Source organism: Elgaria multicarinata, chromosome 5 (genome assembly GCF_023053635.1).
Source record: "Elgaria multicarinata webbii isolate HBS135686 ecotype San Diego chromosome 5, rElgMul1.1.pri, whole genome shotgun sequence".
Classification (NCBI taxonomy): domain Eukaryota; kingdom Metazoa; phylum Chordata; class Lepidosauria; order Squamata; family Anguidae; genus Elgaria; species Elgaria multicarinata.
Window position 1 is genome coordinate 43,725,526 of NC_086175.1, and position 288,358 is coordinate 44,013,883.

At 41.9% G+C, this 288,358-nt stretch overlaps 5 protein-coding genes across 5 annotated transcripts in view; 1 reads left to right on the forward strand and 4 right to left on the reverse strand.

Annotated features, from left to right (window-relative positions):
* Positions 1 to 105,503: 105,503 nt before the first annotated feature.
* Positions 105,504 to 125,860, reverse strand: TMEM182 (transmembrane protein 182). The gene is made up of 5 exons (XM_063127484.1): positions 125,620 to 125,860; positions 125,138 to 125,237; positions 120,571 to 120,669; positions 112,382 to 112,519; positions 105,504 to 105,895 (listed from the first exon to the last, which is right to left on the reverse strand). The coding sequence occupies exons 1-5, from the start codon at positions 125,758 to 125,760 to the stop codon at positions 105,675 to 105,677; spliced, it is 699 nt and encodes a 232-aa protein (XP_062983554.1). The 5' UTR covers positions 125,761 to 125,860; the 3' UTR covers positions 105,504 to 105,674.
* A 6,648-nt stretch (positions 125,861 to 132,508) lies between these two features.
* Positions 132,509 to 148,691, forward strand: MFSD9 (major facilitator superfamily domain containing 9). The gene is made up of 6 exons (XM_063126225.1): positions 132,509 to 132,680; positions 136,346 to 136,433; positions 137,058 to 137,101; positions 139,073 to 139,202; positions 140,062 to 140,271; positions 147,829 to 148,691. The coding sequence occupies exons 1-6, from the start codon at positions 132,519 to 132,521 to the stop codon at positions 148,617 to 148,619; spliced, it is 1,425 nt and encodes a 474-aa protein (XP_062982295.1). The 5' UTR covers positions 132,509 to 132,518; the 3' UTR covers positions 148,620 to 148,691.
* A 5,070-nt stretch (positions 148,692 to 153,761) lies between these two features.
* Positions 153,762 to 193,197, reverse strand: SLC9A2 (solute carrier family 9 member A2). The gene is made up of 12 exons (XM_063127485.1): positions 192,987 to 193,197; positions 185,823 to 186,286; positions 180,163 to 180,413; positions 173,589 to 173,806; positions 170,585 to 170,787; positions 168,098 to 168,187; positions 166,836 to 166,906; positions 166,249 to 166,410; positions 165,597 to 165,696; positions 163,155 to 163,280; positions 158,203 to 158,293; positions 153,762 to 154,431 (listed from the first exon to the last, which is right to left on the reverse strand). The coding sequence occupies exons 1-12, from the start codon at positions 193,147 to 193,149 to the stop codon at positions 154,076 to 154,078; spliced, it is 2,295 nt and encodes a 764-aa protein (XP_062983555.1). The 5' UTR covers positions 193,150 to 193,197; the 3' UTR covers positions 153,762 to 154,075.
* Positions 193,198 to 233,036: 39,839 nt separating this feature from the next.
* Positions 233,037 to 264,553, reverse strand: SLC9A4 (solute carrier family 9 member A4). Its single transcript, XM_063127487.1, has 12 exons — positions 264,298 to 264,553; positions 260,197 to 260,660; positions 258,761 to 259,020; positions 255,320 to 255,537; positions 252,074 to 252,276; positions 251,118 to 251,204; positions 249,276 to 249,346; positions 247,515 to 247,676; positions 239,315 to 239,411; positions 236,236 to 236,367; positions 234,645 to 234,735; positions 233,037 to 233,425 (listed from the first exon to the last, which is right to left on the reverse strand). Exons 1-12 carry the CDS (start codon positions 264,551 to 264,553, stop codon positions 233,037 to 233,039), a joined length of 2,430 nt encoding a protein of 809 aa, XP_062983557.1.
* Positions 264,554 to 269,995: 5,442 nt separating this feature from the next.
* Positions 269,996 to 288,358, reverse strand: part of IL18RAP (interleukin 18 receptor accessory protein) — a 22,293-nt gene continuing 3,930 nt past the window's right edge. Inside the window, exons 3-11 of the mRNA XM_063127669.1 lie at positions 288,313 to 288,358; positions 285,761 to 285,938; positions 285,003 to 285,180; positions 283,686 to 283,754; positions 281,198 to 281,312; positions 279,468 to 279,622; positions 276,939 to 277,079; positions 271,679 to 271,849; positions 269,996 to 270,402 (exon numbers count right to left, since the gene is read on the reverse strand). The exon at positions 288,313 to 288,358 is cut by the window's right edge and continues 225 nt beyond it. Coding sequence (XP_062983739.1) covers positions 269,996 to 270,402; positions 271,679 to 271,849; positions 276,939 to 277,079; positions 279,468 to 279,622; positions 281,198 to 281,312; positions 283,686 to 283,754; positions 285,003 to 285,180; positions 285,761 to 285,938; positions 288,313 to 288,358 — 1,460 coding nt within the window. The remainder of the gene's footprint in view (positions 270,403 to 271,678; positions 271,850 to 276,938; positions 277,080 to 279,467; positions 279,623 to 281,197; positions 281,313 to 283,685; positions 283,755 to 285,002; positions 285,181 to 285,760; positions 285,939 to 288,312) is intronic.

Here is a 288,358-nt window from a genome sequence, read left to right on the forward strand (position 1 = left end):
AAAATCAAAAGCTCCCTGATTCTTTTAATGATGTGCACTAACTCTTTGTAGGCTATCGTGCTGCAATATAATAGTAATGTTTCGGGTTTTTTTTTAAAGCAATATGAAATAGTGGCCTGCCTTTTACCTTATCATCTTCTACAACCAAACATCATATTATTGAGAAAAGTCTACTTCCTGTGTGAAAAGAGTTCAGAGAGACAAATTACCTTGAGGGGGGGAAACATTGAAGATTGGAGCTGAATGGAGTATTTGACAGTCAAATCTTATATGTCCACGTGTTTCAAGAACAAATTTCTTTATTTTTCAAGCCTGTATGGTTTGTTTTCAATGTTGTTCCCATATATTGTTGTGAATACTTATCTTTGGCTTGGAAAGTAAACCTGGGCATGAAGGATAGGAACTTACAGCTTTGTGTTTCCTTCTTCTTTTTAACAAAGTAACCCCATCTCTGTTTCCTTGAGCTTCTTCAGACCACACTCATGACTGGCCACTCACAGATCTTTGCAGGTCATGTTGATGATGCCATGTTCCTCCTGCACATCTCCCACTCATCTCCCGCCCCTTCCACCATTTTTTCCATTATAAAATACTCTTCATTAAACATGACTATTCTGAGCTGTAACGATATTTGCTGTGGTTTCCTGTCATGTGCAGGAGAGGTTTTGCTATAAAATGCCCACTAGAGGGTGCTGTCCCACTAAGTTGAATAGGCCACATGGCCCATTCCTGCTTTCTTTGTGTAATTGCAGTTCATTGCCGAAGGGGAAAAGATGAAGCTTCAGAACCAACAATAAGGAAACGTGATCCCCCTTCCCCTGCCCCCCATCTTTATGTTCAGGCATGGGAAGAGGAGATTTGGGATATTTGAGGTTTTTGATATTTCTTCGGGATATTTGAGGTTCTTTGGGATATTTGAAAGTTTTGACAATTCTTTGGGATATTTGAGGTTCTTTGGGATATTTGAGGTTGTGGCCATCCCATCGCAAAAACTATATTGTGCTGGAAAAAGGCAACCAAAATGATCAAGGGGTTGGAGCACTTTCTGCATAAGGAAAGTGTTAGTGTAGGTTCACTTAAAAAAAAAAACACTGCAGGGAACATGATAAAAGGATTATAAAATTATGCCTTACTATGAGAAGAAAGAGAGAGAAAAGCCTCTTCACCCCACCCCATAGAACTGTAATGTGGAGTACATTCAGGGCAGACAAAATAAAGTCTTTACATAATACATGATTAATTTATAGAATTCACATAATAGTCATGGTCAGTTTGGGCTTCTTTAAATGAGCAATTTATGGCACACTCATGACTGACCGCTCTTGGAAGTTCACAGCTCATTTTGATGATGTTGTGAGCCTGCTGCATGTCTCCTGCTCCTTTCCCCAGATAATCCGTTTAAAATTATACCTAGGAAAACCCGATTCTTCTGAAAGCTGTGTTATAAAACACCCACTAGAAAGTGCTCTTCCCATTCAACTATATGAAATGGGAGGTCTAAAATTACAGGCCACATGGTCACTCTCTTCCCATGTAATTCAGCTCATTTCAAACGCGGAAGAAAAACAAGAAGCAGAGCAACAGTAAGGAAACACGATTTCCCTCTGACTGAAAGCATTCTTAGGCAGGATCTATACTACTGCTTTATAATGGTAGTGAAGTGCTCTGACAACTATTACTGCCCATGACACATTCCATATACTATTTTCAAGCCGCTTTCAAGTGTTATATCCTGTTTGGTGTAGATCTGTCCTTAGATAGCTTTAAAAGGGTACCAGACAAATTCATGGAGGATAACTCCATCATCTTTTTCTCTTATTTGTGATGTTCAGGTGTGAATGCAGTTGTTTATACAGCAAAAACAGCACTGCGAGTGTAAAAGAAGGAACCCCAAGGTTTGCCAAACTACAAAGATATTGGAGTGGAGGACCTGAAGACTATCTCAAGGATGACTCGGTGCCACAGAATCCTGTTGTGGGGAGAAAACAAAGGTGGGAGATGGAATGGAGTGGCTGAAATACTGAACAACAGTATACATTTTTTTCTAATTGTATGCATAAACTGCATCCATTTTTCAAATGTATACATTTTTCTCCCATTGATTAAAGTATGGGCCTGTTCAGACAATATGCTAATGGTTAGTGAACATGTTTAACTCATGGTTATGTAGCCACCATGGTTAGGAATGGTTGACATGGCACACTAAGGCCTTTGCTAGATGAGGGGTTAGCCTGGTGAGAGGCCCGGGCTTGTCCCTGTGCATCCAGATGATGCACAGGGGATCCCGGGCTCAGGCAGGGGTCAAACCTCCTTGGCCCCAGGGTAACCGGCACCGCTTGTAGCCTGGTACTTCCCGTGGTCTCGGGCTGAGCCCAAGACTGCTGGTGGGTAGACCAGTCTGCTGCTTTCCCCAGTTACTGCATTTACTCATGAGTAGCCGGGAAAAGCAGCAGATAACATGCAGCACTCTGCAGGAGCGCTGCGGCCATCAGAGCAGGGTGGGGAGATGGGGGGGAATCGGAGCCAGGGGGATGGGGGGAAATGGAGCCAGGGGGGATTGGGGGGAATCAGAAATCATGGTTGGGGGGGAATCGGAGATCGCAGTTGGAGGAAACCGGAGATTGCGGGCGGGGGGAATTGGAGATCGTGGTTGGGGGGAATCGGAGATCACGGGCGGGGGGAATCAGAGATCGCGGGGGGAATTGCAGCCAGGGTGGGGAAATCAGGGGCAGGGGGAGCGGGGAACCCTTTTTTTTAAAAAAAAAAACCACCTATCTTAGTCGCTGGTGCACTCCTGCGCACCTGGCCCTTTTAAGGCATTAAACAAAATGGCCGACATGACGGGGCTTTCCTTTACTCCGTCGCGTCTGACATGTGGAAAGGAACGACAGCCAGCGCTACTTCTAGCACGGGCTGGACCCTCCTCACCACCGGATTTTAAGGTAGGTCTAGCAACGGCCTCAGTCGTAATGTTTAGCTCAAATTGCTTTACCACCATGGCTAAGTATGTCATCTGAACAGGGTCTGTGTTTGTATGCATTTTTCAAAAGTCCACTCCTCCTGTCCTGTATGCATGGCATCACAAGATTGGAAATGTATGGCCCTCAAGCGCAGATTGTGTTTGGATCCGCATTCAGGCCTGGGAGGTGCAAACTGGGTAAATTCTGATCAGAAATGAACTGGGATGAATTTCTCACACTTCCCTAAGTGGTACCGGGAAAGAGTCATGAGAACATGCATTCAGCCCAACCCAATGTGCTTTTGTACAACACCACTGCAGATACTCATAGCATTCAGCTGCAGAAATACACATTACCTGAACAGTCACTGGACAGGTGTTTTCTAACTTTTAAATTCTATGTAAATCTGAAAAAGTATGCTGTAAAGTTCTCCAAAGACAAATGTACTTAAGTGAATCAGGATGCCCTGTTATGGGTCACTTTCCCCTAAAGATCTGACTATTGCAGATAGATTGGTCGAATGGTCTGTTTGGGTGAATTTCTGTGTGTTTCGTGTGCATTATATGTGCACAGACACACACTGCCCTTCTTTTTTAATCTGTCTCAAGATTAGCCAGTGTCAGTGGTATCATTTTTCAGTTACTTTTCCAATAAGAAAAGCCCTTGATATGCGCCTTCACAACCTTAGATAAGGGATATTTTTTCCTACTTATATACTTAACATATGTTGTTTTTCAACTGTTCCCTTTACTCTTTTGAAATAGAACTTCAAGACTATCCCTTTTGATTGCTTTTACTTTATTTCTCTTCTTTGTAGCCCACCAATGAATCCCTCTGCAACTTGGAGATGAATATAATTAATGAACTTAAAAGTTTTTTATTATTATTATTTTGAACACTATCTTGTTGAATATTTATCAATTACCTGTGGCTATTTTTGTCCCCCTTTTAAATGTTTTTTTCCCCTTAAAGTTTATTTTATAATAATTCATATATATCTAATTACGTATTAATGAAATTTAAGCTCTCTTAATAAAGAGAAATGACTTACATTTACCAAAATACTTCTCTTTTACTTTGTTTAAGATCTATTATGTTTTCTACAAATGCTTTGTGAGATTTACAGTGAATTCCTATACGTGTTTACTCAGACATATGTTCCATTGAGTTCAATGTGACTTACTTACAAGTAAATGGGTATAGGATTGTAGCCCTATGGCATAATCCTATGCAGGATGACTTGAAAATAAGCCCCATTGAATTCAGCCGGTTTTACTTCCAAGTGCTCAGAGAATTACAGCTTGATGCCCATTTGAGCTGGGGGTATCCCTAGCGGAATAAGGAGCTTCATCACACCAGCATTATACTGTGCAATCACCGCGAATTGCATGCAAAGGATTCCAAAGTTTTCCAGTTTATAATCTGCTTTGACTGTGAAGTACTCCCATGCATCCTGCTTTAATTGTGCTTCAAAGGCAAAAGAACCGACCTATTTTAGTACTGCTTTTGGAGCGAATCATTTGTTGTTTTCCGAGTGGCCACTGGGGGCGCAGGAGCAGGATTTGATACTCTTAAACTTCAAATTAAACAAATGCTTATATCTGCTTAAGTTTTAAAGATAAAGACATCAACATTGGCACAGTAATAGATATTAAGGAGAGCTTTAAGCATACCAAATTTGAATCAGATTGGATCATCCATTGATTTTTTATGATTTTTTACATTTCTCCCCCTTAAACCCTTTTCCTGGTATGCAAAGGACCTTAGGAGCGCCGCCACCCAGGGTGTGATTAGCTAACAACAATAACAATAAGGACAACAACAACGGCTTTACGCTATGGGGATAATTCGAAGGAAACAGGTACGTGGGATGAAGCTAAAGGTCTTATCCAAGCGATGGGCAACCATAAGAGGTCTGGAGATCATATTTATTCTGCCCCAAGTCATCAGCTTGACGGTAAACTGCTACATAGTGCTCACTAGCACTAAAGAATTGAGCTTGTTATCAAGCTAAATTTGATCCTTTTAGCATTCCATAATGGCTATAGAGTACTAAAGTAGACAAATTTGTTGATTAGTTCTCCGAAGCCACAATGAAACGTTTTGTTTCCCTCCCCCCACCAAAAAAAAACAAACAAATTGGGGATAAGTTGTGAGGGCGCCAGGGATGGTAGTGCCTGCATGTGACCCACAGTACATGTGGTGCCCACCTGTTGTGATTGCAAGCCCCCATGCTGGTACAAGACGATAAAGACGTCTGCTGTGTAATCCTGAAATCTTTATTCAGCAAACATGCATATGTTCCCACCTGAAGGGGGTGTGAATGCTAGGAGCTAGGCAGTTAATTTCAACTCAAGCTGGGCTGTTCCCACAATCCAACAGACACTTTTCATTAGGGAGGGTCTTTCTTGAGAAACCTCTCGCGAGCCAATACCACAAGAGACCGCCTATCAATTCTGCTCTCTAGACCCTGTGGCAGACTTTGGGATCTGTCAACTCCGATATCCCATCTTCCTCAAACAGAGGCAGAGTTCCCAGGAGTAGGAGGATGGTCTCTGGGCAATCTTGCATTCTCGCAGATAAACTGCTGGGAAGATTCATCCTTGACTCTGAAGAGTCTTGAAGCATCTCCTCCCCCACTTCTTGTGTTGGCTAGTAAATTTATGGTTCTCCTTCGTCTTTGGATTCTGATCTGACTGACCCCCCACAACACCTTTCCCCACACTAAGGAGAACAGGTCTGATCCTGACACCACCTCTGTCTTAACTCAATTTTCTTCTACTGCACTGTAAACAACAAGGCAAGTATTGGTTTAGGAGGCATGCATATGATTGAAATGAAGTCCTTTAGGGCTGCCTCCTAGGCTCAGTGTTTCCTCCATGGACATGTGCTGATAGGGATTTTATTCAGTGCCCATATACAATGAAATGTATTGCACATGTGAGACTGATATGGTGATCTTCACGTGGCTTTTCACTCCCTTCAACAGGGATGGGGAACATCAGGCCCATGGACCAAATCTGGCTTGCTTGGGATCCCAACCTAGCCCTCTAAGATTCGCAAGATGGCCACACACCCTTTTCCCCAAACACTGATAGGCTGGTTTTTCAGCTTTTGTGTAGCTTTCCCCCCACTCCCATTTTAAAGAGGTGGAATGCCTTTCCTAAGGCCTAGCTATTGGAAGTAAGAGCTTTACGTTACAATATGCTGGGAGGGGGGGACATTGTAATTTTTGCCCCATTCCTTTTGCCTTCAGTCCCTCCACAGGAATTAATAGAATTTGCAAATTAATAGGAGAACTCTGTGATGCTGGAATGCCTATGACAGACATAAATTGTATAACACCATCAGTTTTGGAGAAGCCCTTGGGAGACCCAAGAGCTTCTCCAAAACTGATGGTATTATGCAATTTATGTCTGACATAGGCATTCCAGCATCACAGAGTTCTCCTATTAATTTGCAAATTCTATTAATTTGCTTTTGCTATGGAAAAACACACCATCCCATACAGCTAGAGACAGAAAAATGCTTATGTGACTTCCCACCACCACCACCTTTTGACCTAAATCACTCTAGTTTACAAAATGTACCATTTCAATTCAAGTTGCTGGAACTATTTCAATGAGACTCTCATCCCACTCTTGACAGGGCTTGAGAATCATTCTCTGATAGGAACATGAACTATTTAATGTTAATAAACCACATTCATCCCATAATGGAGTACCTGAATGCAAGGGCCAAATTAGACATGGTAGTAGGACATATCTATTATTATTATTATTATTATTATTATTATTATTATTATTATTATTATTGCCATCATCATCGTACTCAGGATCTAGATACATTTTAATAAAAAAGAACTTCTAGTACATTATAAAAACAGACCAAATTTCAACAAATTTATCAGTGCATGTGTGGGAGTATATGTGTATGTGTATGTGGGTGCTCAAGGACATCTAATCATAAAGCTTTGTAATTTTAAACTATTCAGGCAATGGTGGTGGATCTGCTTTTCTTCCAGGTCGTCGCAACAGAAATGTTAGGTGCCGTTAATCAATTCAATGGCATATATTTATGTTTAACCTCAATCAGCCACAATCATGTACAAAGCAGGAGTCAGAGCAGTGATCCGATTTAAGGGGCCAAAGGTGAGCCTGGATGCAGAATAGGGTACCCTGCTTACATCCAACTTCTTCCAGCTTACCTCCCCACTACACTGTTTCCAAATACTTTCCTGTCTCTCCGCACCAGCCCTCTACCTTTCCCTTTCTTCAGATACTTTTCTTCTACCCAGAACTCCAAGGCCAGATGCAAGGAGACAAATGTGTGGAGAATAGTAAAATGATGAAGGGGCTGGAGCATCTCCCCTATGAGGGAAGGTTACATGAACTGGGATTGTTTAGAGGTGTGCAAAATTATGCATAGTGTGGAGAATGTGGATAGTCAAAATACTACAAATATGGCTCAAAATACTCTGTCAAAATACTAGAACCCAGGGTCATCCCATGAATCTGATTGGTGGAGATCCAGGACAAATAAGAGGAAGTTCTTCTTCACACAGCACATTGTTAAATTATGGAACTCACTACCACAGGATGTAGTAATGGCCACCAATTTGGATGGCTTCAAAGGGGGGTTGAATAAATTCCTGGAGGCAAAGGCTATCAATGGCTACTAGCCCTGATGGTTGTGTGCTGATCTCCAGTATTTGAGGCAGTAAGCCTGTGTGCACCAGTTGCTGGGGAACATGGGTGGGAGGGTGCTGTTGCACCATGTCCTGCTTGCTCATCCCTGGTCGATGGCTGGTTGGCCACTGTGTGAACAGAGTACTGGACTAGATGGACCCCTGGTCTGATCCAGCATGGAACTTCTTATGTTCTGATGTTCTTAATACTTGGAAAAACGACCTACAAGGGAGGGAAGCTATGAAAAGAGAAAGGATTAATCTCTCCTCACTCTTTTGCTCTTTGCTAATTTCAAGGGTAATGCAGTCAAAACACCTAGTAACAAGTATGTTACTACAAACAAACAAAGCTCGTAATATAACTGAATCAATAGACAGAAAACCATTGAAGAACAGTGTTTTGTTTAATGCAAAAAACAACAACATTTTTTTTAAATGGAAACTATTAAAAATATGCTTCTTCTGGCCTCTTCTTTGCACAAGTCTCTATCAGCTCTCTTTACTATCAGCTTGCACTTTTTTCTTTCTTTTCCTTTTATTTGCATAAGGCTGTTAAGATATTATACATCCAGAAGAACAACCCACCTCCCCCATAAAAGAATTAAAAATTCCAGCAACAATTACATGAAAATATGCCAGAAAATTACATTGATTTTATGATGGAAGTGGAAGATCCATTTGGATTGCTAAACTAATATAACACCTTTCCCTGCTCCTGGTGAATGAGGATGGACGCTTTGAAACAAAAAAGGAGATGGGGAAGGAAGAGAGAAGAAGAAAGCAGAGGTCTTGACTAATAATCTACAGTAGGAATGGGCAGAAAGCGTCCCTGCTATAGATTATTAGCACAGATGTTTGTGACTTCAACTCGCAGCATGCCTAACCATTGGCCATGCTGGAAGGGGCTTCTGAGAGTTAAAGCCTAAAACATCTGGAGATTTATCTTCTGCCCACTCCTGAGGTACAACATATTCAAGTTTCTTTGGCATCCACCTCTTCATAGTAATCTAAGAATGGGTTATACTCATCGTTAACCTCTTCACTCTTACCTGCAGTTTATTGAATTCCTCTACATTATTTACTCAAAATCAGGACTTTTGAGTTGTTGTTTTTTACCATGCATACAATGCAAGTGCAGAGGGGAGGGGCAGCAGTGGAATGCCTTGAGCATATGCATCAGAACAAAGAGAGAAAAAGAACTCCTATTTGAAAATACATGACTCCAACTATTGCTCTCGGTCTTTTGGTTTGCCCTTGAGAGCCCTGTCATTTTGATTCATACCTTCCCGATAGAATTCACGTTCCCTTCAGCCACCTGACTGACCTGACCGTTATAGTAAAATTATGTTAGATATGTCAAACAGGTCTCTTTCTTGTAAGGAGGTGCTTGGCTTCTTCTGTTTCACAGTCACACCCATCAAAAGAAATATCAACAAAAAGTGGTTAAATGATAAAGAATCTAATTATTTATCTGCTTTTAACCCCCTCCACCCTAAAAACCCTCAAGGAATGTATAAAGCAAAGAATAATACACGAGTAACTATAAGAATGAACAGGGGAAATGTCACTTTTCTGGGTTCTTAGTTATTTATTTTGCATAATAAGAATGATCACTATTCCCTAGTCATTTTTTCCAGTAAAGAAATACAGTTTTAAGAACAGATGTCCTGATCCAGCCAGCGACACGTTGTCTGTGAAGTAGGTTCCCACACCTGTATGTTTCACCAGAAGCTACAGCTGTGGCTCCTCTCCCCGGTGCAGCTGCCAGAGTTGAGCACATGAAACTCTTATAAAAGCACCTGGTGATTGGCTGTTCAGGTAGAAGATACACACAGTTCCTCTCTTCCCAACAGCTGATCAGTATTATTGGGGCATTTAGAAAAGGGCTGCTCCCCTTGCTACCCCAGGGCCTGTCTTGATGAGGGGTTTGCCCTGCGGTGGATTCAGAGTGGCGGCAGGTCGTCTATATGACACAGCCGCCATTCCCAAAGCCATCCAGGGGCAAACCTCCTAAACATTGCGCCAAAAAAGTTGGGCACTTATCCCAACTTTCTTGGACATGGAGCCATGACATAGCCGATGGTGACCACTGGTTGGTCACCATTGGTTGGAGGAGGGCAAGTTCAGGTGCCATGCATCCCTCTCTTCCTTCCCCTCTGGCTGCCCCGTTCCTTCCCTTCCCTTTTTATTTTATTTTTATCTATAGATGCAATGCTTTGCATCTATAGATAAAAAAATTAAAAATAAGGGGGGAAGAGGAATGGGACAGCCAGAGGTGGAGGAAGAGAGGGGCTCACTGCCCCCTTCCTCACCCACCTGTTTTATTTTTTTATCTATAGATAAAAAAATCTATAGATTTTCGCATCTATAGATAAAACAACAACAACAAACTGTGTGTGTGTGTGAAAGGAACAGGGCAGCGAGAGAGAGGTCAGATGGAAGAGAGATATTTTGTGTTCCTGTCTTCCTCCCACTCTGGCTGCCCCGTTCCCGTCCCTGCCATTTTTTTGTTTATCTACAGATGCAAAGAACTGGATCTATACATAAAATAAAATTTTAAAACGGTGGGTAGAGGAACTGGGTGCATTAATGTGCATTTCTTATGCCTAGTATTTCCACAAGAATGAGCTCCCATAGCAGTGATACCCCATCATCCAAATATTCAAATTGCAGTATTTCATACCTGGGGAAATGTGAAACTTCTCCAGATAGCACAACCGTTGTGTGCCAAATAGTGTGCCAAATAGGGACCCATTGGAAATAGTTTGTGTCATGTGATCAGTGATGAGCAACCCAACTTTTTCCCCTCTTTCTCCCCCTCCATTTCAATGCCTACTTCAGGATCAAGCTGTTAAAGGCTGCAAATAAGAATACCTGAAAACATGCCACCTCTTTCTGCACAGGCAATGCATACAAAGAGCTAAACAGGAACACGATGAAAGCACAACCGTGTTGTATAATTTTACCAGAATAATAAGGGATGTTAATAAGTATGTGACCTTTTCATCCTGCTTATTTAAAACTCTTGTTATTTAACATAACATTTCTCCCAGCTTTTTATATAGACCTAGCCTTCCTTGATACAACGTGACTTGATTTTTCATAGAATGGCCATCACAAAATTAGGACAATGCAAAATGTTACAAATCTATACAAATGTGGGCCGTAGCCCAGAAGCAAGTCCCATTAAATGAAACAGAGCAAACACACAAGTAAATAGGCACAGGAAAAAGCTTTGGGATGTTATTGATGGCCTTGATTTAGCAATGTTACCCATTAATGTACGTGCATCGCAGCATCTCAGTTTGTTCATGATCCAGTCAAAGAAAAACATATTAAGGCCTCAATTAATTCATTTAGAGAGTGAATCACAACTTTAATTCCTTCCCATTGGAGATAATACAGTAGCGTTACAATCCAGCTGTAGTTATGCATAAATATATTACTGAAATAATATTACTGAAAAGTATTTCTGAAATGTAGGGCAAGTTACAAATTAAATTATTTTACTGATGAGAATAATGGAAATACTCTTCTATGGTAATGTTTGTGATATATGTTTTCTTACTTAAAACTTGATATATTTTCCCAAACAAAGTTGTTTGTAATTTAAAAAACAAATACTAAATCCAAAACCCAAGTTCAAGTTCGATCCAGAGGGAGAGGCGGGTAATAAATATGATGATGATGATGATGATGATGATGATGATGATGATGATGATGATGTTGATGATGATGAAATAATGTTGGAGAAGTAAGGGCTGCTGAGGTTTAGTTGTGAGGGTGATTCTGAAATCAGATTTCCCCTCCAAGGGCAGATCTCCGTACCTCTCATTCTCTCTCTCTCTCTCTCTCTCTCTCTCTCTCTCTCTCTCTCTCTCTCTCTCTCCCTTCCTCCCTCTCTCTCTCTCTCCCTCCCTCTCTCTCTCTCCCCCTCCCTCTCTCTCTCTCTCTCTGTCCTTGGCAGAGGAGTTCCTGTTTATGAGCAGCATCCAACTGTGCTGGTCTGTTAGCATAATGTCATTTTCACTAGCGGAAACTAAGTTCCAAAGTATATACAGGTGGAGAACCCAACTAAAGTTACGTTTGCTTAAGGGATTGTACAAGCAGTTGTGCATTTTGCTTGTGAAACCCGTTGTATCATGGGTTGTGTATAACTTTTGTGCAAACCTTTATGCAACATAATGTGCAATCATTTGTGCAAAGCAAAGACTATTTGAGCTGCCAGATTTTCTGTCTAAACATGCAAAGGAATGTGCCTTTATTTATTTATTTAATAAGATTAACAAGATTACCAAACAGTAAACACTAAAAAAATAAAATAAATCAAGAATAAAAGATAGGTACAATCTATCCTATGGCCCCTAGGAGGTCCAGACTTATAGTAATATTTGTAATATATATTTTCTTATTTAAAACTTCATCTATTTTTCAGTGAAAGCTGCTTATGAGTGTGTTTTTTAAAAAACAAAAAACAAAAAAACAGTAAAGAGTCAAAAGATAAACCATATTTTGTGTGTGAGAATCCATGTGTATAGATAGACAATAGATAGATAGATGATGGATATAATTTTAAATATAATGTTAAAAAGCAAATATAATTAAAAAGAAAAATCCCAGGAATTGACTAGAATTGAGATTCTGTTTAAGATATTTTATTTGTAATGAGAAACAAACCCTTATTTAAAGTTGTAAATGTTTTATTAATGTTTTGTTGCTCCTTTGATTTATTTAGAAATACAACTAGAAATAATTTTGAAGGGGCATTTGATAAAGCTGGAATAAAAAATACCACACACAACTTCACAGTTTAATCTGTTCTATTAATTTTTTATATGAAGCAAAAACCTAGGGGACAGTTCAATGCAACTAATTAATGTTGCAGAGTAAAAAGCTAGTGGGCAGTTAACATAATATGTACTAAGTGAGTATCCCAATTAGGGGATAATTTAGTCATTTTAGAGTCTTCCCCCCACACACACACACACCAAAAAGAACCAACCCAGCACCATATTCCTTAAAATAAACGTAGCTTACACATGATCCCAAGCATATGTATTCAAAAGTCCTATCACATTCAAACAGGACTCCTGTTAAGTGTGTGTAGAACCAACTAGATATTTGCTTGAAAAGTAGCGTACAGGTATGTATCATGTTTTTCCTTACCTAATTACAGACATGCAGGGGAAATCATTACAGGGAAGGCTTATCTCTTTCCTCCCCAGTGTAATCAGAGCCAAAATCACCTGCCCCATTCATACAGGTAGAACACTCAGTGAAAAAAGTCCCCACTGAATGCAATCATATACACACTTAACTGTGAATAGATCCCACTAAACTCAGTGAGATTTTCTTCTGCGTAACAGATATGCATAGGATTGCACACTGTTAGATGTGTTCTGCTGAGACTGCAAGTAAAGCTTGAATGCTATCCATGTTGCTAGAAAATAAGTTCCCTTACCATCCATGGGATTGGGATACTTGCTTCTCAGTAAATGCAATTAGGATCAAGCTATAAGCTCCATTAAAGACTGTTGAATTGCTTTAGGTAAGCTCTTCTGCTCTGGTGCCAGATAGTTCCCAACAATAACAAGTTAAGAAAAGGAGATTCACATAACGATGTGCTCATTTTCATTGGAAGGACTGACACATAGGCCACTATTTTATCTGAAAAAAGGAGAGTAATTAACACGAGAAGACAATTGTGTCTTCAATGTGGACTTATATGTCACATATGAAATTCTGTCCTGGAGGACTAATCTCATATAAAGCCCAGTGAGATCAAGTGACAGGAAAAATAATGGTGCTATGGACACCAAGAGTCCTTAGGCTCATCTACACCAAGCAGGATATTCCACTATGAAAGCGGTATATAAAAGGCAGGAGCCACACTACTGCTTTATAGCAATATTGAAGTGCACTGCAGGTTCTACACTACTGCTTGATAGTGGTACTGAAGTGAATCATAGGGCCTTGCTAGACCTACCTTTAAATCCCGGCATGTGGAGGCTCCCGTCTACACATGACATGCGACAGGGTAAAGGAAAGCCCCGTTGCGTTGGCCTTTTTTTTTACATTTAAAGGGGCCATGTGTGCACCAATGATAAGGTAGGCCTTTTTTTAAAAAAAGGGGGGTTCCCCGCTCCCCCCAATTACCCCCCGCCATGTCCAATCCCCCCGCCCGTCCGCCATGTCCGATCACCCCCCCGCCTGTCTGCCATATCCGATCGCCCCCTGCCTGCCCATCATGTCTGATCGCTCCCCCGCCCCCCGCCATGTCTGATGCCCCCTCCGTCCCCCCCCCGGCCGTGATCTCCGAATCCCCTGGCTGTGATCTCTCCACCCTGACTCCCCTCTTTCCCCCCATCTCTCCCGCCGGGTCCGCTATTCCCTCTTGGCCCCCATCTCGCCCCCCCCATGAGTCCCCCCCCCCACAGCCCGATGGGCACAGCACTCCTGTGGAGCGCTGTGCCAAGTGCATGGCTTCTCCTGGCTACTCACGAGTAAGCCGCGTAGCTGGGAAAAGCCGTGAAACAGGCTAGACCTTCCACAGTCCCGGGCTCAGCCCGGGGCTGAGGAAATACCGGGCCACAACCGGTGCCAGTTATCCCGGGCCAAGGGAGGGTTTAGGCTGGGCTGACCCCTGGATCCCCTGTGCGTCATCTGGACGCACAGGGGTGAGCCTGGGTATCAGCCCAGGCTAAACCCTCGTCTAGCAACGGCCATAGAATCATAGAATAGTATAGTTGGAAGGAGCCTATAAGGCCACCAAGTCCAACCCCCCACTCAATGTAGGAATCCACCCTAAAGCATACCTGACAGATGGTTGTCCAGCTGCCTCTTGAATGCCTCTAGTGCATTGACAACTGTTGGAGCCCATGACACATCTACCCCAAGCAGGATATAACACTATGAAAGCAGTATGAAAGCATAGGCCCCAACAGTTGTCAGTGCACTTCAATACCACTATAAAGCATTAGTGTGGCTCCTGCCTTTTATATACCGCTTTCATACCGCTTTTACAGTGGAATACCCTGCTTGGTGTAGATGAGCCCCTTGTCTCCAAGGGCCACCAGTTCATTCCTTTCTGGCAGCCTTTCCCATAACGTACTACTAATCTTTCCTCTCCAATCAGTAGTACATAGAGAAACTTCTTGTCATTGACACCCCTACTGGGGTGTGGGTTCTTGGCAGGTCCCCAACTACGGCAACCCTTGACACTGGCCCAGGCTGATGTCTTTTTCTTCCTAGCTCTTTCAACGCTTCGCTTCCCACAAGCTTTGCCTATCAGAAGGTCTACGGTTGACTTGTGATATAGTTTCACTTCACAGGTTTTTTTTTTAACCCACCTGCTTCCTTTCTGCTTACACACGAAGCATGGGAATGGCCTATCTCACTGCTCCTTTACTTACAGCCAACAAACACTTCCTGAATACTAAGCATGTGCTTAATTCCCACAATGTGCTCTAATGAGGCAAATTTGATGGAAGGAATGCATGCGTGGAGACCTAAAAACACCCCAAGAGCCATCTTGCATCAGACCAAAAGCCTAGGTAGTCCAGCGCTCAGTTTATTTATTTATTTATTTATTGCATTTCTATACCGCCCAATAGCCGGAGCTCTCTGGGCGGTTCACAATGGCCAACCAGATGGATATGGGAAGCCTTCAGCAGGACAATAGTACTCTCCATTCGTATTCCCCAGCAATTGGCATTCAGAGGCAATCTATATAGTGATCATGACTGGTAGCCATTGATAGCCTTACATTACATGAATTTCTCTAATTCCCCCTTTAAAGCCATCCCAGTTGGAGGCCATCACTACATCTTGTGGCACACAACTCCATAGTTTAACTATATTCTGGTGAAGAAGTACTTCCTTTCATCCCGAATTTCCCGCCATTTAGCATTATTGAATGACCCCAGGTATCAGCATTGTGAGGGGAAATTTCAAGGACATGACACATGCACACATTAAATTTGGGTTGGCTGGCTCATATAATGAGGAGTCTACCACACAAAGAATGCCAATGCTCCCTCTCCCAAGGGTCTGCTGGCCAAATGTCCAGTTCCTAGGGAAGCAGCACTTACATTACTTTGGTCATGTATGACTCCTACTAATATAGCTATATGATGATGGAATCAAAGAATTACTATGATTCCAACGGGATGCAGAAAGAGAACAGACATGTCCTTGCATTGCTCCCATTTATTTCAATTGAGATTTGGCAAGAGAGTTTCCAAGACCATCATGCAGCCTCCCCCAACTTGGTGCCCACCAAATGTGTTGGACTAAAATTTCCATTATCTCAATCATCATGGCTTGGGGATGGTGAGAATTGTAGTACAACACATCTGGTGGAGCACCGGGTTGGCAAAGGCTGCCGTAGTAATTTTTCATTACATGGGATGCGGCATAACTCTCTATTAGAGGCAAGTAACCTTGTGTGACTCCTGTCCTTCAACCACGCAAAGCCATTCTTCTTTTTACTTGTAGCTTCCTCATCTTTTTATGTTCCTCTTCAAGGGCGAGAACACTTTGTATGAAACCTCAGGAAAGCACCTACTGTTTGGTGTAGCATCGCTTCTTATGATCGCAAAACCTGTCTAGTGAAAACAACCACCACCACCAAGTGTCAAGGTCTACGGACTGCTATTTCCATTAATGATATGTGAGGATCCCAAAAGAGGAGGGAGGGTAGATGCCATAAGAGCTTCACAATTATATTTAAAGCTATTCCGGCTCATATATTCCAATCCAGATTACTGAGTCAATTGTGACTTCCATTGGTAGTGACCTGAGCATTAAACCTCTTAATTTCACTGCTAATGAAGCCGGTAAAACTTGCATGCAAAATATATATTTCTGTTGAGCAGCACAAGGAGAAACCTGACAGAGCTATTATCAGAAAGGACACCTTTCCTGACTGAAATAATCACCTGGCTAATCTGCCACCATAAATCATGCCATATTACTCTTCCTTAGTCTTTACAAGAGGTCATCTGGGAATGACTAAAGCACTATATCATGTAGTGGACTCTCTGGGCATAGTTTTAACAAGTAGGACCATCGTAAACACTTATCTTGGGTTTTCTGTCTTGAATTTGGTTTCTCTCTCTCTCTCTTTTAAAAAAAGTTCATTTTATACAGAATGTATTAAAATGATAGACAACGCATCGTGCTCCTCCAGTCTGTTCATAGGCTGCTGTGTTAACAAGCCATTGTGCATTCTGAATGGGGTGATTGGCTGGTAGTTTAATCTAAGTGGAAGACTATTAAATACAATAGGGATTTTTTAATATATTTTTTGGTAACCAATGGTGTTATACACAAAAACCATTTTGTTCACTTGTGTGTGTCTCTTCATTTCAGCATTCTATTGTGTTTAGCTCTGATGTGCCCAGTTTTCTACGAGAGCATTAATATTAACTTATGAAAGTGACATTTATGCTGTTCTGCTTATTAAATGCAGCAACTTTTCCCCCCACCCAAGGCTCTTCTGTCATATATGCTACAGAGCGCTCTCTCTCTCTCTCTGTTTATAACATTATCAAAGCAATAAGGAAATATGTAAACCCCTTTAAAAAAAGTTTATTGTGTTTTATGAATTAGAATCATAGAATCATAGAATAGTAGAGTTGGAAGTGGCCTAAAAGGCCATCAAGTCCAACCCCCTGCTCAATGCAGGTATCCATTCTAAAGCATGGCTGTCCAGCTGCCTCTTGAATGCCTCTAGTGTGGGAGAGCCCACAACCTCCCTAGGTAGCTGGCTCCATTGTCCTACTGCTCTAACAGTCAGGAAGTTTTTCCTGATGTCCAGCCGGAATCTGACTTCCTGTAACTTGAGCCCGTTATTCCGTGTCCTGCACTCTGGGATGATCGAGAAGAGATCCTGGCTTTCCTCTGTGTGACAACGTTTTAAGTATATGAAGAGTGCTATCACGTCTCCCCTCAATCTTCTCTTCTCCAGGCTAAACAAACCCAGTTCTTTCAGTCTCTCTTCATAGGGCTTTGTTTCCAGACTCCTGATCATCCTGGTTTCCCTCCTCTGAACACGCTCCAGATTGTCTGCGATCTTCTTGAAGTGTGGTGCCCAGAACTGGACACAATACTCTAGATGAGGCCTAACCAGGGCCGAAGAGAGGAACCAGTATCTCACGCAGTTTGGAAGCTATACTTCTATTAACGCAGCCCAAAATAGCATTGGCCTTTCTTGCAGCCATATCGCACTGTTGGCTCATGTTCAGCTTGTGATCTACAACAATTCCAAGATCAATCTCGTTTGTAGTATTGCTGAGCCAAGTATCCCCCATCTTGTAACTGTGTATTTGGTTTCTATTTCCTAGATGTAGAACTTGGCATTTATCCCTATTAAATTCAACACCTGATATATTTTTAAAAAAACAAAACACAGAGAACCAAGCAAAACCATCACAGTGACAATCACGTTATTAACAGGATCCATTCACAAAACCGCTGTTGCTAATAACACAAACATCCTGGCACTAGCCAATGACAGGTGCAGAGGTTGCCAAGTGACTTCCAGGTCCCTTCCCAATGGTGCCCATCTCCCCACCCTTGAATTTCCTACATGCTGTCTTCTCTGTGGACCTAGTGGGACATAAGAAAGCATTCACATGTTTGGATACGACTGTATGGAGATTTTGAAAAGATTAAAATGTGCTAATATGCCTGCTTTTCCATAGTCACACTTTGAATTCAGCCAACAACAGCTGTCCCCAGCATGTCTTGGTTGGGCAGGAAAAACTCCTGCCTGAAACTGAAGAGCTGCTACCAGTCAGTGTTGGCATTACTGGACTAGATAGACCAACAGTCTGACTTGGTATAATTCATCTTCCTATGTTCCTATAGTTATGCCCCCTTTATCTTCAGTAGAGTTATATTTCTTATCCCTAGTTCCGTTCTATACATGCTACATGTGACCACTTGCTTCTGTTTAGAATAAACTCTGACTCAAGGATGTGATTAGCAGCACATCTTTGCCAATTTTTAAATAAATAATCATCAGGTTCTTTTTACTAGATCAGCATGTGAGTTTTGAAGCTTGATATATTTTGAAAACCTTGCAGCAGAGCGCAGGATGCCACATCTTAACTTTGGGACAAATTTAGCTTGCAAAATAATGCTTAGTTTTTGGTGTGTGGGGGGGTTCCCCCCCCCCAAAAAAGCAGCACCCAGTATCAGGTAGTGCTCTGCAGCGCCATATGGAGGCTGGCTTTCTGACATATGGATTGAATTAACAAGTTTAAAACTGTTAAGATCAGTTTTTCTTTCACTGGAGGCAAAACGGGAGGGGGGGGCAAACCTTGCATGATGCACCTACGTTAAACAGGCTTCAGGAACAGATACACACCCAGGTTGGTTGATTTGTTGGCAGTAAGGGGGTGTTAACATCAGCAAGATTTATAGTAACAATATGATGAATCAAAAGGAAGCTGGGATATGCAGCCTATAGAGATAGCCGCTACTAGGACATTTCCACAGTTTGTTTTTCCCACATCGGTAGGTGGAACTACATGTTATGGGAAGCTCTGATATCGTTAATAAAAAAGAAAAGAAAAAGACAGTCCAGTGCCATCTTCTCTATCATTTTTAGGAACACTCACTGATGTTATGATGTCATTACATCATGCATTTGGGCTGCACATAGTTCATTTCTTTTGACAGGAGCCATCATACACACAAAACTGTGATGTCTCAACACCAGGTAAGCATTCCTACATCAGCCTTCCCCCACCTGCTGCTCTTCAAAGGTCCTTCTGGCTGGGGATAATGGGAGCTGTAGTCCAACAATTCTGGAAGATACTGGGATGGGGACAGGGAAAACCTGGCTCCTTAGTTGGTTGTTGTTGTTGTTACATGTATATACTGTCCCATACCCAAAGCTTAGCTGGAACTCCTATCTTCTATTGTTGCTATAGAGGATATACAAGTGGAGGCGGCAGCTATCAATTGCCTCCTCTTTGGCAAGCCTAACATTACACTGTTATCCCGGATGGGACTGACTCCTGAGCGAGCACAGCAACTGGATGGTCCATTTGTTCCCTACCATGTTTGAGATTTTTGCTTTCTATTAATGGTTTGTAAGTGGCACTGACACAATAGTGTCACTCAGGGCCAGCCCAAGACATTTTGCTACCAGAAGAGAAGCACAAGATGGTGTCCTATTCCCCATTCCACATACAGAAGCTAACTAGACCGGCAGTTGAATCTTACCTTAACTTTGGTGATAGAGAAGCATCCTCTGCTGCCCCTGAGGGCAGCAGGCTACCTTAGCAGGTGAAGGGCAGACTACATGGATAGATAGCTCCGCCCTGTGATATCACCACTGCTCAATGCCCCCCAGAATAACCTGCCTGCAGTGACTGCCTCATTCTGCCCAATAGCAGGGCTGGCTCTGGTGAGATTATACTGGTTGAGTTTCACTACATCAATGTATCTTTTGGTTTCACTAGTGCAGGGGAATTTAGGAGCAAGCCCATTGGGCATATCTCAGGGACAGGATGGGATAGAAATATATAACTATAGAGAGATAGACAGATAGGCGCCTGATAACGTAATATATAAATACAATAATACTCCAGCATAGCATAATAACAAAATCTAGACTAAAAGGCACATTATTGTCACTTGGACAAATGCCCTTACTTTTGTGGTTTCCGTTGTTAGCTAGAATAAACGACAATCTGCTAGCTAGGGAAAGTAATCATTATTATTGTATCACAACAACGCTTTTGGCCTTGGGTTTCGTATTGAAGTTATTTGATAAGACAAACTTGAGTGACAGATGCAAACTGGGGATGGCACTGGGTCCCTCTGATCTTCTCTAATTGAATTTTTGTAGGATGAATTGAATGGGGAAAGTTCAAAGATCTGGGGATCCGTATTACACAAACATTGTTTCATTTAATCAAAACAGTCTTTGAAGTGCAACACTTGTAGACCACCTGTAGCTTTGAAATATAAAGTCATATGAAAGCTTCAGTGAATCTGAAGAGGACGGCGTGCAGCTATGATACGCCAATGGAAAGAAAAAAGCGAAGGAGGTAAGATGATCATGAAAGCATAGTTTGTATTAATGTTTCTCTTCACCATCCTTTTATTCCCCAGGGAGCAAAGCCTTCTAAAGTGGTAAGCATTACTTTATTCAGGATTTTATCAGGATCAATTTTTTTTAGTATTGTTATTATTTAGAAATAGAATACACTGTCTGGTCTCATAGCTTTAATCGTTTCTTCACTGGACTATTTCATGTGGATTTTGCTTTATTCAAGGTGTTCTGCTAAGAGCTCTTTTCCAGTTTCAGTTCTACTCTGTGAAGTTTACATTTAAAGGCAATTTCAAAGACAAAATGGGTGTAATGCAGTCTTTCCTTTCATATAAAGGATACAATCAAGGTGTTTTTCCTGCCTTAGAATTCAACCTGCATCTTGTAAAAGCTACCAGGTATGTAGGGACAGCATCTGTCATCCACTAAATATATTCCTAGGAACATAGGAAGCTGCCTATACTGAATCAGACCATGGATCCATTTAGCCCAGTATTGTTGACACGGACTGGCAGCGGCTCTCCAGGGTTTCAGGCAAAATCTCCTAGCCCTACTTGGCATGGCTGGGGATTGAAGCTGTGACCAAGGTGCAGGTCATTAACGAAGTATAATACATTTACATTTACAGGATCACATTTACTTTTACAAGATCACATTTACAGCTAAATGTGGGGGGGACAAGAGGGAGGAATGGGGTGCTCCCTCCCTGGTGGGATTTTTAACCACCCCCCTTTAAAAAAAAGTCTTAGTGCCGAGTTTTGGGGCTACCACGGGGGAAAGCACCCATGTAGACGAGCCCTATTTACAAGAGGGGAGTATGCATCTGTGGAGCTACATAGCAGACAGGTGGACTTGTGATTGTGCACACTTGCACACGATTGCCAATAAAAAATATTCCAACCCCAGTTGTGCAAATTTGAAGATCCCCTGAATCTAATTTGTGCAAATTGCTGCAATTAAAAAACAAACAAACCCAGAATCTGTGTATTGTCTTGATTCACTGCAGATTGAGTCAACACCAGCAGGGGAAAACGGAATGCAATCCACCAGGGCTGAACCAGAAAAATCCACTGAGTTTTCAATTTCCAAATGGAATTTTCATACCTCCCTAGTCATATGTGACTGTTAGATCTGTTTTTGTCAATACTTACCCACCATCATTGGTATATATTATGCACAAATTATAATACATTGTATTTAGGTAACGATAGATAGATAGATAGATAGATAGATAGATAGATAGATAGATATTAGGGGTGTGCACGGACCCCCCGATCCGCTTCTCTTCCAGATCTGCAATTTGCGGATCGGGCTGCTTCGCTCCGCCCCGCTTCGCCTATAGTCTGCTCCGCTCCACTGCGGAGCTCCGGATCAGGATCGGAGCTCCGCTTTTCCCTCACATAGGCTTGCATTGAAATCCAAAAAAGTCTACAACTTTTTTTCTGTTAAAGTTAGAAACCTCAAGTTTAGCACCATGACACCTCATGGACATATACACATGCATGCCAAGCCTCAAGCCAATCCCATCATCCCCTGATTTTTGGGGAATTTATGAAAATCGGACACCCCATTTTCAGACATGGACTGTTCTCCGACATTTTGACAGATAAAAAAATTGGAAGTGGGCACCCTCACAGATGCCATCTAGATCCACAATCATGCCAAGTTTCAAGCAAATCCCACCATCCCCTGATTTTTGGCGGGGCTTTAACTTCTAACGCACCACCCATAATCCCAATTCACACCCCTTTCGATATCTCCGTCGATTTTCACGTTAGAAACCTCAAAGGCAGCACCATGATAGTTTATTCTTGTATACACATGCATGCTAAGCCTCAAGCAAATCCCATCATCCCCTGATTTTTGGCAGGGCTTTAACCTTTTAACTCACCCCAAATCAAATCCCATGCTAGAACTACCTCAATTTTCATGTTAGAAACCTCAAGTACGGTACCATGACACCTCATGGATGTATACACACGCATGCCAAGACTCAAGCCAATCCAAGCATCCCCTGATTTTGGGGGAATTTATGAAAATCGGACACCCCAGTATCTCAGTTATTTAAAGCTGCAGACAGCTCAATGGGGCCATTTCAAAGGAAATCCCAACATGCCATGAATTGGGGAGTAGAGATAAACCTATATGAATCTTCTTCCACACTTGAAAAATTGATTTGGAACTTCAAAAAGTCTAAGTGAGCGCAGGAAGGACTTATGCCCTGAGTCAAAGTAAGACACACACAAACCATCCCTGCGAGGCGGGCAGGGGAGGAGGGAGGGAAGGCAGGCAGGCAGCAGACATTTCTGGGGGCATAAGGAAGTGAGCCAAGGATAGTTTCAAAGCCAGTAATGCAAACCATCCCTGTGAAGTGGGAGCAGCACAGAGAGATGCCTTTTCTTTTGCATCCCATAACTAGGAGGCCAGGAGGATAAGAGTAAAGCTTTGTGATCCTTGCTTCAGAGTTGATTGACTGCACTGTGATCACATCCATTACTAAACAACAAAATAATAATGTTAATAGCAGTACTAATTAATATTAATAGCAGCAACAACAACAACAACAAGGAGTTGAACCACAATGAAAGCCTGCCTGACTTCACTGAAGAGGAAAAGCCAGGAGAGCTTGGGCTATGAGGGGGTAAATATAAAATGGAATAAATAAATAAACAAACAAACAAACAAACAAAGGAGGGGTAGAATTAAAAGCAGCAGTGTTGCTGGATAAACAACAGGAAGATTTTTTTTAAAAAAAGGCTATATCTGTCTTTTACCAGTAAGAGGGAAGTGGACGTGCCCAGGGGAAGGGGGAATAATGCCAATTTTGACTGGCCCTGTCTAGGGACCAGTCTTTAAGAAGCAAACTGACACTTCAACTCATGATAGGCATTAGTCTCCACTGGTCCACATGCCCTAGGAGACCTCATCCCCTTGCACCACATCTAGTCAGTTGTTCACCAAGGTTAGGGTGGGTAGCAGTGCTGTGTTTCCTATATGTTATTTATTTGCTTAGTATATGATTTCAGGTTGTGTTTGTGCATTTCGTGGGGCTACTGTTTTAAAAAACACTGGGAAAAGTCCGTTCAGACTAAGAAAGAGAAGTTTCCCAGTATCCCAAGTCCCGTTTTGCCTATCCCCTCCTCCAACTTTGGGATCATGTGATCATGACTCTGCCTCTCAGCACTTCAAAAAGGTACCTCTCCCGCTTTTTTTACCCGATTTTTCCAAAAATTATAGCAAGCGAACCACACCACGCAGAGAGCTGAGAGTAGGCTCAAAATGACCCCCAGCCACGACTCTCTAAGCACAAGAAGTTTCAGAAAGATAGCTTAAAAAACAACACAGTTATCCCCTATTCTTTTCCGCAATGCAATCCTATGGGCGAAATTTTCCAAAATGGCGATCGGAGCGCTCCGCGAAAAGAGAAGCGCTCCGCCTATGGGCGCTTCTCTTCGCCGTGCTTCTAAGGGTCCGTGGTCCGCTTCTACTCCGCCTCTGGGCAAGGCGGAGCAGGCCAATTTGCTTCTGATTCTCCGATTCTAATCGGAGCGGAGCACACCTCTAATAGAGATAGTGCATAAGCCATCTTTAAAAGCCCTGTGAGATTGAAACCTTCACCAGATCCATCCACCAAGTAAAGCAATTTATTTTTCCAGGGCTTTTAATCTATTTTAGCATGCAACCCTCTACATACTTACCTGGGAGTAAGTACTGTTATACTCAATGGGGCTTATATTGCACTGTTAAGCTGTTTTTATTCCATGCCACTATGTTTTATGCTGCTTTATACTTTTAGGGTGCAATCCTATGCATGTCAGGGATGCTTTAGGGTGGATTCCTGCATTGAGCAGGGGGTTGGACTAGATGGCCTTGTAGGCCCATCCCAACTCTGTTATTCTATGATTCTATGTTTAGACAGAAATAAGTCCTACAACTCCCAGGTTCCTCAGCCACCCTGGGGAATGGTAGGATGTTTGCACCTTTATTGTTTTTATTGTTACTGAATTTTAAATTATTTTATTTCTTTAATTTTTTTTTTTTTTTTTTTTTTTTTGCTGACAGACACCCTGAGACGTCTTTTATAGAGTAGCCGATAAATGTGGTAAACAAAAGAAATCGTTCAAGCATTCTATTGTGAAGAGAAATATAGATTAGCAGGCGAATCCTAAAGACAAAACTACAGGGGACTGCATTTCTCTTGATAATATAGTGTGTTGATGATTCTAATGTAAATGAGAGCTTTTAATGATGACCTTTAAAACACCCAAACTAACACCTTCCTGTTTATAATGCTACATTCATTTTAACAAATACAGGGATTCACTAACAGAATGTAATCGGAGGGCAAGTACTCTTACAGCTTGCAGTAAGAAATTGTTCACAGATTTAAAAATAGATACTTGGGAGAACTATACTCCAGTAGAACAAACAGCAGTTACTGACTTCTGCCCGCTTCACCACCTACCCACCTTAAAAAGGACAGACAGGGAGGAGGTTCACGGAACTGCAGGTTACCACCCCTAATTTATATATTTAAAAAATCTGGACTGCCTATACACGATGAAAGCCCCAGGGTGGGTGCGTAGTGGTGTGGTGTCAATTATATGATGCAGACGTCACCACGCAAGCATCCCAGGGCTTCCCTCGAAGCGCTGAAACAAAAAAGTTGGGAACTTACCACGACATTTTTGACCAGAGTGCGATGAGGATGGCACATCGCCGTCTTATCGCTGCACTTCAAGGTCACAGCAGAGGTGTGGTCAGGCAAATGGCGACTACTGATTGGTCACCATCTGTCCAGGCAGGGGGGATGGGTGGACCTGCGGGCCGGCGAGCTGAATGGCCGCTAGAACGCCCCTGCACTGCCTCTAGGGTGGGGAGTCCCCCTTTTGGAAAGTTCTGGACAAAGCCAGGGAGGGACAGGCAGTGGTGGTGGTGGCAGTGGCAGCTCTCCCCCCGCCATGATGATCCATATAACCCCCCCATGCTTATTCCTGCAAGTGGGGATAACATGGTGCAACCCTGCAGGAGTGAAACATCAGGGTTTGGGGGGGCTTGCGGCATCAATGTGATGTCGTCAAGACAGCACCCTGGTCCTTCTTAATTGTATTTTAAACATAACTTGTAGTAGAAAGAGTTAGGCCCAGCCCTACCATTGGGCAGAGTGAGGTGCCCACCTCAGGCAGCTGATTTCAGGTGCCTTGGAAGGGCAGCAAATTGTTTGCTTGCTTGTTTGTTGTTGTTATTGCTGTTGCTGCGGCTGTTGTAGTTTTACTGACAGAGAATGGCTTCTGGGGGATTTTCTGTCTGAGGTGCCAGAATAACTTGGCCAATAACTAGACACCTTGACTTAGAACGGGGGTGGGGCACCATTTGCTTTTCTGCCTCTTTCTTGGTCTGGCTGTATAAAGAGATAGGCTAGGTGATGGCATCAGGAAGGGACAGCTTTGTTTGGACTTAGTTGTGATAAAGCACTTGGCAAAACACAGGCCTTTCTGAGTTCTCTTAATGCAAAATAAAGAGGAGCAGCTGCTAGCCAGGTTTTTTGGTTGTTCTTGTTGTTGTTTTTCAGTGGGGAAAGCTCAGTGGTCATGTAGCTTTGGATGGTGCAGCAGGCAGTGAACAGCCTGTAATAAGTTTAAACAAATTACAAAGTAAATCGTAGCCTTAAAACAGTTCCTAAAATGGCACAGCCATAAAGTGGGAGTTATCCTATTTGTCACCAAGGGTATCACAAAAACAACTCAATAGATGAACAGGGATCCCCCCACATGTTACACCATGCATGATATAGTGTATGATGCACAACAGGATGGCCTACTGCGCATAAAATCACTGCTCAATAATAAGATTACAGGAAAATGTGCATACGATTGTAGCTTAATAATATGGAACCATATTGTCAAGTTGCCATCCTATGCACATGCTCCTGAGACCACATTATAAAGCTGTGAGTCTATGCACTGTGTGACTTATTTCGACATAGGGTTGGGCTGTTAAACAGACATAGGCTTCTAACCTAAGCACCTCCATAGGAAGTCCTCAGGTTAATAATGCAATCCTGTGCATGTTTCTAGGGAAGGAAGTCATATTGATTTCAGTCGGCCTAACTCAATAATAATAACAACAACAACAACAACAACAACAACAACAACAACAACAACATCATCATCTTACCCACCTCACCCTCTGGATCAAGGTGGGGAACAACATTAAATACAATATAATGCATAAACTAGTTAAAAGGGCATATAAAACCAATACAATGTTAAAATAACAATCACAACATTTTAAGATTCTTAGGTTTAAAATTAATCTGGGTAGGCCTGCCAGAAAAGACTAGTTTTTATGGCTGTCTTAAACTCAGAGGGAGTATTAAGCTGACAAATCTCCTCCAGCAGGCCATTCCATAGTCTGGGGGTGGCAGAAGAAAAGGTCCTCTGGGTAACCATAGTCAGCCTAGTTGTGGATGACTGGAGTAAACCCTTTCCAGAGAACCTGAGTGTGCAGGGCGGATTGTATGGGAGAAGGTGATCCCGCAGGTAACCTGGACAAATGATCATATATATGATTGATTGATTGATTTGTACCACACCTCTTTGCCAAAAAACAAATATGTCTCTTTCATGGTGGCTTACAGGCACAGTTAAAATTGATTAAATAAATGCATTTAAAAATTGATTAAAACAATAATGCATTTAATAATGCATTTAAAAATATAACAATTAATGAAAAAGAATTAAAAACAGCACCCACTTACAGGTCAAAGGCATTCCTGAAGAATGTGGTCTTTACCTTCCAGCAAAAGGACAACAGAGAGGGAGCAAACCTGGCCTCCCTTGGGAGGGAGTTCCACAGTCTGGGAGCTGTCACCAAAAAGACCTTCTCTCAGGTCACCTCCAAAGACACCTCTGAACGCAGCAGTCTCAAACGAAGTTCTTAAAGACTGGGCAGGCTCATATGGGAGAAGGCATTAAAGTCCAAAGCTTTATAGGTCATAAGCAGCACTTTGAATTCTGCCTAGAAAACAGGGAAGTAGCCAGTGAAGTTACTGTAAGAAGGGAGTCACCTGCTCCCTGTAACCAGCCACAGTCAACAGTCTGCCCACAGCATACCAGAAGCTTCTGAACAGTTTTCAAAGACAGCCCCACATACAGCATGTTACAGTAGACCAAACGGGATGTAACTAAGGCATGTGTAACATGGCCAGCTCAGACGTCTCTAGGAAAGAACACAGTTGGCTCACCAGCCTCAGCTGCGCAAATGCACCCCTGGACAGCACTGAGACTTTGGCATCCAGGTTCAGGATCTATATGAGCCAGGGTTTCCAGATTAATCTAGAATTGCAGCAACGTAGGTCATGTATGTCATAAGTATGTAAATGCAAGTTGTGTTTGGCCTGTTTTGGACAAGAGGAAAAAATGGTGGTGGCCACAAAATAAAAGTGAGAATACAAAATAGGGGGCTCTACAAAAGCAGCACTAGGATATAGGGGAAACTTCAATCAGAGATATAAAATGGCCGATGTGATTCACTTTATGCCTTCCATTGGACAAATTCAATCATCTTACCTGGCAGATATACCAGCTGCCTATTAAAGTTTTCAGGGAGAGTCTCGTCCCCTTTCTGACTTTGTCAATTTCTCATAGCTAGGCAGGAAAGAGGCAACTTCCATATTTGAATATCTATTTGCCTCTATCTCCTCTACAGGTGTTAAATAATTAGATCTGGCTGAATTATGCACTGCAAATAATATTCATTGTGAATATAGCCTTCCTCCCCCCCCCTTTTTTTTTTTTTTTTTGCTCACAAATAATTAATGAAGCAATCCTGATTCTTGCAAATGTGTTTATTCTCATAAACATTCATCAAAGACTTTGGACGAAGAATTTGTAGTCTTGAGAAGTGCTGTGAATTCTTTCCTTCAGGTAAACCAGATCATGTTTAGCCCCCAAGCAAATGGATGTTCCCACTTCCTAGTCGGTTGAGTTAAAACTTGAAGAAAAAGATGAAAAAGAGCGATACAGCAAATTGGCATGTTTTGGCGCTTTCGTCGATGAGCTCTCCAGAAGCACTTGGGAGTTCAGACTGAACAAGCTAAAACACTCTATATAGGCTACTGCTGAAAATGGCAGTCCTGTGTCTAGTAGTTTTACCTCCTCTCCATCCAACACTTGGGTCTAATCTACACCAGACAGGATATTGCACTATGAAAGCGGTATGAAAGCAGTATATGGTATGTGTCAATGGGCCCCAAAAGTTTCCAGTGCACTTCAATACCATTACAAAGCAGTAGTGTGGCTCCTGCCTTTTTATACTGCTTTCATAGTGCAATATAGAGCCCTTGCCAAAGGAAGTAAGGCAGGTGGCTACTAGGAGGAGGGCGTTCTCCACTGTGGCACCCCGGCTGTGGAATGAGCTCCCCAGAGAGGTCCACCTGGTGCCTAAACTGTACTCCTTTCGTCGCCAGCTGAAGACCTTTTTATTCTCTCAGTATTTTAACACTTAATTTTAACTTAAATTTAAATTTTACTGTTCTGACTCTGTATTTTAATCTTATATCAATTTTGCTGCGTGGTTTTATCCTGGTTGTGCTTTTTATACTGTATTTTGTATTTGTGTTTTTAACCTGTTGGTTGTTTTATTATGGTTTTAATTTTTGTGAACCGCCCAGAGAGCTTCGGCTATTGGGTGGTATAAAAATGTAATAAATAAATAAATAAATATCTTGCTTGGTGTAGATTAGTCACCAGGAGTGATCTTTAGCACTTTTACCAAATTCAGTGGAAACATTTACACCATGCAGATGTTGCAACCTGTAGAAAGGGCAAATGCCCATTCTCGAACATGCATTTTTATAACACCAGAATAGTTAGACATTAATATCACATGGGCACAGGTCCTGGGAGTTTTGCAAGATGTATCACTGATCCCTCCAAGGTTACAAAGATTCGGGGGTATTTTTTGATCACATAGGGAAGAGATAGATATGTTGCTTAACACTGCGCTGCCTCCAAAAAGGCAGGGTTGTGTTCAACTCTCCTTTCTCTCCCTGTTTAGTCAGATTCACCTGAGTAATTTCCTCCATGCTCCACCTGCTATATATAACTGATGGATGTAGGAGGGAGTAGGGAAATGGAGTCGGTAAATATGATGGCAGGCGTATGAAAAACTGGAGAGGTGACTGCCATTTTGGCAGCTCCTGTGTTAAGCATCACATCTAGTTCTGCCCTACATCTTTGCTGTTTACAAGAATATATGGGACCATCTCTTGGTCCTCTTGCTGGGAATCCTGCAATGGGATCAAACATTGATTTGAAGTTATGTCACTGGGAATGATGCCAGTTCAGCATAAAATTCAATCTTAGAGCCATTAAGCTTTCAAGTGGTACTGACTTAATTTATCCTTAATTTCTATTCTTGTTGATGATGGCTGCAGAGACAATGGTGGAGGATTATGATACTGCATATGAGGATCTGAAGTGCAACAATTTGTTTATTTATTACATTTCAATTCATTGCATCTATTTCATTTCTACATTGGCCAATAGACAAACTCTCTGGAAGGTTCGCAACAATTACAAAACAAAATCATAACATAAAAAACTTTAATGTACATTTTTAAAAAAACACCATCTAAACACAGTTACGATAATATGCCTGATGCAACAACTGACATTAAAAGCCACATCATATGGTGTCAAATGCCTGAGAGCAGAGGACAATCTTAACCTGGCACAAAAAGCTTGACAACGTTGGTGCCAGGCAGATCTCAGTGGGGAAAGTATTCCGCAACTGGGAGGCCATAAGTGAGAAGGCCCTCTCCCTTGCTGCCACCCTCTGATCATCTCTTAAAGGATGGCAATTTAGAATGCATCAATGAAGACTTCAAATAATATTTAGCTAACATAGTTGAACCAAGACCATGTAAATTCTTGATAGAATTTTTAAGAACAGGTAGAGTTCCTTTGCTGCAAGCACTAGAATTTAAAAAATAATGAACAGGTATCTGAAATGTGAGACATAGGATATTTTTCTACCCAAATGTGATTGCTGTCCCATGTGACTATGAGCTTCTTTAGACAGGGGGTGATCACGTTTCCCTCCCGTCGCTTTGCCTCCCGCTCCTGTCCCACAATAGGGATGAGCAGCTTCCTCTTTCTTCATGCACTGAAGAAAGAGGAAGTAAGGAAAGACCACATGGCCCTTTCATTGGGCATCAAAATGGAGAGGCGGGCAAGAAATAAATTTATTATTATTATTATTATTCATGCTGCTTTTCCTGCACACAGCATGTTTTGCTGTAGGAGAAAAGATTAAATGTTTTAATTAGTTATATGTATTTCATGGGGTTTGCATTTGTGTTGTACTCCGCCTAGATCCAGAGGGAGAGGCAAGTAACATATTATTATTATTATTATTATTATTATTATTATTATTATTATTATTATTATTAGATTTTCCAGGATCTTTTTTTTTTTAAAAAAAATGGGGAAACGAACAGAAGGAACAGTAGGCGCATGGAAGGCAAATGGCGGCATGAAAAGGACCCATGAAAATCCATGAGTGCCCTGTAATGATCATGCTATAAAACACTTGTCTGATAACACTCTGTAAGAGGATTTCAATCGCTGCATCAACACAATTTCATTACATTTAAAGCCACTATGTTGATAATCAGCACCTATTTCCTACCCACACATACACGTCTCCCTCCCCTCCCTCCCTCCCTTTCCTCTCCCCATTGTCCCTGTGACACTGACCTCAGAAGAGGAGCCAATGCAAAACTTTCTATGGGGACTGGAAGGAGATGATTCAAACAGAAATCTTCACCTTCAAAGTTGTAGCTCTGAAAATCCCCAGTACCCTACGCCCCCCTCAGACAACGTTGCTCTGTGTGAAATGCCTTAAATACACAAATAAGCTAGGCACTTGATGGTGATGGTCATGCATTTCATGAATTAGTGTTCACACATTTTTGTTGCCTGGGGCATTACCACAGATGTCGTTCCTTAAACAAGTGGAATGTAAATCACGATTCACACAGAATCCCAGATGTCTACATGCAGACAAGCTAGTCAGCTACATGACCTGTGCACTCTAAATTGGTAATGACTGGACTAAGGTTGGCAGAAGAGGAAAAGTTTACAGAAAAATGAAAAGACTATTTTGAGAAGCTATACGCAAGAAAAGAACTTTCACAGTGGGTTGAAAAGAAAGGCTAACAATGAGAGAAGGTAACCTTAAACTTTAGGGCAGAAATTGACAGACAAAAAAGCAACAACAAATAAGCAGGAGTAGCTACTATCTTAGCTGTATCTTTAAAACTACCAGAAGATAACTTTAAAATGTGTCTATTTAAACTAATCAAAGAAATATATAGGAGCATTAGTATATTGCTTGATTTTAGGGATGTGTGAATCCGCAAAACTCAAGCTTTGGAGTTCTCTGAATATGTCCAGGACCCTTCTGATTCAACTCCATGTTAATGAGCTCCCCACCACCACTTTTTCACATGAAAATTTATGCATATTTTTGTGCACGTTTCCCCAAATGTATGCATCAATTGTGCAGATCTTTGTAAGGCATGCATTATTTCTCACATGGATTAAAGCATATGTACATTTTTCAAAACTACGCATGCTAACAAATGCATTTTTTCCTCCAAGAATCACATTGCAAGCTTTGAAATATATAGACTTCAACCAGATTGCATCTGAGCCCATGTTCAATCTGGAAGGTGTAATATGAGTAAATTCTGATCAAAAACAAACTGATTGTACATTGCTACTTGACTTTAGACATCATATAATAGCACTGTTACCCAAAAGATAAATGCAGATGGATGCAAAGAGCACAGAACTATATGCTTATTAAGTCATGCTTCAAAAATAATAACACATTTTTTAAAGGATTGTAACAAAGTTATATGACCAATTAAGTGAGCATCAGTTTGTTTTTAGGAAACATTGAAGAACAAGTCAAGCCATCCTAGTAATGCAAATACTGATAAAGAGAAGACTAGAAATTGGGTAGGGCATTTTTAACTTAGCATTTTTTTTTACCTAGAAAAGGCCTTCGACTACCTTGGCTGGAATAAGAGGCAGTGTGATGTAGTAGCTAAAGTGTTGGACTGAGAATTGGGAGATCTGAGTTCTAGTCCCCACTCAGCGTTGGAAACCCACTGGGTGATTTTGGGCCAGTCACAAACTCTCAGCCCAACCTACCTCAAAGGGTTGTTGTTGTGGGGATAAAATGGAGAAGAGCGGATTGTGTACACTGCCTTGGGTTCCTAGGGTGAAAAATGGTGGGACATAAATGTAATAAATAAATAAATATTTACTATCTTGCAGATGAAAGGAACAGAGGACAGAAGAGTAATATGTAAAGACCAGGGCCAGAGCTACACCAAGCAGGATATCACACTTTGAAAACGGTTTGAAAACTGTATATGGAGTGTGTCCTGGGCCCCAACAGTTGTCACTACTGTTATAAACTGTTTTAAAGCAGTAATGTACATCCTGCCCAGGAAGCTATAATTAGAATAAATAATGAACAAAGAGACACAATTAGTAAAGGTGTTTTGAACATTTTTAGAGGGTACAATCAATAAAATAAAGTTAGGACTAGCTATGGGGATCAAAATTAATGGTAGGGTGCACATTGACTGTGCTCTGCTGACAATAAAGTACTATTGACAAATATGGACCGGAAAGTTGCATAACATTTTAAATTCAAGTACTTCAGTTTTTCAGAACTACTGTCTAAACCAATCTTCCCCAATCTAGCACCTCCAGATGTGTTTGGCGCAATCTCCACCATCCTCAACCAGTATGGCCACTGCCTATGCTGGTTGAGGTGAAGGGGGTTGTAGTCCAACCCAACTGGAAGGCACCATGTTGGAAAAGGCTGGTCTTAACATAAATGAGGTTAAACAAAGAAGTTAGTCCCAAGTTAGGAACCCCTGTTGCAATGGGTATATAGAAAAATGGGAAGCAAGTTGCGTAATTTCAATATCTGAAAATAAAGAGATGAGGATAGAAGATCTAGATCAGGAGAAAGCAGAATAGATGGGGCAAAAGACATTTTAAAAGAAGAGAAACCTGTTGCAGGATGATAGAATATGTTCGCCCTGAAAAGTAATGCCTAGAATCATAATGTGGTTTGTTTAGATGTGAAGAAAGGAAACTGGAGATGTTTAAAATGGGGTGTGTAAAGAATGTGTAAAGGGAGTTTGGGGGGCAAGAAAATGAAAATGAAGGAAGAAACATTAGATGGCATTGGAGAGGGGCAATGACTACTGAAAATGTGAAGTAGAGGTGATCAAGAACGATAGTATTCACATATAATACCTGTGCTGGAAGTGTCACATCATTTGCTACAAAGCCAAGTTAAGGTACTATTATTGTAGTGCTGTGTTGAAAATTTCTCCCATGAAAATTTTGAACATTTTCATTCAATTTGATAGAAAAGAAATTGCTTGTGAAACGAAATTCAAAGGAGAAGAAATTCCAGAGAAATTCTCATAGCTTGGGTTCAGGGTTCTTGTGCTTACCTTACTTATGAGATGTCTGAGGACGAGTATGTATGAGTGTCCTGTCTTTCATTGTACAGTCACCTCTCTGACAGCCTGTAGGTTCCTTGGCTTTCCACACTTCCCACCCAGGGAAAGACATCATGATTTTATTCCTCCCATGAGGCCTTTCCAGATCAAGAAGTGAGGGCTGCCTGGGAGACTGTAGAGCAATGGTGAGATGTGTAATAGAAAGAAAAATACTGACAGTACCCTCAGCTACCTCACAGTGATTAGATAAGGACAAAAACATCACCAGCACACATCCAAAATAAATTATAAAATGCCTTGAGTATAAGAGCTCCATCACACTAAGGCCAGAACTACACCAATCAGGATATAACACTTTAAAAGTGGTTTGAAATTGATATATGGAATGCGTCATAGGCCCCAACAGTTGTCAATACTGTTATAAACTGTTATAAAGCAGTAGTGTAGATCTGCCCCTATATTTTTCCCCTGGTTTGTCTCTGCAATTTCTAGCTCCGTTTCATTAGCGCATCAAGCTAATGGCCCCTTTTACATGGGTTTGTGGTATCGCACTACACCAATGAAACCCTCCTTTCACTTGTTTGCTCTTCCACTCCACCCCTCTCCATCCCACTCATTCTCCTTCTGCCTCCAGCTCATTGGTTGTAACATTGAGATGGGTGTGGGCTCCTTCCCCCTCTCTAACTCTGGCTTTGTTGTCTAGAGCGATTTACCAATTTAATGTTTCATCGCCTGGGCTCCATTTCTGGGGCTCCATTTCTGTGGGCAATAAGAATGGGGCTGGAACAGTCCATTCAGTTGACTCAGCACAAGTCCATTGGTTTGACACAGTGCTAGCGGAGGAGAACTGCCCCATCCTCCCCTTTCATCAGCAAGCTCTCCCTTCAAAGCACACGCCTCCCCCAACAAAGGAAATAGCAAGAGCACGGCACTACACGAGGGCTGAAGGGCGCTTTAATTCTGTTTGGAGAAAATAATCCAAACTTTCCCTGCTCTAGGAAAACACGAAAAAGGGAGGGGAAGAGGTGGGGTGTCTGCAGGACAGACACAACATCATCTGAGTGCCGTGCTGCAAAACCGCAAATCAGGCATGACAAGAGTACGATAAAGCGCTGGTGTGATGGAACGCAGCAGCAGAAAAATGGAAGCCTCTTTCACTGAGGAAGAAAACTTTCAGGAAAATGCAGGATATATTTTGGCACAACATTAGCTCCACCTTCTCCCTGGAGCTGGATGCAACACTAACGCCTGCAACAAGGCTAACAGGGAAGGGTGGTGTTGCCAGCACCTGCATTAGAGACAAGAGGTATCCACAATCACCCCTCAGAAATATAACATTCAGAAAACCCTAGAAAAGTCGCCCTGAAGAATGACAACTAGAGCTGAGCCAAAGTTCCTCAGAAGACATTTTTCTCAAAAAAAATTCCTGAGATTTTCTTTTCTCCAAATTTTCTTCACCATTGCTTTTTGTGGTGGCTGCATTCCCTTCCCCACCCCCTGCCATACCCTGGAATGATGTTGGATATATGGGGTATTGTGATGGGTGCAAAATGGGGACCAGGCTGTCAATGCAGGATGCTGTTGCCATTTGCAATGAGAGTACAGAAATACCAAAAACTCATAGAAAAAGAAAGAAAGAAAGAAAGAAAGAAAGAAAGAAAGAAAGAAAGAAGCGTTTCTACAACCCTTGCAAATGATGATGCATAACTGTGAGAAACTGTTGGAGAATTTCTCCTCCCCCAGGAAAAATTCTGTGAAATTGTCCCCCCAAATTTCTCTACCCACAAATAGGGTGGAGAATTTCAAGAGGCTACTTGCATACAGCTCTATATTACTGCCACATCAAGCCCTAAACAATTTAGGACCAGATTATCTGAAAGATCCATCTTCTCCTATATAGACCTGTTTTAGACCACTCTTCAGGAGAGGCCTTGTTGTCTGTGACACATCCTGCAGAGATCCATCTGATGACAACAGACCTCCTCTCTGATGGGACCCACCTTCTGGAAGGATCTCCTTTCAGTGGTATGTCAGGCCCTGATAATTATTAGCTTTCAACGTTAGGTAAAAACTTAACTGTTGACTTAACTGAGTAAGTAGCTTTAAGCCTTGTGTTATGTAGCCTTGTAACTTGCAATATGGTTTTGTTTTATATTGTTTTAGACGTTGTTGTAAACCACTTCAAGATTTTTAAAATAGGAAGCCATATATAAATATTTTATCCACCATGTTTGTAGGAGTATGCTAGCAGAAACAATGATTTTACATTGGTTTTCAGCAATTGCTTGGATAGACAATGCAGATATGTTCACATTGTTTTGATACTATTCAGTGCTGTTTTCTTTCCCTGGCTGATGTTGCTTCTTGACCTCCTCCTCCTCCTCCTCCTCCTCCTCCTCCTGCTCCGAGGCATCTCTGTGCCTTCAGTGTCATTTCATTTCCTTGTGATTTGTTAGTTTTGAATTAATTGATGATAAGATCAGGCATACCTTTGTAGATAACTATAGGCAAGTATACTAGTTGGTGTAGAATGGGGGAAGATGGATTCCTTGCATGACAGCTCATTGGAATTTCTGTCCCTAGAAACCAAATCTGAGCTGTAGTAAGCTTTTCCCTGTAGTAAGACCAAGGGTGGGCATTTCCTGGAGAGGTGTTAAGATTTTGTTGATGACGCTACTGTGGGTTCATCATCTTCATCATCATTCTCATCATCTTAAGTCTATTTCCATCTTTAAAAAAAAAAAAGAACAACACGTACGCATTGCTACTTTTCTTTCTTTCATCTCTGCCCGTAACATCCCTGAAGTTCATGTCATTGCTATATCTAAGGGCTTATCCTTCCTGCAAAGTCGGCAATGAAATTACCAATTATGAGTGAAATGGTGCTTAAGACAACTTAATAATTTCTATAGTAGTGATAAAATTAAGTGCATGATCATGAACAAGTCTTTATTACTACCTCATCTTTTGTATCAAAATAAATGAAAGTGATTTCTGAGGTGCCCATCTGTATGGAGGATTGTGGCCCTCCAAAAGTCAGAGGGTATAAGTGCAAAAACATTGAAAATTATTCTCAAAGAAATGATTCAGCGCCATGGTAGCACAATCCTATGCTACTCTGAAATGAGCCCCCGTTGACTTCAATGGGGCTTACTCCATAGATAAATACATATAGGAGTGCAGCCTCCATCTTCTATTGTATATCTACCCATGCCCTCACTGCTACCAGATCTCTTGGTTGCTCGTAAAAAAAGGTGGGTTTTTTTAGTACACGTAGACTTCATTCTGCCTCTTCAAAGCATTTTTTTGAAAAATAAACTATCAAAAAAAATTCCATCAATGAGGACCACAGTGCACAGTGGTTGGTATTGGTGATGAAGATTACATCTTTTTAAAAGGAGCTATCATACGATACACCATTACCGGTAGGAATTTAAAGAGTGAAGGAGCAGAAACAATCTTTCCAAATAGAAGCTTCTCAGGTTCTTCTTGAACAGCAATTGCACATTACATCCCCGCCACACACTTCATTTTTGAGGTGTGTGTGGGATGGGTGGGTTGTAATTTGAGACAACTTCTTCCAACTTTTGATTACTTTGGTCTTCAGTATTGTGGATTGGTATCTCATGCATGATTTCTAGAGTTACTGGCTTTTCCATTCCACGTGCGTTCTCTCAAAAATGGGAAATCAAAAACTTTTCACAGAAAGGGATACTTTGAGACCTTTTGCTTCCATGCAGAGAGCGTCTCTTGTTGTCTTTTTGAGGTTTTTCTTTCTCTCTTTTTCATAATACAAAAGCAGCAATTGGCTCTACAAGATCTGATAAACGGCTTATTATAAAAACTCAAACGTCAGCTCACATTTAAAAAGGAAATGATGGAACTTGTAACCGAAAGAAAAGGGAAAGGGTATATAAATGACTGGCAGTTCCCATTTCTTTACAAGTGTTACATTTCAGTCCCCTGCCACTACCACATGTTTCCTGTTCACAGATAATTTGTACAACATATTTTATCATTCAGTTTTAGACACAGTTGAAAGGCTTTTGCCTAAGGCTTGGAACACTTTGAAAATTGTATACCATTTGCAAAGCTTTCTTCTGCTTCAGCGTGCAATTAGGTGACTGCCTTTCTGCAGACGTTGAATTTATCATTTATGGAATTAGGATTTCTTTCCCCACTGCCCCTATCCCAAGGTGAATGAGGAACACACATAGTACTCGCTGAAGAATTTGTGTACATAACAATTACTCCTTGGCGAGAACAAGGTGGGTGAGCTTCAGTTTACCCTCAGGATGTGCGCCTGTTCACATACAGGGTCTTGCTCTCACATTTTAGCAATTTCAAAGAACGAAACAATACATGGGTGAACAACAAGTGTGAAGGAAAGTGGCATTTGAGACACACAATCACACTGAACTAATGTGTATTCCCATTAATCATATGCAGGTTACTTAGGCTGTTGTAATATTTTTCTTTAACCTTCTTTTCTCCATTCGTTTTTCACTAAAGTTTCCCAGTTTGTTAAAGAACAGTAGCCCCACTTGTGTGCTAAGAGCTTCCCCTGCTGGAAGTTTCTAGCAAAAGGTGCCTGAGCTAGGGAGTTACTGTGTGTGGGATGAGTTTCTCAATTTGGATTATTGATGTGCTCATCTACTACTGAAGACAAGTATACCTGTCATGACAGGAAGCACAATTCCATTCATGTTGATTCAGAGCTACGTTTCACTGCATAAGAACATATAGGATTGGGGCCCTAACAACAAACACTTCTGAAGCACCTTCAAGTATGACAAATTTACTGTGGCGAAAGCTTTTGTGGATGTGATCTTAGTTTGTTAGATGCAGTATGTCATCAGATGTAATGGAAAGCAGTCTTGTGGCAGCAAAAAGGCTAACAGCTTTATTGTGGCATAAGCTTTCGTGGACTAAAGCCCACTTCATCATATGCACAAAGGCCTAATCTACACCAAGCAGGATATTGCACTATGAAAGTGGTATATAAGAGGCAGGAGCCACACTGCTGCTTTATAGCAGTATTGAAGTGCACTGACAACTGTTGGGACCCATTGACACATACAATATACCACTTTCATACTGCTTTCATAGTACTATATCCTGCTTGGTGTGGCTCCTGCCTTTTATATACTGCTTGCATACCATTTTCATAGTGCAATATCCTGCTTGGTGTAGATTAGGTCAAAGTGTTTCCTCAATTGGCACATATAACATTTTTAGAATAGCCAAAAGAACATAACATGCACAAGGTGCAGTCTGTGACATTCTCGTGCAAAGCACAAATGTATACATAATAAACAGAGTGCCCATTCACACAGAAGTAACTTGGCAATAACACAATCTCCTTAGCTTCCTAACTCTTGTAATGGAAGAGAAAACCTTAATTTCAAGTGAGTCATAAACCCTAGAATCAAACCTACTGATAAGTTCCAAGTCAACTCCTTCATTTTTGAGTCTCCGTTTTGGGGGGAATATGGATAGAAAGATATCTGTCTTTGAGTGTCATCACACAGGGGAAAATCACATTTGCTTACCATTGCTTCTCTGCCCATGCATTTGTCCCTCATTACTTTCTCTTTTGGAAGAGGAAGTAAGCAATGTGCACATGACCCATTCAATGGGCCGTTTTGATTCCGCTGCAACTTTCATCTTTAAAAATAAATCAGACTTACTGGGGGGCGGGGTTGTCATGTGAAGAAGGGTAGAAGGAGCAGGAGGCATGCAGGAGGCTGACTACGTTGTGAGAGGGACCCGTGAAAATCCATGAGTGCCCAGCAACAAGTGTGCAATAAAACACTTGTCTAATGGAGCTCTTCATCTGTGTAATTTCTTTGTGATATTGATGACACAAAAGATTATATTACAAAAAGTTTCCTTTAAAATGCCACAGGAGCCATTGTTGTTTTGCTTTCTGGATCCCGTGACATGTTAAAGATAAATTCATTGTGGCATAATCTTCTGTAGCATCGGCGAGTCCCTTTTGTGACTTGAAATTGCATCTCATTTGTACTTTGATACTCTAAGTATATTTGATTTTAAATACAATGTGTCAAGAAGTGAAAATGTACATTTCAAGAAATGAAAACAGTACTTGTTAACCCTAGGCATCATTATTCAGAAACAGCTCTCCTGAGTCTAGTGATGCTCAAGCTTAGGGTGCGTCCAGACAGAAGAAATGGAGAAACATGGGAGGCTTACAAGTGGAAGATGACAATGAGCATCGTCACACAGGGGGAAATTGTGTTTGCTTACTGTCCCTTCTCCACCCACACGTTTGTCGCTCATTACTTCATCTTTTGAAAGAGGAAGTAAACAACTTGTACGTGGCCCATTCAGTGGGCCGTTTTGATCCCGCTGCTTCTCCTGCACACAACAGAAGATAGCAGCAACTTCCATCTTTAAAAATAAGTTGGACGTACTGAGGAGTTTTTTTGTCGTACGAAGAAGGCTAGAAGGGATGGGAGGCGCACGGGAGGCAAACGACATCATGAGAGGGACCCACAAAAATCCATGTGTGCCCAGTAACGAATGTGTAATAAAATTCTTGTCTGATAGAGCTCAATGTCTGGTCCCCCTATAAAATCCTGTGGTTAAGGAAAGGGAATAAGGTGATAAAAGCCTCATCTGGAAGTGTCCTCTTATTTTATTTTATTTATTCCTATTTATATCCCTCCCTTCCTTGAAAGGAGCCCAGGATGGCTAACAACCCATATAAAAACAATACAACACATGAACACCATTAAAATAATAGCTCTACAATTATATTTCTGATAAGTATGTTTAGAACTGCAGCCTTGGTATTGGTGTATGCTGAATAATGAGTGGACAAAGGTCTCCACTGAGCTATAATTCCCCCTCCCTGCTGTAGTTTTGAGTTACATTTTCCTGTAGTAATGATAATATGTGCAACACCTTTCCATTCCCTTTTACAAATGTTATCACATTCACTTCCTTATCTTCACAGGAACAATGTGTCATGTTTCAGGTTAAGAGCTAGCAACTTGGTCAGGTCTCAGAGTCAGCTCCATGGCTGAGCAGGAATTTGGGCCTCTCATATTTAAACCAAACTGCAACTACACTTCCAATTACTGGCCTCCAAATTTCCAAGAAATTACTGTGTGTGTGTGTGTGTGTGTGTGTGTGTGTGTGTGTGTGTGTGTGTGTGTATGTGGAACTGAGACAATTTAAAAGGAAGGCTACATGATAAAATGTTGTTGTCCTCTGAAGATTTCGGATGGCAGCCAAAGTAATATTTTCCTGTTCTAGCTGAATATCCCAGTTCATGTGCATGCTAAGTGAAGTAAAAAGGAGGTTGGCTTCTGAATCTCAAGCACTGTCAGAAAAATACTATGTTTCGTCAGTCTAACAGAGAGCTCTATGTTGTCGTTAACTGAAATATATCAATTAAAACCCTAGGAGATTTCGAAAAGCAGTACTGTGTCGGGCAAAACTAACAGGATTTTAATCTAATTATGCACTTCTCTATTTTGGAAATAGTAGGTTACACATTTCCAAGTGTACTGAAGACTATATGCAAGTTGACGTTATAGCAGAGTATTAATTAATAGGGGGTTGCAGAAAGTCTATAACTGAAACCTTGCTGCTGTTCAGAATCAGAATTTACACAGACATTTATTTCAGTTTATTACTCAAATGTATATGTCACTTTCTACAGAGGTATCAAAGCAATGAAAATAAAATATATCATCAAAGTATAACAACAACAACAACAACAACAACAACAACAACACAAATGTTAATCAACAGTAAAATCACATACACTACTGCAGGGGTCCCCAACCTTTTTGGACCTGTGAGCACATTTGGGAATTTGAGAAACTGCTGTGGGCACCACCACAAAATGGCTCCCATGGAGGATGTGGCTAGTCACATAATGGCTGACAGGGAAGTGGGGGATGGCCAGTCAAAAGTGAGCCTAAAGAGGGGCAGAGTAGAGAAATACTGAGGGTAGAGTCTTTGAGGGCGGGAGAATAACAAGGCCAAGGGATAGAGGAGAGGGACAGAACAAGGCTAGAAAGGGAGAGAAAGATGACTGCCCTAACATTTTCTAAGGTTTTTCTTCAAATATGAGGGTAGAGCTTCATGGGTGCCATCGGAGGGCCCTGTGGGTGGCGTGTTGGAAACCCCACCTGTACTGAGTACTATCGACCATAGCTGTCTGGGTCACACTTCAAGGAAAGCCTGTGTAAAGAGATAAGTTTAAAGACATCTGAATGTTTTGATTTTAGGGCCTGTCTTTTAACAGTTGGGAAGTGTCCCAGAGGGTGGGTGCTGCAACACTGAATGGTCTACTAAAAGTGCTCCTGGGGCAAACCTCAGAAACATGAAGCACACTCAGGAGTGTTCCCTCTGATGATCACAGCAGTCAGACAGGGACTCAAGGGGTGAGATGGTCCCTAAGGTTACCATGGGGACTGTCTTGATGTCATCTTTGCCCCGGGGGTGGCTCTGAATCTGCACTGTGTTAGTTATAAAGAGGCAAAGATGCTCAGCTGAGAAGTCAGGGGCTTTTCTTCCACCAGTCTGTCCTCACTCAGAGCCACTCGGGAGCGTTCCTGGGCAAAAGGTGACCTCCTGTTGGTTGCAGGATGCCACGGGAGGGCAAGGGGGCAGGCCTGGCGAGCCTAATGGCTGCTGGAAAGTCCACACTGCCTCCCCTTGTAAGGACAACTTGCCACTGTGCTCCAGCTATAGTATGGGGTTTGATGACAGAGTAGGGTGACCATATGAAACGGAGGACAGGGCTCCTGTATCTTTAACAGTTGTATTGAAAAGGAAATTTCAGCAGGTGTCATTTGTATATATGGGGAGCCTAGGGAAATTCCCTCTTCATCATAACAGTTAAAGCTGCAGGTGCCCTGCCCTCTTTTAAGTCTGGTCACTCTAGGATAGCTCCTGCAGCTTTAACTGCTGTGATGAAGAGGGAATTTCACCAGGTTCTCCATATATACAAATGACACCTGCTGAAATTCCCTTTTCTATGCAACTGTTAAAGATACAGAAGCCCTGTCCTCCTTTTCATATGGTCACCCTATGACAGAGCAGCACCAACCCCGTGCTGTGAAGGCAGCTTCACGGTCCCAAGTTCTTAAGGGCTTTATATGTTAGCAACAACGCCTTAAAGGGGAAAGGGGATGGTCTACTGCAACCTCTCCAAGCCAGGGGCTCCTCAGATGTGTTGGACTACAATTCCCATCATCCCCAGCCACCATAGCCATTGGGCCTACTGGTTGGATATGATATGAGTTGTGAGGGAAACAGGTTGCACTAATGTATATACGTTAGTTGCATGCAAAGTAACTATTTAGTCATGTAACAAAAATAAAAAATGAACCAGATATATTGGTCCAGTTGGGGGTGGGGGAGGTAACAGTATTAAAGCTGTGGTGCTATAAGGAAGGTTTAAAAATAGGTGTCAGATTCCTTTCTATGCCTATTGTAGTGCAACCCTACGTATGTCTACTCAGAAGTAAGTTACATGAGATTTATTATTTATTATTCATTTATTGCATTCATATCCCATCTTTCTTTCTCCAAGGAAGCCAAGCTGGCATACATAATCCTCGTCCTCTTCATTTTATCCTCACAACAACCCTGTGAGGTAGGTTGGACTGAGAGTCTGTGACTGGCTCAAATTCACCCAGTGGGCTTCCATAGCCAAGTGGAGACTAGAACCTGGATCTCCCGACTCCCAGACCAACACTTTAGCCACTACACCACACTGGCTCTCAGGTGGGCTTACTCCCATGTCAGTGTATATAAGGATTGCAGCCTCAATTCTCCTATACACACTTGCCTCAGAATAAGACCCATTGAACTCAGAGAGACTTGCGTCTGAACAAGCATGCGTAGGATTGTGCTGTTAATTATCGCCTGGGGAAATAATTTTAAATTACTCTGTTATTTTCCTTTTTCAGGACCTGCCAGTTAAAGTGTACAAAACAGAAAGGTTGGATCCAGGATCTGACTTCTGTGGGTGGAAGAGCTCTGCTTGAAAAAGGTTTGGGGTGATATGACAGCTCACCCCAGTCAGCAGAGTCCCCAGCAGGGCCCCCTCTGTGTAGCTTTTTCAGTGGGGTGGACAACCTGCTGTGGGGAGGAGGGGGGCAGAGGAGTCCACTGTTGCACATGTCTAAATTCTGACCCAAACCAGAGTTTAGAGGAAATCCTGAATATAGGTTCAATGTAAGTTGATTTGCATATACAATGGGGGTATTTTAAAATCTTTTCCTCGTACCAAAATTGCAGTGAATTGCCAATAAGAAGATTATGTGTTGCTGGGGGGGCGGGGGGCGGGGGAGAGCATGGAAAATAAAAGTTTTACTACCCCATCATTCTTAAGCATATCAGGCTAGTTCCGCGTTAAAGAAAAAAATATTAATGATGACTTTTATATGCTTCTTTATTCACAGTCGTTTTTGTTACTTTGCAATTTGTTCTTGTAACAAATATGATTATACCCCAGTGTGGAATGTATTTCATGGATATATAGAATATAGGAAAGACCCAATACCAGGTGGTCCATCCAGCTTACTATCCTCTACTCTCTGACTAGCAGCACCTCCATCTAGACCGAGGCATGTCACCTTTGACCGCATCCTTTCAGCTTGTGATGCTGAGGACAGAAACTGGGACTTTTTGCATGCAAAGCAGGTGCTCTACCACTGAGCTTTGGTCCTATGGCCTACCCTTCTATGCTATGTACTCATACGGGAAACTATTTTGGCCAGATATATTTTGGCCAGATATATTTTCTTTCAGGACAGTGGAGGCTGGTCACTCCGATTACAGTGGGGCTGTGAATCCACCCTGGGTTTCAGACAGAACCAGCAGAACTCTAAAGTGTTCTGAACCCAACCCCCAAAATAGGTCCTCCACTTGGATAGCTTCTTTAGAGTTCTGACTGGTTCTGACACAGATCATCCCAGAGTGCAGGACATGGAATAATGGGCTCAAGTTCCAGGAAGCCAGATTCCAGCTGGACATCAGGAAAAACTTCCTGACTGTTAGAGCAGTAGGACAATGGAACCAATGACCTAGGGAGGTCATGGGCTCTCCCACACTAGAAGCCTTCAAGAGGCAGCTGGACAGTCATCTTTCAAGGGATGCTTTAAGTTGGATACCTGCATTGGGCAGGGGGTTGGACTCAATGGCCTTATAGGCCCCTTCCAACTCTACTATTCTATGATTCTATAATTCTATGATTGAAACTTGGAATGGATTCACATCCCACCAAAATTAGAGTCTCCACTGTTTCAGGATACTCCGTTTTGTCCACTGTCCCACCCAACAGTTTTGTGTTGTTGTTTTTTCCGCCAACAGTCAAGACAGCATTCTGTGGCCTCTGAACATGTTCTGTTCTCATTGAGCTGCTTTCAGATTCCTGTTCTCTTAGGGTTTTTCTCCTCATCCCCCAAAATGTTTGTTTCTTCTACAACTTTGGGAGTTGCCCCCCAAACTGCTAATATTTCCTTTTCTGCATGGATGGTGCAGTTTTGGCTACATATGGAGCTGCACTCAGAGAAGGAGTCCACTGTTAGTATGTAGCATGTTTGTTTTTAGTACCCTATTTCTTCAATTCTAAGATGCACTTTCCCCCCATATAAACATCTCTAAAAATGAGGTGTGTCTTAGAATGCGGGTGTGTCTAAGGTTTTTTTTTTTCCTGTTGGTGGTACTGAAATTAGTGTGTGTCTTACAATCGATGGCATCTTACAATCGAAGAAATATGGTATATAGGAAGCACTGCTCTGGTATGCTGGAAACAGAACTGTAACTGGTTCTACATGGCACCTAATACAGAACTTTTCTACATGAGGCTGTTAATCAGCTGTATGTATCTACTTCTGGTTTCATCACAAAATTAAGATCTGAACTCTACAGGAGGAGTGTTTCTTTTCCTGCTTTTCCATTACATAACCTCTAGGTGGCACTGTGTTATAGAGGAATAATACAAATAGACAAGAGGAAATTATGTTTTCTTTTATTCACAATTAAATGGTGTATTTTCTTGATCTAAAAAAAATTACCAGAAGTGCTGGTTAGACTCCATCAACTCATGGAACATGCTGGATAGATATAGGATAAGAGTTTGGGGGGTTATTTTGATATATTTTCCTCTAGCTCTGATTATATACAGTTACAATCAGTCCACTGCATCACCTGATTAATTTGATTCGATCCTGATCATGTGTATTAAGGATATCCTGTGTTTGATTATTATGTTATGTTTGATGTGATTGGATGTTACATTTTTTTGTTATAAATGTAAAATTCAATAAAAAATAATAATAAAGAAGTGGAACTGGAGGGTCATTACTTCATCTAAAGAATCCATAAACAACTGTGGCTACAGAATGACAAGCACATGATAAATGCCTAAATGCTGTATCCTCACGAAGAAGAAGAAAAAGCAAAAGTTGGGGGCATTACTGAGCTGAGATTGGCAACCTCACAGCAAGATCCTAAGTTATGTTTTCTGAGGCGTAAGTATCATTCTGTTCAATTGGATTTATTCCCTAGAAAGTGTGCTTAAATATGCAGTTTTCAGTCAGCTAAGATCTCTCCCTAGATGTGGTCCAAAGAGGGTCCTGTTTATTCCATCATTATTGAAACTGGCTCTTTAGTTAATTATTTCCTGGAATGGTTTCCTTTCCTATCCTTTAATTGCTTGTTTTATTAACCCCACCAGAGAGCAAGGACCATAACTCAACAGTAGCGCACCTGCTTTCATGCAGAATGTCCCAGGTTTGATCCCCAGCTTCACCCAGGTAGGGTGAAGAAAAGAATCCCGCCTGAGGCCCTGGAGAGCTGCTGCCAGTCAGTGTTAACAATACTGGGCTAGACAGACCAAGGGTCTTACTCTGCATAAGACAGCTACCTATGTTTTTATGTTTCACCATCTCCTCATTTTCTAAAATTCTATTTCTTTTTCATTTGACACTTTAGTGAAACTATGAATTAATTACAATTAAGCACTATTGCATGAATATTTAAATATTTTTATTTGAGGCAAAGAAGTGTTTTAGTGCAAATTTTAAAACTGATTGAAACTCCTCTCTCTCACACACATACACACACTGCTACAATGTGAAAGAAAGAAAATGGTGTAGGTGTGTCCTGGTATGGAAGTGACGAACACACCACTTCAAAAAGACAGAAGGAGAGTAGTGCTAAAGCGGTCTACACCTGTGGAGATTGACTCTTTCCACAAAGAGTCAAATTTAAATAAGGATGCAATTACATATTACTTCATATTATATAAATAAAAACGTAGGTGGGGGAGGGTGAACAAAGAGTGGCAATTACCTCAATGGAACAGAGTGTGAATGTTGCAGAAGTGACATCACTTGTGCTAAAGATACAGTAAGAATGCCGAGGGAGGGGAAGCAGAGAGAGAATGAGAAGTAACCCGCAGAAACGCCCTGAGGCAAAAGGATTTAGGCAAGGTAATTGGAAGAAAGCCCAATGACAGAAACTTCATATGGATACTTTGATCACAAGCAGCACGGGGACTGAAAGTTTTTTGAACAACAAACCATATGAGTGAAAATATTCATGGCATAATTAGATAAATAACAGATCTAGTGTCTATTTTTATTTTCCTTGATGAGAAGCTTTGCAGGAGAGACTGCTGGTAGTTAATTCTCCCTAACAACAATCTGTGTAATCACAAACCCCAATTAGCTGTGCCTGTTCTATGCTATACAAACTATTTCCTTAGCGCTTCACATCACTACTTTGTAATTAGCTTTCATCTACACGAGCTTTGACTAAAAAAAATATATAAAAGAGTGTAAGTGATTGTACTGCCACTCAGTATTCTGTGAAATAATCGCTAGCGATTTCAATCAGATTAATTTTATCACCCGTATTAAGGAAAATTACCTCCCTCTTCACTCTCTACAGCTGAGGGCTATTTCATTTCCTGAGATGTTCATAAAAGCATAATATAAAGCAATCTGTAATTGTAAATATCCTTTCCTAATAACTTTGAGATATTTCCTTAATACGTCTTTACATTTGGAGTTTCCGTTCCATAAAATACAGTAACAAGTGCTCTATTATGTTTTAAGTGTGTGCTGTTAAGCCGGACAACTTAGCACTGTCCTTCCTGTTTTTACATAGGGTTATATTTAACTTGTAGATAATGGGAACAAGGTTTAAAAGTGATGGAGCGGAATAATGGCGTTACAGCAATAATACATCTTGCGATTGTGAAGAATAGAACTTTACAGCCCTATACCAGGTCAGCGAACGCTGATTCCATTTTTCACTGCCTGACAAGTTTCACCTTCACCCGCACTGCAAATGGGTATTAAAAGCGACTTTTCCAAACAAGCCCTGAGGCACTTTCTGCTGTTGTCGTGTGTGTGTGTGTGTGTGTGTGTAAGCCACCTGCCATATGCTACTACCCCCAAAAGGTTTATGCTTCCAGATTTCCAACCTGATGGCAGTTCCATTTTTGAAATCCTCATTCAGAACTGGAATTAAAATGTTGGTAAATAGACGATTCTAGTAATTACGGGACAACTTCACCGGTGAAATGGTAGCCTGAAATTGGCTGATGATGTTCGTGCAGCTTGGGGGAAGGGGCTGGGATATTTATATCAGCTTTAAAGGACATATGTCGCATAAGGAACATTACTGCTAAGTGTACTGCCAGCGAAAACATTTTAGGAGCTCCATTCTGTGCCTAAGGCCTTAGCTAGACCTAAGGTTTATCCCGGGGTCGTCCCAGGGTCGTCCCTACCTGCTCCCGGGATATCCTGTGTGTTATTTACATGAACAGGGATGACCACAGGACGATCCCGGGATAAACCCTAGGTCTAGCTAAGGCCTAAGACTGGTCCTTGGTTGTTGTTTTGTAGGGTGGGGGGTCTCCTCCTCCAAGGGCAGTGTCAGGGATAGTTGGGTCTTGTGCCATTTAGCTAAAATTTAATTAGAAGTAGTCTGGTAGGCTTTGGCCTGTTTGGCCTCTGGAATGTTACAATCTGTGTGAATTGATCTCTGTCAGCATTCTCTGAGCAGAGATGGGGGAGTGGTTCTACTCACCACAAGCCACCTGCTTGCCATGGACTTGGAAGAGAAGCTGACTGTGAGAAATGGATAGAAAAAGGGTGGGGGATTTGCAGAAGGGTCGCCTAGACTGAAGTGTCATCTTGGTGGGCTGAGCAGTGACGCCCTGGCCTTCCGGACCGAGCAGGGACTTGGATGTGCTCTACGGTCAAAGTATGTATATTTCTGCGCTTGCAATGTGATTCACAGACCAAAAGAAATATGTCTGACAGCATGAGTACATTTGGAAGATGGACCTGAAAAAATCCATAGTTTTGAAATATATTCACATACTTTAATCAATGGGGAAAGACTGCATACATTTCCAAATACGCACAAGCATTTTGAAGGGATTTAACTTTCTTGACACCTCCTTTCAACTTCCTTTTACAAGTTCACTCATTTTAGAGAAGTGTCCTTTTCTGAAGTCAAATGTGACTATGTTGGACGTCCTCAGCAATTTTTCATTTAGATAGATAGATAGATAGATAGATAGATAGCACTGCAATCTCTGTTTCCAATTAGTTCAACAACACTCACATCTTGTACTAGATCTTGGGTGACATCATTTAGATTCAATCCAGGATTGCCTCCTCTCTGGTCAGTTCAATGACCAACTATTTCAGGGCACAGTCATTTAGGGCATTGAGAAATTTAACCATTTGTCATGACTGGAATGAGCATTTATCTAGTCAATATGGGGCTAATTGAAGTCACCCATTATTACAACACTGCCTCATTTGGAGGTGTCCCTGAGCACAGTATTGTCATGCGCAGTGTTTCTGTAAAGGAATCTGCCCCTTTTAGGATTTCTAGTCTGCTTCCTCTTTGACATACAGAGCGATACTTACTTCAGTATGCCTTTTCCTGTCTTTCTCATGGTGTGGCCAAAAAGGAAGGAAGGAAGGAAGACAGTTTTTTAAAAAAGGGGGGGAAAAGAATAGAAATGACTACTACCATTTTTCAGGTAAAGGTCTCCACCTTTCCTAATATCATGCCAAAGATTTATTTCCTTCCAAACCCTCCAACAAGACACTTGAAGTTCCTTGGGAAAGTTAATAGAAGAACATTTGACCCAGCTCTGATTATTGACTGGGTTCAGACAACACGATAATCAATGTTGGTTTAAATAGTCGATAGTTGCTTTTTTAATTCACCATGGATTATCATGTTGTGCGGAGGGAATTTTTTAACCAAAGGTTGGTCATTTGGCTGAAATAACCAATGCAAATAACCAACTCTGTGCAGACTTGGCTATTTGAACACCATTGGTTATCATGTTGTGTGGGGGCACTGTTGGTTATTTCCTCAGCCACCGTTGGCTATTTCGTAAACCACAGAGTCAGAAGGCAAGCATGGTCAAAGCGGTGGCTTCCACTCTAGTCCAGCCAGCAGGATAGATTTTCAGCAGCAATGGCTGATCAGATACTAGTGGGAGGACTGAGATGGGGAGAGAGGGTGGGGGATGAGTGAGTCAACTCAGCGTGGACTAATAATCAACTCAACACTGATCCTAATCCACACCACGGTTGTGTGGGGAGTACCCCTAGATAAACAACTGTTGAGTAGATTATTACCCCACCATTGACTATCATGTTGTCTGAACACAGCCACTATCTCTGTATTACAGACAGGAGGCTGAGAGGTAGGGACTTGCCTAAGGCCTTCTAAAATGGGAAACTCTTAAGCACCATTTAAATGTTAGGTATTATTATTAGGAGCAGAGTAAGCTAACGTCAGCGGCCAGACAGTCCTGCACCTTTGAAGACCATGAAATGATATATGAAGATATTAGGTCCAATCTGTGCTGTGTTCAAAAGGTCCACCTTTCAAAGTGATGTTTTCTCAAGTATGTTCATTTAACCAAGGGTTAACCACTTTTGAAACACAAAGGGTCCAATTTCCTACTGATTTGTGTTCCTGTACAAAATCAATTTAACTGCAGAGTTTCTCGAAACGTTACAAGCCCCCGCGATGAATCCCACATTCATCAAATCTGTTGAAACCCACTTGGAGCCCCTTTCTCTCTTTTTTAGATGCAGAAGCATTAAGAAGATTTAATACTTTAAGGGAATATCAAGGCTCTTTGATCATAATTATTTCACATTATTAAAAATTGCCTTTGCTCCCCCCCCCCCAATTGCTCATTTTGGTACTGTGAGGACAGCTCTGATGGAAGCGATCCTTAATTCTTCTATTGGAAATGAACTTTCACATGGTAAAGATGTTTCTGATCGAATACTAAGTTCTTATGTGAATATTTTCAAATGAAGATTTTTACATAAAATTGCAAAGCTGTTGTACCAATCTGGTAGGTTTGATGAAACAACCAGGTCTATTTATTTACTTATTCATTTATTTATACCTTGCCTTTCCTCCAAGGAGCTCAGGCTGACATACATAGTCACCCCCACCTTCACCCCCTCTCCATTTTCATCCTCAACTCTATGAAGTACATTCTTCTGAGAGGTAGTGACTGGGCCAAGGTCATCCAGTGAGTTTTATGACTAGGGTAGCTTTGAAATTGGTCTCCCCAGTCCTAATTAGATACACTAACCTAGGGGGGAGAAACCTGTGGCCCTCTAAATGTTGGTGGACTAAAACTCCCATCAGCCCTAGCCATCATAGACAATGCTGACAGATGATGGATGTTGCAATCCATTATCTGGAGATCTACAAATTGCCCACCCCTACTCTAATCACTGCACCTCACTGGCTCTCACAGCTGTGTTGTCTCTATAAAATCTGAAAGACACCATATGTCTAATTTACTGGAGTAACGTTAAGTAATAAAGTAGTATGCAAGTTTTTGACATACTCAGAACTCTTCATCGCCTAGAGAGCTTCGGCTATTGGGCAGTATAGAAATGTAATAAATAAATAAATAAATAAATAAATAAATAAATCGTAGAGAACCAGATTTCAGATAACTCCTACTTCATGCGTGAAGGGCGCTCCACATGTAGAAGAGGCAGCATGGCCATGCCACTAGCACCATATCTGACATTGACCCTATTCAGATAAGCCATGATGGTTAAGCATTTTGAGCTAACCGTGATGGCTTAGCATGTCATGTGAACAGTGTTTTTCCTAATCATGGTGGCAACATAACCACAGTTTAACCATGCTTGCTAACCACTTGCTGCAAAAGGGTTAGCAGCCCTAACCATGGCTTAGCATGTTGTCCAGTGTGTGTCTTCCTTGGTCCCACCATAACTATCCATGCATTGAGTGTTACCATCTGCAGTAGAATTATTTGGGTTGCAGAATTTGGATAATTTTACAGAGTATGCATATTTCTGCCTGTCTGATAAGACTTCTTCTGGGTGCTTCTTCTGATCAGCACCCTGTTCTGCATAAGGTTGCACTTCCCCTGAAGGAGCAGGTTCATAGCTTGGGTGTTGTCTTGGAGTCATCACTATCATTTGAGGCTCAGATGGCCTCAGTGGTGTGTAGTGCCTTTTACCAGCTTTGGCTGTTGGCCCACCTATGCCCTTTCTGGACAGAGATAACCTGGTTCAGTAGTCTATGCTCTGGTAACCTCTGGGTTAGATTACTGCAATGCGCGCCACATGGGTCTGCCTTTGAAGATAGTTCAGAACCTGTAGTTTGTGCAAAATGTGGTTGCCTGATAGATACCAGGGATCAGAAGGTTTGAGCATTGAGTATGGTCCACTTGCACTTGGTGTCTAGATGTTTCCAAGCCCAATGCAAGGAGCTGTTTTTAAACTATAAAGCAGGGCTTCAAAAAGTGTGGCTTGCCAGATCTGGCCTTCTGCATCTGCTGCCATGGCAGCACTGCCTGGGGACTCCCCAGAGATCATCAGAGATAAGAGAAAGTATTCCTGTGCGAGTGCCAACAAGGGAATCCCCAGGCTTGGGTGAGAGTTTGTGCATGTATGCACGCACACATCTGCATGTGTAGCCCCCTGACCATGCCACTAGCACCATCTCTGATATGGCCCTCTGAGCAAAAAAGATAATGCAGCCCTGCTATAAAGCCGTATATGGTTCACGATTGCATATGAACTTACCCATATGACTTACCCATATCCTACAATCAACTTCTGACGCCCTCAACCAAGGGCCTTTTCCAAGGGAAGTTTGGAGAATGGCAACATGGGAGAGGGCCTTTTCATTGGTGACCCCCCCCCCCCCAATTTATGGAATGCTTTCCTCAGGAAGGCATGCCTGGCCCCAGCATCGCCATCTTTTTTGGAGTCAGGTTAAAACTTGTCTCTGTTCCCAGGCAGTTGATGGCATGTGATAGGCATCAGTCATTTAAGGTTGTCACTGAGGTTTCCATTGTTTTATGGGGGTAGTTAATTATTTTAGTGGTTTTAAATTCGTTATGTTTTAATGCTGTTATAAGTCACCTTGACTCTTTTTTTTTTTAGAAAGTTATCTAAAAATTGATCATCCATCATCCCAGCAACACAATAAAAATAAAGCACTCATAAGTAAACTATTTAATTAGTGGAATTACACTATTACCAACCCTCTGCAACTCATCATGGGCTTATACTCCAAAACACTGTAGATTAAAAAAAATGAAAGTAGATGCCAACATTTTTCTTTCTTTCTCAGTGGAAAGCACGCCTACAGAGTTTATTTCAGAATTGGATCTAATAATTGTCATTTTTAAAAATTAATTGACAGTTCCTTGCATAACAAGCTCAATCTGTACTATGTAGAACCTTCTATTTCAGGAGCAACCAAGATATTAACAGAAATGCAGAAACTTTTAAATAACTTCCCCCAAATCTCTAGTGTCCTCGGTTAACATGGTTAAGCATGGGGAAATAACAGTTTAGTGCAGTATCTGACATTTTCAACCTATGAGTTGCTATGCAAATTAAAAATTCCATTTCATTAGAATTAAATTGACTCATACAATTAAAGCTCCATTGGCCACACTGACACAGTAACCCAATTAGTTCTGTTCTTGTTGTGTACAAGTGGAAAGCAACACTGTTTTGCTGAGAGAGGACTGGTGTGGTCCATAGGGGCGTGGATTTTGGATTGGACCTGAGTGACTTCAAATCAGTAGCACACTCTCTTAGGGCTCATCTACACCAAGCAGGATATTCCACTATGAAAGTGGTATGAAAGTGGTATATAAAAGGCAGGAGCCACACTACTGCTTTATGGCAGTATTGAAGTGCATGGAAAACTGTTGGGGCCCACTGACACATGCCATATATTGCTTTTATACCACTTTCATAGTGTTATATCCTGCTTGGTGTAGAAGTGTCATGGTCCCCAACAGTTGTCAGTGCACTTCAGTACCACTATCAAGCAGTAGTGTAGATCCTGCAGTACACTTCAATACTGCTATAAAGCAGTAGTGTGGCTCCTGCCTTTTATATACCACTTTCATACCACTTTCATAGTGGAATATCCTGCTTGGTGTAGATGAGCTCCCAGTATCCTATGTTGGTCCTACATAGAATAGACCCACTGAAATGAGTGGGAGTTAAGTTAGGGTTCATATTGGATACTATAGGGTTCATATAGGGATACTATCCTTAGTGTCGTACTTGGCTATTCTGGGTCAATCAGTATTTTTCAACCTCAGTCTCTTATGTGAAAATGAAATACAGGATGAGGGGAATGCCAGGGCAGGCAAGGCAAAGACTGATCCAAAAGTCTATATCAAGCAAGAGCTTCTGTTTTCTTCCTATGAGTCAAGAAACCTGTACATGCAGTAGAACAGGGTACAAATCTTCTTTTGGCCCAAGTGTTGAACTCCATTTTGGAAAAGTTGGGGGGGGGGGAGAGCATTCCAGCAGTGGGTAGGGCTAAAGTAGGGTGAAAAAGAGGACAGGGGTCCTGTATTTTTAACAGTTGCATAAAAAAGGGAATTTCAGCAGGTGTCATTTGTATGCACGCAACACCTAGTGGAATTCCCTCTTCATCACAACAGTTAAGTGCAGAAGCTATACTAGACTGACCAGATTTAAAGAGGGCAGGGCACCTGCAGCTTTAACTGTTGTGACGAAGAGGAAATTTCACCAGGTTCTCCATATATACAAATGACACGGGCTGAAATTCCCCTTTCAATACAACCGTTAAAGATACAGGAGCCCTGTCCTCCTTTTCATATGGTCATTCTAGCTAAAGGCAAAAGGGTGAGAGCCAAAAATGACCAAAAAATACCAGCATATTTTGGCTTAAAACTCTTATTGCCAGTAAGTAAGCCTTATAAGAGAGGCATTTCCATCTTTCGGGGACAAATGATTGGTGGGTGGAGCTAGGGAAAGGGGTGTGGCCTTATGGGGAACCTTGGAGGGGCCTGGGCTAGATGTACCAATGGTCTGGCTCAGTATAAGGCAACTTCCTATGTTTCTAATGTCCATGCCCATTGCTCGCACCGAATTTCCTCGCACCTAGAAGGATATACGCTTTTTCTGTGTGCATATTGGCATCCATGATGATCACTGGAATCGTTGAGCTACTTGATTTCTTATGACTAAGGTTGCATTTAAATGTACCAAGAAAACAGGATTCACAGCGTATTTTCTTCCCGCAGGGTGAGCCTGACTTCTCCTTCCTTTGTAACGCAAATGACAGATGTGCTTATCAGCAATTTGTATGATGATTGGGTCATCTGTATTGGTCCTCCCCCATACTTTTTAAATTGAAAGAGTTGCATGTACATTTATTCAATGAAACATACATTTATGCCCTTTTAATACAAAGTGAGAAAAAGCACAGATGTACACTTGGTTACTAAACACTATGGGATATTTCGCATGTGTGTGTTCATCATGTGTGTTCTCACCTTTAAAAAAAGTGTTGAGCTTAAAAGGATGCAGAAAATGACAAGCAAAATGAAAGATTACAACATTTTGGGCTGTTTAGCTTAGAAAAAAGATGAGTAATTTTATGATAGAGGGGCATAAAATTACACAGGGTGTGGAGAAAGTAGATAGTAATATCCATAATACCAGAACCTCAGGTCATCCAATGAAGCTCAATGGTACAGATAAAAGGAGCTACTTCTTCAGAAAGCACATAATTAAACTAGGGAATTTACTACCACAAAATGTAGTGATGGCCACCAAATTGGATGCCTTTAAAATGGAACTGGACAAATTGATGGAGGATAAGGCTATTAATGGCTACTCGTCCTGACTGTATATTTCCTCCAGTGTCAGAGGCAATAGGCCTTTGTATGCCAGCTGTTGGGGAATATGAGTGGTGCTTGTGGTCTCCCCATGGCCATCTGGTTGGCCACTGTGCCAACAGAACACTGTAGTGGAAAAGCCTTTGGTCTTATCTAACGTGGCTCTTCTTGTGTTCTTATGTTTATTTGATTTCCTATAAATTGATTACCCAGCACTTAAAGACTCTGCTAAAAATATCTGAGGTCATGTGAAGTGATTAACAATGCCCTGTGATTTGTAATAGCCTATTTTATTTACTCAGTTTTACTAACTTTCTCTGGAGTTTAGTCATCACTTGATGGGGCAGTGGCTGAGTAATGTACATTTTTGGTGACACGTGCCAAAGAGTTCATAAATGATCTGGAATTAGGAGTGAGCAGTGAAGTGGCCACGTTTGCTGATGACACCAAATTATTTAAGGTTGTTAAAACACAAAGGGATTGTGAAGAGCTTCAAAGGGATCTCTCTAAGCTGGGAGAGTGGACATCCAAATGGCAGATGCTGTTCAATGTAAGCAAGTGTAAGGTGATGCACGTTGGAGGGTGGGGGAACCCAGCTTCAAGTATAACCTGATGGGATCTGAGCTGGCAGTGATGGAACAAGGAAGAGATCTTGGGGTTGTGGTGGACCGATTGATGAAAATGGCCACCCAGTGTGCGACCGCTGTAATGAAGGCAAACTCCATGTTAGGCATTATAAGAAAAGGAATTCAGAATAAAACTGCCAGATCATACTGCCTTTATACAAATCTTTGCTGTGACCATTCATAGAATACTGTGTACAGTTCTGGTCACCACACCTAAAAAAAGATATTATAGAGCTGTAAAAGGTGCACAAAATCAGGTGTACAATGATTAAGGGGCTGGAGCATCTCTCCTATGAGGGAAGGTTACAACAGCTGGGATTGTTTAGCTTGGAAAAAAAGGAAGCTAAGGGGAGACATGATAAAGGTATACTAAATTATGCATGGTGTGGAGAATGTGGATAGGGAGACACTTTTCTCCCTCTGTCAAAATACTAGAACCGAGGGACATCCCATGAAGCTGATTGGTGGGAGATTCAGGACTAATAAAAGGAAGTACTTCTTCACACAGCACAGAGTTAAATTATGGAATTCACTACCACAAGATGTAGTGATGGCCACCAATTTGGATGGCTTTAAAAGAGTGTTGGATACATTTCTGGAGGAGAAGGCTATCAATGGCTACTAGCCCTGATAGTATGTGCTTTCTCCAGTATCCAAGGCAGTAAGCCTGTGTGCATCAGTTGCTGGGGAACATGGGTGGGAGGGTGCTGTTGTACCATGTCCTGCTTGTGGGTTTCCCATTGCCAGCTGGTTGGCCACTGTGTGAACAGAGTGCTGCACTAGATGGACCCTCGGTCTGATCCAGCATCAGGGCACTTCTTATAGTCTTATGAGTGTATATCGGTTTATATACTAAAAGTAATAGCAAAAAGTAAGTACTACTACTACTACTTAACACAGCTTATCTTGCTCATTGCAAATTTACCACCAGTTGCCTAGATTAGTGAGTTACTGAGCCGTTTTAAAAAGTGTTTTAAAGTCAGTGTGTATGCCATGAAGGAAAAAGCAAGAAATGTGGGCATCCTAGAAGAGAAAAAATGCCTTATGTACCAAAAAGTTCTTGAAACATCTTCTCACTTGATCTTTCAGTTGCCTGCATCTCCTTCTTAGCTGGAAATATATGAAGCAGCTTCAAGGGTCTAAAATGAAGAAGTGTATAGCTAGAAATGTCCAACATGTTCAGATTGATTTAACAACAGCAACAACAAAACCCTCTTCCCTCTCCTCTTGCACCAGCAAGACCTGAACATGATACTTGCAAGCCCATTATAATATATCTTGTATAACTGTTTACTCATGTTATATCTATTCAATGATTTTTTAAAAGATAAGTTTGAGCCCAGTAGATGAAGAATGTAAGTTTAGTTTCCTCACTCTCTCCTCCAGATCTACCCTTCATCTGCTGACTCTTGGGGAAAAAAACATCTTGGAAAATGGTATTACCTAGAGATGGGGGAATTTGGTTTTAAAAGAACTGCACACAGTCCTTTGTATTCATTTCCTGCCCACCCATAATTCTCCTCTGTGGGAAAAGTGATAGCATTTATAGAGCTGACAATACTGAGTAAGGTTAGTTGCAAGGAAATCATACTTACAAATGAAACGATGAAAAAAGCGTACCGCATCTTGATAACGTGTTAAACTTCAAGGAGTTTTGTGGCACCTTAAAGACTAACAAATGTGTTAGATTTTAAGGTGACATGAGAGTCTTTGCTGTTGTTGTTTTGTTACCACAGACTAACACTGCTTTCCCTCTGGAAAATGTGTTAAACATCCATGCTCTCAGGCAGCGTATGATAAGGTTTTTAATTAGGTTATGGGATTTCTTTTGGTTGGTTGTTAAAATTATTTGGATGTGTGTGTGTGTGTGTGTGTGTGTGTGTGTGCTGTCTGTTTATATGTTTGTATGTAAATGGTTTTTATATTATATATAATATTGAATGTCTAAGGTTTTTAATCTTTGTAAACCACCCATAAAAGCTTTGGCTATTGGGTGATACAGAAACATTATATATATATATATATATATATATATATATATATATATATATATGAATATGAACATCAGGTTTGCTCATTTAAATTATAAACTCTGAAAAGTATTTGACCAAAAATTGTCTTGATGCATTTGGGATTTTGTGGGGTTTCCCCCCTCCCTCCAGATTCAAAGTACAATTTATACCAAATCTGGATCTGTAAGTCACAAATTCAAGTCCCACTACAGCCATAACTCCTGGGGTTGAAGCCTCAGCCAAGACATGGCCCCAAACTTCCATTCCCTTTCTATGAAACTAGCATAAATTAAATGGGGTTCATAAAACTCTTTGGTTTCCAAAAGGACATTATGATTAAAGCTAATGTATGAAGAGAGTGCAGAGTTCAAAAGTATGGCTTATGATCTTATTTTTTATTTACTAACTCTTTATTTAATCATATTTTAAAAATTATTATAAACACTAACCCAATACATGCATACATATCTTTAAACAAAAACAATAACAAAATCAGATCAGAGAAAAGAACAAATATGGGCAAATGTTATCTCCTAATTTGTGTGTGTGCGTGTGTTTTCATTCATTCTCTTAATCATACTTTCCCCTCTTTCCATTCTCTAAAATAGCCCAGTTCTCACCCTTAACAGGGAGCGATGAATTGTGTGGACGAATAGGCAGGCAGCGAAGCGAAAAGGGCTGGTACAGAGCAGTGACACAGTCCTTCCCAGGAGGAGACTGCTGAGCCCATCAGTGAAATGATGGGGTGGGGCCAAAGAGGTCGCTCCTTTGTTCTGCCTCCAGTTCAACTTCAGGCTCCCAGAGGCAGTCCTCCCATGCAGCTACGGGATTGCAGTTGCTGACTTCCCCACCCACCTGCTCCCAGTAGTAACATGTCTTGCTGTGGCAGAAGTAGTCGCCAGTTAATGGGGCTGGGAAGGAATTTTACCTGCACACTAATTAGCAAAGACTGTGCAGTTTGATTGTTTTTTGCCTTCCCCATTGCAAGATTAATTCCATTGTGAATAAATTGATCTGGACTATGAGTAAATTCTTTGTGGATGCTTCATTTGATAACATTTGCCACAACTAACTAGGTGGGATAGGCACTGGGCTGGATCCATTGGGGGGGCAGGATTGGGCTCTCTGCTTCCCCATGGTGAGGATTCCTGTAAGGGATCTCGGGGACGTGGCACCAAGACCAGACCAGCATGGGGGCTGCGAGCTGGCCACGTCTGTGGTGTCAGCAAAGGGTTCACATTAGTGATTTGCACTGCAGTGTGCCCCTGGCACTTCCAACCTCCACCAGTGCTCTTGGCATGCGGGCCAGAGGAATTGGTCAGCAGGCAGCCGGAGCGATTACAGGATCCATGCCCTATGCCGCCGCCAAGCCTATTCAAGTGAGTCAGTAAAAGTTGTGGCAAATTTATTATCCCAGCTATGCTTCTGTGTCTATTTGTTCTCGTCCCTTTGCCAGCCGGACCCAATTAAGTGCTGCCCACACAATTAGTTTTGATGTTTCCACTTTAGCTTATATGTGAAATAATTTTGATCCAATTCCACTAGTTGAAGACTAGTGGCTTAGAGAAGTTTTGCCTGGCTGTGTTTTTATACTGTATTTTATATTATGCTTTTATACTGTTTGTTTCAGATTTTGAATGGTTATTGGGTGGTATAAAAATGCAATAAATAAATAAACATTTATAATTTGTATTTAAATTTCTTTTAAATTATATGACTGTGACACCCATCATATTCACCACAGAACCTGTTAGTTCTGAGATACTGATAAGTAGTGGACATGCCAAAAGTGATGATGATGATAAAAAAATCCGTTCAAAGTTTGAATCCCTTTCACACCATATTTGAACCCCTCCAATGCCTCAAGTATGTTTAAGCCCCAAACTGTAATTTCCTCTGTATATTTCTGCATTCTGTGTTTCAAATGCCTCCTACATATTTCCTATGTTTTGGCAGATACTATTTAAGCATATTAATGAGCGTTTGTCTCTTTCTTTCTTTTTTAAAGAATCACCTGCAATCACAATTGTTTTGCCAGGCAAACTTAAAAGGAGCGCTTACATTTATTGTCTAAGACAAGCTAAAAGCAGTACAGCTCCATTGCACAAACGCTCTAATGAGATGGCATTTCCCCCGCCCCTCCCTGAAAGTGAATGCCAAAAGATGCACGATCCACTTTCTGAGCCAGGTCACCTTTAAGAGAACGGCGACGTGCCGTCGAATTCCTCGCTGTTCCTCACCAGAGATGTGTCTGCAGGCGCGAAGCCTGTGACAAAGGACTGAAATGACAGCACTTTGACTCCCTTCTACATTGTGTTTGTTTAGGAAGGTCCCAGAAATTGTATTTTACCAACCACATTCGCTATCAACACACAATTATCTGGCTTAATCATGTGGAACAGTGGCAAATTCACCTGGGGCTTAAGAACTAATGACATTCTCGTCTGAGCTGCTTTAGTGAAATGGCCCAGCACCTGAAGCAGGAACAGCAAGATTGCTCAAGAAAATTTGGTTTTCTTTTTTCATTTCACAGCATAGGGGCTCTGCTCAAATCAACAAACGCTCCCTGATTAAATAGCTGTGGTAGTTGACTTATTTGCACTCGGGTGTATGGCTGTGAATGTGCGCTGAGAATCCCTAACCTTTACAGGAAAAGAATTGTCTGTGGCTTGCTTTTGAGGCAAGCGTCCTTTCGAGGAAGAAGGTGGTCAAAGAAGGTGGCATGGAATAACACTGGTATGATTAGAGTTATTAACAGAGATGACAACAAATTTACTTGGGTGTTTTTTGTTGTTGTTTGCTTGTTTTTACCGTTAATCCAAAATGTCTATATTTTGTTTCTTCATCTGCCCTCTTCAAATGACATGCTAAACCATAGCGATTAAGCATTTTGAGCTAAACGTTATGGCTTTGCGTGTTGTGTGAACCACGACTTAGCTTGTCATGTGAACCATTCCTAACCATGGTGGCTGCATAACCACGGTTTAAACACGCTCACTAACCATTTGCTGCAAAAGTGTTAGCCGGCCTAGCCAGGGCTTAGCGTGTCATCTGAACAGGCCCATTGTTTATTTCCAGTGGCTATGAAAAGGTCAGTGCAACTCCGTTTGCTTCTCTAAATGACAAATGACAAAGCCTAGCTTTGCCGCAACTGCAGTGACTTGATATAAAAAAGGATCTGTCTCCTTTTTCTTTAGGAAATGGTGCATAAAAAGTGGAATTATGATAGGTGCATCTTGTCATACAGCAAAGCTGCACCTGATTGATCCTACCTTCAGTGCAATAGTGTTGCATAGAGAGTACTGCCCACTGACATGTGGGGTGGAACCCTAGCAATGCATATCGATGGGATTATTCAGCAAGAACTGTTTGCTGAATAAAGAGCTACAGTGAGACTCGTTAACTGATTCATTGATTGACTCTTTGAAGACAGTGAAGGAAGTGTCAGACACTATAGAATTTTAATAAATATAAGATTAAAATATTTTAAATTCTATATTGTATAGTAACACTCCATACCAAAAAAAAAAAGCATTAAAAAAGTAAGCATGTCCTTATCTCCCAGTCCTAGAGATTAAAATTGACCTCAGCTAAAACTTGATCATAGCAAAAGTACTATTTCTTTGGAACAAGCATTTAGGCTGTAATAGACAAAGTAAATTAAACATTGGGGGATTTTAATAGCCCGGTTTGTTATCCTTTCTATGTGACTTCGCAGGCACAAGGAGTGAGTTTGATGCACAATCAACTTGGCAGGCACCACACTTTTGTTCACCTGGATTTGCACAGCTCCCTGAAAGCCTCACTGTCAGGCAGTTCATAGTGGATCCCCTTACTGGGGGTTCCAAGGTGATCCTATTGTTTAATGATTGCAAAAGGCTACATGGGCAGGATCTATACTACAGTAGTGACAACTGTTGGGGCCCAAGGCACCCTCCATAGACAGTTTTCAAAACATTTTCAAAAGGTCATATCCTGTTTGGGGTAGATCTATTACAAAAACACACAGGCTGGTAAGAACCCCGTTTATGTTAAGAGGAGAAATCTGATGAATGACCCTTTTAGTAAATTTCAGTACAAATTTGATGCACCATGGTCTACATTAAACTCTGGTGCGGGGACACAGTATGTTACTCTACACTAGTTTTTGACAATATTTGCTGTACTCTCAATCTTTAAGATCAGTCAGAACCAACCAGAACTCTAAAGGAGCTATCTAAGGTGCTTAACTGTAGCTCCAAAATAGATCCATCACCTTAGACAGCTCCTTTAGAGCTCTGGCTGAATGCGGCTGAAACACAGAATGGATTCACTGCACCACCAAACTAGCAGCCACCAGCTTCCACAGATAGATTTACCTCTGTTAAAATGAGAACAGGCTTTTCCTGGGCAAGGTTAAATGTACTCCCCTTGGCAGACAGTATGGGGTTAGGGTATCCCCAAGGAAGGCAGAGGTTGTCCTTACAACCCTTTTACTTTATGCACTCATTTTATTTTAGAATGCAAAGTCCATTCAGCCATTAGGAAAATTTATATCCTGCCTTTGCTAGTTCGGATGAAGGGAAGATCATCCCTCAAAAAACTGTGATTTTTTTTGAATGATTTTAATAAATATGTAATTTTTAGAACTTGCACACAAAGGCCAAGGGAATGAATGAATGAATGAATGAATGAATGAATGAATGAATGAAATATATCTATGTGAAACTGTATAATGACTGGTTGCTAAATACAATAAACTTGGCTTGGACATGGACAGGAACATAGCAAGCTGCCTTCTACTGAGCCACACTATTGGTCCAGGATTGCCCACATTGTCTGGCAAGCTGCTCTCCAGGATTCCAGCCAGGACACTTTCCAACCTGGAAATGCCCGGGATTAAACCTGGGAACTTCTGTATTCAGTGCATGTGCCTGCAGCTCCTCCTCAATTTTCAGACGATGACTATGACGACCACAGAGAACAGACCTCTATTCGAAGGGCTGCCAGGGGACTGTCCTCTATTTTGAAGGCATCCTCCATTTGGAGGGCTGCCCAGTCCAAGTCTGGTTTAAAGATAAGGAATCATCAGAACGAAGAGCCCAGGGGCCTTAAAGTTTCCCATAAACTTTTAACTTGGCTTTTAGAAGTGCTGTTATTGTTTTTAAGATTGCTTTTAACATTTTGTTATGTCGTTATTTGCTGGTGATTTTGATTTTGATTTTTAATTTTTAGGTCAAAAGTCTTCCCCCCCTCCCCCAGAAAGGTGGCAAAGAAATGTTTTAAATGAAGAAATAAAAAAAGCACCTGGACAGAAGACGGAGTAAGGCTCACAGGTCACCTGCTCACAGTCTTCCTCATTTTGGTCAGATGTATTGTATTCCTATTACCCATTCTATCTACATTTGTATCTACACATATAAAATAGGACATGCAAATTCTATGCACACTGGTGTCCTCTTTTCTGGTGGTGCATTTCCTCCTCTTTGGCAATTCATAAGTGGCCACCTGGGATGATGGACAGGCTCATATGGCAGAAAAGGGAGACCGTCAGATATCCAAGCCTTGGGTAATGTAGGGTACCATAGAACAACTCTAGGATTTTGAATTGCTCCCATAAACAAACTGGAAGCCAGTGAAGCGTTGGTGCTATTTTCATATTAGCAAGGCTGCATGTGTTTCTGCAACCACTTCTGTACTGGATCCTGGCCCCTCTTGGCTTATAAAAACCAGCTTGGCCAGGGAGGTGATCAACGTCTCCTTACAAGAGGGGGTGGTCCTGAGCTGCCTGAAAGAGGAGATGGTGAGACTACTCACGAAGGACCCTCCCTGGTCCCAGAAAACCTTTTTTTCTTCAAAATGAACTTTCTTTTAATTGTAAAATTTCAACAAAAGAAAAGGGGGGAAAGCACTGTGGCTACATAGATTTGTATATATCTATATCTATGAAAATATAGGTTTCTAAGAGCTATACATAAACTTCAACAAAAGCAGATATCCAAGTAAGTATCTATTTGCAGGTAGCATCTACACACCACCCATTCAAATGTTGAAAGTGTTGTAAGGTCTTCAGTCCATTTTATTATTGGACGTAAGCATGTATTCCAATGTTGTAATATCAGTCTTTTGGCTGTCAGAAGGGTGTGAAGAATCCATTTGCAATGACCATGCATAAACTTCCAGGAAGCAGGTGGACAAATTAAAAGAGCGTGTACATCAGTAAATATTAGGGAGTGTTCCAATACAAAATTTACACATATAAATGCTATTCTGCCACGCCCGGCATAGCCTGGGCGGGGGAAGCAAATTGCGGGTGGGGGCGGAAAGAGGCAGTGTGGAAGCCAGCCATTGGCTGGCGGGATCACACCAGGAGGGGTATCCAAGCCTATTTAAGGAATCAGACCCCTCCTCTCTCCCTCTCTTCCAAAAGCGGCTCCCTCCCTCCCTCCCTCCCTGTAGGCAGTATGGGCTGGTTGCCTGTTCTAGGGGCCAAATAGGATTTTTTTTGCCCATAATCTAAATTAGTTATGAGTTTTTTCACCTACTTCATACTGCAAGACAGCCCAGGGAGTACTAAATAGGTTGATTGGTTCAATTTGGTCACATTTATGGTGGGTAGGCAGGCACCTGAGCTTGGATAGGGTCGGTGAGCATTCCATGGCACCAAATGGTGAGGGTTAATGCCTGAGGCTCAGCAGCTCCAAGCCCAGTGGCTCAGCTGCTGAGATAAGGCTTAACACTGAAGCCAACCTTTCTCACCCACTCAGAACCCGGCGGCATGAGGAGGGGTGACACCGGAAGGCCTACCACCCCAAAAGGGGCTGCCAAGGGGTGGCAACTGTTAGGTGCCACCCCTGAGGCTCGGAATGTCTCGCCCTGATTAGCAACCGTTTACGCCGTGCAGTTAGATGCCCGCTTAGGTTTCCCTATGCAGATCCATCAAATAAATGTTGGCCCTTATTTAAACCCAACTACTTTTGTGTCGCCTCTTTATTTCTGCACTACACCTTCCCGCAATTACCTACTCCCAAAAAGGAGCAACTTTTGAGCATTGCCAAAATGTATGCTTAAAAGAAGCATTCTCTGCGTTACACTTCCAATAAATAGCTGACTTAGCTAAACCCTTATTAAAGAGATGTTGTGGCTCCTAATAAACACAGAACAAATGTTTTTTGGTTGAGTAAGACACAACCTAAGATCCAAAGATGCATCAGATACAGACGCCAAGGCAGCGATCTGTGGATTAGGCAAAATGGGATAATTCTGTTCCCTGTTCCATTCCTGCTTAAGACCCTGTATATTGTATTTATTTACCATAAGCATATATAGACCTGATATTCATATCCCTTAATAACTTAGACTGGTGGGTAAATCAGCTCCAGATGCTCTTGGATGAAACTGATTACCTGGATCCATTTCAGTCCGGGTTCAAGCCGGGTTTGGGCATGAAAACAACCTTGGTCACCCCATGCTATTTAACATTTAGTTTTGTCCCCCATGCTATTTAACATTCACATGAACCCGTTGAGTGCTGTCATCTGGAATTTTAGTCTGCATTGTCATCAATATGCTGTCATTTGAGGCTCAAGTGACCTCAGTGGTGTGCACTGCAGTGCCTTCGACCACCTATCTCCCTATCTGGATAGGGATAACCTGGTTCAATCGTGTATGCTAACTTCAAAGTTAGATTACTGCAATACGCTTGACATGGGGCTGCCCTTGGAGATGGTTCAGAAAATGCAGCTTGTGCAAAAATGTGGTGGCCAGACTGATCAGAGACAATATGCTCTGAACATATAGCAACGATTCTGGCCTGCTGGCACTGGCTGCCTGTTACTGAGCCTGATTCAAGTTGCTGATTTTGACCTATAAAGCCTTACATGACTCAGGACCACAGTTCCTGACAGAGCATCTCTCCCATCATGAATCTACCTGTATACCACCCCCATCAACTAAGATCCTCCTCCAGGTGCCTCTTCCAAGGGAGTCTCAGAAGGTGGCAACAAGGCAAAGGACCTTCTTGGTGGGGGCCCCCTCCCACAACTATGGAACAATCTGCCCAGCAAGGCCCATCTGGTACCAACACTGTTATCTTCTTGGCACCAGGTTAAGACCTTCCTCTACTCTCAGGCATTTGGCAGCATATGATAAGACTTTTAATTTTGGTCCTGGATTTCTTACTGTCAGTTGTTAAAATTGTCCAATTTGTGTGAATGTGTGAGAATGTGTGTGCGTGCTGCCTGTTTATATGTTTGTATGTATATTTTTATATTATGTACACTATTGTATTTTAAAGGTTTTTAATCTTTGTAAACTGTCTAGCAAGTTTTGGCTAGTGGGTGGTATAGAAATATAACGGATGAAATGAATGAACTGGAGTAGGCTTGCATAAACACCTGTGAAAGAAGGCCATGCTCATCAGCTCATCCACTATGAAAAAAGAATGCACTGATTGTGAGACCCAGTTCATATTGCATTAAGTGGAGTAGAATGCATTCTTAATGCCACACCTATGAGGTTGCTTCCAGGCTCCACCATTTATTTAACCTACACAATTGGCCCATGTGTGAACTGGCCCTCTGAATTATAATTCTATCATACTGGGGAAGTGGTTGAAAGGTACTGAAGCAAAAAACATAATTCCAGTTAATTCAGAATAGAAATCCAGGAGTACCCTGTCATAGAATTAAAAGCTAGTCCCTGCACAAAGCTATGGTATCTACCCTACAGCCACTTATCACAGATATTAACATATTCAGACATATCTGAATCAAGGAATAATATGATAATTTTCACAGTCACCAGGTGGAAAATATTTATGCGGTGGCAGTTAAATACATTGGAATTTTATATTTCAGAGGTTTTAACTTGATGACATAATAAGCAATTGGGTTTAAATAACAGCTGGATGAGCTCAAGAAAAGGTGGGGGAAAGTCTGCCTAGGTAGAAAGGCTGCTCCTTTAGAAAAACATTCACCGTGTTCATCAGGATTGCCAGCCTGGGGCAAGCTTAATTAAAGTCAATGGAGAAAAAAATTGAATATGTAAAAGTGCTATTTGGGGCTCACAAAGCCTGAATGAATCAAAATATGAAACATTCAATGTTTAATAGTTGGTAGCTTTTTTGTTTAGTGAGTAGTTTATCGTCATGTCTATTCTCCACCTATTCAGTTTCTTTCCTTCTCTAATATGGTCCTATAACGAATGTAAGTTTCTCTCAGGAAGAAGATTTCCATTTATGAGAAGGGTTAACAACAGTATCGTCACTGGACAGGCTTAGTGAAAGATGCTGTTGGCTACCACTACAAGCTGAAGATCCAATGGAGCAATGAATCCAGGTTAACCTCCGGCCAGCACACCTTTGTGACTAGAGAAGGATGAAGATCATCCATTTGGATGCATCTATTCTTCCTCAGTACAAAGTTTGCCAGTTGTCATCATTATCTCAATGACGTACCTCACTTTTGTTTGGAATCAACAGTTTGCCTGGATCCAGTTCTGGTTCCCCCCACACTGAGTAAATAAACACTGATGTTGGAGGGTCTGGGTCAAGATTTTGAGAGAGAGAGAGCTGATGTTAATCTCTATACCTTATGCAACTTTCTATAAGCATGTTAAGCATCTGGAAGGTGAGGAGACAGGATAGAATTCAGTAGGGTTCCACTATGAAGATTCCAGAGCAATGATGGGCAACCATGTCTCACTGCTCTGTTGGACCTCTGTATGAGGAATGAACAGAACAACTCAAAACCGATCCTGCAAATGCTGGTCCACAGTTGCATCACCTCACTCCTCAGGGTCCATAGAAGGACTTCCAAACTAACAAGATGTAAAATAGGAACGACGGGATGCATTGACAGTTGAGATTGCAAATGAGTGTTGAAACTAAACTATGGCTAGAAAAGCTAAGGAACTCTTGCTTAAAACTAAATTGTTCTCAGAACACTGAGAAGCAATCAGCCAGCAGCTTCCAGAAAGTACCATTGAAATCCCATCTGCAACCACCACCAATAGAAAGATACAAGCATTAAAATGCTACAGAGAACAAAAAAAGAACTCACTGTAAAGTTTCATAAGGAACAGCAGCTGTTACATTCATTCTGGCAAAGGGAGTGCCCATGATGAATATAAAATGTAATTGGACCTGTGTTCTAGAAGCAAAAGGCAAAAAGCAGTGGGGTGGGGGTTCTGTCCACACTAAGGCCTTAGCTAGACCTAAGGTTTATCCTGAGATTGTCCCTGCCTGCTCCCGGGATATCCTGAGTTCCATTTACATGAACAGGGATGATCCCGGGACGATCCCGGGACGATCCCGGGATAAACCTTAGGTCTAGCTGAGGCCTAACTAGTCAAGGGAGAGAATCAGGGACAGCACACAGTGCCTGAGTGCAAACAGTCCACAGTGTTATGGCGTGAAGAAATTCCAGCTCTTTTGGTCTAAAGACAGCATGGACAGAGGCTATGCTGTTGAAAACCCAAGTGTTGAATAACCCATTGAGGGAGAAATAACAAATGCCCATCGACAATGTTGGTCAAACCCACAGCCCACGTGGCCTGTCTGCTTGCCAACCTGGCCTATCTACTGACATTGCAGACGTCACAGTAGACTGGCTGTTGCAACTGAGACTTAAACCTCACTGGAAAATGTATTTGAAGGGACAGATATGCAATTATACATACATACATACATACATACATACATACATAAATGTACTACTGGAGCCAGGCAGCCTACCTAGATTGATATCTCCATTACCAAGGAAGAGGCAGCTTTACTAGATCTGACCAAATGTCCTCCAACCAAATATTCCTGCCTTTCTCAGAGAGGTTACAACAATCATCATCATCATCATCATCATCATCATCATCATCATCATCATCATCATCATGACTTAAGGACAGTTATGGAAACCAGTGGAATGAGCCAGAGCCAGCCCAAGACATTTCACAGCCTGAGACAGACAGTTCCTCTCGATTTCATGTGTAAAAAAGACCAACTGGGCTGGAAGTTGAATCTTAGTTCAACACTGGCAACAGCAACAGCATCTTCCATTGTACCTGAGGACAGCTTGTGGGGTGCAGATCAGGACATGTAGCACATACAGCTCTGTCCTCCAACACCTCTCCATCCATTGTCTGAGGAAGCTGCCTCACTCTGTCTAATAGTAAAACCGGGCCGGCTCTAGAGTGAATAATGATCTCACCTTTCAGGGCAGACATAAACTTTCCCACACCTTTGTTTATTTTCCTTGACAAGTGTTCTACATGTCCTAAAGTCCATGGTCCATGACATTCCCAAAACTTCAGGAGCTCAGATCATATGATACCCAGGGACTACATGCATCACTTCAAATCCTAGGGGACTACAATGACCTCTGTAGAGCCATTTGCAAGCATTAAATCGTTAAGCAGAGAGCCAGGTCACTCCCCTCACATGACCCACTTGCCTAGCCAGCCCATATTGGGACCTTTGGCTGGATTCCATTGCGCACTGTCTCAGGCACACCCATTTGAACATGGTCACTTTTGCTTGCTGGATAGGGTCAATAAAGGACAATGGAAATGGCCTATGCAAGGATGAAAGGCAAGAAGGAAAGGAGCTTATGGCCCCATTCAGAAGACACCTTAAACCATGTCTATAACCATGGTGAAGGCAAAAAGGCTTATTCACCATGGTTAAAGTCATGGTTTAAGGTATCTTCTGAACATGACCTGGCTTTCTGGCTTAACCACCAGGGTTAACGCCATGATTTAAGGTGTCTTCTGAACAGAGCGTCTGTGAGGAAGGGAATGAACAGGCAGCATGAGAAGGAAAGCAAGAGCAAAAAGACTGGTGGGGTAACAGTGAGAAAAATCAGCAAACCAGGGAGAGCTGTGAGAGACAAGCCATGGAAACGCTAGTTCCAGACTGAAAACTTTAAACTGGAATAAAGTATTTTAATGTTTTAGAAGGTCTATAAAAATGCCTTATCCTTTCCCATGCATGTCATCATATGGCCACATATCTCTGGATATTTTGGCCAGGTCAAAAGAGTTTCCCAGAAATAACGCCCTGTCATCCCATTCCATTTCAAAAAGTCTATGCATGCATGGTATCTTGGTATGCTGTCAAGGCAAAACATGCAACTTGTTATAGGGCTAACAAGAAGAGCCATGTTTGAGAGCTTCTTTCATATTTGTATTCTGTGCGATAAAAATGCTAACTTTGGAAAATCACAACCTAGTTAACATATTTCCCAATACAAAATGGGACCTCATTGTGAGGCAACTCTTCAAATGAGAAACCCTTGACATTGGCAGTATAGAAAAATAAAGCACATGTCTCTCAGTGGGTACCAGGGACCTATATTATGTCCTACCGCTGGTTACAGAATTTTCAATATTTTCATATCCTTTTTTTCACTCATATGAACTGCAGCTTATAGCAGTGGTAATCATTTCCTGTGTTTGAAAAAGAGATGAAAGCATTCATGGATGAAAGCAAGTTGGATTTAATCTCCTTCTCTCTCATCCAGTGCACTGTACTGATCATTTTCCAAAAAAACAAGACTTAAGCTCATTTTTGTCATGACAAAACTAGTTTCATAATAATCAGATGGCAATTCCTAGTGTACACAATTCTAATATAATTACCAGGAGGGAAATGTAGAGGGAGTTGCAGGTTTGAGATAAAGAAAAGCCTGTGGAATTTTGTATTAATGTCTCCAACTCTCTTATTTGTGCAAGTAATCAATCTTTCTGGGAGTAGAATAGTAATTCTTTGTGGGGGGAAAAATGACAAGAGTCTGAGGAAGAAAGAAGATAATCTGAGTTTCATTCTGTACACAGCAGGTCAGCTGTGATTGACAAAGCTCATCACAAAACTATAGCTCCCAGAATAATCCCAGTAGCCGAGTTTCATTTGCAGCCGGAGCAGTGTTAATGACATGTTTAACAGCTGCTTGTTGAAGTTTGGAATCTGCATTAACCTGCAGAGCAGTGAACAGAGAAATGAGGGAGTCGCATTGAAATCAAGCCTTCATTATGCTGACAGGCCAGGTTAAGGAGGAGAGAGGGGTGCTCCGTAGGAGGGAGGGAAAGTCTCCGGGTATGGAGGGTTCAATTGCAGATAAGGGCAGTGAAGAAGATGACAGGGCCTGATCAATAAGCACAAAAGGGAACTGACATGTGCTTAACTCCAGACTTTTAATGAAGGGAAGGGGTTAGGCAACAGGGTTACAAGACACATGTGGGGGGGGGGAGGTCTGGCAAAGAGGGCAATGATATTATGACCATCATAAAGGAAGGGCACTTCTCCCTGCTTGGGCGGCCATGTGAGAATGGCCACAGAGATCATACCACCACCAGTTCCTCCACTGACCCATACTCTTGCGTTAAGAGGTGTTCTAGAAATGCTGACGTTGCCCACTGGACTTTTCTGTCCTAGATTGTTATGTTTAGATTGCATTTTGATGGTTGTGTTTTAATAGGGCTGTTGTCGTTTTTCTATTTTTTGTGATATGTTTTTGCTGCGATGCGCTTGAATTGTATTATTTTATTGTCAGCTGTGCTATAGTGTGTGTCAGCCATCTTGAGAGGAGATTGCAGTGCCAAGGGGCCTAGAAAATGTAAAATAAATTAAAATAAAACTTGTCAAGGTAGAAAGTGGCCTAGAAATAATTTTAGATGATAGAAAGCTAGCTAGATAGCCTCTTCTAGACCTCCAAGAACCCCAAATGCATTTCAAGTCATGTCCTACTGCATAAAGGTCATTCTCCGTAAACTCCATGTTCAATGGCCATTACAGCTGCATACCAGATGACAATCCAGAGAGGAGAGTGGCTGCCTATACATTTCCCGAAAGTATTTGGCTGGCCTCTGTTGGAAGCAGAACACTGGACTTGATCAACCTTGGGTGGTTTAATCTGGGTTCAAATTTGCATCTTTGCAACCCTGAGGATCAGAGGGTAAAGCATGACCAGTGTAAAAGATCACAGATGCATGAGAAAGGAAGGGAGGGAGGAAAAGCAAGGAGAAAGAAATGGGAGGAGAGAAGTGGAATGAAGTGAAGTGTGTGGACTTTTCCTCTTTCTTTTCCCCCCCTAAAAGTGATCCTGAAAGCCTTTTTATATTGATCTTAGATGGGATCATATAATACCTCAAGATTTGCAGCTATTTGATAATGAAGCACATGGGTGGTCATGTTATTCCACCTTGTCCAACCCATAGTCTTTTGAAGAAACAAGTCACCAGTACTCCATTCATGGTCTTTCTTCCATTGCTTTGTAAGCACATTCCACATCAACACCTTCTTTCAAAGCAGCTCAAGTATTTCAACATCAGCACTGATGTCTGTTGCTGCTGCTTCAGCACCTTAGTAAATAGGAAGAGTTCTTTGCCTTTGTCGTTAGGCCAGATGACAACACTTTGGCTGCCTTTATGACTCAGCAAAATGCCAAACAGTTTACTCAGAGCCATATTAGTGGGCATCCATCTTAATCCATCATGGCTGCTCTTGAACCTGCTTAATCCAGTGGTTTCTTGGGCCTAGCAAGGCCATCACAACACAGTGCAGGTCTTGAGTTCTAAGTAAAAACAAGCGTCTTGAAGGCACTGTTGGTCATGATTGGTAGCCCAGACCCTCCTTACATAACTATGCCCATTTAGTACCAACCCTTCCAAATTGGGTCCTCCTCTTTAAAGAAGCAGATTTAAAACAATAGGAACGTAGGAAGCTGCCTTATCCAGAGTCAACACATTGGTCTATCTAACCCAGTATTGTCAACACTGACTAGCAGAGGCTCTCCATGGGTTTGGGCAGTTTCCTGGGAATGCCAGGAATTAAACCTCTGCATTTTTAAAAAAGCAGGTTCTCTACCACTGAGCTATGATCTTATATTATACAACATTCCTTACAACATTGAAAAAGTATTTTGTGTGGTACTTCCATGCTGATTGTCTCCACTCCTTCCATCATGCTTCTCTCCTTTGTACAAGCAATGACAATATGAAAACAGTCTGATACGGAAGCTTCAGCACCCAATGCAATAGCTTCTTTTCCTGAATGATGAGCAAATGGTCACCGGGGGTGGGGGGAGGAGGAATGGTCCATGTGTGAATAAGGCCCTCACTCACTCCCCTTTATAAAACAACCTTTAATTCTTTGTGGTTCATAGTAGTCCCTGGTTGAAAAGTCTTGATATTTATGATATTGTTATGATATTTAGACAGAACTTATGAAAAGGTACAGATGGTGCTGTTCATTTGTCCCCTAAAATCCATGCACCAGATTTAAACCATTCCTGCTCTTTGTGACAGTCACATTTCCACCTCACACAGTTTTCTTAGGCTCAATCTTATGCCTGTTTAGACAGAAAAAGTCCTACAACTTCCAGCATGCTGCCTGGGGAATGCTGGGAGTTGTAGGATTGGTTTTTTGTTTTTTTGTCTGTCTAAACATGTGTAAAATTGCACCCTTAATCCATATTCTCAAGCAAAAGCTGAAAGCAAAAAGGAACCGATAAAAAACTATTGAATGTTGCGGGAGGGGGGGGGAGTAGCAAACAAAATAAATTAAAACTTTGCAGGATTTAAAAGCTTGTTCTACCCCCTCCCACCCCAGATCTTTTACCCCAGAGGGTCAAACATTTTTGCAAGTGTTTTCATATCCCAGTTTGGCTCTAGTGTAGCTGCAGTTACAGTATGTTTGCATAATGAGAACACATTGCTCCAAAAACTGCAAATGTGAAGAGTTGACTAAAATTAAAGTTCAGCTCATTGATCCCCTGATCCCCATGCCTAATTTTCAGACACATTAAGATTCTTACTGAGTTTCTAAAATGTAATTTGATTTTTTTATTAATTATATTTTACTATACAATATAACAATCAACCAAGAGGCACGTAGCAGCTCACACACTGCTTGTGGCTTTGCCAGCAACTGACACTTGCATGTCCATCCAATGGGTCTCCTGTACCGTAAATGTAATTAATGCATGCTAACATTCCATTTAAGATTCTATTCAAGATAGGATCAATTTAATTTGGAGGTATAAAAGAAGGAGAGAGGAGTGCCGAGGAGGAGGAGGAGGAGGAGGAGGAGGAGGAGGAGGAGGAGGAGAGGAAGAAGAAGAAGAAGAAGAAGAAGAAGAAGAAGAAGAAGAAGAAGAAGAAGAAGAAGAAGAAGAAGAAGAAGAAGATCAGGATGAGTTCTCTTAACAATAAATATAAAGGCTTTCAACAAAATCACAGAACAACTTGAAATTATACAAAATATAGAATTATAGCACAACCCTAACCATGTCTGAGTAGACATGTACAGTATTCACTGTACATTCTGCTTTTTTTCTACTAGACTGGGCTGGATGAGTGCGATCTAAACTATATAGACTTTACAGCTGGAAGGAAGTATACCAACAGTCTGGAAATAAATTATAACTATCACGTTATTTATTGTATTTTTTACCCCCAGCTAAAGGAACAGTGTCAGGTAATTATTAAAAAGCACCTAATGCCATTTCAGCATACTGTTTCATTCACCCAAAATGTTCTCCAGTTTTAATTTATTAGTTGATTTATTAGTAATTTTCAGTGCTGACTGAAGACATTTAGTTGCATCAAACAGAGCCCAAATGGCAGACTCTCCTGCTAGCGCCCACACTTGAAAAAGTCTTGCTGCACCATTTAGACACCAATTCCTGACTGCATCTATTCCCTGCCCCTCGTGATGCTGCCTTACTCCCTTACAGAGCACTTTGCAACTCTTATGAGCACTTAAGACCCATATAGAGCACTTTGCAACTCTTATGACATTTTTGCAGCTTTATCCAATGCTTAAAAGTAGGTGGTACAATAGTATGTGGAGGACTGCAATGCTTTTTACAAAACTGCAGATAAAATAGAAATATTTGAAAGATAATGATTTGCCCAAGTCATACGTCCAAGGGTTCGTGCTTCCTGATGACTATCATGGGAAATCCAAAAGTGGCTATAACAGAATTGGACAATGGTTGCAGGCTGCCTGCTGAATTGTAAACAAAGACTTATGCAGGGTCCAGCTTCAGTTTTGGTCACTTTGGAGGGAAACCCTCTTTGCCTTGGGAAGCACCAAAATTGGTCTGAAGGAGCCTGATTCATCTCAGGTTTCTGCTGAATCCAATGCACACCCCTACGGCCGGTCTTAGGGCTGAGCGAGCTGGGCAGATGCTCAGGGCCCCAAGCTGAGGGGGGGGCACCAAGTTGAGCTGAAGGGGGTGCCCAGCGGAGTTCAGTGCTAAGGGATTTCAAAGCATGTTGGTGTTCTACATAACACTGAAGAATTGCATTTCTAAATTTTACGCATCTTCCATTGAGGATGCCCATCCAGAAGATTGGTCAAGTAAGCTTATGATTCTCCCATGCCAAATAGCCCTGCAAATCTGACCATGGCAGAGTGGGGGTGGGTCACCAAAGGGACTCCTCGCCCAGGGTGCTATTTATTGCAGGACCACCCCCAATGCCAACCCTTCCATTGTTCAACTTTTGAATACCTTATGGTTTTAGTGCCGTTCAGGAGGGTTGCAGTCCTCTGGACTAGACTTTCAGGGGCATAGGTGGGGAGGTTGCAGGGGGAAGGGGATTGAGTGAAAATAACCTCCCCTCTTGATTTGGCAAAGTCCTCTGCTATATCAAATGTCCTTCTGCAAATAGAAGAAAGATATTGGACACAACCCATGAATCTCACCACAATCACTGCCCATTTATTGAATGGGCAGTGCTTTAAGTTTTCCCAGGAATTAAAAGAAAAATCATGAATGCAACCTAGTCAATGCAGGTCAGGGTTTCCAGGTTTCCAAGTGAAGATGAACAGCTTATACCATTAGATTCAGCTGTTGAATGGATAGTGGAGTAGGTAGTCCATGATAGCTCATGAGCCCGGCACAAGTGTGTGTGTAAATGGTTTGTATAGTATGTTACAGAACAATGGGTTTTATATTATATTATAATAGAGGATTGTATTTTAAAGGTTCTAAAGGTTTTTGTGAACCGCCCAGAGAGCTTCGGCTATTGGGTGGTGTAAGTAATGAATAAATAAATAAATAAATAATCTTTGCAAATAATCCAGAAAGCTTTTGGAGGTTCAGAAATGCAATAAGTCTTGATCACGTGCCACTAACCAGGCCCTGTTCATAGACATACATTCAGTGTCAAACATTACAGAGCCTTTTTTCTGATTCAAGGACACCCTAAGCAGTATTTCAAGGAAATACAACCCCACCCCACAAAAACAAACAAAAAACCAAACCCTGTTATAAGCTCCTTTTCCACATCTTTCTCCTTGCTTTTCTCCTAAACTCCATGGGCTCCTCCCCTCCACAAGCCCTACCCCCTGTCCTGAGGATTGGAATCCCCATGTTATCAACAATCTCTGACTTGCAATCTAGTCTAGTGACTAACCCAAGAACATAAGAATTGCTTTTCTGGGTCTACCAAGTCTTCCACTTCAAATGGCAGGAACACCAATTGCCACTGGAAACTCATACGGTGCGTACGACGTTGCTGCTCATCTCTGTCGTTCATCCCCAGAATCTAGAGTTCAGAGGATACTGCCATTGTATTTCATGGGTGGTGAACCTGTGGCCCACCAAATGTTGTTGAACCACAACCCCTATCATCCACAACAATTTTCCTCATGCTGGCTGGGGCAGCTTGGGGTTCAAATTCAACAGCATATTGAGGGCTACTGGATCTTCAACCTTGTTGTACATGAAGGTTCCATTTAGCGGTCATGGCTATAACTTATAATAGACGTATTGTGCACACATGTATCTAACTTTTAAAAAGGCATATAACTTTTAAAAAGACACAAATTAAGAGTGGTGTCAATACTGAACGTATTGCTAATTGTCTTCAATTGGTGTTACCCAAGTTCTCCATTACGAAAGAATGTTCCTTGTTCTGCACCGTTCATAGATCTATAAACGTCTGTCATGTTTCACCCTTAATCACATTTTTTTTTCTGAACTAAAAAGGCCCAAACTCTTTAGTCAAATCTTGTCAATAATTTTAATTGACCTTTTCTGTACCCTTTCTTGATCTATGAGGTGGGGTGACCGGATTGTTTCATTACAGGCCCCTTAAGGATACATTCAATATACCACAGTGACCAGAATTAAAACCAAAGTGCTTATAACACCCAAGTGAATTTCAAATTAAAATGTGCTTGCTTGTTAGATTTGTTAAAGACATCTTGATGCCTCAGTCTATGATGGGTTACACCAACAGCACAACATTACCACTGATATTTTGATTAAAAGCTGGGCAGAGGTTCAAATGTTTCCTATGAATTTTTACCATCCTTTACTTCAGAGGATTTAGAAGAGCAGCAATTGAAGAGCAGCCAGTATTAAGACTGGAACTGAGCAAACTATTCACAACAAATAATTTATGTGATATGTCTTCTTCCCTCCTCCACTTTCTATACTATCCTCTGTTATTTTCTGTACACCCCCTCCCCCGCCCCAGATTGATTTCTGAACAGTTATCTGCTGGCTTTCAATTGCTAATTATACTTGCACATAACACAGCTTATAAAGGTTGCGTTAAATTTTTCCCTTAAGCAAGGCAAGAATGTTTTATATCTCAGCAACCATATGAGGCAGAAAGAAAAGGGAAACTAAAGTAAGTGTGAAGAAAGCACATCTTTTCTACTTTGTCAGTGCCTGTGTGTGTGTGTGTGTGTGTGTGTGTGTGTGTGTGTGTGAGAGAGAGAGAGAGAGAGAGAGAGAGAGAGAGAGAGAGAGAGAGAGAGAGAGAGAGATTTCTTTTGGTGCGCTTCCCTCTATCTTCCACCTCAGCTTAGCAGACAGTGAAGGCATTTTTGGTCATCTGATGCAGGCATTCTCAACAAATTGCTCTGACATTTGATTGGACCAGACAATTGATAGGACCTCACAAACATGCACTTGGAACCCTGGGTTGTATCTTTTTTATATTGTAAGCCTGTGGGCAGGGACTGACTTATTTCACAGATTGCCTGTAAGCCACTCTGGGAGCCTTTCTGGCTGAGGAGGATCAGAATAAAAATATTTTAAATGAATAAGTGGCATTATGGTTTGGCAGGTGTACCATCCCAGGTAAACTCCAGAACTGATCATTCCCTTGTCACTCCTCAGTCTTGCCAAACTCTGCCATTGAAGCCCTCTACATGCGTCTGTCTGCCCGGCCACCTCTTTCTCATGCCAATCCAAAAAGAGAAAGAAGAGGAAAAAATGTTGAAGGGCATGGGATGAAAGGCAATTGGCTGTGGGCCTGTGGTGTCCCTCAGGGTTCCATCTTATCCCCATGCTGTTTAACATAGACATGAAAACACTGGGAAATATTGGTGCCACCAGTATGCTGATGATGCCCAACTCTAACTCTCCTTTCCATTCAAACCCACGGAAGCTCTTCTGGTTCTAAATGAGTGCCTGATGTCAGAAATGGACTGGATGAGGGCAAACAAACTGAAGCTTAATCCAGACAACACCAAGGTGGTCCTGGTCAGTCAATAAGGCAGGTCAGGCAATAGAGACCCCATCTGTTCTGGATAGTAGCCTTTAAACAGCATTTAACAACATATGCTAAGTTTGTTTGTTTTTTAATGGGCCCCAGAACTGTTGTTGTTTAAAATGGATACTGTATACTGTTGTTTATATATATATTTTTGATGGTTTAAAATTTTGTACACTTTTTAATGTCCACTGTTTTTTAACTTTTGTAAACCGCCCAGAGAGCTCTGGCTATGGGGCGGTATATAAATTAAATAAATAAATAAATAAATAAATAAATATTAAAAAGTGCTGTCACTTGCCCTGTTAGACAATTGGACATGTTAATTTTGTTTTCTTTAGCTTTGTGTGTCCAAATTTTGATTACTGATGCCCAATAAGGAAATATAATGATTTCCCCATTTTAAAAAAGTGGAGTTGGCATTATTCCCAAAAAGGTTATTTTGAAATGTCTACGCATTGACTCTCCAAGTCCTTTACATGGAGTGAAAATGGAGCAGTAAGGTACTGTGAATGTTGATACTGGAAGAAAAGAAGGCGATGGGTGGTGTTTTGGCTTAGCAATTATGCTCTCATGGTGCATTTTCTGATTATTGCCTAGCTTCTGATAGACGGAATTTTTTTTAGTGTATAATACACAGTTGATAGATGACTCCTTTGTGTTTTCTGAGCTATATTTCTTAAGTGAAACTGGAAAAACAAGACTTTTTCATGATGCTCCCACAAATTATTTCAATATATTGTGGAACTCTTTTGGGCATTCTGAAGCCTCTGAGGTACAAATAGGGCAAAAGCTGTGGATGTTATAGCCCCAAACACTTACAGAATCTGGGGGTGGGGGAAAATCAGTTTTACAGGTGTTTTTCAATGCAAAAAAAATGCAGATATTTTTTAACAGGGGGGTTAGGGGGTTGGGAGAGGTTATTATGTTCCAGGGCCTCATTGCCTACCCCCCCCCCGACAAAATTCTGAGATTATGTAGGTCCCCAGCCTTTCCCAAAACAAAACAATAACGGTTCTTACATCATGGCCTATAAAGAAGGCACTTTGAACAACTTGGAGAATGTAATAAATAGTAATTAAAAAACACTAGTCTACTTAAACCAGCAGTCCTAATGAACATGCAAGCGGAAAGCCTTTTTCTACAGAAGTTTAGTTTTACTTGAGATTTGGCTCCAAGAAACTTCTAAAAGTCAGGAGTAAATGAATGCACATCATAGCAATGTTATGACCATTTAATCGTTTTTCCATAAGAAAAGATTAAAATGCTTTAGTTATGCTAGATTAAATGCTTACTCGATAATTGCAATGGACAGTATGCTTTCAGAATAGGAGAATTAAATTAAAAGAAAGACAACTGCGGAAAATGTACTAGTGGTAGAATTAGAGAGTGTTTCATCAGCTCCCAATGCCTCCACTGTAATGAATCTGTCAAAAGATAATAATATTTTAGTGAAAGGTGCGATTGGATAAGTCACGTTATTTATTAACTGTTACCTTAAAATATCACTTTTGTCTTATTATTAAAGAGTGGTTAGAGTGCAGCAGGGATGCCTGACATAAAGCATTAAAAAAGGATTATGGCTCTAACAGGCCTTAGAATATATTCACTGTGCTGTAAACTCTGCAGCATAACTTGCTAATACCTGATGACGAGGGGCAGTCCAAGAACTGTAAACCAGCAGAGACTGTATCAGACTTCCTTAGATTACGACTGTAATTCATCCAGTGCATTTAGAGACTTCCCTAGAGCTATATTTGTCACAACAGTTTTAACCAGCCAACATCAACATCCTTAGCTTCCAACCTTGATTTTTCAAAGTGCTGCAATTAAATATAACCCACTCTTTTTCCCTTTTCTTTTTTCGCTTACGGAGGTGGGAGTTGATGGAAAGGAGAGAAAATTATGCCATAGAGAGTGCAACTCAAAACTTGCATTGAGCTCCAGCAAATCTGAAAATGATGAATGAATCTGTAGCATTCCCACAGTGCAGGCGAACGGGTTCAAGCAGGTATAAAAGAGAGCAACTTTTTTTTCATATGCAAAGGTAGAGTCTTGAAATAAGTGTCATATTAGATGCTGATGAGGATGTGAAGGGGTTCTGACAGAAAGGTGCTGCCCTCAGAAGATGCCTCTGCCCAATTTTCAGAGAGCAGTGGCACATTAATAGTGCCACTGCACTATTAATGACTTCATTCAGCAGCGTTCCCTGCCCCTCTGTGTAGCATTTTCAAGGGGGCAGAGGGGCTTTTATGGGGGAGAGGGATTGGTGAAGTTCTTGTCTGCTGATCTAGTTGCATGCACCTAACTCTGGATCCAACCCAGGAGAAGATAACACAGTAGCAGCAGCAGCAGTAGTGCTACTAGTGGTGGTGGTGGTAGTGTGATGTGGTGGTAGAGGTAGTGGGGAACCATAAAAAATAGCTGTGGGGGGAGCTTGAACATTGTGGGCCCATTCAGAAGACACCTTAAACCATGGCTTTAACCATGGTGGTTAAGCCAGAAAGGCAGTTCGTGTTCAGAAGACACCTTAAACCATGGCTTTAACCACAGTGAATAAGGCTTTTTGCTTTGCTCACCATGGTCAACGCCATGGTTTAAGATTTCTTCTGAACACATTCCGGCTTTCTGGCTTAACTACCATGGTTAAAGCCGTGGTTTAAGGTGTCTTCTGAACAGAGGCAATGAGATATTTTGCCTTGAGTTCCCCCTCCCTTGGAAGGTGAGGTGTCTCTAGTTGGGTAGGATAGTGCTGCATCCTGGCACTGAGGCTAGATTTACACCAAGAAGGATATGACACTTTGAAAACAATATGAAAACTGTATATGGAGTGTGTCCTGGGTTCCAACATCACTACAGTTATAAACCATTTTAAAGTGGTAGTGTATATCCTGCCTGGTTGTCAGCAAAGGCAGCAGCTCCAGACGCTTAGCAACTAAGAGGATCCTGGACAGGTTGGCATGGCATTTCAAGAACTTTCAGGACCATCACCAGGCCTCTTTAAAGTAACCATTTCCAGTGGATCCACGTAATCCAAGTAGCTTATAGCACTTTTTGCTGCTTTGCAGCCTCCATTCTAGGATGGAAGCTAAGGGACTCCTCTCTCAATCCAGTCTTAGTCCTCTATTTGAAAGGCTGTCCAGTCCAAGAGTCTGACTCCAACATAGAGATAAAGAACCATCAGAAGGGCCTTGAAGTCGCCCATCTATAGCACTTGGACAGCAGACTGAGCAAAGCACACAGGTCTCCCACACTATGCTGAGATCCACTGTATTTCTATTTAAATTAATTGGCATCTATACATATCAATTATCATATGCATGTTTCTGCATATTTGTATCCTCTTTTTCATCCTCATTTTTGGTGATGCATTTCCTCTTTTTTTAAGCGATTCTTAAGTGGCCACCGTGCTTCAGAGTGGGCGGGTGGATTTGCACTGGGGAAACGGGACAAGGGGAAAGAGTTAAATAGCTCCTTCCTCCCCACCCCTCACCCCCCACCCCAATGCTATTACTCTGATCAAGATCAGGACCCTGTGGCTGCTTGGAAGTTTTTTTTAAAAAGCAGGGAGTTGCGATCCCATATCCCCTGGTTCATGCTTCGTTTTGGCCATCAGTCTCTTACCAAGGCATGGCTGCCATGATGTTCCCTTTCAACTCACAGCAGGGATTGCTTTTGTACCTAGTTCCCTTCCCTTAGCCAGGCCCTGTCCTAAGGAGGTTGATACCATTTTATCACTGGAAGCAGACCTCTTGAGGAGACAGAAAGGTGTATTGCTTGGTGTACTCTACCAGGCTAGCACCAAAACATAAGGGCCTACTGAGAAATCTAATTCAAACTCTAGATTTTTTTTTACATTTGTCTGTAGGGAGACAAACAATTAGATGTGCCAGTATTTTAAGGCCACAAATCACTCTTTCAGTTTCCCCCCTCTCTCACGCACATAATGGCATTGGAAAGTGCATATTGATTAACAGAGACGTTCAATTCTTTCTTTCTTTTAAAGTCCTAAGTGATTTTGAGATTAAATTCTCTGAGAAAACATTACATTTTAGCGCCTTTTCCTCTCACACGGAGACTCTGTATCCGGAGTGATGCATTCTCTTTCTCCCACTGCCTCCCTCTCCCTCAACCCCTGGTCCATCAAAGAGAAATCTATATGAATGTATAAGTAACAGAGCTGCCAGATTGTATATGTTAGTGGGAGAAACAATGGCACACAGCAAGAATCCCTGATTGTATTTTTTATTATTATTCATATGTATCTCTTCAGAGGGTGCACTCTGCAGTATTTTGTCCATGTGTCAGTGAAGACTGGGAGGAAGAAAGGAAGATGTTTTATAAGGGGACTACAATGGATTTCCACTGACATTATTATGTCTGCAAAAAGGGAATGTTCTAAATGACGGACTCTCCGTTGTCTATCAATGTAGCCAATTAGTCAAATAACCCTTACAATGATTGTATGTGATGGATATGCTTTTGGAAGTTAGGGGATTCATCCTTATTCTCTTAAGGGATAATCATATTATCGGTCAAAGAACTTTGCAACCTTGCCTGTCAGTCATTCTATTCCACTAGCTTGCAAGAAGCTAGGTCGCCAACACCTTAGAAGGCAGAATCAAGATTCAAAAGGATCTTGACAGGCTGGAACGCTCGGCTGAAACTAACACCAGTGATAAATGTAAAGACTTTCATTTATGTACGAAAAACCAAAGGCACAAGTGTAGGATGGAGGAAAGCTGGTTTGGCAGCAGTACATTTGAAAAGGACCTAAGTGTCTTAGTGTACCACAAGCTGAATATGAACCGGTAGTGTGATGTGGCTGCTAAAAACAGTTAATGCAATCTTAACAGAAGCAGAGTGTTCAGGCCACCAGGAGTAACTGTGTCCAGTTCTGGGCACCAAATTTTAAGAGGGATGTGGACAAACTTGAGCATGTCCAAATGAGAGTGACCAAGATGGTGAGAGGTTTAGAAACCAAGTCCTATGAGGAATGGTTGGAAGAGCTGGGTATGTTTAGCCAGGAAAAGAGAAGATTTAAGGGGAGACATGAGAGTGGTTTTCAAATAACTCAAAGGCTGTCATGCAGAAGCAGAAGCAGACTTGTTCTATCTTGCTCCTGAGGACAGGACTAGAACCAGTGCTTGGAAGTTGCAGGGAAGCAAATTTTGGCTAAATGTTAGGAGAAACTTCCTAACAGTGTAGTCTGTTTGGAACTGCAATAGACCACCATTGGAGGTGATGGGTTCTTCTTCACTTGAAGGCTTTTAAGCAGAGGCTGGATGATCATCTGTCAGGGATGCTGTGGCTGCATCCTGCATTGCAGAGCCTGCAAGGAGCAGGGGTTGGACTAGATGATCTCCAAACTGTCTTCCAACTCTATGATTCTATATTACTATTCTGGTCATTTTAACTTAATTTTGAAAACATTATAGTTGGAAGGAGAACAAGCGATGAATGTGTGAGGAGATAGTGGGAACATGTCCACTGGTTGTGGGATCATGTCCACATCCAGAACCACATATTCAGTCTTAGCAAAGAAACAAAGGGCCTTTATTGTGCATACAGAACACATGAGGGGCATAATGACAATGGTCTTCAACTTGTCAAGAACTGGGACCACCCTGGAACCTGAAACTAGCAAAATGGAACCTGCTTCCCAGAGCCCATCCATTTCAGGGACAGAGCTCAGCAATAAAGGGGTGGAATCCATAAACCCTCCAGGCCAAGAGGAGGAGGAGGTGAAGCAATGCACCAGCAATATGTACTCAATTTTCAAGGAGAATGAGGCCTTTCAGTCTGACCTAAGGTTGAGCAAAAGCCCACTTGTGCACCCTGACACACCTTTTGAAGAGCAATGTCCTAAGAGAACATATGTACATGATAGCTCCTCGGAATATAAGTCTGTGTATGTATCTGTGTGTGTCACACATGCATGCCTCAAGGCCTCCGGGATCATCTATATCCCTCTTGCAGATCCAGAATCTCATTTCCTGCCCTAGCATGAATATGCTGAAGCTTTGATAGAGAAAGAAAAATAAACACGGGCGGAGAGATCCAAAAGCAATGATCTAGCCAGGTTTATTTCTCTAAACAGTATCACAACTTTGCTAAGGCATTACAGCATTACAACTGCAATAGAAATATGGTGCTGAACAGGAAGCATAGAGAATGTAGTGAATTGACTTCTCATACTATGCAGGGTTACTAGTGCATTAAATTCCCCATAGGTGGGAACATAGCGAGGAAATTTTAAAGGAGGTGAGCAAAGGGTACATGCTCCACAGCAAAGCACTGTTTCTTCAGAGACCCTATTTTGGCCATGCCCCTTCTCCGGGAGTAACCTAGTGCCCTCCAGATATTTGGACTACAATTTGCATCAGGCAGCATGACCAATGGTAAGGGATTATGGGAGTGTACTCCCAAACATCCCAAGGGCACTGGATCACTTATCCCCAACTCAAGAGCATATTTCACCTAATGGGATAATGCCAGACTGAATGTTTTCTCAACAATTCTGAGTAAACCTAGAATTCTAGGTGTGTGAGATCCAAAGAATTTGTTTAGGTATGGGAGGATTTCCAATGGAATTACAGTAGTGAAATCAACTTTCCAAATCAAGCCTGGATTTCCTTCATATATTTCCTCTCCTTTAGACATAACACACTTCAAATAAAACTTCTATTAACTAAGGCTCTACCCACAGATTAAATATTTCTTCTGACATTATTTGACTGATAATATCAATTTCAAAGTTCAAATTTTAATAAGGTATTACAAAGCATGGGAAGAAACAAGCTAATCAAGCCAAGTTTCATATTTCCTCCCTTTGTATAAAATGATAATTGAATTTAAAGCTATGCTTTGTCTCTTTAATATCTGCTAAATATGGATGAATTACTGAATATATATTTATTCTCAGACTCATTTGAAGGCAAATATTTACAAGGCTTTTCTCTTGTAATCTGATTTTAATATCTCAACTGAAAATGATTCATAACTTGTGGCTTCAAATACCCTGTAGTTAAGGAGGCCAAAAATTAATTAGCTGATTCTAGCATGGGTTTCTTGAAACTAATGGCACCGTTTGTGTGATTATTTTAAATTATTGTTGCTTTCATTAGGTAGCAATGACCTGAAACCATCTTGTTCTGACTTTTGATACTACTGTGTGATTGTAGTAATACAGTAATCTTACTGCACTTCTTGTAGTATGGCCATATGCATGTCTCTAAAAAAAAAAAAAAAAGGAAGAGGAGGAGGAGGAGGAGGAGGAAATGCATCAAAAGAGGAGAGAGATTTGTATAAAACTTGCATGTTAGCTTATATTAGAGGTGCAAATCTTGAAGCAATTACTATAATTTAAACTGAAATACATCATTGTGGAGGAGAGTGTGAACAGATCACTCGTGTGCCTGATCAGTCTGCTGTCCACATTCTAAGTGCTGATGGGCATTTTCAAAGGCCCAGCTCTGCTCCTTCTGTGTTTTTATAAACCAGGTTTGGACTAGACAGTCCTTCAAAGACAGGATGCTTTCAATTACAGAACTGCCCTCTGTAAAATAGGACACCTTAGCTTCCTGTTGCTCTGCGCATTCTAGGCTTTGTTTAGTACCTTTTTTGAGCACTGTTTCACACACACACACACACACACACACACACACACACACAGAGAGAGAGAGAGAGAGAGCAAGAGAGAGCAGCGTCTACTTTGTACTTCATTTTCAAGCCAAACAAAAGCACAGTTCCACTTAATTTTATTGCAGTTACTACAGCAGATTTTAAGGTTTACAAAGTGGCCTTATTCTAGCCCAGCCTACCTATTTATTTTAAAGGAGGAGGAGGTGGATCCCACCTTTTGCCCAATACTGGGTTGGCCTGTTTACCTAATTATTAAAATTTAACAGTTTTAGCAAGAATTTAATCTTTGTTTTGTTACGTTAACAGAAAACCATAGAAATGTTTAGAATATTAGCATTCAGATTTTTTTCTAGAAAAATGTTATTTTAGTCAAAAGTTTATAGGTTGCATCCAGCTTCTATCACTTGTAGAACCCCATTTTCAACCTTGTACACATGTCATCATATACAATATTTTGCTTCCGCTAGTACAAGCCATTGCACAACTCATTACAACTTCATGAGGCTAGTTGTGCAAGCATTTGTGCAACTCGTAGCACAGGGATCCCCAACCTTTTTGGATCAGTGGGCACATTTGGAATTTTAAGAGAATGTCATGGATGCTCTCACAAAATGGCTGCCAGTGGGGCTTGTCCATTCATAAAATGGCTGCCATGGCAGGCATTGCCAGTCACAAAACACTCACTTCCCTGAAGGCAAAGGGGTGATCTAAAAAAATAAGGAATTTGCTCAGGAGCCTAATTAAAAGGTAGAGATGGAATCTTAACTCCAAAACACAAAACAACTTCTTTGAACCCCCAAGAAATATAACACTGGAGGGAAGCACTTCACTTTGCAGCATTCCAACCTCCCAATTAAAAAATAATAATTTAAACAATCTTAAGAGCTGAAATAAAAATCAGGAGGGGCAGGAAGCCTGGTTGGATAAAGAGAAGTGTCTTTGTCTCCACCCAGACATCATGGACACTACATTAGAGACCCCAGCACAAGCAGAACAATAACTTTTTCCACTGTGGGGTCTTGGTGGTAGGATGTCCAAACATTGTGGGTGGGTGGGAGTGGTGTACTACTTTACTGCACATGTTTCAAAGTTTGCAATGAAATCCTGACATAGCAATGGAGTTGTCAGGATCTGTCCTGCAGCGCCACCTGGCAGCCACAGTGCAACTTGCCAGCTGCAGAGTAGTTGCAGGCCCCAGGCCCATATCAGCCAGCACTCCTAGATGGGCTGATGCAGACCATCTGGGAGCAGCCAGGAAAGGGCTATATAAGAACGGCATTTCTACTGCAGCCTTTGCCACAGTAATCTGTTTCTGTGATTCCAGATGTTACCTGACTGGCTTCTGCTGACCACACCTTTTGCCTCTGGCTCTGCTTGGACTCTGTTTGCCTTTGGACTCTGAACCCTGCCTGCTTCTGGCCCTGCCTGGACTCTGTTGTCAGTTCCACTGCCATTCATCCTGGCCCTGGTGTTCCTGTGCTGAGGCCTTGCTGCCCATGCCCCAGACCCTGACAGCAGTGAAGGAGGTAAACATGTAAAAGTTAAAGACATTCAATATGATGGCAATTTTTAGAGTGGTAGCCATGTCAGTCTTTTGTAGCAAGAACAGCAAAGAGTCTTGTGGCACCTTAAAGTGTAACCTCACTATTTACAATTCCCCCCATTACCACCACCATATGTATTGCATAAAAAAAAAAACACCTTAAATTCCCCTTAATAATCCTTGCATTTTATAAAGTGGGATCTAGTCCATGAAATCTTATGCCAGAATAAATCTGTTGGTTTTAAGGAGCCACGAGACTCTTTGTTGTGTTCATTTTCATATTGATACAATGAACTTCTATTGTGCTGCTGAGGGTTTCCCACTTCTCTTCCAATAAAAACAAAGTCCATTTCATATTTAAGTTGGCTGCTTAACTGAAACACAAGGAGATTTAGAAGTTGCTCATTGAGTAGTGTTGAGGTGGAGTTAAAATAAACAGCAGCCTTTGATACCCACCCTAAACTTTGCTCATTTATATTGCTGGCCTGATAGAAAGGTTTTAGAGAACAGTTCACAAGAATCCACATATATTTTGACAATGGAGTCTCTTTTGCCGTCAGCCCTTCCCATGCTCCTTCCCTCATCAGCGGAAATATTCTTTCACCTTGGCCAAGACAAAAGCTGTTTTCCTGCCAAAACCTTTCCCCAGCAATCTCAGACAGAGGACAAAGCAAGGTCTCACTCGTACAATAGTACCCAAATTACCCTCAATCAGTCAGATAAATAAAGTTTGGTTTTCCTAATGGTTTGTAATGTTCTGCTGAAGGTTTTATTGCTTCCCGCTACATTCTGCACATCACAATGCTCTCCTTGAAAATCAGTCTTCAAACATTGCAGGCTGAAGAGCACCTCAGAGAAAGGACTGTGGCAAAAACAGTGGCTAGGCTGGTTTTTGTCCCTCTTTGGTGCTGTTGTTGCTACAGTGGCCACTTATATATCACCCCCAAAAGAGGAAATGCATCACCAAAAAAAGAGGAGATGTGCATAACATTTAAATATGCTAATACAAATATAATTAGTGTAATAAAAAACTGCAATACATCGCTTCACCATTGCGGGGAAGCCTGACACCAGGTGTCCTGTGTGCCTGCTCAGCCTGCTGCCCAGGTGTTAACTTCTGATAGTTCTTTATTTTTAGGTGAGGTTAGAAGATGCTATCAAATAGAAGATGCTATCAAATACAGGACTGATCTCTGACAACCCTTCAAATGCAGGACTTCCTCTGTAAGGTGGAGCACATGGCCGCCTTATCTTCCTGTTGCTCTGTACATTTTAATCTTCATTTAGTGCTTCTATTCAGCATTATTTGACACACAAAAGCTGTTGTATCTCCTGCAATCTATGTCTAAGTGTTAACTGTTGGGCAACATCAAGCCTTCTACTCAGAAAAACTTCCTGACTGTCAGAATAGTACGGCAATGGAACCAATTACCTAGGGAGGTTGTGGGCTCTCCCAAACTAGAGGCATTCAAGAGGCAGCTGGACAACCATCTGTCAGGGATGCTTTAGGGTGGATTCCTGCATTGAGCAGGGGGTTGGACTAGATGGCCTTGTAGGCCCCTTCCAACTCTGCTATTCTATGATTCTATACTCTCCCATCTTATGATTCCCCCCCACCCGTCTTTAAATCAGACTTGAACTGCAAAACCCATAAGTGAGTGAGAGAGTGGGCTCTGGTATTCATTACATTCTCCTTCGTTTAGGAACCTTTTGGGGGAAAGAGTCATGATGGCCCAGGACATTTTGCTGCCTGAGGCAAAGGGCAAAATGACACCCTCGCCTTCCATGCGTGGAAGCTGAGCAGATTGGCAGCTGAACCTTACTTCAAGACTGCCAATGACTTCAAGGCTACCAATGGGTCAACATCCTTCACCCCGCCTGAGGGTAGAAAGCTAGCACACACTTTCTCTCCTCCATCAGCTCCCCACTGCTCACGGCCTCTCAGCATTTGCCACCTGAGGCAACCACCTCTTTCTGGTCCTGGCAAGAGTGCACATGTAGAAACCCCTAAAGACTGAGTTATATGTTTTCTCTTTTTTTAAAAAAAGAAAGAAATCCCCCAAACCTAGTGCATCAGTAGTCCTCTATCTGGAAATCTCAGCTCAGTATGTGGGCATGGAAAAGCTACTGTTCTCTCAGCCTTGGGCCTACAACTGAAGGCCAGTTAAGCTGCCCTACCTTAAAGGGATGTTGTAAGGGTTACTGAGATAGCCTAAAGATATGAAATTGCATGTTCCCCCCTTTTACCTTTGACTCTCCTTTCCATTCAGTCCCCACAATTAAAATGTAGATGGCAAATTCTTTGGGTCATCAACATGACTGTTTTTATTATGTGACTCTGTAAAGCTCCATGATATGAGAAAGTGTGCAGTTGGGGGGGGGGGGGGTTGACAATAAACTGTGACTGGAGCTGGAGTTTTATATCAAAACATTTCACATTTTAAAATCAGTATATATAACTATACACACACACACACATACTAGATGCGCTATTGGCAATCATTGTTTTTGTTTTGGCTTTAAGGTTTGTGATTTAAGGTTGCAATCCTATGGTTACTTGACATCTTCCCCTCCAAGGGGAAAGAGAAAGGTCCGACCTCAGGGGGAGATGTCCAGCCTCACAAATCCCTACCCGGCAGCTGTGGAAACTTCCACAGCCCCTTACCTCTCTGATGTTGGAGCTCTGATATCAGTAGAGGCAAAAAAAGGGGGGGACATGGCAGTGGCATATTGGGGCAAATCAGGTGAAGGTTTGGAATTACAGGATCCGTATTGTCCTGATACACATCTAGAATTGGTGGAAATGTATGCCAGTCCTGAAGCTGGCCTCCATAATTCCCTCCCCCTGCCCCATTGCAACCAATGGGGGGGGGGGGAGATCAAAACAGCAACAACAACCATCCAAAAACAAAAGACTTAAGGAGGAAAATGCCACTCATCCCTCCCTTCTGCACAGCTAGCATGAGCCTTCGGATTAAATTTATTTATTTATTTATTTCGTTTCTATACCACCCAATAGCTGAAGCTCTCTGGGCGGTTCACAAAAATTAAAACCACGAAGAGAATAATAAAACAACCAACAATTTAAAAACACAAATACAAAATACAATATAAAAAGCACGACCAGGATAAAACCACACAGCAAAAATTGATATAGGTTAAAATATGAAATTAAAACAGCAGAGTTTAAATTTAAGTTAAATTAGGTGTTAAAATACTGAGAAAAGAAAAAGGTCTTCAGCTGGCGACGAAAGGAAAACGATATAGGCGCCAAGCGAACCTCTCTGGGGAGCTCGTTCCACAGCCGGGGTGCCACAGCAGAGAAAGCCCTCCTCCTAGTAGCCACCTGCCTCACTTCCTTCGGCAGGGGCTCACGGAGAAGGACCCCTGTGGATGATCTTAAGGTCCGGGCAGGCACATATGGGAGGAGGCGTTCCTTCAAATAACCTGGCCCCAAGCCATTTAGGGCTTTGAATATTAATACCAGCACTTTGAAATCCAGTGCTCCCCTCCCTGGAAGAACGGGACTGCTGCCAAGATCAGCAACTTATGGCTGTTCTTGACATAACATGAAGTAAAAGGAGATCCGTGACTTCAGGGCCAGTGCCACACTTTGGGTGGGCTCTTAAGGCATGGCACTGCTGATGGGACCCCACCAAGGAAACTTATCTGTACCATGGCATTGGCAGGGTTGGGGAGCAGGAGGGCCCCTTTGAACCCCTGGGCTCTCTGCAGCTGCACCACATCTGATTCCTGCCTGGCTTGGCTCTGAGTAAAATGGCATCCCTTTGTACATCTTCTTAAAACTAGATTTTACCCCAGAGATATGTGAGAGGAGATGCCAGGCTGCTGCTCTCAGCCGTAGCCACTTGTCCCTCTCAACACACAGCCTGGCCATTATGGAGCAAAACAGCTGAGTTCAAAAGACATCAGATAGGATTATTAGCGTCAGCAATTAAACTGTCGTGCTCAGATTTATGTGCAAAAGGGCACAGAGCTGGACACAGTGGCAATAACTGCTTAAAAGTCTCACATTTAACTCAGCAGTGTATAATTAATATCCACCTGCAGAGAAGGGGAAGAATCTGCAGAGATACGCAATCCAGTCAATCAAACGGCTCTGTCAATCATCATGAAAAACTTTTCAAGCCACAATGATGATTTTAAATTATCCCCCCCCCCTTATTTTTGTAAAAAGTGTTGAGGAATAATGATGATGTATTATTATTATTATTATTATTATTATTATTATTATTGATCAAGCCAGCACCCACCACAATGTACCAGCAATGCTTTACCAGCAAAGCTGAGAAAAGTGTTTGTCTGTCACACATCTGCCATTTCCTCAGTCCATGCCGCCACCTGGTGACAAGATGTTAGACCAGCAGGCACATGATCCCCTGCTGCTAAGCTCAGCAAGGGGCTGTGGAGTGCAAAATGAAGAGTCTTGGGCAATCAGGCAGATTGATTCACTCCTTTCCCTTCCAGACTTCGTTTGTTCTCTCATCACATGGAAAGCATATCTGTGTCGGCGTGATTAATACTCTCAACACAGTCCTATGGTCTTTGGAAGCAGTAATAATATTTGAGTCACATCGCTGTATTTGAGAATTCATAGGTCAGAGAAATGGTCCATATGCCTAGAAGTAAATCCATACCTGCTGAAAATGACCTTATGCCTGGATTTTGCCCTCTTAAAGGTTCTGGCTGGTTCTGTTGCTTAATCGATTGCAATACCCATCTATGTATTGTTTTTCTAGTCTTAGAACTATTTACACTCTGCACATGCATAAATGCCTTGTCTATCATTGGTTACTGTATTGCAAAACTGTATTATGATTGGCGGGAAAGTTCTGCCGTTGTCTCTAAGGGGAACTGACCCTATAAATATGTTAGCCTTTCCTGAAATTAGTGGGCAGTCCTTCAGATCCTCTAGGGGTTGACACCTTGCAGCACTTCAGGCTGTAATAAACCTTTTCTAAGATGAGAGAAATTGTATCTTGACAGTCTTTGACCACCATTCAGCGAATCACAGGGACCCACCCTTTGGGGTTCCTCCACAATGAGCATTAGTTACAATAAGGATGTGGCCATTTCCAGGGAATCCTGTTGGGCTTTTGGCCAGTGGACATGTAATTCGGGATGTCCAGATTTTGCCAAATCCATCCTGCGTGTGTTTCATGGATTGTGGGGTGCAATTTGTTCCAACGTCTGTTCGCAGACAAATTCATTTTTCCCCATTATACAGAAAAATATATAAATAATTCCATAAGAGAGTTTGTAACAATTTACATGATTTGTGTTAGTAATGTAACATTTATTGTATTGTTCCTATTCCATTCAACTTTTCCCTGTGTATATTTTCCAGCATGGCATATGTCTCAGCAGAAACTAGGGTATTCTCCTGCGAATAAATTTGCATTAATTTCAAGAATTTTTTTTAAAAAAACACCCTGAAAGCTCACGAATTATGCATGGACTGGGGCGGCCAGTCTACAGTGGATTCCGCAGGTCAGATTCTTAGAAACCTGAACCCATTTTAGTTTTTCTTGAATTTTTCCAGCATCCGTACATGTGACAAGGGAAGAGCTGTAGCTTAGTGATAGTACAGCACATACTTTGCATGCAGAGATCCTGGCCCTCCTCTGTGTGACAACCTTTCAAGTATTTGAAGAGTGCTATCATGTCTCCCCTCAGTCTTCTCTTCTCCAGACTAAACATGCCCAGTTCTTTCAGTCTCGCCTCATGTTCTCTCCTGCTGTTCTTGGCTGTCCACTGTTTTAGCTTTCTTCTGCAGTTAATCCTAGAGAAGAAAGTTCTATGGTCACTTGACAGAGAATTCATTCGAGGAGAGGACATTGATCAAATGGTATGTCAGTGCCAATGCAAAAGCAAAGCATGTGTATACCAAAACCGACACCGCCTCTGTGTACTGTATCTTAATTTAAGAGAATGATTACTTTGGAAGACGAGTGACAAAGTATTTTAAAATAAATGACAACTCTCTTCACATATTTTACTTGGCAGGGTAGTAATTTATCAGATCAGTTTTAGCAGTGAGGAATTAGGGGCAAGGAGGGGGGGGACCATTTAAACATGAAAGGATGGGAAGCATTGTCAGTTATGGAGTTTCATGCCATGCAGTGGAGGCTGGTGGCTCCAGTTTTGGTACAGCTGTCAATCCATTCTGGGTTTCAGTCAGAACCAGCCAGAACTCTAAGGGATCTATCGAAGCTGTTTATCCAAGAGGGTAGCTTGGACATCTTCTTTAGAGTTCTGGCTAGTTCTGACTGAAACCCGGAATGGATTCACAGTCGTACCAAAATCAGAGCCACCAGCCTCCACTGATGCAATGCCTTGCCTAGTAAGTGAGAGCAAACAGAGGGATTACCAAATGAGATTTCTAAAACTGGAGATCTTTTATGAGATTATTTATACCATCCATTGCTGGTGTTCATTTTCCTCTTGTTGGACAGAAATAGTTTGTGTTACTCAAAAAGCATAATTGAGCTGTGCGTTCTGTCCTCTCCCCCTGTCCCTATATATATATATGAATGACTACTGTGTTTGTGAAGTTTTCTAACTTGCAATTTCTAATGTCATTAAAAAGAAAATGTATATGTAGAAAACGTATCAGCTAGAGGTGGCGAACCTGTGGTCCTCTAAGTGTTACTGGACTCCCAACTCCCATCAGCCTCAGCCAACATGGTTAATGGTTAGAACTGATGGGGATAGTAGTCCAACAACATCTGGAGGGTGACTGGTTCCCCAGCCCAGATATAAGTAACCCAAGCTTATCCCCAGCCCACCAATATATCTAAAAACCACATTTTCCCAGGGTCAATTCAAAGGCAGCCCTTCACAGGGAGATAATACACTTCCTACATGGTGATGACTTGTTCAAAGATGATTTGATGCTTGCAAAATACTGTGAGTTTCAATCTGGTGATGCTTTATCAATACGTGATTGGTGTAACACCAATACCAGGAGCATCTTCATTGGCTCCCAAATTGTTTCCTAGCTGAATCAGAAGTGCTGGTTCTTACCTTTAGGGAGCAATCTAATGGCCCTAGACATTGCTGGGGGTGGGGGGCATAGGATACTGGGAATTCTATGATTCTATCATTGTTTTATTCTCAGTATCAAAGGTACCTCATAAAAGTTTAATTCTGTTTGTTTTCTTTTTGTTGAATTACACAATAAAAACGTTTTTAAAATGAAAGTTTAATTCAAGTATCATGGAAAATAGCCATTGATAAAGCCATCATCCATGAATTTATCTAATCCAGCTATCACAACATGGGTCCCGCCATACGTTTTGCCCACAACTCCCATCATCCTTCACCACTCTCTATGTTGCTGAAGCAACATCTGGAGAGACCTACATTGAAGAAGACTGAGCTAATCGTTAAAAAAAAACACCTCAGCTAGTGGTGATCACAGTGAATTTCAAAAGTTAATAATTTATTTTGCAATAACATCCCTCATTCTGTCATTCCAAAACCAAATTCCAATCAATCTCATTGAGTTCTAATATGCAAACAAAATCCCCTTTATACACTCCCTCTGTTCCATTCATAATTTTATAGCTCATATGTACCACTATCATATTTTACTTTCAAAACTTTAAAAACAAACAAACATCAAACTCCGTAGCCTTCCCTTGTAGGAAAGATACTCCACTAGAGTCTCTTGATCATTTCTCTTGCCTTTTTCTGTACCTTTTTCAGATGCATTATATCAATTTTGAGATGGGAAAAATACAGAAAATAGCAATACCATGCACAGTATTCTGAATGTGGCCATACCAAAGATTTATAGAATGGATGATGACAGTTGTCTCACATTTAAAAGCACCAGTGCCCAATCCCAGCCCGTGTAACTAATCACCAAAAGAGCGCCCACGTATTGGCCCAATTCAGATGTAATGATAGGCCAGAGGAACCCAGGCTTATCATGCTTGAGTAGTCTGCTGGTGCAAGCTTCCTTATAGCTCCCACTGGCTCCTTCTGTTTGGCTTCTCCTGCAAGTGGAATTGGCTAAACCTCCATCCACGGTTTGTTTGTTGTTATATGTTAACCAATAATTCTGGCTTGTCTCTCCCCAAACAACCAGAGTTATAAGCCATGGTTTATTATTGGCTTATGACTTTGGCTTGTCTGGGGAGAGTCAAGCCAGAGTTCCTATTCTCATGTAACGATAAACAAGCCATAGGGAGAAGATATATGGTTTGTTTAGCCCCTCCCACTTTCAGGAGAAACCAAGCAGAAGTGTTAGGGCAGTATCCCCCCTCCCCACACAAAAACCATGGCTTATTGTGACATCTGAGCCAATACCATTGTGTAAACTAAGATTCAGCCCAGTGAAGTCATTCACAAATACCCTTGACAGTTCATTTCATTCTATTTAGCACTTTTTAAAAAATTCTCTGTGGTTTATAAGCTCTTAAGCAAATGTAAGAGCGAGGAAAAGCTGTATCTGATAATACGCTATATCTGACTGACAACCTCACTGAGTTCCCCCTGTGGTGCTAGCAAAACACTGTTCCAAAAAGTAATAACCTACCAAAAAGAAAGGATCATAGGGATCATGCCATCAAATTTAATTTCAGTGAACAAAAAACCTGTAAAATGATTTCTGTTTAGATCAGTCACATAGTAGTCAGGAACACTGGTGCCAAATGCTGCAATGGGGTAATGTGATCTGAGCTTAAAATAGCTGCCAAATATACCGTGTGGTGACTGGCACCATTAAATGTGTTGCAGTGTGAATGATCTGTTTCAAGTAGAGCCACATAACATCAAGTCATGCTGATGTAGAAAGGAAATGTTTTCCATTAACTCTTTGGAGCTGCATACTCCTGTATTCTTTCAGTTTTCTTAAATAGTTGGAATTTTAATTGAAACGTGTGTGTTTTTCTAGGTGGTGTTGGGCTTAAGTTTTGCACTTCAGGACATAGTCTTCTGTAGCTCAGTGGTACAATGAGAGCCAGCCCTACCATTAGGCAAAGTGAGGTGATTGCCACAGGTGGCAATTGCAGGGAGGCAGCAGCAAGGTGTTGGAGAAGAGAATGGTGTTCCACGTGGCCTCCCCTGCCTCCCCTAAGCTAGTCTGCTGCATTCAGGTATAGCAGAAGATGCTGTCCCATTGTTAGTGCTCAAGGAAAATTCAACTGCCAGCCCAGTTAGCTTTTGTACAAGGAATAGGAGGGAGCATCATCTTGTTCTTCTTCTCAGGAAGCAAAATGTCTTGGCCTAGCCTTGGGTAGAGCACACATCTTGCATGTATAGGTCACAGGAACACAAGAAGAGCCTTGCTGGATTGGAGCAAGGGTCCACCCTGTCCAGCATTCTTTTCACACAGTGGCTAACCAGCTGCCTATGGGATACCTACAAGTATTTTGGATTCAGGCAAAAACAGATTTCACCAGAGCCTCAGCAGAAGATCTGAAGACATGGGCAGGCTGGTAAAAGGAGAAGTACGCCTTCAGATATTTGGATTCCATGGGCAATGCTGTCATTCCAACTGTATCACAACACAGCTACATATAGGTATGTGGAGTTCCTATAAAAGCAGGACATATGTGCACATCTTTTGTGGCATGAAAGCACCACTAGATCATCACTCAAATGTGGAATTCTTCCATTAATAGTTTACTAGCATCTGGGGGCTTTTGGCATTATTAGAAACCCTACTGGGTGAGAGAAGCAGTAACTTCCCATCTTTCCCTGTTAAATGAGATTTATTCTCTTACCTCTTTCAGTTATGCCTTAATAAATTAACAAGGAACCCAATGAAAGGCTTAGCAAGAACTCTCAAATAACACCTAGAAGCTAACAAACTGAGCTAAATTGTTATGAAATATTCTACAGGGTGCCATTCAGTACCTTCTTATTGAATCAATAAATCCATAAGTGCCTTCCTTTATTGGAAGTGCACTATGAAGTTACAAAAGAAGAGGGCCTTTTCAGTGGTGATGCCCCAGATTTGGAATAGCCTCCCTTTGGATGCCAGGTTAAGACAATCTTATTTACCCAGACAATTAAAAGGGTATATAATGCCTCAACATTGTTTTTGTGATTTTTTTTAATGCTTCCTCTGATTGTGATCCTGGTGTGATTAAGATCAAGCTAATATTGATGTTGCTGTTTTATTATATGCCATCCTGAAATTTGAAGGAATATGGTAGATCCATATAGCTGACGCTAAGCAGATCTGAGTTGGGTAAATGCCTGAACAGGAGACCTTCTCAGAACCTCGAGTAGTATGCCATCTTGAATTCAATGGAAGTAAGGCAGAATATCAATGTAGAAAATAAATAATATGCATCAGTGATAGGCCTGGACTTACCTGGCAAGTCTCCTTGTTCTCCTACAGGATGAACATATAAGAATGTCTTTGGGCGTTATGGGGAATTGTGAGAAATCAATACATAAGTGACCAAGGGCCTTGCTAGACCTGCCGGGATAAGCCAGCAGGGAGGCGGGGCGACGGCGCGCTAACTTTAACGCGTGCCGCCCAGCCTCCTAGACGCGCGACGCGCAGGGACGACAGAAGCCCTGCAGCGTCGGCCATTTTTAAAAAAGTTTAAAGGGGCCACGTGCGGCCCGAAGACTGCGGAGAAGGTAAGGGTTTTTTTTAGTTAAGCCCCCCCATCCGCTCCTGATCCCTTCCTGATCTTTCTCTCCCTCCGTGTCCCGTGTGTCGTCTCTCCTCCTTCTCCCTCCGTGTGTGTGTGTCCTGCGTCGTCTCCTCCTTCTCCCTCCGTGTGTGTGTGTGTCCTGTGTCGTCTCTCCTCCTTCTCCCTCCGTGTGTGTGTGTGTCCTGTGTCGTCTTCCCTCTGTGTGTGTGTGTCCTGTGTTGTCTCTCCTCCTTCTCCCTCCCGGGATCTCCCCCGGCCGATGGGCACAGTGCTCAGTGCTGTGGCCAGTCCGTGGCTTTTTGCGGCTACTCGCAAGTAAGCAAGTAGCCGCAAAAAGCCACGGAAGTAGCTAGACGTTCCCCATCCCCGGCCTCAGGCCGGGGCTGGGGAAAAGGCGCGCCATAAGCGACTTCGCTTATGGCGCATTAGAGGAGGCTTCAGTGCGGCCTGGGACTGGATTCTCCTGTGCGTCATGTGGAAGCACAGCAGGGAAACCGGCTCTCAAGGCGTGCTAAGGCCTCGTCTAGCAACGCCCCAAGTGTCATAGGAAGTATTTTCAGGGACTTATAGAGATATCTACAGCCTTTCTTCCAAGGAAATCCTCAGAAGCCATCACGATTTCAGACAGCAAAGATCAGAGTAGACAAGTCATTTGGGGGTCCAAGCCACAGTGCATAGCATGGGTGTTCCAGAATGGCCCAGCCTTTGTAGTTAGCTATATAAGAACGGTGCACATTAGACCTAACCTAGAATTGCCATCTTTGAATTTCAAAAATAGATGCATGAACAAGTTATTATCAACAACCCTGACTGGCAGCAGCAGTCTTTCAGTTATCCAAAAAGAGGCCTTTCATATCCGATGATGTTGGAAGGAAGGAAGCTCATACACACAAATCTTCAGTGTTCTATTAAGTGCATTGCAAAGCTCCCCTCCACATAGAACACTTGAAATCTTACATATTAATTATGAGTGATCACATACATATTGTGGTGGGGAAAATGGCATTTGATATTGGTTAAAGCCAAGATTCTAGTGTGGGAAGAGAATTAATGTGGATCCGTCCAGATAGGTGAAAGCATGATCAAATATGCCTTTTAAAAATGGCCATATGTTGTGCTGAATGAGCACAATCATGACAAAATCTTGTGAAGTCTCTAAAAAATAATTTTCATGATTTTGTAATTATTCCCAGACCTTACCACCTTCAAGCTACATCCGAAAATACAAAGACCTAATCTTGATGATGGAAAATGAAATTTGGGGAGGTTCTGGACACTTCCCAGTGCAAGATTTACTGGATTGAAAGGGAGAACCCAGTTCTCTTATATCAACAATTAAGTGTTAATTATTTTCCTGTCTTCACTATTCATAACAGTAGTGGAATGAAGTAGAATTCACTCCTCCTGTTCTGTGTATATTTGCTACAGGAGGTGCAATGAGGGAAGTATTTAAAAAAAATGTTCACACCTAAAATAAATCTACTCAAAAGTAGTTGCTCCAAAGTGGCTATATAACAAAGCTAAGATGCTGATTAAGACATTTCAAGACATGTTGGCAAAATGTTCTCTGCTAAATAGGTACTTACTTACAAATCACCCCAAAAATAGAAAATGTATCAGCAATAAAGAGGACAACGCAGAATACTAATTTGCATAAAAATTGCATAGAATGTAATTATGCAAAATATATGTGCTAATTTATACATATAGATGCAAATTTAAAAATAATTATTCCAATTTAAATAGAAACACAATAGCTCTCGTCGTACCCTGCCTGTTCAGTCTGCATGCATTTGCTCACTGTTAACAGGCAGGAGTTCTTATAGTTCTTTATCTTTAAATAGGAACTGGGCAGGACAGACCTTCAAACAGAAGTTGCCTGCAAATAGGGAGTTGTCCTTTGTAAAAGACAACACCTGGCCGACTTACAACCATTTCAAAATGGCAGTAGGAAGACACAATTTAAAGCAGAAAAACCCAAGACAGGAAGGAGATGTTTTCTTACTAGCCAATTTCCCATCGACGATTTCAGATGTGTTTGCCATGTTGCAGGGGAGATTGGTGGTGGAGGAAGAGGGAGGGGAAGGGGGGAAAAAGCATAATGCTAGTTAAGCACACGCAACCTTCCTTGGCCTCCTTACTGTTTCTCTGTTCCAAAACTAGGCCTGGCCTGCCAAGATGTGGTGTCCACCAAACATGTCATTTCAGCTTCAGTTTCCTAGAACAAAACCCAGAAGCAGGGCCCTAATTGGACAGACCACATGGGATAAGGTGCAGACTGTAGCAGTTGTTCATGGACATGTTGATACGACGTTTCAGGCCAATTCTGATTTACCATTTTTGTCATTCATGGCAGAGGTTCTTTTTTTCTTTTAAGTAACCCTACGAGTGTACCTACATATGGAGATGTTACATGGGAATTCTCACTTTCTTTTCTGAATGGATCTATGAGCAAGTCCTGGTCATCTGTCAGGTGGAGTTCATGGTATTCAACTGTTATATGGAGAAGTCGTTCTCAAGCATCTATTGGTTGATGCTTGATGCTCACAAGATCCCTTCAGACAGTTTTAAGGATACATGAGTCCAAAATATTACACTAGATGACAGGGCCAGCCCAAAACATTTTGCTTCCTGAGGTAAAGTACAAGATTCCCTAACCCACCTCCAGCATCCCATGTAGAGAAGCCAACTGGGCTGTCAGTCAAACCTTACTGGTGACGGAATGGCATCCTCCACCACACCTGAGGGCATTAGGCTAGTTTAGGGGACTCAGGGCAGGCCATGTGACACACAAACTCTGTCTTCCTCTAACAGATGGGAATGACTGGGGGGTTGCCACCCCTGTTCCCCAACTTTCCCTTCATCTGAGGTGGGTGCCTCACCTCAGATGCCTAATGGTAGGGCTGGCCCTTATAGAATGGGCCTATTGGTATTTAAAAATGGCCTTGCAAATAGTATTGCAGGGGTTGATCACCCACCAATGGAAGATGGATTAAAAGTTGCTGAATGGGAAACAGCCAGAGAAGCCAGTGTAAGATGCCTTGAGGTCCATAGGGGAAAAGGAATATAAATGTTGCAACTAAATAAATGAAATACTTATGCAAGCAAGTGGTGGGTACTATGGCAGTACTAAATGGATGAAATTCAACTTCACCATTTGGAAAAAAAAGAAACCTTCCTTTATACAAATATTTTCTTAATTAACTTTGTATTTAAAAAAGAACGTATACAGCCATTTTTCATAGAAAACATATGTCATTATACATATATAAATATATTTTAAGAAATCCAATTATCATGTATTGCTGGTAAATGTTGAGATAAGCATTTTATCTTTGAAATCTGCCCATATTATCAGGATGTTGATTTGGCATACTTTTAGTTGTTAATCACTTTCTCCTGGCTGATAGATCATGCAGTTAATCCTGGAGCTCTGTATTATGTTCTGATGCACACAAGCCAAACTCCCATGCAAGGAGATCAGTGGAGTCGGCACCAGGACAGTGAGCACTGGAGCTACATGGAATTCCTGAATTGGGTTAGATTTACAAATGTGTATACAAGTAAATCACATAGGTTTTAACTATACCCAGAACTGCTGCAGGAAAAGGGAGGAAAGCCAAAGTTTAATTTATACTATAGTAAAGTAGATATAGGTTGACTATCAGGACATACCTCTTTACTGTAAGAAGTAGACTATAGAAAAAGTTTTCCAATAAAGTTATGGAAAGTTTTTCTTCGGATGGTTTTAAATAAACTAGATGATTGCAGAATGATAAGACCCGGAATGGAGCAAAACACCATGTGGCTGAATACATAGGACTCTGGGTTTGTGGGGGGCCTGGATAAAAGGGACTCTGGTGATCCCCCTCCTCTGTCAGTGGGCCCTGGCAGGATTATCTGGCTGCTGTGGCAGAGCTCCATGCAGTGCTGGATAGCCTGGTCTTCTCACCTTTACAGTCTCCACAGTGCCCCAGAACAGCGCTAGGCCAGGGGCACTGTGGCAAAATAAAAGGGTGGCTTGATCCAGCCACCTGGTGCTGCTCTGAGTGCTGGGCTAGAAATTTGTTTAATATGGCCTAGGGCAGGCATCAACAGCTTCCCAAGGATGCCAGAGTGTTAATGCTGGTCCTGGCTGCAAAGCAGGGCTTATTCCCCCATCAGCCTCCTACAGATCTGGGCAGGGGGAACAGATGAACCATGCAGATGCTGCAGCCATATGTAGTCTTCAGATGGGATGGTGACTTCAGACCCATTCCTTATGGTAGGTTTCTATGTATCTATCTATCCCATGATTCTTGGTTTTTCTTTTTCCACCCTGTGAATGGTTTAAGAGCAGGTTAACCACAAAAAAGGTGACTGATGGACAGATGACCTGGTGAAATGAGTCAAGCCATAAATTGGAAGGGGAAGCAAAACAAAAACAAAAAACGCTCTACAATCAACAACAGAAAACCATGCACGTTCCTTTCTTTTTTTTTAAAGTCCAGATGAAATCTGCTGTTGCAGAGGACTGGACTAGGTGACCCATAAATGTTACAGTTCTTTTGCACTGACTGTTTATGATTTTGGACCACATGGAAGCATTCAAGCTGTTATACACTCACATAGCAGCATCAAAGCACAATTCCATTGACATAGCTGCATCAAAGCAATATTCCATCTTTTGTACTGTCACACTGGCTAAAGCATTACCTGGACAACTGTACTCTTACTGTTTTTTTAAGAACCACGATGCTTGTTCATATTAAAGCTAACGCCAAGTACTGAAACCAGAAGGGATTAAGATATGCTGTGGAACATTTGCTTGTTCTGCACAAGCACCTCTGTCGGGACCAATTCGCACGCTATCTTCCTAATGAGGGGGGCACACATAAGAAGCAGATTCCTTCTTACAGGAAGCAGGACTGGTATTTGTGCATGAACAACAGAGCATTTGCCTTCTCCTTGCCTTGCCTCATGCTCCCATTAAGATACCTTACCTGCTGTGAAGCTAACCTGCGATAACAGTTGTACCTCACTTAGAGGCGGTGAATGTTCTCAGCTAAGCACACAGAATCTTCCTTTGTAAGAAGACTCAGAATGGGAGAATCCAGTCCTATGTCAGTTCAAGAAAAAGTAGCCATTACTAGAATGAGCAACGGGCTCTTCTTCCTTGAAGAGGATATATTTGTGGTGGATGTGAAGCAGCAGGTCTGACATTGCTGGAAGTGTGGATATTGGAGGGGTCTCCACTTACCAGCACCTGTTGGCTCTCCAGTGGCCTCTTTCCCTACCTAAAATGGCTAATATATGTGGGAAGGAAGCATAGCTTCCTGACACACCTGCAAATGTTCCTTTATTAAGTTGGCGTGTGTTGTGCTGGACCTCAGACAAAACCTACTTGTTTTACATGAATCATTCCATATTTATCTTTTGTGATCAACTTGGACAGGTAATGTTACAAAACGTGTTCATGCGTTGTGTGCTTCCAGGTGGAGAGGGCTCCTAGTGCTACCAAGGAAAAGGCATTGTGCAGCTATTCCATCTTCGACAGGTTGTTGTTTGGGAGTAAGAAAAAATATGGAAGAAGCAGGATGGTTACAACTGGGAGACATCATCATCTGGACCCCCCCCCCCTACAAAATTCCATGACTGAGGCAGGGTGGTTGCACAATGAAAGCTTCATCTGGAAGCACCCACGGAGTTCTGAAGGAATCTGAAAGGACTAAATGATGTTATTACCTCAAAAGAGAGTTTCACGTCTTTTATAACCTGAGGCTGCAATCCTATACACCAAGGATGGGGACCAGGGGCCATTCCCCCACCTGGTGATTTGCTGTCAATTGCCAGCAAACAGCTATGGAAGGCTAAAATGGCCAAATTTAGCTTGAAACTAGCTTGAATTCACCATCTTAGCTGTCTGTAGCAGTTTGCACACCACAGGTGCTTTTGCTGTGACTGCCTTAAATTTCAGCAGTGTAGCAGGGGGCGGTGGTGTGGGCAGCAGGGCCCTTAGGTGGACCGTAGGCCACATGCTGACTGCATCTGCTGTGCACCCTTACCTGGAAGCAAGTCCCACTGAACTGAGTAGGACTTACGTCTGTGTAGATATATGCAGGATTGCAATAGTCACCAAAGCAGATCTAGAATGGCACCAACACACACTCTACTATGTATAAAAATAGGTTTTTCAGCAAAGCTTCAGTATGAGTCCAATATTTCAAACAACTCACTAAGAGTGCAGGTAAATTGTACGCCCTACCAGTAGGAACAGCATTCCTGAAAACATCGCAAAAAATATTCCGACCGGAGCCAATATAAAAGACCAGCCATAGCGCACATAGAGAGAAAAATCGGGACAGTCTGTTTTCTTCGTAATCACATAGTTTTCAAGATCAGCCATTGCCTGGACCCAGATGACATACAGCACAACCACCAGAGTGAATAAAATACCTGAAGAAGAAACAAAGATTTAGGAAAGATGCACGACTCAAGTAGTTTGAATGAATTAGTTTGTATCACAGAAATAAATAACAGGGATACCTGGGAGAGCCAATGAAAGACTAGACATTAGATCTATGGTTTGGGATGGAATGGAGTTGTAATTCAACATGTCTGGAGGACACCAGGTGGAGGAAGGCTAGTTTACAACATGAGAGAACACTGCAAAATAGCACTCCCACCCCATTTCTCAACTGAAGATTGAAGCGGTGTAGTACACTATAGCGCTGGAGGGCTAATAATCTTATTCCTCTGTACATGAAGACTAGGCCTCCCATGGAGTACAAAACCACCAGTCAGTTCTCCTGTGCAGGTCCCATTGTTATTATTATTTATTTTTATAGCACCATCAATGTACATGGTGCTGTACAGAGTAAAACAATAAATAGCAAGACCCTGCCGCATAGGCTTACATTCTAATAAAATCATAATAAAACAATAAGGAGGGGAAGAGAATGCACCAAACAGGCAGTATAAAAGTCCCACCAAAATGAAAGGGAACTACACAAGAGCGTTGTAGTTTGTGCAGCTCCCATTCATTTTACTGGTACACGAACAGGAGAATTTGTCTGTGAAATGTGCCCTGTGGTTCAGGTCAGTTCTGTCTCCGACATGGCACTCAAAACTGCTACTGCTTTGCATGATGGTGCTCTGGATTAATTCATCTTTAAACAACAACACAAAATTATTCTTGTCAATAGATTTTGGTGCCCTGGTTGATCTCTTTGGTTTGATTGCATGTAATATTCCTATATATATATATATATATATATATATATATATATATATATTTCCCAATAACTTTTAAGGATTCTATTAAACCGGTAAGTGATATTCATTTCTTATCAAACTTACTTGAGTCCCCCAGAACTGGCTCTAGCAACTTAGCTTGAAATCAGGTCATTTCTTTGCCAATAAAAATTTGGGAAAGACCCAGGGTCAGATTCAGTAATACCTGAACCCTTGAAGGCTAATCCCATATGGTAGGGATCTCTACAGGCCATTTTGTTTATTCAGGTTAATTCAGTTGACTGCCCTCATCATGGACTGAAGCCATTATAATTCCAAGGTGAAGAAGCAGCTATAGCAACTTTTCAACTGTAGGTGCATCACTTTGCTACTAGTAGCTGGCAAAATGTATGATATCTATGTAAACAGGAATCTCTTGGACTGAGGCTGAAAGTGTGCTGAGAGATCAGTGATTGGGGTTCAGAAACAGCAAGTCAGCATTTAGCCATGATCTTAAATCATCTAGCTGTGAAATATATAGTTTGGTAACAACAGCCCATATGTTGCCTCTGTAGATTTGAGATTTACCTTTGATTCAGTTCCAGAGGGTATGTGGTTTCTTTCTTCTAGTGATAAAAGATTGTTGTATCTTATTATTTGCCTGTATCAGAATACTACAGTTCAAGTGACGTATGACCTGGAGTGTAATTTAACTAATCCCAGTCCTGGTATCTGCCAGGATTATAGACTTGTTCCCACTTTGTTTAATTTATAGATAAATGATATGATTGTGGCTTGTTCATCTTCTGCTTTTCACTTACCTAGGCTGGCTGAATCAAGAATTCTGCTGCTGTTGTATGTAGATGATCCTATTTTTCTATGCTTATCAAAAGTTAGTCTGAAACAACAGCTACATGCATATATGGCTTATTGTATGGTCAATTTGTTGGCCATTAATTTCAGTAAAGCGAAAGTTATGTTTTCCCCTGAGATTAGTAAATGGGTTTTTGGAGGCAAGACTATAAAGGTCAGTTTAGATATTTAGGTATTATTTTACATACTTCTGTTTCCAGGGCAGCTCATAGATGTTTGGCACCAGGGCAGCTCATAGATGTTTTGCACTATCTGTTTGAAATAGTGCTAAACCTATAATTTCTGTTTTGTTTTTAACACAAAGGAGGGGGCACATTATATTTCTGATGCTCTGCAGGCGTTTAATGCTGAGGTCCTCTTAAGTCATTTTCCAATCTGAATTTTAGGTTTTGACTCAGCTATGGAACATGTACTCTGAAATTGTTTGCATTCCCTTTTTGTTCACCCAGATGTGTAGTATTAGTTGTTTTACAATGAGAGGCTAGTTCAGCTGAATGCAGGGATTTGGCCCAAGCATTCAGATTTTGGTTAACATTTCTTCAGGTTATTTGTACCTTCTTCAGAAGGACACATATGATAGTGTATGATCAAAAGCCTTTCGCAGTAAATTTTAATTATCAGGCCGTTCTGTATTTTTTTTTTCTCTCCTCAGGATTATTGTTAGGCAAAATCTATTCCTGATACAAACACCAAACAAAAGACAGTCTGCCAATCCAAAGAAAAAAGAAAAACTCTGAACTTGGATAGTTTCGCATTTTCATCTCACACAAATTTCACGTAGCACCACCGCGACAACAAGAATAAAATCGAGTTTATTTTGGTTGCCCTTATGCTAAACACATTTACTTGGGAATAAGCACCTTTTTTGTTGTTGAAAAGAATAATGTAAATTAAAAGTAAAAATAATAAGTAAAGCATCAGAAACATTGTACATGCCTGGCTGTGTGCCCCCAGCTAGCTATAAAACAATTCTATATATAATTTAAAATAAGATTATCAAAGGATCATGTAGTAGTGATCAGTGTCAGACCTGGTGGTCCCAGCACATGTGTGTTAACCCTGGTGGTGAAGCTGGGCCTATCGGTCATTGCCTTGCTCTCTAAGAGGTCATGGGGGGTGGGGGTGGAGCTAGGTTGTGGGAGCCTGAACTAGGGCCCCGAGGTCCAGCCCTACCTCCATCACTGATTGACATCTATCTGCTTAAAATATTAGTCTGAATTTGAAATCATCCTCATCCAGTCCGCAAAGAAGATAAACCACCATAAAAGTCACGGGAAGCCTCGTGCCCACAAGAAACTTCAATCAGAACAAATTAACCTTGGCAGGATCTACACTCCTGCTTTAAAAGGGTTTATAACAGTAATGACCACTGTTGGGGCCCAGAACACACTCCATATACAGTTTTCAAACTGCTTTCAAAGTGTCATATCCTGGGGCATGTCTACACGAAGGGTTTGCCCCGGGGTGGCGCCGCAGTAGCAGCACATCATCTACATGACGCAGCCGCCATTGCAAAGCCATCTGGGGGCAAACCCTGGAAACTCCGCTCCAAAAAAGTCGGGTACTTAGCTGACTTTTTTGGCAGCGGAGGCTTGTCACAGCCCATGGTGCCCCATGATTGGTCACCATGGGCTGGACAGAAAAGGGGGCAGCCCCAAGCCTGTGTAAAAGTAAAAAAAAAAAAATGGCAGGAGGAAAGGAATGGGGCCGTTTCTGCCCCCCTTTAAAAAATATTATCTCCATCTGGTTCCCCCCCTCTCCTTGCGTCCTCTTCTGGCTGCCTAGTTCCTCCCCCCCCCCCGTCGTTTTTTATTTTTACTATCTATATTTGCACAGATACAAACAATAAAATAAAAAATGGGGGGAGGAGCAGCCCCGTTTCTCTCCCCCCTTTTATTTCTTTCACTTTTACTGAGCAGGAAACTTTGCACTTGCGTTCCTTCCCGTCCAGATGGCAGGAAGAAATGCAAGTGCAGGAGCAAGGCACTCTCGCAGCGGGGCCTGCTTGGTGTAGATCTGGCCCTCATCTCTGTAAAACCTGCCTTTCTAGGAGTAGTATTCAGTCAAATAATTTGCTGAAGTCACTTCCTATATACTTAAACCTGAGTGGGAACTTCTAGCCCTCTGGATGTCCTTCCACTATCCCTATCTGTTGGCCATGTGGGCTGGGTTTGATGGGGGAATAAGAATCCAAGAACATCTGGAGGGCCACAGATTTGGGTGCAATCCTAGGCACGTTTAGACAGCCGGCTGGGGATTGCTGGAAGTTGTAGGCCTTTTTTTTCTGTCCAAACATGCCTAGAATAGCACCCTTAAACTATTAGTATTTGCTAGCCTCTCCTCTTTCGAAACATTAATCATGCTTGAAAAGTTTTGGAAGGATCTACTGCTAGCCTAATTGTAATGTCAGTTCTTTATGAAGGGGAATGAGCCAAACAGAATGTATTTATTTTGGGAGGCCTCTTATGCTGACAATTGTCAAGAACGGCCATAGCCAATGTTTTCAAGCCCAGTAGCTGAGATTAACCTCATCCCCACCATTAACTTCAAGCAGCACGCATTTTTAGAAACATTTCAGACTGCGGCATATTTCTTCATTTTCAGCTTGTTAGACCTTTGCTTGGGGCACGAATGACTGTTGTTTAGTAAAACAGATTTTTTAAAAAGCTGCAATGAATCACAAACGACTGGGGGAAATTATTTCTAAAATGTAAAATACGTGTCTGAGGGAGATTAGGATAAATAAGCACTTATTCTCTCTCTCCCTCCCTCCCCTTTCCTTTTCTATTTTTCTATTTTGCTTTTAAAGTAAACCCATGTTTGATACACAGTGCTGTGCAATGAGATAAGACACGGGGTTCTCTGAGGTCAGCTGTTTCTGTCATTAACATTTATTTTATTTTTTGAATCTGTTTCCCTCATATACTTCTGCTTATTCCTAAAGCCGGGTGGGGGAGAAAGAACACAGAACCTTTAGAAATGCCTGTGAATTGAACAGCAATTTCCTGGCCTTCCTTATTCTTCCCAAATGGCAATGCCGTCCACTCATCAGCAGTGAATGGCTGTTTATGGCACAAACCTTCCATGATTTAGACATGAAGTCAACAGGTGCTGAGCAGAGTGACAGCAACCTCAGGCTGGTGGGGCCTATAATAAATTTAGAACTATGCTGATTTGTAAGCAATTGTTTACTTCACAGACTTTGTTCTCACTGTGGATGTTGCCAGGAGACACAGTGATACTTTTTATACAAACAGAAATATCAAAGAAGTTCCACTCCTGAGGTCCACGTTACTGCAGCAAAAAGGCACAATTTAGCATCAACTGAGTGGCACAGGAAGACCCCAGTGACATAGCTGTCTCCGTAACAATAGTTTCTAAAAGCAGGAGCCAATGCCATGAGCGTCATCAGATAGCGTGGGTGGGCGGGGAAATCGCATTTCCCTACCGTCAGTTTTCTGTCCCACAATAAGGACAAGCAGCTTCCTCTTTCTTCGCATGGAGAAGAAAGTGGAAGCAGCAACGGCCACGTGGCCCATTCAGTGGGTGTTTTTATCATGCTGATTTTCCTTCATACAGCAGGACATGGCAGCAAGTTTCATCTCGAATATAAATAAATCGGATTTACCAGGTCTTATTTTGTTGCAAAGAATAGAGCAGAAGGAGCGGCAGACATGTGGGAAGCGGATGGCATCATCAAAAGGACCCGCAAAAAACTGTGAGTGGCCAGTTTATGATTCTCATTGTTAAAACAGGCAACTCATTTTACTGACTGGAAAAAAACACATCTTGTGTTGTCCACAAGGTCAAAACGTAAGTTTTCTTGGCCAAGTAGGAATTTCAATTCAGATATTTCAGATCCAAGCTGGACATTCTACTTCCTGGAACACATCTCACAGATGAATCACAGACCACCAAGGGAACTGTGCGAGTAAGATGTTCCAGATTGCTGAGTAGCCATCTTTCTTTTTTCTTGCCATTATAATTCTTCCAAGGGGTGGTGTTAATTTCTATAAATGCTGCTGGGAGATTGATAGGGAACACTAAAACAGGGTGGGCAACTTATGGCCTTCCAGATGTCAGGGATGCTTTAGGGTGGATTCCTGCATTGAGTGGGGGGTTGGACTCGATGGCCTTATAAGCCCCTTCCAACTCTACTATTCTATGATTCTATGTTTGGGCCTATAACTCTCATCAGCCTTAGTAAGCATAGCCAATGGTGAGGACTTATAACAGTAGTAGGCCAAAACATCCAGAGGGCCACAAGTTACCCATTCCTGTAATAGTACTGTTGTTTAACATGCATAAATATTTGATATTCTAATTTTTTGAACTATGAATATATGCATATTGACTAAAACCCAAAGATTCAATATATGGCCCAAATGTATGCCTTTGGGTACAATCCATCCAGCTCAGTACCTGTTGAAGTGGAGAGTAGGGGTTGGATCCAGATTTAGCTGCATGCAACTGCACTGGTAGAAGTAGACTTCCCCACCCTTTTCTTCCCAGGACAACTCCTCCATCCTCCTGAAAATGCTACACAGAGGGTCAGGGGACCCCTATTAAATGGGCAGGCTCCAACAGCAGAGCCCTTCTGTAAAAGGATGACAGATCCCAGATCCATCCCTAGGTGTGTTATGAGCTTTCTCATTCAGTATCCATTTCTTTCAGTGAACCTTGTGCAAGAAAACTCCCAGTTGCTTGTGAATTGTTGGGTTTATTAATTATTCTTTTCACGTCAAGCATACCAAATGGTGGGCACTCTTTTAGGATAAAGGGAGTTGGCTTGGAACAATAATAGGGTGACTGAGCTTGTATAAACATGTCACTTACCAGCAGTGATGAAAAATCCTCCCCCTGCTTTGTACAGCACGTGGCTCCCAAACGGTGCAGCACAGATGATGAAGAAGCTAGCAACAACCACAGTGACAACTCCCAGCAGCATGACCACTGACCAAAAGCCACGATAAACTAGAAATTATCCCGGTAGGGAGGGGGAAAGATACAGAAAAGATATTTTTCAAAACCATCTTTAGAATGCAAGGCAATTTTATGAAAACAAGCCTCTACCTACCCACTCTGTTCACACACATTTTAATTCTCATTAGCAAGATGAACATTTATTTGAACATGGCTTCCTCTATAACAGTATTATAAGATCCTTTGCTAGACCTGAACACCAAATCCTATCAGATAATCTTGGAATATAATGATGTATGCTATGAAACCCTATTGTTGCTTGGTATCTACAGTAGATGCATGTGGTAAATAAGTTCATTTACTTGGTCAATGGAAATCGTTCATAAAATGGTGCGCTGAAACCTAGCCAAGATTCTTCTAGATAATTATATGGTTTCACTAGCAGATACAATTGATTTCACCAAAGTAGAAACAGAGACAAGGAAGAAAAGTACATTTGGGAATTCTTAAGGCAAAGCCATGATAAGTACTCAGAATCCTTACTCCTTAAAAATAAAAAGTGAGACCTTTTAAGAAATATATGCATTTCATAAAATGCATTTATATATGATTTTTTAAGAAACAAAATTAGAAACATAGAAGAACAAGGCAAAATACGTATCTAAAGAGCAAGGCAAATTTGCCTATCATCGGAGTCATTCAAACAGTAAAGTTCTTTGTATATTATTCAAATCAAAATGCAAAATTACAGAATCTCATTGAGCCAAGGGCAAGCAATGCTGAAATAATGGAAGCAGCTGGTGATAAATGGGCTGAGAGTTTTGTGACATATGGTGGCCCAAGAAAAAAAAAGGTTCATAACAATAATTTAGCTGGCTAATTACACATCTATTTTCAGAGACACTTTACGAAGACTGTGGTCATAGAAATAAATTCATTTTATAAATTATAAAAAGGGGATATTAATTCTTCCTGTTAGATAAATTATGAGTTGTTATATGTTTTCCTAGAGCTAAAATGTATGAGATAATCAAAAAAGGTAGACCCCTGTAACAGAAATGACAGCTAAAGTTTAATATGCAGACATCAAAAGGAGTTTAATATGAGGTAAGTTATTAATAACATTGAGCTAAGAGAAGCTATACTCATTCAACCAATCTTATGCGACTGAAGATGTCTGATAAATTGTACAATATATAAAAAACTAGGATTCCATATTGTATATATTATCTTTAACAGAAGTAGATATTGATATTTCATGACATATGTTGAACTATTATGCAAATATATACAATTCTAAAATTGTAACATATGACTGATGATCTATATTCCTTATTTTTAATTATTGTAGGATATTTCATTGATATTTTTTTAAAAAAAAAAACATTCCCTGATGAACATACCAGCTTGCCACACATTTGTATTACTATGTTTACTAGTCTGCTTTTGATAGCCACTTGTTGAAATTCTGTCATGGCCACAGATAAAAATTGCAAAAGTAAATAGAAAGTCATTCAGCAAAAATACTTTTACCCAACAGTTTTTTCTTCCAGAAAAAAAGAAAAGAAAGAGAGGCTGAAAACACTAAAAAAAATGTGAAAAACAAAGATTTTTGGGAAACAAGAAACATTACAGACATGTTATGACTTCAAACAATTGTTTTCATCCTTGGTTTTTGTACTGTTGTAGTTGTCTTGGTATGTTATTGTTGGGTGCTTTGGGAAAAATGAATTGAAAAAACAATCATACATTATAGAAACTATAATTTCATTGGGCATATTCAACAAAATATTACAATATTTTTAAAATAAAAATTGGGAAAAGTAGGGTGTCTTGATAGCCACCAAGAAAGGTGTCCGGGGACACCATGTTGCCTACCCCGGTCTAAATTAAGTCCCAATCATTTCAATGGATCTATTCTAAATAGGACTAACATTGGAAACAACATTGTGAGTTTGGACAACACTTTAGGCAATGGGGGAGGGAATAGGCAACTCACAGTGTGTTATGTTGCCAGTACGCCCCACACGACATGTTGTCCCATCCCGCATCGTGTGGTTGAAAGCCCTATCGTCCTTTCAGGCGGCTGGTGCTCCACCCTCAGTCCTCCCAGCCCTATCCTATCATACATTGCAAGTTCTGCTGGCTGTACAGGAGTGGCTGGGGAACTTTCGGCTGCTCCTGCTGAAGAAGTCTAGGGCCAATGGAAATAACGCACGGTACACACAACAGAGCCTGCCACACAACATTTTAATCAATGGGTCTTCGGATAAGCAATGGAGCAGCCCGTTGTTTTTCTCCGTGGGTTAACGGGGGGAAATAGCATACCGTGAGCTGTATGCCCGTTCTGTCCTCCCTCACGACATGATAAGCAACACAACGGACAATTGTGTTGCTTATTGCATCATCTGAACCCAGCCTGTGTGGTCCATACCCTCAGTGTTGAGATGGCCCTGTCCCTCACACCTATGAACCATAGCTATCATGGTGGTGGGATACCTAACGGGGCTTTTAAAAATTGGCAGTATTTTATAGGATTTTTCTTTACATGGTATGTTTCTTTATAATATTCCACAAACTTTAAGATTGTCCAGGACCACAAAGGCTTTTAAAAAGAGGTGCCTTAACTTTGGAATTCTCTTTTGCTGGAGATTCACCAAAGCTGGAGCTTGTCTTCAAGGAGCAGTGTAAGTTATTTTCATTCAAACCATCTTATAGTGACCAGGAATAGTGAGAGATAGGGCTAGATTAAAATAATTAGCATATTGCTCTCCTCTCTGAGACTTTGGGGTGGCCAAAATATACATCCAATTAATTACTGCCCAGAATATTTTATTTCTATAAAGTTCTTCCTTTTCCCTTATGTATTTAGCAATTGCCTTCAGAGATTTGATTTGTATCTCACCTTTCTACCCAAAAATGGCACTCAAGGCACAATTAAAATAGATTAAAACCATAAAATGATGCATTAAAATGCAATAAAAACAGCAATTACAAGGACAGGATTTAAAAGATTACTGTATAAACATGAGGTTAGGTGCAATACCTAAATGCCTTATAAATGGTCCCCTCACAAGTAAAGCAGATATATTTGCAATATTTATATTCAAGGTATTTCCAAAGTAGAGTGCTGTAAGAAAGGAGTGTAGTAATTCAACCAGTGCTGTGCATTTTAGGTGTGACTACTCTGTGTTGTTGCAACAGGATAAGAGAGAGTAGTTTCCATAACTTAGCTCCACAACATTTTTCTTCGTCATGTCACAGCACTTGCTTTGGCAATGTTCTACAAAGCTAAAAATATAATAATGTTGGGAACAGTACAAGAGGATAAGAGGGAATGAACTTGACATAAGTCTGATTTCTGCCGTAGCGATATCACCAGCCACAAGAATAATAAATTATCCCTTAATGCCCTTCACAGAATCACAGCACTTGCAGGATTAGGAGCAATCCTGAAATTGATCTGGTCCTATGTCATTTGGCAAAGTGTGATGCTAGCGTTCCTATGCATACTCAGATTGTTGTTCAAGGAAGATATGAGGTTTGCCAATCGTCTGGGTGTGCAACACAGCCTCCTTCCCTACAAAGGGTTCTCAGTGTCGGTCCACTATCTATATTTTTATTTGATCTGCCTACTTCTTTCCCCTACCCCTCTGAAAAATAAGAACATTCCAAGCCAAAATGCCAGTGTTTAAAATTAATGAATTGCCCACAGTAATTTTTGTCTTTATTAAAGTATGGATTGGGCTGGGAGTCGAAAATTGCTGTTTTTCTAAATGCAATCGCAACACCAACCTGTCCACTGTGGACAGGCATAATGCTACTGTGCCTTTTCAGGGTAATTTTTCCTTTAAACGGAAAGCTTCCTGTTTGCAGAATCAGTCCATTTCGTTCCCAGTATCCACCCTGCCCTCTTTTGTATCTAGTCATGCTAGGCAGGGCTCCTGCAGCTTTAATTTTTGTGATGAAGAAATTTCACCTGGTGCTGCGTGCATACAAATGGTACCTGCTGAAATTCCCATCATGAAAACAACTTTTCTAAACATTTCTTTCATATCTCAAAAATACAAAATCTGTAAATACCTCTGTCTTCCTTTTCATATGGTCACCCTAGGTAAGCTGATTAACCTTTTAACGAGGCTATGATCTGGTTCATACACTTAATGGTAATCCATGCTTTATATTATCCATGGCTAACCAATGGTTTGTTCGCTTACTCAGGGTTTGTCTGGCAGACAATCAAACAATCCATGGCTTGTTTTCTCAATCCCTAGATGGTTTGTTGCCCTCCTCCCTGTATCACAAAAGTCTTTGCGGCATTGTAGTACTGGCATGAAGAGGAAGTTGCGGTTGTTGTTTTACCATTCTTGCTCACCACCTCTGTTGCAACCCATGAACTACCTGCAGTTCTGGGTTCACAAGTAATGGCAACCCATGCCTTAAACAATCCATTAAACATCCTGGGCATTATTTCTGGGTTGTTCATGGTTAACAAAGCATCATTTTTTGTGCAGATGGGTTCACACATCGTGGCAACCCAGAATTCAATAATACATGGTAAAATAAACTATAGCTTAGCATTATGCGCAAACCAGGTGTATCAGTCTGATTAAAATCAGTCTGGATGAGTATTTAACCAATTGTTTCATCAATATTTACATATTTCAGAACCTCAGTTATTGAGGATGCCTTTTTGAAGCTTCTGAAAGCAGGTAGCAATTTTTAGGAAAGGACCAGTTTCTCAGAAGTGTGGCACAGCTTACTATTAAATTGCCAAAAGCTATTTGTCACTGCTAGCAGAAAAGAATAGGCTATATCCAATGGTGGCTTTGCCTTAGTGGAAAGCACACTCACTTGTGCACATTGAGGCACCCAGTTTTTGCCACCGACCCTCATTTCCCACCAAAAGCTGCTTCCAAGGGTTGGGAGACCCTCTAGAGCAGAATGGGGTATGGTATGAAGCACTGCAGGAGGTGGGATGAATCAGTGAAAATCAGGTGCGCTGACAAGTGAGCAGAAATGCTTTCCGCTAAGGCCACCATTGGATACATAACTAATTACCTTTATCAGGTTTGTTTTTCTCCCATTTGCAAGTATAGCATTTGGGATATTCCGCACTCATACATAGCACAGGCACATACAAGTTGTGGAAGAACCAATTTTAAGAGACATACTGATCTTGATTTCAGCTGAGTTGTCAGGTTCAGTTGCCTGTGGTTTCTGTCATTAGAAGGAAAGTTATGACAGTTTCGGCCTGAAAGCAATTATATGGAGCTAGAAAGAAAAGCTATCTTTACTTTTCTGTTTTATCAACATTGGGTGGGCATTAGACAGACAGCATGTGTGTGATTAATTACACTGGATAATGCCTGCAATTCAATTTACATTTACTTGGGAGTAAGCCTACTTGAGCTCAGGGAGTAAATTTATATAGGATTGGGCCCTTGTTTTATGTCCACTTGCAAAAGGGACATTTATATGTGCCTAATACCATTGCGGCTGGAATCAAGGGATGTAACAAGAGACATTCTGAAGACAAATGGAATGCACAGTATCCACCAGTGACAAATACGCAGAGAAATGTAAGGCACTTAAGACTTGGAACATGTATAATTTGCAGCGCACTCACATTGTAAGCAAGGCTGACAAATATTTTACCACATAGTTCTTGTATTAGAAATTAGGTACAGCAGTGAGACATGGCTAGCTGAGGACACAGAAAGGGGTTCTAGAGGAGAACGTAGGTTCCCAAAGACAAACATTTGTATTATATCAATTGCCCTGTAGTAATTATTGAATTTCTCCATTATGGTGAAATAAGTGTTAATGGTGGTGCCTAAAAATAAGTGTTAAAATTCTACATTTTTAATAGTCCAGAGTTTTAAAATATGGACATTATTTCATCACAATGAAGATCTTAAAATCATAATTAGCAATGAGATTGGCCCTCATGAAGAAATTAAAGATGAGTGTTTCTGAGTCTGAGTTCTTGCTAGAATTATTAACAGTTCAGTCCTATACATATTTACTCAGAAGTAAATATGTATAGTAGCACTTAAACTGGATTCAATTTATTCTCAGATAAATTAGTATAGGATTGCAGCCTGTCTGTTAGTAGCCAACAATAATAGCAAATTTCTTACAATGCTTTGTTAGATGAGGGGGACTGTTTAGAATGGGTTAATGAATGGCTACACATAGAAAGTATAGTCCCTTGGAGAAAAGAATAGAACTGACATACAGCTAAACTCCATTTATCACATTATTGTGGAAAAAGATATTTTAAGATCAAAGATAATGCAATCATATTTTAATTACTGAAGTCTCAGTGTAGATACAGAACTAGACTATGCCCTGGGAAATTTCCAGTACCATTGGTAATTCACCATTCTTTTCTCACAACGAAATTGGTTCATTTAAATTTGGGGAAAGATATAACTAGATAGATACACTTCATTAAAAACAAGATAGTAAGATCATATGCATATATTCAAATTAGACTGTTTTTGGAACAGAAAAAAAACCTTTAAAAGTTTTAAAGCCATTTAAGTCAATTTGAAACAGAACTAATCAATAAACTTAACACACAAGTCTAAAATAGCATATTACTCCAAATCAAATCACATTAAATAGAAGCTTACACATGATAAAATTGGGGGTGATGAGGTGGTGAAATCTAGATAGAATGATTTTTTCCCCATCAGAAGTGAATATTTATCGAAGGCAGCATATAATCAATTTATATGCACAAATTTAAGAAAAGTTGTTATTATTATTTATGAGAAAGAAATAACGGTAATGACAAATTATACTCATTTAAACTTGTAGAATAAGATTTTGAACACATCTTTTAAACATTTGGGCCATTATAATGCTTTATGATCATCTTAAAGATCATCTTAAATATGCCTTTTCATATTTAAAGGCTTACTTAGCATCTGACAGTACACTTCTAGATATGGGTATATATTTTTTCCTCTGAAAAAGATCTCGTTTGAGTTCAAACACATTTGGCATCTTGTAGTACCTAATAAATCTATTTAGATCCATATCAGTTGGTTGCCATCACATGGGTTAGGATATTGTGTTCTAATGGTTGCTCCTGAATGTATAGAACATATGGAGCTGGATTGAAAGGAGAGGGTTTGAATTCCATTCACAGAAACAGTCCTTCCATTTGTGGAAGAGCATGTTTGGATCCAACCCAATATGTAAACCAGACCGTAAGTAACAAAACCTTCAGAAATTGATTGAGAAGTCTTAGTTCAGAAGAAATGATAGCCTTTGGACTCCTTTCTAGTCTCATTTAAAGCAATGTGAAAAACTGAGGGCACAAGCCAAGGTCACAGACAGAAGACAACTTGTGCAAGAGGACTTTCTCTCTCCTCTCCTCTCCAGCCCTCCCCACCCCCACCAAATCAGCTTCAGAGGGTGCCCCAATCCCCCAACAAATTTGGAAGATTTACAGTTCTGGTTGTCCTGATGGAATCAGTTCCTGATGGAAAAACCTCACTGAATCCTACTCTGGCTAATTTCGATATATGAAAGCTACAACTTATGTTTTCAGCACTGTACACAATTGATGTTTAGCTGACCCTGAAAGGCAATTCATATATTACATTTACTATCTATCCAATGCTGAAGTGTAACTGTGTGCTGTGTTAAATGCCAGATCTCAAAAGTCCCAGTAACAGGAATGGTGGACCTGTGACCCTCCGAACACTCTTGGACTCCAGTTTCCATCAGCCAGCATGGCTGGGATAAAGGGAGTTGTAGTACAACAACATCTGGAAAGCCACAGGTTCCCCGCTCCTGCTCTATAATGATAGCTTGAACTTTTATGGTGTAACCCTATCCACACGTACTACTGAGTGAGCCCAACTGAAGTCAGTGGTACTTACTTCTGAGTCAACATGCATAGGATTGTGCTGTAAGTATCAGATGTATCATTTTGCAGGAAAATTGCAGGCATTGATAGATCATATCACTGTCCACCTAGTTTTGGGCTCTCTTTCTATCAACATAGATGTCTCTGGGATCTTGCAAGCACATTATTAAAGTGATAGCCCTTCTCACACACCAGTGAGCAAGAGAATACTTACTAATTGCAGAGTCATAGGCAGTTGAATTGTGCTGATCTCGGAGGAGAGGAAATGGAGAGAGGTAGGCATGGGTGCAGTTTTTGGAAGGTGACTGGTTAGCTGAAAAACAGCAACACACTTTAAGCCACTGTCTTGCATTTACATAAAAGGACAACTTTTTCTATTCGGACAATCTAAGAGAGGCTTATAGAGCAATGGACGGGTCTCCATACATCTGGTCTCCAAAAATCTGTATCAAAGTGTGTGTGTGTGTGTGTGTGTGTGTGTGTGTGTGTGTGTGTAGGGGGGGGCAAGGTGCTTGAGCGGGTGGTTGCAGGACAACTCCAGGCACTCTTGAATGAAACGGATTATCTAGATCCATTTCAATTGGGTTTCAGGCCTGGTTTTGGAACGGAAACTGCCTTGGTCGCCCTGTGGGATGACCTCTGTCGGGAGAGAGACAGGGGGAGTGCAACCCTGTTGGTTCTCCTGGACCTCTCAGCGGCCTTCGATACCATCGACCATGGTATCCTTCTGGATAGGTTGTCTGAGCTGGGAGTTGGAGGTACTGCGTTGCAGTGGTTCCGCTCCTACTTGGATGGCCGATTCCAGAAGGTGGTGCTGGGGGATTATTGCTCTGTGCCGTGGCTCCTAAGCCATGGGGTTCCGCAGGGCTCTATCTTATCTCCTATGCTGTTTAACATATACATGAAGCCGCTGGGGGAGGTTATCCGGAGATGTGGACTGAGGTGTCATCAATATGCGGATGATACCCAGTTCTACCTTTCCTTTTCATCAAACCCAGGTGAGGCAGTGACTGTTCTGAACCAGTGCCTGGGCACAGTAATGGACTGGATGAAGGCTAACAAACTGAGACTCAATCCAGACAAGACAGAGGTACTGTTAGCGGGTGGTTCATCTGTCCGGCGAGGTGATGTTTGCCCTGTCCTGGACGGGGTTGCACTCTCCCTAAAGGATCGGGTCCGTAGTTTGGGGGTGCTCTTGGATCCAGAACTGTCACTTGAGGCACAGGTGAACTCAGTGGCAAAGAGCACCTTTTATCAGCTTAGGTTGATATACCAACTACGCCCTTATCTGGACAGAGATAGCCTAGCTACAGTTATCCATGCTCTGATAACCTCTCGCTTGGATTACTGCAATGCGTTATACGTGGGGCTGCCTTTGAAAACGGTCCGGAAGCTTCAGCTGGTACAAAACAGGGCAGCCCGTTTACTAACAGGGACTGGCCGGCGAGATCACATGACGCCAGTCCTTTTCCAGCTTCATTGGCTGCCAGTCCAGGTCCGGGCCCAATTCAAAGTGCTGGTATTGACATTTAAAGCCCTAAACGGTTTGGGGCCAGGTTATTTGAAGGAACGCCTCCTCCCATATGTACCTAACCGGACCTTAAGATCATCTACAGGGGCCCTTCTCTGTGAGCCCCTGCCAAAGGAAGTGAGGCAGGTGGCTACTAGAAGGAGGGCTTTCTCCGCTGTGGCACCCCGGTTGCGGAACGAGCTCCCCAGAGAGGTCCACCTGGCACCTACACTGTACTGCTTTCGTCGCCAGCTGAAGACCTTTTTATTCACTCAGTATTTTAACACTTAATTTTAACTTAAATTTAAATTTTACTGTTCTAATTCTGTGTTTTAATCTTATATCAATTTTGCTGTGTGGTTTTATCCTGGTTGCGCTTTTTATACTGTATTTCGTAATTGTGTTTTTAACCTGTTGGCTGTTTTATTGTGGTTTTAATTTTTGTGAACTGCCCAGAGAGCTTCGGCTATTGGGCGGTATAAAAATCTAATAAATAAATAAATAAATAAAGTCTCTGGGGGCTCTACATTAGAAGCACATTGTAAAACTGCTCAGCTTCATGACTTGGTTTGGCTAATGAATGCTTAAGCCAATGTGCAAAAATATGGAGACAGTTAAATTAGTAGAAAGTGCAAATGGACGGGCCAGGGAAAGCCATGCTGGGAGTTGTGGTCCAACATATCTGCATAGCACCAGGTTAGAAAAGACTGCTCTAAACTTTAAGGACATGTTCCAATTTCCTTGCCATTTATTCCAAAATGACATTTCATTCAGCATATACATTATACTTGTAAGAGAAACAAGGTAACAGCAGCTGCTGTGAAAATGGCAAATTCCATGTTAGGCGTAATTAGGAAAGGCATTGAAAACAAATCAGTCAATATCACATTGTCTTTGTACAAATCCATGATGTGACCACATTGGAATGCCGTGCCGAGTTCTGGTATTGTAGAGTCAGAAAAAGTGCAGAAAAAGCCAACTAAAATTATTAGCTGCTGGGACGGTTACAACATCCAGGACTGATTAGCTTACAGAAAAGGGAAGTGAGGGGAGAGATGATAGAGGTGTACAAAATTATGAATGGTGTGAACAACATAAGAGCCATGCTGGATCAGACCAAGGGTCCATCTAGTCCAGCATTCTGTTCACACAGTGGCCAACCAACCATAAGCAGCATATGAGTGCAACAGCACCCTCCCGCTCATGTTTCCCAGCTACTGGTGTACACGGGCATACTGCCTCTGATACTGGAAGTAGCATATAGCGATCAGGACTAGGAGCCATTGGAAGCCTTTTCCTCCAGGAATTCGTTTAACCCGTTTTAAAGCCATCCAAATCAGTAGCCATCACTCCATCTTGTGGTAGCGAAGGGCCACATACTGAAATATCATCATGGTAAATGCCACGCTTCCATTCCAATCATCCACCCTCTCCTCCAGGCAACCCCACAATCCCTGGCATGGGGACCACATCTGCCTTCTCATTACTTTCGCTACCTCTCCGTTTGCATCCTAGGGTGTCCTGTTTATTTGAAGGACGGTTTCATCCAAGTCCAGTTTAAAGATGAAGAACCGTAAGAAGGGAGAGCAGCAGAGGTCTTGAAGTTGCCCATCCACAGCTAGCAACTGGAGAGCAGGGCCGAGCAAGTGCACAGACCACCTGATCACAATTGCCCGTGCTAGAATGAACTCTGTTGTATTTTTGTTTAAATCACTGTAGGCCTTTTGACGTTGGTATCTATACATCTAAATTAGCATGTGCAACTTTTATGCAAATCGGTGTTGTCTTTTGTCCCATTTTTTGGTGATGCCTCCTTGGGGCCATTCTACCTTAGTCTGAAAAGCAGGGAGCAGCAGGAACATGGGCAAAGCTTTTGTACACCGTGGTACTAGGTACATTAGGTGGTTGTGCAGTGCTGCTATGCTACTGCGTTGTTTTAACGAATGATGTGGTTTCAAATTATGCTATTGCAAGCTGCCGTGAGCATTTTATAGGAAGGTGGGATACACACAGTTTAATAAAACATTCAGTAACTTCTATTCACTTTTATACAGTGCCCAGGTATCATTCTTCGATTTCTCAAACATTACAAGCAACTCACATTTATTCCCTCCTGTTTTGTATATCATCTGTTTTCATTACTATTTATTATTGTTACAGTGCCCAGAAAAACTAGGTGGTCTACAAAAAGAAAAAAAAAGGGGGGGGAAACAGAGCCTGCCAGCCTGCAGGCTTAAAATCTAAATCAAAGACGTCTCATGCTAAAGCAGTGCATGAGAAAAGTGCAACTAAATCCAGAGGTGTTTTCCCATTTGCTCAAGAGCTCGTGCAACCTCTTGCATATGCAGACGTCCGCCAACTGCTGTAGAACCAATTATGTCGCAACGCGTGAACTCTTGTGCAAACATTTGTAGAAGGCCTTTGCGCAAGCTCTTGTGCCAGTGTCTGCGGAATGTCACTAGTGTCTATTTTCCTTCTTCCGTCAGTTCTGTGGGGGCAACCTTATGACTTTTCTTGGTCGCATGGAACGCCAAGTGACTGGAGCAAGTGTACTGGTTGTACAGGGCTCAAGTAGAGAGCGCTTGCTCTGTGGGTTATTGCAAACCAACATATTCTTGCACCTCCAAGGATATCTGTGACATCACAGATTCAGGAACTGGGGTCTTTATGGGTTGCATCCAATAGTGCAGGATGGCATCTCGTGGCAAAGCATGTTTCCCCTTCCAGCTGCAGCTCCCCAGCTCAGGAGGGTTGAGGGACCCTACAGAGGGTTACCAGGGGTTGCGGGGTCGGGTGGGGTGGAAGCCCTACAACCTGTTGGTTGTTTTATTATGGTTTTAATTTTTGTGAACCGCCCAGAGAGCTTCGGCTATTGGGCGGTATAAAAATGTAATAAATAAATACTGCATGAGCAGAATGTTAGCATGACATTGGCTGCAGCCCTATACAAATAGCTTGCTTTCTCTGCATGTAATGAATCAAGACAGACTTTATTTATTTCATTTATATTCCGCTTTTTTTCCTTTAAGGAACCCAAGGCGGCATACATAATCCTCCTCCTCTCCATTTTATCCTAGCAACAACCCTGTAAGGTAGGTTGAGCTGAGAGTCTGTGATTTCCCAAAGTCAACCAGTGGCTTTTCATGGCTGAATGGGGACTAGAACCCAGATCTCCCAACTCTCAGTCCAACACTTTATCCACTACACCACACTGGCTCAAAGAGAAGCAGCCATTCTAAGTAAAAAGCTCTGTGAAAAGGAGGATACTTACTGTACCAAAACTTCCACATGCTGTTATCATTCTCATCTACCTTCCCATCAAACCAGCACCTCCAGAAGAAACCCTCATGGTGGAAAATTATCTTCTCTTCCTGCAGGAAAGAAACACAACAGTTACATTTGTCTGCATGAGTACATGCACTGCTCTCTCCGCTGCGTGAATAGTCTTCTATGGGCAGTGAAAAAATCTAAACATTTTAGTACACATTTGCGGAGGGGAAAGCCATAGATTGATGGGTTGCAGGAATTTGGAATAACTTCTTAATACCTCTGTTGATTCCCAATGTATCTGACCAATGTCAGAATCAAATAAAATATTTTCCTGCATGTTAATGGGATTTAGATGAGACTCGCATTATACTATAGACAGAGTTTCTCCTGCATAAGTGAAATTTCTAGGCGAGGGAGAAACTAACATCTTTGTGATAGTACTACTGCAAGATACCATTCAAAGGAATAAAAATATATACTAACCGTGGTGTCATTCAGACCTTCTGAACACCTTCCAACTTCTGTAGCAAGGAGCCAATAGTCCGTACCAAAGGCCACTAAAAAGAACAAAATTCCTAGAGCTCCAAAGAGGCCTCCAAAAAATATCCCAACACTCAGTTTCATTGCTGATTTGGTTTTGTTTTCAAATACTGTTTTATATTTATAATATAGGTTTCTTAAAAAGAAGAATTGTCTTCCCTCAAAAAAAGAAAAGAAAAAAGAAAATGATGAGAAATTCTGTTGGGAAAAGTCTAATTGTCTTTAAATAACTGGTTGTTGTTGTTGTTTTAATCTTTCCCAATGGTTTTTTCCACTTTGTGCTGTGGCTTGATTTGTGTCCCATTAAAGTGCAATCTAACGAATGGACAGGGATTTCTATTTTAGGAGACTCCATGGAAGAGCTTGACAGTATTTCCCTCGGCTAGGCGTGGCCAGCCCAAAATAGCTGACCTTCCCTTAGCTGGGTATTGACTTGAAATATTGTTGCACTTGGTGCCTCAACAGACGTGGAAGGGGATGGAGTTACTGTGCCCTTGTTATTCAGCACAGGTTGGGTTTCAATATCTAGCGCCGGCAAGCAGTTCCAGCATGTACACCCTGCAATCAATGTATTTCCCTCCCATAAGCAGACAAGGAATGTTCACTTGCAGTCACAGGCAAACACACAAAGCACAGTGTCAGGCTAAGATCCAGAAATATATAAGCCACGCTGAAGGCTTATCATAACTTATAATTGATAACTATGTATAAAAAGGCTTGGCTCTCATTGGCTGGCTCATTCACAGATGTATCAAACATGTTATGGGGTTTTCTCAACACATTAAAAGCTGGTGTATATGCATCCTCAAACACCTTAGGCAATTTTATGCCTCACCCTAAACTCACAACAGGAAGGAGCTCTTGTCACAAGCGAAATAGGCATGGTCATGACTGGCCACTCACACACGTTTGCAGGTCCTTTTCATGATGCCGTCAGCCTCCTGCAAATCTCACACACTTTCCCCATTATTCCAATTCTAAAAAAAAACAAAAAAACAAACCCTGATTCTTATGAAATATTGCGAATTTCCTATTGTGTGCAGCTGAAGTTCAGTTACAAAGCAGCCAGTCGAGCGTGCTGTCCCATTCAAGACTACGTGCACTGAGAAGAGGGCAAGTTTCCAATAGCTGCCCCCTCTCTGCCCGTGTAATGCAGCCCATTACAATCATGCAAGTGAAGCAGGAAGCAAAGCCCCAGTAAGACAACAATTTCCCCTTAATCTAAAGATGCCCATGGGGATTCCCTTGTTGTAACAGAAGGCAGCCAATATTCCAAGCCTAACTGCTGTGAGAATGCTCAATGCAGAGATGTGGGAATTATCTCTTCTCACACTTCAGCAGTGTTTGGATGGTGGTGGAGTGATTTCCAGTGGCAGCCAGGAATAAATCTACACTTTCAGACTCCATACTGTATTTAGTAACATTTTTAAAAGTCTGGGTTCCCACTGCCATAGAGACAAGCTACTAGTCAGTTTATAAAACTTGCTTGTCTCTTCAGCAGTAGGAAAGGCTGTGGCAGAAATAACAGGCATGGAGTCTAGCTGTCTGCATGATTCTTTCTTGTCTGTGCATGTATCTTTTTTCTATCTCAGCCATCCAGTAGCTTAGCCTTCCCAAACCTGTTGCCCTCCACAGGTGTGCACAGTACATTGCATTAGGGTGTGCACCCAAGAAGGGGGGAGAATGATGAGATGCTCCTCAAGCTCTAGCACTGACGGGGCTTAGTGGTGACACTGGTCGGAGAAGGGGCTTCGGAGGCAGTATTAGCTTTCAGGGCCTCTCCTCCAGGCCTCTTTGAAGCATGGCTCCCAGCAGAGACGCTCTCGGCAGAGTCACTCCTTTTCACTCCTGCTGCCAGGAGCAATGGCGTGCTGTCAGGGGTGGTGGCAGTGGAGCCAGAGGACCATTCCTGCTACGTCTGGATCCTCCTCTGGAGGCCAACTCAATGGCTCCCTCAATTCAGCATTTATTGCTTGAGACATTAGGATGTGCCTGGGCACCCCTGGCACACGCCTATGTTGCCCTCCAGATGTTTTGGACTTCAAATCCCATCAGCCTCAGCCACCATGGTCAACTGTTAGAAAATCTGGGAGTTGTAGTCCAAATCAAATTGAGGAAAACTGCAGTAACTGTTAATCCTCTAAATCTCTTTGTTCATTAAAGATATATTTCTGGTCATTTTGTGATTTCACCAAGTTTAATTTACAGTGCAATCCTATACATGTCTACTTAGAAGTAAGTCGCATTGAGTTCAGGCAAGTTGGTGTAGGATTGCAACTTCGGTCATTTTTCTGTTATGGAAACTTCTTATGAATGTTTGTTGACTGGATTCTAACTTAGCTGCAGCTTGAAGAGAGTTGGATTTAGGTTTTGCTACATACAGTGCATTCATCAAAATGCGTGCAACAAAAACTGCAATCACACAAATTGGCCAAATTGAAGCCTACTTCTTATTTCCCTCTCCATTGCCCTGATTTGAAAAGTAAGGACACTGTATGGAAGAGCAGAGTGGGAAATGTTCACATTTATATCTTGCCTCCCTGTATTTTTTTGACTTTTTAATAGATTAAGCTGCAAATCTGATATCCACTTAACTGAGAGTAAGCCCCATTGAACTCAATGTGACTTTCATCTGGGTAGACAATGTATCGGTATGCACCGTTAATTCCATTTTTTAACAATTCTTTGATGCCTAAATGCTTCCCTGCTGTACAAATTCAATGCAGAAGTGCTCACTTATCCAATTTTTTCTCAATAGCTGGCAAATGTGACCTATACTAGTGCTGGTTTTGTGATTTGGCCAACTTACTCTTACCAGCTTCCATTTTTCTTCAAGGCCCTGAATCCCATTTTTAAGCAGCCTCCCTGCTGATAGAAGTATGTTCAGTTTCCTTTGGGTGATCCTGATTGCCACAAAGAGCAGGGGCTGCTTCTCCTTCCCATTATCAGTCTTCATCAAGACGGAGTGGGGTGGGGCAGGAGGTTCTCCTGTCTGCATGACATTCCTACGTTTTCCTTGTCCAGCATTTCTTCATTATTATAGCACTTTTATCCTGCCGTTTAGCCCAAAAAAAGTCTATCAAGGTGGCTTAGAAAAATAATTCTTAATACAGTTCCTGCCCACAAGCTAATGATCTAAAAAACATGATGTGAAAGGAAAGGAGCTTGGGAGGGAGGAGGGAAAAGGCAGATTTAGGCACTAGTTTCTTAGTTGCAAAGTTCAGCGGGTCATGGACACAGATTTGTCAACTATCCACTGGCCAACATCCCAGGGTGAGCGGCCCCTGTGGTGCAGCTTTTCTTAATAAACGGTGAGACTTGCGAAAGTGAAGTCATATTTCCATTTCCATTTATTTGTACTTCCTGACTATGGATTTAACTTATGTCTTCTTGCTGTCTTTATTCTTAGACAACCATCTGCATTTACTTTCTGGAATATGGCTGCCTTTCTATGGCATAGACAAGGCTTTGAAACTTTTAATTCCTAGGAGTTTGGGATAGATCTTCAAATATTTTCTTGTTCTCTTGTGCGCAAATGCCATGGATTTTCCAGTCTTCTTAAAATAAATCAATTTTTTATTTATAGAGAAAATCTGTCTCTGTCAGGTATGCTTTAAGGTGGATTCCTGCAATGAGGACTCAATGGCCAACTCAACTATTCTATGATTTTACATGAGGGATTCATCATACACTTGTCATTCCCTACTCATGGTTCTTTAGATAATGTTGTGACCCTCCCATTTTGCTTCTGTGTCTCACCAACAGTTTTGGCAAAAAAGAAAATGAGAGCATGGAATGTGGCAAGAGTGCAAGTGAAAGAAAGAGTAATATCCTCATGTGTATTTGCACTATTCTGCTATACCACAGTGCCACCTAGAGATGATGATGATTTACATTTGTATACTGCCCCATAGCTGAAGCTCTCTGGGTGGATTACATAAGATTAAATCACTTAAAAACAATGTACAAAATTTTAAACTACAAAAAAATACAACATACGCAGAAAAATACTTTTAAAACAACTATAAAAACAAATCTAGGATCAGTAAAGCTCATCACATATTGCTAAATGCCTGGGAAAAGAGAAAAGTTTTAACCTGGTGCTGAAAAGATAACAATGTTGGCACCAGGCAGGCTTCATCAGGGAGATCATTCCATAATTGGGGGGCCACCACAGAAAAGGCCCTCTTCCTTGTCGCCGTCCTCCAAACTTTCCTCTGAGTAGGCACCCAGAGAAAGACCTTAGATGTTGAACTTAGTGTATGGGTAAGTGCATGCTGGGAAAGGTGTTCCATAAGGTATTGTGGTCCTGAGCCGCGTAAGGCTTTATAGGTTAAAACCAGCACCTTGAATCGGGTTCAGAAATTTACAAGCAGCCAATGCAAGCAGGCCAGAGTATATGTTTGAACCTCTGAACTTTTATGTAGTGGAAAAGCAGGAAAACTCGTCTTGTATAGTGGTCAAATCTCAATTCTGTAATAAAACCAAAAGTAGATATAGCAGATTAACAGCCTCAAGTAGAAAAGCACTACTATGTCAAAACTATGCCTCTGTAGATGCCTTAAATGCTTTGCTATAGAAAAACAGCTGGGTTTTGAGATTTTAATCAGATACTTTCAGGCATCCTCAGTGGCTTGGAACAGGTGAGGCGATGGCAATATTTCCACCTGGTTTTTGTTTGAGAGTTTGACCTTTTAGAAAACTGTCAGAAAGTGGAATTGCAAGGAACACAATCCAGGATTTCCACCAACTCCCCTGCCAGCCACCATGTCTTGCCATTTTATATATTTTTTAATGTTTTTAAATACCATTGTTTGAAAGTTATGCAATTTGCATTTAAAGGTTGCTATTTAATAAGGCTTGCTTACACTACCCATGAATTTTAGTGGAAAATCTCACAGAGGCATCTCTTAAACTAAAATTAAGCCCGTATGTTTCATTGTTCACCCACGGTCTCCACTCTTATGGAAACAATTATTCAGTTTCCTGATAAAGATAAAAATCAGATTTATAATGCAGAAGTTACTGGGCCAAATTTATCTCTGGTAAAGAAAAAAACTAGAAGTTTTACTGGGGTTCAATTTAACATATTGTATCTATTTTTCCATTATTGTTCTATGATTGCAATCCTATGCACACCCAGAAAGCTCCATTTACTTGGAAATATGGGATCTTCTTCCGACTAAACATGTATAGCATTGCCCTGTATGTCATTTGTTTGCTTGTTTTTACACTGAGCAATCAAGGACTTTACATATTGAGGGCACAATCGTATGGATGTATTGACAGAAGAAAGTCCTTCAGCTCCCAGCATTCTCCAGCTATGTTAGCTGGGGAATGCTGGGTGTTATAGAACTTTTTTCTGTCTAAATATTCATAGGATTGCACCCTAATAACTTAATATTTTGTTCATCTTCACCCATTTTGAGTAACTGCCGAAATAAGATTCATTGCTCTTTAAGAGATTATAAATATTATTCGTGCTTAGTACCATCAGTCATGTCCAAATTGCTATTCTGTTTCCTCCCCCAAAAAAATTCTGACCAGAGCTTAACTTTTTAAAACTTGACTTCAATTTGTACATGAAATGTTTCAGATGGTTGTTATATGCCCTAATGATCTCAAGTTGTAAACCAGAAAGAAATGTAAATCACAGTTACATTTTATCATAAATTACTCATTTGGAGGTCTTGAACTTCCCTGTTTTGTGATGTAGAAATCCCATTTAAGGTAGTAAATTTCACTAGCTGTCTTTCATCTGTCTCACTAAATGAACATAAGAACTTTTTTTGAAAATTTATATTGCTTTAAAATATTTAGTGTTTCTAAAGGATGGCGTGGTTTTTTTAAGTCCAACTCTGAACCATTATCCGAAGCTATAAGAAATACAGTTGCAAGAGACGGGAAGAATAAAGCCTCATGTCTTGTGTTTAAGACACTGAGGGAGCAATCCTTTGCATGCTTAGACGAAAAAAACACCCTCATAGAATTCCCACCTTTCCCCTGCCAGCTATTTTTCCCACCTAAAAACATAGGATTGCACCTCAATGGGAAATCTTATGTGCGTCTCGTCAGGCATAAACCCACTGTGTTTAAGGCTGTGATCCTGACAAGATCTACTCTACTGCTTTAAAACAGTTTATAACAGTAGTGATAACTGTAGGGGCTCAGGACACACACTGTATACAGTTTTCAAACCGCTTTCAAAGTGTCATATCTTGCTTGGTGTAGGTCTGGCCCTATGCACTTACCTGGGATTAACTCTATTGAACTCAATGGGCTTACTTCTGAGTAGATATGCATAAGATTGCTATGCATGTTTACAAAAAAAAAAGTCCTAGAACTTCCAGCATGGTTAAGAGCAAGGTTTTTTAAAAAAAATTGTAATTCTTCTCTATTATCTTTCTTTAATTATTGGTTGATGGTGAATTTAAGAAAGATCCAAAAGCCACAACATAGCTAATACACACTTTTATTTTGTCCAACCAGAATGCCACAAAGCTGTGAGCAAACAGTACTCATCAATGAAGCATGACTTCGTGCCCTTTGAAATGAAGCTTATTTACTTGGCACACGGTGGGCTTCCTTCCTTCCCGCCTGCAAAACGATCGATTTCCTTCAAACTGCGAACAAGCACTGCGCACGCGCCGAATCTTGTCGGAGTGGGGGGAGGGAAGTAGGGAGGGCTTCCTCTTCTCCTCGGCCCGCCCTCAAGGAGCGGAGTCGCTGTCACTCACGGGAGAAGCCTCGGCCCGCCCTCTACAGGGCGGCAGGAGGTGGTGCTGCGTTCTCCTCCTCCCTCCTTCTGGTCCTTCTTCCGGGTCTCCTCACCTTAACCCCCTATGGAGAATGGGAGCCCCAGTAGGCACCTGCAGCGGCTCGGAGGAAAGGAAAGGTCTGAGGCGGCGGCGGCGGCGGCGGCGGCTGCCACGTCATGGTCGTCAAGCGGCGGGGCTTCTTGGCCCAGCCGGTTCGTGCTGTGTCTGTACGCGGTGGGCTTCCTGGTGAGCTCAGGGGGGATGCCAAGGATGGGGAGGGGGCAGCGGCAGCAGCAGTTAGGAATACATGGCAGGCCTCGCAGCTTTCCAAGAGGGTCGGGGGTGGCACCGAGCACCGAGCGAGAGAGGTGCCGGGGCTCAGACACTTCCCCTTGAACTCACGCCCCTGTGTCCCACCCACCCACCCACCGATTTATGTCAGTGCTGAGGAAAGCACATGCTCAGAGGTGCCCTCCATGTTCCCTGCAGATAAATCCTTTTAAGGGGATTTCTGTGGTTTTTATTAATGTCAGTGGTGTTTATTAATTTGTAAAAAAACACAAAAAACCGCACACACACACACACACACAAAACAGAGAGTGTGAGAGAGAAGTGCTGGGGCTGAGGCACTTTCCCTTAAGTCATGCCCTTGTCTCCTCCCCAATTTGTGTCACTGTGGAGAATTTACTCTGTACATGCTCAGAGATGCTCTAAATGTGTGCCCTCTATGCTACCAGGGGTTAAATCCTACTTGTGGGAGAAGGGGGGAAACTGGTTCTGGGGCTTGAGCCCTGGCATAAATTAAGCCCAGTAGGAATGCAAAACTCTCAGTGAGGAGAGGAGTGTTATTCACAAGCAGGACTGAAATCCCATTTTCTCTTTCAAAAGGCCTTCTTCTGACACAATTAAGTTCTTGAGGTGGGAGCTCTATCAAGCACATTCCTGAATGGGGATTTTTCTTCCTCATTATGCAAATATGAGGGCTATTTTATAGGATCATCTGCTGTTTGCAGGACAGTACCCAGTGCCTAGTAGTGTATTCAAACACTGGGTATGCTACAAGTCCTATTCATCCTGACCAATTACTGCTACCACACTTTCTCTTGTTGTTCCCCAGCTCTGCTCTTAGAAAGTTATCTTTCAGCCACAGTAACTAAAATGAGAAGGAGTTTATTATTATTGCTTTCTTAATGTTTATGCAGATAAGGGGACACATGATAGAGGTGTACAAAATTATGCACAGTGTGGGAGACATTTTTCTGCCTCTCTCATAATACGAGAACCCTGGGCTCATCCCATGCAGCTGATTTGTGGGAGATGCAGGACAGATAAAAGGAAATACTTCACACTATGAAATTCTCTACCACAAGATGCAGTGATGGCCACCAATTTGGATGGCTTTAAAAGGGGATTGGATAAATTCCTGGAGAAAAGGATTATCAATGCCTAGTAGTCCTGATGGCTATGTGCTACCTTCAGTATCCGAGGCAGCAAGCCTAAAAACACCAATTGCTGGAGAACATGGGCAGGAGGGTATGCTATTGCACAATGTTCTGTTCATGGGTTCCTGATCAACAGCTGGCTGGCCACTGAACTGAGTACTGGACTAGATGGACTCCTGGACTGATCCAGCAGGGCTCTTCTTATGTTCTTATGCTTTATTGTAGGTACAAATTCTGTTTTGTAAGCATCCCAGCGGCATTTGACTGACTGCTATTTGAAGCAGTGCTGGATTAGATGAAGACAAGTGATTTTCCCAATTCAAAATGAGTGTAAAACAGGGGTGAGGTCTGAGTCTCTAATACTACTTGCCCAAATCATTTCTCTTTCAGTAAATTTTCCATCCAGAACTTCCAATAATTTCCTTTCTGTTAGTTCTCTTTCCAAAATCACTTTTCTGCTCCCAAACCTCCAAAAATATACTTTTCCCAATCAATTTCCCCTATATATTCAGACAATCTAACTGCCAATTTTTTGATTGTGCTAATTGTATAAGCTATGCTTGAATCAGTTATTTTTAGGCAGAATATTGTTTGAATTGAAGAAGGGTTATTTGAACTCTTAACAAGAAAAAGTGCATGAGATGTGAGAAAAACATTTCCAAAGTAAATTAGTAAAGTCAGGCAGTAGCTAACATTTTGGAAGTGCTTCTTGGATTTATAGGAAGAGCTTCATTTTCTTTTCCTGCCTTCCTGCCTTCCTCTTTTTTTCTTTTTTTTTTGCAGGAAAAATGCTGCTTGATATAGAACTATCAAGATAAAAGTGACACTCCCTCAATAGTGCTTTTCAGTAAGGCACCAAAGTGGAAGTAGCATATATTGACAAGAAAGTAGTATTTCTCTGCAGAGCTACACCTAGCAGATTGTGTACACTTGTGGGAATTTTTTTCCAAATTTCAATACCCCTCCCCCACCCAATTGCACAAATTACAATTTGTGCAGATTGCAGAACATATAAAAATGTGTAAAATATTTCAAGTATTGGGGAAGAAAAGGCCATTACCACCGTTTACTGGACTGGAAACACTGAGGAATCCCATTGGGCTTAAACGGAATAGAATTCCCGGTGCTGCACATCCCTAACAGCATGCAAGTTAGGGTCTGCAAACCCCCCTCTGCAATAAGATTCCCTACACATTACTGAGGAATATAGGAAGCTGCCTTATACACCAGGTCAGATGTTTGGTCCATCTTGCCCAGTATTGCCTACTCTCCAGAGTCTGAGGCAGAGGTCTTTCCCATCACCTGCTGTCCGACCATTTTAGCTGGAGATACCAGGCATTGAACATGGGCCCTTCTGGATGCAAAGTATGTCCTCTACCACTGACCTATGGTCACTTCCTAAATCTCTGCCTAATTTACACATTGTTAGGCCTATGCAGGCATTCAGGATCAGAGAATAGAAAACATACGAAGAGCAAGGAGTGTGCTATGCTCACCCACTCCATCTCTGTTTCCATTGCACTCTACCCATGAACAGTGACCTTCTGAAGGGGATAGCCTCCTCTACATTTTTATTTTGAGTGATGATTGTTCGACATTCTCAATTGCATGGAGAGCCTCCATGGCTACTATCAAAGGCTCTCCCCTTCAGAAAGTTCTCTCCTTGTGTAGATGGTGATGGAAACAGATGGAGGAGTTGGGGCTAGCACACTTACCCTCCTCGTGTGTTTACTGCATTCAAATTCTGAACGCCTACATAGGGTGCTTGTTTCACCTAAGATCTGCTCATTAGCAGTGACTCAGCAGATTGAAACCTTTATGCTTGAATCTGTTGTTCTCGATGGGGAGGGGAATATAACTGGAGTCTCGCCCTTTTCTTTGTTCATTCCTAAAGCAAGTAAGAATTGTCTCTGGAGAAGGAACCTAACTATTTTTATTTTTTAGATGGCACACTAAAATAGGCATGCCTGGTCAGGCAAGCTAGTAGAAACTACTGTGGGTTTATTTTATTTCTTATTTGAAAGCGAAGTAAACACAGTTGCAAAAAGAGACAGAAGTCAGAATGAGAACATGTCTGCATTACAGAGGCTAGTACTGAAAGCCGAGGAGGGTGCTCTTCGTTTCCCTTCTCCTAGGAACTTCCATAGATACCCAGTGTACATGCTCCATTCAGCAAGCATGTCTCAGGATTGCAGCTAAGGTCCAGAAATATTTCTTAAATGGGTTTTTTGTAAGCATGTGTAGTCACACTTGCCTCAAGTAACCCTAACCCTTTCTGTTGAACACAGTAATAGAACAACAAGTTAAAGACAAGTTGGTGTGATTATACAACTTATAAGGTTTACTGTTGTGCAAAACTTGCTATTTCTGTGAACATGATAGTACAATGACAGTATACTTAAAATGTATAATCATTGCCTGTGTAGATACGCTTACTAACTTACTGAAATATGTATTGTCTGTTTCCAGGACTTCTTTGGTGTCAGTATGATTGTCCCCTTATTAAGCCTTCATGTCAGGTCTTTAGGAGCGAGTCCAACAGTTGCAGGAGTGGTGGGTGAGCACATCATCCTACTTTGTAAGCAATTGTGGAAATGTGTGGGCTTTTCCCATGGTCCCAAGACCGTGGGATGTGTGGGTGGCTGTCCCGGTTTGTCCCAGCTCCTTGCGAGGTGAACTATCTCCAGTTTAATACGTTAATCATTCATATTTGGGCAACTTTTCTGCTGTACTTTATTGGAAGGAGAAAAATAACCTTACAGAAACCTCTGGAAGAGGATGACATTGTGAATGGATTAATGGAATTCATTTACCAAAAAATTTAAACAGCCTCATGCTACATAATTAAAAATTAATCCTTATTTCATGATGAATAACCTTTGGACTATAATGTATCTTAAACAGAAAAGTATCTTTATATAGATTTTTCCTCAAAAAGCATTTTATTTTAAAAAATCCAATTTAATTTTAAAAAAATCTAATTTAAATTAAAAAAACTGATTATTTATTTTAAATCATTGATTTTTATCCACCCTGATTTTAAGGAATTATCTGGTCAAAACAGTCTGTGAACCAAAGACTACTGTTAGAATATAAGAATGCACCTCTTTTCTAATATTGAAAATATATTGCAAAATTATCATTCATACTTGATTTTTTAAAATACTTTCCCCATTTTTAGGATCTTTATATGGAATACTACAGCTCTTTTCAAGCACCTTAGTGGTAAGTTTGTGTTCCTGCATCGTAAGCAATTGCTAGTCATTTTAAAGGCATGGAATAGCATATGCTATTTAAGGAAGGAAAGGAACCTCTCGTGCAAGCGCGGAGTCATTACTGACTCTTGGAGGGACGCCAGCTTTCGCTGACGTTTTCTTGGCAGGCCTTATAGTGTGGTGGTTTGCCGTTGCCTTCCCCGGCCATTATTACCTTTCCTCATGCTAACTGGGTACTCATTTTACCGACCTCGGGAGGATGGAAGGCTGAGTCAACCCGAGCCGGCTGCCTGAAACCAGCTTCCGCTGGGATCGAACTCAGGCCGTGGGGAAGAGTTTCAGCTGCAAAAACTGCTGCTTTACAGCTCTGCGCCACTCTGGAGTTAATGGTTTAAACCCTTGATCACCTCTTTAGCTTACTGGGTAGTCTTGAGCAAGTTACTCTCTCTTAGTTGAGTCTGTCCCCTAAGGTTATTGTGAGGATACGTAAGACTATGGAAGTGATAATATAAAAGCAACTGATCAAATTAAAGATGTAGTTTGGGACTGGAAAGCACATAGGAAAAACTGGCATCTAAAGAGCTAGGCATACCCAGGGGAACTTCTGTTGTTGTCATTGTACAAATGACCTCATATAACAAACTATTATAAAGCAATTTGCTGTGTGTTATAGGTGGCCCCTTATGCTTCATGTGTAACTGTACAGAGTAATTAAAACATTACTGCAGTTCCCATAGATGCATATACTTCAAATTAAGTTGAAGAAATTGTCTTTTTTGTAACTAGAGGGTTTTTTTTTTACTATTGTTAATGCAATTTTAGGGAATAATCCAATTCATCAGTTAAATGCCACATAAATCCTTAGCTTTAAAAGTTTTGCCTTCCAAATAGTGGCAGGAATCTAATAAATGCTTCTTTCACACACCCAGCCTATAACCAAATGTTTATGTATTTTCCACCTATTTATTTCTATTTACTCAAGCTGAAAAAATCACTTATTCAGCCAAACAATGCAAACAATCTTAACAGTTGTAACTACACCTATATTTAGACCCTTCCGATGTCACTATCAACTTAGAAAGAATCCTCCGATCTCAGGCTTCCGAGTATCTCGTGCCCAGCCAGGCTATTGCCAGCAGGGCAGAAGGAGTGACGGAGGCGATCTTCACCTTTCCATCCTCCTATTACAACTTTTTCTTCTAGATGGGCCTCTGAGCCCATTTTGGGATGTCACACTGCCAGAGGCTGAGCCAATACTGGAGAGGACATAGGATTTCTCATATCCCAACCTCTCCCCTACCGGAATTCCCCCTTTTCTCTTCTTCCAAGATTGTATTTGCAAGCTTGGAAACGGCCAGTGTAGTTCTTTCCATAGAGGCTGCAAGGGGGCAGGGCAGATGGGTCAGAACTTAAGAGCTCCCCTCCTGAGGTCATAGCCATGTCTATGGCCTTATGAGGAGGATTCCTAACATCCTGTGTTCTTGGGAACACTCTCCCAGGGACCCTAGAATTGCTCTCACCTGTAACTTCTTATATCGGCTCCTTCTCAAACTTCTCCGTCATGCTCACACACTGATCCCTCCTCTTCAGGAGGATGTTAACTCAGAACTTATGTAGCTTCAAAAGGAAGCTGTAATTACATTTTTATATTTTATAGAGTAATAATTGACAACATACAACTATTATACATCAAGGGAATGACATTATTATCAGAATATACTAATGAAAAAAACTGAAGTTATTTTTCCATTTCATACATTTATGAAGATGTAGTGGAAATGAATATACGTTGTTGGATTTCAATTTAGTCTTATTTTGAGTAGACCTACTGAACAATGAGGCTTGAATTAGTCAGGATTAATTTAAATTCCATTATTTTCAATAGGTGTACTCTAAGCATGACTAAGTCTGGAGCGAGACCACAAACTATTTATGGTAATACAGATTTGTGATCAGAAAACGTTCCTTCTGTCTTATACAGGGATCTTGGAGTGATGTAGTAGGAAGACCATATTGCCTACTTGTCTGCATTCTCTTCAGTGCATTGGGTTATTTTGTCCTCAGTATGTCCACCAATGTGTTTTTATTTGCCATTGCCCGGATTTTTGTGGGTAAGTTGCTGCTTTTCCATTCACACCCAAGTTCAATTTATCTTTAGCTTGAGGATGGGAATTGTAGATGAGTTCATTTTAGTTCAGAGAAACAAAAAATCTGAACAGTTGAATGCATTGTACATGATCCAGCAAAAGTTAAACACTTTAATCCCTTTTTTTTTTCAACGAGGAAGCTGTTATTTATCCCATGCACATTAATGGGATTTAAAATTCTTAAGTCAAACTAAAAAAATTATTGTTCTTGTTATGGATGGCGCAGTGATTTTGGAAACAGGCTCCATAGATTTATTTATCAGGATAATCTTAAACTGTAGATCAGTTGTTTGTTTACTTACCCTGCACATCCTTGAGTTCCTCCGCCCCCCTGGAGGCATACCCACCCCCCACTTTATCGCCAATCTGAGATAGAAAACGACAGTGGGGATGACCCTACACTTCCAGAGGGGATGTGGGCAATGGGAGACTCACCAATGATGGGAGGAATGTCTGCTCTTCCTGGCACCAACTGACTCCTTTTGCATGGTGCTCAGGGCCCCCATAGAGATGGTGTGCAGCACACAAAGCCAGAGGTTCAGCCTGCACTGGAAGGAATGGCCATTCTTCCCAGTATTGTCTGAGTCTTTTCTTACAGCACGCAGTATCCCCATCGGGAGAGAAAGTGCCGTGCAAAGCCAGGGATTTTGCCAGCCGGGAAGTTACAATCAAAGGTTCAAAAGACCACATATTGCATTTTTTAGTAACCTATGTTCATTTTGCTTCTTTTTACAGACCTTGCTCTATAACATGGGTTTAACAATTTGATATCCGTAGCCATGCATGTCATATCTCCCTAAATATTATTATTATTAATTTTTAGGTATTTTCAAACACACACATTCCATTTCAAAAGTTCTCATTTCTGACCTGGTTTCTGAGAGGGACCGCCTCCTAGTAATAGGACATTTCAACGCAGTCTCCAATTTTGGTTTCATTCTGGGACCTGTCGTTGGAGGCTACCTTACAGAGCTAGAGGGTGGCTTTTACCTGACAGCCTTCATCTGTGCTTCCATCTTCATCTTGAATGCTGGTATGTCCTTGGATACTTTGCACTTAAAGCTTTTAAAAGCTATTTCTTATTTATGACTTTCATAAGGCTTTTATCAAAAGTATTAATTTTCTGCACAATTATACATTTTCAAAGTTGTGATGCCAATTCTTGAAGTCTGTACTATAATGCAGGTACAAGTGTTGATGCCTGCACTGGGTAGTTCTTCTTCGTGGTCTCTATGCATCACACATATGGGCTTTGCGCCTGCGCAGAGACCAGACCGGAACCTTCTCTAGCTGAGTGGAACGTTTTTGGCGGGAACCCCTCCCCCACGCTACTGCGCATGTCCATGGGGTTCCCGCCCTTCCCTCAGTTCTTCGTCGTCCGCCATCGTGCCTAGACCAAAAGACTGAACCTCTAGCGTTTCTCTGCTTAAATCTGTTTAAAAATATTTTCTACTTACCTTTTTCTTCAGCTTTCTTCAGCTTTCTTCTTTTTCGCCCTTTTTCTCTTTTCATCTATAAAAAAAAAAAAAAAAAAAATATTATTATATTCTTGTAGATAGTTTATCTTAGCGACTACGGTCGCGACTGCCGCATGGCAGTAAAGGCCCCGTTCCGCAAGTGTGTCAAGTGCGGAGCCAAACTACCTCCTACGGACGGACACTCCCTCTGTGTCCTTTGTTTGGGCGAAGGCCATATTGTACAGGCGTGCCACCATTGCATGTCCTTTACGAAGCAGACCAGAAAGAACAGGGCAGACCGCCTTCGCTCAATACTTTGGGAGAAAGCCCTCAAAGCTACAGAAGCTCCAATGGATAAAACGGCAACTGATAAGTCCGTTTCTGACCGAAGCACAGGGACGAATGTGCAAGCCAGAGCAATTGATAGGGCACAGATACCCCTGACGCCTGGCCGGTCTTTGGCAAGTTCTGCAGCCAAAAAGATTGCTAAAAAGGCCAGAACGCCAAAATCTTCCTCCGAAATGGAGAAGAAAAAGAAAAAGAAGAAGAAATCTGCGGAGAAAACCTCTCATGGCTCTCCCAGACTATCTGAGCCCCCTCGAGGGCAAACAACTCCTCCTACCGCTGTTACGGTATCGAGGCATGTCTCGACCCCGAGACCTCAGTCGATACCGAGGAAGACGGTACCGACACACCCTCCTAGTCTATCAGAGGGTGAGTTACGAGACTCCGCATCAGCAGCTTCGGCTCGGGAGCCTACAAGACCTCAAACATCCCAGAATGTAATCCCTCTGCAGGTGTCGCCTAGACGAACACCGAGGCGTGATTGGGACAGAGTCTCCCGATATTCTGAGCCCCAAGACAGGCAGAGTTTCTATGATTGGGATCGATACCGTACCCAAAGATACTATGATACAGATCAAGCCTATCATTATCCGCAGGAGGAATGTTTTCCTCAACCTCCTCCTACCACTAGGGTCTGCCAATTACCGCTACGGCCTCCATCAGCATATCAATCTCCATCTCGACGTCGAAGCCACCCTTCGACACCAGCTGCTGCAGCTGCCACGGTACCGACGGAGCGGGATCCTATGCAACTGGTTACCGTATCATCCCCAGAGGGTGACTACCCATCTGATTCGGACTCAATACACACTGTAGCAGCATCGGTACCGTCACCTAATGATGACGTACATGGAGAGGACCCCTCATCACCTTCGGATGATATGGTGAGGTTTTCGGACCATATGTTAAGGATGGCCCGTGCACTCGGCTTAGACCTGGAACAAGCGGTCGAACCGGAGGTCGATCCCATCTACGATGTCTTTCAAACAAAGACTAGTCTGTCAATTGCGATCCCTTTTCCGCCGGCACTCAAACAGACAGCACAACTCGCATGGGAGACACCATCGGTAACACAACCAGCTTCAAAGAGATTAGAATCTCTTTATAGGATTCAAGAACGGGATGCTGGATTTTTAATTAAGCACCCAAAACCGAATTCCATTGTGGTTGAATCAGCCCAGGGTCATTCTCAAAGAGCTCATGCTGCTCCCGTTGACAAGGAGGGTAGGAAGTTGGATTTGGCAGGCAGAAAGATCTACGCGGCATCCTCCCTCGGTATCAAAGCTTCAACGTACGAAGCAACAATGGCACGGTACCAGCTCTTCCTCTGGGAGAAAGTGGGGTCACTATGTGACTACCTCCCAGAGGATAAAAGAGACTTAGCGAGGGTCTTCCAAACGGAGGCTTCGGCGATTGCGAGGCAACAATTGTCAACTGCGAGGCATCAAGTCGATTGCCACTCAAAGAATATGATGGGGGCCATTTCTTTGAGGAGGCATGCCTGGCTACGATCAGCCAACCTCCCTACCGAGACAAAAGCCAGAATCGAAAGCATGCCCTTCGATGGCGAAGGGTTGTTTAATTCAAAAACTGACGAGACCTTAGATTCCATCTATAAGGCTCGTACGACTGCTAAAAGGATGGGTTTTTCTGCCCCTCCTGTACAATACAAACCTAGAAGATGGACAAGGCCTCCCCCACAACAACAATACCAGCAGCGGCCTCAATACCAGCAACCAAGGCAGCAGCAGCAACAACTTCAAAGGAAACGGCCTTATCAGAGTCGTTTCCAGCAGGAAAAACGTCAGCCCGACTTCTCTAAAAAGCAGCGGGTTTGACTCTTCGGCCCCAGATCCACTCCCTTTTGCGAACCGCCTAGCACCCCATTACCATCAATGGGAGTCAATAACATCAGACTCCTGGGTGCTCACTATCATCAACTCGGGCTATGCCATCGAGCTCGATGCCCTTCCTCCTTTTTCCGGCGTGAAAGTAACGACTCCATCCCCTCCTCTGCTACTCGAGGTACAGACCTTGCTATCGAAAGGAGCCATCTCTCCCGTACCTACAGAGGAAATCAACCAAGGTTTTTTCTCCCGTTACTTCACGGTCCCGAAGAAAGATGGAGGTCTTCGACCGATCATGGACTTAAGACAACTGAACGAGTTCATCACCCCGAAGAAGTTCCGTATGACAACGGTTACTTCAATTTTGCAGCTTCTACAAAAAGGAGTTTGGTTCGCAGTGGTGGATCTGAAGGATGCGTACTTCCATATCTCCATCAGGAAGTCGCATCAAGCTTACCTGCGGTTTTCGATCGGTGCATCCCAGTACCAGTTCACCGTTCTTCCGTTCGGGTTGGCCACGGCACCGAGAGTCTTCACGAAGGTCATGGCGGTGGTATGCGCCCACCTAAGGCAGAAAGGCATTTATGTTTATCCGTACCTGGACGATTGGCTTCTCGTAGCGGACAGCAGCGAGGCGCTCCAGTCGGATATACTAACCACCCTCAACCTGTTGGACTCGTTGGGGCTGTGGGTCAACCACGAAAAGTCCATTTTGACTCCGCAGCAGAGATTGGACTTCATAGGGGTAACCCTATCCTCTCGAGACGGGAGAGCATACTTACCTTCAACCAGGGCAAACACCTTGCAGCAGTTAGCCATCGACATCGAAAGTCGTCGGAAAGTATTGGCTTGGACAGTCCAGAGACTATTAGGCCTGATGGCAGCCACTACGGCAGTCATCAGGTTTGCAAGACTCAGAATGAGGGTATTGCAGGCCTGGTTTTTAAGGACTTTCGATCTCAGGCTCAATGCCCGACGAACTTACCTTTCGTTACCGAAGCAAGTCAGGGCATCGCTGAAATGGTGGTTCTCGATGTCGACTCTTCTCGAAGGCGTTCCATTCCAACAACAGGCGCCTTCGGTAACGATCACGACGGATGCATCCTTAGAAGGATGGGGAGCTCATTGCGACTCCCTTACTGCTCAAGGTCGTTGGCCTCGATCACAGAGAGAACAGCACATCAATCACCTCGAACTCATGGCTGTAGAAAATGCAATAAGAGCATTTGCACAGTTGATCGAGGGCAAGAATGTCTTGATCGCGACGGACAATACTACCGTGGTGGCATACATCAACAGGCAGGGTGGAACAAGATCGCACCCTCTGAACCGTTCTGCACTCAGGATATGGAACTGGTGCATAAAGAGAAGGACTTACCTGACTGCGATCCATGTAGCCGGCAAGGAAAACGTCATTGCGGACTCTCTCAGCAGATCCTTCCATGTCGACCACGAGTGGGAGCTCGACGTCGAAGTGCGGGAAAGCCTTTTTCGGTACTGGGGCCGCCCTGCTGTCGATGTCTTCGCTACCGAGAACAACGCGGTCTGCGCCAAGTTTTGCAGCAGGGCAGGAAAAGGAAAGCGCTCTCTAGGAGACGCTTTCACCAGGACTTGGAGAGGAAATCTCCTGTACATGTTTCCTCCCTTTCCACTTTTGACAAGAGTGATAGCCAAGATCCAGATGGACAACTCCGATTGCATCCTGATCACGCCGTGGTGGCCTCGACAGACGTGGTTCTCCCACGCTCTTCGGTTATCGAGAGGGGATTACATCAGGCTTCCGTCGATACCGAAGCTCCTGTCTCGACACCAGGGCAAGGTTCGACACGCAGATTTGTCGACCCTCAAGTTGACTGCATGGAGGATAATAGCCACTCCTCCTCTGGGATCAGAGTTTTGACTGTGGACCACATTATATTAGCAGCACTAAAGCCTTCCACAAGAAAGGCTTATGCGGCAAAGTGGCAAAGATTTCAGAACTTTGCTTCAAAAGATGGTCAAATACCAGAATCTTGCCATTTGTCTTTCATCCTCAATTATTTATTGACACTCTTCCAGCAAGGACTTAAGCTCGCATCCATCAGGGTTCACCTTGCTGCGATTACATCTTTTCACCAAGGTATAGATGGGTTTACACCTTTTACCCATCCAACAACCAAGAAATTTCTGAAAGGTCTGAAGAACACGATACCGACTGTGAAGAGTATCGTGCCGCCATGGAGCCTGTCAGTTGTGCTGCAAGCACTGACACGCAAGCCCTTCGAGCCCATGGCTTCGACAGACCTTAGGCTACTTACTTTAAAGACTGTCTTTCTAGTAGCCATTACATCGGCAAGACGAGCAAGTGAGCTTAGAGCTCTTAGGATAGATGTCCCATACACTATCTTTCATAAGGATAAGGTTGTGCTACGCACAGATCCAGCCTTCCTACCTAAGGTAGTGTCAACTTTTCATCTGTCCCAGCACATTACTTTGCCTGCTTTCTTTCCTAATCCATCTACACCTCTTGAGTCTTCCTTGCATACTCTCGATGTAAGAAGGGCTCTTGCTTTTTACAAGGACAGAACGGACAATTTTAGGAAGACAAAACAGTTGTTTATTTGTTATGGGGAGCCTTCTAAGGGACTCCCTGTCTCCTGCCAACGACTGTCACGTTGGATAGTGGAGGCAATTGAATTGGCCTACTCTATTTCTAAAATGGAGTTAGTGAAACCTGTGACAGCTCATTCCACCAGAGCTGTTTCAACTTCGGTGGCCTTCACCAGAGGTGTTCCACTGACTGAAGTCTGTAGAGCTGCAACGTGGTCCACTCCATCCACGTTTGTCAAGCACTACAGTTTGGACACTCGTGCGAGGCAGGACTGCTCGTTTGGGAGGACAGTGCTCTCCGAGATCTTCAGATGATGCACCAACCCACCTCCAAAGGTATGTCAGCTTGCTACTCGCCCATATGTGTGATGCATAGAGACCACGAAGAAGAAATGCAGGTTGCTTACCTGTAACTGTAGTTCTTCGAGTGGTCATCTATGCATTCACACAACCCACCCACCATCCCCACTTGGTGGTGTGAGACTTACAAATGACACAGTTATGTGTGGAATGTACTTTATTAAAATTACACTCAGGTTTATGGGGGCACAATGTCGGACTCCTGTAAACTGAGGGAAGGGCGGGAACCCCATGGACATGCGCAGTAGCGTGGGGGAGGGGTTCCCGCCAAAAACGTTCCACTCAGCTAGAGAAGGTTCCGGTCTGGTCTCTGCGCAGGCGCAAAGCCCATATGTGTGAATGCATAGATGACCACTCGAAGAACTACAGTTACAGGTAAGCAACCTGCATTTCTTCACATCTTTCCTTTTTAAATAAGTACCTCTTAAGAATAGCAGTTGGGGGTTGAGGGGAATTGTTAGGTCAAACCAATTGTTTGGCCAGCAAAGATGCTCTGAAGCATCTTGTAAATATGTGCCACTACAGCTAAAAGTCATAGAGAGAAAGCACACTGATTGGCATGCTCCATCTCTTCCAGTTCTCTCTCAGTGCTGTTTCTATATGTATTTTCTGTGACTACACTTGTGTTCCATTTACTTCCCACAGATAATGTGTAACATGTGGATGGTGGATGTGCATCTCAAATCATGCAATGGTCATATGCCAAGGTTCCCTTACTGTCCGTTACTCCCAACATTTGTCCATCCTTTTTTTGGAGGACCTATTTGTTGGTTGCTCTTCACAATCGTATTCCACACAGCAAGCAGAATTGCTGCATACATTGTGAAACAACCCTTAACTTCCAGTGTTGTACATTTTGGCAACACTTTGACCATCTCTTGCTAATAGTTCTTGTATTTTAATCTTTTGTGTAAGTTATCTGCCTAGGTATCCAGATAATGCCTTTAAGCTTAGGCTTTTTTTTCTTTTTTAAAAAAAAGATGTTCCTTTTCTGGCATGGTGTCTTACATGTGTTTGTGCAGGTTATCAATGATATACACATAACAACATTGAATAGGTAGGGTCAGTTCAATTCTCTCATACATGCTTACAGAGCTTGGGGGGAAAAAACTTTTAATGTTTCTGAGTAAGTTTTAATTTCTCAGCTTAGTTCTTTTTAAAGAAATGTTTCATGATCCTCAGATTGGACTTATTGTCAAAGCATAGATTGAAAAAGTGTTTACTCACTTGTGAATGGCTTTATGGCAGGAATAGGGAACGTCCCCATCCAGATATCATTGGCCCTCCAGATGATGTTGGAAATCCTGTCATCCGTCACCACTGTCTAAGCTGGCTAGAGCTGATAGTAAATGCAGTCCAACAGCATCTGGAGGGCCACACGTTCCCAGCCCTGCCTTATAGTTTTGTGTTTTGAACGTCTTCTGTTTTGTATTTTTCTTTATGCCACTATTGTAATTTTCTGTGGGTTTTTATATTGTATCTACTGCCTTCAGCAATTTTTATTGCAGAGATAGTGAAAAGGGTAAACTGTAAACAGATACTGTACTTGGAAAGACAATGAAAACATTTATATCATAGCTTAAAAACAAAGCCTTCTTTGCACACAGTGTCAGGTGCTGCAGTTTGTTATGCGGTCATGCACAGTGGGGATTGCAGTTTTGCATGACCTGCTTTTGATTTGATCTCTATCCTCACCTCTTCCCCTAACCTGTTTTCTTCCCCTTTTGCTTTATAAATGTTCACCTTCATTTGTGAATTTCGTATAAATTGGCAATTATGACCACCTTGCAAGAAAATGATTTGCCCATCTTGAAATGGTTACAGTTTAGATCAAAGCACCACCTCTGCACTAGTTTCCTTCTACCAGTATAGACATTTCCGGGCCTGTGTGAGGTGGCTCTGCCTGGCAGTGCTCTTTGGTGCAGCGGGTTATTTCCAGAAAATATGTTGTGCCGCTTCAGTCCTTAACCGTTTGCTTAATTTCCTTGCCAGGTCTTTTCTGGATGCTGCTATGGTGTGAAAAAAAGACTTATGGTAATGAATGGATTTCTATGACCAAAGTAAGAGATGTTCGGTCAGCGGAGGTAAAACACAGCCTGCAGTTTCAGTCTCTATCTCATGGCGCCATGAAGCATGTTACTCCTACTGAGCCTTCTTGGACTCAAGTGGTGTCTGTGCTGAAGAGATTTGGGATCATTGCAAGTTCTGATCTGTGGGATGTTTTTCTGGTACGGCTCCTGATGTCTGTTGCAGTAATGCTGTATCATAGCAATTTTGTCTTGGCACTTGATGAGAGGTTTGGGATGAAGCCTAAACTCACTGGCTACCTCATAAGCTACAGCAGCACACTTGGAGTAGTTGCTGGCTTTCTGCTTGGACCAATCACAAGATTCTATCAGCACAACACCTATGCCATTTTACTACGGTCCACTGTTATCACCTGTGTGTTCATGGTGTTATATGCTCTATCCAAAAGTATATGGACAGTGATCTTGTCTTCCACATTTTTAGCATTTTCAACCACTGTAGGACGTACTTGTACTACTGACCTTGAACTGACCCTGGGTGGGAACCAGGCCAGTGGTATGCTCATCGGAGTGGGTCAGTCCGTCTCAGCTGTGGGCCGCATTGTTTCTCCACTTCTCTCAGGAATTGCCCAGGAGATCAGCCCATGCGGGCCTGCCGTTGTTGGAGGCCTGTTAGGACTTACCACTGTTCTCATCCTGGTCTTGAATAAATCGCGGTTTTCCGGCAGCAGGAATACAAAACTGAAAAGCACATAGTGAAGTGTTTGTAACAAAAACAAAACTGTTGAGAGAAATGTGAATGTTGCATTAAAGACTGTAAGTCTTCAAGAGGGCTGTTATAAGATACTTTACACTGCTGAATCAAAAGAGAGGCTGAATGCATCTCCCAGGGATTTTTTTTCCTGTCCTGTCAACGAAACTGGTACATCAAGGCTGGCAGAGGGGCATAAGTTATGTGGCTGAGAAATGCTTCTGGCTGTAATGCAAAGGGAAAGTTATCAAACAGAGCCATAGCATTACATCTGTTCAAGTAATTTTAAATGAGATGAAAATCCTTTAAAAGAAAGCATGACAGCCTGACTAGATTTTAACTCCCGATATTTGCCATTGCAGTGATGCATTATGAGGCCAAATGGGGAAAACATGCAGTGTCATAAGAGGGGATTATCAACCTTTCATGTGGCGATCAAGGTAGATCTCAAAATATGAGGCAGCCTTCCCTAAAGAAGCACAGGTTATTGCTGGAAAAGATGCAGGACACAGCTTCCTACAGTTCCTTTTGATGTTGCACAAACATGTTGGGCCCATTCATATGTAAAGCTGGCAAATTCTGGGTTAATTAAGCTATTTCCAATATGAATGTGCAACCTCTAATTGCCCCGATCATATGTTACTTTGTGACATACGAACCCGGAGACATTGCATTATTCGTGGGTTAAACAAATAAAAGTTTACGTAACAACTAAGCATGCATTTGCTTTTAACAAATAGTTAGGCCCTTTCTCAATTTAGAATAGTTAGGATCAGGGTGTAAGGCAGGTTTATTCTGTTCTTATCCATGTTTACTTGTAAGTAACTCCTACAGAGCTTAGTGAAGCTTATTCATACAGTGGCAGCCTTAAAATGAAATAGGCCATTTACCTGCTTATAATCCAAAATTGTGCTCCGCTATGTTTCTTTGAAACTCTGAAAGTTACTTATGTAGCAGAATAAATATTATGGAAGTATTTTGACATATCTATGGCGTATTCAGGGCAGAGGTAGACTATAAAAGAGGGTCTCAGAGATGCATTTTTCTTTGTTTTAAGGCAGCTTGAAATAGTTTTGAATTATTTTGAATTATTCTTTACAAAGCTACAGTTCTTAAAATTGCACTACAGTCTTGATGGTGGGAAGTAAAAAGGAAAAAAAATCCTACATTTTTCTGCATGTTTAGTTACTATCATCTGTTCCACCTAGAATATGCATAGTATGCATTGTATTCCAAAATCTGAACCATCCTTGTTACATACTTAAATCAGAAAAGTGTGTTGCTGTTGAAATAAGCCAGCAAAACATTTGGTGTCTTGACTTAACTCTTAAGCATGTGCCCTATATCAGAAGTTCAAAAACTTTCTAACTGCAGGGCCCACTTGAGAGAACTGAAAATGACTGAAACCCACCAGTCACAAAATGGTGGCAGGTGGCAGCAGAGTTTGTCATAATCAACTGGCAATTACTGATATCGTTTTCTACTGATATCTAATTCCCCTTTGGAAACATCAAAATTCTTTGCTACACTGAATTCCTTGTTACAGCGCATTTAATAGTTCAACTGTCCTTCTTTTTAAATACAGATACTGGCTCTTGAAGTATCATAATTCCAAGCAGTTACACTACAATTGAAAACAAGTTTGGATATCCAGACCTGAAAACAACACCAAGTAACATCAGCAGGCAATGCTGGTGTCCTCTCTCATTCGTTATGTTCAATGTTAATGAGTAAAAGTATTTTTTTTGTTTCATGAGATACCACCCATTAATAGTTATAGGCAACATGTTTGCAGCTGCACTGAACTATTATCTACTGCTGTCTGTGCCAGACACCACCACCCCAGTTCTCCTCTCAGTTTCCCAAAATTTACCCTGGTGGAGGGTAACAGCAGCAAGGACTGGTGAGGTAGGCTTTAGCAATGGCAGTGGATTTATCTTTTAAGGCCTGGACAGCACTCATTGGGAGTATCCCATTGCCATCAGGGAGCATGGGAAAGGGTGTTGCCAATGCATCCAGTTTTACCCATTAAGCAGATAGTAGGAACTCCCATTCTGCAGATTTCCCAACATCAGTGCACATTCCACAGGGCATTAAAGAGGAGGCCTCTGCTAATGCTGAATCTCTCCACAGCAGTTTTGATCCTCTCATCGGCAGAATTTTTGATCAAAACTATCTAATTAAGTTTCCCTTTCCTTTTCACCAGAGTAAATTATGGAAGTGCTGGTTCCAGGGTATGATGAAGAGCCATTATGATCCAAGCCCTAACTTCAGTATGGTTTGGCCTTGCCTCATGATGTCTCATCTTCTGAACTGTTTGTTTACCCCCATTCCTAATAACATTGCCATCACTATTTTTAGCAATATATTCTAGCCAATTAGTCATGACTAGATGAGAATTCATCCAAGCCTTTTAAAATATGACAGATATTTGACAGGTGCTCAACTGGTACGCATTGTCCTGTGTACTTCCTTCTCAGTCATGAATGATATATCAGTTTAATTTTTCTCTTGCAGACTCGTTTTCTAGTCTCAAGACATCTTCCATAGTTTCCATTGGTCACCAAGTCAGGCCCTAGCGGCACCAGTGACCTTTAGTTTCTCTACACCACTCCCAAACATCCCAAATAATTGCTGGCATGCTTTGAAGTGACTTCATACAGTAAAGGCCTTTAAAATGTTCCACTTGCTCGATGGAGGATAAATATGTAGAACTGTTTTCAGCAGCTGGGAGGCTAGAACATTTGAATCTGCCCTGAGATCAAGGCTTACTGTAGGTATAAAGGAACCATCAGCATTCTAACCGTATCATGGTGGGTGGGCCTACTGGTACAAGATGGCAGCAACAGTGCTGGTGGTAGTTGCATGAATGATAAGCACTGGGTGTCCACCAGTGTAATTGCCCAGAATCCCTTGAAGAATACTACATCAATTTAGGGCTTTGTGGGCCATTATAGTGATAAGTCACCTGGCACTTCTTGTATCACTGGAAAAGTGGGCCCCTGCCAAAAGTAAGAGTCAAAGTGAAGCAAGACAGTAGGACCCAGGTTGCTTCTGCCTGTGTAGGGGGTGGGATCAGCAAATGATCCTCAGGGCTTTTTAACTTGTCTTAGTTAAGTATTTATTATTGATTTACTACATTTTAATCCCGCTTTTCAGATAATTATTGCCTCCCAAGTGCTTTACACAGAGAGAGAGAGGACCTGCCATGAGGCAAGACATACAGGGGAAGGGAAGTGCAGGAGAAGGAAGAAGAGAGAAATCGGGTTTTTTTTAAGGCCAAAACGAGGTGGTTAGCTATAAGTAGGCATTTAAATGCACTTCAACCAGGCTGATCTTCCGTCGTTGGTGTTCTTGCTTGAATAGAAATTGGTGGCCCAGCTTTCCCCAACCAGGTATGCTCCCAGCATCCCCCATCTTCACTTTGTCATTGTGTCTAATATCTTAGTTCATTTCCTTACATATTAGAGAACAAATAAAGTATTGTTATTGTGCAGTCTTACGTATATCTATTGAGAAGTCCCATTGTGTTCAGTGGGTGGGTCTTATTCCTAGGTAAATATGTATAAGATCACAGCCTCATTTTGTCTCATAGAAATACAGAGATTTTAATGGTTCATGATCCTGGATCTATACAAAAGCTAATACCATTAGCTGCTTATTGATATTTTGTATAACAGAGTGTGCTAAGTTAGCAAGAGCAGAGTTCATTATATTTAAAAAAAGAAAGGAAAGTTGTTGCACTCAGGTAGTTTATAAATTTTCCAACAGATGGCACTAGAGGCTAGCCATTGCTTTCTTTCAGTCTTGTTCTCAAAATATCAGGAATCTTCCTATCAAGGAAAGAAAGCATTTCAGCATGAAGCAAGAACACCAAGAATTAAGAGATTCCAAATGCTTGGGCAAAGGTAGTCAAAATCATAATATAACACAATCCCATGTTTGGGTGCTTTATTTCACAGTTGGCAATTCTGTAGCATGGCTTTATTTACCAGGCAAATACTAATTCATTTAAAACTCTGCCTTCCAACAAATATAACCCCTATCTTTTAATGAGAGCATTATGTTTTTTCATGTTAAAAAGGCCATAACTGATACCATTTTGAACTGACAAGCACTCACTGTGGGAGTATTCAATTGAATAAATTCTGGCTCTGGTGCATTAGCTCATTTACTGATCTTACATTTTCAAGTTAAAGTAATGAGAAAAAATGACAACAGGCTCCAGAAACAGACTTTTAAATATATATTTATAAATTATTTTCTTCCTTTCATGTGACAAGCCAAGTACAATGAGAAGAAATGATCAGGTAGACATGGGTATTCTAAACAATATAGGAAAGCAGCACATTCAGATTTGTTTTTTTTTGGGGGGGGGGTTAAGACTTCTGTTCTGCTTTTAATTGGTGGTTTCGATTTGTATTATTTTGAAAATTGTATATTGCCTTGGGGGCCTTTGGAGACTGAAAGGTGATTTAAAAATATTTAATACATTTTAATAAATAATTCTAGTACCATTTACCTCTTGTAGTAAGAAGCATAACATTATAGAACTAAAAGCTTTAATATAATATTTACATCTTTACAAAAGTTTAGAATTTGGGCCAGATTAATACAGTAAAGGCTGTCACATATACAGAAATAGTGCATCAGTTGGGTGCCCAAATCACACCCATGTGTTTATCTGATTGTATGAAGAGGTACCGATCTAATTCAGACAATTTGTTGTGGTGGTAAAAATGTACGATGGACTTTAAAAGTAAGTGAGCCACTCTTCAAGCACCTGGTAGGGTGTAATGGGTGGATTGCATTTGGATTGATGGGTAACATGTTGTGTAGCCCTGACTAATGGTGAAATCCACTACATCCAGTGACCTTGGAGTGGGTCCCATTGAATTCAATGGGACTTACTTCTGAGTAGATATGTATATATAGGATTGCACTGTTCAAGGTATTTCACAGTGTTGTGTGTGTGTTTAACTGCAGCCTCTTTCTTCTACTTTAATGAAGCTTCACAGTTTGCCACACCTAACTTAGTTTCAGTACATCAGGAACCTTTAACAGAATTGTTTGCAGAGCAGGGGGTTGGACTTGATGGCCTTATAGGCTCCTTCCAACTCTACTATTCTATGATTCTATGAATTAATTCTCGCAAGTGCTTTAAAAAGAGGTGTGTTGTGCAATGTTTCAGTGCAACTCATATTTAAAACCTGCCATTGACAAATACATAAAATACAACATACATAATTGATAACGCTTTCCATCATTGTAGAAATATGACAACAATTGTAAAATAAAGCAGTTGCATCGTTTGGTTCCATTGCAGGCAAGGGTTTCACTCCACTTAGTGAAAGGGCATGATTACTCCAGTACCTACAACCATGCCTTTAAATGGATCCAGCTGCCTGGTTACAGTTTACTACATCTGTTGTTGATTGTTAATTGCTCGGTTTTGTAGTTTTTAATATGGCTTATTGTCAGATTTATCTCTAGGCCTGTCTGCTTTTGATGCCTGCCGGACTAACCGAGGGGGTGGTACTGGCTTGGTTGATCTGTCGTCTTCAGTTGAATCTTCTTCGCGCACTGTGCCAAACACTGGTCTTGGCAACAGTGGTTGCCTGAAGCCCCTGGCAGCCTGAGGGCCCCTGGCAGCCTGAGGGTGGCTCACTGGCTCTCTGTTATCACTGCCCACTTCATTCTTCCATTCAATTCTACACTGTTGCTGTCGAAGTCTCTGGTCTCTCAAAATTTTTCCTGCTTGTGATTTTAAATTCAGCACTGTAGTATGATCAGATTCAGAATCACTGCTGTCACTTACTGTAAATTTATAAAATTGTTATATATTAATGTGTATACATGCAAAAGTTAAAACAAAGTTCTCAGAATGCCAAATACATGGAAGTACAATGATTTTCTGACCTACGAGAATTTCATGAAGGGTAGAGCAGGACTGTGCCCACTGGTGCACTCAGGGTTGTATATCATAGGGGGAAGCTACACATGCACATCAGGCTTCCCTCTACACTGTGAGTCTCCCATAGACACAGGCCCCCCCTCCTTTGCCCAGTTATTAATTGTGTGTATGAGAGTGCCCAAATACAGCTAATACGTTACGTGATTACTATAAGTCGGCCTGGGTAATTTTATCACCAGTGGCAGTCTGCTTGTCATTGTTTAACACACTGGTCTCTTTTTGTACCGAGCATCATTTTTTCATGGTAAAATTTTGAGATGTGACCCCCACCCCATGATAAGATATTTGGGATTTGCCACAGCAGGGAGGGGCTCGAGGAAGATAGAAGTGCATCCTGACACTAGGTCTTACCCCATGAGGGTACAATCAGGCTCAGTACAGGAAAATGATGGAAAAGTCACCCATAAAATTAACTTTGGAACTTGGGCCACAGTTTTCCACACTTGTGTAGTGAGTATACACAATACTTTGCTTGTGTTGTGCCTGCTGACTACGCAAAAGCTGCTTATACTACCTGAAAAGTGACAAACTTTTCCTATTTATGGTAATGAGAAAAGATATTCATACTATATCTCCCAGAATATGACTCTGTTGTATATCAGTGGACCTAAAGTAGGCTTACTTCATTTCCAAATAAAGTTCCGGAACTAGGAACTCTTGAGTGAAAAAAATGTCTTCTCTGCCAAATTAATTATTCCGTCCCACACTGTCTAGTGCATTCTACTTTCCTGGAGAGCAAACAGCCTCAAAGTTGTTGCAACAGCATCCTAGTGTGAGCCAATTGTGACTATAAAACCATCTACTCCTTTGGAACCTGAGTGTTAATTTACTTTTAAATAAATGCCAAAGCAACAAAAAATAAATAGTACAACCAATGCCATAGTTACACCAAAATATAAAACACAGAGCGAGAAAATGTTAAGGCTTGGGAAATGATAGTTGCCTGATAAATGTCAACAACGATGTCATTGTTTTGCTACTCAAGAGGGAAGATGGAATACTAGAACAGGTCATGAATTTATTTGGTTCTTACACAGCACTTTTCAGATCAAAAGAGGCTTTTACAAAAGGCAGGTAACTAACAGCAGGGCCTTAAAATTTACAGAAGAGAAGTTGGGTTGCATTCAGATTTAGTCTAAGTATGGCAATGTCCCATTGGTATAAATTGGTCTACTCCAAGTATGACTGAATCTGGATTCAACTGAGTGACATGACCAGGAATCTGGTCAACACCTGATTAAGTGCACTGGTCACACTACCAACCATACCAAAGAAGGAAGGTTCATAGCTGCCACTTGTTTGAACTTGAAGTTCAAGAGGCAGTTTCATATGTTTTACAATTTTATTCTTTCAAACACCACGTTAACACATGTTCTAGTTGAAGCAGAGAATATGAAAAGCACAGGTAATACACATAGCAATGGTACTGGAAACTCATATTAGCAGGAATCAATGGCTGAGATTCAAAGAATCTCACAATTAGTTCCACACGCCCAGGGAATTTGAGGTTTGTGGTTCTTTAAACAGCTACCTCCTATACTGCTTGACAAACTGCTTTGGAAAAAGGAGACTTTCAAAAGTAACTTAAGGCACTGGAATCTACAGTTCAACAATAAAAAAGGGGGGGGCATTGGGCAGACTCAAATCCTAGAATGTGCCTAAAGTAGCTCACTGGATCTGGGCATAGTACTACAATGGCCTGGTTCAGACAACATGCTAAACCATGCTGATTAACTACAAAATGGTTAAGGGAATGCATTAAGGTTAAGTAACCCTGCACTGCCCTGAATCAGACCGACGCACACTGAGGCTTTGGTGCCAATCTGCTTTGGCCTCAGGGCACCTCGGGCCAACCCAGTGCTGACCAAATTTGGGCGGAATCAGCCCACCTCGCTTCAGATTCGGCCCGATGCAGTGCACAGATAATGTGCACAGGACAGGGAAGAGAGGTAGAGAATGGAATTAAAGAGAAAGAGAAATCTAGGATACAATATTATGTCCTCCAATGTGAGGGTGGTACAATGGGGTTGGTTCTCAAGAGCCTGTTGTGGATTGGGAGACTGTTTCGTACACAGAAGTAGGGAGTCATGCAATGCAAGACCAAACCTTTGGTCTTACTTGGTAGGCTGCTAACCATTACCTACAAAAATCCAGGAAAACAGCTACCTGGAAAGGAGAATCCTAGTAATACCCTCAGGTCTTGCAAAACTGTGGAATGTCAATGACAACAAGCAAAGGTGGACTGTACAGGTAAAAACATGCTGATAACTTCCTCTGAGCCCTTGCTTAAACCGTAGCAAAATAAAAATAATGGAGGGGATAAGTCCTAGGGGACTGAGGAAGAGGAAAGGTGTCATGGAATGAAGAAATCCTGGCAGCTTTGAGGGAGAAGCACCAAGAATGAACCAGCCTAATAAACTTCTGAACTAGACTCTTAAAAGACTTGTTTATGTGAGGGAGAGTTCTCCCTAGAACAAAAGGGACAAAAGACGAACTAAGTCATACTTGCTGTTTCGCAAGGGTGCTGTGTGCTAAAGGAGGTCCAAGTTGAGCTGGTTCTCTCCCGTGTAAATGGGAGTTCTGTGTGCAAGCTTTCAGTGGAGATCCTGAAGCTTTACTAATGCTAATGACTACTAATCAGTTCATCAGCAGGGACTGTACTTTTTGGCACGGTGCTTTACCTCAGAGCAGCTCTATCAGACAGCTGCCTTAAGTAGCAGATCATGGGGGCAGAGCAGCAGCCCCCACCATTTCTCATTGGTTCTCTAAGTTAACCTGCTCCTAGCCTGCTCCCCACCCCCAAAGTATGGGGGAGGAAGCTGTCCCATCACCACCATTGAAGTAAGAATAAACTGCCAGTTCAGTTGGATTCAATACACAGCATGGACAGGGGGTAAAATCCCGCCCCAGCAGTGCTTTACCCTGGCCAGGGATCTCATTGGTCAAATAAAAGGATGCCACAAATGTAGCTTATATGCACTAGGAGTTAACTATAGACTGTGGCATTTGCATATATCCAAAGTTCTCACAGCTCTTTAGGTATTGAGGGTAAGACATTCTATCTGTCAAAAAAGAATAGCTTAGTGTATGCGACTGCCCACGTCCTGTGCATAAACATTTGCTTTGCACAGTCTCGCAGAAAGTATTTTATATTGTATTTTATATTATGGTTTTATACTGTTGTTTTATACTTTGAATGGTTTAAATTTTTGTGAACCGCCCAGAGAGCTCCAGCTATTGGGCGGTATAGAAATGTAATAAATAAATAAATAAATAAATAAATAAATAAATAAAGTGAAGTGGAAGCACTAAGGGGTATGCCTGAGAGGGCAATGAGACTAAGCTCCTTGGTAACAATACACAAAACATACAACAAATATACAATTTCATACTCAAGTACACAAATATAATTCCCGGGTATCTCACATCTCACATATATACATCCTTGACATATGCTGCATATAAAATAAATGAGTCTATCTGTATGGTGGGCACAGATTTCTCTAGAAACCTGCCCAACACCCTAACTGCAATTCTTGTTCCTTTCCCAGGTAATGAGAGTAGTAAAAACTGCTGAATAATTCACCCTTCTTTATATTCCAAAACTGTATTACCTTTGAAAGAAGACTGATTTCTTTTCCGTACTTTCTCAGCTAGTTTAGTGTTTTTAGGTAGTGATAGGTAACGTGGTGCTTTGGTGGCCACCTGCAGAAATAAGCATAAAATGTGTTACACACAAGCAAAGTGAAATATATGCATGATGAGATTTAGTGCAGCCTCTCATGGAACATTCCGTATTTGAGTACAGATACAAAAGTATAAAATACGTGTTATAAGGATGTGTTAGATTTCCCTTTAAAAACAGGTGGGAAAACCTTTTCGGCCTGAGGGTCACATTCCTTTCCAGGGAACCTTGCATGGAGCACATGCCAGAGATGGGCAGATCAAAGTGGAAGTTGGCAGGGCCACTACACAAACACACAAAATGTTCATTTCATACTCATCCACAAACAGTGCACACATATTCTTACATACAGCCACATACCATTTCATTCACACACACTTTCACATATAACACACCCATTTATTAGGGGTGTGCACAGACCCCCCGCTTCGCTTCACTTGCAGATCCGCCATTTTCCGGATCGGGCCGCTCCGCCCCGCCCCCGCTCCGCCCACTTCCGCTCCGCTCCGCCCGGAGCTCCGGATCCGGAGCTCCGTTTCCCCCCCCCCATAGGCTTGCATTGAAAGCTAAAAAATTATACAACTTTTTTTCTGTTCAAGTTAGAAACCTCATGTTTGGCACCATGACACCTCATGGGGATATACACACGCATGCCAAGTTTCAAAGCAATCCCATCATCCCCTGATTTTTGGCGAATTTTTGAAAATCGGGCACCCCACACACAACATCCCTGCGAGGTGGGCAGGGGAGGAGGGAGGGAAGGCAGGCAGGCATGCAGCTGGCATTTCTGGGGGCATAAGGAAGTGAGCCAAGGATAAGCCAGTAATGCATATAAAATGGAATCAATCAATCAATAAACAAAGGAGGGGTGGAATTAAAAGCAGCAGTGTTGCTCAATAAACAACAAGAAGAACTTTTTTTAAAAGGCTATATCTGTCTTTTACCAGCAATAGGGGGACGTGCCCGGGGGAGGGGGAAGTAGCTGCCAGTTCAAGACACTGACAGCCACAGCTCTGAGAAGAAGTAAAACGCTCACTTCGACTCAGAACAGGCATTGCTCCACCACTGAAAAGTGACCATTCACTTCAACTCATGATAGGCATTGCTCCACCGTTTTACTCTCTTTGGAAGGCTCTAATGGCCTTCCAGTGCAGGAGAGAGTGGGGGCACGTCCACGATGAGATGCCCTAGGGGAGCTCATCCCCTTGCACCACATCGATTCAGTTGTTCCCCAAGGTTAGGGTGGGGAGCAGTGCTGTGTTTCTATCTCTTATTCTTGGCTTAGTATATGATTTCAGGTTGTGTTTGTGCATTTGGTGGGGCTACTGTGTTAAAAAACACGGGGAAAAGCCCGTTCAGATGAAGAAAGAGAAGTTTCACAGAATCCCAAGTTACCTGTTTTGCCTATGCCCTCCTCCAACTTTGGGATCATCATGACCGGGAGCTGACTCTGCCCCTCAGCCCTTTGAAAAAGGTATTTTTCCCGCCGATTTTTTAAAAACGTCTAGCCCGCGACCCGTACGATGCAGAAAGTTGAGAGTGGTCTCAAAATGACCCCCATCCACGACTCTCTGTGCACAAGAATTTCCAGAACGATAGCTTAAACCCCCCCCCCAGTTATCCCCGATTCTTTCCCTCAATGCAATCCTATGGGCGAAAAGCTGAAAACGCAGTTTGAGCCGCGCGGTTGACCCGATTTTCACAAAAATATAGCCCGCGACCCGTACGATGCAGAAAGTTGAGAGTGGTCTCAAAATGACCCCCATCCACGACTCTCTGTGCACAAGAATTTCCAGAACGATAGCTTCAAAAACAACGTAGTTATGCGCGATTATTTGCCGCAATGCAATCCTATGGCGAAATGTTTTCAAGATGGCGACCGGAGCGCTCCGCCTGAACTCGGAGCTCCGAAAAATGGTCGCTTCTCTTCGCCTTGCTTCTAGGGGGTCCGCGGTCCGCTCCTACTCCGCCTCTGGGTAAGGCGGAGCAGGCCAATCCGCTACTGCTTCTACGCTCCTAATCGGAGCGGAGCACATCCCTACCATTTATACACATACACACAGAGAGAGAACCATAATGCACATATCTGCCTGCCCAAGACCTGAGATCTGTTGGAGAAGCCCTTCTCCATGCCCCACCAACACGAGATATCCGCTATGGTGGGACATGAGAGAGGGCTTTCTCTGAAGTGGCAGCCCGGCTATGGGATGCCCTCCCCCTGGAGGCCTGACTGGTGCCAGCACTGGCTTCATTTCAGCACCATGTTAAGACGCGGCTTTTTAACAAACTCTGTGATGGCTAAATCCACCAAACTTGCACACTGTCTTGTTTTAATTGGATTTTTACTGTTTTAAAATTTCATATTGGTTTTAATATATTAATGGTTTAATCTGTTTTAGAATTGTATATTTATTGTACTATTTCATATGTATGATTTTATCTGTACGCCGCCCTGACATCCTTGTGATATACGGCAGGATATGCGTTTTAATTATTTAATTAACACACGCCTATTCTCACACATCAGAATTTCCTTTGATGAGGTGTTCTTGGCTACAGTATACATGCCAAAGCCTACCTAAGTTAAATAATATCCCTCCCACCAACCTAACAGTTGTGCTTCTGAGACTGGCTAACAGGAAGTTATCTCTCCTGCTGTTGCAATTAGGCTTCGAAAAAGGTTTCAATTGGCTTCAATAGCAGGCTTTTTCCAAGTTTAATTGCAGACCAGGGAGAAATTGGGGGGGGGGAGTAATTTCACAGTGCATGAAGAGGGGAGAGATGGATTAACCAGCCAAATCACCCCCAAATTACAATTAGGCTTGGGGGAATGACTTCCACTGAAGTCAATGGTAACCTTTTCCTAGACTTACTCCTGGAAAGGGCAGGGTGAAGAGGAGAGGCTGGCCCATGGTTTAAAGTAGGTAGAAGCTAAAGCTAGGGAAGGATCTGGCCCCTCTTCCACACGTTTTAAAAGAGAAAGTGGCAATATATACATATGTGCGTATATACAACTGAGATGGCAGCTGTGTCTTTTGTACTCTAAAATCTCTTGGGGATATACAGATTTTGTAAATTCTGTGCTCATTGATAGAATCATTGTTGTTTTTCCAGTTTCCTGATTTCTCAAAGTTTGCAAAAATACATACTTGTGAAAATGTGCAAGTCCTCCCATCCACCCCAAATTGCGCCTTTTTGTGCTTTAGCCTATGAGGGAAATGCATATTTGGCCAGTGGTTTTTTTATTATTTTAAGTATTTTTTTACAACTATAATTGCATAATATCCCAGAAAGTAAACAAAAAAGGCCACAAATCCATGGAATCTCTGTGTGTTGGGAAAAGCCGGTCCACTGAAATTCACTGTTTGGATTCATAGAAATCCGAACTCATCCATTGTGGATTTCACCACCATCCCTACTATCTGAAGTACAAAATATAGTGTTAAAAGCCACTCTTAGAAGCACAAATGTTAAGATGGCGGGAGGGATACTATTTAACTTAGGTAGGTTTTGGCATGTATACTGTAGCCAAGGACACAACAAGAACACCTCATCAAAGGATAATCAAAACTAGCCATCGAAATCTCAATGCTTTTTAACCAAACCCAGAAACAATGAACCCCTGCTCTCCTTGAAACTTCTCTCATTCATAAATGCTCTATTATCTTTGTTCCCTTAGGTTCCTCTTCCTCTTCCCTTTCCATCAAGCTGCTTCATATCTTTCTTCTACCATACATAACTTGGATGCTCCTTCTGACTTCTTCCAAACAACATGATCCTTCTTCCTCCTGCACTTGCAGCAACTCAACACTCATGTGAGATTTTCTTTTCCATGGTGTTCTCTGTCTTTCTGTCTCTCTCTGTCTCTGTCTGTCTCTTCCCCTCTCCCCTATATATATATTGACAGGTTGACAGTTTCTTTTCTGACAATAATATATATCTCCAGTAAAGAAAATGCCAACCTTTCAAAATTTCCAAACATATATTTGTTGCGTGCAACCTCCTGTGCAAGTCTCACCTGTTCCTTTCCTCCATCTCCTCCAAAGTTCCCCTGGCTAGCACCTTCTTCTCATACCTTCTTCCCAAAGACTTCATCTTTTTTCCAAACCCTTGCTGTCCAGATCTATTCACAATCATTTTTCTTCTTATTCTTACATTTCAAAGACTGTCAAAGCTTGATAAAATCTCAGAAAACAAGAACAGCTAAAGAATGTTTTTCAGTGACCAGGGCCACAGCTAGACCTAAGGTTTATCCTGGGATCATCCAGGGTTCGCCCCTGCCTGAGCACTGGATCCCCTGTGTGTCACCTAGATGAACAGGTTTGACCCCTGGACAATCCAGGGATAAACCTTAGGTCTAGCTATGGCCCAGATAAGGCTTCAGTGCACTATATTACTCCTTGTGCTCCTCTCCATAGCTGGTAGAAGCAAATAATGATGTAAAAGTATAACCCTAGCAAAATTAGGCAAATAAAAGTAATATTAATTCACATAGTTTATATAAGTCATGTAATCCAGTTTTCTGTGCTGTAGGATGTGATTGCTTTGGTGCAAAAGCTTTTGAGTTTTTAAGCACAGAGTATACATGGTAAGACATATTTTATGTGACACTATAAAAGTATGCTCTGTTGTCAATGAAATAATGATCACTTCCAGGCTCCCAACACTAGATGTGGGTTTATTAGACCTTATCTAATAAAGGCTAACTTAATTTTATTCATAGGGTACGGTATCTCTGTGCACTCATGAAAAAGAAACCATAGTTACTGACAGTCTGCCCAATGAAAACCTATCAGTGGCCTTACCATGTTGTTCCAGCAACACAATATAATACATTACTTAGTCCACTTCATAGTAAAATACATTATGAAACGCAAGTACCGATCTTGACAAGCTGTTGCTCTTTCTAATGCTCTCCCTCAGGCTGTGTCGGCGACGAATTAAAATTTCTTTGGCCTGTTTTTCATTTGCGTCTTCAGCTAGACTATATCTGTTGTATGATGGAGCCTGAAACAAAAAAAACAACAACCCACAGCTATATTTCTAAAACTATATTAGCACAGTGGGTGGTACAGAGGCACAAAATGTATCCATAGTTCAGTGCTCTAAGAAATCTCACAAACAACACTCAAACTAGCATAACATTTAAAACAGATGTGCAACCTAAGTGTAACTTAATGCGTGTTCAGTCATTTGTTATTTTTGACAGCTTTCTTTGATTATTATGTATATCAGAACTAAGAGTTTTACATTTCACCAATGCCAATACTATTCACAATAATTATACAACCCGAAGAGCTTTGATGCACAAGATACAGCTCAGATATAGGTTCTTTCGGCCTTTCCTCATAGAAAAACAAAGAACTTCACATTGCATTCAATAGAAATGTGGGAAGCTGCTACTTCATCTTGCATGCTCTGTTCACTGAAAGGGTTCCCTCACCTTCCAGCATGCAGCGACCCAAGCAAAGAACATAAAGGCACCTGTCCAACAGGAGCTAGGCTACATATCACTGATCCCCTCTATGCAGAACCGCATCACTATCAGCAGTTTCTCTGGAAGAAAGGCCAAGGCACGACAGAACTGGATTCCATCCAGCAGCCAGTGGTCAATAGCTATAGCAAGAGATTCATCAAGGAGTAATGGAGATCAGTGATATTATACAATAGCCTCACCCACTAGCTGAAGGACTGACAGTTGTTGGGAGCTTGTGGCCTCTCCATCAGTATTCCCAACTCTTCTCTGGATTCCTACAAAAGACATGGGGGGGGGGTCTTTATGGAAAGCCCTGCTTTGGGGTTTAAATTTCTCCCTTTTTTGAAAATGTAATTTTTCCATTATAGTTTCAAACTCCCCTGTTATGGACTGATATAAATGTCGGAATATGAATAAATAGACAACTCATTGCAAGGTCAGCATCAAGGCTCAGCACTACTGAGCAGCTGCCGAGGGCCCAGAGGTTCAAAAGGGTGACTAGCTCTACCCCCGCCTGGCTCTACCTCTGCTGCAGCTACTGCCCAGGCTGGATTGCAGCAGAAGCTCCTCTTCTTCCTATTTCAGTCCTCCTACAATTTGCCCAGCCAGCCCCTGCTGGCAAAAAGAAGTGTGGCAGCCAGCCAGACAAACTGCAGGGCCATTTGAAAATTAAAAAAATGTTTTAACCTTATGTTTGAGTTGCAGTGGTCTGAACCAATCAGACCTTTGATAAGGGTGGCCATTGGCCAATGAGGACACACAAGCAGCAAAAAGACTGCCTCTTCGCCACTCCTGTGCCCTCATTGGCCACCCCCTTCCAAAGGGAGCAATTGGTTTAGGGGATGGCAGTGGGCTTTGGCAGGTGAATAGGTGATGGCTTGGGTAAGTAGGAGGCTCTGTATCAGATGTGGGAATGGGTGAGCATGGCTGCTTTGGCATCATGTGAGTGGCTTTGACAGCAGCCTTGGTGGCAGATATGATGCCCATTGATGGTACTATGCTGCTAGCCCACTGGAATTTGGTGCTGGCCCTGTCTCAGTGCCACTATGTACACCATTAAGAGCCAAGTCTCTATGCAAGCAGGAGCATGAACTAGAAAATTATCCACTGAGACATTTTCTAATAATATATGATTGGAGGGAAATGCAGCGGGATATATTGGGCAGGCTTGTATTGAAGCACAAGAAACATTTTGGCTTAAATAACAGAATCGGCAATGTGATGATCATAGTCGGCATCAACACTCTGTTTACATAAGAGGTGGGCAACCTGTGGCCCTGCAGAACTTTTGGCACACAACTCCCATCATCCCTCACCACTGGATATGCTAGGGTTGATGGAAGTTGTAGACCAAAAAATATCTGGAGAGTCACAAGTTGCCCACCCTGGTTTACGTAATGATCTACTTTACAGAGTCCTCTTAAGAATAACTGGAATACAGAACTATTTTAACTTCAAATGCATCTTACATATATGGTCTAAATTAACCCCTGCCTGCAGCATGATCAGTGGTCAGCAGTTTTGGCAGATGGTCCTAAACCTCTGGAGAGTACTAGGTTAGGAAAGCTGCAGTAGGCTGTTGCAAACTCTAATATTTTTGCAAAGACAGAAGTACAACTTGTCATATTTTTTTGCCTTCGCCATGTTTATTCATCAGCTTTCTCATTCACTAATCCTAAATACATTTGCTTGGAGGCAAGTCCCACTGATTTTAATGGAAATTATTTCCAAGTAAGCTTGCTTAGGATGGCATCCCAGTGCTTTTAATAGGGGAGAAAAAACATCACCAGCTGAGGAAGTAGATATATTCACAACAGGGTGTTCCATTAATACTGTTTTCTACTTACTCTCTGTCGTATTTGATAGAGATTCTTTGTTAAAATATCTCTTATATTATCCATCTGGCCAGGATAAAAAGGAATTATTTTTTCTTCTTCTTGAAGTTCACTGTTGCAAGGTAAAATAAAATGTAGATCTAAATATTTAGTAACTTGCAATACTACGAATTATATTTCCACTTGGAGATACAACAGCATTTCGGAGGGAGAAAAACATGCCTGTAATTCCTTAACTTTCAATTTTTAAAATCCTCGATCCCTGACTATAACTTTGCACATCTCTTTGAATTGTTCAAAATGTAAGTAAATAAATAGAATCCAAGCAATATCCCCAATTTTCCTGAACAGTGATAAGCCACAGGTTATTTCAAATATGAACATAGCAGAATTGGTTCAAATAGTTGGTAGGGCTGTAAACTGATTAAATATGCTTTAGCTGAGAATCTGCCTTTCAACAATAATCAATTAAATATATTTTCATCTTATCAAAATATAATGTAAGTACTTCCAGCCCTAACTGTAGAAAATACTGCACATGCACTTTTGCCTATTATTGGGCAGGGTGGAAAGCAAACTTCAAGGCAGAAATTTTGCATGGCAAATCATTACTCTTCCAAGATATAAACTGGCAACGATATTGCTCTATGCCCCCTCTCCTTACCTGATCGAAGACAGAGACGGTACTGTGCTTATCATTCCGCTCTCTGCCATCTCAATGGCATGTTTTATTTCAAGCTTCTTGTACAAGGAAACTATACTTGATTTAGGCTGACTTTCCCTAATTAGAAGTCGTCGCAGGTACTTCTTGTCAAATTTTATAAATCTTTGAGGAGTAAAAGAAATATTGATGATTAGTTTGTGTAGTAAACACATATGAACTAGAATGGCTCCATGGCTGAACTGAAGGCTAGGCAGATTTCTCTGTGAATATTAGCAAGCAATTGTATCTTAAATGTAGGGTGCTGTTTTGTTTCGTTTTAAAAAATGATTCTAAATAAAGTCAACTTTTCAATTCATGTAGTTTGAACATCTTAGGAGTGTGATCCTATGCATGTCTGAGAAATTTAATTGAGTTTATTGCGACTTACTCCCAAGTAAGTGTGTACAGCAATGCAACCTAAATTAACTAGATATTTAATATTCAGGGTTGCTAAAATTAATTCATCCTGAAATAGAGCCACTCAAATATTTTATAGAATTAGCAAATGTCCCCCTTAGTCCTTCAATAGTGTTCAATAATTTACTTACTTATCTCTCCAAAAGTTGTGACCCCAGTGTCCACATACATCTTCAATACCAGCCTTCACATGATCAAAGAACTAAAATGTAGAAACAGATTCATTACTTGTGTTTGTGCAATAGTTTGTTCCTACACTTGCCCTAAGAAAAGGCTCATTCTATCATTGGGGCCTATAGGGGGACATACTTGGCTGATATAACTAATTTTGACCTGGGGTGATGTGAAACTAATTTTGACCTGGGGTGATGTGAAACTGGCCCTGGATAGAGTAGCACTTCTCTTGAAGAGCCCACTCCACATCCTGGGGATACTCCTGGATTTACTTCTCTCTGGAGTAGTATGGATAGAAACAATGGCCAGGTGTGACTACTATAACTCCAGCTGTGGACCTATCTGAAGCAGCTGGGACTAGCCTCTGTTACCCATGCACTGGATACCTCTAAACTCAACTACTGTATTGCACTTTATGTGGGGCTGCCTTTGAAGACTGTCTGGTAGATGCAGCTGGTGCAAAATGTGACTGCCTGGATGCTGGCTAGGGCCAAAAGTCTGAATGTATAACACTGACGTTGAACCAATTACACTGATAGATTTCAGGGCACAATTCAAAGTACTTGTGTAAAGCCCTAAATGGTTTGGGTCCAAGTTATCTGAAGGACCACCTTCACCCATATGTTCCTGCCCATGTACTAAGGTCTAGAGATCATGTTTATGTGCCCACCGGTAAGATAAGATAGGTTGGCAAGCACAAGAAACAGAATATTCTTGGTAGTGGCCCCATAGCTATGGAACTCTTTTTCAATTGACTTTCAATTTGCCCCTATGGTGGAGACATTTAAATAGGTTTCGAACACTTTTCTCTTCACTAATGCCTCTGATTAAAACTGCAAATTAGCTTATGTGATTACAATGAGTCTGATATATCTATTATATCTTTTTGTGTACATCACATTATGAAGGAATGGCCCTAAAATTATAAATACTTTGGGTTATAAATATTGTGAATAAATAGATTAAAAAACAGCATAGAGAAATTAGACAAGGATTACAGACCTATAATGTGAAAAGGTATTCATATTATCAGAGATGTGCTGATATAAAATACAAAAGTTTTTTTAATGAACAATACATTTATGTAACAAGTACATTGCTTACACGACACAAAGCCATGTAATTATTTAATTATTTCTTATTAAAGAAGAAATGTGCAGCTATTAAAACAAAATTTCAATGCATATCCCAGTGGTATAACCCAGAACTGCAAACATACCCGGCAATAAATTTCCTCACTGACAGCTGGTTGCTTTTTATTTGATCTTTTAACATCAAGAAATTCCACCAGTGGACGAATTGTTGTTCCCTGTGCAGAAAACACCAAAACAAGCATGAAAATTACTTCAGCTTTTAAAGTTCCTTTCCAATGTATCATTTTCATGTTCTGTTCAGCATGTAACTCAATGGGTTAGAACCAGATTTAGTCATGCTTAGAGTAGACCCATTGAGATCAATGAGTCTGAAGTTAATCATGAATGTTCAGCAAGTAGCATAAGTTTGTGGGGAAATTTAAAAGTAAGGACAAGAAGTTTGTGTTGCGTATGACAGATGATATTGGGGTGGGGGTCACATTGACCCAGTTCACACAATCGTAGTATGGTCAAATATAGCCCATGGGCTGTTGTTAGTTCATTTGAAGGTTGCTGCTCACCCAAAAACACAAGCCATGCCAGCTGGGTTTGGACAACACAGCAAGCCACACCGGCAAGGGTAATTAGGGAAGCAACCAGCATGGACAGTGGGGCTTGTTAACCACACTGTGATCATGTGAATTGGCCCACTCTTTGGAGTGATGGGGAAAAGTGAATTAGTATGGTAGTGGAGTTATAGATAGAAGTCTGAGGTACAATAGGAGCAGGTCACAGAGAAGACTAGGGTAGGCAAGGGAGACTAGTTCGTGAACCAGAATTTTAGCAAAGAACCAAAAGGATGGATTTTTGCCATGTTGTAAAGGCTGAGTCAAAGTCACAACATACTGACTGCGAGTGCTAAGGCAATGGAGAAATAAATGACAAAATGAAGCATGCATGCCCAGTCAATAAGCGAAGTGGTGATACTGGATATGGAGAGAAATCAAGGAAAGGAAGGCTTTGGATATTTTGAATTTGAGATAGCAGTGAGATATATAAGTGGATTTACAATGACTGGTCTACACTTGCAGCAAAAAGAGGTGATTGAACCCAGATAGGATGGACTGCATCCTTTTAGACTGTAAGTAGGAGATGACATGCTTTTCACGTCAAAGAAAAATATTCTCTACAAATAAAAGTCTAGCACCTCCGAATGAAAACTTTTAGCCCAACTCGCTCACTCCTGCACTAGACTATGTGTTTTGCATATATGAGTCTACACTTGCACTCAGCCATGGTGCAGTCCATTCTACAAACTTATGACTTTACCAATTTATTCTTACCTGATTTTGTTGCATGTGTAAATCAAGCCTCAGAAAGACAAGTAGAGATACCAGACTGAATAGAAAAGAAGATCCCTGACATCTCCAATTAGGATGATAGCTTAGTTAAATTCACTAAGATGGCACATTGTTTTAATTGCTTCTACTGCTTTAAAGTTATATATTGTTTTAACTTGGTTCATGGTTTAATTTGTTTTTAACTGTGCATATTTATTGTTTTATACTGTATGCTTTTATCTGTACGCCGCCCTGAGATCTTAATGATATAGGGCGGGATACAAATGTTTTAAATAAATAAATAAAATAAATAGCTAGTAGGTGATGTGAAAAATCTCTGCCTGTGACCCTGGAGAACTGCTGCCAAAGTAAACAGTGCTGGACTAGAGGGACACACAACAGGATTCACATAATATGATAACACACACTCAAGGGTTGAGTATGGGCTGAGGGTGCATTGTCGTAGAACCTCCGAACCCAGCCATACTAACATACCATTGTTTGTTAAGCATGAAAAACCCACAGTATGTTCTCTGACAACCACTAGGCTGACAAATGCTACCCATAGAACCTTCTTTTCTGCCGCTCCCAGACTGTGGAATGGCCTGCCAGGAGAGATTCAACGAAATAGTCTTTTCGAATTCAAGAAGGCTATAAAGACTGATCTCTTCCAGAAGGCCTACTTGGTTGGATTTTAAGGTATTTGACTGTTATTTTAATATTGTATTAGTTTTATATATTTTAATCAGTTTTATGTATTGTATGGTATTTGTATCTAATGTTGTTCCCCACCTCGATCCACAGGGAGAGGTGGGTAAGATATAAATATATTATTATTATTATTCACTACATTTTCAAATAAACCAGGTTAGTAGTCAACAATACAACATTTTACACCTGCAGCATTTATATCCTATTGACAACCGATGATATTCTACTGTTTTTATTTACAATTCATTTAACAATTTGCTTGTGAAGCTGGAAGCTTTATTAACAAGTTCAGAGTATTATGAAGTTAAGTACAAGTCCTTATGTGAAGTATTCCCTCTATACAAGTGAGCATCTTCATTAGAAGAGAAAGATACGAGCACATAAAAGATCAGAGGACAAGAGGTGGCATTATTTGTTGCATTACAGGCTCTTCGGAGTAAATTCACTTATTATGTAAGGATTACCAACTCATGTGGTTTCTTTTCACGTTAAATGTTTAATAGTGGGAACTGGGCTACTTACAGGTTTTCAATACAATTTTCTATTTAGTCCCATTCCATAAGTAAGCAATAATAGTCTTACCTGAATGAAGACAGTAAAGAATATCACCACAATCGCAGCGGTAATGAAAAGTTTCTTTCTAGGGAACACAGCAGAAGGAAGCAGGAAAACAAGTGAAAAACATATAGCTCCTCGGAGGCCTCCATAGGCGATAATAAATTGGTCCTTAAATGTTAGAGGAATTGTCCGGAACACATTAATGATCTGAGTCAATGCAAAAACTCCTAAGAAAAATAGAAAAGTATACACATACACTGCTTAGAGCTTTAAATTTAAGACAATTAAAACCTTCAAAATAAAAAGAAACATGAATAATTGTCTTTAATTTTGCATCATATTTTTAATTTACACATAAAATGTTATATAACATATAACACAATCAATATACACACTCAATTATATTAGTTACTCAACAAAAACACCAAACATAACTCCACATATAAACATCTAGGAATGAGTTAAGTATCAAATAGATTAAACTGGATAAATATAATCTTCTAAGAATGAGTTAAATATCAAGTAGACTAAACAGATTAAATAGTACATAAGATCATGTTTTGCATATCTTCCAACACCAAGGATTTTAAAAGTAGTAAAACAAGAATATACATTAATTTCTATACCATTATTTTTCCAGAATTCAATAAAAGGTTTCCATTCCTCCATAAATTGGGGGGGGGGGCTGTTGTCTGCCATCTCTCAATCTAACTACTTCACTGATTTTCAATAATTGTGCAATTTGCCAAACTTTAATAAACCATTCTTTACAAGTAATTGGTTTTGTATTTTCCCAGTTCTTGGAAATACTATTTTTTGCTGCTGTTAACAAAATAGATATCATTGGCTGATGAATTTTTGGGACCTCCGATTGAAAGAGCTCTAAAAACATTTTTTTAGGATTAAGGGAAAAGTTATATCCTGTTATCCTAATAACTACCCTCTTAACTTGTTTCCAAAAATCTTAAACTTATGGACATATCCACCACATGCATATAATCAGCTGTGTGCTGTATTTCCAACAAACACAGTTATCCTTTCTATGTTATTTAATCTATGAGGCATTACATTAATTTTGCATCATATTATGAGAAGATGCATAAGCTCCATTTACCCAAATGCTCCTGTTTCACAAGAAACCCTGAGTCTGATTTCTCTCTCTCTCTCTCTCTCTCTCTCTCACACACACACACACACAGAGAGAGAGAGAGAGAGAGAGAGAGAGAGAGAGAGAGAGAGAGAGAGAGATTGGCTGAGATCTTTTTTTCATTGTGGTTGGTGTGGGATTTTCTTGATGAAAATTTCAGGGTTACCAATAAAAAAAGCACTAATCTGCATAAATACCAGGTCTGGTGCAGATTACAGAAATACAAACAGATGTCTTTTGGGTTTATTTTATTTTTAAAGTTGCATGCTGCCATCTATTTTCCTAATTTCTCAAATTTACACACATGTATAAGCACTAGTAATTCTCTCCAGCACTCCCATCAGAATTCCAGCTCTTATGTGATTCCAAAATCTCCTTACTGCAATTGCAGGAACATGGTCACCTGCCCCTGTCTCTATTTTCAAAGGTCCTCTCTTTACATCCCAATGAGAGGAGGGGGAATAAAAATGCCCTTCAAATATGAAGATAAGGTTTAATGGGGGTGGGGGAGGATAAGAAGGAAAGTATTGCACTTCATGTGAAGAGATAAATCATTTCTCTCTAAAATTCCCTCAACAGGCATATTCTAGCTTGAATCACTGAGTGACCCTGTTCAGATGACAGCCATGGTGGGTAAGCATTTTGAGCTAAACTAACTTAGCACGTTGTGTGAACATCCTAACCATGGTGGCTACATAAACATAGTTTAAACACACTCACTATTTGCTGCAAAAGGGTTAACGCCCTAACCATGGCTTAGCATGTTGCCTAAACAGGGCCACTGAGAGTTATCTAAGCTATACTTCCAATGGTTTCATGTGGCAATTTACTACATTGATGTTGCCTGCCACATTTTACTTAGTATGCCTTCTTGATTGGCTGGTGTCAGAGTGGAAGGTGGAGGGAATATTATCTTGGATAAGTGGAAGCAGAATAGCTGTTTTTATATGGATACTGTTGTTTTTATGCTTTTTATGTTTTAAAACTTTGTATATTTGTTTTTAATGTTTACTGTTTTTAACTTTTGTAAACTGCCCAGAGAGCTTTGGCTATGGGGCAGTATATAAATGCAATAAATAAATAAATAAATAAATAAATAAATAACCTGAGATAAATTAAAAAATACTTTTGTTACGGACACATTTCTCTTGCCACCACTCCTCCCTTCAAACTTCTATATGTTGGCCAAAATGTTTTTAAAAAGCTATCATACCAGGACCAGTCCAAGAATTTTCCTTTCTGAGACAAAGGACAAGATGTGCGCCTCCCCCCATTCCATCTACAGAACCCAGCTAAAATGGTAGTTGACTCTTATTCCAGCACTGGCAATGATGCAATGTCCTCCATGGCACTGGGCATAAGGCAGACTATTTCGCTCTTTCCTTCAACTGAGGGGAACAGCTAGCTCCAGGTTTTGGAGGGCCCTTGGGCAAGACACCCTCAATAGACCCTCAGTGAGTCTTCCTTCTCATCACCACTGTTGACTAGCCAGAGTGACAGGCAGGTGAACAAGCAAGTTGCAACTCCAGGGGCCTCTTGTCAGTGCTGTGTCCTCTGCAGATAACCAACCATGCTCCCCATGACACCGGCCCTGTCCCTCTCCCCAGATTATTCTGTGGCAACAAAGCTATTTCCTCTATTCCTTAGAGGCAGGATTTAGCTGACGGATCAGGGATTTAGTGCTTGAAAGAACCTTTGAGGGGTCATCTGAAAAGACTCACCAACTTCAGTCTCAAGAACATGTCTTTCTTTCAATCAGTTTTTACTTTCCTCTTGAGGTTAGCTATTTCTTTGTCAATGTCATTGTTCCATAAAAGATAAGCATGTTTCAGTTGTAAAATATGTTAAAGTGCAATCTAGAATGTTTTAAGCGGTTCTTACCCAGTGCACGCCAAATCAAACAAAACAGGAGAGTGAAGCAAACAAAGGCCCAGTTCCACTCATGGTTTTTTCCAACTGTAGATACTCCCATGAAAATAAAGATAAGGGTTTCGCTGACACTGCTCAGCATCTTCATGAAATACTTTATTGTAGTGTAGGACTTCTGAGAAACATTCTCCTCCACATATTTATTCATAGTCATAGCACAAGCTATAATCCTGCAGGAGAAAAGGTGTTGATTTTAAATTCAGCCTCTTTGTATTTACATTCAAGTACAGGCTATTAAGAACCAGAAAGGTTCTAAGGATCATTCAATACTGAAGTCTCTACTTCACCGGCTCAACAACAATATTGTCAAAGCATTAAAACACACTAACACAACCATCTGGAGGGGTTTTAATAGCAATAGGACAAGTCAATGGCAAGAGGGAAGCAACATAGTCCAGAATGGCAGGGAAAAGCTCAGTGCACTTAGGCTGCAATTCTATACATGCTTAACTCGAGTAAGTCCAATAGAACTCAGTGATGTTTAATTCTAAGTTGACATACATAGGTTTGTGCTGTTAGTGCAGCCTTCCCCAACCTGGTACCCTCCAGCCAACAACCCCTATCATTCCCAGCCAGAATGCCCAATGGTTTTGGTGGGCAGAAATAATGAGTGTGGTAGACTGTCATATCTAGGGAGCACCAAGTAGAGGAATGCTGTGTTAGTTGATCATTCGGATCAGAGTCATTACATACAACTGAATCACACAGATTTCAGTGAGATTATGCATCATGGCAGAGCTACGTTTCATTATTACTGAACAAGTCTCTTCCATCACGTCATATTACAAACTGCTGCTTAAACTTGTGGAAAGTTTACAGACCTGTTTGCAATGCAGTGCCAGAGAACTACAGTAAATTAACATGCACATATTACTTCATTCCTAACTGTTGTAGACAAGTCTTAATTGTTATTTATTTGTAGAAAAGAGAAAGTGCTTGTTCTTCAAGGAAACCTATTTGCCTTTATGGTTCTGGAAGGACATTGCATACTGCCATGCTGACGGTCCATGCCAGGTGGCTGCTATAATTAAGTCTCCCCCTTTTTCGTTATTCAGCATTGTGGGAATCAACATGTCATTATTTCACTTTTCACAAGATGCCATTTCATGAGATAGGATTAACCACAAATAGATGTCTTGTGTGGGTAGATATTGCCATGCCTCCTGTTTTAATTTTGAACTCTTAAGATGTTTTCCATGATGTTGTTCTTATCAAATGTTTACCTAACACCAGAGTCACACTTGAAACATCCGTTTCAAAAGTTATGCGGCAGCCCTCCCGTGGATATGTATAATGCAGTTTGTAAATATACATGGTCACATTTACATGTTACATTTTAAGTGTATACTTAAATCAACTTGGATAGACACCTAAAACTTATCAAGTGAAATACAGAGAGTCTCTTGAAGTGTAGCTATTTGCTTCAGTGGGGGAGAGAGAAAAGGAAGTTTCTTTGATTTTCACTGATTCGGTTACAGCCGCCCACACACACATCGATGTTCCATGCCATTCTGTAGTTTTGTGGGAAAGACACAAGAGGCTGCAGCAGAATGAAGGAGGTAAGAAAGCCATGTTGCATGACCAGAACTTTGTTCATACTTCTCTCAATCCCACCTAATTTGTAAAGTGACACACACAAGCATAGTGGTCACACATTAAGCAAGTACATGGGGGTGCATGGAGAGCCATCCATTTATGGACTCCTTATCCCCTCCCCCATGTGGCACCATGCCAGCGCCCAGCCAATACCAGCCGGGCATGCCCACAAACGCCTCCCCACGCCCAGGCTAGGCCGGGCATGGCAGAATGGCCATTCCTACAACTTGGGGGGTAGGGGGGAATAGACAAATTTTGCAAAAAAATGTTGAAAAACACTCATAGCCAAGGGTTTCAGTGACTGTTGCAGGGCCATTGGGCCATGCAGATATCCCAGGTCCCACGTAAGCCTCAGGTTGCCTGTGATAGCACTGGCTGATAGAGCAGCATTGTTGTTTGATCCCATAATGACTAGAATACAACATCACTATGCATGACTTGTGCTGTGTTTAGCAGTTTTACAGTGCAATGCTATATATGTCTAATGAGAAGTAAATCCCATTGAGTTCAATGGGGATAATTCCCAGTTAACTCATTGTACTGCAGCCTTAATAACATATGTATGAGGAAATACCAATGCTCTAATTTTTATTTTGTTGCTCTGTCTATTTATCTAACAAAAAGCCCTTAAGACCTTTGATTTCAATTGGCTTAGCACACCTGGAATAATTACATTCACTTATCTAAAACTGTCTTTAAAGCAGGAAACGGAAAAAGGATTTAATGACAATATAAACTGCATTTCATCATGGACCTACTGGTAATGCAAGTCACCCTGCACAAACAAGGCAGTTTCTGTCTGGTGACTGGAAAAATCTAGATCACTAGATACAATCAAGTTTCTTTGACCTACTACTAAACTTTACAAAAGTTTCAGTGTGCTTATAAACTGCAATTCACTCTAATGAGGTGCAAAACCGGAAATAAAATTAAAAATTAAAAACAAATGAATGAAAAGTTCTGCTTGCTTCATGCAAGAATTAAAAGCAGGGTTCAGATAAAATGCTAAATTTTCAAAAACAAGATTTTTATGCTGACCAATTCGCATGCCATTTTCAATTAAAAGTTAGTCAGTAGAAGTTCAGGTCCTGAATATGAAGCTGTTCAAAACACAGCTCTGAAGCTTCCTACTGGTATGCGTCCTCCCTCATTTTCCATGAGGAAAAATACCATAGATATCCAACCCAATAAGATGCCTCAGTACAACTGTACCCCCAATGTATAGCTAATTCCAGAAGCCTGTGTGAAATGGCAATTTAGGAATAAATCTGAAGCTTTGCAGGCTCAGTTTAGGAGGCTGGATTTTATTCAGTCTACTCATTTGTGAAATAAGCATCTGGCTAATGGTTATTAATGGTTGTGTCTAGGAACCCTGACTCTAGGCTGGTGTAATAGACATACTTTCTCAACTGCAGTTAAAAATGTATAGTGGGTCACAGGCATTCCCACCTAAACTGTGGTTAATTGTTCTATCTGCACTTATGTTAACAGTGGTTCAAGTTAACCAACATTCCAGCTAAACCAGTATTTTAAATCAGCCATGTTAGCATTTCCAGAATAACTGTCTTCCATTTCATGCAATTAATCATGAATTGCTTCTTCACTTGTAAGTATGCCTTAGGTAAGAACCCTTCAGTTCACTGACCATCCTGATTATGGATATATCAGAGTGATTTAAAAGTGGTACGTGTCCTGGAATAAATATCCCTAGATATTCCCACAATGTCTCCCTACTTTAGGTATTTCTAAATATCCTAAAATGCTGTGAATGAAACTGAAATATTCCTTAAGAAGGAAAAAAAATCAATAGTAAATTTGCTAATGTCATTAGCTGCAACTCTATTCATTATTTGGCTGCCTAAATCCCATTGATTTCACCTGAATTTAAGCAGACCGTGTGCAAGATTGTACCTACTGAAACCAATCAACATGGAAATTAATATATTGTTTTGAATATTTTCAAAACAATAAGTAGATTGTATTTGTATACTACACAGAATATGAATCAGCACATCTGTAGTCACGTGAAGAACGAAGTGATAATCATAACTCAAGACACAGGTTGGCATCAGGAAGGAATACAAGGATCGATAGCTACCTATTTCCCTTAGATGTTTACAAGTTAGACTAGTTGCCATTATGAAATAGTTATTCCAGCAAATGACTGGGGAAATGACTCTGTATTGTAAAAAGGACAGCAACGTTATTCTTAGCTTGGGCACTCATTATGTACCTAATCAAATGTTCTAAAAAAGTAGCCTTGGTAGTCTTTTACAAAACACACAACAAAGAGTTTTGGGGCACCTTAAAGGCTAACAGATTTACTGTGACATAAACTTTCAAGGACTAGAGCCCACTTCGTCAGTGGCATGAAGTTTTGAAATAAGCATCTTAATTAGAAATAGGAGGAAATTGGAAACTACTCAAATGCTATTAATAGAAGCCACGAGAAGAGATGGGACATTTCAGAATGAGCTCAACATTCATTTGTTACTTTATTTAGACTCATATCTAACAAAGAGGCTCATCTGAACTTATTTACATTGATATATTTTCCACGTTTGCATTCTGCTTTTAGTTTTAGAAATTATTCCTTCCTTTAGCATTTCTCTGAACTACTGTGCTGTTTGGCGCATGCTGGGAATTATAGGGCTTTTTTCTGTCTAAATATGCATAGGATTGAACCCTAAAGCTTGCAATCCCTGTTACATAGGGAAAAATAATTTCCAATATTTTAAGGTGAGAATATTACAACATTGTATTTAACGCACGGTAATACTATTTTAAATGCATACCTTCTCTGTGATGATGTCCTTACAAAATGCCCTGGTATTATTTATTTATTAATTATTGAATTTATATCCTACCTTTTTTCCTCCAAGGAACCCAAGGTGGCGTACATAATCCTCCTCCTCTCCATTTGTCCTCAGAACAACAACCATGTGAGGTAGGTTGAGCTGAGAGTCTGTGACTGGCCCAAAGACGCCCAGTGGTTTTCCATGGCCGAGGGGGGACTAGAACCCAGGTCTCCCAACTCCCAGTCCAACACTTTAGCCACTACACCACACTGGTTCTTGTATTCAAGTGGTGAAAACTATGGCATGCTTTAGGTACCAATTAAAAACCCATCTCTTTATCCAGGCCGTCCCTGAGTGAGTATGCTGCCCAGTTTGTTAATTATGGTGTTATTATTCAGTTTAAATATTTTTATAAAAGTTTTATATGAATGTTTTTTGCATTGATTATGATGTTCTTTTATGTATTTTAATGTATAATATGATGTATTCTAATTTATTTTAATTAACTTGTAAAGTGTTTAGAGATATTTTTAAATTTGGTAAATGATATATTAATCTATTAAATAAATAAATAAATAAATAAATGTAAAGCCAAACTAAAAGTTCAAGTAGTTGTATCCTCGTACTTTGAGAAGCATAGGTGAACAGTCTATTCTACTGTATCATATGAACATGGCTATTGCTCTGAAATTGTCATCAGCATCAGTATCTTCATCTGGTATTTATGTGGCACATTTAAGGCAGTATTTAATCCTGCTCTTGCACTGGCAGGAATGACTGCCAGCACATCAGACGATATGACTTCCTACAGCAACTGGAAATTAGCCAAATCTAGCGTTTCCGGAATGGAACAAGTCAGCAGAGCACCTGAGCTCCGCTGACCTGTTCTATTCCAGAAATGCTAGTTTCCGCTAGTTTCTGGAGTTGCTGTAGGAAGCTTCCTGTTATGGTGGCAGTCATTTCTGCCAGCACAACCTAGTGGACGCTAGCAGATTGCCAGTGTTGGATGCTTCCATTAAAATGTTCACAGCACTTGTATTGTCATCCCCATGGTGCAGATTGGGCGGCGGTGCAGTGCTGGGAGCAAATGGGGGGTTGAAGCTCAGTATGATTTAGATTAGCTTATCTAATATCTCATAATAAGCTTATGGCAATAGCAAGAATTGAAACAGGAACAGGATTCATAGTCTAGATTCTTAGCACTATGCCCCACCAGATACAATAACACATGTTGCTGAATTCTACAAGTACAACTAAAGTAGCCTTCCCCAACTTGATGCCCTCCAGATCTTTTGAACTACAACTACCAGCATTCCTGACTGTTGGCCATGTTAGCAGGAGCTGATGGAAACTGAAGTCCAAAACTAGATCAATGGTAAGATTAAAATGTTTTATTAAACACTCTTTTTAAAATGTGAATGGAAATGAAAAAGCTAGATGTGTGAGATTTGAAGAAACAACTAAACAAATAGCAAGACAACTGTTGCAGCTTGCATACATACATATCCCCATTATATAACATATTGAGCCTGTTCAGACAACATGCTAAACCATGGCTAGGCCGCTAGCCCTTTTGAAGCACATGTTCAGTGAGCGTGTTTAAACCATGGTAATGTACCCACCCACCATGGTTGGGAAGAGTTCCCACAACATGCTAAGCTCAAAATGCTTAACCACCATGTCTTAGCGTGCTGTCTGAAAGGGTCATAGTAGTCCTTCAGCAATTTATAATATGAAGAGGAATCTGTGAAATATTGGAGGGTATACAATGTGTGAAATAGCTGTAAGATTGCATTGATAAAGATTGGACAATTAATAATGTTAATTGGCCAATTAATAACATTCCGATAGGATTTCAGTTTATTAGCTCCATCTCTAATGTGAATGGGTATAGTAATTTGGGCCATAATTCAGAAACTATTTCCTTCCAGATGAAACCACAGAAATCAATACACTAATCTGGAGGAAAAACATTACACCTTTAATTATTAAACTATGGTGCAGACCAAGCCTTCTAAATTGAATACTGGCATCTCTAAATATCCACAACACATACATCCTATTCAGCAGAGGGCAAAGTTTCTAATACATTCATGGTATTCTTACCACAGTACATTTTTATGGATACTTACGCCATAATACCTGAGAGGTGAAACATTTCAGCTGTTACATATGACAGGTAACTGTATAAGAAGACAAAGAGTGGCTCAATCACTCTGATTTTATGGGTGTAGCGAGTAGTAAAAGCTGCCACAAATCCCAAAACGATTCCAATCAAAACTCCACCAGTGCCAACTATGAAGAAATTAGCAATTCCAGCAAATATGTCAATGGCCTCAATTGTATGCATCTGGCAGAAAGACTTGAACAGGTTGTACAGGACCTACAAAGGAAAAAGTTTAATTTAAAAAAATTCTTTTCAGATTATCTCAGTGTAACTTCATCTCTCTCTCTCTATATATATATATATATATCCACCCACATATAATACTGATATTATATAATCTGAGATAATAGAACAAATTAAAGAGACATGCTATAATAATTTTCAAAACAGAATATACATGATCATGGAACATGCATGAGCCAAAGTTACTTTTAACTCTTGACTAACATATTTAAGAACATGTATTTAACTCTCTCCCATTGGAATGAGGCCCTGCAGCCCCATTGCTTCACACTGGTCCAGTTTGTGCATAAAACTAAGTCTTAGCATAGTGTTACATGAATGAGCTTCAAGCAAATATGTTCTCCCTGCTCCATTCTCCTCAACTGGTGTAGCATTTGCTTCAGTTTTAAACTAACCAAAGTTTGTTGTATGGTCAAACTGGAAACTGGAGTTAGTGTTAACTATAGTTTACCCAAGCCAGGATAATTAACCATGGTTTGAAGTTGGCTTGTTCAAACAAATTAACTGTACTCTGTCCTGTGCAGCTAATATGTAGCTAGTTGAAAACAGAAGCAAATGCTTTTGATCTCCTGGCAGCTGCACTGGAGGAAGAGGGAAATGGATGGAGAAGAGACAGGAGGAAAGAGGCTTGCACTTAATACTAAAAACTATGGTTTAGCACTGTGTGCAAACACAGTTTCCTGTATAGAGCTATGCCCGTGTTGTTGCTTTAAAAAGCAGCAAATCTGAATTGGACTACAGCAAAAGCAAAAAACCTGAGGAGCACGCAACAGCAGAATTGATTTACTTAAACATTTGAAGGGAGTTTTCAAAATTGAAAAAGTGGGCATAACTCTTAACCCCCCGAACTATCTTTACTCTGAAACACCTTTGAATGGGATTAAAATCTACTGTGAAGAAGACAGAAACTGAACTTTCAACAGTGCATTCCCATCTCATATTAAAGCAGCCTGCTCACTTCCTTGTTCCATTCCCCAGGCATTCCTTCTTCCTATCAAATGTCAGCATTAAACCTAGGCATTAGCCCAGTTTATATTCAGCAGAACGAAGCAGTCATGCTTTTCCTAGAGAGTACCAATTTGGGTTGCATGTGGAGAGTTACCTATTCATTAGAGTAGTAGTAGTAGGAAAGTATGTAGAAAAATAGCATCCTACAAAGAAAACAAAGCTGAACCCTTCTCCCTGACATAAGAATCCTGTATGTTCAGGGCTCTCGCTCGTTCTTCCTATAAATTCCTTCCCCCTCCTACCATCTAAAGTGGTACGGCCACTTCACTCTATTGAACATATAAACTGGGCTTTTCTAGTATCATGCAAGGAGCACAGCCTGTCCACTGAATGGAATAAACCAACTATCCTACAGATTAAATCTTAGTTTAGTATTGTGGTTTGGAATCTAAGGTTAAATTTAAATTTCCTATTTTTGATATATGATATAGCTTGTAACCATGCTACAAGCATCAATGTCAGGGCATGGTTGATTAAACTAGGATCATTTCAACTGAACTGGCCCAGTATGAAAATCTACAACAGAAAAATCAAAAAAAGAAAGCAAAAGGGAATCCCAGAAGAAAATACCACCATCAGCAGTCTCTCTTTAAAATGCTAACCTCCCAAATTGTTTTTTGAACTCAGTGGAATGTAAGTATCAGGTTGGAGGATTCCATAGGGTATGTTCTTTAAAAACAAAATTAAAAATGTGGGTGCATTCCCAAAGCATTTATATAAATCTCTGGTATGGCCATGTACAGTTCTGGTTATCTTATTTCAAGAAGGATACCTTAGGTTGCAATCCTATGTAAGTTTAGTCAGCAAAAAGTCCTAGCATTCCCAACCAAAATGATTGCTTTCCCTATAAGGAAATGAAAGAGTTTGGGCCTTTTAAGTCTAGAAAATAGATGATTGGGAATATTTATTATTTAATTAATAAATCTATGTAATTCTTCTTCATAGCAAATCACTGAACAGTTTACAAATAAAAATAATAATAAAAACCACAAGCACTGATAAAACATTACTAAGAAACTCTAAATATTCATCAAAGAAACAGTAGGAGTATTCAGAGGCAGAAGACTCAAAGGTCTCATAAAAAATGCCCAAGTTACATACTACTGATTTATATGATTATGCATTATTAATTTAAATGCATATTTAAAATAATTCATTATGTACAGAATTTGTTGCCATAAGAAATGTTGATGGTCCCTACTTCAGATGGGTTTAAAAAGTGTTAAAACATTTTTTTTATAGAGGATAGGTCTCGCAGCACCTGTTATTCATGCCACATAAATAGAACCTCCAGACTCAGAAGCATTATGCTTCTCTACACCAGTTGCTGTCAGGCAAACAGCAAGGAAGGCAAATTGCCTTCATACTTGGAGGCTGGGCATCCCGGAAGCATCTGGTCACTATAGGAAACAAAATGCTGGATTAAATGAATCTTTGGTCTGATTTACCAAAGCTCGTCTTATGTTCTTATGCTCTTAACATAATAACAGCACATTTTATAAATATTTCACAAATCTCTAGAGCTTGGTTGGTAAAATCTGCAAGTGTGTTATTAGATCAGATAGATTATCTGGTGAAAATATTCAGGATTTATTTTTATTTTTTATTTTTATGTTTACCTACTAGACATAGAGGGTGGTTATATGTTTTCTCCAGAATCAGAAGTAGCATTCCTCTGTATGGCAGTTCCTGGGATACAAACAGGGGAGGGTGGTATGGCACTCATGTCCTGCTTTTGGGCTTCCCATAGGCATCCAGTTGGCCACTGTATGAACAGAAGGTGGACAAGATGGACCCCTTGGTCTGATCCTGCAAGGCACTTTTTGTGTTCTTATGTTAAGAAAAATATAATTGGGAAGGACTCACATTATCATGAAGAAAGCCACTCCACAAGTATTTGTTGTGAACTAAGCTATGTTGGTCTGAAATGATGCAAGGCATAAAATGGTGTTGATAATATTGAAGCATAGATATGTATTCATTTAAATGCCATACTGAACAACTTTTATCTATTATCTCCAATGCAAAAACTTGTCGTGGTTATGGCAACTTCACTCAACGACATAAAAACAACAATACGAAAAAGGTCAGGCAACTTCTTGTTAAGCATAAAAAGAAAAGTTGATTTGAAAAGTATTTTTGTGGGGAAGTTGAAGTATGACATACTTGCACAGGACCAGATCAGATCAGGGCCAGCAGGCTTTAATAGGCCTCCTACTTTACCCACAACTTGAAATTCACACATACAAACATGCACAGAGTCAAATATGACTGTGTTATGTATAATGATGCACACACATATATATTTTTACTACATTATCTTAGTGAAACACCATCTCCTGTGCTTTCCTGAAAGAAAAAGGCATTAATTAGAGATGGGGATTGAATCTGCCTGTTTAAGTTTTGATAAATTCCAAACTTTTTGAAGCACAAGTTTGTTCCATTCCATTTTCATATCAGTCTGCAAATTCTTTGGTAAAAAATCTCCATGAAAATTCATACTCATTTTTATGCACATTTATATACCTTTATCACTCTAATAAGTCATCACCTTTGATTGACCTTTATAGCAACACAATCAAAGCCTATTCTCCAACTGTGTTGATCTTCCCCAACCCCTGAACAAACATTCAGACTCACAATCGAAAATCAGAAGAGCCACACGTTAGGAAAAACATAATTCAAATCATGTTGGTGCACATTTTTCCTATTCACATGTTTTGGATGAAATGGTAAAACTGAGCAATTTCATTTTTCAATCCATCATCCAAGTTTTCAGAGTATAAGAGGGCACCATTGTTTAATGATGCCACATCTGGTTCCTGGACAGAAATACATTATGCGAATGCTCTAAAAATGATGTGAAAAGGTCTCTTAGACATTGATGTTTACATAGTTCAGTTGTGAGCCAGTCAATAATAACATAAAAGGTTTCCACTTCAAACTACTTTTGTGGATGAAAGGCTACATACAGCATGCAAGTTAACGTGAAGATGTTTCTTCAATTGTACTTGGCTTCCAACCTCACTGTTTAAGGCCAAACTAGATATTCACTAGATACATAGCATGCAACTATGTATCTTGTTTTTCCTTACTAAATTAGTGCACACAGATATTGGGAGGGAGGTATCCTTACCAGGAACACAGCACATGGGGAGGAAAGGCATGTCTCTTCCCTACCCACCACAATCAGAATCAAAATTACACACACACACCAAGCTGCTTAAATGCTTTGCAATCCCCTCTAATATGGAGACACTCTACATCCATATATCAGTACACATCTACATTTCCTATTCATGGTTGCTAAATATGGGACCAGGGGAGGGGGGAGGGGGCTGGTGGATGCAGCAGCAGGGAGTGAGACTAACTCATGTATCCCCTTCAATCTGCTTACTTGTTTTTTTAACATTTGCCAGGGTTTGTCTGAATCCCACTAGTCTCTGGATTGCAAATTATTTCCTCTCTAGGATTCCAATTTTTAAAATCTCTGTGGTACTGTACACAAAGATAGGAAGTTCCAGTCTAATGCATAACAGGCAGTGGTCCAAAACATTTTATAAACAAGGGCAGTGTTTTTATTCAAAGGGCATACACAATCTTGAGCCCCCTGATGTTTGCTCAGTAAACCTTGCCTGTTTTGTATCTCTTTTTCTCCAAGATGAGCATCACAGAGGTCTGTATAAGAATTTAAAGGATGTAATTTATTTATTTAATTGGAAGATGAATACACTTGATGAACGTGGATAAAAAAGATTCCCCTCCTATGTGTATGTATGGGGGGGGGGCATTGCACTATTCATTAAAAGGTAATTATAAATATATATATAACAGGAAGTAATTAACACAACAAGGATTTCCAAAAGAAAGCTGAGGTGAGGGCAAAGTCTAATAATGTTCCGATGTGATGACTTACACATATGGAAACAGATAGCTCAGGATATTGATAAATGAGGTCTATGGTCTTTTAAAACCAATCTAGTTAATGATTAAACTTTGCTCCCATCTAAGGGCTGCATGGTGAGTTACATAAAATAAACTGATAATCTCAGTCCACCTAGAAGCAGGTAGGTGTCCACATCAAGGCAGTGCTAATTGAAATGTCTGGATGTAATATCCCTTTGATCTGCAGATTTCTTGCACTTATCTTCTGCTTCCTGGGGGAAATGTTTGAACATTTTATAAAATTTAGAAACCATTGAAAAGATCCAGTTCTGAACCCATTAGCATGCATTACAAGCATTTCTGCTCTAATTAGATTTTTTTTTCTAAGCCACAATAAAATCCCTGCTTTGACTTTCACTCAGTTTATTGCTGAAAGAAATATGCAGTCAGAAGAATATAAAGTAACAAGATTTTTAAAAAGTAACTTACCACTGTTACAGCATCGTTCAATAGTGACTCCCCAAAAACTAGGATGTACAGCTGCTCATTGACATGAATGTTTTCAAAAACAGCCAGCACTGCCACGGGATCCACAGCTGAAATCAAGCTCCCAAAGAGCAGGCACTGCAGCAGAGTGATATCACTCAGGCCAAAAATTTCGATCTGGCAAATGGCAAAGAGGGAAAAGCCAATGCCAAATGAATTCCAGAGAGTGCCCACCACGGCATACCAGAAAATTGTACCAAAGTTCTCAAAGAAGAGTCGGGTGGGCATAAAATAGCCAGCATCAAGGACAATCGGGGGAAGAAGATACAAGAAGAAAACATCACTCTTCATCACAGGTGGAGACTTTTCTTGTACTCCAAACATAATTCCACCAAGAATCAATCCAACCAGAATCAGGAGGCAGCTCTCTGGCACGATGTGGGGCAACTTGTGGTAGAGATGAAAACCTTCGGAAAGAGAGCAAACAAAGATCAAGAGAGAGAAAGAGATGGTTAAGTTGTACACAAAATGAAAACTAATTTCATGCTGGTCTTTATTTTCATGCGTCCACCTTTGCATCTTAGTGAAGGGGTGCTCAGGATACCTGGCATCACACAAATTTTACATAATGATCCAATAAACCAAAAAGAATTATAATACAGCATAGGAAAGCCAGATCACTCATGCACGTATGCAAAATATTTATCAGCAAAACATATGAGCCAGCCAAACCCTAAGGCTGTCAAAATGAAATTCTGTTTGGTCAGGTATCTGAGGGTCCTAAAAGAAGAGGGCAATCTAATGTCCCAGGATAGGGAGTTCTACGCACTAGGCATCATGGCAGAAGTGCACCCGCTTTACATCCCCACTAATCATGTCCAAAAGGTGGTGGGACACATACTGCAGGCCCTTCTGAGCTTATCTCAGTAGATGAACAGGATCATGTGGTAGAAGATGGTCCTTTAAATACCTTGTTCTCAAGCTGTTTAGGGCTTTAGATGTAAGAACTAGCTTGGTGCTTGCATGGTAACTTCTTTTTCATGATTTAATACAGGAACTTTAAAGATCAGCTCAATGAAAATGACCCTGAGAAATCCAGGCATAAATTAATTTTACAATTATTATTTTTTTAAAAAGGCTTTTTAAAAAGGGACATTTTAAGGTTTGGTTAAGCTACAATGGCTGAGGTCTCAAGTTTGCTCCCACTGGCAGGGGTTTCCCTGAATGAAGTTCCACTCAAGGGATGCTTCCAGTTATGCTTGCTTCCCCAGATCCCTGCTCAGGGTGGGTGGGTTGGGAGATCCCCTGGAACAGTGTGAGATGTTGCAGGGAGAGGGTTAATCAGCAAAAAATCACTTCCCCCTTCTATTAGCAGGAGCCTTTCTGTTCCCAGAGTCCTATTTACTACCCTACCCTGTGCCTGCTTACCCTACCCTGTACCTGTTTGCATTCTCTTCCCCTCCTTATTGTTTTACTATGTTTCTATTAGATTGTAAGCCTATGGGGCAGGGTCTTGCTATTTACTGTTTTACTCTGTACAGCACCATGTACATTGATGGTGCTATATAAATAAATAAATAATAATAATAATAATAATAATACTACCTGAGCCAATATTTTGGTAATGCTGTATATTGAGCAGAAATATGGGACTGTCTGAAATGTAGTTATGCATGTATCATGGCCCCTGTCTCAAATTCAGAGGTTCATCCCATGTATACTTTTGTTCTGGTTTACCCTCGAATTATCCCATTTTGGTTATATAGTGCTTATATAGCATATGAAAACTTGTAAACTTATACCTCTGCTGTAGCGCGTTGCGGACATCCGTTGAGGTTCACTCACACATATTGTTATCCCCACCCCCCAGATCTTCTTTGTACCTCCTCCTACCGTTTATTGGTTGTTTGAAGTTGGGACAACTCCCCCTCTGACAACAGAGATTGGGATTTGCTTCTCTTGATATTGAACACCAAATTAGAACATTACGTAAGACTGCAGTCAATTCTTTTGCATGCTTACTCAATAAATCCCATTGAGTTTAATGGATTGCATTTCCAAATTAGAGCCCCTCAGATTGCATTCTTAATTTTTGCAACTTTAAAAAGGAGGGAAATGGGGTGGGTGGCTGGAGTGGGGGAGTGAAGCGAGGTAGGAAGTGGCCATCTCAGCTCCCAGTGTACGGAGGAGGAGACTTCAAATGCAGCACCAGAACCTCCAATGACAGAGAAATTGAGGGAGAAATCACAGTTAGTGAGAGGATTAAGCCATCCTTTCCCATGTGGGGGCTCCCAATAAAAACTGGACCCCCCATTGTTAAAAAAGAAAATAAAGAAAAAGGTAGGGAGATGCAGGATCCCCCCCCCATGCAGAACATTTCCATTTCTGCTTCCCCCTGTTTGTGTCTCCTGCAATCCCCCGCTCAGCTTCACATGCTCAAAGGAATGGAAGTAGATCTGTGTCCTTCCCCCACCAACTCCTGTGTCTGTGATGTTGGGAGAAGCCCCACCCCCATGGAGAGCAAGGAGGGGGTAGGGGAAAGGGGCAAAGTAGGATGGAAAAGGACACACACACACACACACTGATTCAGAAGCAGCCAAAGGACTTCGTTTGAAACTGACAAGACATTTGGTTAAAACTGACCAGCCTTATCTTGCTTTGAAAAGCGCTCTTAGGGCCCTATGGAACAAGGTGTTCCTTTGCAGAGGAAAATGGTTAAAAACACACACAGATCTAAAGAGTCTCTCCCCTCCACACCTTCCTTTCCTCCCTCGCTGTCCTGTCTGCTTGATTTGTATATATGTGGGTGAGGATTGCTGCTGCTGGTTTTTGCTTGTTTAACAGGGGGGGGGGTTAGCCGCTCCTATTTCCCTGCCAGGAGGGAGCAGGGGAGTTCAGAAGCAGAAAGAGGAAAGGATTTGAATTTGCACACCCCTCTCCTTCATCAGCAATACCGCCCCTTGAAAACACACCCACAGTACAGCGCATTGAAAATGATGGATGAAAACACATGTTGAAATTTGAGTGATGTGTTTTCACATGCTCGGAAGAACCAGACTTTCCTCGCACCAAAATATTTCACTATAAGGGGAGGAAGAACCGCAATCACAGCAGGACATAGTCAATGTCACCCGAGTCCTTCGCAGTTAAAGCAGACTATAATGTCGACGTCATTTGAGTCTTTTGCATAGATTTCGCTGCAACAGCACAATATAAGGCTGGTGGGATGAAGCTATTATCAGAGTCAGAGGGGACTGAGCTGGCCAAGTAGGAGGTTGCTCTATCACTCATTGAGGAACTGGATTGGGTTCCTGATACTGAACTTCAAGCTAGGGGTCAGAAGCCTGTGGAACCCAGCCAAGACACTTTCCTTAGGACCAATTGGCTTCAGGAATGGAATGCCTCCTTCCTCCAGCTCTACCATGCTTGCTCAATAGTGCAGGGAGTTTTCCAGGCAGAAGGCCATAGAAAGGAGGAGAGGTCCTTGCCTTCAGGCCAGGGACTGGCCCTTGAATTATGCACACTCTTAAAGCATTGGTGTGGATGTTGGAAGGAGTACACTGGATGGAGCGGCTCAGAAGGCCTCCGTTCACCTCCAAACTTTGATGGAGCACGGTGCTCACTTGGAGCTTTCCATGGTGCTGCAACCGCTGTGGCGCTCTGTGGTACCTGGCTACTAGAGACCAATCAGAAAACCAGATAGTAGTACTGCTTGTCATTTTCCCAAAGGTATTTTAAGGAAAAGATATCCTGGCACCACCTTCTAAGAAAGATATCAGCATACCATAGCTGAGAGACAAGAGCAACATGGATTATTAAGGATTTGGAAACATGGCATGGCAGTGCTTACATTAAGATGGAAATAGGTCAAGTGTCATAAACAAAAGGAAGGTAACTGCTTATCATCACCATCCCAAACACAGTCTAAAGGAAAAACAACAACAACAACAATAATAATAAATTTATTTCTTACTCGCCTCTCCATTTAGATCGAGGCAGGGAACAACAATAAGTATAAATACATAAAATTGATTAAAAACATAGCACACGTTACTAAAACATCCTAAAAACATCCTAAAATTCCACTGGGTAGGCTGCCCGAAGAGATCAGTCTTAATAGCTTTCTTAAATGCTAAAAACTTTTAAGTTGACAAGTCTCCTCCAGCAGGCCATTACACAGTTCAGGAGCAGCCAGAAGAGAAGGTCCTCTGGGTAATACTTGCCAGCCTAATTTTGGCTGACTGAAGTCGATTATTCCCAGAGGACCTGAGTGTGTGGGTGGATTGTATGGGAGAAGGCGATCCTGGAGGTAGCCTGGACCCAAACAAGAAACATTTGACAAGACTGAAGCAGAACACAATCAGACAATGTATAATATACAATTTCTCTGGGCTTCTTATACTAATCTTAAAAATAATAATAATAATGAGTGAAATGGGTCAGGTGTGATTTAAGTCTAAAGCAACTTTCCTCAACTTGGTACACTCCAGATGTTTGCTCTATGACTCCCAGCATTCCTAACCATTGGCCACACTGGCTTGGGCTGATGGGAGTTGAAGTCCAAAACATCAAGAGGGCACTAGGTTGGGAGAGATTGGTCTAGAGGTATCTGCTGGTAAGAATTTTCTGTTCTCAAAGCCACAATTGCGTAAACACATCAAGAAAGAAGTTAGTCACCGATCCATCAATGCAGTGTCCTGCAAATCCTAATAACAGTCAATATCAAGACTGAAGCATATTCTTTCTAACTGAGAAGGGTCTCCCCCGAAGACACAGGCAGGCTGATACAGGGAGAGATGCTTCGTCAGGTATTTCAGTTCAGATATTCCAATAGTAGGGCAGAGTTTCTCTGCATCTAGACAGGCAAACTTTACATTTTCTTCACCTGTTCCAGGACTAACACCTGATATCAAAAGAATACATAAGGACTAAGACTTGTTGGGCCCTGCAGGATGTAGTTGAGAGTGGCAACATAAGAATGGGGTTAGTATGTACAGTACACCAGTTTCAGAGACCACCATGTGCTTGATCAAGAAAGGAAACACCATTTGGATTTTCCACTTAAGGTGGAAAAGGTGTCAGAGGCTGACCCTGAGAAAACAGCAATTTCATTTCATTTCAGGCCAGCCAGTAGTAAAACAGTGTAGTTTTGCTTGTTCTGCAAAATGCAAATTTCTTTAATTATTATATGGCTCTCTGGAAAAGTCATGTAAGGGAAACTCCATAAAGCTGCCACCACTATGCTGGTCTCTTCACCACCATGAAAAAAATGAAGGCTAGATACTAATAGTTCACATACTCATAAGTGCTAAAGTCTAACCTCATTTGAGAAGTATATGGCATCAGTAAACAAGGTACAGAAGCATTCAACCATTAATATTGCTTGTGTCCTAACTAAACAAAGAAGACTGATTCACAGATATCAATAGCCCTACTGTAATTAGAGTGCAGTAAATATGTGAGGAGAGGTTGAACGAGGGCCATCTCCTCTGTCACTGGAGAGTGGTTACAGGTGGAGAGTGACTTTGTAAAGACAAGAGTTTTCTCTGTCCATGGGGCTCTCCACACCATCCAGAACACTGGATGATCAGTATTCCAGATCCCATGGATAGAGGAGACTCTCTTCTTTACAAAGAGAGCCTCCACATGTAAAGGTCAATAAATGTGACATTGGAAGGGACAAGTGATAGCATGCTCCTCCTCCTGGTGTGTATACTGTACTCTAATTAAAATGTCAAAATAGTGACATGTTGGAGAGTGGCCTCCTTCATTTGTATTCCTTTTATCCTTTGCTGGACAGAAATGGTTCTGTGAGGAGAGTTCCAAAATTGAGGTGCCACTGCAGTGAAGGCCCTATTTTAACCGCTCCCCATTGAAAATTTCGGAGTGGTGTACAAGATAAAATGAAAATAAAAACAGAATAAAACACTTAAAACAGATTTTAAAAGAAACAAATACAGTGACTCATGGCTGGACATTAAGGAAAGGCTTCCTGGTGATGGCATGAGGCACACCACCATGAAAATATAGAATGAATACTACATATTTCAGAATAACTTATGAACTCAGTGAGATAACCTCCAGCTAAGGACAACCATCACAATACAGTGGCGTGTGATAGCCAAAACTGTGCACTATTAAGCACAATTTATTTCAACGGAAAAAATAATTACATTCTGATGTCACTAAGCAATGATATCTACATAGGATTACATTGAAATTGAGCTACTTAAAAGACATGCAATAAAACTACATCAGAACTGTAGAAAAGGATGAGATTCTGATAAGAAACTTGCTACTGAATATGCAATGTGTGCCTTATATATAGTTTATAATTACACATACATACACAATGTTTTTACATCCTTTTTTAAACCTAAGCATTTGATATACAGTATAATGAAACACTTGTTCTAGGGACCAGGAATCTCTCTTTCATTCTCTCTGTCTTTCTTTTTACAATTACTCTATTTCTAAAGGAACAAAGATAAAAGCTGCTAGGGAAAAAAAACCCCATGAAGGCATCAGATTACACACCAAAAAGTTATTATGCAGGAATCCTCTAACACGATCATTATCTCTAAATATTTTTGTGGTCACAAAAGCAAGAGATGCCTGGTACTTTGTCACTACTTTGATAGGAGGACTCCGCCCCAATTACTTTATGCAAAACAATCATGCAAAACAGTGAAGTCACTACACTTTAGGAATTTAAGATGTTCTGATATTTCTCAGCAATGTCTGAAGAAGAGGAACTTCAGTGATTTGTCTTCCCAAAAATCCTTTGCCACAGTTGAGTGGGTGCCAAATGTATCATTTATGAATGCAATTATTTGTTAGTTTGTTTTAAAAAGGGTGCTTCAGGGCTACTCCTTAAACTGCGTGTGGGCCCTTTAGATATTGTTGGACTACAGTTCCCATCATCTGGCCAGAGGGCATGCTGTCTGGAGCTGATGGGAACTGGAATCCATCAACAACTGGAGGACCACAAGTTTCCCCCCTCTGGTGTAAACGTTCCAACTACGTGCTACCTCCCACCCAAAAAAACACCTGTCGCTTCCCTGCCCCTCCCCTTTTATCACCCAGTAAAAACTGAAAATCTGCCCTCTTTGACATGGTGATGGGGGGGAGGGGGTTTCAAACCTTCCCCGTACTTCCGTGGCTTACCGATCTTGGCTAAGGAAGCCAGCAGGATCCAGAGGGTGATCTCGAACGGGATCTGCACGTGGGGGTAGTCCAAGGTGAAGACTTGAAGCCTGGTCTCCTCGAAAGGGGTCCCGCTTGGCGCCTGCAGGGTCTCCGCTCTGGGACTGGGGCTGATGCCCATCATTGCAGCCGGTTCGGGCAGTCCGTTTCCCGAGAGGGCGCAAACGGGGGCGCTGTGCTGCAGTAGCCAAGCCAGCAGGAGCGGCAAGGGGGCGACCCCGGGCGCGGGCACCCGCCGTGAAGCCGCCATGGAGCCGCCGCGCTCCCGCTGTCTCACAGCTCAGCTGGAAAGCGAGCCGGCGCCGGGTTCTCGTTGAGCATGGTGGCGGCGGCGGTCCTGCCCGCGCTGCCTGCAGGGGGAGACAGTCGTCACGCGGCGGGAACCGGGGAGGAGGAGGGCAGCTCGAGCGCCGGGTTCGCGCCTCCTCGTCGTCTCCGGTGATTTGCCTCCTTGCCCACCCGGCGGGGCCACTGCCAGGCTCGCGACTGCCTTCCTCTTCACCCTCGCTTCACGAGCCGCTTCTTCGTGCCCACACGCGCGCACCCACGCAGTGAGGCGACGAGAAGAAGGGCAGTGCCAGGGCGCAGCGCACTGGGCAGTTCCCGCCGGTGACTCCCAGCCTACACCAGCCCGAAAGAGCAGGCAGGCGGCAACACCCGGCTCCTTCCCTTCCTCCCCTCAGCCGGGACAGGTGCCACAGGGGCCCGCCTCAGGTTCACTGAAGGTCACCCACATGGCAGGGCTGCAATCAGACCCGCGCTCCTCCAGACCGCCCACCGGTCGGAAACGCCGGCTTCCCAGCCCAGCGCGCGCCGCCTTAAGCGCTCTCAAGGGGAGCCAAGACCGCGGCTCGGCCCCTCGGCGTGTCGGCTGCTGCTGGGGAAAGGTGGAGGAGGCAAACCAGCCTGACGCGCGGGTCGGAAAGGGAAACGACCAAAGCGGACAGCAGCAAAAAGCCCCGTTGCAGGTGTCCACAAGGTGTCCCGTGTGCTGTGGGAGCCAGTTAGGTAGTAGGACTACTGGGCAGGCAGCTCTTTGGCTGGGACAGTCCTCGGCATTTTACTTGGACAACGGACTTCCCGACTTTGCCAACAGGTTTTGAAGAATCTTTGTACTGGAGCAATGAAACAATGAAAATATACCAATCTATGACAACCTACCAATCTATCGTAGAAATATATACTTCCTTGGAAATATACTTCATGCTTCTAATAAAGTGGGCAATAGGGCACACTTTCTAACTGTCTATATCCCATCCATACACACACATTTAGCTGACGATGCCCACTTTGTCAGATGCATACATTACAGAACTTCAGTATTTAAACAAACAAAACCTTGAGAGAAACATGGTGCCAACCTTCCTGGGAGCTTTGCACTGATTCACTTACTAGTGTTTCTGCCTTGAACCCTGGCAACTCTGGGGTTCTGGGACTAAATAGGTTTTGTAGTCCAATACTAGTCTTGTGTGGATATGGAATTAGATACTAGAAGCCTGACTTTCTCACTGCCTGAATTTCTCCTATAAGCAAGGAAAAACAAATGTCATTGTCCTATGGCAGAGGTGGGGACCTCTTTTAAGCCTGAGGGACACATCCCCTTATGCCTAACCTTTCCATGGAATTGGGTCTTTGTATATTATGGCATTCCATTTATAGTATTTTATTTATTTTGACTTAGTAGAAAATCTAATATGGAAGATTTATTTATAGAAGGCTGTTGTGATATCCATCTATTCTATAATTAACTTATACATAGAATGTAATACTAAACTCCATACAGGAGCATAAGCCAAGGAAGCTGCCTTCATGGCGTTGAGTTGGCACCACTCCATCGCCAAAACCTGTAGTATTGCTGCTTCAGGGTGACAACAAATAATCCCCATTGGGGAAGGCAGAGTGGGTTTTCCTGCAGCCATTAGGCTCGCCGGGCCCACTCCCTCCCCCAGCTTCTGGTGAGCAATGGGAGGTCGCCTTCCAACTGGGAATGCCCCAGGAGCAGTGCCAAAGCAAGGACAGTCAGTGGAAGAACCGTGCTGATTTCACCCAGGCAGGAAAAGTCAGGGTAAGTCCCCAACTTTTCAGCTGCGGATCTTCTGCTCTTTGTCCTGGGATGGCTCCAACTCGGTGGTTGTGTCATATAACCAATGCAGAGCAGATATGGAAATTACAATAGGTTTGATTCAGGGTGCTTGTGCTTACCTTACTTATGAGATGTCTAAGGAGTGTGTGTGAGTCTCCTGTCTTTCATTGTACAATCATCTCTCTGGCAGAATGTAGCCTCCTTGGTTTCCCACACTTTCAGCCCAGGGGGAAGACATAATGAATTTATTCCTCCCATAAGGCCTTTCCAGATCAGGAAGTGCAGGCAGCCTGGGAGAGTGTAGAACAATTGTGAGATGTGTAATAGAAAGAAAAATACAGGCAGTACCCTCAGCCATCTCACAGTGATTAGGCAAGGTTAAAATCACTACCAACACACATTGAAAATAAATTATAAAATGCTCTGAGAATGAGGCGGAAAAATGGAAGGCTCTTTCATGGGAGAAGAAAACTTTCAGGCAATTGGAGGACAAATTTTGTCACAGCATTAGGTCCACCCTTTCCCTGGAGCTGGATGCAACATTCCCACCCGCCCCATCACATGTTCTACAGGGCTTTCAGGGAAGGAGCAGTGTTGCCAGCAACTGCATTAGAGACAAGATGTATCCACAATCACTCCTCAGAAATGTAATATTTGGAAGACCCTAGGGAAGGTGTTGAACCCTGAAGAATGACAGCTAGAGCTGAGCCAAAATTTCTCAGAAAACATGTTTCTGAAAGAAAAAAAAAGTCCTCAGGTTTTTCTTTGCCTTTCCCTCTAGAAATAAAATGACACTTTGCAGAATTTTCTCCAAATGTTCTACACCATTACTTTTTTGTGGTGGCTGTATTCCCTTCCCCACCCCCTGCCATATCCTGGAATTGTGCTAGGTAAATGTGTATTGTAGAGCCAAGCTACCAACACGGTTGATGCTGTTTCAGTGGCAGTGCAGAAAAAAACAAAAACTTATAGTAAAAAAAGAAAGAAGCTGTCCTATAACTCTTGCCGATGGCAATGTCTACCTGTGAGAAATTGTTGGGGAATTTCTTCTCCCCCAGGAGAAATTCAGCGAAATTGTTGCCCCAATTTTGTTGCCTACAAATAGGGTGGAGAATTTCAAGAGGCCACTCATGCACAGCTCTAATTTTAACAGCTTCAGTCCCACATCTGCACGATGATGATGATGATGATGATGATGATGATGATGATCTATGCTTCAGGGTTGTTGTAAGGATTATTACAAGATAATGTATGTGAACTACTTGGACTACTCAAAGTACTACTCAAATTCTGATGCTAAATATTATACATACTGTGTAAAAGCTTGGCTTCAAGATGCTATAGTGTCTGCATATAACAAGATGGCAGTAATAAGAATAGTGCCACAAGAATAAAGATCAGACAACTTCGGGGGGGGGGGAACCTTCTCCCCATCTAACAGATCTATGGAAGTGGATATTTTTAACGATTGAAAAATACTTTGTAATTTATTTATTCATTCATTCATTCTTCAACACAGAGCCCAAGTGTGTCTTTGGGGCAGTTTACAAAATTTCCACCCACTGCAGTATTTAATAACAGCTATTTCCAACTCAGAGCAAATGCATTGTTAATAATGTTAAAAATTACAGCTTGCAACCATTTAAAACAGCATGGCCTTAATAAATACTCATACTCTGCCATAAATTAAACACCGTCCCTCATAATTTAAAACAGCAAGCTGCTTCATCCTCAGAATTCTTGCTGAGATATAAATGTTTCAACTAGCTTCCATAAGTGAAGAGGCAGTTTCCAGGGAGAGGCAAGTCTAAAGAAAAGGTACCACTGTGGAAAATCTCTGCTCCCTCTTCTCTGCCTTCCACCAGTCTGACCTCTGACAAATGAAGAGATTAGACATGATGGTGGCAGGTTTTTTTAAAAAAATCTAGATAATATATAAAAGAGGACAGGAATCTGATGTTTTATAGTAAAAAGGGGCACATGGGATAAATCCTGACCTCCCTGCCATCTGTATCCTCGAGTGTTTTCCTCCTAAGCTGAAGTCCAATACCAGAAGTGTGAACTCTACTGAGAGAAACCTGCTTTGCAAGAGAAGCTACAGAACATTAACTGATGGACACAGGGAGTAGAGCTGCCCACTCTTATTCATCAGGCAGCCTCAGCCACTGCTCCTCTTTAACAGAGCCTTTCCTGATCGACCCTAGCCTCATCTTAAGCTACTCATCCACAAACATTTGATCCACAAACCCATCCCTACACTTCATTAGTTCCTGATCTCTCATAACACCAGCACAAATCATGAACGTCCAATGTGGATGCCAAGCCTTCAGGACAAGAAAGGAGTATTTCCTTACAATGTCTGCCACACCATTGGCACTGAATAATATTTAATAGCAACAGTATTTATTTAGCTCATTATTTGTTTTACCTAGTGCAGCACAGCCACGAAGAGACTGAGGTTTAAACCAGGAAATCTCTGGTTAGAGTTTCTTCTTTTTTTATGCCATGAATTCACGATGCAACCTTAAGTAAGGCCATATAAACTAGTCTGAGCTACGCAATCCCATCCCATCTACAATATAGAGATGATAATAATACTGACCCATCTAAAAAGTATTTAATAACAACAAATTCCAACTCAAAGCAAAATGGAGAGTGCCTCTGAGTACATGAAGCATCTATTTGAAGAAGAATGTTGACCACACTGGTGAGTAACAACTACTGACCTCACCCATCGCCAAAAAAGCCAGGCTTCTAGGTCAATAGGCTTGATTTCAGGACACATTCGTGTCCTACCACCTTCTACAACCATTTCTAAGGAGGCGTCACTATTTGAAGTATGTCACAAGTCCCATGATCACCTGAGAGGAAGGAATAATGACATTAGTGGGAGTGGCCACAGCCACAGATGCTATCCTATCCATTGATAGTCTGGTGGGGGAAATTTGGCCCCACCTCCATTCCTTTTCTGCTCCCCTGCTTTGTACCATATCCCTTTGTCCCTGCTCCATTTCACTTAGGCTCATCTCGTATTTTTATTTTCTAAAAAGTTTTATTGTATTGCTGCAAGAATTATTGAAGACTGTGATCACTCTATAATTGCTAAGATCTAGGAGTTGTATTGTATTTTTTATTTCTTAAATGTTCTATACTACCTTTTTGAAAAACTGATCCAATTGCAAAAATATGGATTAGTAATAGTGAACATGAACTAACCAAACTTCAGCATATTTAACCTCTATTTATTTCATGTTAAGCATGGCCTTAACTCATTCCCATTGAAATCAGTGAAACTGGAAGTGCTTAATGTTAGCTAGATCATGTCTATCCTGTATACGAGGACTGGGAGAAGTATTGGTTGGATGTTTTTGACAGTCCTTAACTTGACATACATAAAAGAGATACTGGGGCTCAAGTCTGTCTTGAAAAACCACCCTCTGATCATTCCCCCTAATTCCTAATAAGTGGAGAACGTACTCCATTGTGAAGGAAATGCCACCTATACCTGCTCAGAGGCATTTCTGTCTTCATCTTCTTTTTCTGTATATGGCTGAGGGATGAAACCTGGCATTGAAAATATAGATGCTAAGATACAGCCCTGCCATAAATAAAGCTCTAGTTTTATATATTACATTTCTATCCTGCCCTTACTCCATGGAGTTAAGGCTTCCCACCCCACCCCCAGCCACCGTTTTTATATCAAAACAAACCTTTGAAGTAGTTGAGGTTGGGAAATGGGGATGGGCACAAATTCACCCAGCAATCTTCATGGCTGCGTTTGGATCTGAACAGCAAAACAAGAACATCTATAGGTGCTCTCAGATATACAACTGTTGTACAGATAAATACAAGGATACTTCTCTCTATATAAGGCCTTCTTGGTGGTTGTCCCTAGGCTCTGGAACTCCTTTCCACAGAAGGCCCATATCATACCTCTTCATTAATTACTTCCTGGAATCTGGTGAAGACCATTTATAGGAAGTCATTCAGTAACTTTAATTTACTGGGGGGGGGTGTTAATCAATCTCTGCTTTTTGTATATTTTAAGTATCTTGTGGTCACATTGTGGTTTGCTATTATTTTGTGTGTTATCTTGGCCTGTTCAGACAACACACTAAACCATGGTTAGGCCACTAACCCTTTTGCAGCAAATCGTTAGTGTGTTTAAACTGGGGTTAGGTAGCCACCATGGTTAGGAATGGTTCACATGACATGCTAAGCTTGTTTAGCTCAAAATACTTAACCACCATGGCTTACCATGTTGTCTGAACAGGGTTGTTAGGTTTTAAAATGGAAGGGTGTTTTTACTTGTTAAATTATTGACTTCTTGCAGGAAATTCATAATTCTTCAAGGATAAGGTAGACTATAAATATTTTTAATAAAAGAAAAAAATACCATATAACACTATATTGAATACGCAATAATAGAAAGGTAGTGTTCAAAAGCATAAGAATATAAGAAGAGCTATGCTAGATCAGACCAAGAGTCCATCTTGTCCAGCATTCTGTTCACAGTGGCCAACCAGCTGCCATGGTAAGATATGAGTGAAATAGCACTCACAAGTAGGACATGAGTGCAATAGCATCCTCCCGGTCATATTCTCCAGCAAGTAGTATATATATATATATATATATATATATATATATATATATATAGGAATATATAAAAAACTAATATAGGCTTACTGCCTCGGATACTGGAGGTACCACATAGCCATCAGGACTAGTAGCAATTGATAGCCTTCTCCTCCAGGAATTTATCCAACGGCCTTTTAAACCCATCCAAATTGGTGGCCATCCCTACGTCTTGTGGTAAGCAATTTAACTTTTGTAAACCACCCAGAGAGCTTCGGCTATGGGGCGGTATATCAATGTAAATAATAATAATAATAATAATAATAATAATAATAATAATAATAATAATAATAATATAGTTTAACTATGCACTGTGTGAAGTACTTCTTTTTATCTGTCCTGAATTTCCCACCAATCAGCTTCATGGGATAACTCCAGGTTCTAGTAGTATGAGAAAGGGCACTGACTATTAAAACATGCACATCATATAGACACTCAAAGAGCTACATATAATGAAGGACATTGTGGAGTTAAGTCACTACAGTCAATCTGATATATACAAATTGGCTGAGAATTTCCACGATAAAAGAGAACTACGTATGTAGAAAAAGCTCTGTACAAAAACATCAAATAGTCTAATGAATGCCAACACAATATAAACAAGATCCTGAAAGATATGAAGAAGTAATAAAAGCACTGTGACTTCAGTTATCCAGTATATGCCCTGTTTCTTAACCATTCTTCTCGATAGACAATGCCTGCATCACAGATTCGGGAGTCAAATTGCCTATCCTGAATGCTCTATCCTTTGTTCAAAGAGTTATTGGTATAGCCTGTGAGACCCCACGACTCAGATGAAAAGCAGGTTTCTCCTGTATTAGTCCAACACAAACTACTGTACTACATTGGCTAGAGTTGTAGATTAGCATTTTAGCTCCTTCTTATAGGACCTTTATGCACCTTTATGCATATACAAAGAACATTTTTTTCTGGGGGAAGCCAAGCAGCAGGATACAAGATATGTGGTGGAATTGTATGGAAAATATATGCAGATACAGAAATATGAGGTTTCACCCAAGAGTTTACATCCTTGAAATGCTGGAATGTGAAATTATGTATTATCAACACAGTGTATTTTCCTATCCACAGAAATGATTGGGAATTCATCATGCACCATTGAGATAAAAATGTGTTGCAGTAATGGACTTGTTGGATGCTTCCCATTTGGACCATCATATCCTTGTAACTTCACAGATAATTTATCAATATAGATCCAAAATTATAGAGCATAAGCAGATCTCCACCATGTTTAATGGCCTTTTAAGTGCCAATAGAACTGCCTTGCTGCTTAATATTTTAAACAAAAGCTATTTAAAAAATGAAAAGCAAAATTGTCTTCGTAGTGTCATATGCCAAGTTGAAGCATAACTATTGATTGAACTCTGATATCAAAGCCCAACAATATTACAGGAATCACTGTAGTGATTCCTGTTGTTAAGGCCGATGAGTAAGTTGAGCATTCCACCATTATATTTATTTAGCGGGGGGGGGGGGGAGGGGAACCTAGGACCCTAAAATGAAAAATATTTCAGGAATCTTTCTGAAACGCGGGTACTGCCAGAAAGAAATGCTGGCTTTACATTCCCTGCGCGTTTCAGGGAGATTCCTGAAATATTGAGGTCTGGGTGGGAGTTTAAAGGAGAAAAAGGGAGAGAAACTCTGTCCGTCACAATCTGCTTTGTTTTTCTCGGGGGGGTGGCGACTTTTTTTTTGCGCACTCGTAGCGCAAAAGGGGAAGCCTCCCGGTGGAATCCAAAAACAGGATTAAATTCCCCTATCCATCCGATTGATGGAATGGCCTTTCTTTTTTCAAAAGACCGTTCCATCAATTTTTAATTAATTTTTAAAATCCCCATGTTTCTCAATGGGGAATCTGATAAGCTCACGCATGCGCGTGAGCATCAGAATCCCCAGAGGGAAACGGAGAGCAGGGAGAGCGCGACGGGCCAGGTAAGTGGGGTTAGGGGAGCTTGCCTGGAGCCGCTGCTGCATTCGTGCAGCGGCGGGCCCAGGCGTAGCGGGGGGGGGGGGAAATCGGGGGGGGGAGAAGTCGCCCCCCACCCCCCGGTTTCACCTTGTCCGTCGGCTGCAGCCCGGGGTTTCAATTGAGCGCCCGGCTGCACCCGAAAGCAAGCCGGGCGCTCACTTGAAACCCCGGGCTGCAGTCGACTTGGGCGGAGGGGGGGGAGGAGAGGGGCCCCCGCGTCGCTGGGGTGGGGGTGCGGGGGGACCTTCCCTAGCCTCGCCGCAGCTCGAACTGCGGCGGCGAGGGCAGGGAAGAGCCGCGCCGCTGGTGTGTGTGTGTGTGTGTGTGTGAGAGAGAGAGAGAGAGAGATTGATTCCCTGGTCTCCGCTGCTGCCAACCGCGGCAGCGGCCGGAGGCTAGGGAGTCAATCACTCACTCACTCACTCACACACACACGCAGCCGACTTGGGCGGGGGAGAGGGGGAAGAAGAGGAAGGACTTCCCTTACCTTCCTCTTGCTGCTCTGGTGGGGAAATGGGCTTCCCCGACGGAAACGGAAGTGACGGCACTTCTGTTTCCGGCAGGGAAGCCCATTTCCCCACCAGAGCAGCAAGAGGAAGGTAAGGGAAGTCCTTCCTCTCCCACGGCGCGCGCGCGCGCGCGCGTGTGTGTGTGTGTGGGGGGGGGGTGTGGGGGAGTGTTGGGGGTGTTGTGTGTGTGTGGGTGGGTGTGTGGGGTGTGTGTGGGGGGTGGAGTGTGTGTGTGGGGTGTGTGTGGGGTGTGTGGGGGGGTGGGGAGGTGTGTGGGGGTGTGTGTGTGGGTGGAGGTGTGTGTGGGGTGGGGTGGGGTGTGGGGGGGTGGATGTGTGAGTGTGTGGGGGATGTGGGGGGGGGTGTGTGGTGTGTGTGGGTGGAGGTGTGTGTGTGGGTGGGTGGTGCGTGTGTGTGTGGAGTGTGTGTGTGGGTGTGGGGTGTGTGGGGGTGGGGTGTGTGGGTGGGGTGTGGGGGTGTGGGGGTGGGGTGTGTGGGTGGGTGTGGGTGGGGTGGGTGTGGGTGTGTGGGGTGTGGGTGTGTGTGTGGGGTGGGGTGGGGTGTGGGGGGGTGGATGTGTGGGTGTGGGTGGGGGATGTGGGGGGGTGGGGTGTGTGGTGTGTGTGGGTGGAGGTGTGTGGGTGGGTGGGTGAGGTGTGTGTGTGTGTGGAGTGTGTGTGTGGGTGGGGGGTGTGGGTGGGTGGTGTGTGTGGGGTGTGTGTGTGGGGTGTGTGTGTGGGTGGGGTGTGTGTGTGTGGGTGGGGGTGGGGGTGGGGTGGGGTGTGTGGGGTGTGTGGGTGTGTGGGGTGTGGGTGTGTGTGGGTGTGTGGGATGTGGGTGTGTGTGTGTGTGTGGGTGTGGGTGGGGTGGGGTGGGGTGTGGGGGGGTGGATGTGTGGGTGTGGGTGGGGGATGTGGGGTGTGTGTGTGTGGTGTGTGTGGGTGGAGGTGTGTGTGTGGGTGTGTGGGGTGTGGGTGTATGTGGAGTGTGTGTGTGGGTGGGGTGTGTGGAGAACCTGGTGAAATCCCCTCTTCGTCACAACAGTTAAAGCTGCAGGAACCCTGCCATCTTGACCAGATACAAAAGAGGCAAGGCTCCTGCGACTTTAAATGTTGTGTTGAAGAGAGAATTTCACCAGGTGCTACATGCATACAAATGACACCTGCTGAAATTCCCTTTTCTATGCAACTATTAAGCAAACAGGAGCCCTGTACTCTTTTGCATATGGCCTCCCTAGCCACATGAAAAGGAAGACAGGGCTCCTGCATTTTTAACAATTGCCTAGAAAAGGGGATTTCAGCAGGTGTCATTTGTATATATGGAGAACCTGGTGAAATTCCCTCTTCGTCACAACAGTTAAAGCTGCAGGAACCCTGCCATCTTGACCAGATACAAAAGAGGCAAGGCTCCTGTGACTTTAAACATTGTGATGAAGAGAGAATTTCACCAGGTGCTACATGCATACAAATGACACCTGCTGAAATTCCCTTTTCTAGGCAATGCACTCTGCCCATGTTCATAGAATCGTAGAATAGCAGAGTTGAAAAGGGGGCCTATGAGGGCATCTAGTCCATCCCACTTCTTAATGCAGGAATTTAGCTGGCAGTTAGGGAGAACTTCCTCCCTCCAGTTATCGTTGCATGTTTGGCTCACATCAGCCACAGGCAATGCACTCTGCCCATGTTCATAGAATCGTAGAATAGCAGAGTTGAAAAGGGGGCCTATGAGGGCATCTAGTCCATCCCACTTCTTAATGCAGGAATTTAGCTGGCAGTTAGGGAGAACTTCCTCCCTCCAGTTATCGTTGCATGTTTGGCTCACATCAGCCACAGGCAATGCACTCTGCCCATGTTCATAGAATCGTAGAATAGCAGAGTTGAAAAGGGGGCCTATGAGGGCATCTAGTCCATCCCACTTCTTAATGCAGGAATTTAGCTGGCAGTTAGGGAGAACTTCCTCCCTCCAGTTATCGTTGCATGTTTGGCTCACATCAGCCACAGGCAATGCACTCTGCCCATGTTCATAGAATCGTAGAATAGCAGAGTTGAAAAGGGGGCCTATGAGGGCATCTAGTCCATCCCACTTCTTAATGCAGGAATTTAGCTGGCAGTTAGGGAGAACTTCCTCCCTCCAGTTATCGTTGCATGTTTGGCTCACATCAGCCACAGGCAATGCACTCTGCCCATGTTCATAGAATCGTAGAATAGCAGAGTTGAAAAGGGGGCCTATGAGGGCATCTAGTCCATCCCACTTCTTAATGCAGGAATTTAGCTGGCAGTTAGGGAGAACTTCCTCCCTCCAGTTATCGTTGCATGTTTGGCTCACATCAGCCACAGGCAATGCACTCTGCCCATGTTCATAGAATCGTAGAATAGCAGAGTTGAAAAGGGGGCCTATGAGGGCATCTAGTCCATCCCACTTCTTAATGCAGGAATTTAGCTGGCAGTTAGGGAGAACTTCCTCCCTCCAGTTATCGTTGCATGTTTGGCTCACATCAGCAACAGGCAATGCACTCTGCTCATGTTCATAGAATCGTAGAATAGCAGAGTTGAAAAGGGGGCCTATGAGGGCATCTAGTCCAACCCCCTTCTTAATGCAGGAATTTAGCTGGCAGTTAGGGAGAACTTCCTCCCTCCAGTTATCGTTGCATGTTTGGCTCACATCAGCCACAGGCAATGCACTCTGCCCATGTTCATAGAATCGTAGAATAGCAGAGTTGAAAAGGGGGCCTATGAGGGCATCTAGTCCATCCCACTTCTTAATGCAGGAATCCACCTGGGATTCATCACAACATTTAAAGTCACAGGAGCCTTGCCTCTTTTGTGTCTGGTCAAGAGGGCAGGGCTCCTGCAGCTTTAAATGTTGTGATGAAGAGAGAATTTCACCAGGAGGTGCATGCATACAAATGACACCTGCTGAAATTCCCTTTTCTATGCAACTGTAAAAGAGGCAGGAGCCTTGTACTCCTTTGCATATGGTCACAAGGTGGGGCTGGTGACTCCGATGTCAGTGGGTCTATGAATCCGTGGTATATGCATAGGATTGTAGGATTTTATGTCTAACCTTGCATAGGATTGTAGGATTTATGTACCCACAGATTCATAGCCCCACCGACATTGGAGTCACCAGCCCCCTGCCCCTGTGACCATATGAAAAGGAGCACAGGGCTCCTGTATCTTTAACAGTTGCATAGAAAAGGGAATTTCAGCAGAGGGGAACCTGGTGAAGTTCCCTCTTCATCACACCAGTTAAAGGTGCAGGAGAAAAATATATTTTTTACTTAATTAACATTAAAGAATGCACAATGGTTGTGCATTCTTTAATGTTAATTAAGTAAAAAATATAAATTTTTTACAGTTATATTTATAAATATAAATTTCAGCAGATATCATTTGTATATATGGAGAACCTGGTGAAATTTCCTCTTCATCACAACAGTGAAAGCTGCAGGAGCCTTGCCCTCTTTTAAATGGAGTCACTCTAGTACAGCTCCTGCAGATTTCACTGCTGTGATGAAGAGGGAATTTCACCAGGTGCTGCATGAATACAAGTGACACCTGCTGAAATTCCCTTTTCTATGCAACTGTAAAAGATACAGGAGCCCTGTACTCCTTTGCATATGGTCACAAGGTGGGGCTGGTGACTCCGATGTCAGTGGCTCTATGAATCCGTAGGTATATGCATAGAATTGTAGGATTTTATGTCTAACCTTGCATAGGATTGTAGGATTTATGTACCCATGGATTCACTGACATCGGAGTCACCAGCCCCCTGCCCGTGACCATATGAAAAGGAGCACAGGGCTCCTGTATCTTTAACAGTTGCATAGAAAAGAGAATTTCAGCAGTTGTCATTTGTATATATGGAGAACCTGGTGAAATCCCCTCTTCATCACAACAGTGCAAGCTGCAGAAGCCGTGACCTCTTTTGTATCTGATTACTCTAGTATAGCTCTTGCAGCGTGCACTGTTCTGATGAAAAGGGAATTTCACCAGGTGTCATTTGTATATATGGAGAACCTGGTGAAATCTCCTTTTCATCACAACAGTGAAAGCTGCAGGAGCTATACTAAAGTAACCGCATTTAAAAGAGGGAAGGGCTCATTATCCTTTACAAAAAGCCATGAAATTCAATGAACAAAAAACCTACGGTTTATAAAACAATGTTAAGGCCCTACACTTTTCCACCAAGCACCAAAAAGCGGGGAAATTGGGAGTTAAGGCTCGCCAGCCTTAACGCCACATCCTCCCTAAGGAGGCAGAAAGTACCAGTGAAATTCTCATTCTGCCAAAGCAGATAAACCATGAGGACAGGATGGAGAATAGGATATGCAGAGGTGACTGTGGGGTTGTGGAAAACTGATGACGAACAACTTAGAGCCACCTACTTCTTTTTTTGTTTAGAGCAGCCCTTCCCCAACCTGGTGCCCTCCAAAGATGTTGGACTGCGACGACGGAGCAGGTAAGAAACCCCACCCCCTCCTGCCTGGCTCTGCTGCCAGGTAAGCCCCAACCCACTTACGTGTTCCATCGTCACTGGGCCTGGACTTGAACTGAGCACCCTGGTCCATCCAGAACCTCAATTCAAGCCTGGGCCTGGGGACGATGGAGCAGGTAAGCAACCCCCTCCTGCCTTGCCCCTTACCTAGACCCACTGCCACTGCTGTGCAAACTGCAGCAACGGCTCCAGGCAAGCCCCCACCCCAGCCCACCCCACTTACCTGCTCCGTTGTCGCTGGGCGCCGGCTTGAATCGAGTGCCCTGGTCCACCCGGAAGCAAGTCTGCACCTGCAGCCTTGCTTCTGGGTGGACTCAGGGGCTCAATTCAAGCATGGGTCAGGCCATGACGGAGAAGGCAAGTTGTGGGGTGCGACAGTTTGTGCAGTGGCAGCTCCAGGTAAGGGGCCAGGCAGAAGGGGGGTTGGCTGGAGCTGCTGCACTTAGTGCAGCGGTGGCAGCAGGTCCAGGTAAGGGGCCAGGTGTGTGTGTGGGGTTCTTACCTGCTCCGTCGTCACCTGGCCCAGGCTTGAATTGAGCCCCTGGGTCCACCCAGAAGCAAGGCTGCAAGTGTGGCCTTGCTTCTGGGTGCACCAGGGCACTCTGTTCAAGGCCGGGCCCAACGACGACAGAGCAGGTAAGCAGGGTGAGGTGGGGGGGGGGCTTGCCTGGAGGCGCCGCCCTACGTTCCCCATCCTGCTGTCCCAGCATTCCTGACCATGGGACATACTGACTTGCAATGATCAATCGTTGCAGTCCAACACCTTTGGAGGGCACCAGGTTGGGGAAGGGCTGCTCTAAACAAAAAAAGAAGTAGGTGGCTCTAAGTTGTTCGTCATCAGTTTTCCACAACCCCACAGTCACCTCTGCATATCCTATTCTCCATCCTGTCCTCATGGTTTATCTGCTTTGGCAGAATGAGAATTTCACTGGTACTTTCTGCCTCCTTAGGGAGGATGTGGCGTTAAGGCTGGCGAGCCTTAACTCCCAATTTCCCCGCTTTTTGGTGCTTGGTGGAAAAGTGTAGGGCCTTAACATTGTTTTATAAACCGTAGGTTTTTTGTTCATTGAATAGCATTAAAAATAGAATGATTTTTCAGCAGTTTTAGGAAACAGACAAGGCTGTCCATATTCTGATATATGGAACAAATAACACATTAAAATTAGGTGAATGTAAAATAAGACATTTTTAAAATGTTCTAATTTTAAGCATCATTTAAAAAAATATTTGCACCCCATTTTGAAAATAGTCTGACACTGAAACTACATTGGATTTTGCAGTTATGTTACATATTTATTTGATTCATATACTGCCTTTCTACCAAAAATGGAACTCAAGATGGCTTACAAAACAATGTCAAATAGGTTAAACCAATAAAACATATTAAAATACAATAAAAATTAGAAACAGCAGCCAACCTGCAGGCCAAGGCCTTTTTTAAAAAAGCAGTCTTTGCCTGCCATAGGAAGAATATCAGAGAGGGAGTGAACCTATATTCACTTGGGAGTGAGTTCCACAGCCTTGGAACAGCCACTGAAAGGGCTGCTTGTGTCTCCACCAGACATGCCTCCGAAGGCAGCAGTTTTGAAAGAAGGGTCTATCTAGAAGATCTAAGTACCATGCAGGTTCATATTGGAGAAGACAATAATACAGGTAGCCTGGTCCCAGGCCATATAGTTATGTGGGTCACTCCCCTAGGTTAAATTTTAAAAAGAGAGAGAGAAGCAAACTCACTCAGGAAGCTACAAACTTTAGTGGAGGATGGGGTGGGGTGTAGAGAAGAGGGCAGCTTAACCATTTCTCTCCTGCTATTTTCCTGCCTCAAATTGCCTTTGCAAGCTGCTTTATACTCTGCACATACCTGTATCTTTTCTGCTATGGATACAAAAACAGATTTGAGCAGAAAAATAGCCAGAAGGGAAACTGTTCTGCAGCCACTGCCTACTTATTAAAGACAATAATAGGGAATTGTATATGCAGCTATCTCTGGCCACGTTTGGACATTACATTAAGCCATGATGCGTTCATAAGCTACCTCCAATCAGACAAATAAACTACTGTGCATAGATTACTAAACTGCTGCATATAATATGAGTCATCCCCCCTGCCCCGCCCCCACCTGACTTGCTGTAGTCTTGTGTTTCATAGTTTCAGTGGAGACTGGTGTCTGAACCTATTTTGGAGATAGGGTTCAGCACCTCGATAGTTCCTTTAGAGTTCTAACTAGTTCTGACTGAAACCCAGAGTGGATTCACTGCCCTATGACATCAGAGACACCAGGCTGCACTGTTTCACACCATTTCTATCATGCATTTCCTTGGAGGGGTAAAATAATTTACAGTAATGTAAATAACACCATTATTACACAAGCGAGTTTAATCCTGCCAGTTTAAGTGGTTTGTGAATCTCAATGTAATACGTAGATACCTATTGTACCTCTAGTAGGCTTTTTGTGACATGTAATGTGTGTTTGACACTGAGCCACAATTCAATACAGAATTAAGCAATTAAGCAAATGAATAGTTTGAAGTTAGATTATACTACAACTCTTCTGACACCTAGGATTTTTCCAGGGATCATCTCTGGATCATCCCTGTACATCCAAATGATGCACAGGGGACCCAGAATCAGGGAGGGATGATCCCTCCATTTCCCCAGGATAACTGAGACCTCAGTTATCCTGTTTTTACCCACGGTCCCAGAACAATCCCAAGGACCGCGGGTGGTGCAGATGCCTGCCCCGGCTTCTTCCCTCTTCCCCGTGAGTAGTGGGGTCATCAGAGGGAAGGAGCCAGGATGTGGGGAGTCCAGGGCCATCAGGGGTGGGGTTGGGAGTGGGTTTTGTTTTGTTTGTTCGTTTTACCTTAAGTTTCGCTGGAGCTTGAGTGCGCTCGAGCTCCTGTAGCTTTTAAAAATGGCCACCTCAACTCACGCAACGTCCCTCCTCCCATCCCAGACATCACACTGGCCTTTTGGACATTGTCCCGGAACAAGGTAAGTCCAGGGTCACCCCCCCCCTCCCTACCTCTATACCCATATGGTGTAGAAAGGGCCCAAGTTCCATACAACCAGAAAACTGGCAGCTTAGACTGATACTTTAACTGATATACCCGATGATCAGTAACGCTGTGCAATGACAGATACAGGAGCCCTGTCCTCGTTTTCATATGGTCACCCTAGAAATGCCCAACTCAGGCAGCAGATGCTAATGGGTAGGTAGCAGTGGCCATTTGTTAGAAGTGTGTTCTGTGTCCCTAAATCTAGCCTGCTGCCCTTGAGCCCAGTGGAGGTTGTTGTTCCATCACCAGTGTTGAAGTAAGCTTCAATTGCCAGGTCAGTTTATGTACAATTTTGTATGAGAGGATGACATCTCCTCCTTCATCCCATGCAGCACAATGTTTTGAGCCAGGCTTGCTTGATACTCTGGGAAGCTGCTACTTGCTGGTGTAGGATAATACTGAGCTAGGCAGGTCAATTTAATTAACAACACAGCTTCATATGCAAGACTTAGAAGATCCTCAGTATTTTTACCAGTTGATCATTCACTGGATTCTTGGATAAAGTTATGCAATTAATAGCACAGTGTTATGCATGTCTACTCAGAAGTAAATCTGTTTGTATTCAATGGATCTTATTCCCAGTAAGTGTGCCCAGGATTGCAGCCTAAACCAGATTTAAACTAACTTAACATTTTAGTGTAGATGTGCCCTGAGGGAAATGTTCTCTGTTGTAAAACACCTCTTTAATAAAAAAAATTATCCATATGCCAATAGAAATCAATCCACAAATTGGAAACCAGCCCAAATTATTTTTTTACTAACTTATGCCAGACTTCACTGTTCAGCCTCTGCACAATATTTTAAGTAGTGCTGCTGCTGCCAGTTCCTCCACTACCACACAGTTCCTTGTTCAAGTCATTTGCTTCTCTGTTAGCTTCCTGTCCAATTTACACAATAAATGTACATTTATTTCCCACTTGGTTTTGCATAGTCTGCACAACTTACTGTGGGGCAGTTGTATTTTCTGAATAATCAAAGTAGAGTCATCTGAGAAAACATGAAAGTTTACCCAGCTATTACATTCATTGATTGCTATAATGATTTGCTGGGCAGAAGATAGTTCTGTGAATATCTCAAATATAGGGTGACCATATGAAAAGGAGGAAAGGGCTCCTGGATCTTTAACAGTTGCACAGAAAAGGGAATTTCAGCAGGTGTCATCCGCGCAGAGATGTGAACCACCCAGAGAGCTTGTGAACCGCCCAGAGAGCTTTGGCTATTGGGCGGTATAGAAATGAAATAAAAAATAAATAAATAAATAAATAAATAAATGGAGAACCTGGCAAAATTCCCTCTTCTTCGCCACAGTTAAAGCTGCAGGAGCTATACTAGAGTGACCAGATGTAAAAGAGGGCAGGGCACCTGCAGCTTTAACTGTTGTGATGAAGAGGAAATTTCCCCAGATTCTCCATATATACAAATGACACCTGCAGAAATTCCCTTTTCAATATAACTGTTAAAGATACAGGAGCCCTGTCCTCCTTTCCATATGGTCACCCTATCAAATACCTGCTACATATTTCTCGGAGTGTTGTTTGAGTGTCTAATAACAACTTCCCCCAACTCCTCACTATGTTGTGAATTTATTTAATTACAGAGTTTCTTAAAACATTATTTGGAAGGAAGCATAAACTACTCCCAGCTGTTACAACTTCACTAGAACCCTGAAGTCCACCAGCAGGGCTTTATGCAAAACAGTGGCTCAAGAAGTCAGACACAGAACCAAGGAACAAGGTGCCTCTGAGAATATACTGAACCCAAGAATTGTATTTCAGAACCAGAAATGGACCTTGCACACAAATCATTTCACATGCAAATTTCTCCTGTTTCCCTTCTTCCCCCCACCAAGCTAATTTAGGGGTGGGGGGGAGAAAGGCTTTTTCTTGTCTTAAACCTTTGGGTGGTGAAAACCCTTGCTGGACTACTGCAAATCACCTTGAGATCTACCAGTATAACTGGATCTACCAGTATAACTAGATCTACCTTCTGCCTGACCCTTCTCTACAACAGCCAAAGCACTCAGTTAAAAAGGAGTGTATCACTGCAGACAAGAATCCTTTGCTCCTTGTTCTTTTCTGTAGTACTGAACAGGAAGCCCAGAAGAAGAATCACCTGCAAAAAGAAAATATATGAGGTTTTCCATACCTTTTCATTCACAGACTTTACCACTAAGACTCAATGTGAAATTCCCCCTTATCTGAGCACAAGTCTTGTAGGGATCAAAAACTTTAAATGAGCATTTGTGTTTCTCCAGAATTGCCTCGTGAAGGTGGGAAAGAGAGGAGGGAAAGAATATCAAATCCCTTTTGGATCTTCACCTTTTATAAGCAAACACATGGCAGATACATGTGACAATATTGCACAAACTAGATAATATCCCTTGGAAGAACTTGATGCATTTTCAAACAGGCAGCTTTTTAGAGCAAATGCAAATCCTTTAATTGGGCATGGGTATCAAAGTTCACTTGGAAAGAAAGGTGTCTGTCTCATTTGAACATATTGCTATAAAAATCTTAGCTTTTTAGGGAGTCTGCTTATTCAGATCAATGGAATAAATGGAAAGAGATGCATTTCATACAAACAAGTGACTACTGTTCTGGGAAAACTACAGAAATGTGGAATTACTGTAACTGAAGGATGAATTATGGTTCCTTATATACAAAGACATGGTCTTTTGTGTTCTTACACAATTGTCTTCCATGACCAATCCAATCATGTGTGGTGAATAGGGTCAAAAACTGTCATTACTTTTGTACAACCACTCCTTTTTTTCCACAAAGATGCACCTCCTATGAAAGAAAATGTTCTGCCAAAACAAATTCTCATTTCTTAAACAGGATGTGAGGAAAAATTGATCACTTCAGTTTTAAAATATTGTCTCTCTGTGTGTTGTCATCCTGCTTCCTCTCTCCAGCTTCCTGTCAGCTACTGATCTACAGTTTACTTCAGGATTGCTTTCACTAGTTCAGTTATATTCTGCTTGTAGCATTGAACTCAGATTCAATATCATTGCTGTAACTTTTAGAACCAGAGCTTTCCAGAGCATTTTGTGAACTTTTTTCCAGAGTCTTGAGCAATTGGATAAATAATTTACATGTTTACGCTTCACCCTTGTTAGGAAGCAACTACACAGAATAATCAGCTGTACATTTGCTCCTGGAGACAAAGGATTCTGATCGGACTGACACAATCTGCAAGAACACTTCTATTCGCCAGTGATATCCATGAACAATGAAGTCTGCCTCACCACAAACTAATTAAGATTAGTTCCCCAGCTCTGACGTAGCCAAATGAGATTGTTCAATGCAATACAGTCAGTCCAAGATTTATTCTTTCTACCATTTGTTTATTTCAGGAGACACAAACTTCAGTAGATGGAATTAATCTGATCCAAATGACTTTTACACTTACAAATCAGAATAGCTGTTTTTATAAGGAAACTGTGTTTTTATGCTTTTTATGTTTTTAAACTTTGTATATTTGTTTTAATGTTTACTTTTAAAAACTTTTATAAACCACCCAGAGAGCTTTGGCTATGGGGCGGCATATAAATGTAATCTATATAAATAAAAATGTAAATGTCCGTTCGAAACAGACGTTATATCTCCGAAAGTTCTTCACCGATTGCTTTGAAATTTTGACACAACGTTGCATTCGAATATGCGAGCGTTGTTATGTAACTATGTTCCATATGGGGTCAAAGGTTTGTCTTAAAATCGAAGAAATAGGCTTCCTCAAAACCAGTCCTGCTGATCATTGTGACATCGCCAACCAGTAGGCCAATCCACTGCCTCTGACTCCTCTCCTATTTGCATGTTTTCTCACAATTGGCTGAGTGAATATAGATGTCACACCTGTGACAGTTACACATTCTGAAGAAAGGTAACTGCCAGGAGTTTCCGCTAACCCTCTCACCGTAAAAACATCCTTTTTAAAAAACCAAACAATCTGCTTTACTTCATCCAAATAATGCCTCGCAGAAGATCACACTTAGGTCGTCGTACTCGCGGAGCGGAAGCACTGCGACGAGAAATTGCAAATCAGACTGAGGAAGAACAGGCATCAGCAAACGAGAAAAAAAGAAAAAGAATGCCTCAAATACATGCCAAGAAACCAGCCAAGCAACGTTCAGCCAGACTTGAGGATGCACGGTTGTGATCACGGCAATCGCGTTCTACAGCTTCAGATCTGCTTTGTTCTCAATAGAATGAATGCGACAGGCTGAGAGTGGCTGAAAGACATCAACGAGAAACAGCACATCAGCGTCAAACACGACTCCGTGGTAAACAATCACACGATTACAATCGCCTTGCATTCCGGTACAACCCAGCTGATGATTATAGTTTGAGACAGCATGTTCTCATCGGCACTGTGACTGAAGTGTGTCCTTATTGCAAGGCGCTTAAATTTAATGGAGAAACAAAAGGTATGTGTTGCGCTGCTGGAAAAATTAAACTGCCTCAACTTGGAGGACCACCAGAGCCATTACAAACTTTGCTTGCCGGATATACCACAGAATCAAAGCATTTCCTATCTAACATCAGGAAATACAACTCATGCTTCCAAATGACGTCATTCGGCGCAGAAATCATCACAGCTCCATTTATGCCAACTTTCAAAGTCAAAGGACAAATTTATCATAAAGCAGGCTCCTTCCTTCCGTTTCAAGATAGTCAACATAAATTCCTACAAATGTATTTCATTGGTGATGGCAATGATGAATTGAATGCACGCTGCAGAATTTATACCGGCATAAAAAGTTCCGTCGTTTCAAAACTGCAACAGCTACTTCACGAAAAAAGCAATTTAGTACATTTGTTCAAAACAGCAATTGACATGATGCCATCTGATACACACAAGGTTGTTATTCATGCTGACAAAACGCCTGCTGGAGAACATGTGCGAAGATTCAATGCTCCAACTATAGACGAAGTGGCAATTGTTATAGTCGGAGATCAATCTTGACAGGACCTTTCAAAGGTGAAGATGTCCTCATTCCTCGCATTCCTATGTTTCCAACAGATATGCCATTTCAATTTAAGAGATTGCAATTCCCAATTCGATTGGCGTTTGCAATCACCATCAACAAAGCTCAAGGCCAATCTTTAGAATTGTGCGGTTTAGATCTAGACACAGATTGCTTCTCACGTGGACAATTATATGTTGCGTGTTCTAGAGTCGGCAAACCAGACAATCTCTATATCTACACAGACAATGGAACAACAAAAAATTTTGTATACCCACAAGCATTGTGAAATTAAACATATTAGAAACATCCGCTTTGTCTTTTCTTTCTTTTCCATTTAACCAGACTGAGCCACAGCAACGCGTGGCCGGGTACAGCTAGTCTATATAAATAAAAATGTAAATGTTCGTTCGAAACAGACGTTATATCTCCGAAAGTTCTTCACCGATTGCTTTGAAATTTTGACACAACGTTGCATTCGAATACGTGAGCGTTGTTATGTAACTATGTTCTATATGGAGTCAAAAGTTTGTCTTAAAATTGAAGAAATAGGCCTCCTCAAAACCAGTCCTGCTGATCATTGTGACATCGCCAACCAGTAGGCCAATCCACTGCCTCTGCGTCCTCTCCTATTTGCATGTTCTCTCACAATTGGCTGAGTGAATATAGATGTCACACCTGTGACAGTTACACGTTCTGAAGAAAGGTAACTGCCAGGAGTTTCCATGACTGCCAGGAGTTTCCATGACTTCAGTCACACTTCAGTGCCGATGAGAACATGCCACCTCAAACTATAATCATCAGCTGGGTTGTACTGGAATGCAAGGCGATTGTAATCGTGTGATTGTTTACCACGGAGTCGTGTTTGACGCTGATGTGCTGTTTCTCGTTGACGTCTTTCAGCCACTCTCAGCCTGTCGCGTTCATTCTGTTGAGAACAAAGCAGATCTGAAGCTGTAGAATGCGATTGCTGTGCTCGCAACCGTGCATCCTCAAGTCTGGCTGAACGTTGCTTGGCTGGTTCCTTGGCACGTATTTGAGGCATTCTTTTTCTTTTTTCTCGTTTGCTTATGCCCGTTCTTCCTCAGTCTGATTTGCAATTTCTCGTCGCAGTGCTTCCGCTCTGCGAGTATGACAACCTAAGTGTGATCTTCTGCGAGGCATTATTTGGATGAAGTAAAGCAGATTGTTTGGTTTTTAAAAAAGGATGTTTTTACGGTGAGGAGGTTAGTGGAAACTCCTGGCAGTTACCTTTCTTCAGAATGTGTAACTGTCACAGGTGTGACATCTATATTCACTCAGCCAATTGTGAGAGAACATGCAAATAGGAGAGGACGCAGAGGCAGTGGATTGGCCTACTGGTTGGCGATGTCACAATGATCAGCAGGACTGGTTTTGAGGAGGCCTATTTCTTCGATTTTAAGACAAACTTTTGACCCCATATAGAACATAGTTACATAACAACGCTCGCGTATTCGAATGCAACGTTGTGTCAAAATTTCAAAGCAATCGGTGAAGAACTTTTGGAGATATAACGTCTGTTTCGAACGAACATTTACATTTTTATTTATATAGATAAAATGAAAACCAGGAGGGGCAGGGAGAATGGTGAGCACCAAGAGAGGGGTCTGTGACAACATTGGTGACCATGGGCACCACATTGGAGACCTCAGATCCATAGAGATCATGTGAAAAACACTTAAAATCCCAACAAGAAGTGTGGCATAGTGGTTAGAGTAGGTATACCCAGTGGCCTCCAGATGATTTGGTCTTCAACTTTCATAGGGCTTCTTTTTATGAGCAAAACAAGGTATGCTAGTGAGTGGCCACTCATGGAAGTTTGTGGGTCCTTCTGATGATGTTGTGAACCCCCTGCATGTCTCCTGCTGCTTTCCCTGGGTTATTGTGTTTTTAAAAATATATTTTGACTATCCTGATTGTCCTGGAATATTTCAGGATTTCCTATTGGGCCTGTTCAGACACGTTAAACCATGGTTAGGATGCTAACCGTTTTGCAGCAAATGGTTAGTGAGCATGTTTAGACCATGGTTATGTAGCCACCATGGTTAGGAATGGTTCACACAACATGCTAAGTCATGGTTCACATGACACATTAAGCTATAATCTTTAGCTCAAAATGCTTAACCACCATGGCTTAGTGTGTTGTCTAAACAGGGACAGTAGTATGCAGGGGAAGTTGCACTACAAAACCCTCACTAGAGGGCACTGCCTCATTCAATACTATGAGCACCAAAGTTTTCAGTTATAGGCCATGTAGTTGCCCCTCTCTTTCTGTGCAACTCAGCTCATTGCAATTGCGGAAGAAAAGCAAGAAGCAAAGTTAGGGTGACCATATGAAAAGGAGGACAGGGCTCCTGTACCTTTAACAATTGTATTGAAAAGGGAAGTTCAGGTGTCATTTGTATATATGGAGAACCTGGTGAAATTCCCTCTTCATCACCACAGTTAAAGCTGCATGTGCCCTGCCCTCTTTAAATCTGGTCAGTCTAGTATAGCTCCTGCAGCTTTAACTGTGGTGATGAAGAGGAAATTTTACCAGGTTCTCCATATATACAAATGACACCTGCTAAAATTCCATTTTCTATGCAACTGTTAAAGATACAGGAGCTCTGTCCTCCTTTTCATATGGTCACCCTAAACAAAGTGCTTGTAAGCAAAAGTGATTTCCCTTTAATCTAAAGAAACCCGTAATCTCTCATCACTACTGACCATACTGGCCAGAGTTCATGTTTTACAGCCCAAAACAATTGGGAAAGTATCTACTTGCATACCGTTGTGTTAGAACGTTGTATTGGAATTAGAGAGAGGCAGGTTTTCATTCTTATTTGGCCTTAAAGGCTACCGTGTGACCTTAGGCCAGTCATTTTCTCTCAATCTAGCCTGTTGTTGTAGATGTAAAGATAAAAGGCAGAGAGAATACACACAGTGTTCTGAGCTCCATGGAGGAAGGACAGGATAATAAATATACAATACTGAAAGGCCAGGCTCTGTAGAAACCAGCAACAGAAACCTTAGTATTACCAGAGTTAAAGAATTAAATTTGATTTGTGGTTTTGTGCCCAGAAAGCTTTGCAGAAATACATAGAAAAGAACTTTAGAGTTCTCTGAGATACTTCATAAACCTATACTTGCTCTCATGTTGTCAAAGTTTCATCAAGCAATGTATAATTCACTATTTAGCAAAGCTCCTATCCTTGCATAGCAAAAGTCTGGTTGGCAAGATCTTTGCCCGATGGCCAAGGGTCGAGCCAATCTAACCTCCAGTACCCTAAACAAAAGCATGATGAAAGCCAAGGTCTAACTTTTCAAAATGTGAGTGTAGGCTTTGGGACAGGTAAATGATCCAGACTGTGCCAGGATCTCAGGAAAGAGACCAGGAAGACAGAAGAGCCAGGTAGCACGATCAGTCTTAAGACAGAGCTTTAGGGCAGAGGATGCTGCCAACCAGAGAAAATACACACTTAACATTATTTATTTATTTATTTATTGCATTTACATCCTGTCTTTTTCTTCCAAGAAACCCAAGGTGACAGACATAATCCTCCTCCTCCCCATTTTATCCTCACAACAATTCTTTGAGGTAGGTTGGGCTGAGAGTCTGTGACTGGCCCAAAGTCATCCAGTGAGCTTCCATGGCTGAGTGGGGACTAGAACCTGGATCTCCCGACTCCCAGTCTGACACTTTAGCCACTACACCACACTGGCTCCCATTCATGAAACAAGCCAGGAAAGTTGCCCTGACAGAACAAGACAAGGACCAGACAGACAGCCACAGTGGGAGATCTCCTAGAAGACACAAACAGCCCCTTAAGGAAGCACAGCACTCCAAGAGGCTTGATAGCAACGAGTGATTCAGATTGCATGCATGACATGTCACATTGACCAGCTTTGTATGACACGAGGGTGATTAATAAGCCATGGTGGCTTGTTAACCACCCCCACACATGCCATTCGCATGCCAGCTGATTTCCCTAATTACCAAGGCCATGTGCAGGTTGTCGTGACATCCAAATACAGCGAGGGTAGGTGGGTAGGGTGGTTAACAAACTACCCAGAACTCATGGTAGGGTTGCTGGGGCTTCCACGCTTCAGTAAATTTGTGTCAGTGTAAACCAAATAAACAAAAAACGTAGAAGGCGGCTGCATGGGACGAAACAAATGGAACCTCATTGGCTGCAATTACGGCTGGTGCAAGGGGGGATTCTAAGCCCCCTGCTCCAAGCCTTTAAATTTGCTCAAATCTCCCCTCTATTTACTGCTCAGCATTTAAATTTGAACAAATTTCCCCAGCAGTTTTTTTAAAAAACCCTTTGATGGTGGCTGAAGAGGATAGAGTGGTTGTGGCGCCTGCACCCGCAATAATTGCACCCACCTGGCCTGATGGGGCCCTATTTGCTCTGTCCTGTGCAGCCTTCTAAAGGTTAAAAAAGCTGTCATAGAGGTTTGCGCAAATTTGCTGAAATTGCTCTCGGAAGGAGCTGTGATATGGGTGAGGGGGAAGAGCTAGTAACTACCATTTGTCGACTTCATCAAGTGTCAGTTCAAGGTGTAATAGCAAAAGGATGACGTCACCAAATGGGTTATTTCCCCTTCCCTTTCATGCTCCTTTTTGGAGAAATTACTTTGCTCACTTCTGTTTGTGTGTGTGTGCGCACACACACACACACACACTTCTGAATTATGCAAATGAGCTTGTGCTTCCTTTTGCTATTATTTTTTCCCAGTCCTTTACAAGTGAACTTATAGACTACACATAGTGGACAGGCGAATCTGCACACTAGTGAAGAAGTTATGATTCCGTTTGAGAATTCCAAAGCAGAAGAAGAAGAAGGAGGAGGAGGAGGAGGAGGAGGAGGAGGAGGCAAATTAAGTAAGTGCTCCAAAAAGGCATAGCGATCGGAGCAGGGAGAGCTTCAGAGGTTTTTTAGGATTCAGACAAGGCAGTAATCACCAGGTGGGTTCATTTCTGAGAATTTATGTAGAGGAAGAGCCAACGTATTAACAGCAGAGAAAAACAAGGAGATACAGAGAACATACACCCCTTCAGTTACTGGGAACCCCACTGCCGGAACAGATGTGCTCCATGGCTGGTCAGCTGTGCTGCATGGTGAGGTCCTGCCCGCTGAGAGGTTCTTCCTTATGAGCTCCCTTGGGGCTTTTCTTATTTTATTTCTCCTATAGGTTTCAATACATTCTGCCAACTCATGCTTACATCACTAATGAGCTATCAACTACACCTGTGGTTAGGCTACATTCTAATAGATCCATCAGACGATCTAGTGAAATACATAGTTTCACTAGCTTATGTATATTCATTGTGAATGGTCTCCTTGATTAGTTCATCCATTACGCATGGCGATCTTCCCCTAAACATCCTCCCTAAACTCTCCCCTTGGGGAAAGGAAAGACTCAGGCATGGAAATTTGAGCATGGGGGGACATTGTCATACACCACTGTCACCCTCCTCGCAATCACAATAGTCTTCTGGAACAGGTCCCACTACAGGGAGGAGGATACAAGATGTGTTGCCACACAAAGGACAGTAGGATGCTTGCAGGGATCAAGCTGGAAGACCGAGGGAGAAAGAAGGCATGCTAAACTGCCATGCACCCAATCGTCTGTCAGGAGTACTGACGATTGTTCAACAAGCAACGACTCCACTGCAGCTTATTCTCCAGCAAACCAGCCCTTTGTCTTTTAACATGTCATTGAGCAGACATGTTCATTGAGCAGACATGACATAACATGTCATAACAGAATACAAAAAGTAAAGGCATGCATAGTTCTACGTGCACCAATACCCTACACACAGCTATCTCTATACATGCAAGTGGAAACCAGCAGGCATTCCGACTGTGCTGATGAGCCTATGCATGCATATAGTTTGTACACATTAGTGCTGTGCTGAACGTTTCTTTCACATTTTTTCCAACCATTCTCATTCAATTTGATAGAATTTGATAGAAACTGGTATCTTTTAAATACCTCCTGAAGACACACTGGTACATCCAGGCTTTCCCTGAGCCATAAGTAAACTAATGATGCCACTCCATTTGACTGTTCCATTTGACTGCTCCTTTACTGTAGTTGGAAGTATTTTATTCTCTGTTTCAATGCTGTGTTTTTAATATCATGTTTTAATGTTGTGAACCACTGAGAGTTTCTATTATACTCAGTGGTATATGAATGTCACGAATAAATAATAAACAATAAATTCCTTTAGAAAAGAAATTCAAAGGAAAACAAAGTTTCAGAGACATTCTCATAAGTTGCTTTTGTGCTTACCTTACTTATGAGGAAGCTGAAGAGTGTACGTGAGTGTCTTATCTTTCATCAGACTATCATCTCTCCCGCAGCCTATAGACTCTTCTGCTTCTCACAGTTCAATTAAAGCCCAAAGGAAGACATCATGAGGTAATTCCTCCCATAGGGCCTTTTCAGATCAGAAAATTCAGGCAGCCTGGGAGGCTGTAGAGCAACGGAGAGATGTGTAATAAAAAGATAAAACACACACAACAGCCTCAGCCACATTATGTTGATTAGGCAATTTCAAAAACATCAACCAAAATAAATTCAAATAAATTACAACATGGCCTGAGAATGAGACAGAAAAATGGAAGCCTCTCTTGTGAGGGAAGAAAACTATCAGGAAATTGGGGAACAGATTTTGGCATAGCACTACCGGTATCCCCTCGACCCCATGCCCCAGAACGACAGTAGACATGGGGCATTGCGGAGGATGCAAAAGGGACATAAGCTGCCAACACAATTGCTGCTGTTGCCACTTGCAGTGGCAGCACAGAAAAATAAAACCTTGAGGAGAAAAGGAAGAAGCTGTGCCAATGGTGAATCCTAGCTGTGTTATTTAAAAGAGTAGAATACTTATAAACTCACAGCTTTGCCCTCCGCATACACAGTAACATTTAAACGTTATTTTCTATTTTTATTTCATTAAAAAAGTGAAGGGTTAAAGAAAGTATTTCCCAGCCACATTAAATGTTACTCTTCCCCCCGCCTCCCTACTATTCCAATTCTAAATTAGCAGGTTTTCAAAAGCTAGCCTTTTAAGAAGCGTAACTCACAACTGCATTGGAAAACTGTGTGATGTTCTAGCCACTCTGTCCTATCTCAAAAATTTTAGAACTGGAGAACAGAAAAAAGTAAAAGAAAAAAGGGAAGCTGGAAGATCTTATGAAAAACGGATTAAGTAATCATATAAAAGAGCATAAGGCAAAGGGAAAGTGATAGTAGTTTATAAAATTATGGACAGCATGAATAAATAGACAGAAATTGTTCTCGCTCGCTCTCCCTCTCTCAAAGCAATAGAACTTGCTGACATCCAATGAAGTTGATTGGCAATTTGTTCAGAACAAACAGAATAAAAAGCTCTTCACAAAACACATTATTAATCTATAAAACCCAGCACTAGGCAGTAATTACATTTTAAATAAAACCACCATTGGTTTTAAAGTAAACAACAAGGAAAAATGTTTCCATCCAGCCATATCTGTGGCTTCCTTAGGCTGGCTACTGCACAAATTGAAGTGCTGGGTTCAGTGGACATCCTATATAACCAAGTAATGCAGTTCATAAGTAAAACAGCAAGCTCAAAATCAAATCAAACAATAATCTGAACATTTGAGGTAGAAACTTTCACTAATTCCAACAGTTAGTTACACAGTTCAGGCGTGTCTTCCCAGCACGCTTTCAGAGAACAGGTGGTTTTAAAGACTAAAGTAGGCTTTGTGAACAGTTCAGCACAGCCCTCCATAAATGACACAATAGGGGACCTCTTTTGATGGATTGACTGAGGCTGAATAAACTTTGTTTCGGACTAAGGTGGCCACTTAAATAGAGGAAATGGATCTCTAAAAACAGCACCAAAGAGGACACTAATTTGCATATGTTGTTTTATATGTATAGATGCAAATTTAGAAATAATTATTCTAATTTAAATAGAAATACAGTACATCTCACCATAGTGTGGGAGAAAGTGACCAGGTGACCTGTGTGCCTTGCTCAGTCTTCTACCCTGGTGCTGTTGGTGGCAGCTAGGAGGCCCCTGGGCTCTTCCTTCTCATGGTTTTTTAAATCTTTAAACCAGACTTGGACTGGGCAGCCCCTCAAATCAAGGACACATTCAAAATGGAGTACAGTCCTCTGGCAGCCCTTCAAACAGAGGACTGTCCTCTTTCAAAACAAAACAACCACCCTAGGACATAAACAGAAATTAGTCTGCACAATTTATGACCCATCAAGGTGTACATAGCCTTCAGTCATGCCTGTCAGTAACTTAGCAACTTGCCTCACCCGTTTTTTTGCAATCTAGGCAAGCAATAAAAACAGGACATTTCTCATTTTTTCCGATGAGGCTCCATACATGGCTGGCAGGCTGTGTCCATTTTATGCGTCACAGTGCAGTACAGGCCCGAGGCAGAGAAACTGAGATTTGTGAGAACTCTTTCTATAAAGTATTCCTGTTTCAGGGAAATTCTCTCTACCTACTTTTCCACATCCCAAAATATAGTTTTTATCATTTCAACAAAACAGATAAAAAATAAAGAGTGTTGTTACCTCATAAATTTACAAACAGGAAATATGGTTATTTATCCTGCCTCTACTCTGTGACCTGGCTTTATGTGTTCCTCACAAATCAAAACAAAAAGCTCAAGTACATAAAGCAGGCAGAAAAATAGGGAAGCGTCAGCAGCATTCCACACCACCTGTCTGGTTCCAGACTTAGGCTATGAGGCATAGGATTCCTAGACATAATGCTAAATGGCTTCATAATGCTGCATAGAATCCCATTTTCTGCAGGTTACTTCACGGACAACTGCTAGCGCTATCATTACTTGCACCAACCACAACACATTTTCCCTCAGCCCAGCACACAATGGGGAGTCTACATCAGCCGTTTATTACAGGACTGTATTGCAGTCATCACTAATGGGCCACATGACATTCACCTACTTCTCAGGTGATCTCGGCTTGACCTCTCAGTTTTCCCAGAATACCACTGACTATTTATGTCACGTTTTTTCCATCTCTCTTGCGTCCATTCTGAAGAACGTTTGCGGTGTGCCCCCACCCCCCTTTGTGAGGCTGTTGCTGTTCGCCACGAGTTCTGGGCTCCGCAAACAGCCAATCAGCTGTGAGGAGTGTGTGCATGGGTATCGGAGGTGTGCAGGAGTGGACCTGTCTACCATTTTCGCCACATGTTTTGGGTCGGTACCGCGTGTTTTACAGCTGTGTGTGCTTGTTTTTTGTTTTGTTTTTAATACAAACATATCTCTGTGCAGGAGCACATATTTGACAGAGTTCATATCCCCCCCCATGTGTTGTTGCGTGTCTGCATTCGTACACATCCCTCATGAGTCATTAAAAAAAAAACCCATACCCATCTCCCTCACCCTGCCCACTTCTACCGATATACATGTGCAAGTGCTGTAATGGGGCACACATGCTCCCGCAATGGCCCTCCTGTAATTTCGGTAAACACCAGTTGTGTGTGCCCTGTGAGCACTGATCTCAGAAGCGGGTACATTTGGAAGCAGCTCTCTTCCGTTGCAAAAGCGCTGCAGGTATAGATTAGGCCAATGTGTAGGGCAGGATGAATGCAGTAGGGTATATGTAGGGTGACCATATGAAAAGGAGAACAGGGCTCCTGTATCTTTAACAGTTGTATTGAAAAGGGAATTTCAGCAGGTGTCATTTGTATATATGGGGAATCTGGGGAAATTTCCTCTTCATCACAAGTTAAAGCTGCAGGTGCCCTGCCCTCTTTTAAATCTGGTCACTCTATAATAGCTCCTGCAGCTTTAACTGTTGTGATGAAGAGGGAATTTCATCAGGTTCTCCATATATACAAATGACACCTGCTGAAATTCCCTTTTCTATCATAGAATCATAGAACAGTAGAGTTGGAAGGGGCCTAAAAGGCCATCGAGTCCAACCCCCCCCCCACTCAATGCAGGGATCCACCCTAAAGCATACCTGACGGATGGCTGTCCAGCTGCCTCTTGAATGCCTCTAGTGTGGGAGAGCCCACAACCTCCCTAGGTAATTGGTTCCATTGCCGTACTACTCTGACAGTCAGAAAGTTTTTCCTTATTTATTTATTTATTTATTTATTTATTTATTTATTTATTACATTTCTATATCACCCAATGGCCGAAGCTCTCTGGAATGTCCAGCTGGAATCTGGCTTCCTGTAAATTCAGCCCGTTATTCCGTGTCCTGCAACTGTTAAGGATACAGGAGCCCTATCCTCCTTTTCATATGGTTACCCTAGGTATATGTTAAATGGAGGGAAGGTGGGAGAAGGATAGGTTTTGCTCCCCTGCCCTACATATTATGAACATTTTCAAAGCAGTAGCCATCATAGTCTGTTACAGCAAAAATAACAAAGAATCTTGTGGCACCTTAGAGACTAAACAAATTCTGGCCTGGGCTTTCATGGATAAAGTGGCCATGAAACCGTATGCCAGAATAAATCTGTTAGAGTTTAAGGTGCTACAAGAATCTGTTGTTTTAGTGTTAAAAGTTAAAACACCCCCAAAAGCTTGTGAGTGCATACTTTATAAACACGTGCATGTTGTTGGGAGTTCTAGGTTTCGATGCATGCTACCAAAGCAGTAAGGCTTTGGTAAATACCAAAGGAGTTCCACCCAGTAAGTGTAGTTAAATTTTATTGTCCTGCCTGCAATTTCAGTTAGAAATGTAGGATTGCTGGACATTCCTCCTGTTTATCTCTGTTTCTGCCTCCTCATAGAGAATAATGTGGTTGCAACATAATTTTCAATAAAGTTAGGTTCAGTGCGGTATGGTCCTTATTGTCTTTGTGAACCTGGCCTTGATTCAACTTCATCTATTCATTTCTTTCACAAACATAAACACAGTCTTTTCTTTTTGGCTTGTTTAAATATTGGGAAGAATCCAACTAAAGCTACACACCTTTAATTCCCAAAGGGAGAATGGCATACAGAGATTCATTCTATAAAGCTGCAGTCCTATATGCTCATACTTGGGAGTATGTTGCATTGAACATAGTAGCACTTATTTCTAAGTAAGCTTGAATTAGATTGGGCAACGTGGCAGCATGATCATAGGCCTCATTTATTCCCTCTCACTTTTGTTAATGGGTGGAGAATCATTATAGGTGTTGCATAGCCTAGGTTTATATATGGTATATTATATACATTGTTCAGCTCCTACATTTCACTCCACAACCCAAAAACTCAAACCAAAATAAAACAAAGAAAAACAATTTGGATGAAAATTCTGGTGTCAGCCTGCCTCCTTAACATCAAAAGTAGTTGGGTTTTTTAAAAGAGAGAGAGAGAGTTTTGCCCAAATTCATCTTCAATTGTCATTAAGATTAAACATCTTAATTTGTTAAACAACTAACAATCGCAGTAGACAATCATTTGTGTTTTCTCCCTTTTCCTTGATCTATATTGTTATGCAAATTCAGATACATTAATCTCCAGGAGAAACATAGATAAATAATAATAATAATAATAATAATAATAATAATAATAATAATAAACTGGATCTAGCTGAAGTTGCAGGGAGATAAGATGATAATAACCGAACTCATGCATGATTAGTGAAGGAACAGAGCAGCTTTCTCGACGAAACCCAATATATGGGAACCAAGAATGCAATTTCTTTTCTAAGGAATATTCATACCATGCCACCATCAAAGCAAATATGGTGAGCCAGCACCATTCCAGCTGAAAGGACAGTTGTGGGGAAATGCTTTCATAATCGTCACTTTGAGGGTGTAGAAATTCTGCTCCCTGTGAAGTTCATTACTTCATGTTATCAACAGAGGTCACTGCTGCACTTCTAGTCTCCATTAAGAAACATTCCATTACAAGCAAGTACAATCAGATAATCATCATGGTCATCGCAGGATGTAATTTCAATATGCAGAAACTGTTTTGAAGCACTTGTTAAGAACTTACTAAGTTAGAGTTGTTTGAACTGAAAGTTCAGGATGTACAAATTTATAAACTTTGTAAACTGCCCAGAGAGCTTCAACTATGGGGCAGTAAATAAATGGGAGGGGGGAATACTAGGGTAACAAAAATGGCACACATTCTGCAATTAATAGTCCCCCTCCCCTGCCCATCCCTCTATTCAGTTTCCACAGAGTGGAATCCATGGGTGTAAGCACAGGAGTGAATAGTGTAGGAACGGAAAAAATGTCCCTTAAATTGTGTTACTCGATGTCTAGCTGTGTCTGCCTTCAGTTTTGTGATTTTTCAAGGGATGCTTTCCATTTATTTTCAGTGATACATGCTTCATATTTGAAATGGAGCTTGCCTGCCCTACTATTGCTCTTTGAGGTTGCCAAGAGAAAGCAGCTTAGAGCAAGGCAGATCCTAGAACAGCCATCCATCTGTCTGATGAGGAACAAGTAAGTGATGGGTATCACTTAAGCGTATGTAAGAGGCATGCATGTGAAACACAACAGTAAGAGAGATCTCTCGCATTTTAAAACTGACTGGAAAAAAAACCTCTGGAGATGGATGGATTAGATTCATAATGAGCATTTCGTGGAGGGGATAAATGATTCAAACTTGCATTCAAATATTTAAAAGCTGAGGGTGAACAATAAATTGCTACTGCTGTTGATAACATTGTTTTATTTATAGGGAATTGGAGGTGGAAGGGACAAATTGATGGAATTGATTGATTGAAAAACAGCCATTCTCAACCTGGTGCCATACAGATATTTTGGACTTCAGCTTCACTCAGCTGCAGTTAACATGTCCAGTGGCTGGGAATGCTGAAAGTTCTACCCCAAATATCTGGAAGTCACCAGGTTGCAGGAGGCTGAGTTATCACAGGACTCCTATATCATTTCACAGGAGTGCTATACATTTCAAGTCCCTGTCACATATTTCAAGTCCTTGTTATCCCTGCAGGAACCTTGCCAATTAGAGCAAAATTGATGTGGTATTTATTTATTTATTGTTCAGCCCAGTAGCCAAAGCTCTCTGGGTGGCTATTTAATCCTTTGTGCATGGTGGAAACAAGTGGGTACAGCATGAATATTTATGGCATGTACCTATTGAACCCAGGTAGCTTGCTGATACCTGCTGTAAAATAAAAGTTAACCAAAAAAAGCCCTTTAAAAAGCCTTCCTTGCTATCCATTGGTTGAGAGATTCAATTGGTTTTGAGAGAGAGAGAGAGAGAGGGCTCCATCACACCAGCGTTATAGCCCGCTGTCACAGTGCACAGATGACATTGTCCATGTCCTGCTGTGATCGTGGTTCTCCCCTCCCCTTAGCAATGTTTTTTGGCATGTGGAAAGTCCGGTTCTTCTGGTAATGCAAAAGTACACCGCTCAAACTTCAACATGTATTTTCATCCATCATTTTCAATCTGATGTTCTGTGGGCGTGTTAAGGGGTGGTATTGATGATGAAAGTGTGTTCAAGGGGCAGTATTGATGATGAAAGTGTGTTCAAGGGGCAGTATTGATGATGAAAGTGTGTTCAAGGGGCGGTACTGATGATAAAAGAGAGGGGCGTGCTTTTTCTCCAGTGGGTGTTTTTAAATTCCAATTCAAATCCTTTCCTCCTCCTGCTTCCTGACTGCTGGGTTGAACAAAAGAATGGTCTATTGTAAGGCTGTGCAAGCCTCAATCCTTGGATTTGGAAATCTGAATCACAGAGGCCATTTCATGGTGGATCCGGCATATTATGATGGATCCACATTTTCTTACACAGCCCTAGGCCCCCCCATACAGCCTACACCTCCCAGCATCTAGTGCCTGGGAGGGCTGTACTTACCAGGGCCCAGAAGCAGAAGGAATAGAGGAAGTAGCTGCTGCCATTGCCGGCTTCCTGTGCGTGATGGCCGGCTTCCTCCGCACAATCAGCTGCTGCTGCCTCAATGCAGAAGTCTCTATTGACCCTGGTTGGGTCCATGTGACTTCTGCAGGTGCCCTACAGCCAGCGATCACACAGAGGAAGCAATGGTTAATCCAAGAATGACCATCTTTACACCTCTCCTCCCCTACGCACCTGCGAATTGGCTATTGTCCAGCCACCAACAACCAATAAAATGTAGGAGGAGGTACGAAGGAGATCCATGGACGGATGCAATAACCATCACATTCATGCCATCTTTTTGAATATCCATAACTATCTGGCTGTGGTTGGGAGAATGAAGGATGGGTCTTTGTATGATTTAGCAAGGTAATTCTTATGTGTATATATTATAATCACATATTAAATTACATAACTGTTTTGTACAACATGTAGGTTGTTAACCTGTTTCAAATGCAATGGAATCCTCATAAAGTACTCAGTGTTTACCTGACTCATAAACAACTTCCCATTCAAGTTCTTCTACTTTCAATGCCTTGAAATCGAGAGTTCAAGTTTCAATCAATCCCTTGGCTTACCTGAGAAACTTTCAGGTACATATCCAGTTTGGCCAAGAAAAGAAAGAATGTCACGTGGGGTCAAAGGTGCAGGAAGTCTCACTCATGGTTTCATATTTGCATTCTATACTATATTTGTTTGAACGATATTAGTAATATTGTTATGCCATTCATACAAAATAGCTTGGTCACTAATCATCTATAATGTATTTAATAAAGTTTAGGCTTCAATCCTGCACCCATTTTCTATGGGACTTACTTTTTTGAGTAGACACATATAGGATTGCACTGAGTCAATTACTGCTAACATAGATTTATACTGACGCAAACAGATTTGATTACTACTGACATCATCACGTTGCTCTAAAATTATTTTTCACTCAAAGTCCATTCTTCTGTTTGAAAGAACAGGAAATGAGAATCTAGTGCTCTATGAGAAGGATGGGCCACAATAAACAAGAGCTAATGTTGATTCATGCAACTTTACACATCGGGAACTAACATTGAAAAGCTTCACTTGCTGTTAAAAATCTAAAAATAAAAAAGTCTCAAAAGAAAACAATGTAGAAAGCCATTGGGCCCTATCAGTTTCCAGTAGAGAATGTTTTGGAGGAGAGCAACAGTATGAATGCCAGTTTCCCTCTCTTTTTTGTCACAGAGCTTTTCTATACGAGGCACTAATTGCGCGGTCATCATTCCTTCTTCAGAGGTGTTTACGGGTTCTTTAAACAATGTCGTGACCCTCCAGTTTAATTTCTGTTTGTAAAGAGCACCTTCAGGGTTTTGTTTTTGTTTTTAAGACCAGGAAAAATAAAGTGTTATTTCTCATGGCGAAAGAAATTCCTGACGTCTTGACTGGAATATTTCAGTTTGAAAACAACAGCAGTAAGAGGGGTAGTGTGGTGTATCCAAATATTCATTCATTCTATTTAAATATTATCTTTTTTTTAGCAACAAGCACTCCAATTGTCACTCACTTTCCTAAAATGAATTTGAAACTGGGTTCACACATACATGTAACCATCCACATCACTCAATTAAAGAGCGCTAATAACTAAATAACTAATCGATATGAAAACCTTGCCTGTGGTGCTTGATCAATGATGGCTACCTCATGTTTCGCAATGCATTACTAGATACTGTAATGATAAGGCCATGGAATGGATGCTGAGCCAGCCATAGAGCTAAATTTCTGTTCAGACAACACATTTATGGTTACAATCAATGTGCAGAAAGGGGAATGAAGAAGTCATTCTTTAAGAAAATGTTATTATTACAAGGATAGTCTATATTCCTAGTAGTCAAATTGAAATATATTTTCTTTAGAAAAGTATAACGCTTCCCTAACCTAAAATGTCAATAGTACTTCTCAATCCTGAGTAGACTGTGATGAAGGATGGGGGTATTTCCCAGTGATAGTGGCATCACTATCACTAGTGCAGAGCAAAACAGTTCTCTAGGGTGACCATAGGAAAAGGTGGACAGGGCTCCTGTATCTTTAACAGTTGCATAAAAAAGGGAATTTCAGCAGGTGTCATTTGTATATATGGGGAACCTGGTGAAATTCCCTCTTCATCACAACAGTTAAAGCTGCAGGAGCTATACTAGAGTGACCAGATTTAAAAGAGGGCAAGGCACCCTCCTTTAACTGTGGTGATGAAGAGGAAATTTCACCAGGTTCCCCATATATACAAATGACACCTGCTGAAATTCCCTTTTCAATACAACTGTTAAAGTTACAGGAGCCCTGTCCTCCTTTTCATATGGTCACCTTAAGTTATCTCCAGCCTACAGAGTGTTCATATATTTCTGAAAAGTTTTTTTTGGGGGGAGGAAGACAGAGCACCTTGCAATGTCCTGTCAGCATGTGATCAAAGTTCACCAGATAGAGGAGGCATACATGTTTAGACGGGGGTGAGAATAAAAAGACTTGTGAGTGGTTAGATGTATAAAATTACACAAAGTATGAAGTCTTCTACAGTCACTGAGAAGACACAGTAATAGGATAAAGCTTCAATGGGTCTTTTGTACTCACTGGGGAAGGGGAGGGACTTAATGGTAGAGCACCTGCTTTGCGTTCAGAAGGTCCCAGGTTCCATTGCCAGCATCTCCAGGTAGGGCTAGGATGGAATCCTGCCTGAAACCCTGGAGAGCTGCTGCTAGTCAGAGTCCCAATACTGGGCTAGATGGACCAAGGGTCTTGCTCCGCATAAGACAACTTCCTATGCTGTAGGCACTCACCACAAATTGCAATGGTCCATTCCAGCACTATGGAAACTAATGTTAATTGTGAAAAGTAGGAAATCAACTATATTTTTCAATGGAGCTTGTCAGATTTTACAGGTATGGAAGCTTTTCAGACCTAAGCAAAAGAGGTATAATTAAAGCAGGAGATGCATATCCCTGCACCCATTAGAGGTAGACAACAGGTTGTACTTGTACAAAGGAGAAGAACAATTCAGGAAGAATGCAGACAAGCTGGAGCGTGTTCAGAGGAGGGAAACCAGGATGATAAGGGGTCTGAAAACAAAGCCCTATGAAGAGAAACTGAAACAACTGGGCATGTTTAGCCTGAAGAAGAGAAGACTGAGGGGAGACATGATAGAACTCTTCAAATACTTAAAAGGTTGTCACAGATCATCTCGATCATCCCGGAGTGCAGAACACGGAATAACGGGCTCAAGTTACAGGAAGCCAGATTCTGGCTGGACATCAGGAAAAAATTCCTGACTATTAGAGCAGTACAACAATGGAACCAGTTACCTAGGGAGGTCGTGGGCTCTCCCACACTAGAGGCATTCAAGAGGCAGCTGGACAACCATCTGTCAGGGATGCTTTAGGGTGGATTCCTGCATTGAGCGGGGGGTTGGACTAGATGGCCTTCTAGGCCCATTCCAACTCTACTATTCTATGATTCTATGAACCAATAAATGTGAATGCTTTGATGTGTGAGTATGAATCAACAGGTGGTGTGGCATTTTGGAGATGGAATAGTTGGGCTAAATGCCCTCCCAACCCTATTATCACACAGTGCCAACCCAGAAGTCATTAAGGGCGACCTCCAAGGGACCTGCTGCTAGATGGACCAAGGGGTCTGACTCAGTATAAAGCATCTTCCTATGTTTCTACTTTGGGAAAGCCTGAGTGGTCCTCTTTGATAGTCAAGAGATGGAGTGTGTTCAGCTCACACAAGCAAGGAGAGTCCTCAATATTCATTTTCAATCCTCAGCACACTACACAAGTTGCAGGGCTTTGGTCCCTGGAACATGACTGATACTGCAAACCTTGAGCACTTGCTATGAGAACACACACTTGCATCTGATTTGAAACCAATGAGATTTACGCCTCTCTCACTATGCATATATGCAATTGGCCTGTGGAGCAAAATCCGTGCAGTTAAAGTAATTGTCTGTATGAACAATTCATTAGACTTAAGCATGTGAGACATGCCAGAGAGGACTAAGTATACCTTTATGGGTCAAGCACATAGCATGGTGTGCACAATTACATGTAAAGCCAACTCACAAGACTTTGGTTAATACCTCCCACCCTTCCTTCTCAGTCCTGTGTGGGCAGTTACAGTGGAAAGGCTCAGGTTTTCAGTGACAAAAGTGGAAGTGTGAATCTCTCTTTAGGATGGGATTTGTAGATGAATAGCATATGTAGGCTTCAATGCCAGCAATGTACATCTTGTACACCATGCAAACTCAGATGTTTTATTTTGCCCATATCATCTTAGGCATCTCCCACCAATTAAACTGGAATCAGAGTTCAGAGGTCTCCAACCATTTCCAAAAGAAATAACACAAGCGAATGAAAAACGCAATTCTGTTCTTTCATGGGGGTGGGGAATCACTCTTTCCTTGAAGTAAAGTGCCTTTTGGGCCCATAAAAATGTTTTTTTTCACCTCTGCTTTCTGCTGTCCATTTGATGGAGGGGAGTGATGGGAACGGTGCCCTGCTCTCCTCGTCCTCTGACTCAAGTTCCTGAAGATTGGTTTCAGGCACTGCATTATGGCGAGGTTTTGGCGGCAACAGTGGCCTTTGTCTTCTGGCTATTTGATCCTCTTCATTTGTTCGTCTTCTCTGACCTGTAAAACCTGTCGGTTCAGCTCTTGAATGCAGCTGCTTCACTGGAAGCGATTGCTGCTGTTGCCACTTTCTTTGGTGTGATTGTGATTCTGGCTGAGGCTCTGAACTGAGCTTAATGAACACAGATTCAGAGTCACTGCTGCAGTCCCCTGGAAATGAGAAGAGAGAAATGGAAAGGTCAATTATGGGGTGGCTAGGTGTCCTACATTACAAAGGACAGTCCTCTGTTTTCAACAGGTGCCTGTTACTTAAAGGTTAAAGACCGCTTTTAAAATAGGGGCAATTCCATCCCTAACGTACTTTCGTCTTCAAAAGACATTGGCAAAATATCAGCTGCCATGCTTACAATCCATTAAATTAGAGGGAGAACAGTAAAGAACAAAGGGCTGTTCTAGCCTCGGGTTCAGATTTCCAGAGCTGAGGCAGCCATTTTATGATGAATTCACCATTTAGTTCACAGCCCTCGACCAAAGCAGGGAAAGAGCCTACAATTCCCAGCATGCATTGTTAGGAACAGACATACCAGGGTCCAGCACAATCACCCACCCAGCTGCATGATCCAAGCCACGCAAGTTCCTGGATGGGTCGCCAAAAGTTCTGCAAGCACCTTGCAGGCCCCTGCTTCCCCTGAGAGCTGCCCATTTCTCCTCGCTGCTGTTAAAGGCTGGTTTCCCCAAAGCAGGCAGCTCTCAGGGGGATCAGGCAGCTGCAGGGTACTCGCAGAATGTGCAGTGACCCATCCAGGGACTTGCATGTCTTGGATCGCCCAGGGCCGGTAATTGTGCCGGCAGCAGTGAGACCACACATGCCTGCCAAACTCAGACCCCATTATGTGCATCCCTCCCTAGTAATGCATGCTGGGAGTTGTAGGCTCTTTCTCCACTTTGGTGTAGGGCTGTAAATGGCAGATTCATCATAAAATGGCCATCTTGGCTTCGGAAAACTAAATCTGAAGCCGAGACTTGCACAGCCCTAGTAAAGTATATCACTGGAAAGAGTGAGTGTTTTCTCTAAATCAGCCTTCCCTAATCTGGTGCCATCCAGATATGTTGGACTACAACTCCCAGCATTCCTGACCATTGGCTATGCTGGCTTGGGCTGGTGGGAGTTGGGCTGGTGGAAGTTGAAGTACAAGACATCTGGGGGGTACCAGATTGGGTGAGGCTGGTCTAAATGAATGCTGAGCATTTCAGGATTCTGATGAGCATCATCTCATTGACCACATATTATAAATATCTGAACCAAAACCACCTTTACTGGGAATGGACACTTTATAGCTACTTGCAGCCTCAGAGAGAATGTAACATTTAGTGCGAATTGAAAGCAGTATGTCGTTTTTCTTGTATTATTTTGATTAAAACACATTACCTGTTAGATCATCATCATTCCTAGCTTCACTTCGAATTGGTCGAGTATTACCAGAGGGTAAAGACAAATAACGCATGCTTCTGACAGCTGCCTGTGGACAAAGAAATGTTGGGGGAAATGATGCAAATTTCTAATATTTTGTGTATAATATATGGTGGAATACCCTCTTGTGGAATACCCTCCCCTTGGAGGCCCGACTGGTACCAACACTGGCTTCATTTCGGCACCAAGTTTAAAAATGGCTTATCATCAAAGCCTCTAAGGGCTAAATTCTCCATGTTTGCACATAGTTTTCATTAATTTTAATTGCTTGAATGCTTTTTAACAATTTTCTAGTGGTTTTAATTTAACGATGTAATACATTTTTAGCTGTGTAAATTATTTATGTTTACATTGTTCTGATTTTATCTGTACGCTGCTTTGAAATCCCAGCAATAATAGGGCAGGATACAAATGTTTAAATAAATAATAAAATAAATAAAATGGTGGCTCACAAAACACCCTCTCCTCAGAAGACCAACTAGTGAGATGAAAAGAAATGTAACTTGCCCAAGAACTTAAATACAAGGCAGAGTCCAAATCAGCAATTTTCTTTTAAACTGGCAATTTCTGCTCCAACACCCATTCCACAGAAGTCAGACCACTGTGGCTCAAAGACAAGAAACTAGGCCAAGAAACTGAGTACAAGGCAGAAGTAGGTTCTGAGCCCCAAATGCCAAATCCCATATTTGCGTCCTCAAAGCCCAACTCCATCCGATGAGTGTTTTATTGCATGCACATTACTGAGCACTCAAAGATTTTTTGGAGGTCCCTCACATGACGTTGTCTGCTTCCTGTGCCCTTCTGTCCCCTTCTGGCCTTCCTTGCAAGAAAAACCAGGAAAACTCCGAAATATTTTTTAAACTGGAAGTTGCTGCTCTCTCCTGCTGTGTGTGGAAGAAGCAGCGTGATTACAATGCCTGACTGAATGGGCCTCGTGGTCCTTGTTTACTTCCTGTTTTCAAACAAGTTACTTTCAAACAGGAAGTAACTGAGCGACAACGGAGAAGCGACGGTAGCCAGCATTTTTTCCCAGGTGTGATGGAGCTCTAAATACCCGCTTCACAGAAGGCAAACTGACGATGCTTAGGGATGCACAGCACATACACTCCCATAGGCATTCTTGAAAATAAAGTGGTGCTGGAGGACAGCACTTCCCTTTGTGGCATACCAAGTTCTAGTTACTTGTTATTGTTGCTGTTTTATTTAGAGCCAGATCTTTAAAAATAAAATAGAAATCAAGGAGCCTGGTCAGCACCACATGGTTCTCAGCTATCAGGCAAGGATGCTCATGTTAAGTCTTGTTTTTAAAAGTGATGAATAGAATGCTGGGAAGTTGTACACACCCACCACTCTCACTCCCACCACTCCCAGTACCACAAAGAACCTTTATGATTGCGGGAACATAGCTTGGATAATAGGACTGCTGAGGAGAGGCATGTTCAGTGGCCACAGCCTACAGTGCTAATAAGCAGCAGCCTTTGTATCTGCAGGCAGTTCAGCGATTTTGCATGGCTCCGTTCACAAATAGCACCGCGTGTGGATGTGGTACCTGCCCTCCCCATGGTAGGCTGTATCCTTTCCTCGTGGACTGCCTCAGGCTGTGGTGGCGCCGGATGAGGATTTCTTTGGCTTCCTTCTCGCTTGGGTCTGTGGCAAGGGTGTACCTGTTGTATGACAGCGTCTGAAATGAGAACAGCATCGCTTGAGATTTTTCTCAGGATAAACTCCCTAGCAGTGCACTGAAAATCATCACTGCCTCATAATCATGTGGGGTTTTTTTAACAATGCAATTTATCTTGTAGATCTCCACCAAAATGGATCAAATGAGTAATGTACATATTAGCATCCCATTACTAATAGTAAACTCATTCCCCAAGTGTGGATCCTTCTGTAGCCACCATACAACACAGGCTTAGAAATCTCTATGTGGGGGGGGGGGGGATGGACTCCAAAACATCCATATGAAAGAGGAGTATGCTCAATGGCCAAATCTGTATGCTTCCTACAGTCAGAAAGCTGTCTGACTGTAGGAAGGGGAGAATGGAAAACCAAGGGCAAGGGGGAATGGAATCCTAGAAGAAGCCACTGGCTGGCTTAAATTCTGAACAAGAAACTTTTGTTGCTGGTCGTGTGTGTGTGTGTGTGTGTGTGTGTGTGTGTGTGTGTGTGTGTTCTCCATAAGTCATGGAGAATGTACACAATGGCCAGTCATAATGCACACTTATTCAATACACATTACTCTACGAGCTTTTCTATATGAGGCTATTAGTCTACTGTATCTACCTTTGGTTTCATTGAGTGCTTCTTTTCCTGCTTTTCCACTACATAACCTCCATGTGGCACTGCAGAATAGTGGAATAGCAGAATTACACAAGGGAAAATGAATTATCCTTTGCTTTCACAAATAATACTGCATTTTCCCCACTCTAAACAAACTTGCCAAAAGCGCTGTTTAAAAACAGAAGCAAGGGGCCATGATGTCATCTAAAGATCCTATAAGCAACGATGAGTAGGGAAGCACTAGTGTAAAATAAATGCCTTGTGTAGAAAATCTCCGTGTGTCTCTCTGTGTGTAGAAAATCTTTGTGTGTGTGTGCGTGTCTGTATACATATATAGAGCACACACACACACACCACACTCCAAATAATGTCATTTTCTTTTACCTTGATGTATTTTTATTTCACTCTCACTGAGCCTGCTCAGAAATACATCCTAAGCCAGGATCCCATGAATGTAATATCACAGCTTTCCTCTTAATACCTGGGAGGTTTTGTGGGTTTTGTGGAGAAAAATACTATTACCCCAAAATGGAAGGACCTCGGCAGCATTTGAATGGCTCTTCCAAGTTTCAGGGGGAAAAGAACAGCAGCAGGGCGCCATATGTGTGGAGGCAGTGCTGGACCTTGCTGACCTATCTGGGACCTGGGCACACTTCAGGATTGGGCTATTTCCCCACCAGGGCTTTCAATTGGTCAAATCAAATATGCCATCATGGGTTAGTTATCTGGTTCATGATGTGGCAATCAGGTAGCCATTTGCATGTTTCAGTGGTTACTGGGAACAATCCCTTTTCATCTAACCAAGGAGAAAGCAAGTGTGTTCCAGCTCCACATGCATGAATGCATTCTATAGCTATCAGAAAAGTCAGTTTCTATGGGCTTAAAACAAGGTCTTGAAACTAACTAGAAAAAAATCCTGTTTGGATGCATTACAACAACCAAAGACAACAAAGAGTTTCGTGGGGCCCTAAAGACTAATGTAGCATGTATTATAGCATAAGCTTTCATGGATTACAGCCTGTAGTCCACAAAAGCCTCTGACATAATACTTTTGTTACAGGACCAGTTCAAAACATTTTGGTGCCTGAGACAGAGAAGCAAATGTTGTAACTCCTGGTCTACCTCAAGTCAAGGTGTATAGTAGCCAGGACTGGCCAAGTTATTTTGACACCTCAGCTAGAAAATCTCTCAAGTGCCATTCCATGAGATAAAAATGCAATAATAATACATCAAATAATTATTTGCTGCCCTTTCATGACACTCCACCACCACCACCACAATTTCTTCTCCCTCACACACATGTAATTTTGTCCCCCTGTCACGATTTCCTTCTCTCCCAACTTCCTCTGCTGCTGCAATTTCTGTCCTTCTTCTTCACCGCCGTTCACCTCAGCAGCAGGACATGGACCAGCTGGGAGACTTCGAGGTTCATCAAATGAGTGTTTTATCACACACTCTCTACTGTACACATCTGGATGTGTGTGCATCACAAAATAGATCCCTTTTAATCCAGCTTTTTATAAAAAAATGGCATGTGCCACGATCTCTTGTTGTGTGCAGGAAAAGTGGCATGATAAAAACGGTCCCTGGATGGGCCACGTGGTCTTTGTTTACTTCATCTCCCCCCCCCCCAGGGAAGAAAGATGAAGTAATGCAGAACAAAAGCGGGGACAGAGAAGCAACGGTAAAAGAACACAATTTCCCCCTGTGTGATGACGCTCTTCCACTGCCTCTTTATGTGAGGATGATATGAGCGTGGCAGAAGCAGCTAGGGGAGGGAGAGGAGGAAATCGTGAGTGAGGGAAGGTGTGCCCTGCTGGCAATTTGTGGTGGTGCCCACAGACACATTTTGAAAATGTAGAATAGGCCCATGGGCCCAAAAGCTAATATAACACAGCTAGCCCTCTAGAAACAGAAAATACTCTTTTATCATTCAAGGTTTTTAAGCGAGAGGCATCTGCCACCTAGTGCCAGTTCCTGGAGCCTTCCTGATATTTCTCATTATAGATCACAAATGAGAGTGAATACTCAGGAAGGAAAAACACTGGTGACCCTTTTGTTTTGTGCTGTTGTGAATAAGCACAGCAAGTGCAAATATCAAGTCTGTGGGTATCATGGTAACATTAAACCACGCATGCACACACACGACAAAAAACATGTACACATTCAGTAAGGATCTGAACCCATATTTTTCCATGATGTTATTCTGTGGCTCAGCTGCAACAGCCTACAAACCAATAATGCTGAACTTTCTGTTATTGCTCTCTGTTGCTAAGGCTTGAAAGAGTGCAAACATGATCTTTTGTTCTAGAACTATGAAACATGTTACCAGAATGAGAAACACACACCCTTTGTCTCACTTGATACAGATTGTGTGACAGTATATTCTGCATGGACTCCACCTCTTCAGGGGCAAGTCTCCGAGTTCTTTGGTTTCTATACCTCCTGCAAAAAGAAAGGAAGGCAAACATTACATTGACTAAGTCAAAGGTCCAACCATTATCCCAATACCGCGTTGGCCCTGTAAGATATACAGTGCACTTCTGTGCACACTGTTAGGTGTACATTTGTTAGGTGCGCACAGGATGCCTTGCTAACAAAGTAAGCATTTGTCCATAAAATCAAAGGGACACACCATTTAGTTTCTTGGTATTCTGTATTTGTGTATGAAGTTTTATGAATTTTATTGCCATTGGGCACAGCAATCGGCCAAGTACAAAAAGAAAACAAATTTAAACAGTTGTAAAAAGTAAACTAGAAATCCATATAAAATCTACATAACCCATGTCCCCCACATAGAAATGTTTCAATAATAATAATAATAATAATAATAATAATAATAATCTGGCTGCTGACTAATTAGAAGTGATAAGAGTTAAAACTATTCTTTATTTTAAAAAATATTAAGCATGTTTAATCCCTAACTCAACTCAAAGGCTCAAGGGTAGGTGGGGGTAATGAAAGACTGAAAGCAACATTCTAGTCCCCACTCAGCCATGGAAGCCCACTGGGTGACTTTGGGCCAGTCACAGACTCTCAGTCCAACCTACCTCACGGGGTTGTTGTTGTGAGGATAAAATGGAGAGGAGGAGGAGGATTATGTATACCGCCTTGGGTTCCTTGGAGGAAAAAAGGCGGAATATAAATGCAATAAATAAATAAAATAAAAATAAACTCAATAACATTTTTTTTAAAAAAAAAACCACACCCTTACAACTATAAAATAAAAGGCTAAAATTTAAACTACTGTATAAATTTTATACAGCCATTAGAGTATAAATTTCAGCCATTAGAGGCCAATCCAAATGAAAAAAAAAATCTTATAGTTGTTCTACTTTATGTTCTGGTTCAGATTTTGGGTTGTCTCTGGAGAAAGAGGGCTCTGCTATGGTGGTCTAGCCACTAAGAACCTTCCATTTTGTGTTCTTAAGATGGTGTTCCCAGCTGATTATAAATGATCATAATAATCTTGATAGAATGCGGGTGTGGGCAGAAGGGGATGAGGCAGGTCTCCACAGCATGAAGGCTGTTTTCCCACAGACAGATCTCACACTCTGTATCAGACTCCCCCAAACAAGTGCCTTTGAGATGTGTTGGACTCCCATTGTCGCCATTGGTTTTGCTTGCTGGGGTTGATAGGAGTTATGCTCCAACACAGTTCCAGAGCACCATATTGGCAAAGGTTGATCTACATATTGGATATCACATGCCAGTGTGCTATCCATGTGTATTGTAACCACACTTGTATTATATTTTTCTGGTGTGTGGCACATGTAATTGCTGTCTATTTCCATGGATCACTATGCAGACATTCCAACTAATATGTGGAAGCTGGATGCATGAAAGGGGTGGAGCTACCTCTGCCGTGGCAATCCCCATCCCACCCCAAATCCCAACCCCGCGTACAGTGAATGTCTGCATTGGGCTTATTTCAGCATTTCTCAGTGGTGTATATCACCTTTACCATATTACAATAGCAGTTACCCTAGTACTCTCTGCTACAAACAGAAAGTGAGGAGCAAAGTCTATGAACTGATTCACACAACCACATAGAGCCTGCCTTGTAAAATTAATTTTACATTTGTTTATTAGTTTAATTATTTAGTTTTCTTCTATCCTACCTTTCTTCTATCACATGGGACACAAGGGCCTTTTCAACATGAGGCTTTTTATCTGCCACTTTACAGAAGCTTCTGCTTCCGTACCCTAAGTGGAATTAAGATCAGCTCCTATATGCAAGTTCCCCCCCGGGGGGGGGATCTTTCACTGCCTTTCTATACATTCCATTACACAACCACTAGGTGTACTGTGGCATACTGGAATTGCACAAATACACCAGGCTTTCATGTTGCCATCCAGAGAAATACCAGATTTCCCTCATTAATAAAACACACACAGTATAATGGTTACAAAGAATGGGAGAGGTCCTGGAGGATGAAGTCATCATGTAAAGCACCTGCAAACTACCTTGAGTGAGGAATCACAAATGCACAATAAATGCCTCAGATAGAAAGGCTCAAGCAGATGTTCATAGGGTTCCTAGCCAGTCACCCACCCACTCAGAAAGGCCAGATCCAGATCTGCTTAGCTTCAGCAAGATGGCTGCCTCGTGTGCTTTCAAACCATGCTCTAACTGTTAAAGTTTCCAATCCCCAAGTCTTGGACAATTTCTAAATGTGACTTCAGCTAAGAGGTAATGATCATAGCAAGTGTCTCTTGCAGAGACGTGCCATAGCATTTATAGTAGACACATGAACATGTAATAACAGGCCTAGGGCACAATTCCTACATGATATTTCTTTTACACCAAGAAGAGTTCTAACTATACTTAGACACACATTCATATACATAATGTCCAGTGTGAATTTGGTGATCACAGACACATCCAACAGCAATCGGTGAAGGCTCTTTTTTTTTCTAGCTACCATGATCATGAGAATCACTGTGAGACATAGCAGGGACTAGCATGCTTTAACTGTGCCATTGTGTACTAAACGTAGCCAGGATGTCTGACATGTAAAATAAATCATTGTGCGTTAACTATCAGAAAATCTAGTTCTCTAGAAGTTTCTATTAAAATACCCTTAGTTTCAAGGGAACAATGAGCAACTCCACAAACATGAAGGCAATTTGTCATGCAGTTAAAACACAAATATAAAAATGGAAAACTCTTTTCATGAAGTTAGGTATTAACCAAACAACTTGATAACAGTGAGCATATGAAGGGAGAAGTAACATAGTTTCAGTTAATAAACTCACACCTTTTACATTCATGCTTCAGTGCTATAAAACCTAGGATACAAATCTATTTCCAAGTAAAACAAAGCAGACGTGTTAACTATCCAATAAAATGATGATGATTCCTTGGTCATTATACTCTGTAGTTTCACACTAATGCAGGTGTTATAAAACTTTCTTTAAATGAGAATTATAACTTTATTCCAACAATCTACTCTTACCTTGATTGTATCCAAGCATATTATATGTATCTGATCTTTAAAAAAAATAGAATCTGTTCAAAGAAAACATCAAAGAGTGGGAAAGGGGGATTGTTAAATACAATTGCTAAGGACTAATGATATTCAGATTTTATTTTATTATATATCATTATAATAAAATAAAATTTATTATATATTTTATTATATAAATATACATATATTTTTAAAAATTAAAGTCATTCCAGCCTCTGACATACCACATGTCCATGAGAGCATAACATTTACTCATAAAGACGGATCACGCAGCTGACTGATTTCCCAATAATACCTGAGAATCAACAGCATGTTTTGTCCTCCCTGATACATTTGACCTGCACAATACATTGGATTGTGCTCATGTATGCCCTGTTCAGACATTACATTTCCAGGGAGGGGTGAAGTTCCCTTATTAAATAAAGAGGCCCTAGTTTATACCAATCTCTGGTGTCTGTCTTCATTTCCTTGGTTCCTTCTCTGCTTGCAATACATTTCCATGTGGGCATCCAGTTACATTGGAAGAAGGTAAGGAATGCATGCATTCACTCCTGCTTTACAGCCATTCATAGGGAAGCCATTGGACAACGTATCATCCAATCGGGCTGTTACTTAATCTAAACAGTGTTTTCCATGTGTTGTAGAATCACAAGATAATAGGTTAGATGATGATCCAAAGCAAGTTAGTTATGCTAAGGGAGCAATCCTATAGGCCAGCCTTCCCCAACCTTTTGCCTTCTAGATCTTTTGGACCACAACTCCCAGCATTCCTCACCATTGGCTCTACTAGCTAGGGCTGATGGGAGTTGAAGTCCAAGACATCTTGAATGCATGAGGTTGGGGAACCCTGCTATAGGCCACATGCCCAAACCATGGAAGACTCCGATGTCTAAGCCCTCTGTCCATCCTGCCAGGCTGTTGCCAGCAGGGAATCTCTGACAGAAGTTCCAGAGCCTGAGCACAGCTACTGAAAAAGCCCTGTCCCTGATTCCAACTAGGTGTTTCTGGGATGCTGCAACACATACCCCAAGCGGAACATTGACAAAAACCAAATGTTTCACCAACCTGCTGTTAAATACCCCTAGTAATGAAGACTCCACAGCAATCTCAGCAATGTCTTTCCAGTTCTCCACTACCCCTGAGCTCCTATTTCCAATTTCATTGCAAACGATCTGAATGTCTTTTGGCTACTGAATGAACATTTTGGGTGGATTAACCACCTGAGATTTATCCTATTTACCAAATAAATTTAAATTTTATTTATTTATTTTATTTATTTATTACATTTCTATACCACCCAATAGCCGGAGCTCTCTGGGCGGTTCACAAAAATTAAAAACATTCATAATATAAAACAACAGTATAAAACCATAATATAAAATACAATAAAAAAGCTCAACCAGATAAAAACAGCAGCAATGCAAAATTACAAATTTAAAACACCATGTTAAAATGTATTTATAGATTGTTAAAATGTTGGGAGAATAAAAAGGTCTTCACGTGGCGTCTAAAAGCATATAATGTAGGTGCCAAGCGAACCTCCTTAGGGAGCTCATTCCACAGCCGGGGTGCCACAGCAGAGAAGGCCCTCCTCCTGGTAGCCACCTGCCTCACTTCCTTTGGCAGGGGCTCACGGAGAAGGACCCCTGAAGATGACCTTAGGGTCCGGGCAGGTACATATGGGAGGAGGCGTTCCTTCAGATAACCTGGCCCCATGCCGTTTAGGGCTTTAAATGTTAATACCAGCACTTTGAATCGGGCCCGGACCTGGACTGGCAGCCAATGAAGCTGGAAAAGGACTGGTGTAATGTGGTCTCATCGGCCAGTCCCTGTTAGTAACCGTGCTGCCCTGTTTTGTACCAGTTGAAGTTTCCGGACCGTTTTCAAAGGCAGCCCCACGTATAACGCATTGCAGTAATCCAAACGAGCGGTTATCACAGAGCATGGATAACTGTAGCTAGGCTATCTCTGTCCAGATAAGGGTGCAGCTGGTATATCAGCCTAAGCTGATAAAAGGTGCTCTTTGCCACTGAGTTCACCTGTGCCTCAAGTGACAGTTCTGGATCCAAGAGCACCCCCAAGCTACGGATCCGATCCTTCAGGAGGAGTGCAACCCCATCCAGGACAGGGCAAACATCACCTCGCCGGACAGATGAACCACCCGCTAACAGTACCTCCATCTTGTCTGTATTGAGTTTCAGTTTATTAGCCCTCATCCAGTCCATTACCGTGCCCAGGCACTGGTTCAGAACAGCCACTGCCTCACCTGGGTTTGATGAAAAGGAAAGGTAGAGCTGGGTATCATCCGCATATTGATGACACCTCAGTCCACATCTCCGGATAACCTCCCCCAGCGGCTTCATGTATATGTTAAACAGCATAGGGGATAAGATAGAGCCCTGTGGAACCCCATGTCTTAGAAGCCACGGCACAGAGCAATAATCCCCCAGCACCACCTTCTGGAATCGGCCATCCAAGTAGGAGCAGAATCACTGCAACGCAGTACCTCCAACTCCCAGCTCAGACAACCTATCCAGAAGGATACCATGGTCGATGGTATCGAAGGCCGCTGAGAGGTCCAGGAGAACCAACAGGGTCGCACTCCCCGTTAAGCACAATAATTGTGCTTAAGTTTTAAATAATTTTGCCAATGTTTACAAAAACTTCAGCGTAGATATTTTTTTGAGTCTTTCAAACCCAGTGAGAGATAACTTAAAACATATCTAAGGGTGGTGTGTGTGTCTTGAGGCCTAAATTAACAGAACTCAGTTCACCTGACTACCACTTTTTCACCCTCACAGGTAATACTAAGCCTCCAGCTTGCTGGCGGTGTTTGACTTGGGGTTTGCTTTGAGGCCTAAGTTCATATAGAGGGTTTTCAGATGGGGGGGGGAATTGCGTTTCCTCACCATCGCTCTTGCTTCCTGCCTCTCTTCCATAATAGAGATGAGCCAAATCACACAGGGAAGAAAGGGGAAGAAAGCAGCAACCATGAGGCCCATTCTGTATAGTGGGACAGTACCCTCTAGTGGGCATTTAATATCGAAACTTCTCCTGCACACAGCAGGAAACAGCGACAAATATCACTATAGCCTAGAAAAGTCGTGTTTACTGACTTATAACAAAAGAAATGTTGGAAGGAAATAGAGACAAGCAGGAGTTGCATAGAAGGAACACAGTGGCATCAAAATGACCCACGAACATCCATGAGTGGCCCGTCACGAGTGTGCTATAAATCACTCGTGTGAAGAAGCTCACAGTATCTAAGAAGGCAAGGCCATATTTAATGCTTGAACTTCCATTTCTTATTACTACAACAGATCAGAGCCAAAATGACTTTCGAAAATGAAACAAGCCTCTCTTTCAGTTTCAGCAATACTGGTTAAAATTTCCCTCCATCAATAAAAGCTGAGTGGAAACATATCATTTGGGCGAAGTGGGGGGGGTAACTTTAACTAATGATTCTAACAAGAGTTTAACATTAAGACAAAGAAGGACACATATGGCTAAGGACCATACACTGGTTCGCACATCTCTGGGTGAACGGACCATCAAATACCATTGACAGAACTTGCACATCATTTCAAAGGCTACACTTTTCAATTGGGTCAGTCCACACATTCATCTATCAGTATCTGAGTTGATCAATGGATAAATAATTGTGTGGTTTACATAGTTGTGTGAATTGGTCCCCAGAATGAGCTCATCCATTTATTTATTTATTTATTGCATTTTTATACCTCGAAATAGCTGAAGCTCCCTGGGCGGTTCACAAAAATTAATGGTTTGGAGCTGATAAGCAATCACATTTTCATCTCCCTTTTTAGATCTCTCTAAAATGAACATAGGAGGGGTAGGGTGGGGTGGGGGTGGAGAATGGGATTCATAGAATTATAGAATAGTAGAGTTGGAAGGGACCTATAAGGCCACTGAGTCCAACCCCCTGCTCAATACAAGAATCCACCTTAAAGCATACCTGACAGATGGTTGTCCAGCTGCTTCTTGAATGCCTCTAGTGTGGAAGAGCCCACAACCTCCCTAGGTAACTGGTTCTATTATGGTACTGCTCTAACAGTCAGGAAGTTCATATGTAGAGATTACTTCCATCTATTTAAGTGAAAAACAAGATAAAAGCTCTTGAAGTCTTCTCTGTTGCGCTGTAGTGTTGACGTCTCCGTTATCTGTAGAAAGTCATATGCCAGACATGACTACAGATAATGAAGGCATCAACACTATGGCGCAACAGCGAAGACTCAAGAGCTTTTATCTTGCTTTTCACTTAAATAGATGGAAGTAATCTCCACATACAGCTCCTGAGGAAGGACCACTTCGGGTCCGAAACGTTGAGCTTCCAATACACAATTTTTACTATTGTTTTAATCATTGGATTATTTTTGAAAGAAAACGATTAAAACCATTCGTTTACTTCATCGAACACCAGAGTTTTATTCTCTTTTCAGTACCTGAGGAAAGCAAGGCCACAGTCTGAGGCAGGATCTACACTACTGCTTTAAAATCTACACTACTGCTTTAAAACAGTTTATAATGGTACTGTCAACCATTGGGGCCCATGACACACTGCATATACAGTTTTTTTCAAACCATTTTCGAAGTGTTATAGCTTGGTGGAAAAGCTTTGTTTAAATAAAACTTAGGCTTGTTTCCAAGATAGAGTCTGTGGAGTGCAATACACCAACTCTGAAACAATTAGAGGAATAAAATTGCGTTTGCTGTTTCTTCCCTGATGCTAAATACAAAATAAGAAGAAAGGATGCTGTGATGAGCAGCATTGACTCTGGTTGGCCTAGCATGCCCAGGCCAGCCCAGGTACTGACATGCGCCTTGTTTGACACTACCCCATCACCTCCCACTTGCTGGATGTCATTTACAGGCCCTCCTGAGCTGTGAGGGTCCTAGGCTTTGGTCCTGAAGTTCATCCCCACCTACACCCCTGCCTACTCCCTCCCCGTCCACACATTTGTAGAATATGTAAAAGGGGATGACTTTCATTCAAGCACTGTAGATTTCAATTATCCTTCCAACTTCCACTTAATTCAGCTGAATGAAGATTACTCACAGAGAAGATGATTTGGAAGTTGCTGGCGTTATTGCTCCACTTTCAACCATCTCAATGGCTTGTTTTATTTCCATTTTCTTGTATAGGGAAACAATGCTGGATTTGGGCTGGTGTTTGTGTAATAAGATCTTCTTTAGGAATCTGTTGTCAAACTTCTTAAATCTGGTGACAGCAATAAACAAAATGTTTGTTTGTTTGTATGTATGTTTGTTTGCATGTATGTATGTTTGATTGCTCTTTAAAAAGGTCAAGCATCACTCCTGCATTAATTACTGGACAAATTCAAGATAACTCTTCTTAAGGACCAGACATTAATAGCAAAGAGGTGTGATTGATGGGCTATCACTGGTGTTAAACTCATAAGACCAAGGCAAGCTGCAAATCGGAAAAGATGATGAAGGAGGCCAAGCACATTGATGACTATGAAGGAGACATGAAATCCAGATTTGTTGTGTAAAAATATTCTAATAGTACATAGCAGTAGCTCCACTTACAGTAATAATGCATATTCAGTAATGTTTCAGTAAATTTCTGAAAGAACTATTGTGGCTCCATTCTGTCCTTCAACATTTTAAAACTTAACAATAAAAGAAAAATAAATACATTTTGATATTCTAAACAGTATTTGGAGGAAACACAAAATCAGATGTATTCACACACACTGAAACTAGTATATTATGTATGACCCATGACTTTTGTCCATGAGTGCCTTGACTTTGAGCGTGTCTACATTAAGGGAAATCCCGTTGTTTACTCAGCGTTGTTGTACTTCCTGGTTCTTTGGGGCAACTGATATGAGTTGGATTACACAGGAGGAGAGGGGCAACAAGGTGGAAGATCCTCCTGCTTCCCAGAGCTCCTTTAAATGGCAGATACAGTTAAATCGAGGGAGAACTGCCCTTCCTCCCTGGCACATGTGCAAAGGAATGGGGGGGGGTCTTGGTTTTGCCTATTTCCTTGCAGCCCCCAGGAAAGCCAGGACTTACTTCTGAGTAGAAGTAAGATTATATTGTAAGTTTGCAACCTTCGTCACACTTACTTGGGAGTAAGCCCCATTGAACACAAAAAATAATTCTTTCTTTATATTTTGCAAGCTTTCAAGTATATTGATATTTAACTCACTTTATCTTCTGATTCATTTATTGTTTTTGATCAACATAAATGTCTATATTAGTGACTTTTTGTTGCATTCCTTGTTCTTTGCTTTCAACATTTTTAGAACCTATCTCCTTTCAAGTGCAAGCCCAGATTAAGGCACAGGCAAAGTGAGCTCAGTCTAAGGCCCATCCTCTCAGGTAGGGTTGGTTTCAAAGGGAGGCATAGCTGAGCCCCTGCTGAGGGCCCACACACCAGCAGGAGCCCACTGACAAGAGCCCCGTGCACTTATTCGTCCTCTACATCATTGCAACCTGCATGTCCACCTGCCTCTCACTCTGGGGCTGTCTATACGTTGTCTTTGCCCCAGGGTGACTCTGAATCCATGCTGCATCAAGGTCATCCAATCTTCTGTAGGCTCTCTACTACAGAAGATTAGATGAACCCATGAAGGTCAGCAGTGGGGACAGCCAGCCCATTCCAAACCACCACTTGTGCACTGGCTTTGTGAAGACAATGTGACGTAAGTAGGGTAGCTGATCCTTATTGGATCCATAGTGGAAAAGAGAAGATTATGACAGTAGAGTTGTTCAGTTTGGACCATCTTACTACAGCAATCAAACAATCTTATTTTATTTTACCTGACAGTGACAGACACATTCTTACTTGTCTCTCAGTTGATAATGACTCCAGTGTCCACATATGTCTTCAATTCCAGCTTTTAAATGATCCATCAACTACAGACACACAACATTCAGGATAGATGTGAGTTTCATATTAAAGTCACTTCTGTAATACTACATTGTAATTATGTTTATGCCCCCATACAATTGCAAAAGAATTAGTTTTTTAAAGTTCTAAACTAACAAAGCTAAGAAGTCTCTGACAGTCATCCTAACTGTAATGTGCTACATTTCATTGTTACAGAAGGTGGTAAAAATGGTACCACTTCCTATCAGTAATAATTTTAATTAATGTCATTGCTGGATATTTATTTATTTATTATTGCATTTATATCCCACCTTTTCTCTTCCAAGGAATCCTATCCTCCTCCTCCTCTCCATTTTACTTTCACAACAACAACCATGTGAGGTGGTCTGGGCTGAGAGTCTGTGACTGGCTCAAAGTCACCCAGTGGGGTTCCATGGCCGAGTGGGGACTAGAACCTGGATCTCCAGACTCCCAGTCCAACACTTTAGCCACTACACCGCACCAGCTCTCAATATGAGTGCAATATGCAGTGCAACCTTAGAATGTCCAGGGCCATGTTAATATGTTGTAGCAAAAAGACTTTAAAGATTAAGACTTTTCTTATGGCATAAACTTTCATGGACTATAGTCCACTTCATCAGATGTTTACTGTCTTCAATGGAGCTTAAGTTAAGCTCCCAGTTAAGCATGCATAGTATTACAGCTTTAGGGAACTTAATGTACATTGATCCTATGATCTGCTCCAATGCTCCATAAACCTGGGGAGAGCATAGAATCAAGATTAAGGCCACCAGGTTTGACTCAAGCACCAAGCCTGCGAACAGGTTTCATCAAGGCCTGGTATATTACCAGGGGTGTTATCCCTAGCCAGGTGACAGCTCCATTGAGCATATTCAATATAGCTTCACCTGACACCCACAAACACTGTACCAAAGCAACGCATAAAAAAATCCCTGCAATGCTGGATGAGAGTAGATCAAATTCAGCAGCAAATCATTGCTTTCCCCTACTACCAGAGCAAGCACTAGATATGTTACACAAGAGTTGGTTCATGCCAGCACTACATCATTAGTGCTAGAACAGGGAAACAGGTGGATACTAAAAGAAACAAAGTGAGGTGCATTCAACAGGTCCCAGATTCAAACCCTGGCATGTCTAATTAAAATGGGTTCAGATAACAGATGATGTGGAAGAACTCTGGCTGGGATTCGAGAATCCACCACCAGTCAGAATAGACAAAGACTAGTTTCACACAACACGATAACCTACACTCATAGGTTGATTATGGGTTGACTGTGGGTTGTCAGTGAACCATGGGTTATTGTGTTGTCTGAACCCAGCCATGTTAACAAACCATGGTTTGCTAACCATGAGCAACATAGTTCACAATCCAATAACAAAGCATGGGTTCTCTTCATGGGTTGTTCATGGTTAGCAAACCATGTTTTCTTAGCGTGGCTGGTTCAGACAACATGATAACCCACATTTCAACAACAATCCATGGTTCAGCGACAACCAACATTCAACCTATACTCAACTTTTGAGTATAGGTTATTGTGTTGTCTGAACCCAGCCAATGGATGGTGCTAGGTTTAATCATACTTAAAGCAGACCCATAGAAATCAATGGTACTTAGGTTAGTCATGATTAACTTATGTTCCATTGATTATATTAGATCTACTCTATGACTAAGTGAGGACCCAATACAGTACAAGGCTAAGTAGGCAAATACTATAACATAGTATAAAGCTATTTCTTATATTCAATTAAAATTATACATTTTAACATTAATCTTACTCGGACGTGAATTTCCTCATTGATGGACTCTTTCTTATTGGTCTTCTTAATATCTAGGTACTTTACAAGTGGCCTAATGGTGATTCCCTTCATTTGGAACAAAGAGAAAAGAAAGTGTTGCAGTGTTAATTCAGGCAATAAATTTTGGAACAGAATGTATTTAATCCTAACTAAACTTAGACAGCCAGGTTGGACAATATCATTCTGCCCATTTCATGGAGGAGTGTTTGGGATGATACACTTCTGCTCTCCCTGACCACTTGATGTGCCTGCCTTTCCTCTGCCATCCCTGTATTGTCCAAATATACCCTATGTGCATAAAATCCAAAAATATGCTGTTTATGCTCCAGGTAAAAACCCTGCTACTTGTCCATGTGATTTTGGTAGGATGGCCATTCATGCATTGCTGGCCAAGAGGTCAAGAATTTGCATAACATTCATACATGCAAATTTATATGTATAGGTGAACATTTAAATAGAAATATAATACATCTCATGATAGTCATGTAGACTGTGACCAGGTGACTTGTGTGCCTGCTCAGCCTGCTGTCCAGGTGCTCAGTGCTAACGGGCAACTTTAAGACCCCGACTCATCCTACCCGCTTATAATTCTATATCTTTATAGCAGACTTGAAGTTGACAGCCCATCAAATAGAGGACATGTTCAAACAGGACCATTCTCTGCCTGCTCTCCAAATTAGAGGACTGTCCCCTATAAAGTAGGGGACCTGACTATCCTACATGTTGGATTTTCATTGTTGGCAGTATTCAGAAATCCGATCTTTGCAGGGATGCCGAAGGTATGGCAAGCAGGTGGGACAGGAAGGTAGGGTTACAGTCATTCTATTCCATGTAATGGGCTTGACTGGGTAACAGGAAGCGCCTGAGCCACCCAATGCAAATCTTCTATATGGCCCACCAGTTTATGATGGCATCCGGTTAATAAGTCTGCTTACCTGGATGAAGACTGTAAAATATATCACCACAATAGTAGAAGTAATAAACATTTTCTTTCTAGGAAAGAGAGCAAAAGGAAGCAAAAATGCAAGGGAGAAACTGCTGGCTCCCCGTACACCACTGTAGATGACAATCAATTGATCTTTAAGAGTGAATCTGTAAGTCCGGAATTTGTTGCTGATGCAGAACAGCAAAAGCACACCTAAGAAGTCAAGAAAAACTTAACAGTAACAAAAGTCAATAACCAAATGGAAACCTCCATATATACAGAATGTTACTTGTGCTGTAATGCAGGGTAGCCTAACCTGACATCATAGAGTATGTTACAATATACAAAAATTAAAAACCACAAAAACATACAATATACACATACTTTAAAACCATGAGCCTAAAGAAACAGACCCGGGCTCATTTCTTATTGCTAAAATGCCTGGGAGAACAGAAAAGTGTTAACCTGGTGCTGAAAAGATAACAATATCGGTGCCAGGCAGGCCTCATCAGGGAGATTGTTCCGCAGTTGGGAGGCCACCACAGAGATGGCCCTCTCTCTTGTTGCTGTCCTCTGAGCTTCCCTTGGAGGAGGACCTTAGATGTTGAATGTCGTGTTTGGGTAGTAGGTTCATGTCGGGAAAGGGTTGAAGGGAGGGTATACGCCTATATGCTTCCGGTCAGAATTTAAGGTGCTGGTAATGACGTTTAAAGCCCTAAATGGCTTGGGACCTCAATACTTGAGAGAGCGCCTCTCCTTATATATGCCTGCCCGAGACCTTAGATCTGTTGGAGGAGCCCTTCTCCACATCCCACCAATGCAACATATACGTTATGATGGGACAAGGGAGAGGGCTTTCTCTGTGGTGGCACCCCGACTGTGGAATGCCCTCCCCTTGGAGGCCCGATTGGCGCCAACATTGATTGCATTTCGACGCCAAGTAAAAACATGGCTTTTTAACAAAGCCTTTGATGGTTAAACTCACTGGCACATTGATTTAACTGTTTTAACTGTATCTATTGCTTTTAAATTATATGTTGTTTTAACTTGGATCATGGTTTAATTTGTTTTTAACTGTATATATTTATTGTTTTATACTGTATGTTTTTTATCTGTATGCCGCCCTGAGATCTTAGTGATATAAGGCAGGATATAAATGTTTTAAATAAATAAATAAATAAATGGGAGGGAAGCACATGCACACAGTCTCCATGAAGCAGGGGGATCATGCACATTGCCCATTCTGCTGAATTTCATGTTTATTTGATGATCATAATAAATTTATTTTTATTTATTTATTTATTACATTTCTATACCGCCCAATAGCCGGAGCTCTCTGAGCAGTTCACAAAAAAGCTATGGTTTATTTCCCCACCCATACAATTAGAAACCCTCCTTTTTCAGAGTTCCCACTCGCGTGGAGAATGCTCAATATGCATACTGTCATATGGTCGAATCCATAATTCGACCTTGCATTTGAAATGAGGGAGAATGACAACATTTTGAACCACTTAAACCATTGGGATTTAATGTGTTTCAAGCTAATGGGATTTATTTTCTATTGGTTATTAATTATTAAACATTTTCTTAACATTCATTGACAAAAATAAACGTAATATTGTTAAAATCTTTCTTCTTTAAGGCATGTTTCAACTAACCTTTCAATCCCATTTTTAGTTTCAAGGGCATTTGCAACATTTTAAATTTTAAGTGCCAGCATTTGGCTTCTATTTTTGCTTTCAGTGAGTCCATCTTATATTGTCCCTTTTATTCTGCACAAATTTGCCACATCCTGCTAAACCAAATCCCATTTATTTATTGCATTTCTATACCGCCCAATAGCCGAAGCTCTCTGGGCGGCTCACAAAAATTAAAACCATTTTAATTTTAGGGCTCTCTGTCTCTTTCTCTTAACCCCAAAAACAGATCCTGCAAAACGTAGGGCCTATCCACATTACACAACTTTAATTCAGGTTCACTGTCATACATGTGCTCTCTTTTCTTGTTTTTCTTTTCTTTTTGGTCAGAATGCTGAAATTGCTCTACGATACCTAAGTGGCTTATTGTGGAAACTCTTTAAATTTGTAGTATTTCCTTAACGTATCCAGAGTTACTCTCCTATGGGCAATGCTTTGTTTCGACAGAGTACAGTTATGCATGAAATGACCTGGACAACAGAACACACCTGTGGAAGTCCTTGTTAAACTGGTCAAACCAGTCTGCTCCGAACTTCCTAGCCTCTTTCTGCACTTAACGATGTTTTAAATCAGGGGTGGGCAGATTTGGGGCTTGCCGGATCTCCTTTGTTTTTTTACTGGGACCTCGCGATCCACCAACCCTGAGCCACGTGCAAAGTGGTGTCCCATGGGGCTTCTGTATACTCATAATTAAGGACCGTGGGATCGCTGAGTACATGCTCAGCCCAAGGATTTGTTTTCAGGACCAGAACTGATCTCGATTCATACACACACAAATCCACTTCTGCATCCCCCCACCAAAAGCCTTCTTCAACATTAATTTAAAGTAGGGAGCCTTTTGTTCCATTTAAGGTGCGGGAGGAAGCATTATACTGTAGTGCAGCTAGGGCTAGACCTTGGGGCAAAATCCAGGGCCCCACAGCCCACCGCTTCCCAGGACTTATTGGTGATGGGTCCACTGATAGGCTCTGCATCAGGACCAGCGCTGCCATGGGCATGGTGGGACCACCAGCACTTGAGCTTGCTCACCTCACCATCCTTCCTTATTCTTATTTGTAAAAACATTTTATGGGGAGGGATAGATCACTGGGCATGTACATGGTTACGGATGCTCAATTTATTATTTTTACTTTAAATATATATTATCTCTTCCTACAACAAAATGATGCTAAAAGTGTTTAGCATCAGGGCAGCAGAAGCAGACTCCATTTTAAGTGAGCTAGAATCTGAAACTGCAGAGGCTCAGAGTATTTCTTTTCTTTAACAGGGTTTGTCAACAAAATGTGGAATGGCATGGGCTGGGGAGAGAAGAGAAATGTCACCTTCTGAAATAATGCTTGTGACTGTCTAAAGAAGAACCCTGTAAAACCATTCATTCCATGGTCTAAAATTGCCAAGCTGTGCAGCTTGGCTTGGGTTAAACCATTGGCAGTCACAAACTCTTGCCATCCTACTACAAATTAGCCTAAGATCTACCAGTAGATTTCGATCTACTTCTGCCGACCCTGCAAAGCACATCCTCAGCCCGGTTTGGTTTGATTAAAATAGTTGTTTCTTACTCAGCGCCCTCCAAAGCATGCAGAAGACCAATGTGAACCCAATGAAAGCCCAGTTCCACTCGTGGTTCCGACTGACTGTCGACACGCCCATGAACACAAATATCAGCGTCTCGCTGATGCTGCTCAACATTTTCATGAAGTATTTTATCGTCGTGTAGGAATTGGGGGAAACGTTGGCCTCCACATATTTTTTCATAGTCACCGCACATGCCGTAATCCTGTTGATTCGCAAAGAGAGGATGTGTGAGCACTGTAAATGGTAAAGTCAAAAATAAGAGGATTTCCCCACTCAAGGTCTGACACCTACAATAATCTCAAGGCTTATTTTGTGGCTCTTTGACAGTGAGGTCTGAAGTTAGAGTACATAATGAGTGTCTAAATGAGTGTTAAACTTAATCAGAATATTGGTCCATAGAGTTCAGCACTGTCAACACGAGCTGTCCCCAACTTGACGACTTCCAGATGTGTCAGAATGCAATTCCCATCATCCCTAGCTGGCCACTCAGGATGATGGGGCATGTAATGCAACATATCTGGTGGGCACCAGATTGGCGAAGGCTATTTTACACTGACTGACAGTGGATCTCCAGCATTTCAGATAGGGGTCTTTTCCACCTCTACCTGGAAACACCAGGAATTAAAATTGGCACCTTTTACAGGCACACCATGTGCTCATCCTCTGAGCTGTGATCTCTTCCCTGGGTTGGTTAGAAGAACCACCTGCCCCAGGAGGTTTGTGCTAATGCTGGCAGCAATCAGCCTGATGAGAGCCACAATTATTATTATTATTATTATTATTATTATTATTATTATTATTATTATTATTTCTTACCCGCCTCTCCATTTGATCAAGGCGGAGAACAACAGTAAATATAAAATACATAAAGCTGAATTAAGAACATAATGTAGATTGTTAAAACATCCTAAAAACTTTCTAAAAACATCCAATGGTGTCGGAGTATGTCAGGAGCACCGTGTCAGCATGCCTGATGCTCACAACGTCATTATCTAATGGTGCCTTTAGAGCAGCATGACAAATAACTATTTATTTATTTATTTACTGGATTTATAACCAACCTATATACAAAGTACTCTAGGCGGCATACCAAGTTAAAACAGTTTAACAAAACAAAAAACTATAATAAAAAACAATGCAGCTTCGAAAGAGTATATAACAATCAGCCAAGAGAAATAGGCGTTCTAAAAAGGGAAGGCCTGCTGGAATATGAGAGTCTTTCATTCCCATTTAAAAACATTCAAAGAGGTCAGCAGGCCCATTTCAACTGGCAGGTCCTTCCGCAGCTGAGGGGCAGCAAAGGAAAAGGTCCTCTCTCGTGTGGCCACCAATCTCATGTTAGGCGGCTGCTACAGATGATCCTCAGAGGACTTTAAGTGGTGGACTGGGACACAGGGGTGGAGATGCTCCCTGAGGTACCTTGGACCTAGACTATGTTCGGCTTTAAACATAAGAACCAACACTTTATATTTTGCCCGGAAACAAATTGGAAGCCAGTGAAAAGGTGTTAAAAACAGTATAATCATGGGATGGCCTGGAGACCAACCTGAGTGCCATATTTTGCATTAGTTGGAGTTTCTGAACTAGATATATAGGCAGCCCCAAGTACAGCACATTACAAAATCAAGTCTAAAGTCTACAGCCAACACATTTTGTAATGCTAACGTTCAGGGGGGGGGAGGCATTTGCAAGGAAGAATCAGTGAGTAGGAATGGGTGCCTAACACTCCCCACCTCTGCAACATCCCCTCCCAACATAGTTTCCAACCATATTTTTTTCTGGTTAGGTTATGGGGATGGGAGGAATAGCCTGGGGTGATTTGCAGTGCAGACTTTGGTGTAGGAAGGGTTAAGGAGACTGACACACACACACACACACACACACACACACACACACACACACACACCTGGTCTCCCTGCACTCACATTAATTAGTGGACACACCATGGTTGGTGTCACTTCCTCCCAAAGGAAACGAAGGCAGTGAACACAAACTGAACTGGAGCCAAAAGAAGGCCATTGAGAAACAAGAGGGGGTCTTCACATGCTTGGAGGAACTCTGAGGTTTGCAGAAGTACACATGAAAAACCTAAGAGGACAACCCTCCCCACAAACCCAATAAAATCACTAGCCCAATGAAGACAGAGCCAGCTCAGTAGCCATGGAACCCTTGGGAAAGGATAGTGGAACACTGGAGGGAAGTGGAATGCTGTCCTTGAGCACTTTATGCCTTACAGCACTTTGGAGGAGGGCACGGCAGGCCAGTTGGAACCCCCGAATGGGAGCGCCCCTGCTAGGAGATGTGGGAGATTATGGCACCATTTTGTTGCAGGCTCTGTTTCTTATTCATGACGTCCGTATACTGCCCAATAACATAAAGTTCCCCAAGTAGCTTACAATAAACAAACAGAAAACAATTTAAATACAAAATAAAACCTAAGGCCACAAATGCTCAAACAAATAAAGCACCTCTGAGCAGCCTCAGAATGAAAACACCAATTTAAAAACTGAGATGCTCGGGGAGACTATTTAAATTATTTAAAAGGCCTGGGTGAACAGAAAGATATTCACCCGGGAGGGTGGGGTGCCCCTTGGGATGTGTAATTCTGTGTACTCCTCAGCCTTCCACTGTACTTTAAAAATGCTGTTTACAGCAATACACGACCTGATTTGCACATGACAGTAGCCCATGATTTATTTCACCCATACTTTGTTGCCCTACCCAAGATTTGTTTGACAGATGTTCGAACGAACTGTGATTTATTTTCACAGTCCCAGTGTTGTCTGTTTTCCTCATCCTTTGCACACGCCCCTCCGTGTATCGCAAAAGCCTTTAAGGCACTGTAGTACTGGTGGCTATTTTTTTATCATTCTTGAGAGCCATCTCTGTAGCCCAGTGAAACAAACCATGAACAACCCATGGTTCTGGATTCACATGTAACAGCATCCCATGATTGAAATAACCCAGAGTTTAAGACCCAACAAGAAACCATGGGTTCTTTTTCTGGATTATTCATGGTATAAACAGCTGGGTTTGTACAATGCAAAAATCCAGAATACAGTAACCCATACCATGGGTTAGTATTATATATGAACCCAGTCACTGAGTCTGGATTTGGGTGTATGATGTGCTGAAGCAATTGTCTCACCAGCTTCAAATGAAATCTGGATTGACAATCAAAGTCACCCCAGTTTGAAAACATTCCCGCAAAGTGTTGGTATGCACTGGCCCTAACACCTGCAGCACTTAGTAAAAAAATCCAGTTTGTTTGAATTGCTTGTTGAATAATGTCTTAAGTACTATTGTTAGTCAAACATTGTTTCTTATCACCCAAGGCAAGCACCGGAGAGCACAGAGACAGGAAATGATCATTTAAGTCTATTGCAATGTGGGTGGTGTGAAAACTGAAGTGCTGTTATACTTACGCCAAGATGCCAGAAATGTAAAGTGTTTCCGCAGCTAAGTAGGACAAATAGCTGAACATGAAGACCAGGAGAGGTTCAATGGAAGAAATATTCTGTGTGAATCGAGTCATGAATGCTGCCACAAACCCAAAGGCAATGCCAAACAGCAACCCGCCAAAGCTCACGACAAAAAAGCGAGCAAATCCAGCCAGGATGTCAACAGTTTCAATCTCTTCATAGCGATGCATCTGGGTAAAGTTAATGAGTATGTTGTATAAGACCTGAAGGGGGGAAATAAATGAATGTCTCATCACTATCCTACCCAAGGATGCAAGTTACCATGATTATGTAGGGTGCTTCCAATTTTTTTGGGCGACTTCCCTGCCCCATTCATGAAATCTTACCCAGCTTCTAGACCATGTCACTTTCTGTCATTTGTAACCCTCCTGTGTTTTCCCAATGGTTTTCCATCCACCCTTTTTTTGCCAGAAAAAAAATCCATTGAGTAAAAAAGAAAGATAGAACAAGGCCTTTGACTTGGCAGACTAGGAGCCCTTCATCTGGAAGCACTCTTAGATGGGCCTAGGTAGACCATAAACAAGCAACTGTGCTAACAAAAGCCCACATCGTCATCACCTTAAATGGAAAAAAAAAAAGAATGTTAGGATGGAAAAGTCCGTTCAAGGAGAATTCCCACTTGTTATCCTAATCCCATTTTGTTTTAACAGTTGGAGTTCCTATGTAGCAAAAAAACCCCCTAAAGATATGGGTAAAATGAGCTACAATTTAATTACACCAGACTAATGGCGCATGAAACCTAAACAGGTCCATTCACCTATGGAAGCCTACACATAAAGCTCCATCCGTGTTTTATTGCACACTTCTTACTGGGCACTCATGGAGTTTGCTCAAGTCCCTCACATGATGTTGTCTGCCTCCCGCGTGCCTTCTGCCCCTTCTGGCCTTCCTTACGTGACAAAAAAACCCTCTCATTAAGTCTGATGTTTTTTTTTAAACTTGGAATTGCTGCTCTCTCCTGCTGTGTGCAAGAGAAGCAGCACCATTAGAACAGTGGACTCAATGGACCTCATGTTCGTTGTGTACTTCCTCTTTTGAAAAGAGGAAGTAACTGAGGAATGAAAACACCGTCAGAGAAGCGAAGGTAGGGATCGTGTTAACCTCTGGTGTGATGGAGCTCATAGTGTTTGTGTGTCTGCAAGCATCTGATGGCCCTTAGTCACAAAGGGAAGGTAGTGAGGATGTCTGAATGAAAACGGCTTTACACCACAATCTTTCAGATCAGACTTTCCCAACTTGATCCTCTCCAGATGTGCTGGACTACACATCCCATCATCTTAGAGGAAGGGCAAGATGAGGATGAGGATGAGGATGAGGATGATGATGACAATAAATGGAACTAAGAAGATCAATTTCTACCAAACCTGCAATGTACTTACCACAGTTATCCCATCGTTTAACAAAGATTCTCCAAAGATCATCATGTAAAGTTGTTCATTAACAGACATCTCCTCAAAGACAGCTAAGACAGCTGCAGGATCCACCGCTGAGATCATGCTTCCAAACAGGAGGCTGTCAAGGAGGTTAACATCCTTGAGGCCGAAGGCTTCAATCTGGCAGATCCCATAAAGGGAGAACCCAATGCCAAAGGCATTGATGAGGGACCCCATTGCAGACCACCAAAGAATAGATCCAAAGTTTTCAAAAAAGGGGCGGGTAGGCATAAAATAGCCCCCCTCCAGGATAATGGGTGGGAGGAGGTACAAGAAGTAGATGCTCGTGGTCATGACTGGAGGAGATTTGTGGTCCGTGCCATAAATAATCGCACCAACCAAGACACCCATGGCAATGTGGAGGCAGCTTTCGGGCATGAAGTGGGGCAGTTGATGGTAGAGATGGAAACCTTGAATGGAAGACAGGAAAATAACAAAGGTATGGTAGTGTTTATTTTAGTTTTCTAATCTTATATAACTAGATTGTTCCTCATCTCAGATGTTAGCAAGGCATAAGTCTACGAGGTCAAAGGTCCCACGATCCTGCGAGGGATAGAGAAAATACATATTGCACTTCACCCATAACAGTAAGGTGCTTCCAGATGAGGCTCTTATTAGACCTCATTCACAGAATCTTATGACAAATCCAGATGATGACATCCTGTGGTTTTCCACCACTGTAGCAGAATCCGGGTTCACAAGACACAGCATTCTTTTATTAGCAGGGACATGATGTCATCTGCCACTGGGAATGTACAAATCCCCCAACATCCAGTCAGGATGATCCAGCTCAAGGAAATCTGGATCTCTTGGGGTTCAGCAGATTTCCCTAGAGCCCCTGGTGCATCCTCTGGATTTAACAGGGAGGGGTGTGTTCTCTGTAAACAGGGCAAGATACACCAATTGCAGTCACAGTTTCTATATTTTGGGCAAAATATGGCATATTTAACATATTTCATGTTATTTCCATAAAATGCTTAGTTATCTGTCACTTTTGTGGACACTTTACGGCCACAAATTGTTTAAAATGTGCTAATTCCAGCCTTAAATTGCCCAAGTTACAGAAATTGTGGGCATAATTAGCATATTATGCCCTGTTACAGAGAACTCCCTAGTGCTCTGAATTCTGGAAGGTGAGCCGACAGAAAGAGCTGGTCCACTGCAGACTCTGTGGGTCAGATTTTCAGGACTCTGGCCTCATTCAGATCTGTGGCACATTTCTCCAGCCCCCCTATTTGCTACCCTCTAAGGATGTCCTGTTCCCTCTGAGCTTAGTGCAATCCTCACAGTAGCTTTGGAGGTTGAAGGGGTGGGGAATAAATTTTCTCAACAACAATATGCTGTTCCTTATTGTTATGCAAAGTCTTTGGGGGTGGCTTGGTATGGAATAGGCAATTAAGACCCGTTAGCTGTAAAGACCTGCTCCTGGCGGAGATAAAAATTGCGAGAAGTAGGTTACTGAAATGGATCAACATAGCAGCCTGCATTTTTTGGCTTTCCTTTGGGGCATGGCTACGAGGATTGTCATGAGGAGCATTGGCACTTCAAAATCTACCACTACACCACTGCTTCCATCCTTTTTCTCACGGCCAAAAATCCATTAAGAGGATGCTTCCTGAACTTTCCCGCTAAGAGCCTTCCGTCTGAAAGCACCCTACAATTTACTCCCATCACTAGAGCTGCAGGAATTGAATAGATGATTTTCTGAGCTACCAAAATGTGTAAGGATGACATGAATCGTTTTAGCACAGTCCAGCCAAACTTGAGCACTAAGACTCTGACTGACCTTTAAAAGTGCTTAACTTTGATGGTGTTGTATTGTAAAGTTGTAGGGGGAAAAACAACCCCAAAATATGAGTCCTCTGTTTGTACCCTCTGTACAGGCAGGCCTAAATCATCTTGAGACTTGCAGCTTCATGGCAAACACAGGCAGGGGATACTGAGCACGATTGGGAAGTCACCCCAATAGGATTTTCCCCTCTGGCGTGATGAATGCAGACTGTTGATGAATGCATAAGTTGAGAGATCACAGTTCACAGTCTTGAGTGATTCCTCTGAGTCAGGAGATGATGAACGTATCACACCTTTATGTTGCTTATGCCACATCAGTGGATTCCCATGAACATGAAAAGAGCATGGGGCAGCTAAAATGATGACATTTTATGTCTCACTAGGAGCCTGCAGACAAAAATTTAGCTCAAACCACTCTATGAAAATCTGCCCTGGCCTTTAACGAGCCCTTTCTTGACTCAGTTCCCTCTTTCCTCAGCTCTTTCTTCAGATTTCCTTGCCCAGTCCTACACCTCCTTGGATAGGTGTTCCTATTTCTCAGTCCATTGCCTTCTATGGACCCTTCTTCCATCCGCCCTGTGTGTGGGCTCCCTTTCTTCCCCATAGTTTCCTTAGCACCCAGGATAACTTTCCAGGCCTCTGCCAAGAAAAATATTATTTTTAAAACTGGTGTGATATTTTAATCCCAGCTAAACTGACAATTTGTTTCCCCCCACCAAAATTCAACTGCAGGCATTCTGACATTGTTTCCTGAGCACTTAGAATGTTTATGAATATTCCATGCCATTACAGCAGCTCAGTCAACTGGTGCTGGAGGATGCATCCCAACAAGTACTGATTATTTAAGTGGGAGAGATTTAGTTACTATTCCTTGAGGTCCCTTATTATAACCAATGGTCTTAGAAAGTGCTTAACTATGACAATCTTATATTCTCATTTTCTCCAGTTATAGCCCATGTGATGGAGGGCCTGCACACATACCGAGATTACTTCTTGGTAGCAACTAAAGAGAAAGGCAAGCTGCAACCAGGCCAGAAACTAAATACTGTGTAACTTTGAAATTGGTTCAAGTTTTAGGCTGCCCTTTTGGAAATGTAATTTTGAGGGATACTTTTCAAAAAACAACAACTAAGCTTTTAAAAATTAATATTAAGGCAATAATGCCAAATGTCACCTTATTAAATTCAATACTTTTCACTTTGGGTTTTGCCTCCAATATAGTATCTATAATTGGGAATGTAGGGAAACAATTAAAACTAGCATATAAATTATTTTTCCCCAAGTAAATTGAGCTAGGAAATCACACACACACACACACACACACACACACACACACATGTTTAGGTCATGTCCAAGCTACATGGTGGCATTCCTATGTGGTACTGCATGGCCTATGACCGCTTCAAGCCATGAAAGTCACTGAGACAAATTCAGCCCATTAAGGCTGCAATCCTGTACACACTTACCTGGGAACAAGCCCTGTTGAATATCATGGAACTTATGTCTCTTATGCCTAGAGGTGCACTGCAAAAACTCATGGTCCTCTATCCCTCCTCCACATTAACCCAGAGGTGAAACAGGGAGTTTTATCTGCAGCACGTGAAAGTATTTTACTGAGAGCTTCAAGGCATACCAGCATTCAGTGTTTTCCATATTCATTAGTGACTAGAAAGGCACTTTATATTAGTTCTGAGAGAAAAGTATAACCTTTTACTCATTGTACCAAATGTATGATGATCCTGGATGTTTCTAGGTTAGCAAATTTCAAAAACATTCTTACAGTGCAATCCTATATGTGTGTCCTCGGAAATGAATTCTATTAAGGTCAGTGGGGCTTGCTCCCAGATAAGAAAGTATAGGATTGCAGTCTTAATCCCAAAGTAAGTTTAAGACTATTAACATTTTATCTACACTCATGATTTGATATTTGATGGTTAGATTTCTGTTGACAAGAGCATTTAATTCTTCAAGTCCCATAATTAAGCAGAATATACTTTGACTGCAATCCTACACCCACTTACATGAGAGAACACCCAATTGCACTCAATGGGGATTACTTCTGAGCAGACCTCTTAGCATTGCACTGTTAGTTCCCTAAAATACCTAACTTGGTTGTTTCTGGATGAGAAACTGTATTTTTAAAAATATATATATATCTTTTTTCAGTTTTACTATTGTATGGCCTCTGTATGTATGTATGTATGTATGTATGTATGGGGTGGGTGAGTGTGGAGATATTAAGACATTTTTACTCACCTATTTTTGCAAGAGAAGCCAAGAGTATCCAAAGTGTAACTTCATAGGGGATTTGCACATATTCATAATCCACTGTGAAAACGTGCAGCCGCTCATCTCGTCCTGATTCTGTTGCATCAAATGGGTCTGCATCACGCAGAGAGCTATAATTCCTGCGCGGCAGGTCCACGTACAGGGCAGCCAAAGAAACTTCCAGGATTGACAACACAAACAACCAGCTGAGAAAATTCAGATGCAGAAGGAGCTGAATGCCCATGGTGAGGAGAAAACCTTCTTTGAATATTGTTTGAAGAACCTGTTCTACGCTTGAACACCTAGGTTGTACTTATCTTGTTGTTGAATGCACATTCTTGTTCCAAGTACTTAGGATTGCTCATTTGTGTCTGGCAGCTTTAGTAATTTCTTCTTCTTCTTCTTCTTCTTCTTCTTCTTCTTCTTCTTCTTCTTCTTCTTCTATTGATGGGAAACGAAGCTTAACCTGCAAATGCCAGCACAGTGTCCAATTGTACTCTCACTCCATTTGAGAGGAAAGAAGAAATACAGTTTTAGGGTCAACACTACTACTTTTAGTCATAAAATGAAACGATACTTCGGACTCACTCAGTTAGTAGGAATCCGAAGACCGAGTCAGTGGCAGAGGTTTTCCTCCTATAGTTCTTTGCTCCAGGTTTACCTAAGCTCAGTCATTTCTGACTTTGTAGCAAACTAGTTCACGCGCATGGGCTAATATATCAAATATTATGTTAGAGACATCTAGTGGATACTAGTAAGAATGGCAGCCAGTCTTCACCATTTCCCTGGAAAACAACTGGAGACCAACTTCTGTGTGGTGTACCCTTATTAAACACTCAACAAGATGAGATTCTGAATGTATATGGCAACAGGTTTTCTATAGTAAATAGCCACATATTAAAGCTCATATTCCCATGTCTTCACTGACCCACCTGTGACCATCCTGAGTAAAGATAAGGCCCTGCAAATGTGTATGGTTTCAGAAGACATTGCAGTGTTTGCCATTGAGCCTCACCAATCTCCTATTTCCAGGCTTGTAATTGTTTCTGCTCTGTGCTTCAGGTCTGTCTATTAACTGTGTCACCCATCAAGGAGAGGGATCCGATAGCAAAAATGGGATAAAGTATTGGTTAAAGTAAAGAGATATGGCCAGAGCAGGAAGGAAGAGTTCAAAGGCTTTTAAAATTAAAAGTATAATATACTTTATGGATGTCATCATAACAAGTTATATTGCTTTCCCTCAAGAAGATGTATAACATAATTTGCTGGTAGGGGTGTGCACGGACCCCCCGCTCCGCTTCACTTGCAGATCCGCGATTTTTGGAGCGGGCCGCTTCGCCCTGCCCCCGCTCCGCCCACTTCCGCGCCGCTCCGCTCGGAGCTCCGGATCCGGATCGGAGCTCCGTTTCCCCCCCATAGGCTTGCATTGAAAGCTAAAAAATTATACAACTTTTTTTCTGTACAAGTTAGAAACCTCAAATTTGGCACCATGACACCTCATGGGGGTATACACACGCACGCCAAGTTTCAAAGCAATCCCATCATCCCCTGATTTTTGGGAAATTTTTGAAAATCGGGCACCCCATTCACACCCCTTTCGATAGCTCCGTCAATTTGCATGTTAGAAACCTCAAACTTGGCATCATGATAGCTTATCCATGTGTCCCCATGGATGCCAAGTTTCAAGGCAATCCCATCATCCCCTGATTTTTGGGGAATTTTTGAAAATCGGGCACCCCATTCACACCCCTTTCCATAGCACCGTCAATTTAGAAACCTCAAACTTGCCACCAGGACAGCTTATCCATGTGTCCACACGCATGCCGAGTTTCAAGCAAATCCCATCATCCCCTGATTTTTGGGGAATTTATGAAAATCCAACACCCCTTTCCATAGCTCCGTCAATTTTGCACGTTAAAAAAACCCCTCAAACTCACAACCATGAAAGCTTATCCAGGGATACATATGCACGCCGAGACTCAAGGCAGTCCCATCTTCCCCTGTTTTTTGGCGGGGCTAAAACCTGCAAAATTTGGAACTTCCAAAACTCCAAGTGAGCGCAGGAAGGACTTCTCCCCTGAGTCAAAGCCACACACACACAACATCCCTACGAGGTGGGCAGGGGAGGAGGGAGGGAAGGCAGGCAGGCATGCAGCTGGCATTTCTGGGGGCATAAGGAAGTGAGCCAAGGATAAGCCAGTAATGCAAATAAAATGGAATAAATAAACAAATAAATAAATGAAGGAGGGGTGGAATTAAAAGCAGCAGTGTTGCTGAATAAACAGCAAGAAGAACTTTTTAAAAAAGGCTATATCTGTCTTTTACCAGCAATAGGGGGACATGCCCGGGGGAGAGGGAAGCAGCTGCCAGTTCAGCTCAAGAAAGCCATTGCTTCACCACGAGAGCTCTAAGAAGTAAACGCCCACTTTAACTCATAATAGGCATCGCTCCACCACTAAGAAGTAAACGCTCACTTCAACTCATGATAGGCATTGCTCCACCGTTTTACTCTCTTTGGAAGGCTCTGATGGCCTTCCAGTGCAGGAGAGAGTGGGGGCACGTCCACGATGAGATGCCCTAGGGGAGCTCATCCCCTTGCACCACATCTTTTCAGTTGTTCCCCAAAGTTAGGGTGGGTAGCAGTGCTGTGTTTCTATCTCTTATTCTTGGCTTAGTATATGATTTCAGGTTGTGTTTGTGCATTTGGTGGGGCTACTGTGTTAAAAAAACACTGGGAAAAGTCCGTTCAGATTAAGAAAGAGAAGTTTCCCAGAATCCCAAGTTACCCGTTTTGCCTATGCCCTCCTCTAACTTTGGGATCATGTGATCATGACCGGGAGCTGACTCTGCCCCTCAGCCCTTTGAAAAAGGTATTTTTCCCGCCGATTTTTTAAAAAATTCTAGCGCGCGACCCGCACCATGCAGAGAGGTGAGAGTAGTCTCAAAATGACCCCCATCCACGACTCTCTGTGCACAAGAATTTTCAGAACGATAGCTTAAAAATCAACCCAGTTATCCCCGATTGTTTTCCTCAATGCAATCCTATGGGCGAAAACCGCCGTTTGACCCGCGCTGTCCGTTTGTTGACCCGATTTTTAAAAAATTCTAGCACGCGACCTGCACGACACAGAGAGGTGAGAGTAGTCTCAAAATGACCCCCATCCACGGCTCTCTGTGCACAAGAATTTTCTGAACGATAGCTTAAAAATCAACCCAGTTATCCCCGATTGTTTTCCGCAATGCAATCCTATGGGCGAAATGTTTCAAGATGGCGATCGGAGCGCTCCGCCTGAACTAGGAGCTCCGAAAAATGGCCGCTTCTCTTCGCCTTGCTTCTAGGGGTCCACGGTCCGCTTCTACTCCGCCTCTGGGTAAGGCGGAGCAGGCCAATCCGCTACTGCTTCTCCGCTCCTAATCGGAGCGGAGCACATGCCTATTTGCTGGACCTTTCAGACAGCCATCTCATGGCTCTCTGATGTTTTCTGTATCTCTGTTTTGAGGCTTGGCCTCTCTATGACATTTTTGACCAATTGGTTTATACATTTGTTGAGAGAATCATAGAAATATTCTGGTTCTCCCCCATGATAATCAATATCATAACAAATCGTAATGCCAGATGCTAAGGAGCTCTATGGCCGTCATTTGGCCAGCAGTTAAAAAGGTGTCCAGAATTAGCCGTTGTACAAAACATCTGATTCTAGTATGAGGTGTACATTTTCAGCCCCACATGGGCCACATTGGGTGTCCACTGGGGTGGGGGCACGCACGCATGCACACACACACACACACACACACATTCACATACAACAAACAAGTTTCACACACGCATACCAGGTAAAACCAACACTCCTCCCAGAAGTCACAATTCTCAAACCACCCAGTCATCCAAGAATCTTGACTCCCAGTCTTCTCCTTTCTCTAATCCACTATCTTGCTGAGGATCCTCACATCCCGCATTCTGTTGCCTAGAATTTTTTTCAGAAAAGAAGAAGAAACAATTACTCTAGGAAGAGACTCTATGGTTCCTATCACAGGAGCTCTGTCCTTAGAATGTCCTAGGAAGCAAGCAGGTGCCTTCAAGCACTGGTTCCTAGGAGGCTCCAAGGTCACTCCTAGGATGTTCTAGGAAAAGCTCATAGATTCCATTCCTAGTGTATTTTTCCTGGAGGTCAGGAGGTGCCCTTTTTGCACTCCTTCTCTAGTCCCTTTGATTTTAGTGGAACTAACTTTGCATGTTTGAGTGTTAGGGCCAAAATAGATATTACTTTAAACCTGTGCCAAGTAGCTATTTTTGCTCTAGAGCTGGTTCAGGGGGCCAGATCCAGATTGTAGCCATAGCATTTGGGGGGGGGGCTTTGAAGATCTGGATTGGAGGCCCTGTGTCTACTCTAGAGTAAAATTGTAAACACATATATGGTTGCTAGACACAGATTTAAAATATAGGGAAGGCTACACCAGCCATTTATTACAAGATTGTATCAGAGTCATCTGTTATGGAGCACATGACATTCACTTGCTCCCGCAGTGATCTCGGCTTCACCTCTGTCGTGGTTTTTCTGGCTCTCTCATGTCCATTCTGAAGAACATTTGCAGTGTGCCTCCCCCCATTTGCAAGGTCATTGCTATTCGCTGTGAGTTCCAGGCTCAGCGAACAGCCAATCAGCTGTGAGGGGCGTGTGCATGGGTATTGGAGGTGTGTGAGAGTTGACCTGTCTGCCATTTCTGCCACATGTTTTGGATGGGTATCGGCGTGTTTCAATGCCAAGCGTCTTTGGTCGCTTTTTTAAAATACAAATATATCTCTGCACAGGAGTGCAGATTCGACAGAGTTCATATCGTCCCTACATATTGCTGTGCATCTGTGCTCCTGCACACCCCTCAGGAACCATTAAAAAAAATCTCTGCCCTATAGCCATCTGCCTAGCCACGCCTTCTTCTACCGATGCACATGCAGGAGTACCATAACAGGGCACAAGTTCTCCCGCAATGGCACGCCTGTAATTGCGGGAAAGATCAGTTGTGTGTGGTGATCGCGGAAGCGGGAACATTCAGAAACATCTCTCTTCTGGAGCGAAAGGGCTGCAGGTGCAGTTTAGCCCAAAGTCTGCTTTGGCCACGAGGTCATGTAAACTTCTAACCCCGAAACTATAAATGTCTGAGAGTGCAATCCTACATGCAAAAGTCATTTGCTCCCAGGTAATTGCATATCAAATTGCACCCTAAGTTACGTTTTCTTGAGGTTTAGTTCGGACGTAAGTTTAAGTCAGAAACGGCAATCACATTCGAATATCGATGAAAAGGATTGTAGTCAAACCTTTATTTATCCAATGTTTACTCCAACTAGTGGTATTACCATCATTATTAAATAGTTACAATACAAGGACGGGACATAGCACAATTGCATTCAGCAGCTTCACATCTTACAAAATGCTGCTTCAATAAGACTATTTTCACACTATTGTTATCGAATGAAAGAAAACCAAATTTTTCACGTAATGAGGCTTCTGTAAGCCAAGCAATACTCAAACTGTCAATAGCTCTGAAGGCTCAGGATTAGGACTTTTCAAGCCCCATCCCATTCAGAGCTGGAGAGAGGCTTCTCTGTGCAAAAGGTGTGCGCTGTGATTGAGCGACGGCTCGTCCCCTGATGTCGCTCCATTTCCTAGACGTTGCTCCATTTCACAGTTCAGCTTCTCCGCTCACCAGTGGCTTTTCTGTCATTCCTGCTCTGCAACCTGCAGGGGCAGGGAGGAAATGAAAGCCACTCGCCCTGAGCTCCTTTGCTATGTTTCACTGGCATGTAATACCGCAATTTCTTCCAAAACGGCTTATTGGCAGCGGGAGAGGTAGCTGATTTCCAAGTAATCCTGGGCAAAATCTTGAGCGCTTTCTTCACCTTATGAGGCAACGACTGTGGCTCCTGGAATGGCTCAAACTGAATTAGGATGAGTTTTATTGTCTTATCTTCCAGCATAGTGTTGACTGCAGCTTTGAGTTCAAAGAGGGCCAGTGAGTTTTTGAAATAGCTTGGGCTTAAAATCATTATTGCCCGTCTGCTCTTTTTGACAGCGGTTACAATGTCATCAGTGTATGCTGGGGAAAGAAACCATGATCATGAACAGATTTTTACTTATTTATTTCTTTTTATTTTAAACTGTGCCTTCATCCACACATAGATCCCAGGTCAGTATATACAAAAACTCCAAATGTGAATACGTGACTAAAATAAGATAAAAACAATAGCCTCCTCTCTGTATGTAGTCTTATACCTGGTACTTGGTGGTGAATATTAGAATCCTAGGAGGTGTCTATATGACTTATTTGCCCCGGTTATACGGCACATCCACCAACTCGCAGCTACCAGCTTCGACTTTTCTCTGAAGCTGCGTATTTAAAAAGTTGGGGATGTACCCTGACTTTTTCCTTTGAAGCGAGGTCACCACAGTCCTTCCAGCCTGTGACCTTGCTTCGGCATTAAGCTGGGGGCATTCTGGGGTGGATGGTGACCACTGATAGGAAGAGGGGCAGGGAGCAGGCCACTGGAAAGCCCACGCTCCCTGCTGCCATGGAGATTTCTCGCCCCCACCCTGCAGCAGTGATACCATGGAGTTTTACTCTGAAGGAGGAGGAGTGACGCCATGAAGACACTCCCCTAATTAACAGCTTCTGGTAGATGACAGCTATTCCAGAATTCTGGAATGTGCCATGTGCCATGTGCCACGTGCCCCTGTTGTTTTGTGAGATTTGTATTTGATTATTCAAGGACAGGAATGTCAAACCTCTTACTTCCTGGGGGCCAAATTCAATTTTAGAAACACTCCCAGGGGCCACATTGCAGTGCAGGACAAGCTGGGAGGCAAAAAGGACAGGGGGCAAAATATAAAAAATGCCAGTTTTAGGAGAGGCATCCTAACCTTTTAGAATGGGGAGATGTGCAAAAGCCAGGAAACCAACAAACAGTCACAGTCAGGGGGAAATGCAGCCTGACCATTGTAGGAACCCCAGAGGGCTGGATATATGTTATATGGGTCTTAAGGGCACAATAGAGGGGTTTGGGAGGCTTGTTTAACAAAACTATGGGTCAGTTATAGCCCACATACCATTTGTGTATGGTTTTGTAGTTTACATTGTGGGGCACTGTCAACCCCGGTGACTTATAGAGGGGAAAACAGGATACAAGTAAACCATGAGGATGATTTGCAATAGTGTCATGTTTAAAAACTTCAACTGAGTATTTCATTTGTATGGCCATGGGTTATATTTGACCCCAACACAGGACTGGTATGATCACTTTTCCTATCAACACAGGACTAAAAGTTTTTCCGTTTTTCTTTTTTTTTACATTGGCTATTATGGTGCAAGTTGTTACCTCCTCCTGGAAGGATATCCCGTTCAGAGAGACATAGCTTATATCCATATTCATTTTCTAGAACCTGTGGGAGAAACTCCAAGGCAAATTGCTCCTCATTGTATAGCGCTTGATCTGCTTCAGGTGAATCTGGTTTTGCGTAGGACACAAAGGCATCAAATTCCTTTGAATCTAAAAATAAAAGAAGAGGCTGTGAAAGTAAGAGGTCATTCTTCATCCTGCACTAATGCCATCCGAAAACCTTGGAGGCTCTGGCAACACAAAACCAGGAAACAAAATGGGTGGGCGATACAGAAGTAAATTCTGAGCCATCATGGTCTGTCTCACATAGTAAACCTTCCAAGACGTTTCACATAAACACTCCTGTCCTGCATATATTTCTTCAGAAGTATCTAACAGTGATTAAAATATGATTCACATCCAAGTAAGTATGTTTAGGATTACAGCTTTAATTAAAATTATAATTTTGAGATTCTATTTGTTTTTTGACTTAGTTGTAAGCAAGTAACCTCTAGGAGCTGCTAAGGATGCAAGTTTATTTTTCTGACAAGAATCATAAGGAGAGGCTTTCTTTATCTGTTTCGTAGAAGAAGGTCTTGTGCAGTTGGAAAGGTTTGCCAATGTCTGCATGGCGGGGGGAGGGGGGAAATCAACAGGAAAAGCTTTTCCATTGGTTAAAAGTTTCACTTGTTGAATTTTTGACTAGAAGCAGTTGTAAAGCATAGAATGGTGAATGCAGGATGATTGGTGAAGAGAGATGTTAGTTGTGGGCTTCATAACTGAAGCCATCTCAAGGTGGCCCCCAAAGGATCATTAATTATGGAGTCTAAAATTATCTAGCTGTGGTGTCTTCTTTTTTAGAAGAAAAAAACCCTTTAAAATAACACCCATTCATTCATAGTGTCATTCTAATCAAGATATTTGGAGGGGTACATGGCAACCCTGCTGGCAACTGCCTACAGCTGCTCCAAACCACTTGAAGCCGCATGGAAAAAATATGCTAAAAGAATGGAACACACACATACACACAAGATGTTTCCAGCTTTGCCTTTATTGATAAGCTGTCCACCCCCTGAAAATTTGAAATTTTACCTGCCTCTTACCTATTTTCTTTTCCCATTTTCTTCTACCTAAAGCCTCCTCTCCCCCCTCCCCAACGGTGAAGAAGTTCCAAACAAATGCTTCAGAACAGCTCTAGATGGAATATGCATGTCCTTGACCCCATTTCATCCTCACAATGATCCTGCGAGGAAGGCCAGGCTGAGCGATAGTGATTGGCTCAAGACAACTCAGAGATCTTAATGGCTTGGTGGGGATTTCAGCCTGTCCCAATCCAACACTCAATCCACTATGGCACACCACCCCTGGAGGGCAGAGAGAATCATAGAGGAGTAGAGTTGGAAGGGGCCTATAAATCCACCAAGTTCAATCCCCTGCTCAGTGCAGGAATCCTCCTTGGTTGCAGGATAGCTGTCCTGCAACCAAGGAGGTACAGCAGAAATGAATATGAATGGTTTCTAAAAGTCCTTCAAAAACTAGTCATTCTTCATTTTACCAGTAGAGGCCACTACAAGACAAGACATGCAATCCAGAAGAGCAAAGAGGATTTAACTGCTGCTTTATTGCCCCACCAAGAGCTACTGTCACATAATAATACATTTTGACAAGGAAGTTGTTTCCTTGCAGGAAACAGAATTGTTCCCATATTTAGAATGGAGTGTAGGATTGTGGCACACATGTGTGTAAGTGTATGTGCCTGCATGGTGCACAAATGCTGGGAAACAGCGGCAAGACACAACTTCCCAGCACATGCATAGGTAGCAATTTGCACACATATAATAATCCTCCTAAGTTGTGACCTGTGTAGAAATCATGCCATTTCAAACATGGAAGTGGCTACTATGTAAGCTTGTAGAAATGGTCCATGCAACCTTAACTGATGCACTGTGTGAAGCACTATCCTACACAGATTTACCCAGAAGCAAGTTCCATTGAGTTCAATGGGGCTTACACCTAAGTAAATGGGTTCAGGATCCTGTACCCACTTTCCAGGGACTCAGAAAAAGCCCCACTGAGCTCAGTGGAACTTGCTTTCTGTGTAGACGGGGAAAGATTGCATAGTTAGGCTCTGAAACCCGTTTAAGCACAACACTTTTGCAAATATACTGGACCATCCATGCATGATCTTACTACAGTTCTAGAGAGTATTTTGGATAGCGGAGAGGTGATTTTAACCTACAAGGACCGTACCCTGATCATAGTTCTAGATCGATCTCCACTGTGTTGCTGCAGACAGAACGTTTGGGTCCGATAAGGGCATCTTACATTCACATTCTTGCTGGTATGTGATGCTGCTATGGCTATGGGTGGCCACAAACAATTCTTTCAACCTAATGTTCCTAAGAGGTCTGCTGTGAAGCTAAAAATGCCACACTAGCTTCCTTGAACAGAGAGGAGGATGCAAACATTTGTCTACAGACAAGTGAACCCCCCCCCCTTTTCTTTTCTTTTACATCTATTCATGTTTAATCCACTGAATTTTTAGATCTGCTGGGTACTTTTGATGTGCTTTTTTGTAGTGGTAAAAAATTAGCTTTGGACATTCCAAATTTTACTTAATTACCACTCCATAGTAGTTTGCTGCCAAATTACAGTGTCTACCACCAACTTTATTTGGCCACAACCACATGGCAGGAGGCGGGAATTACATGGGCAAAATGACCCTCGGACCCCTCATAGCTGTAAGCCATCAAGAGAATACTGTTATCGGGTGGCATACACATATTGTAAAAGAATGGAATACAAGGGGCGTGTTTTTAAAACAGATCACTGGTCATGCTGTACATACTCATGCCATTTCCATCTCCAGCAAACTGGCTTTGTAAGTTATTATTATTATTATTATTATTATTATTATTATTATTATTTATTTATTTATTTATTTATATAGCACCATCAATGTACATGGTGCTGTAAAGAGTAAAACAGTAAATAGCGAGACCCTGCCGCATAGGCTTACATTCTAATAAAATCATAATAAAACAATAAGGAGGGGAAGAGAATGCAAACAAGCACAGGGTAGGGTAAACAGGCACTGGGTAGGGTAAAACTAACAGTATAAAGTCAGAACAAAATCAAGTTTTTGTATTGTATCAGAAACCTGCAAATCCTGGTAAGAGCAGAACAAAAGAAAGGTGCTTGTGCAACCGATTGGTTATCACCAACCTTGTTAGATTGTCCTAAAGATTATGATCTCTGAGTCTGGAGATAAAAATAAACGAATTTAATACTGTATTCTCGTGACCTATTAAAAGTCAGCATCTTAAAATCTACCATACATTTCTCTTATAAAGACCAGCTGCCATGAACTTTGTCTTAATGCATGAAGGTGGGTTAAAAATGTTTAAAATAAATGTATAGAGAGAGATCTTGGTAGGATCTACGCTACTGCTTTAAAACCGTTTTTAACAGCATTGACAACTGTTGGAGCCCAGGACACACTCCAGTTACAATCTTCAAACCATTTTCAAAGTGTTTTATCCTGCTTGGTGTAGAAGCTCCATCAGACAAGTGTTTTATTGCACATTCTTTACTGGGCACTCACAGATTTTTGCGGGTCCCTCTCACGATGACGTCTACCTCCTGCGCGCCTCCCGCCCCTTCTAGCCTTCTTCATATGACAAAAAAAACCACCCTAGTAAGTCTGACTTATTTTTAAAGATGGAAGTTGTTGCTATCTCCTGCTGTGTGCAGGAGAAGCAGCACGATCAAAATGGCCCACTGAATGGGCCACGTGCACAAAGCGTGGGTGGAGAAGCGTTGGTAAGCAAACACGATTTCCTCCTGTGTGATGACGTCTAGTTCTGACCCTTAACTGTTCTTCCAAGTTTCAGTTTTCTTAGAAACCTTCTGGCTTTTCAACTAACTTGTTGAAAACAACTTGTTGTTGTTCAACAACTTGTTGTTTTTAAATGGATACTGTTGTTTTTATACTGTTATTTTTATGTTTCTGATGGTTTTTAAAATTTTGTATACTTTTTAATGTTTACCATTTTTAACTGTTGTAAACCGCCCAGAGAGCTTTGGCTGTGGGGCGGTATATAAAAGTAATAAATAAATAAATAAATAAATAACATTTCCTGAGTTTGTTTTTATTCAGCTACCTTCTGCTTGAGCACAGTTGTCTCTTCTGCCAGCTTTCTCTGTGCTAGGATAAATAGGTCTTCTTATAATAACATCTCCTAAGATTTCTCTGATCCAAAAGAACCAAAGAGCCATGCTCAATTGGACCCAAACATTATCTATTCCAGCATTCTGTTTGCACAGAGGTGAACCAGATGGCCATGGGAAGCCCACACAACTGCCTCTGGATCATGATACCAGAATGATATTGGATCATTCTGGTATTTTCTTTTAATTAGCTATGCTTGAGCATGACGTTCATGCTGCCGGACTCATACTGAAAATGTAGAACTCATACTGTAGGACTTCTTTCCCCCTTTTTCCACTCTGCCACTTCTCACCATGGTTGAGTCAGAAGATGATAGCAGTGGCCTAATTATCATTCGTCCCCTCAAAAAATTCCCCTGGATCATTTACAATTTAGCAATTTTCTTATCATTTGGCAATTTTCTTCTGTGCTGAGCTTCCAGGTCCTAGTCCAATACTCTTGGCCAGACACCCCCAACCCGGTGCTCTTCAAGTGTTAGAGGTTGAACTACAACTCCCAATGGCCATGCCAACTGGGAACGATGGAGGTTGCAGTCCAACACATCTGGAGGGCAATGGCAATGGTTTGGGAAGGCTGCTATAGCCACTATACCACCCTTCATCAACCTGGTATCCTCCCGATGCTTTGCACTACAACTCCCATCATCCCTTTCCATTGCACGTACTGGCTGGGACTGATGAGAGTAGTAGTCCAAAACATCGGGAGGGCACCAGGTTGGGGAAGGCTGCACTCTGCCATACTACTCTGAGGAAATGTCATAAATATAGTGAAGAGAGCATTACAGATATTTGTGTGTAAGGTATTTTGTTCCCTTTGGGCAGTCACAACCCTTACTCTGTAAGGCTTACTGAGTTGCTGTGAGCATAAAATGTGAGGTTCTTTGTGCACCCCTTTGAGGTCCTTTGAGGAAATGTGGGATATAAGCATGATAAATAAACAAACAAATAAATAAATAACCATTCACCAAATGATAACTGATGAGCAAAGATGCTATAAAACATAAGAAGTTTGTAACTCAAAAGTTCTTACCATATAGAGTTTCAGCGCTGGCCAGATAATTCCGATAAAACAACACTAGCTCAATCCAGCGCCAATAAATCAGCACACCTCCCGAAATGACTCCAAATAAAATTATAACGGTACAAGACAAAGTGACCAAGAAAGGCACAGCTAAAAGTAGAAGGAAAAGCATTGCTTTTTTTTAAAAAAAAATCAAAAATCAAACATAATGCAAAATTGATGAGAAGCTAAAAGATATCATTAAACTGCCATCTCTTAAAATATCTGGACAAGGATCAGAAGGTGACTACCTTTCCTGTATATGCCCAATTGACCCCTGAGATCTTCTGAGGAGGCCTTTCTGGTCACTTCATGAGCAGTGGGATGTTATTAGCTAATGGCATGGAAGCGAGCCTTCTCAGTGGTGGCACCTGCTCTTTGGAACACTCTCCCTTGTGTGGTTTTAGAGGCAGAAATGATGGCAAGTTTTAAATGCCTCTTGAAAACATATTTGTTCACACTGGCTTTCTCTGACTTGTAATGGATTATTTTACTGCCCTCTTTTATTGTTACTTTGTTGTAACGTTTCTTAAATATTTACCTTGTTTTTATATTATTATATTGTATTTTTCATGGAAACTGCTAAGGGATTTCAGTATATTAAGCAGTATAAAAGTATTATACAATAATAATAATAATAATAATAATAATAATAATAATAATAATAATAATAACAACAACAACAACAACAACTAAATTAAACACAAAAGCTGAATATAAATATACTTTCCAAAGAACAATGGAATAGGTTTAAAGTTGAACACACATTTTCTTACAAATTTGTTTTCAGAGCAGAGAATATGAGAATATATTCACATAGAATATGTGATTCTATGTGAATCACACATAGACCCTGCTGAGACGACACGCTAAGCAACAGTAGTTAAGCATTTTGAGCAAAACATTATGGCTTAGTGTGAACCATTCCTAAACAAGGTGGCTACATAACAAAGGTTTAAACACGTTCACTAACCTAGGGTGACCATATTTGGGAAACCAAAAGAGAGGACACCTAGTGTGTGTGTGTGGGGGGGAAGCAGCTTTCTGAGTCCTGCAGAAAGTACGTTATTCCCCTGCCACCTTAAAGAACCCGATTGGAGTGGAGGAGGGGAAAGGATTTCATTCTGCACCACCACCATCCACTCCAATTGGGTCCTTTTCTATAACGTCCACGAATGACCCACTTTCCCCTTTAAGACCTCAATTGGAGCTCGGGGTGGGGGAATGATGTGCCTCAAGAAAGCATGTCATTCCCTCCTGCCATGCTAATGGCAGCCTTAAAGGGGAAGGTGTGTCATTCCAGGACATTATTGAAAATTATAGAAAATCCCCCCTGACACCATGGAAAGAACAAAAACCAGGACAAATCCAGGGAAATCCTGACAGTTGGTCACCCTAACTAACCTTTTACTGCAAAAGGGTTAGAGGCCTAACCATGGCTTAGTGCAGTGGTTCCCAAAGTGGGCAGTACTGCCCCCTTGGGGGCGGTGGGATTGCATACTAACCAACAGGGCACTTACACACACACCCCCGAGTCTCCTGCGTCACACTGATTCTGTTGCACAAGCATTGCCCACCACTTGTGCAATGGCAATTCAGTGCTTCTGAGGGCAACCCCAGAATTTGCAACAACATCATTTCCAAAAGGAAACAGGTCAGTGGAGCGCACTTCCTTCCAGAAACAAGTGCTTCTGTTTGTTTTGGGTCTTCCTCTAGGCAGCCCTAAATCTCCCTTGCGTAAGTGGTGGGTTTCACTTTTGCAATGGAATTGGCGGAACCCACTGTTTGTGGAGTGGAATCAGCAACACGGAAAGGACTCAGTGGGAGCATAAGTGCACCACTAGATACTGCCATGTGTTTTCACCCTAAAGTAAATTGGAATATAGATCATTGTGGAAAGCAGAACTTTGTGACAGAAAGAGGAGGTAGTCTTATTCAAGGGCCTGGGACAATCTCAGTCAACTTGGTGGATACAGTGTTCCATGCCTTGACCACCTCTCATTTAGATGACGGAAACTATGGCTAGTGCAAAATTCAGCAGACAGTGATGTGTATAGATCCAGTAACACCACTGGCTTCTTCTTTGTTTCTGAGCCCAATTCAAGGATATTGTTCTTACCTGTAAAGCCCTAAATGTAAAGCCCTTGGGGTCAGGGAATATGGGAGACAGACTAAGCTCCATTTGTAAGCTTCTCAGAGGTATCTAGCTATCTACTCCAGGAAGCAGAATGCTGGACTTGCCCACCAGGGCTCTTCCAGTGTTCATAAGAGGGCAGGTGTTTGCTAAAGTAGGGCATGAAAAGAAAGAGCTGCTAAACGTCTTTCCTGGAAAGGAAATAACACCTCATTGAGGCTAAGAGTCCCAGAGCTTCACATTTCACAATGCAATAGGCTTCATATTTAAAGACAATGTTCAGAGAAGTGAAGGGCAGTTTTAATGAGAGCTAGCACATCAGAGATGTTATCCTAATAAAACAAATCACGTTTTGCTGGGCTTACCTTTATTTGTTCTCCTAAGCTTGAACATGCCTGTAGAGTTTCCAATAGAGTTTTGAGCCAGGCAGATGAAGTGGCTGCTTAAATCCTCTTCAGTTACTTTCGTCAGCTTGAAAATGTGACTGAAGATTTGGCCTTCTAGCCCCTTTGGATGAACCCTAAACAAAATAATGCTTCTGTCATCCATTGACAGCATTCATTCTTGGACATTTACAGAAGTCCTTGATGCCCACCAACAAATATGTTTTATGGTGTATAGCTGGCTGCCCTGATTTCCACAATGGTGGTGACACACAGTGACAAGTATAGGGGCAGCTGCATAGCCACCAACAGAATGAATAAATACCATCAAAAGAAGAAAAATGCAATATCTTGGTCATATTATTCGAAGAGAAAAATACACCATTCTCCAACTGATTAGACAAGGGGAAATTGAAGGGGGGAAATCAGTGGGAAGAAGATGAACAACATGGCTAAAGAACTTAAGGCAATGGTATAGCTGTAGTTGTATACAATTATTTAGAGCAGCGGTGTCAAAAACAAAAATAGCTGTAATGATAACTAACCTCTGATAGGAGAAGCCACCCTAAGAAGAAGAAGCATAGCCACCATCCACATGGAACTCAGGTTTACACAAGAGAGTCATTACCCTGGAGTTTGGCCAAGGAGATCATGTAGGAGCCACCATATTTAGTTTATTACATGTTTAGCTCACCCATCCTCCAAGGATCTCAAGATGGTATTCATGATCCCTTCCTATTTGAACCCCACAACATTCTATTGTATGACATAGGTTATGCTCAGAGATCAAGACAAATTCAAGACTCTACTGTGCTTAGCCCTAGCCTGACGCTCTTGATATCAGGGGTGAAGATCCTCCAGCCTGTGGGCCAGATCTGGGCCATGGGGTTCCCCATGTGGCCCACCAGCTTCTTACCCAGCTCCTTCCCTCAGGCCTTATCCAGTCCTCAGCACCAGAGAAAGGCTATTATTGTTCAAGGTGTGTTCAGTCTTCCTCCCTCCCCTACTGTCCTGCTATGGTCTCTGATCAAATAGGCTTTGCAGATTACTTATTTGTAGAACTTTAGTAGACCACAAGCAATTCTGCTCTCTTAAAGGAAATTCTTGCTGGTCTCTGCTGGACCTCATTATAATTCTGAGGTCAGTGTTTTTGCTTCTGTATGCAAAAGAATTAAATAGGATTCACAGCTCAGGAAAGATTATCAAGGCCGAAGTAGGAAAACAGAAATCTTGACTTCACACTGGAGAAGAGGAAACTGAGGAATAGCCTTCATCAATCCCTTCTAATGACACCTCCATTTTCATGGGGCAGCATCCTAAGCTGTCCATGCACCAGTGGAACCCTCTGATAGCACCATAGGAACTAGAACTTTCTGAAACAAGTGGAAAAATAGGAGAACGCTTCTTTCTGGAACAAGGCAGATCAGCATGCTGACGTGGTCTGATCCAGAAATAAGCATTTCTGCTCATTTCTAGTGTTATTCCAGGAACCACTGGTTCCTGTTGCACTAGTGGCATGCCCTGCTGGGGGGAAATAACTAGAGAGGTACACTGGCATCATGGGATATTGCCCATGATGTGTCTCAGGAGGAATCTGGCAAATAAGTCATAGGAGACATCAAATAAGAATACTGTTCTGACCCTATTTTTTTTCTTTTGTTACTAAGGCCATTAAAAATAGGTTTCTTCTTGCTGTTGGATATTTTCCCTACCATTTTTCCTGCAACAGTTGTTTTCTTTTGCTGTTTTTTCTGAACCATTGCATCAAAGAGGAAGCTTTCATTTCAAAACCAAACTGTGCTTTGCATTCAAGCTCAAGCAGTTGCCCTGAGAAAAGAGGGGGAAAGGGGGAGGGAAATATACATTAAAATCAATAGGCATGTCTTCCAAAACTGAATGTGGAAGTATTTTAGACTAGTTAGAAAATGCTGGGATGATCACTTAATTACAAAGCACTTCATAACTGGCAGTTGAGCATGTTAAACAACGTTTTTGAAAAGCATTGCATTTGAGATAACACTGGGTGACATCAAAGTTTTAACTGTAATATTGATTGATTGATTGATTGAAGGAAAATTATACTGTTCCCTTCCGTACCTTGCCATTCCAATGTTGACGGCAGTTTACAGCAGGTTAAAACAACTATAAAATCACCGTAAAATGGAAGCAGCAAAAGAAACAATAAAACAGCAGTTACAAACAACTTCAAAAGTGTCACTCTGCTAAACGTCTCTGATCCAGCAGGTCAAATGCCTGCCAGAATATTTTTTTAAAAAATGTCTTAAGTGGGCAGCAGGAGAGAGGGACCAAAAAGACCTTTTGAACCTAGTTCCATAATCTAGTCCATCAGCCATGGAGAAGGCCCCATCAGTTGCACTTCCACCACCGTTAAGTTCTACCAGCACTTTGCATTTTTACCTTGGATCACACATAGAGTGTCATCCGCCTGGCGCCTACACTGTACTCCTTTCATCGCCAGCTGAAGACCTTTTTATTCTCTCAGTATTTTAACACTTAATTTTAACTTAAATTTTACTGTTTTAACTCTGTATTTTAATCTTATATCAATTTTTGCTGTGTGGTTTTATCCTGGTTGTGCTTTTTATATTGTATATTGTATTTGTGTTTTTAACCTGTTGGTTGTTTTCAGGGCCGGTGCCAGACTATTTTGTGCCCTAGGCAGGTGAGCTGCTTTCACCCACCCCCACCCACCCCAGCGTACCTGGGCACAGGGCACCATCTTGCCCACCCAGTCGAAGCAAAGCCAGGACACTGGGGGGTGGGGGGCAGGCGTGCGCGCGTGGCTTTACTTCGGCTGGGTGGAAGCCCAGCCGAAGCATAGCCAGGACACTGGGGTGGGGGGGCCGGCAGGCGGGCAGCTTCAGAATGGTGCGCCTGGCCAGAAGCTGCTCTGGGAGAGCGACTTCCGAGCGCGCCATTCCGAAACCGCCCGCCCCCCTACCCCAGTGTTCTGGCTTCCCTTCGGCGCCCACCCAGCCAAAGCGAAGCCAGGACGCTGGGGCGGGCAGCTTCAGAACGGCGTGCCCGGAAGCTGCCCTCTCAGAGCTGCTGTGGGAGAGTGGCTTCCGGGTGCGGCGTTTGGCGCCCCCCCTTACCTTGGCGCTCTAGCCGGCCGCCTGAGTGGCCTTTATGATAGCACCAGCCCTGGTTGTTTTATTATGGTTTTAATTTTTGTGAACCGCCCAGAGAGCTTCGGCTGTTGGGCGGTATAAAAATGTAATAAATAAATAAATAAATAAATAAATAAATAAATAAATCACATGGGAGAAATTGCATTTCCTTACCATTGCCTCTCCTCCCACGCTTTTGTTCCTCATTACTTCCTATTTTGAAAGAGGAAGTAAACAACTTGCACATGGGCCATTCAGTGGGGAGTTAGGATCCCGCCGCTTCTCCTGCACACAGCAGGAGGTAGCAGAAACTTCTGTCTTTAAAAATAAGTTGGATTTACTGGGGTGTTTTTTTGTGGCACGAAGAAGGCTAGAAGGGGTGAGAGGCGCATGGGAGGCAGATGACATTGTGAGAAGGACCTGTGAAAATCCGTAAGTGTCCAGTAACAAGCATGCAATAAAACAGCCGTCTGATGGAGCTCATAGATCTGCAATGCCGCAATCACACTTGCAAGTCATCACAATGCTGTAGTCATCAAGTGATGAACATGAATGTGCAAACTAGTCCATAGATTAGAGTAACTTTTCCAAGGGTATTATCTTTCAAAGAGCTGTCATTGTGCTCACCAAACAATGCAAGTACTATCAGCTGATATTGGTTATCAAGTTTTAAAATAGCAGGCAATCCGAAGGGACTTCTGTGATCTACTTTCAGCCTAGTCAAGGCAAGTGTGAATGAGGGTAGACAAACTGTGGAAAGGCTTTAACCTGTAGATGTCGCATAGCAAATACTTCTTGCAGCAGAACCCACCACTAGCGCATTGGGGAGTTAGTGCTTCCTAAAGTAATAGCGGAAATGCTTCTGTCCAGATTGGTACAGGTCAGCAGAGCTTCCTCCAGCAAGCTCCACTAATCTGTCCCAATCTGGAAATGAGCATTTCTACATGTTTCCAGTTGCCTTAAGGACTGCCATCTCCCCACTGTGCTAGCAGTGGAACACATGGGCAATATAGGATCCTAACCATTATCTTCCAGATTGCAGAACAAGTTAAAAATGTAACCAGCTTACCAGGTTCTACTTCCAGAGTTCTCACATCACTGGGATCCAGAACCTTTGGAGGATTCATCGTGTCTTTTGCTACAATATGAAAAGTGGGAAGTCAAAAGTGGGAAGTCTATTCGGTGCTTCCCAATGACCAATGTAGAATCTATGGCCAGGTTAAACTATTATTGTTTAAAAGTGGAAATCCATGAGAAATCACAGACAGCCTCTGAGAGCTTCTCCAAAACTCAGCCCTTGAACTGAAAGAGCTTCACCAATCCTGGGGTAAAGTCTTCCAGCACTGAACTCTAATCCTTTTTTTAAACGGGAATGAGAAGTAAGACTCATTCCTGTCTCAGGTTGGTGGGACTCTCCTCTTAACTGATATCTGCTGCAGTAGCTACTGCCTCCCGTGTTCCCATAACACCTCTGTGTTTACTGTTTTTAATGCCAGTCAGTTCATTTTATGAATTTCCCCGCTGCTGCAGAAAATACACATGCAATGGGGCTGTATTCACAGTGCTGAGTTGGTGCTGCCTTCCCTCAAAACCCCACATTTTTACTTACCAGGGTGGCATCAGGTAATCCTGATGCCAAGGAGGGAGTGCAGGGTTTCCAGCAGTCAGCTGGGTACTGGAGGCCCCCACCCTCTTCCGGGTGAAAAGCGATCAATCACCAGTCGCCTTCCACCAGGACCCAGCCCTGAAGCGAGGTCAGATGGTGGAAGAGCCGTACTGGCCTCACTCCCACCAAAAAAGTCAGGGTAAGTCCCCGACTTCTTCAAAGCACAGCTTTGTGGGAAAGCCCTGCCATGGCTGTGAATCTGTCACTGCATCATAGAACTGATGCAGCAGAGATTCGCAGCCATCGCAGGACTTTCCCCGTGTATAGACAACCCTCATAACTTTTCAACGGAACCCACAAGATACTTTCAACTACAATTTCTGAACACCAACTAATATCACATCCACACATGGTAATGGGTGAATCTTGGTTAGTACACATTTTCCTAAGCGTGCAATATGTCCCAAAATGGATTCTGTGCACACAGTAACTTCCAAATAAATTAGATTAATGGAGCCTTGAATGACAGAGGGAAATAATCCTCACAAATTCTACTTGAACATGTTTAACTTAAAAATAAACAAATAGAAGTGAGACAGTATATGGGAATCCTATGATGTAATATAAACCAAACTGAGCACTATTTTTAGTGGAAAGGCAGGATATTAAATAATAAATAAATTATATCATATTATATTATGTTACGTATTATACTATATCAGTGCCAGGCTATAAACATTGTATCAGAACATTTAGAATGCCAAATGTATAGTGACTTACAGATGATTGTTACGTCTACTACTGTTCTCATTCTCCACTGGGTATTGTTGTCAATCATCATGTAATCACATATATAAGTACCATTATCTTTGGCGTAGACAGAATGTAACACAATTTTATCGTGCTTAAATTGCAGGCTGGGTCTTATGTCCTTTCGAAGTCTTACTTTTATTCCATTCTAAAGGGAGAGAAAGAAAAGAAGAAAAAAACGGCACACCTTACGTAAGATTGTAAAAAGGGAGTTGGCACCTAGCAAGGGCTGAATCGAGGGACCTGATCCGTCCTCTGCCTCCCCCACACCACAGGATCAGCCTCTCTCTTATGCCCCCATGTCCCGATTTCTGGAATGGCTCAGGGGAATCAGAGGGAGGAAGACGGACACTCCTCCTCCCCTTGTTGGCCTCCTTCTGTCTCTTTCCTTCTTGTCCCCTAAGACAAAATGGTTCAGAAAGATGGAAGAGGCAGAGCTGCAGAGCTGTTCATGAATAAAGAGAAATCCTCCTTTTCTCAGTTCCATGCTGCTCACACCACCCACCCAATAACTCCCATACCCACTGCATCGAAACTGACAGTTGATTCAGTGATCAACAGCCACATGTAGAAAAGTTCAAAATGTTAGTTTCAACCCATTACACTATGGGAAAGCAGGTCTTTCCACCCCACCTCGGATATTTTTTATTGCATATGAATGCAACTCTGATAGAACTGAATAAATAAAGTACCTTTGTGTTTATTGCTCCCAACATAATGACTCTTACCTTGTACCATTTCACTGATGAGCGCTGAAGATTGCTGTAGCAGTTTTTCCCTGGGCAAGCAATAGATGCTCCTTGTTCAACAAGTAGATATCTGTTACTCACAATGTCACCTGAACAATGAGCCACTTCCTTTGTTTGAACAGCTATAAATATATTGAGACAAGGCCATTTTTTCTCCCTGTGGGACACGAAAAGAAAGCTCAGGTGAAATTATCCAGAGAAGCTTAGATCCTGGGAAGGCAGGGGGAAAACACATCTACACGGAGGGGTTGCCCTGGGGTTGCTTTGCAGTAGCGGCACCCAAGTGACGCAGCCAAGTGACGCAGTCGCCATTGCGAAGCCATCTGGGGGCAAACCCTCGAAACTCTGCTCCAAAAAAGTCAGGCTCTTACCCCAACTATTTTGGCAGCAGAGCCTATGGCAGCCCCTGATTGGTTACCATGGGTGGCCCCGCACCTCTGGAAAAGTAAAAAATAAATAAAAACGGGAGGGTGGAGAGGAACGGGCCGTGCCTCCCCCTCCTTTATTTTTAATTTTATTATCTATATCTGTGGAGCTCCGCAGATACAGATAAGAAAAATAAAAAGAAATGGGTTGGGTGGGGAGGAACAGGCAGCCAGAGGGAGGAGACGTGGTTCACCCAGTCCCTCTCGCATCCTCCTCTGGCTGCCTCGTTCCTTCCCCCCACCCCATTTTTGTTTTGATTAATTGTATCTGCAGAGCTCCGCAGATACAGTTTATAAAATTTAAAAGGGGGGGAACGAATGGACAGCCAGAGGGAGGAGAAGTGGTTCGCCCAGTCACATCCTCCTCTTCGGCCTCATTCCCCCCCCCCCCCCCGTTTTTATTATCTGTAACTGTGGAGCTCCACAAATACAGATTATTAAAAAAAAATAAAAGGGGGGAGGAATGGCCCTGTTCTTCTCCTCACCCCCTTTTTTTTGGTTTTTTTTTTTTACTTTTCCAGAGGCACGGGGCCAGAAAATTAGCACTTGCCTTCCTTCCTGTGCAGATGTCGGGAAGGGCAACAGATGCGGGTGCAAGGCACCTCGTGGCGCCAAAGCACCGCTGTCAAGACAGGGGCAGGGTATATTTTGAAAATTGACATGTCTTGTTCATATTCTCAAATTGACATTACAGTTATAATGTACCACTGCATCCTAGATCAATTAGTGATGTTACATTTGTAGAGTGGGGCTTTCCTATCCCTCCTCCACATTGCAGCTCACAGCAACCCACAAAAGAGCTGATCTGGAGGGTTAAGAGCCCCTTGGAAATGGTGTGGGACATGGCACATGGCTCTGCAGATGGAGAGGGGATGTTGATAGAAACTGCAAATCTCCCTTTGCGGGAGCAGAAATACCCTTCCAAGCCACTCTAGACCTCTTTCGATCCTAGCCTATGCATTTAGCACTGTCTCTCATTTCAAAGGAATGAGTAATTCATGTAATGGTGAGGAAATGATGCTGTATTATGTGACATTTAGGTTTAAAAAATTCTGAATGTTGGATGATGAACATCTATAGGGCATTATAGAAATAAAATAATAATATATATTAATACTTTATAAAATGTTGTTTAAATAGAAATATTTTGAAAATTATCCAAAGAATGTATCATTTAAAAATAAAAAAGTAAAATGTAATTCTCTTCTCCCAGGCATTTTAACAGCATTTAACAACGTTAAGTTTGTTTTTAATGGACCCCAGAATTGTTGTTTTTAAATGGATACTGTTGTTTTTATACTGTTTTTACATTTTTTAAATTTTTGTATACTTTTAATGTTTACTATTTTTAATTGTTGTAAACCGCCCAGAGAGCTTCAGCTGTGGAGCGGTATATAAATGTAATAAAATAAATAAATAAATAAAATTAGAATGGAAGTCGGTAGACAGAGTTCGTGTTTTATTTTATAACTGTACAGTATCTAATAGGATAGAACTACGTTCAGAAACCCTTGGGGGCAGAAGGATGGGATATATTCTTTCTAAAGACATGATCCGGCCCAAATTAAGCACAATAATTTCCCATTGATTGATTATCTATTCCCTTCTGTCAGCGAAAAGACTGATATTACAACAGTGGAAGGATAAATGCTCACCTCCTGTAATGCAATGGATTGAAGCCCTTACAACAATTTCAACATTTGAACAGGTGATGTAAAACACCACCTGTAAAATGGGTACCTATTTGAATATTTGGTCTGCTTTTGTTGAAGTTTACATATAGCTCTTGGAAACCTGTATTTTCACACATGCATGCATGCACACACACACTTCACACTTCATATGTATGGATTGAAACTGATATATTCCGATCTATGTAGCCACACTCTTTTCTTTTGTCAAAATTTTAAAATAAATTAAAAAAAAAGTTTGTTTAAATTCACCCATTGAAATCAATGAGGTTTAAAACTTTTTGACTTTCGCTAGAAATGAACATCCTAGGTAATGAAGAGATAATGGTGAGCATGATAAAGGAATTAAACTTTGTAGGATTTTCAAAACATTAGGGTGAAAATGTATTTTAGGTTCTCTGTAACAGCAACCAACCTATTCATGCAGATATATGTTCCAGAATCTTGAACTGTTATTGGAT

Coding starts and splice junctions, on each gene's coding strand:
- TMEM182 (XM_063127484.1), bottom strand. CDS start 125,760: ATGAAACTGAGTGTTGGGATATTTTTTGGAGGCCTCTTTGGAGCTCTA. Junction 120,670..125,137: donor CATGTGGAAGTTTTGGTACA/GTAAGTATCCTC, acceptor GCTGTTTTTCAG/CTAACCAGTCACCTTCCAAA. Junction 112,520..120,570: donor TGCCTATGACTCTGCAATTA/GTAAGTATTCTC, acceptor GATAATTTCTAG/TTTATCGTGGCTTTTGGTCA.
- MFSD9 (XM_063126225.1), top strand. CDS start 132,519: ATGGAGAATGGGAGCCCCAGTAGGCACCTGCAGCGGCTCGGAGGAAAG. Junction 137,102..139,072: donor TCTTTTCAAGCACCTTAGTG/GTAAGTTTGTGT, acceptor TGTCTTATACAG/GGATCTTGGAGTGATGTAGT. Junction 139,203..140,061: donor CATTGCCCGGATTTTTGTGG/GTAAGTTGCTGC, acceptor ATTAATTTTTAG/GTATTTTCAAACACACACAT.
- SLC9A2 (XM_063127485.1), bottom strand. CDS start 193,149: ATGATGGGCATCAGCCCCAGTCCCAGAGCGGAGACCCTGCAGGCGCCA. Junction 168,188..170,584: donor TCTTTACTGTCTTCATTCAG/GTAAGACTATTA, acceptor TTTTCTGCACAG/GGAACAACAATTCGTCCACT. Junction 154,432..158,202: donor AAATCAGTCTTCTTTCAAAG/GTAATACAGTTT, acceptor ATAAATTTACAG/TAAGTGACAGCAGTGATTCT.
- SLC9A4 (XM_063127487.1), bottom strand. CDS start 264,553: ATGGGCATTCAGCTCCTTCTGCATCTGAATTTTCTCAGCTGGTTGTTT. Junction 259,021..260,196: donor TAAACGATGGGATAACTGTG/GTAAGTACATTG, acceptor TCCCCCCTTCAG/GTCTTATACAACATACTCAT. Junction 234,736..236,235: donor GCCTACCATGGGGAGGGCAG/GTACCACATCCA, acceptor CTTTGTCCACAG/GCAGCTGTCAGAAGCATGCG.